Source organism: Epinephelus fuscoguttatus, unplaced genomic scaffold (genome assembly GCF_011397635.1).
Source record: "Epinephelus fuscoguttatus unplaced genomic scaffold, E.fuscoguttatus.final_Chr_v1 AP022699.1".
NCBI lineage: Eukaryota > Metazoa > Chordata > Actinopteri > Perciformes > Serranidae > Epinephelus > Epinephelus fuscoguttatus.
This window is the reverse complement of record NW_026057521.1, coordinates 263,636-543,750: the sequence shown is the minus strand read 5'-3', so window position 1 is coordinate 543,750 and position 280,115 is coordinate 263,636. Positions and strand designations below refer to the sequence as shown.

Sequence of the window (280,115 nt, the reverse complement as noted above, 5' to 3'; positions counted from 1 at the left end):
ATGCTCACATTTGATGGCGTCTGACACGTTGGAGAGGTCTTCTCGTCACGGATGAATCCCAGTTTTCACTGTTTAGGGAAGATGGCAGACAGCGTGTGTGGTGTCGTGTGGGTGAGCGGTTTGCTGATGTCAAGGTTGTGGATTGAGTGGCCCATGGTGGCGGTGGGGTTATGGTATGGGCAGGCATATGTTATTGGACAACGAACACAGGTGCATTTTATTGATGGCATTTTGAATGCACAGAGATACTGTGACAAGATCCTGAGGCCCACTGTTGTGCAATTCATCCACGACCATCACCTCATGTTGCAGCATGATAATGCACGGCCCCATGTTGCAAGGATCTGTACACAATTCCTGGAAGCTGAAAACATCCTAGTTCTTGCATGGCCAGCATACTCACCGGACATGTCACCCATTGAGCATGTTTGGGATGCTCTGGATCGGCGTATACGACAGCGGGTTCCAGTTCCTGCCAATATCCAGCAACTTCACACAGCCATTGAAGAGGAGTGGACCAACATTCCACAGGCCACAATCAACAACCTGAACAACTCTATGCGAGGGAGATGTGTTGTACTGCGTGAGGCAAATGGTGATCACACCAGATACTGACTGGTTTTCTGACCCCCCCCCCAAACCCCCCAGACCCTCCCAATAAAGCAAAACTGCACATTTCAGAGTGGCCTTTTATTGTGGCCAGCGTAAGGCACACCTGTGCAATATTCATGCTGTTTAATCAGCATCTTGATATGCCACACCTGTGAGGTGGGATGGATTATCTCGGCAAAGGAGAAGTGCTCACTAACACAGATTTTGACAGATTTGTGAACAATATTTCAGAGAAATGGTCTTTTGTGTATATAGAAAATGTTTTAGACCTCTGAGTTCAGCTCATGAAAAATGGAAGCAAAAACAAAAGTGTTGCGTTTATATTTTTGTTCAGTATATGTAAATGGTTCAATAACCAATTCAGTTATGTTCTTTACTAATATCATGTCCATATCTACAGTCAGTGGATCCTTTACTTGCACAACCTTTTACAGTACTCAGTATTTTTTCTTTTTTAACCTTACCAAGAAAAATACTACACATTAGCCATTATTGTGTTCTCATCCGCACTGTCATTTATTGTTGGTATGTTTGCTGCAAGACTAGGGCCTACATTTACAAAAAAAAAAATATTAAACTTGCTATTTTGGTTTTGTCATAAATGTCATGATTTTCTTTCACAAAATAATTTGGAAGAGCTGATTTTATTTTATCATTTTTTAATACACTAGTTATTATTCCCCATGTAGCCTTCATATTGCTTCTATTTTTATTTAGTAAATCACCATAGTATTCCTTTTTATGTCTTCTTATTATCCATACTAATTAGGGGCCGGGCAGCCTAAGCTGCCAGGACAGCAAGCCTCTAAAGTTCAAAATTTTGAAAATTCACAACAAATCAACCATATGTGCTACAGATTTGCAACTTTCACCAAAATGTAGCCCCAATACTGAAGAAACTTTTGTACATTTAAATCTATTGCAAATTATGAAGTCCATCACTCTGTTTTTTTTTTCAAAAACTGTAAAACCTATTAAACCTATCTCCTCCCACAATTTTTGCTCAATTGACACCAAACTTGCTACAGAGCATCTTCAGACTGTCCTACACAAACGATCCACACAGATTTTTGATTTATCGAAAATTGAGCCTACAGTGCATCAAAATGTTTAACTGTAAACAGTATTGTAAACATATACTTGCAAATTCTTGCTAAATACATTTTCAATGTTCATTAAAAAAAGACAAAATTTTGGAGTCATGGTAGATGATATTTGGAAAATATCAGAATTTTATCTCAAAAACTGAATTTTTTACAGCATTTTGAATTTCGCTCTCATGCGAACAATTGGAGTCAGTGCAAAAATGGCATTTTTAAACATCAGTTTTTCATTTATGGAGCCAACCGTTTGAAATCTGCCTTTACACACTAACAGCTGCTGTCTTGCACACAGGTGACTGGCTTAGTCAATTTGTGAAGATACATGTGACATTTCTGTTTGCCAATTAGCTCAGTGAGATAGAGGCTGGTTCTTGATGTTGAAGATCATGAGTTCAAGCCTCAGCTTGTGCAACATTTCCATATCAACTTTTCAAAAAAAAGGTCCAGTCCCATGCCAGATGTCCTCAACTGGAAATACAAGACAATAGTCCTGATGGTGGCGCTACAGCAAGCCTCTAAATTTCAAAACTTTGAAAATTCATAACAAATCAACCATATGTGCTACAGCTTTGGAACTTTCACTTTGAAATTTCCATGGCATGGATGGCTACTGTCTGGCACCCTGATGCTTGGCTTAGTCAATTTGTGAAGCCACACATTAACTGTCACTTGTCAATTAGCTCAGTGAGATAGAAGACGGACCTTATTTTCAGAAGTTGTGAGTTCAAGCCTCAGCTAAGGCAGAACGGACATTCTAATGTGAAAGTCCTATGTTCAGGCATCATGCTATATGGATTAGAAACTACTAAGGTTAAAATAATTATGATCCAGGCAGTTTCATGGAGAGACAAATACTCTTTATCAACACTTTTCCCTGTTATCCCTTGTCTCTTTTCCCTGTTTATTTGGCTTAGCTATCAGTCAGTATACAGAGTCTGTCCAATAGCTACTTTTACATTTTAAAAAATGTTTTCATCTTTGTCACCATGGATAATGTTTAGCTTTAAGCTAGATCAGGCCAGTTTGTTCATAATTGCTAGCAGTTAATGTTATTCTTACTTTCTTGTTCTTGAGTTTTTTCTTTCCTTTGAGTCTGATCACTTCAGCCACTCATCCACAATTTGAAGGGCATGCCATAATTATATGATGTAACTTCTATGTTGTGATATGCTTTGTTTTAGTGTGTGTGTGTTGCTCAGAATTGCCTAATTTTGCCTAAAATTGCCTGGCCCTGACCATTGCTGCACAGCAGCTATAATTTATTTTTATATTTCTTATACCTATCTTCTGCTTCTTTTGATCTTAATTTTAAAAAACATCTATATAAATAATTGTTCTTCTTACAGACATTCCGTAGTCCTTTAGTCATCCATGGTTTGTCAATAGCATTTTTCTTGGCAAGACTCCTGAGTTTACAGTTTTTTTCATACATCTATCAATAACGTCATGAATGAATCATAAGCTATATTTACATCATTTACATACATTCCATCCCAATTTTGTGTTTTTAGGTCTTCTTTCAATGACTCCAAGGCTTCTTTTGATCTGTTTCCTACCATTTTTTCTGAGTTGAATTCCGTTGTATTACTTTGACAACTGAAAATACAGGTAAATGATCACTTACATCAGTTATCAAGATCCCACTTACTACATTTCCATCAACTGTATTTGTGAAAATATTGTCAACAGTTGCACTCTGTGATGTGATTCTTGTTGGTTTAGATATCATTGGAAACAGACTCAAACTATACATTGAATTTATGAATTCACTTGTATACAGTGAACTTGGATTTTCAAGATCAATGTTAAAGTCTCCACATAAAGACACAGTCTTATTATGGCTCTTGTCAAACAGCTCCATTATTTTGTCTGTAAATGTCTCTTTGCATGAACCTGGTGATCTATAGACACAAGTGATTATAATATTTTTAGCTTTTTCATTAATAATTTCCACTGTGACAATTTCCATAATGCTGTCGACAACAGTTGTCAAGTAACCAACAACCTTAGAAATCAAAGTTGAATTGATACACAAAGCTACCCCTCTACCTTTTTTTATTCCTTCTATTTACATAATATGACTCATGTTCCTCTATCTGAAATTCATCCATATCCCCATCCTTCAACCATGTTTCTGACACTGCAATTATACCAAAACTCTTTCTGAACTGTTTTAAGTAATTTTTTATTTTTGATAAGTTACAATTTATACTTCTACTGTTGAAAGGGATGATAGACAGTGATCCATTCATCTTTAGTTTATCATTAAATTGCTCCTCAGTGTAATACTCAATTTGTTGTTAACAGGAATTAATATGTTTTTGTTTGTACCCTTTTCTACATCATATATTTTACTCTCAGAATCTGCATCTAAATTTGTATATGGATCCATGTTCCAGTATAAGTATCTATTCTGTATCCACTCTTCAATCCATTACCTTACACCTATATCAAGTACTTTGATTTCAGTTACATCAACCAAGCTTCATTATCCTCTTCTGAATTTATCTAGGTCTGTGAGGTCTCTTATCATCTTAGCTTGTGACCCTTCTTCTTCCCCAATCCATACATTGCCATTTCGGGTCCATGTTGCTGTGATTTTTTTCTGTTTTCTTTTTTTTTTTTTTTATAAATATTTTTTTATTGAAACCAGAGAATACAGAGTCAGAAATTATGATCAGACATTTGATTTACAAACTTAATCTCTTTGCTTTGTTTTAGTTTCACGGATTCAATATGACATGTAAGTGTCAGACAAACGAAAACAAAAACTGTATTTTTCTTCAATATGTTGTATAATACTTGACACCAGAGAAGTGAGACATTTTCTTCTGCATGGAAATGATCATAAAGTGTCACATAAAATCATCTTTCAGCTGTTTCTAACCAAAGAACATTGTTACAGATATCAACTTTTTCCAATCACTCTTATTATTTATTATTATTTTTTTTTTTACCTTTTAATAACCACCCTGGATTCCCACCCAACCCTCCCTGTTCCACAGACCCCTTCCCAAAGTAAGCTGAACCAGGTAACATATAATTCTATATTAAATATAAACATAATCAGAGGAGGAAGAAAAAAAAATAGAAAGGTAAATAAACAAACAAAATAAATACGGAAATAGGTACAATAGGTTTATTGACTAGAAAAGGGTGAAACGACGATGCTTCGTAAGGCATGAGATGTAGGCAGATGTCTTTAGAGAGAAACAGGCAGCCGGACTAGCTGTTTTACTGCCATGTGCTTCCCCTTCCTGATTGACTTGCGACAACACTTACTATCCTGTGACCCACTTCCTGTCTCTCTTAAAGGGGCCTAACAAATAAAACAATGAATTGTCACAAAAAACTACTAACTGAAATACAATAACAGAACATAGCCTTTAAGGCTGGGCAGTCCAAGTCCACCCCTGGACCTGTCCCTCTGAAGTAGCATTCTGCCCGCTCTTGCCTATTTATTGGCTCAGATAAACGAGGAAATTGCACTATCAATGTCGTTGAAAAAGGATCTAGGCAGAAAAATAGGCAGACACTGAAAAACATACAAATTTCTCAGGAGGATGTTCATCTTTACTGTCTGAACTCTTCCTGCCAAGGACAATGGCAGGTGCCTCCACTTTTGTAAATCGGCTTTAACTTTCACTGTAAGTGTGGAGAGGTTTTTTCCCGTAAGGTACGTGTAGATTGCATAATTTGTATGCCCAGATATTTAAATCCTTAACTAGATAGTTTAAAAGGTATAGATGATTGTGGTATCTCTGTAGCTAGTTGATTGACAGGGAAACATTCGCTCTTTTGGATATTTAATTTATATCCCAAGATCGCACTAAAAGAATTTAAGGTCGAAATAATATGAGGGATGCTAGTTAAAGGGTCTCTTATGTACAAAAGAAGATAGTCAGCATATAGCGAAACAGTATGCTCGATGCCCCATCTCTGTATTCCTTTAAATTCTTTTTCTGCCTTCAAGGCGATTGATAGTGATTCAATGACAATAGCGAACAACAATGGAGAGAGTGGGCACCCCGACGCGTCCCTCGGGAGAGTGGGAAAAATTCCGAACTTTGATTTTTTTTCCTGTTTTCTCAACATCCTTGCCTCTCATGTTCATTTAAGTATACATTAGTACCTCTCAGTTTCTTTGCTTGCATTAACAAATCATTCCTCTGCTTTCTACTGATGAATCTTATGATGATAACTGGTTTTGCCTTCTCTGTCTTTCTTGGTAATGTCTGACAAACAGAAATAGCATCACTTTGAATGTTTATGTTCTTACTGTGCAGAAAGTCCACTACTTGTTGTTCCCATAGACATACATAGACGCCGTGTTGACTGCTGCTGCCGATTGGAGGGGTGTGCCTAAAGCGCCGCCATCTTGGTACAGTGCCACTCACTCCTACAGCGCATTAGGTCTATAGAGGAATGATGTGTTTGCACTATTAAAGTGATCATAAATCACTCAATTGTCAGCATATATTCACGTGGGTTGTTTGTTACAATTGTCAGACATTGGGCTCTAGTTTCCTGGCAAGGCGCAGGGTGGAGCAGGGTGGCGAACCCTGCGCAGAGCTAGTTTCGAGCAGCGCAACCCAAGGTGCGCTCAGTTTGGTAGTTTGGCAGACCGAGGTGCGCTGAGATGGGATGGGCTTGGCGCAGTGACAGTTTCATGCCAAAAGGCTTTGCCAAAGGTGCGCTAAAAGCTCACCAGCTGAATCTAGGTCTACTGTCAGCGCAGGCGGAGCGCAGCCGGTGTAAGCCGAAGTTTGGCTGACCGGCGGACAGTGCGCACATGTCACCAAAACCTCACAGGCAGGTTTCCAGAATATCAGGAACATTAATAATGCAATAAATACCCAAAAAAACACTATTCAATGCAACTATCTGCAATCAGCACATAAATGTATCTCTATATCGACTGTCCCGTCACATCTGATGTCAGATCAAAGGGGATTGGCACCGTTTGGCACGCTTAATGGAAACCCAACCTGATTTGATTAAACAGCTGCAAACTAATGAGTTCACATCCCTCTCAGCCAACCACAAACAGCCACAGCATCAGATAGGGAGTATATATTCAGCATCTGTCATCTTAGAAAAGTCAAAAGAAAAGAAACAGAGTGAGACTGTGAGAGAGAAAGAGAGAGAGCGCGCACGAGAGAAACGCAACATTGATTTACAATTGTGGTGACCTCCTCCCAGGCTACCTTTGCATCATCAGCTCGTGGAGGTCTGCTCACAGTTCCATATATTCGGACACTGCCAGCTTGGACCTTCCAGACCAAAACATCAGTTTCCTCCTGGGAGAAGTTTGGCCGTCTGACGCTGCTGCTCTCTTCTGCCATGGCGAATTGAGTAAACTCTTATTACGCCTTTGCACAGCGCATTTAAGGGGGAGGAGAGGGGCTCATTTGATTGGTGTGATGTGTGTAAAACCCACTCCACGCCTTCTCTCCTCCCTCTCCGACTTGCGCAGGTAGGAGGGACGGAGGTGGGAAAGAGGAGTAGCTGCGCCAGCACGCACAGTGTGCCAAACTTGCAAAATCCATCTGGCCACACCCAGTTGGCAAAGCACAGGTGCGCTGCACCCCCGCCTCGCCCGGTCAGCAAAACTAGAGCCCATAGAGTACAGACAGACAGACAGACAGACAGATACCGACATAAATAGAACAAAAGGAACCCAGAAAACGTTCAGGTGTGTTCAGGTCTTTATTTAGAGAATTGCTTGTAGGGTATATATTGCATTTAAGTTTATAAGTTAAGTTTATTTACTTTATTAATCCCCCTGAGGGGAAATTTAATGTTTTCACTCTTGCTTGTCAATTACACACAGATCCGAAAGACACACACATGCACAAACAGGACCTATACATGCACAAAGTGGAGAGATGTCAGAGTGAGGGGGCTGCCCTTGGTCAGGCACCCTGAGCCGGTTGGGGGGTTTGGTGCCTTACTCAAGGGCACCTTGGCAGTGCCCAGGAGGTGAACTGGCACCTCTCCAGCCACCAGTCCACGCTCCATATTTGGTCCGGACGGGGACTCAAACAGGGGACCCTCCGGTTCCCAACCCAAGTCCCTAAGGACTGAGCTACTGCTGCTTGATTATTATTATTATTGTCATTATCATTATCACCGTACTATTATCGTTATTATTATTATTATCACTATATTATAATTATATTGCTATTATCATTATCATTTTATTATTATCACTATTATTATAACTATATTGCCATTATCATTTTTTTATTATTATTTTTATTATCACTCTCAATTTTATTAGTGGCAATCTAGCTACAAAAAATGCCAGTTGAGGGAATTTGAAGACATTTCCAACTCGTGATGGTGTGTAAAAATGAGGTCCACCGTGGATGTGCGTTTAACACTTTATTAACATGCGAGTCTTAAAAACACCTACAAAAGGCCGGGTGCTGAATGACTTAAAACGAGCTCGTATGCAAAAGGACAAAAATACTAATACGACAAACCCATTTAGACGGTCACACACACAGGCACGGTTGAAAAACTCTGTGGCTTCCCCAGATCCTAATCACCTGTGTCTCCCTTATCTAACCTAGCCTGGCTAATTACTACCTATGCCCAGATGTGCAGGTAACCATAGCAACCATAGTGCCTCACCAAAGACACACATTCACATTCACATTCACATTCACACATACAAACACACACACGCCGCACAAATCTAAACTGGCTACAACAATTATCATTATTATTATTGTAGGTATAAAATATACATATACATCCAATATCGATCATTAATCTTCTAACTGGTTAATCACTGCATTCTAAGGTCATTTTTTCAGACCAGAGGCACTTTATAGATGAAATAACATTGCATTTTAACCAAAATTATGTCTCAAACTAGTTATTTCACTAGTAAGCAGCTGTGTAATACGTGGGATAATGTAAAGTGAGCTGCTTATATTATGGATTGAACCCGGATGCGGAGCGGAGGGCTTCTATCCATCCTGTCGGGGTTTATTTCACTATTTAACAACCAGCTCACTCGATATTATCCCTTAAGTACAACTTACCTATGAAAAGCGATTCCACGGGATCTGGTTTGTATGTTCCGCTCATTTGAACATCCATAAGTGGCACAAAAGTCCGGCATCTTTTTCAGTCAGAAGACTGTCTGCTGAAAACATTAAGTAGAATTTGTATTTGGGTAGTAAAACAGGTATTTTTAAAATGTCCAAGCATCCTGTGTCATGGATGTGTGACATTTTTAACAAATCAAACCGTTTGGAAATCTGTTGAAAATTCAGTGAATAATTCTACTTTCAGATTGTGGAGTACCTCTCACCTCCATAGATGTACATGCACTACCACCTCTGCTAGCCCTGTACCAAGATGGCGGCGCTTTAGGCACGCCCCTCTACAGTCAATGCAGCGTATACAGAGACAGAGCGCAATGCGTCATAATCTGAAAGCCACGCCCCCAAAGGGGAAAAGTTTCAGATCCGGGTGCGGAGTCGTGAGATTTGGAAATCCGTATCCAGTCAGATTGGGATCAAAGTGATCCACCCTGTCAATGTTTTGAAATACCCAGATAAAGTCAGCAGGGCCCAGGAGTTGGTAATAAAGTAAAAACTATACTATACTATTTGGGGCAGCAGTAGCTCAGTCCATAGGGACTTGGGTTGGGAAGTGGAGGGTTGCCCGTTCAAATCCCCATCTGTACCAAATATGGAGTGTGGACTGGTGGCTGGAGATGTGCCAGCTCACCTCCTGGGCACCGCCGAAGAGCCCCTGAGCAGTATCACTGTTTAAACACACTCAATTACTTTCATGTGACTGAAAATATTTGTGTAGATATTATGCACTATATTTTAGAGGGTGTGGCTTTAATTGAAGCAAAACTGATGTTAAAACATTTCAACTATAATGGAAAAGCTTTTCACATTAGAGCTGTTTAATGACAGATTGGTAAGCTTTGATTACGGTTTTGCAAATGAAAAACACCAACCTAGCGTCATTCTTAACTTCAGAACATCAGATAATCCCATTAAACAAACAGCCAGTCAGATGTGGTGGCTTTTGCTCTTTTCACCCTTTCTAATCGGAGATTTTATAAGTAAACTTGATCAACATTGGAAATTGTTCCTTCTCAGAGAAATATGTAGCATAGTATTTGCTCCAGTTGTCAGCACTGGACTTTCTGTCTTTTAAAAGCAGTTAGTTATAGATCACCATAATTTTAGGATATAGGATTTAGCTCAAGATTCTTTATCCAGACAGGCCGCTCACCCCAAAACATAATTTTATGACTCACTATTGGCGCATGATGATAAAGTTTGGCCGATTTTTGAAGTTATGGTGTATGAGATTTGAGAGCAAGCATGGTCCCCTGAAAAGACATGCTCATGTTGTGTGTAATTTCATAAATATTTCTAAGACTTTGGCTTATAAGAATCAAGTTCAAAGTATGTATACTTGGAAATTTAGTGATCCAATGACAAAAAAAATGACTGTCCCAAACACCTTTACAGTCATGGTTGGATCTTTGGAAAAAAGTGATCTGGTCATTGAAAATTTGAAAGCACTTGGGTGTGATATCGACACTTGCAGACAATTCATGTGGCTCAATCTGTCTGTTGGCTTGGTCAGACATATAAAACTGGTTGCGTACTTGCTTTAAACTGTGACTTCAGAGGGGAGCGACTGTTTGGAGAGATTGGTACACATGGTTCCCAATTGTGAAAAAGAAGAGGTGCTAATTTTTCTTAGAATTTTTACTTTAAAATATTTTGATGATCATCTGTTTTCATATGTGGTGGGGCGGACTGATGAGTATGAAATAATGAATGTAAAAGATGGAGCAAACATGAGACCACTGGACTTGCTATCCTCTTTCTGTCGAAATGAACTACATGTAAATCCAAGATACAAATTGATTGTTTAAATTTGCATTACTATAAAGTGCTTCACCTGTAGTTTGGGAGAGCTGTAGTTTGTCGGTTTGTCCAAGATGGCTGCTGCTTTGTTTCTCTGAGCCTGTGGGTTAATCCAACAATAATCTGAGGAATCCCTCCTAAACATAAGTATTTTTATTTTATGCTGAAATCAGAAGAGTTACACCAGATCTCCTTATTAAAAATGAGGTTTTACTGTTTCGATTTGAGGAGAATTTTGGATTTACTGCATCGATCTGTGGACCTGGAAGGCCTGGTAGGCCTCACCAGACCATATCACCTAAAGCCTCCACCAACTCCACTGAGGAGCATGTCAGCATGTCTCAGGTGCGTGAATTGCTGGATCAACAAAAAGACCTCTACAGAACTTTGCTGGAGAGAAGCTTTAAAGCATGTGTGCAGATCATAGTCGACTCTTCAAACAAGAGGAGTGATGAACTTTCAAAGGAAGTATATGATCTCAAGGTGAACTTGGAGATAACTCAGAAGGAATTTGATGATCTTAAAATAACAAACAAGGCTTGGTCTAAGAACTGCCGTGAAAAAAGAACAGATTTAGACATAATCTGCAAAATGTCTGTTTCAGACAAGCTGGAAAATTTAGAGGGACATTCAAGACACCATAATATTGTTGTAGAAGGCCTTAAAGAATCTGGTAATGAAAACGTTTTTTTGCCCATCCAGTTGAGTGGACGCCGGCGTGACTTGCTGCTGCTGCTCACCGGTAACCTTTTAAAAGTTTTAATGTTTTTTTATGGTTTTTATCGCCTTCTGGATGTGTGCCAGTTATTGCACTCAAGCGAGAGTTCACCTTTTCATCCTCCTGGGATGACCAACAATTCTAGTTGTCTCTTCTGTGTGGTTGTGTGTGAGCGGGCTAACATTAGCCTACCGCTGATGTTACCTGCCTGACTCACCTCCACCCGGCTTTGCAACCATATCTGCTGACATCACTCGCAATGTGGACTAGCATGATTCTTATCTGGTTCGCACTAGCCTGGACTCTCCTGTTGCTCATCCATTAACCCATGTCTGGTTTACTCCAGTACACTGCTGCTGAGCTCCTCCGGATCCACCTTCACCTGTCTGAGCCTCTGGCGGCTACACTGCACCTCCACCCATACATCGCACTCCTGCCTCGCCGGGGATACATCCACTGTGTGTCCCGCCGGAATTTCCATCTCCACAACTCCAAGGCAATCAACTCCTTCTGGTCCACCACTCGCCGCCCAGACTGTTGACCACAGCGCATTAGCCAGCCTGGCTAGGTCGGCTAACGCTACTTTCAAACATGACACCTCCACTATCAACTTCGGTCTGCTCAACATCCGCTCACTCACGAGCAAGGGACATCTCATCCAGGATCTTCTCACTGACCGTAAGTTTGACTTTTTTCTGTTTAACTGAAACCTGGCAACAATCTAATAACTTTTCACAACTCAACGACTCCACTCCAATGAGGTTTATTTATATCTGTCAACCCCATGGCTTTGGTCGAGGAGGAGGTCTCGCGATAATTCACTGTGAGAAGCAGAAAGTCCTGCCCGTCTCTGTCCCTGCCTTCAGCTCTATGGAATGCCTAACCTGTACACTGTCCGGCCCCATTCCCACCATCATTGCTATTGTTTACCGTCGTCCAAAGCCTCAGAATGACTTTTTAAGTGACTTCTCTGCTCTTCTCACCCACTTATCCACTCTCTCACCAAACGTAATATTGCTGGGAGACTTCAACATACATGTAGACGATAGTACTCTTCCTCTTACCAGAGACTTTTTATCCTGCCTTGACAGTTTTGGATTTCATCAGTTCATTGATTTTCCCACTCACACAAAAGGCCATACTCTGGACTTAATCTGCTGCTCTGGTCTCACCCCCTCCAACTGTACAGCTGATGAACTCCACACAACTGACCACTTCCTCCTCTCATTTAATGTTACTCTCTGTCTCTCTCCTACCAAGCCACCCCGTCTCATTTCATTCCGCAATATTAAGGACATTAACATGGATACCCGTTCCTCCTGCATTGAAAATATTCTGATCCCTGACCACTTATCCACCCCTGATGAACTGGCTACTCATTACAATAATGGTTTAAACAACATTCTCAACTGTCTTGCTCCAGTGAAAACACGGTCTGTTACCTTCACCCAATCTGTCCCCTGGTTCACCCGCCAACTCCAGTCCATCAAAGCCAAATGTTGTCAACTAGAGCGACTCCATCGTAAATCTCACTGTTCACAAAGAACTATACATAACTCACCTGTTACACTATAAGGACTCAATTGCCCAAACTATGGAATCAAATCTGTTTCATATGTATTGTTACCATGTGGAAACGTTTTGTAACGTGTGAAAAAGTTCTGTATGAATGCATTCAAATCCGTGAATGCGTAAAAAATATCCGAACAAATACATTTAATTTTTGAATCCGTACAGAGATCCATAGCTGTGCATGACATTTTGTGAACAAATGAAAAAGATTTGCACAATCGAAAATATTTTGCAGTTATGGATCAAAGTTTCACAGTTAAAATTTTTTACACTTACAATTTTTTTTACAGTTATGTATCAAATTTTCACAAGTACAAAAAAGTTTTATAGTTACACATCAAATTTTGACAAGTACAAAAAAAGTTTTACAGTGCACTGAGTCCACAGTTACGGATCAGACCTACAGGTACAAATCAGAGATGCAAGTACAAGTCGGTACAAGTAGTTTCGACTGTCATTTGACGCATTCAAAGGCATAGCCATTCGGGACGCTGAGATTACCATATCATTTGACTATCCAATCAGGAATATAGCTTTACTATCCAATCACAGAGCCAGGGGGCAGGCTGTCTTTGCCCTGGGTCAGTGGCTGCAACCTAACGATTTTGCACCAAGAGAACAAGGAGACTGACTTTCCGACAAGAGGAAGAAGTAACGAAAAACAAGACTGAAAAGAGAACAGTAATAGTTGTATATAAGCACACAAGCAGGGCTGTCAGGTACGCTTATTAGCAGTAACTGTGGGCTTGGTTTTTTTTGTAAAGTCACTTACAAATATTGGTAGTCGCGGGTTTTGGTTTTTGGGCTTATTTCCAACGGGGTGGGTTGCTTATTTGGGCTTGCTCTCTAAACGTTGCCTTTCTCTATCCATCTAATAAGTTATTTAAATGCATGATGGTATGACTGCAGGATGTTTCCACAGCTCTGCTCCTTCCGCCCCTCTCCTTCTACGCATACACACAGGTGACGGTCAGTCAATCAGACTTTTCACATTCAATTGCGCGATTAATGGAGGAGTGTATATTTTCATCAGGCTATTTATTTATTTATTCATTACATTTTTCATTGGTTTATTGAGAGCAAGTCATATGGTTAAACTGTTTACTTTTGTCATGAAGAAAATACTTGAAGTAGGCTACAGTATGTCTACCGTTTGTGAAGTTGAGCAACAGTTTGATATTTTTAATTTGCACTACAAAGATTAGTATTATTATTATTATTATTTGTACATTGCTTGACAAGTAGGCTATAGCTTTATTTTAGACATTTTTTGGCCAGTTGTGGCCTGAGCAATAAATGCCACAAGTTCTAAATCATCTATTGTGTTCTGGTATTCCACTGTATAATACTGAATTTGTCTGTGTCTGTTGCATTGTCCCACACAACAATGCAGTGTAGAGTAGATAAGTGTAGGCTACAATGTTTCATAATAATGAGTTATTCTATGCTATATTCAGTGTTGAGTTTCATTAGATACAGTCTGAGTTGCGTTACATACAGTTCCATTAAGGGGGTTGTCCAAGCAATTTGACATATTTGAGAATTTTACAAAAAAAATAACGCTATAGTTACTTTTCCAGGTAATTAGTTACTTTTACAGTGCACTAACTCAGTTAACTCAGTTATTTTTTGGGGAAAGTAACGAGTAACTATAACTAATTATTTTTTGAAGTAAGGTTTCCAACACTGCTGCATAGTAACAATAGCAAACAAGAGCACAATGAACTGAAAAATAACACCAGAAAACTAGAAGGAGCACAATGAACTGAAAAGTAATACCATTATAGAAAACTACTTGAACTACTAGAAAATGCAGGGAACTAAAGGGAGTGCTGTACTAAGACATAAGAGACTGAGTTTTATTAAAACATTTTGTTTTTGCATTCATTGTTATATATTAACAGAAGGAATTTTGCTGTTCACTTTACACATTTTGCTTTATTGCACAATCTTTATTGTTTCTATGCAAAATTTCTCAATTAATTTGATTGCCTGAACTGTACCTGTAATTAAATGAACCTTTAATTACAGTAAAAGTAACTTTAAAAAGGCGTCTGTGAAATTTCTCTATGACAACTTTGTATTTAGAAAGCCTTTAGGCTGTAGTTTTATACATATTTTGAACTTCATATTGCTTTGAGGTGTAGGGCAGATATTCATTAATTCAAGCTTTATTTTAACTCGAAATTACACTGAGGGACACCCCTTATTTCCAGTATCATCAAGTAATATCAGGGCATTGTTCAAGCAATAGCTGACAACCACCACCCACCCCAGGAGTCAAGCCAGTTGTGTCCCGCCACCTCTGATATCACAGTTTCATACCTGGTTTATACGAACAGTAACTATCTATCTATCTATCTATCTATCTATTTATCTATCATTACATGCATTAACTAACTATTACTGTTCTCTTAGCCCACACGGACCCGTGTACCTCTGAAACCGTATATTATTCTATGCGATTTGGCTGTTTGGCCACACGCAACTGCACTTTTGGGCCCCCGAAACCGCATTTCTTTGAAACTGGAGTCCAGGGTGACATTTTTGGAAGACTCCCGTGCCAGCAGCTGCGTGTAGATAGGATGTCCACAGTATTTTACTACCTGTCTCCATTGTTTGACGTCAGAGCAATGGTAAATAGTTCTTTAAAGTTTACTAACTACTAAAATCCCACATCCTGTGTTAAATACAATTTACAACAGTTAGTTCCGACCGAGTAATTTGATTGGACAAGAGGCATTCCATCAGCGCTGATATAGAGTACATCATCACTGGAACATGTAAAAGTAAAATCACTCTGCTCACAGGTGTTATAAATATAAATAAAAAATATAAATAAATAAAAATACAACCGTTAATTAACCAGCTGTCACACTTGCTACACTGACGCAAACTGACACTATAGCGTTACACCAAGAAGATTTATACATACAGCTGAATCCGGCCGTGCCAACATACAGGTTTGCCAACGTTTTATCAGCCGAACTGGACGAAGTTACACAGTTGCAGATCAGTGTAAAATACAAAGTAGCTTGTGAGTTCCTGGCAACAGTTACAGTCCTTAAAACCTTAGCTAATGTGTTGTCACAGGTTAGATTGTCAAAATTAAAGTAATAACAGCTTAAATCCCTGAGGAACAATGCTAGCATTAGTGACGGTTGCATCCACTCGAATGCAGTTACCTTATGTTACAGTTCCCTCAAACAATATCACGAAGCACAATACAAACTATATAAACAAATGATCTATTAAGGGTACACTACTGATAAAATCTGAAGGTGCTTAGGTGACATTTACCCACCTGAAAGAATAAATGAAAACAAACTGTGATTTTACTGGTCTTCAGTAGCTTTACTCTAGGTGTAACTGCCAACTGAAGAATGCAGAGCAAACCAACCGTTTATATACCCAGATTTGCTCTCGTGCCTTTACTCAAATCAGTTATGCTTTAAATTGAATGGGGGGTATCTGTATGGTATCTGTAAAGATACAAAATCGATATCATATGCATATTTGTCACAATTGAGTGTGCAGATACACATAAATACCCTATATGTCACACTAACTTTATTTGTGAGCGTGCTATCTGCTCTCTTTGCTATCTGCTCGACCTAACGACCAACAAAGGAGGCTGCTCCTGTTGCTAGCTACCCCAACTGCATTACCACGGAAGCAGTGACGGGCCTGCCAATGGAGGTTCGACCCGGCCGGATAGTGTAGTTGGTCGTTCGGGCGCCTCTGATGTTGAATTAGGTCAGGCTATTTTCGTGGTTCGGGTTGTTTTTATTTTCCGCACTTCCCTATTCTGGTACTGACTCTGACTTCTGATTAAAATGGACTTAACGTTAGAAGTTACATCACCACCTACTGCTTTGGCATGTGTATTACATCACTTGGTAGCGGGTTTTGCGGTTTCGTGTGGATATTATATTTTTTTATCACACCACTCGTGTGGACAGTTTTTTTTTGGATACCGGACTCCGAAAAACTTCGGTTTCAGAAGTATACGGGTCTGTGTGGACTTTTCGTTCATTCTTCTGTCGGAAAGTCCGTCTCCTTACCCCCAATTTCCACCAGATGCATGTTGGTTGCGTCTGCACTCCAGCACGGCAGCGGGGCCGAAAGGATTCAATTCTAGTCTAGTGTGTTTCCACCGGCTGCGGCTGTGCTGCATTCTGGCTCCGTCACAGCTGCAGCGGTCCGTAGCCCTCCACAACAGATATGCAGGACTTCTAATTTTGCCGGACGCTGGAGCACAATGCAGCAATTCAGCACAGAGCAGATCGTGCTATAAATAAAACATCCGGTTAATTTTCAAAATAAAATACACAGCGTTCACGGTGGATCATATTTCCCTGCACTACACCTTGAAAACTACATAATGGGCAGAGGCAGGCCTGAAGTTAACAGGTCAGAGGTTTTCAGACGTCATTTCACCCCGTTGACACCATGGACGAGGAGATATTAATCATGGCAGTGTACTGAAATGTCTTCCGGCAGAGCTGCACCGCTCCACACAGCAAATGCAGCCGGTGGGTGTTGACGGACGGCGGAGCACGCAGCGGATAACCAGCACTGCCGTTCCACAATGGACACGCATCCAGTGGAATTCTGGCGTTATTCTCTTGGTGCAAAATTGTTAAGTTGCAGCCACTGACCCGGGGCAAGGACAGCCTGCCCCCTGGCTCCGTGAATGGATAGTTAAGCTATATTCCTGATTGGATAGTCAAATGATATGTTAATCTCAGCGTCCCGATTGGCTATTCCTTCAAATGCGTCAAATGACAGTCAAAACTACTTGTACCGACTTGTACTTGCAGCTCTGATTTGTACCTGTAAGTCTGATCCGTAACTGTGGACCGTAAAACTTTTTTGTACTTGTGTAACCGTGAACTGTAGCTGGCACCAGCTCAGTGGCCTAGTGGTAGAGTGTCCGCCCCGAGACTGGGAGGTCGTGGGTTCGATCCCCAGCCAGGTCACACCAAAGACTATAAAAATGGGACCCACTGCCACCCTGCTTGGCACTCAGCATTAGGGGTTGGAATTGTGGGGTTAGATCACCACATGATTCCCGAGCCACCACCGCCACTCACTCAAATGCGGAGAACAAATTTCACACACTCAGGTGTGTGACAATCAGTGGAACTTTAATCTTAAAACTTTTTTGTACTTGTGAAAATTTGATGTGTAACTGTAAAACTTTTTTGAACTTGTGAAAATTTGATACATAACTGTAAAAAAAAATTAAAAATTCACTGTGAAACTTCAAAAATGCAAAATATTTTGCATCCCCCCCCCCCCGTACTAATCTGACGTCGTACGCACAAAAACATCCAGATGTATGAATCTGTACGTAGGCATGAATGCAAGTACATTTCCTTTGTACATCCCAATCAACGTGGAATTGAGTGCACATGTTGGAGTACCCGACCCCTCCCTGTCCACGCCCCCATTTAAATATGTGTGGCAGAGTGGCACAGTAAGTTGCCGTGACAACGCCACCCGGGGGAATTTCACCCCCAGCAAATTAAGATTTTACTACTTTGATATACTGAATTTTATTTCATTTTAACATGCAGTAATGCAGGACACAGGTTCAATAAGAAATTCCACTTGGGCAGAGGGCATATTCAGTTAAAAATAATTTATTGGACAAACAAACAAGAGAGAAAAAAAAAGGTAATTTAGCTGAAAATGTCGGCCACCAGGACTTAAACCGAAAACTAATGGCACAATAAGGGGAGCCAAAAAGGGGGGTGAAGACAGGGCTGGGGCTTACCAAGGCAGCAGGGATCAAACCGAAGGAAGGGAGTTCACAAAAAAAAAAAAAAAAAGAAAATCACCCATGACCAGTGTTGGGTAAGGGTTACTTTAAAAGTAATCAAAGTACGTTACTGCGTTACTTTTTTAAAAAGTAACCAGTTACTTTACTGCGTTACTCCCTGAGTAAAGTAACTCAATTACTTTAAAAGTACTTCCAACGTTACTCCCTGAGAAAAGTAACTCAAGCACTTTTAAAGTACTTTTGAGTATTCTACATTTCCTATTGGGCAATGGACCACGGGGCTCTAAGCCTACATTTTTTTTTGTCTCCAAAATTAAAGTTATGGACCACTTGCCCTTCACTGAGATCCAATTCTCCCACCACAGCTGTCACTTTGACCAGTAGAAACACAGAACGATCTGCTGCCGTAGACAACTGTATGACAACAACACCCCAGCATTGTTAATATTTCCTCTAGGGATGTTACCACATGGAGTAAAAGGGGGAAATGATGGTGTGAAACAGCAGAGGCACTTTGTCAACCCGCTGAGTTAACGTTACTGTCATTAGCATCAAGCTAGCAAACAATGGTACATCCTCACGGTCGGACATAAAGTAATAACATTAACAAATAGCGGCGGGGCTTTTACTCACCACAACTGCAGAGGCTACCAGCTTCATTTGAAATAAACTACATTATAGACGGTCCATTATTCATTAATCCCTCTGTGTGTTTATATATTTACCTTTTATCCGCTACGTTGTCTTTATAAAGTTAACACATCGCACCGTCATTTCAAACTCAACACTTGTTTCAAATTAAAAGCCCCTTATAACCTCGGCTGAGAGAATCCCTCCATTTTCTAAATAGGCTTTTATTCTGAATCATTTGTCAGAACTTCCCATGGAAGATACAGTAGCTTGATAGTTTACGTATGGCGCTTCAAACGTAGCTCCTGCCATCTGCTGACGCTTTTAGGTGACTACAACAACATGTCGGCTGGCACATGAACAGACGACTCAAATAATAGTGAAAGTAATAAAGAATAACCCGATGACATCACACACGCCGTAAAAAGACAACCAGGGATAATTGGTGAGTACCAGCGTGTAGCGTGTACCAGGCATAATGCAAGTCCTGAGTCTGAAATATGTCTGTCAGCTAGTCCTACTCCACCTATTTAGACTCCACCATCGACAACGACAGCATTTCTCCGACCATGTAGTGAGCCACAAGCTTCGTGGCTTCTTTCAGACTGATAGCTTTAATGTTATCTCCGTTATTAGAACCAAACGACAGCCGTTGCTGTTTTGGAGCTGAATGACCAGCGTTCTAAAAGTAACAGAAGTAACTGATGTCTTGTTTGAAAATGTACTTAAGTATTTGATTACTCAAACTAACGTGTTAGGTTACTCATTACTGCAAAAAGTAATCAAAGTACTCTTATACCCAACTCTGCCCATGACACAGCAAACAAATCAGGAGTGCAAAGAAATCCTACCACCAGGCAAGTGAACTGCTGCCTGGGGCCACAGCACCTGTCAAATAAACAGACAATTAACACGTCTGTAACAAAAAAAACCCACAATACACAAAATCTGGTGGTGACAATGACGAAATCTAACAAAATTACATGCGCACCAAATTAATATTCACAAGATAACAAAATACAAAATAACCAAATTATTTTAATTCTAAACACAAATTAAGATAGAAAATTAAAGCTGCAAGCAGCAATGAACAGGCCCTCGCACCTTCAAGCAACTCGGGGGGGGGACGTCTTCTGACGTGTCAGTTCATTTCTGTCAAAGTTAAACATCGCATGCAGGAGTGACTTGGCATATCCCTGATACAGAGGGAGTTGGAGAGCGCAGTAATTATACATCATGTATTTATACATCAAATATACACCACAGCATTTAACTTTCAGATAAATCAAAAGATAAGTGTTAGGGATGAGCAACACAAGCAAAGACACTATTCGAAAATCGTGGCAAGTATTTGACAATTTTTCGAATAATCGCCCCCCGGAGCCACGCACACAGAGATCCATTCATCTTTAAAGGCCCGAACATATTAGGGTGGAACGGACTCCGCGGAGGTCCATGCGGACTCAAAGCGGACGTCCGCAAGCCCTGCGCGCGCACACCGGTGACTGCTCGGCATGTATTTTTCACATCGCGGGGGTTTTTCACAGACATTTTTACAGGAAACTACAACGCGGAAGTGCACTCGACTTTGAAAGCCCGAATGACTGTGGACATTCCTCACGGAGTAGTAGTCTCTGCATGTTTCTCCTGTTTGTAGAAGAGCATCAAACTAGCTGGTAGCCCATCTCACACCGCTGTAGCAATCCTAGACTGCCCTCATGCGGTTAGGAGCTGAATTGCATGTCAAATATAGGGGGAGAAATAAGACGGTGAATAGTAATAGCTGCATTAAAAAATCGATTTTTCAAAAATAAAACGACTATTCGAGATTCGAAAATCGTGACCCATCGCTAATAAGTGTTTGAGACCTACTTCCTGTAACCACTAGGTAGCACTATGAGTATCAGGAAATATGGTCATATAAATGTTTTCAGGGTAGGACTAATATGAATCATCTGAAGTTTGATGGAGATCAGAACATTTACGGCAAAAATATAGCAATTTCCTGTTTCATGGCGAGACATCAAAATTAAACCCTCTGCAGCACGCATAGACACTAATGATATGTCATGTTTGTGTACATCAAATACACACCACAGCACTGAAATTTCAGGTTAATCCAAAGATAAGTGTCTGGAAAGAAGTACTTCCTTTCACCACTAGGTGGCGCTATGACTATCACGGAATATTGTCATATAAATGTGTTCAGGGCGGGACAAATATGAATCATGTCAAGTTTGGTGGACAACGGACCATTTACTCCAAATTCATAGCAATTTTCTGTTTCATGGTGAGACATCAAAAGTAAACCCTCTGCAGTGCGCATAGACACTAATGATATGTCACGTTTGTGTACATCAAATATAGACCACAGCACTGAAATTTCAGGTGAATTCAAAGATAAGTGTCTGATAAGAAGTACTTCCTTTCGACACTAGGTGGCGCTATGATTATAAGGAAATATGGTAATGAGAATGTGTCTAGGGCGGGACTAATATGAATCGTTTGAAGTTTGGTGGAGATTGGACCATTTATGCCAAAGCTACAGCAATTTCGTTTTTCATGGCAAGACCTCAAGATTCAATGCTCAGCAGCGGGCGCACCATTCAACATTGGGCAAATCCTGTGATAACTTTTGGTCACAACATAGTCACGCTTACATACACCAAGTTTGGAGCCAATCTGATTAAATCTGTAGGACAAGTTCGTTAATTTACAAGCCCTGGAAATTGGCAAAAATGTACAAAAGTGGCACAAGTAAATTCAAAATGGCGGACTTCCTGTTGGGTTTGGAGCATGGCTCCAAGAGGCTTTTTTGTACATAATAGAATGTTACAGGTGACTTCCAAGTTTCATACATGCAGGTCAAAGCAGCTTTGGGGGCTGCTTAATTGAAATATTCTAGGGGGCGCTGTTGAGCCATCTTGGTGCATCAAAGCACAAAAATCACATCAGACAACAGGACTTCTGACCTGTGATGTGTATGCCACGTTTGGTGAGTTTTCAAGCATCCCTTGTCCCTTCAAAACAACATCGTGTTTGATGGTGAACAAGGCGGCGCCATGGTGACAGCATTTGATGAAAACTCAAAAACTTTATTTTTAAGTATCATCAAGGTCTAAGGACTTAGACCAGCAAGTTTGAAGTGGGTCTGATTAACCTGCTAGAAGAGGGACATCAAAGAATGTATAAAGTAGCTTTCTGTTGCCAGAAGGTGGCGCTATGACGGTGATTCAAAATTCCTCTGTAGATGTGTTCAGGGCTGGACTGTCATCATATGTGTGAAGTTTTGGCAAGATATTCCCACGTGGAGTCAAGTTACAGCACTGTTTATCATCATGGCGAAACATCAAAGTTTGCTGCCAGGCCATGGCCACGCCCTTTGACGAAAACTCACAGTTTCCACAATAAAATGTCATCAACGTCTTATGACTTTTTTGACCAAGTTTGAGATGGATGGACAATTCTGTAGGAGATGTATATTAAAGTCTAAACAATGACATTTCCTGTTGCCAGTAGGGGGCGCTATGTTTATCTCTAATTATTGACATGTAGATGCGTTTAGGACGGGACTGGCATCAATTCTGTGAAGTTTGGGCAAGATTGGACCATGTATGTTGGAGTTATAAACTACTTCCTGTTTAGTGGTGAGACCCCTAACTTTGACGCCATCCCACGGTCACACGCATTGACGAAAACTCAAGCTTTTGATAACTTTTCATCTTCAAGATCTTGGGATGGGACAGACCAAGGTTTGAAGTCAATCGGATGAAATCTCTAGGACTACTTCGTTCATTTATGACCCCTGGAAATGGCCAAAAATGCATCAAAATTGCACAGTAAATTCAAAATGGCCGACTTCCTGTTGGGTTTAGAGCATGCCTCCAAGAGGCTTTTTTGTATGTCTCTGAGCGTTACATAAGCCTGCCAAGTTTCATGCATGTAGGTTAAACTGGCTTCAGGGGCTGTTTCCTCAAACTTTGCCATTTTTTGGAACCTGCGCACGAGACCCTTAAAATATCAAATTTTTCACCAGTCCTGATATATCTGCAAAGTTTCATGAGTTTTCAGGTATGTCAAGCCTCCCAAAATGGCAATTCATTTGGAGGAAGAAGAAGAAGAAGAAGAAGAAGAAGAAGAAGAAATCCTTGCATTTCAATAGGGTCCTCGTACCGCTAGGTGCTCGGGCCCTTATAACTAGATAACTAAGGAGGATAATTAGCAACCAAAACAAAATGCACACCATGCAATGCACACAAACAAATAGGAAAAGGACCCGTCAACACAGAAATACAGCACAAGAAGGCAGAGCAGCTCAACAGCAAAGCAGGGGCCGTGTTAAACAGCAGGCATAACAAGCCGAGCAGTTAAACAGCAAAGCAGCAGCCGCAATAAGGGGGTGGTGGCCAGTGACAGGCCACGCACCTCTACAGCCTCTAAAAATAGGGCAGAAATGATTTATGTTAACAATTTGGTAACCTATTAACTATTTTCATGTGAGTTTCAGTCATAAGGATTGTCACCTACCAGCGGGCACCGGCACAGTCTCCCTGGCGATAGGAGGGTGAAGTTGTGGATCTGCGGCTTAACTTCGCTGCAGAAGAAGCGATTAAAATATCAGTCAGCCGAGAGCCAAGCGCCAGTTGTTATAGATAAACAGACAATGCCGAATCACAGAGGGAACTGGAAAGCGACCATGCCGGGCCCCGAGCGGGGCAACCAGTCCCTCCGCACCAACAGCCAGCTGCACACACACACAAACACCGGTGTCACAATTGCGCACACAAAACCGATTGCGCGCCTGAATGGAGAGGGTATACTGGCAGAGCGCATTACCTTTGGACGAGAGTGAAGCATGTTGGCGGCCACACGATCACGCCAAAAGCACACTGCTCCGCCACGCCAGGCCGCAGCCACCACCACGGGGAACATCCAAGGAAGGAGAGAGAGGAAGAGGTGTGGTCGGGCACCTGCTTATATAGGTTCGCATGGTGCCGCCCAGCAAAAACGCAGTGAGACCCTGGCACAGTGCCATACAGTGGCATAGAAAGCCACTACATCTTCCGGCCACATCTACCCCCCACTTTTGCATCGTCAGCCCAATGATGGACAAATAAGGTGTTGACTGCTAGCACCATGGCCTAAAGATGGCAGATTGAGCGTTAGAGACAGGCCCAGGAAGCACATTGGCTGCACCACCCAGGGGGCCAGCTGGACGGGGAAGATGGTGTATGTTAGAGTGGTGACCAGCTGTGGACCTAACCTGCCCGACGGAATGTCTGCTGGCTGGTACTGGGCTGGTCAGTTGGGGACGCAGAAAAGCCTGGCTGTGCGGGACTCCCACATGCCGGAATGGTTCCTGTGACACGTCTGCTTTCCAATGGTGTCACAACAGAGGGGCCATTGGAGCGCGAGGCACTAGGCACTGCCGCGGTGCAGGAGCCTCAGGCTGAACGATTGGTTTCAACATGTCCCGATGCACATTCTTGGCCTTGTGCAGGTCACTCACAGGAGCAACGGTGTACACTGCACCGTCACTGAAAGGGGGTTTCACAACCTGGTAGACCACCGAGCTCCAAAGTTCCTGGTTTTTGTGGCGGCCCCTAGCACTGTGATCCCTCAGGTACACCATCTGGCCCACTGTCAGTGGTGCATTTTGGACCCGTTGGTCATGCCGTTCTTTTCGTCGGCTGGCAGCAGCCCTGATGAGGTGTGGTGTTGTAGCAGAAAAGCACCTGAGGCAAACAAGAGGCCCAATCCCGCTTCCTTGAAGCTGGAAGGGTGCGAAGGAGGTTGTGCAGAGTTCGATTGAACTGCTCGCATTGCTCGTTGCCTCCAGGGTGATACAGAGTGGTACGGGACTTTGCGACTCCATACAGGCAGCAGAGCTGGTGAATCAAAGAACTCTCAAAGCTTCTCCCCTGGTCTGAGTGGAGGTGACTTGGAACACCAAACTTGTAAAACCACTCAGACAACAAAACCTCTGCCACAGTGGAGGCCCGCTGGTCTCGTGTATGGACAGCTACAGTGAATTTACTGAACACATCAGTCAAGACCAGAGCGTTCTCAAACCCACCCCGAGATGGCCCCAGCAAGCTGAAGTCTAGGGCCAAGATCTTATTTGGCCTAGACGCAAGCACGTGACCCATAAAGCTGTGTGGCACTTGTCCAGAATCCTTGGCTACCTGGCAGCTCTCACACTCTTGGACCCATTGCTTTATGTCTGAAAACATGCCCGGCCAGTAGCAGCGCTCCCGGACCAGTTCGGTGGTTTGTTCACTGCCCTGATGGCCATGTTCTTAGTGTAGCTGGTTCAAAGTCTCCTGCTTAAGGACTGCAGGCAGAATGAGTTGGAGAAATCCTTCTCCCCCATCTGGACGGAAAACCTGACGGAAAAGAACACCATCTCTCTCCACTAGGCGGTCCCACTGATGCAACAGCGCAATAGCTGGCCTGGAGAGCTGTCGCCTTTCAGTGGGAGTAGGCTGAACCTTTTGCCGCCAAAATGTCAAGATGTCCTTCAGGAGGGGATCAGTCTCCTGTAAGGAACAGAGATCAGACGCAGAGTGGGATGGAAGAACTGTGACCATGGACTGAGTTGCAGCCACCACAAGGTCTGGGCATGAGGATTGCTGAAGACTGGTTGGGACAGAAGTACCAGGCAGGGAATGTTTGACCAAATCTGAACCAGATACATACTGCCACGACAGTGCATTGGCGTTCCTATTGCTGTGGTCTGATCGATACTTTATATCAAAATCAAAAGCAGCGAGTTGGGCAGCCACCATGGCTGGCATTGATTTCTAAAATGAAAGGGCGTGAAAAGTCAGCGTGTGTCAGCACAGGGGCTGAAACGAACCTTGACTTCAAGGCCTCAAAACTTTCCTCACACTGAGGGGTCCATGCCTCATCCATAGGCTGCCTCAACTCCTTCTTTGACTTGGTGCCTGCCAGCTTGGCCGCCAACTGATGCAGAGAGACCGCCAGCTTTGCAAAGCCCTCTACAAAACGGCGGTAATAGCTGGCAAACCCTAAAAAGGAGCGCAACTCTGAAACATGTTTGGGGTGCTGCCACTTAGCCACCACTTCAATTTTTGCCGGGTCTGTGAAGACTCCCTTGCTGGAGATGACATGCCCAAAGTAGCCAACCTCTTGTTGGGAGAATGCACACTTTTCGAGCTTCGCCTTCAGGCCTTCCTGTTGGAGCCGGCCAAGGACCAGTTCCAGCTGCTGGAGATGTTGTTGAACAGATGAGGAGAAGACTATTATGTCATCAAGGTAGAGGAGCAGGGACTGACCCTGCTTGCCACAAAGTGCTACACCAAGCTCCAAGTAGCCCATGTAGGGGATTGCTAGTCCATTAGCTGCTCGCAGCTGTAGCCACCAACAAGAACGAAGGCGATCATGGCCCCAAGGTGCAAAATGGAAGAAGCTTTCTGTGATTGTGGACTCCATGGAACCAGTGTCCACCAGACATGAAACCGTAATTCCCCCAATTGAGACATCAATGGTTGGACAAGCGGCAGTTAACTCAGCCGATGCACCTTCCTGTGAGCCTGTAGACTGCCCAACTGAGCTGTGGTTCAGTAGCTCAGTGGGCTTCAGTTTTCCGGCTGATGTGAGGTGTGGGCGGGCCTGGCAATGTTGGAGCTCAAGCCAGTAACAGAATTAGCATGGGCCCGAGGGGGGACTCTCTCACCATCACACTCTTGAGCGAAATGGCCAGGCTGCTGGCACCTTCTGCAAATTAAAGGGCCATTGCGAGCAGTCCGACCTTGGGAGCGAGGGGCCTGCAAGGAAGCTACCGTCTGAGTGAGCTGGTTAAGCTGCTCTTGTTGACGCTTCAAGAGATCCATTATTTCTTTCAGTTCAGGCCTCTGCAGCATGGCACGAGGGGCTGGATTCAATTCAATTCAATTTTATTTATAAAGCCCAATATCACAAATTACAATTTGCCTCACAGGGCTGTACAGCATACGACATCCCTCTGTCCTTATGACCCTCGCAGCGGATAAGGAAAAACTCCCCCAAAAAAACCCTTTAACAGGGAAAAAAAAACGGTAGAAACCTCAGGAAGAGCAACTGAGGAGGGATCCCTCTTCCAGGACGGACAGACGTGCAATAGATGTCGTACAGAACAGATCAGCATAACAAATTAACAGTAATCCACATGACACAATGAGACAGAGAGAGAGAGAGAGAGAGAGAGAGATGTCTGTAATGACAGTAGCTTACAACAACATTATTGAAAGTAATAATATTATAGTTATAGTTCTGGCTATTGCGGTACAATATGTTGAAAGTATGTATTAATATCTGGCAGTATACAAGTGTGACAATAGTTATATGTGTATAATAACAGTAGAAGTATGACTAATGACTAATGATGGCAGCAGCAGCAGGAGGCATCTGGCAGGACCACGACAGCAGCACAACCACACACGTCACGCTGTCCAGGCACCGCTGCGATATGAGTTAATCTGAGAGACAGTGGAGTACAAAGGCTCCGGAGAAGAAGCAGAGTTAGTGACATCCAGAATGGCCGAGTTAGCAAGATGCAGTAATAGAATACGAGAGAGAGAGAAGGAGAGAAGGTGCCCGGTGTATTATAGGGGGGTCCTCCGGCAGACTAGGCCTAAGTCAGCCTAACTAGGGGCTGGTACAGGGCAAGCCTGAGCCAGCCCTAACTATAAGCTTTATCAAAGAGGAAAGTCTTAAGTCTAGTCTTAAATGTGAAGACGGTGTCTGCCTCCCGGACCGTAACAGGAAGATGATTCCACAGGAGAGGAGCCTGATAGCTGAAGGCTCTGGCTCCTGATCTACTTTTGGAGACTTTAGGGACCACGAGTAACCCTGCGTTCTCAGAGCGCAGAGTTCTGGTGGGATAATAAGGCACTATGAGCTCTCTAAGATATGACGGAGCTTGACCATTTAGAGCTTTATAAGTTAACAGTAGGATTTTAAATTCAATTCTGGATTTTACAGGGAGCCAGTGCAGAGAAGCTAAAACAGGAGAAATATGATCTCGTTTCTTAGTTCCTGTTAGTACACGTGCTGCTGCATTCTGAATTAGCTGGAGAGTTTTTAAGGACTTACTAGAGGTACCTGATAATAGAGAGTTACAGTAATCCAGCCTTGAGGTAACAAAAGCGTGGACCAATTTTTCTGCATCTTTTCGGGGCAGGATAGGCCTAATTTTCGCAATATTATGCAGATGAAAAAATGCAGTCCGTGAGGTTTGTTTTAAATGAGAATTAAAAGACAAATCTTGATCAAATATTATTCCGAGGTTTCTTACGGTAGTGCTAGAGGCCAGAGCAATGCCATCTAGAGAAACTATGTCATCAGATAAAGAGTCTCTGAGTTGTTTGGGGCCAAGAACAATAACTTCAGTTTTGTCTGAATTTAACATCAGGAAATTGGTGCTCATCCAGGTTTTTATGTCTTTAAGGCAGTTATGGAGTTTACTTAATTGATTACTTTCTTCTGGCTTCATCGATAAATACAACTGTGTATCATCCGCATAACAATGGAAATTTACAGAGTGATTTCTAATGATGTTACCTAAAGGAAGCATATATAGAGTAAATAGGATTGGCCCGAGCACAGAACCTTGCGGAATTCCAAAACAAACTTTGGTACGTAAGGACAATTCATTATGAACGTGAACAAACTGAAAACGATCAGATAAATAAGATTTAAACCAGCTCAGTGCAGAACCTTTTAGGCCAATTAAGTGATCCAGTCTCTGCAGTAGAATTTGATGGTCAATTGTGTCAAACGCTGAACTAAGATCTAATAAAACAAGTACAGAGACAAGTCCTTTGTCTGAAGCAATCAGAAGGTCATTTGTAATTTTAACTAGTGCTGTCTCAGTGCTATGATGCACTCTAAATCCTGACTGAAATTCCTCAAATAGATTATTATCATGGAGAAAATCACACAGCTGGTCTGCGACTACTTTCTCAAGGATCTTTGACATAAAGGGAAGATTAGATATTGGTCTATAGTTGGCTAACACCTCTGGATCCAGGGTGGGCTTTTTTAGTAGAGGTTTAATTACAGCTACCTTAAAAGACTGTGGTACATAGCCTGTTAATAAGGATATATTGATCATATCTAATATATGAGTGTTAACTAAAGGAAAGACCTCCTTAAGTAGCCTAGTTGGGATGGGGTCTAAGAGACACGTTGATGATTTAGATGAAGAAATCAATGCGGTCAATTCTTGAAGAGAAATTGGGGAGAAGCAATCTAAATATATATTAGGTTTTACAGCTGTGTTTGAGGTTAGATAGGTACTATCTGAGGACAGGAGGTCATGAATTTTGCCTCTAATAGTTAGAATTTTGTCATTAAAAAAGCTCATAAAATCATTACTGCTAAGGGCTAAAGGAATACAAGGCTCAATAGAGCTCTGATGAAAACGACCCTGCACCTCGCATTGTATGGGTCCCTAAATTAATGGCTGCTGCTTTAATTTGACCACTCTCTGCGCAGATTACACACAAAAGAAAAAAAACACTGAAAAAAAATGCAAATGAGCAAAAACAAAGCAAAACAATAAGGGGAGGAACCAAAACAAAACAAAAAAAAAAACGCCTCTGCCCTTTAATTGTGGAAGAGTGGCACAGTAAGTTGCCGTGACAACGCTACCTGGGAGAATTTCACCCCCAGGAGATTATTAAATAAAGATTTTACTACTTTGATATATTGAATTTTATTTCATTTTAACATGCAGTTATGCAGGACACAGATTTGATAAGAAATTCCACTTGGGCAAAGGGCATATTCAGTTAAAAATAATTTATTGGACAAACAAACAAGAGAAAAAAAAAAGGTAATTTAGCTGAAAATGTCGGCCACCAGGGCTTCCCAGGCGGAAAAAAAGTATACTTTAACATACTAAATTTAAGCACACTTAGTGTACTTCATAAGCACAAAATTATTGTACTCAAAGTGTGTTATTTTCGAGTACTAAAAACGTACTTAGTATACTAATGATATTTCATTATTGGTACTTAAGATATACTAAAATACAACTTAGTGTACTTGACTGTACTATTTTGAGACACCATTAAGATCAACTTAAATATACTTAAGTACACTTTTCTCTACTAATACTGTACTTATTTATAATGTTCTTTAGTTCGAATTACAGTATACTTTAATCCACTTTTCAGATTACTATTAATAAATTTAGAATATACTGGAAATGTATTTCTAATTTAATCTTAATGTGTTGCCATTGCATTTTAAATCTATTTACAAAAATTAAATAAAAATTAAAAAGTTGTACTTAAGTATATTATAGTTCATCTTAATGGTGTCTCAAAATAGTACAGATAAGTACACTAAGTTGTACTTTAGTACGTCTAAAGTAGCGCTCATGATATATCATTAGTGTACTAAGTACATTGTTAGCACATCGAAAATAATATACTGTGAGTACACTAATTATGTGTGCAGAAAGTATACTAGATGTATTTCATTAAAGTACACTTCAACAGTACATAGAAAGTATTTTTTTATAATTAATTTGAATTTCAAATTACTTTTAAGTAAACATAAAAAATAATTAGAACATACTTGAGGTAGAATTTAAGTTTATTTTTAACATGCACGGCATTACAGGGAAAATGTGCATAATAAAGTACATTTAAGTACATCTTTAACAACATCTTAAACAACCTTTTTTTACACAGTTTCTCTTCATCGTAACATTTTTATTCAAATTTGGATCATCTGACCCCAGAGAATTCTTTTTAGTCATACTCTTTAACAAGTTAATTAAAAAACAATAATAAAAGGAAAAAAGAAAAAGAAACAATAGCTGTGCTAGCACTACCCTGCTAGCTGTGCACCGCAGAGAAGCTAGTAATGACAGGGATGAACATTAAACTGACTTTTGAAACTTTTACATGTGAAACATTGACACAGTTTGTTTAAACTCAAAATGTATGTCCACCAAAAAACAAACAAACAAAAACGATTACAAACAGTTACTGATGTTACTGCTTACTGTTTCTTTTTGCTCACAAAATTCTCATTGTTACATTTTCTCCGAATCACTGCCCTCACATCAGACACATTTGTTCCTGGAAATTTAGCAATAACTGTATCTGTAAAATAGAAAAGGACAAATAAAATGGTGTTACAAATCATGCTTTTCCAGAGTTATCACATTAGCAAGAAGGGGGCATACATACATTGTTTATTGTTTTATTGTTTATTGTTTTATTTGGATCCCCATTAGCTGCAGAAAAAAAAAACGCAGCTATTCTTCCTGGGGTCCCCGATATAATGTACAGTACACAAAAGTTAAAAGCAAACTAAAAAGTTGACATTGAATAATGAAACAAAAACAAAGAATGAATATCTACATCCATATACTGTATACACATACATACTCATACACATGTGTACACACATACATATAAAATAAATTAAAATATCAAAATAAAAAACATAAGAAAAATAAGAATGAAATAACATTTACAACAAAGGTTCAAAATCTTTCCAGTTTTCTTATCCATATATCTATATATATTTCAAGGTATTCTATGTATTTTCATAATTTATATCCATATGTAGCACTCAGCAGTTATCATTCCCCACTGAAAAACTTTACTCAATATACCTAAAGCATTACATTATTCATAATAAACAATAATTCCATCACTTCTATATGTATCCATTTGCCAGATGTTTTTTCACTAACAGTTTGAATTTTTTTATACTGCTTATTTGTTCAAAGTTTTTTGGGAGTAGGTTCCAAGCATGCATGGTTCTGTACATCACTGTTCTTTTACCATAATTTGTCTTTATTTTTGGTAGTGAAGACTTTCCACTAGCTGCATGTCTCGTTGTATAGTTATGCTTATCTGAACTATACTGTAGTTCTTTATGTAGAACATGTGGTGTTTTGGATATGGATACATTTCTTATAAATATCAGTAACAAGTGGAGCAATCTGTCACCTACCATCAACCAACCTAGATTTCTATGCATTTTAATTACATTTGTTCTGAGATCACAACCAAGGACAATGCGAGCTGCTCTATTTTGCACTTTTTGAAGTTTGTTAATTGTCTCTGCCATGGCGTTTGACCAGACTACAGGGCAGTAATCAAGATTTGACAGAATTAAAGCCTGCATTATTAATTTAGTTGATTTTGGTGTTAAATATGCTTTGCATCTTCTAATGACAGATATGCCACTTCCCATTTTATTAACCATTTTGTTTATATGTGTTTTCCATGTAAGTTTGTCATCAATGACAACTCCCAGCAGCTTGGTCTCCTGTACTTGATTAATGCATACTTCTTTGATTTTCAGATTTAACTGAGGTTTTTTGCTAATGCTGTGGTATGAGCCAATTACCATACAGTTGGTTTTGGATACATTTAAAACCAGTTTGTTGTAGTTAACCCAGTCATACATGAGGGCAATCTGAAACATGTTGCTTCTGGCTATGGCCAAGGCAAGGGTAGAGGCATAAAAACAAAATGATAACAAGGAAAAATAGACTTAACCAATACTTACCAACAAGGGCACTCAGCTTTTCCGGGTTTAGCTGCTCTTTCGCTGTTCTAGTAGGCCCTGGTTTTCCTGTGAGAGTCGAGGATGCCAAAACATCCCGCCCAAAGATGAGCACAGCTAAGTCCTGTGTGAACAGGGACATTCTTGTTCAGTTTAGTCTTTGGAAACAGATTTTGCTGACCTGCACCCCCGTGTTGCCCAGGGAAATCTGTGTCCAGGAAATAGAGTTAGTCAATTATTAGAAATGGTATTAGGAATACGTTGCTGGAATGCATTTCTTAAAAGACAAAGCCGAACTATTGAATGCCAAATATTAGTTAAGTTGTAATTTCTGCAAGTGGTCTTCAATGAATTAAAGTATAATTTCTGAACAACTGCATGCTGAAATGGAAAAAACAGTTTCTATCAAATACAGTGCAAAATGTGGGTCGAGACTACAGAGACAAAACTGCTAACAGTCATGTAGTTTACAACAATTTTGGATGAAATGTTTACTGTAATAAAAAGGCAGAATTTACAAAACGTGTATAAATGCAAAACATACCATTTCTGGAGCTGGACTGGAAGAACCAGAACTTGTACTGTCAGTGTCCATGACAGGTGGCATTCTCTTCATGGTTGTAATAAGATCTCTGACACACTTGACTAAGGCTGGTATTTCTGCATTAAGGAAAAAAAACACAAGTCACAGATATATGAGAGATAAGGCTCCTATCGATACAATTACTGACATAAAAAACATAAGCAATTCTTCTTTGTATGAATACCTTTCAGAGCATCCATCACTTCCTGTTGCATGTCAACACTGGATCTGGGCTGATCCATCAGGACACTCTCCTCTTCACTTTCCCCTTGGCAGAGGTCCTGCATAAATGAAAATGTCAACAATGCTATGTTAGTATGACTCACCTGGAGTGTAGTGTCGTGTTTCTTAAATTTTCTTGCAAGCGAAGGCGGATTATTGTGAAGCCGCTTCGCCATGCTCGCATGTTTTGAAACATAGATTGTTTTAAAGCGGGAGGGGGCGCAGGTGAATTTCAGGGCTGTGTCACGCAGATTAGCGTCCCTCTGGTAAAATTCCCCCTGGGTTTACATTCCTCTTCCTCACGATAACAGCATTTCAGTCAAATTATGTCTTTTTCCGTGATATTCCGTGTTAAAAAGTAGATTCCGTTTTTATTGCTCAATTCCGCGATTCCGTCCGAGATTCTGTGATCGCGGAAACAACAGGGCCCTAATTCTACTTTTATTTCTTGTGTTTTGTAAATACTTACAGTTGATCCCGAAGCCTGAGGTGGGTCAAATAAGTCCACATTGGTGTCTATGTCTGTATCGTCTTCACTTGTCAAGGGGGTGGAGGTTGTTGGATTTCTTCTCAGCAGCGAGGATTTCAGTTGGGAAAGGGCTCTGTCTCTTGCAGCCTTTGTCATCTTCGGCTTCTTAAACAAAGGGCAGAAAAAGTAAAATGTTAAACTGCAAAGGCAAGAGAGGGGTAAATATCCATCTTTGTAGATGTTTGTAGAATCTATCACCTACTGTACAGCTTATTAAGGTATTGTCAGATCATATTTCACCAGAGGAACAGTACTCATTACTCACAATTTTATCTTTTCATATCATACAATTTGTCATGTGTTGTAGTAGTTTTTGTACTTACTAAACAGTCAGTATTTCAAAACTAACACAGCTGGAGTGCCACCATCCACTTCTGCAACTGCACTGCTGTCAAACCTAAAGCCACTTATAATGAAAAATATGTCTTATCCTCCCACAATATTCCCTTATTCCCGTAAATACTTACATTTGTTTGAAGAACTTGTGATGGGTCAATCTGTGTTTCATCTTCATCTGAAGTGAGACTGGAAGTTGCAGTAATTCTTTTTTTCTGTACCGAAGAGAAAGAATGTATTACATGACAACAACATATGAACTATACCATAGATGCTTTCTGGTGAAGAGATTTTTTAGAAAAACATTTCAACTAAAAAACATCATAGTATTACAGTGTCATAAATTCATTAACGATTTTATGTGTTACAATTAAAAATAATTCAGTGGGTGACATTCACTTCATATCATTTTTCATAAAAAAGATGAGATAAGATATTAAAAGCATAACCAACCTACAAATAGGGATTTCAGTGAATCAAGACTTTGGTAAGTATGATACGAAATGGAGCAGCATTTTGAACATACAGGTGTTTTAATCTGATGTGAAATGCAAAGAGAGGAGGGAGGGCAAAAGGAAAAAACAATCGCTGTGGTAAGTGCTAGTGCAGCAACAGGTCATTAATAAACATGTAGTGACAAGTGATGAAGCTGCAAACTGTCTTGTCACTGCAGTATATCAAAATATATGTGCACGTGTGTGTTAGCAACATATTGTGACTTTTACTAAATAATTGATATATTCTATTTTCATGTTATCAGGATGATGAGGATGTTTTTGCAGTAGTATCGACCAGTGTTGCCAACTTGGTGACTTTGTCGCTAGATTTAGCTACTTTTCAGAACCCTTTAGCGATTTTTTTTTTTTAAATCGACTCGCGTCATATCTAGTGACTTTTTGGACAGACCTTAACTACTTTTCTTGAAGGGAGTCGCCAGTATTTCTCAGTGAATGAGTGTTAATGTAGCTCTCTGGGTGGACTGTCCAGTGGGTGGGACAGAGCAGCAGCAACACGTTCAGTGGACCAATCAGCAGCCACACAGACGTGGATGAACTATGAATGTGCATGCCTAAAGACTAATCACTGATCCCCATCGTTTTAATTCTAAATGATTTAACTTAACTATTTGAGTTTGATTTTGTTTTGTCAAAATAGACAGAGTTAACAATAGTGAATTTATTCCAGTGCATGATCATCTCTCTGTTCATGATACTTCAGTTACAGTCGATGCAACAGCCTGTATAAACAGTTTTTTAATATTAGAGGCAGATTTGGATGCACATTGAGGAGCCTCTTGAAATAAACTCTGGTCAGTCAGTTTAGTTTAACTTAATTTAAAATATTTTTTTTATTTTGTATATATGTAATAAAGTCATGCCATCATATATATGCAAATTAGCACGGTTATCTAGCGACATCCAGGACTTTTCCTGCAGGCTTTAGCTACTTCCCACTGAAAATAGTTGGCAACACTGTTATCGACTTTGTTATAGACAAATTTGAATGCCGTCAGAACTATCTATAAAATTAGTGGTATTGTGGCATCCCTAGTTGCAACACAATAGCCTATAACTATTAATTAAAGTGTGTTTTCTAAAGAAACTACCAACACAAGCAACAAAAATAACCTTTGGTTTGCTTCCATCATGTGTTGTGCTACAAGGTGTGGTCCTTCTCCTTGCAACTGCCATGTGCCAGATGTCCTCATCCTTGAGGAAGGCTTCTTTTTTTCCCATCAACTCCTTGTAGTTGTCTGTAACCACAACCATACATCAGACAAACTGTCAAAACCATGTTTTTTCCCTCTTTTGCTCAATATTTTAGATATTTTGTCTCGTGAAATGCACCACAGTCAATCTAATATTATACACAAGTCACTTTAAGTCTTTTTATAAACATAGTTACATAAAAATTAAATTACATACAAGGTTAACATTAACATTCATTAGCATGAGCCACTGGCAAATTCTTTATCAAATCATCACTAACAGTAGTGGCTGGCAAGTGCTAGCATAACAAATTTGTACAATTTTTTTCTTGTTATTTTCTTTACAGTGGGCAATTTTGCTAAACATTCTCCACACAGCACGCTCACAAATGTTCACACAAAATCTCATCTGAAGTTGCACTAAGTTAGCACCATTTATGCTAGCATTAGCTGCCGTCTGCTGCTAACAGCTAGCTAGCTAGTTAGCTAATGCAGCTTGTGAATGATAAGTTTGCCTCTTATCTTAGTCATTAGTAGAAAGAATATTTATTCAAAAGATATTTCACACCATGCACAAGCAATACAAACCTCTGAGTAAGAGCAGTTTTGCGGCCACCTTGTTTTTAGGTGCTTTCCTGGTGCCCCAGCACACTTGTATCCATCCTTCTTCACTGGAGAGGTCCGGCCGTTTTAATACCTGAACGAGCTGCTGTCTGTACTGAGGTGTCACAATGTCAGTACTTTCGACGTGAATTGTGTTGTCCCTAAAATAAAACATCCCGAACTTGAACTGCGCCATTGTAACTCAACTGCAACAACGCTTCCCTCAGCATCTACATTCAAGCAGGTTGCATTCGGGGGTAACCAATCAGCGGCAGCACAGCGCCAGGAGTACTTCAGGGTCAATTTGAAAAATGTCCACCACATGCAAATTTTCAATTTTGACATTGAAAATTGTCTGTCAGATGCAGACTCTACGTTCTTGCAAAAAAAAAAAAAAGAGTAATTAAATTTTAAAAAAGTCTGTGTACACCGTAATGTACGGTCCCTCTCGGCCACCGTAGTAATGTCCATGCACGCATGCGCACGTATCAGTAATGTTACAATGACGTTTTATCCAGGACACTGCGCGCGCCCTCTGCACTTTACTTTACCCATGGATGTATTTTACCGGGCTTAGAGAAAAACTGTAAAACCGCTCGCAGACATGGCACCCAAAAGACATTACAAAGAATATCTGCTGAATGAGTCAAGCCAACCTTCAAAGGCAGCCAAATACAGACGGCTAGCAAAAGAGAAAGAGGTATTTGAGCTTTCACATTTATTTTATTATCAACAACAGCAGTGATTATAGAATAAGATTAATAATTCTTAATTTTAAATGCAAGGACCTTCTTGTTCATTGCAGAATACTTTAAACTGCAGAGGGAGTTACAAGAAATACCTCAGTGCATCCTGTACAACTAACAATAGAGAGGTCTTGAAAGAGGTAGACCATTTTTTTCATTCGCAACAATATGAATTGCAGATAGTGTTACATGCAAGTTGACATTCCAACTGCACTCCCCAGATTCCACTTTCAAATAACGGTGAACGAACATATTCTCTGGAGGAATATCCAGGAGACAATCCCACAACTAACAAACAGGTAAAAACAATGATCATTACTATGTTTTATGCTTCCATTCTGAAATAAAATTAAGGGGTTCACAAAATACATATTACTTTCCTCTAAAGCTTTTATTCATCCATAATTTTATTTGTAATGTTTATCATACCCTAAATGTTTACAGTATGATAGTTAAATAAATCTATGTGCTGTCTCATGATCAGAATGTTCCCGATGAGGGCCTTGTTGCAGAAGGACCAAGCGGTCAGTCATCTTTAGAATGTTTGAGAGGAAAGCATCTTGTCAGTCCAATAAGAGAGCAACAGCTTCAGGACAGACCAAACAGAGATTCATCAGAGGTATTAAAATACCAGCAATTGAAATTGTTGATATTAATTGCTGTGTTATACTATATGTATAGTTTCTGTATAATTGTCATTTCAATTAAATTAAACGTGATGAAAATAATGATTGTCCTAGCCCCTACAGTGTATTTCCTTAAAATGAGACACAAACATATAGTATTGTCATTAATACTTCACTTGAGAATTTCCATGTATTATATCTTCATTATATGCAGCCTGCCGGAGAGGGAGTCTCCAGAAAGACCCACCCAGTGAACCACCCACCACCCAGAATTGCCACCCTCCACCTACTCACACTGCATTTTTCAATTTTGTGGGGATCAACAAGATATGCAAATCGGACCAGAAGCACAGGTACTATAGTTACAAGTTACTAGTTTCATTTTTATGCTAAAAACAACCCCTTTAATCGATACAGAAAATGTGAATAGAGTAGTTTTTATTTTGTTAAACCGACGTCTTAAAATAGTAATATAGGCTACCAATAATAAACATGTATTGAAAGTGAACACCAGCAAGGTCTCATTTGGTCACAGAATTATAACTACATATAACTATTTCAAAGTATGATTGCATTATTCATTCATGTTTAATTTACATTGTAATTCAAGCAAATTAGTAGTTCCACATGAGGCTAACAAAGTTCCTAACAGGTGGCTGACTTATAGCCTACATTGGCACTTGATGGCTGTGACATATACCTTCCCTTAATTAATACAGTTCTTCAGTATGTGAAGCTGTAGTCACCATTTTCCTGGATATTATCCATCTGTTCGATCTTCACTGCACATATAATGCAAATGTGGCTTAACTTGCTTAATGTGACTTAAATCTGATGTTTTATTCCGCCAATACAACAATTTTGTTTTTTATTAAGCATTATTATGCAGTTTTGGCTTAATGTTTGAACTCACTGTCTTGATAGAAACAGATACCCTGTCTTGCATCCACCCAAGGATTAGTGCTTTTCAGTATTCTTGTTTCTGATTTGTTAATAGAGTTCATTTGTTTTCTAGGTTTGGGCAAGGAGCTACACATTTTGTATATTTACTGAATATAGGTACTACATTCATCCTTTCCCCTGAAATCACATCAGTTTTATATGAAGCTAGTGTGTATTCCATTTGCATAACTCTCTGCTAACAACCCCAGAAGGCAACATGGTAAATTCTCTAAATGTAAATACTACCAGATGACTTGTAGTAGTTACCACTTATCTTTTGGAGCACTAGTATTGTTTTATATGTCAAAACTATAAAAGAAATGAAAATGAAAATATTTATGCTTACATTTATATTTTGCCAGGACATGTTAGAGAAGCAACCAGGATGCAATGTGCCTGCTACTCTACCTGATCAGCAAGAGACACCAAACCAACAGGTTATTAACATGTATTATTGTACAGTATGTTTTTTCTGTAAATCTGTAAGCAATCTCTTTTAATGCAGATGAATGTAACGGTTTTCTTTCTTGTCTTTTTTTTATGTCTTCACAGGCAGAGACATTTTTGTTGGATGGAGATGATCCAGCGTATCCTGGAGCTCCACTGACAAAGGGACAAAGTTTAATCTTACTGATGTCTTATGTACTAAGGCACAATGTGACAGGTGTGGCACTGGAACATCTACTGAAGATTGTCAATGAACATTTCCTGGAATGGTACCAGTAACCACATACCTTTTTCACAAAGCTTATGGACAATATGGAAATTATGTCCCCCATTTTTACTGTCCAGCATGTGAAAACTACTTAGGGGTAAATAATACCAGTGAACTACAGTGTGGTGCTTGTAATGCAGTAACTGATTCAGAGAGCTGTCTCAAAAGTGGGTGTTTCTTTCTAGTGCTTAGTTTGGCTTCACAAATCAAAACATTGCTTGAACGAAACCAAAGTTTAAAAAAAGACTGGCAATGTGCAGATGTCATTTCAGATATACAGTGTGGAGAAGAGTACCAGAAACTCAAAGAATCAGGTGAATTAGGTGAGGATGACATAACTTTAATTTGGAACTGTGATGGAATTCCAGTTTTCAGGAGTTCAAAGTATCAAATCTGGCCCATTCAGTGCCAGGTTATAGAACTCGAACCTAAAGAACAAGGCAAATATCTGTCTTCCTTGTCTCTGGTTTGGCGAGAAGAAGCCAAACTTCTTAACATTTTTGAAGCCATTTGTTAATGAACTGCAAATTTTAGAACAAAATGGCATTAAATGGAAGGACTCAGCAAATGTGCAACATGTCTCCAAAGTGTATGCTCTGATATGAAGTTCAGATTCAGTTGCTCGCCCACTTCTAAGAAACACCAAACAGTTTAATGGCTTTTATGGATGTGATTTTTGTTACCATGTTGGTGGTGGTCCTTACACAAACAAAGGCCCAAAACCACATCTTAGAACTGAAGCATTTTGATCACGCAATGGCTGCAACACCAGACAGTCCTGTAATGGGAGTAAAAGGACCTTCACCATTAATGAAACTCACAAAGTTTCAAATGATAAATGGATTTGTTCCAGAGTATCAGCATTGTGTCTGCCTTGGTGTGACAAGACAATTAGCAAAACTGTGGTTTGACTCAAGAAATCATGACAAAGAGTGGTACTTAGGAGCAAAATCAGACCGCATTGACAAAGAGCTCATTGCAATTCAACCCCCTGTTGAGATAACAAGAGTACCACGATCTGTGGCAGACAGAAAATATTGGAAAGCGTCAGAGTGGAGGTCATTCCTGTTATTCTATGCCCTGCCTTTACTGAATGGGGTCTTACTAAAGAAGTTCTGGAACCACCTTTTTCTGTTTGTGTTCGCAATGCACATTCTTTTGGGAGAAAAGGTGAAACGCTGTGATATTGAAGTAGCTGAAAGAGCTCTCAAGAAGTTCTCACTGCAGTTTGAGAAGTTATATGGTGCAGCAAATATGACATTTAATGTCCATCTTCTGACACACCTTGCGGCAAGTGTTAGGAACTGGGGCCCTTTGTGGGCCACATCAACTTTTTCCTTCGAATCATTTAATGGCACTTTGTTACAGTACTTCCATGGGACAACACATGTTCCAGAGCAAATAGTTAAAAGATTTCTTTGCTGGAGGAGTCTAACACAAAAAGCCGAAAAGTACATGGTAGATGCTAATGAAGGGGTGAAATGCATTTTTTCACATCTCCTAAACAGCAATGTATCAAGTTCTAATTCATCTAGCCTGGATGAAAATGTCAGGGTTTTTGGTAATCCCTGTCATCACAAACTGTCAGCATTAGAAAAACTTGCTATCAAAGACTTGCTAAGTGTTACAGTCGAACACTGTGTTTGTTATCACCGTTTCATTGTAAAAGGTGTACTGTATCATTCCAGCAGTAACAGAAGTCTAAAAAGGATCAACTCAACAGTGGAGTTACAGGATGGAAAATTATGTAGAATTCTTTGCATGTCAGTATTCAGAGCAGGCGATTTGTCATTGCACTGTATATTGGTAAAGGAGCTTGTGAAGACTGATGGACAGCTCTGCAAGGATAGTCAACTGAACATTGCTTCCACTTTTATGTCTGAGGTGTCAGAATCTAGGAATGTTTATGCGGTGCCCACTGACCTGTTCCACAGGAAATGTGTTTTGATCCAATCAAGAGACAAACAATATGTTATTCCTCTACCAAATAATGTAGAGAGAGATTAAATAGTTACTGGGGAAGTTTGAGAAAAATTGCTGAAGCCACTGCCAAATTGTAAGAAATAGGGATTACATATCAGTGTGTATTCTTGGTGTGCCTTAAAACTAGTGGACAATGTCCAAAAATGGCAACTTCAGAGTATTAAATCTGTAAAAATGATAAGGCACATGGGCAAGCACACACAAAGACTGTGCTGTTAAACAGTTATACTATAACAGTTGTGGTATAACAAAATACAAACAAAATCGTGTGAATACTTTTGCAAGGCACTGTACCTGGCCTCAAAATGTTGAACTTTAACAGACTGTTTTCATGCAAAATCAAAGACTTTCAAAAGATTCATTTTTCTGTCAAGCAGCAAAGCAAATTTCCTGTTATCTACACATCTTAATATGTTCATAAGTGTAATGTGTTTTCTGATTGCTGTCAAATGTAAGTGAAACAATCCAAGCTTTGGAATAAGTACTTTCCATGTGATGATAAGAAATACACAAGGTTGTACTGTTTTTTTATTAGAAATACTGGTGAATACTGCATTACATAAAAGCACATGGTCAATTGAAAGGAGCTCTGTTGTTGATGTTCATGTTTATTCAAAATTCACCATTAAATTTGGAGAATGGATGGATTTTTAAATATTGCATAAAAACAACGGTGGTGTTGAAGTAATCCAAATACTTTATAACACTAATTGCTAACATTTTAAAATTGAAATAGAAAAGTAAGGATATTTTTTCAATTAGAAAAGGTATTGTTACATAACAGCATTGTTGCATTTTGCTGATAAAATACATTATTTTAAAAGGTTGAAGAGAAAAGGTCAGCTGCAGAAATTAACTGTTATTGTACATTCTTTCAAACTGATCTTAGCACACTAAAAGAAATGGCTACATACTGATGAATTTGTTCTGGTTTATAGTGTACTTATGAAGAATACACTAATTTACCACTGAAGTAGTATTCAATTATTAATATACTTATTTTAAGTGCACTTTAACACTGCTGTGCTAACAATGATATGAAAAAAAGTGTTATAAAAGTGAACTTATTGAAAGGGTGCTAAAAGTGCACTTGATAAAAGTAGATGCAAATACACTGACATTAAACTTATATTTAACACATTCGAAGTACATAATAAATAAATAAATATACTAATCAAACACTTATATATATTTCAGTGTTAGTATATTTTATATGAATATACTTAATATGAATTTAAGTATTAGTACTAAATAGTGTACTTTATCTAAGTAAACTGAAGTACTACTGAGGAAATAATATATTTGTAATTAATACATTTATAATATATTTTTGGTTTACTTTATTTTAACACATAAAGTCAAAATGTGCTAGAAATGTACTTTCAGAAAATTAAGTACATTTTTAGTACATTAAAGTATATTACTTTTTTACCTGGGTTAAACTGAAAACTAATGGCACAATAAGGAGAGCCAAAAAGGGGGGTGAAGACAGGGCTGGGGCTTACCAAGGCAGCAGAGATCAAACCGAAGAAAGGGAGTTCACAACAAAAAAAAAGAAAATCACCTGTGACACAGCAAACAAATCAGGAGTGCGAAGAAATCCCACCACCAGGCGAGTGAACTGCTGCCTGGGGCCACAGCACCTGTCAAATAAACAGACAATTAACACATGTCTGTAACAAAAAAAAGCACAATACACAAAACCTGGTGGTGACAATAACGAAATCTAACAAAATTACACACGCACCAAATTAATATTCACAGGATAACGAAATACAAAATAACCAGATTATTTTAATTAACACAAATTAAGATACAAAATAACTAGATAACTAAGGAGGATAATTAGCAACCAAAACAAAATGCACACCATGCAATGCACACAAACAAATAGGAAAAGGACCCGTTAAAACAGAAATAAAGCACAAGCAGCCAGAGCAGCTCAACAGCAAAGCAGGGGCCGTGTTAAACAGCAGCCATAACAAGCCGAGCAGTTAAACAGCAAAGCAGGGGCCATGTTAAACAGCAGCCATAACGAGCCGAGCAGTTAAACAGCAAAACAGCAGCCGCAATGAGGGGGCGGTGGCCAGTGACAGGCCACGCACCTCTATAGCCTCTAAAAATAGGGCACAAATGATTTATGTTAACAATTTGGTAAACTATTAACTATTTTAATGTGAGTTTCAGTCATAAGGATTGTCACCTACCAGTGGGCACCAGCACAGTCTCCCTGGCGATAGGAGGGTGAAGTTGTGGATCTGCGGCTTAACTTTGCTGCAGAAGAAGCGATTAAAATATCAGTCAGCCGAGAGCCAAGCGCCAGTTGTTATGGATAAGCAGACAAGTGTCACAAGTGCGCACACAGCACTGATTGCGCGCCTGAATGGAGAGGGTATGCTGGCAGAGCCTCTGCAGCCAACTTCCACTGGGCAAATCTTAGCTTTCCAGCCGCGCTGTTCAGCATCAGCCGCCAGCTCCGTGTACTTAAGGCTCTTGCCCTCGAAGTAGCTGCTGCTGGGCTCCATTTCCTTCCAGTCACAAGAGTAGGAGCTGCTTGGGCTATGCAAGGGTCACGGGATTCCCTAAGTGTCATTTCCAACCTTACTTTGGAGCACTTGAACTCCTCTGCGAGGCTGGACACAGGAAGCTCAAGTATGCCTCTTCCATACAGCCTGATGTTACTAAAGCATCTCGGGAGTCCCAGCCACTTTTTGGCAAATGAGCTGATCAACCTCTCTAGTCTTCGACCATTGAGATTAGGACCTCATAGATGGTCAGAGGCCACATCAGCCAGGGTAATAGCCCAAAATGAAGGCACCAAAGCTTCATTCTGCCTGGGAGCATGGTTTTGTTGATACGCTCAAGGCCACTTATGGTTTCCTGCCTCAGCTGGTCTGCTTGCCCTGTGTCCTTCAGGGTGGCATCATACCAATGTCCGAGACTCTTTACTGGCTTCTTTGACACTGTTGGTATAGGTTCCTCGTCAACGTAAAACCGGTGTTCTGACAGCTGTCCCTTGACGACTGAAATGCTCCTGGACTTGCTCTGCTTTATTTCTATCCGAGTCCACTGGATGTTCTCCTGCAGCTTGTTCAGCAATCGTCTAGCACATGCCTTGGTTGTGGTGAGTATGGTCATATCACCCATATGCTCTAACGGGAGGAAGACGAAGACCAGTTTTGAGCTTGAGCCCTCCGACCACCCACCGGGAGGCTCGGATGATGACCTCCATCGCCATTGTGAAGGCCAGAGGTGAGATGGTGCATCCTGCCATTATCCCTCTTTCCAGCCATTGCCATGCTGTGGTGTACCCGTCTGTTGTCAGGCATAGCTGCACGTCTTGGAAGTAGGACTTAATGAGGCTGGTGATTGCTTCTGGGATGCTGAAAAAGTCAAACGCTGTCCAGAGGAGACTGTGAGGAACAGATTCAAAGGCATTGGCGAGGTCCAAGAACACAACATGGAGGTCTTTTCCATCCTTTTTGGCGGCTTGGATTTGATGCCATATTATATTTGTGTGCTCCAAGCAACCTGAAAAGCCTGGAATGCCTGCCTTCTGCACTGAGGTATCGAAGTAGTGGTCCTTCTCCAGGTAGACAGTCAGCCTATGAGCCACTACACCGAAGAAGATTTTGTCTTGGACCTTCAAGAGGCTGATTTGGCGAAACTGGCTGATATCCGCGGAGTCCTTTTCCTTGGGGATTAGGATGCCTCCTGCTCTTCGCCACGTAGTTGGAATAGCTTGTTTCTGCCACACCACCTTCATCAACCTCCAGAGAAAGTGTAGTACCTCTGGTGCATTCTTATAAAGCCGGTATAGGACTCCATTGGGCCCAGGGGAGGATGCAGCTCTTGCCCGACGTACAGTCCTCTCCACTTCACTCCACTTGGGAGGACTGATGTCCAGCTCATGTTCAGGAGGATGTATTGGTGGCATGCCACGTGGAAGCATTGTCTGTCTGCACCGCTGGCTGTCAGTGTGGTTCCTATTGAGGTAAGCTTCGAGATCTTCCTTTGCTGTTTTGAGTTTGCCACTTTTGTCCTTTGTGAAAAGGCCCTTTACAAACTTGAAGGGGTCCTTGAAGAAGTTTGATCTTGCCTGCTCCTTCGTTTTACGCCTCCTTCTCATCTTCTCAGCTCTCCTCAAAGATGACAGTCGGTTCTTGATTTCTGCCTGCAGCAGGTTAATTCCCTCCTTCTCCTCCTCTGGAGCCTTCCTCCATTGTTTTTTCAGCTGCCTTCTCTTCTTGATTAGCCGTTCAATCTCCTGCTGTTTCCTGGACTTCATCAGGGTGGTTGGTGTTTTCTTCTGTAGTTCCGAAGTGGTCAGGACCATAGCTGTAAATCAGGTCTCCCATTCTCTCCAGCTTCTTAACGGCGGCTCCCCTCAGTTGACCTAGGAGTTTGCTGATGTCTGCGTTGATCGTTTCCCACTCCTTTTTCTCACTAGATCTTGGCCACTTGATTTGTGGTTTTCGCCCCTGGATCTTGCTCTCGGTTGTAGGCTGTGGTAGGTTGGGCTCATGGGGCTCCACTATTCTTGGCTCCTCCTCTCGTACAGGGGGGTTGATGTCCTGCAGACTTTGGTTTTTTCCTGCTGCTGAACTTCACTTGACTTACTCAACTTGCTTCGAAGGAAGTAGCAGTCGATGCGAGGTCCCTGTTGCTCTGACACCAAGCACTTTTACAAGCCTTGGTGTCTTCTCAAGCCTGCATAAGATGTTACTTTCATCCAGCCACATCTGCAACTCTGGAGCTGAATTCCTGGAGTAGGTGATGTCATCTCAGGTGTTGTGTTAATCATCATTCTCGTTGTCTGTTTCATTCCGGGGTCAGTTGCCATGTAGTCTGCCGATGAGTCATCATGCTCCCCCGCTCTCGCTGCCTCTGGGGGTGTTTTCTTCCTTGAATTCTTAGTAGCCAGGGGTGAGTGGGACCTGTACAAAAGCAGTGCCAGGCCCCTCCTACCATAGGGGGCTAGCCTATGACAGTAATAGGCTAATAAAGGCAGTAATAAACTATTTACTCACCAAAAAGCCACCCATCGCGCATAGTGCCCGCTAGTAGTCTGTTCCCAACCCTGCTGTTACTCAGTGCGTTGAACCGGGCCACCTCGCCACAATGCTGATTAATTGCATTTGCGCATCACATATGATCTGTACATTGATTGAATGAAAATGCTTCCTGTTGACATAAACAAATTCATCCTGTGATGGCGCTTTTATAGGAATGTGTATGCAGTCGATAGCTCCAATAACATTAGGAAAACTGTCTCTCGCTGCAAATTGAGCTTTAATGTTGGCCTGTTCAACTGTATTGTATGGGAATTTGATATACCTGGCTGACACTCGAATAATTCCGTCCCACACAGCTGGCATTGTTCGGCTCAGGGTCGACTGGCACAGTCCCAATCCATCGGCCGCCATCCTCTAGAATGCCCCTGTTGCTAGGAACCCCAGTGTGGTCAGCACCTGTATGGATACAGGCAGCGCATGGCTCCTCGCCGTGTCACGCTCCAAGGCCGGCCGCATCTCTGCGCAAAGTTCCAAGAGGATTGCCCTCGGGAACCTAAAGCAGCTGATGAGCCAGTTGTCATCATGTGCCAGTGCCATCTGTCTCGGAACACACGCTCTCTTCGTATTGCGCCATTTACAATGTCTTCTAATACTGCTAAAGCAGCTGTTGTTGTTAACAGTATTTTCTGCACCACTCATCTAATTGCAGACACGGGGGTGCGTTAATTGTTCATCAGTGTTGTTCATGTGTCTCTGATGTGCACATCACTCTGAGGACTAATTGTTTTCACATTTATTTATTATAACAGTTTCCCAGCATCACCTCTAAGTGTCGCCAAAGGTAGGCTGACCAAATATCCTCTTTTGCCCGGACATGTCCACTTTTCACGTCCTGTCCGGGGCGTCCGGGGTTTTTTTATAAACTGATGATAATGTCCGGTTTTCCGTGTGTTTGTGTGTGTGTGTTATTATATTTCTGTCCAAACCCAAACCGAGCCCGATATTATTTAATGACTAAAGCACTGAGTTTGTGTCACACAGTTGTTATGGTTACAGGCTATTTAACAGGCCGGGCGTGCACCGTGGGTGCTCAGCGGAGAGGGAGACCTCCGTGTTTGAGACAGGAGCGGGAGGCGGGAGGTCCGACGCTTCCAACGAGAGGAGAAGGAGAAATAAAACAAAATAAGATAAAATAGGAAAATCCTGTCTCCCTCTTTTATTTTATTTTCAGCGTTTAATCAAGGTGGAGGCAGGCGGCTGGAGGTCCGAGACTTCCAGCGAGGGGAGAGGTACACTACATTTTCACTGAAAGCTGACCGAATCCAACCCGAGCCCGAATACAATTTATAGCTACATTTTTAACCAAACCCGGCCCGACCCATCGGGTACCATTGAGCTCGGATCACCACACTCTAGTGTGTGTATGTGTCCCCTATTGGGGCCTATCTGAATTTCTGTCTTTGAGAGATATTATTTTGTAATATAACTGAATTTTCTATCTATACATATAAATTTTAAATATATTAAAATTATAAGGCATCTTTGAGTAAACTGTGAATATCATTTAAGTAGGCTATGTCATAGCCAGCCGAGTGTCCTCTTTTTTGGAAATCAAAATATGGTCACCCTAAAGGATGAACAGCTGTAGAAACGTGCGTACACCAACCATGAAGTTGGCGTGAGGCATTGCACATTTCCACTGTCATTTCACTCTTGATACATCTAACTTTGCCGTGGAAAAGGACATACGCCACATTTTTGTGCGTACGCACTCTTTGTACATGAGGCCCCTGGTCTAGATCCAAACAACTACAATAATCTCCACCCCATCTCTAACCTATCCTTCATTTCCAAAATTCTTGAAGACGGTCGCAACTCAACTCCACTCTCACCTTACTCAATATAACCTCTAAGAACAATTCCAGTCTGGTTTCCGCCCCTCCCATAGCACAGAAAATGCTCTTCTGAAAATTACCAACGATCTCCTCATGGCAGCTGATTCCGGTTGACTCACTATTCTCATCCTCCTTGATCTGAGTGCAGCCTTTGACACTATTTCTCACACCATCCTCCTCAATAGACTATCCTTCATCTGCATCTGTCACACCCCCTGGACTGGTTTCATTCATATCTCTCTTGCCGCACTCAGTTCATTCAACTTAAGTTCTTCAGTTCCCAGCCCTCCCCCGTTACTTCAGGTGTGCCCCAAGGCTCTGTCCTGGGGCCCCTTCTCTTCATTATCTATCTCCTCCCACTTGGCAATATTTTCTGTAAATTCAACATCCATTTCCGCTGCTTCGTGGGTGACACCTCTCCACTAAACCAAACTCCACCCTCCACTTCCATTCTTGTCCATAGCCTTGTCACCTCCCGCATTGACTACTGCAATTCTCTCCTCTTTGGTCTCTCTTACAAGTCCCTCCATAAGCTTCAAATGGTCCAAAACTCCGCTGCTCGTATCATCACCAAAACTCCCTCATTCCACCACATCACCCCTGTCTTCCAGCAACTTCAGTGGCTTCCGATTAAATCCAGGATTCAATTCAAAATTCTCATTTATGGGGCGTCGGTAGCATAGTGGATAGTGCCAGCACCCCATGTACAGAGGCGATGCCTTGCCGCAGCGGTCGCAGGCTCGACTCCGGCTTGCTGCATGTCAACCTCCCACTCTCCCTCACCCCATTTCAATCTGTCCTGTCCATTAAAGGCAAAAAGCCCCAAAAAAATAATCTTTAAAAAAAAATCTCTTTTACACATTCAAGGCCATCCATAACCTCGCCCCCCATATTTGTCCAATCTCCTCCACATTGCCACCTCCTCCCGCTCCCTCTGATCGTCCTCCTCCATCCACCTCTCTGTCCCCTCTGCCCGCCTCAGCACCATAGGGAGTAGAGCTTTCTGCTGCTCTGCTCCTCAACTCTGGAACTCACTCCCACCTGACATCTGCAACATTGATTCTCTTCCACCGTTTAAATCCAGACTCAAAACTCACCTGTTCAAATTAGCATATTCTCTTTTATTGCACTTAACATTTAACAGTTAACAGTTTTTTGTTGTTATTTTTTTTCCTGTATTGTTTCTTCTGTGTTGTTTATGGAGGACTGCCAAAATTAAAAATAAATACATACATAAATAAATGAGTCAATAAATAAATTCATATGCCATTAAATTGCACCAAAAAAGCATAAAAAATAAATGTAGGCATTAATTAACTGATAAAATGTGTCTTTTCTTTTTACATTTACATTCCCTCACACATTCTTTGTACATTTACATTCCTACATACATTTTAACATTTACATTCCTTCACTCATTCTTTATACATTTACACTTCTTCATACATTTACACTCCTTCACATATTCTTTGTAAATTTTCATTCCTTCAGACATTTAATACAATTTATACATTTACATTCCTTCCTGAATTCTTTTCACATTTACATTTCTTCATGCATGCAGAAAGGCATGATGAAATGTAAATGCAAATGAGGGGCTCAGCAAAGTGTGTCATGGGGATGACACACTTTGGACAGCCCCCTCATCTGCATTTACTTTTCTTACCCTGCCACATAAAGAAATGTAAATGCAAATGAGGGGGCTGTCCAAAGTGTGTCATGGGGTGAACTTTTCGCCTATTGGTTGAACGACACCTGAGTGCATGGATTGACTATACATGCCTTGCTCCCCACAGCCAGCTTAGAGGAAACCTCAGAGGACTGTGGGTGCGTCCCAAGTCTCTTATTTTTATAGTGCTACTGCTAGCTCCTTGCTTGAACCGGAAGTCATTCGAGGTCCGCCATCTTCTAGGCTGTCCCAAGTCTCTTATTTGTGCAGCTAGGAGCTAGCGCTAGGAGCTAGCAGCAAGCTTTAAGCAGCTACGAGCTAGGATGGTCGAGAGGTTCCTAACAGGAAGTCTTTTTCAGCTTGAGGCCCTGAGGTATAAATACCCGCCCCCTACATCTGGCCCATTTGAACGAGATGGCGGAGAAACAGCGCTAGTGTACCCGTTACATGCATTCTTTGCAATGAAACGCTGTAATTCACATGCCTACGTGACTACAAAGAGTAACGTTAATGATATTTTGTGCAAGACTGTCATGTTGTTATTAAGTTTATTTCATTCACAACCCGTTGCATTGTTCAGCGGACTGTCAGTGATGTGTGGTTGTTAAATGTGCAGCTGCTCATGTCCAGAACCACATGTGTTGATATAACACCACGCACGCACACACACACACACACACACACACACAAACACATTTGCCCATCATTAATTGTCCTGCATGTCATGTGAGTGGAATGTTTAATAGCTTGTTGGTAATATTAATTAGCCTATTAATATTAATATTAATATTAATTAATATTATTACTTTCATGTTGTTGTAAGCTACTGTCATTACCGTCTGTCCTGCATCTCTCTCTGTCTCTGTCTCCCTCTCTGTATCTCTCTTTCTGTCTCATTGTGTCATACGGATTACTGTTAGTTTATCGTGTTGATCTGTTCTGTACGACTTTTATTGCACGTCTGTCCGTCCTGGAAGAGGGATCCCTCCTCAGTTGCTCTTCCTGAGCTTTCTACCGTTTTTTCCCCATTAAAGGGTTTTTTGGGGAGTTTTTCCTGATCAGCTGTGAGGGTTGTAAGGACAGAGGGATGTCGTATGCTGTAAAGCCCTGCCAGGCAAATTGTGATTTGTGATATTGGACTTTATGAATAAAATTGAATTGATTCAGGGGGTTATGGCTTTGATCAGTGAATATAATGAGACTTGGGATGTACCCATAGTAACGCCAGACGCTGGCTGCTTTATGGAGCAGATCCAGTAAGAGTAAGGCCATCTCATGTCTCTTAAACCGACAATGCTCGCTCATCGCTCCTAGCACTAGCTCCTTGCATTTTTTCCTAGGTGGGAGGGACTAAACAGCTAGCAAAGTCAGCTAGGTAAGATAACTAGCAGTAATTTAAGAGACTTGGGACGGACCCTGTGATGGCTGGGGCTGTATGGAGCTTGGAGCTTTATCCCTATCTTTATTCAAGAGAGTGGTATATCAGTTTGAGACACGAACGTAATTTGGGTGGGGGGGCACACACAGGGGACATGTCCCCTGCACTTTTTCAGGAGGCAGTTTTGGTCCCCTGCACTTTTTGCCGTCAACCATGGTTGACTGCAACCTGGTACAAAACACACAGACGTCTTCAATCATAAATCGATTAATCATAAAACAGTGGAATTTCAGCGGGGAGGCCAAGCTGCAAGAAGCGAGCGAAAGCTATGACGTCACATATGCGACCTCCTCCTGTGTACTCTTGAGTCTTTTTAATTAAAAAGCTTATATCTCAACAGTTTTACCACAAAGTGTGACTTTCTTGACCTTAAAATGTATGTTTTAAATTCATTAACAACATACAGTGGTGGAAAAAAGTTTTCAGACACCCTTAAAATTTTACACAATCTCAAATATTATCATGAAATATTTGTGGAAAAATCTTTTTTGTGTTTCAAAAGGTGTGGCTTCATTAGACAGATACAAACAAATACAAATTATATTTTTTTGTTTATTGTTTACAAGAAAAACTAACAAAACTAAATTCTTGACAGTTTCAGTATGTCAGTTCTCAACATTGTCGGTATCAAAGTCAGCAAATAACAGAGAATGTGTTCAAAACTGAACAAAAAATAAATAAACCATCACATCATCAAATTAATATTTAGTAGTCCTGCCATTGGCACGTAGTAGAGCTCTAATCCTGGCTGGCATGTTCCCCACGAGCCTTTCACACTGTTGAGGGGTAATCTTGTCCCATTCTTCTTGAATTACTGCTTTTAATTCTTCCAAATTCTTTGATTTATGCTTTGAAACAGACCTTTTGATAATCCACCACAGATTTTCAATGGGGCTCATTGAGCTGGCCACTCTAAGACCTGGATACTGTGCTCCTGCAGCCAAGTTCTACTGGCCTTGGATGTGTGGCAAGGGGCATTATCTTGTTGAAACATCCAGTTTTTACCTCGACGGAACAGTGCACGCACAGAAGGGAGCATGTGGGTTTTGAGAATGGTACAATACTTGGTAGAGTTCAATGTGCCATCACAGACAGTGAGATGACCAACACCAGCAGCACTCATGCATCCCCAAACCATGATACTGCCTCCACCATGCTTGACAGTAGGTACTGTACATGCTGGAGATAATGCTTCGCCTGGCCTTCTGCGTACCCTCACATTAGGAGGAAGATAAAGCTGGAAACTGGACTCATCTGACCACAAAATCTTCTTCCAATTCCTGGCTGTCCAGTTCTTGTGTGCCTGGGCCCAAAGATGCCGGGCTAACCTCTGTCTCTCATTGATCAGGGGCTTCTTGATAGCCTTGTAGGACCTTAAACCATGATCTAAATGTCGGCCACGTACAGTGCGGGTGGAACACTGGACACCAGTTTGGTTTGACCACTGCTGCTGAAGCTCCTGTGATGTCATTTGGCGGTTTTGCCTGCACATGCGGATCAGGATGCGGTCATTTCTTGCTGAAGAAACCCTTGGACGCCCAGATCTTGGTTTGTCTTCCAAGCTGTTGGTTCGTCTATATTTCTGCAGAGTGTATCCAACTGCTGAAGGACTGCATCCGCACTTCCTGGCTATCTGGCGGCAGCTGTACCCTTCCTGGCTGAGAATCTTTATCTTCAGGCGTGTTTCCTGCGTTAGGTTCCTTGTTTTAGCCATTTTTGTGTCTGAAGAACTTTCAAATGTGCTGGCTTTATGTAGACACGAAGCTTGGCAACAAAAATTGTGTCTTTTAATAAAAAGAACGAGCTTCATCACTGGTACCAAAATGACCCAATACTCAAAATTTCTTATGTATTTTTATGGAACCAATCAATTTTAGGTTTTTAATGGCTTTTTTTAGGATTTATTTAGTATTTTGGCTGTGACTGTACTAAAAGAAATTGCACTTGAAGATCTAAGAGTGATTCTTAATGCAATATTTCACAAATGCATGGGGTGTCCGAAAACTTTTTTCCACCACTGTATTTAGATTTCATGTTGCAACTCAAACGGGAACAAAAGATAATATTGCTCTCCCCATTCACTGCCATTCATATTTTTTCCGATCTAAGGTCCCATGACCTCTACTGGAAGGGGCGTGACTTCGGCACTCTATGGGAAGCGACCAGTTGGACTTCAAACCAGGGTCCCACCAGTCAAAAGTGATGACAACTGTCTCAGTGACAGTGGGGATAGTGATGGACTACACTCCTACATCAGGTGATGAAAACGGCAGTAACAGGGGTGTTGGCCCTATCTACTAAGCCACCGATGCACTGGTTTCATCACCTGGTTAGGAGTGTAGTCTGTACGCAGCATGCACAGAGGCACCGCCTTGCCGCAGCGGTCGCTGGCTCGATCCCAACCTGCGGCCCGTGTCATTCCCCCATTCTCTTTTTCCCAACTTCATGCTGTCCTAAAGCAAAAGGCCAAATATTCTAATTAATAATAATTAATATCTTATTAAAAAAACACAGCAGTAATAATGCTATAATTCTGTGTAGAGTTTCTGCTTTTGCCGTTTACATATGGCCATATATTTGTGAATGTAACCATCATCCACCAGTTCCTGGTAGCTACTTGGCACACTTCCTCTCGTTGGCCTCGTCCATGCACTCTTCCCAGGGCACTGTGAGCTCCAGAATGATCAGCTGCTTGGCGGAATCGGACACGGTGATCATGTCTGGTCAAAGCCGTGTTGGTATTATCCTGGCTGGGAACTTCAGCTGTTTGCCAAGGTCCACTTCCAGTTTCCATTCAGTGGCGGAGGTGAAGAGGCCTGACTTTGCACATGGTTGTATGTTGGGCTTCTCTTCAGCTCTGTGGAACATGATGGTCTTTGGCTTGTGGTGGCCCTTGATGGTGTTGATGGCCATGGCTATGCTGTCAGCAACTGCCCTAAGCACCTGCTCATGGCGCCAGCGATAGCGCCCGTCTGCAAGCACTTTTGGGCAGCTGCTAAGGAGGTGTTCCAGGGATCCCCGTCCTGAACATTGAGGACAGGATGGTGTGTAGGTTTTGCCCCAGACGTGGAGGTTGGCTGGACTTGGAAGGACATCATAAACAGCCTGGGCTAAGAACCTGATGCGATGGAAGTCTGCTTTCCAGATGTTGGACCAGGTGACCTTGCGTTGCAGAACATTCTCCCATTTAGTCCATGCTCCTTGTTGCTCCATTCCCACCATCCTGCTGGCTCGTACTTCCTCCACGCCTGCCCGCACTTCCTCCTGAATGAGATGTTGCCGCTCTTTGCCTTTAGCCTTGTCAACCCTAGCTGCTGGGAGGTAGCCAATGCCTGCACGCCCTGTGGCTATGAGCCCCACCAGAGCCTTCTGCCTCAGCCTTGACTCAGCCACCTCCAGAGCTTTGTCTGCCCTCCGCTTCCGGCCTGTTCACACCTGGATACCAGCCAATGCCACCTTTGGATCTCTGGATTCCCTGTACTGCAACGCTTCCCATGTTCTGGACACCATCAACTCTTTGGCGAGGCCGCTGATTGGGAGCTGCAGGATGTTGCTGGTGCCATACAGGGTGGAGCTGCTCAGACTGCGTGAGAGACCAAGCCATCTGCGTAGGTAGCTCCTGATCTTTCTCTCCATGGCCTCGACTTGTAATGGGTACTGTGTACACCAGCAGAGGCCACAGGATCCAGGGCAAGATGGAGTGCTGGTAAATCCAGGCCTTGAACCTCCCTGGCAGGCCTGATTTGTCAACCCGACTCAGCCAATCCTCGAGCTCCTTGCTGGTTTTCTGGTTGGAAGCAGAATCTTTGAGGCTGCAGTCAAAGTACTTCCCGAGGCTCTTAACTGGCTGCTCCGTGATAGATGGGATGGTGGCTCCAGACAGTGAGAAGCGGAACTTGTCCACTACTTTTCCCCTCTTGAGCACTAGAGACCTTGAATTTACCGGCTTAAAGCTCATCCTTGCCCAGGTGATTAGCTTCTCTAGGCCTTGGAGGATCCATCCACTGCCCGGGACGGACGGGTTGGTGACAGGTCATCCATAAAGGACCTTACTGGGGGCTAGCGCGCTCCTGTTTTCATCAAGGGACCCCTGCACTCCACCTCTGCTGACTTGACTATCATGTTCATGGCAAGAGCAAAAAGGATGACTGAGATGGTGCAGTCTGTTATTATGCCTTTCTCCTCTGAGCTGGCTGAGGGGAGCAAGGCATGTATAGTCGATCCATGCACTCAGGTGTCGTTCAACCAATAGGCGAAAAGTTCACCCCATGACACACTTTGGACAGCCCCCTCATTTGCATTTACATTTCTTCATGTGGCAGAGTAAAAAAGTAAATGCGGATGAGGGGGCTGTCCAAAGTGTGTCATGGGGGTGACACACTTTGGACAGCCCCCTCATTTGCATTTACATTTCATCATGCCTTTCTGCATGCATGAAGAAATGTAAATGTGAAAAGAATTCAGGAAGGAATGTAAATATATAAATTGTATTAAATGTCTGAAATAATGTAAATGTACAAAGAACGTGTGAAGGACTGTAAATGTATGAAGAAGTGTAAATGTATGAAGAATGAGTGAAGGAATGCCTGTGGGCTGAAGCTTATTTTCCTGTCTTTTAAAGTGCTTGATGTGTTTTCCATTGTGATTTATGTGCCACTTCTTGTCTTTTACTGTGTGTGTTATGCCTTCTTTTCTGATTCATGTGCTTTTATATGTGCTGTATATTTTACTATTATTACGAAATGTCTATTGTAATGTTTTTTTTCCTTTTAGCTGGCATTTAACACCTTGCCTGCGGACTGCAGTTGGAAACTATATGGCACATTTACAGAAATGTTCATTAATGTGCACGGTCCCTGTACAAATAAACAAATACATGAAATGAAATGAAATGAAATGTAGGAATGTAAATGTACAAGAATGTGTGAGGGAATGTCAATGTAAAAAGAAAATATGCATTTTATCAGTTAATTAATGCCTACATTTATGTTTTATGCATTTTTGGTGCAATTTCATGGCATATGAATTTATTTATTGACTCATTTTTTTATTTAGGTATTTATTTTTAATTTTGGCAGTTCCAGTTCCATTGTTGTCTCTCCTTGTTGTTATTTATTATGTTGTTTTCTATTGTACAGTGATCTTGAGTGTTCTGAAAGGCGCTTTTCAAATAAAATGTATTATTAAAAGGTGTCTGAATCAGAAGAAAAAGTGAGGAAACTACTCAGTGAAAAACTACAGTTGGACTATCTCAAGATGGAGCTTGTTTGGGCTCACAGGGCTGGGAAGCCAGTATCACCATCTGGAAAACCCTGGCCCATTGTGGTCAGATTTCTGCGATTGAAGGATAAGCTTGCAGTTCTTGACAAAGCTAAAACCTTAAAGGGCTTAGGCATCTTCATCAATGAAGACTTCCCTGAGGCTGTACGGCAAAGAAGAAAATAATTACTTCCAGCAATGAAGGTAGCTCGGCAAAGAGGTGACATTGCATACTTAAAATATAACTCATTGTCCATCCACCTGACCGAGACCAACAACGAAAAAAGTCAGGATAACAATTTGACACTATAGGCTCTTTACCATGAATTAAGCTATGACCCTTGACTTTTTTTTCTCTCTTCTTCCTTCTAATTATACACCATATTAGAAATTACGCATATTATGGACTACAACAAATCCAATTTTGAAGGCCAGGTTTTTAATCCTTTTGGTCACCTTAACTCTGACTCTTATTGTAGGAATATCGACCAACGGCCTGTATAGGTCCGGAACGGTATTCTTGCACTGTTCCTCCTTGCAAAGTTTGACAGGATGTCAAACAGGGAGACAGAGAAGGACAACATGGAATTCAATGAGGGAGAGGAATGGACGGAGGGTGGTTGCGAGGTTGCGAAAGAGAGGGGAGAAAGGAAGAGTCGCCATGAGAGAAGGAAACAAAATCAAAGCTCAGGTGGAACTGAGAGCGAGAAGAGTGAGAGTGAGGAGGAGGGATCGAAAGCAGGAGTAGGCCTAAGTAGGCGTAATTGTAGTAGTGAGATTTGAGGGAGAGGGAGGAGTAAAGAAAACCGATCCATTGAAGCTAACAAAAATCATCAAAGGACAAATGTGAAGTATGCAAGAGTTTTGAGTGATGGAAACTTGCTGATAAAAATGCAGTAATCAAGTGCAGATGGAAAAGGCAAAGAAAATGAATACTGTTGGAAAAGTTAAAGTATCCAGAGTAATAAGAGTGGGAGTGAAGAGGGCTGAGGGTGGATGTAAGGGGGTGATTTCTGGAATACCTCTGTCAGTCAGCATGAAGGATTTGGTGGAGAACTTGGGGGAACATGATAGTCTAATCAAAAGTGCTAAAAGAATGGCTAGGGGAGCAGAGAAGAAAGAGACTGAGACCATCTTGATAGAATTTAAAACAAAGGTTATTCCAAGTGAGCTACACTGTGGATTCATGAAATACAGAGTTAGGGAGTTCATTCCAAAGCCAATGACATGCTTTAATTGAATTTGGGCATGTGGCTATGGCGTGTAAAGGTAAGAAAAGATGTGCTAGCTGTGGAGGGGAACATGAAAATGGGAAGTGTGGAGAAGGAGTGAAACCCAAGTGTTGTAACTGTGGAGGAAATCAGAGGGTTGCTTATTGGGTAAGTGAAGTGTTGAGGAGGGAGGTGGAAGTGCAACAGATATGAGTGAAGGAAAAAGTCTCTTATGCAGAGGCAGTTAAGAGGGCTGGACCAGGGAAACAGAGCAGAGAGTATGGGCAAAATGAAGGGAAAATTACAGTGAATGTAGAGCAGGAGGATAGAAGGAAGAAGTGAGAAGAAAAGAAGAGAATAGTGACATTTATAGCAGGAGGATTCAAATAATTGTGAAAGCAGCTGTGCATCATCTTGAAATGAAGGGTTTGAAATGGGAAGAAGTAAGAGACAGTCTCAGTGAAAAAGCAAGTAGTGAGGCATCATGTGTGGGTTAATACTAATCATCATTTTAATATTCCAATGGAACGCAATAAGTCTGATAGCTAATGGACAGGACTTTAAGCAATCTATAGGCAGTAGGAGGGAGAAACCAGATATATTATGTATTCAGGAGTCATGGCTGAAACCCGAAGTCTACACAAATGCCCTGAATTGTCAAAATGACATAACTTGACACACAAACTCATCCCTTGTGAGGCTGACATTTTTTTTTATTTTTATTTTTTATGTTAAGTCAGCAGTTTTGAGTTAATTTGACTAAACTGTATAAATAAATTTCACCTTATTAGTTCAAGGTCAATTAACAACACTATCATTATACACTTAACATATTGTGGCGTGTTTGGGCTAAATGGGTGGAGATTCCCAGTATGCTGTGAGACAATGTGTTTAAAAGCCATAAGCCGAATGTATATGTACTATGCAACGGTTCTAACTGGCTACAGTTAATGGTGTGGTGAAAGACATTTTGCACCATGAGTGAAGTTGTATTGTTCTGCTGGGGGACTTCAACGCTCACGTGGGCAATGACAGCGGGACCTGGAGGGGCGTGATTGGGAGGAACAGCCTGCCCGATCTGAACCCGAGTGGTGTTCAGTTATTGGACTTCTGTGCGGGTCGCAGTTTGGCCATAACTAACACCATGTTCAAACATAAGGATGTCCATCGGTGCACGTGGCACCAGGACAGCCTAGGTCGCAGGTCAATGATCAACTTTGTAGTCGTATCATTTGACCTGTGGCCATATGTTCTGGACACTCGGGTGAAGAGAGGAGCAGAGCTGTCAACTGATCACCACCTGGTGGTGAGTTGGATCAGATGGTGGGGGAAGACGCCGCTCAGACCTGGCAGGCCCAAACGAACAGTGAGGGTCTGCTGGGAACGCCTAGCGGAAGAACCTGTCCAGATGATCTTCAACTCCCACCTCTGGGAGAGCTTCGACCGCGTCCCGAGGGCGGAGGGGGACATTGAGTCCGAATGGGCCTTGTTCCGCTCTGCCATTGTTGAGGCGGCAGTCGCGAGCTGTGGCTGCAAGGCCGCTGGTGCCAGTTGCGGCGGTAATCCCCGAACCCGCTGGCGGACACCAGAGGTGAGGGGAGCCGTCAGGCTGAAGAAGGAGGCCTACAGGGCATGGTTGGTCTGTGGGTCTCTGGAAGCAGCTGACGGGTACCGGCGGGCCAAGCAGAGCGCGGCGGCGGCAGTCGTGGAGGCAAAAACTCGGGCGTGGGAGGAGTTTGGTGAGGCCATGGAGGAAGACTATCGATCGGCTCCAAAGAGGTTCTGGCAAACCGTCCAGCGCCTCAGGGGGGGAAGGCGGCAACTTGCTCACACTGTTTACAGTGGGGGCGGGGAGCTGCTGACGTCAACTGGGGACATTGTCGGGCGGTGGAAGGATTACTTTGAGGAGCTCCTCAATCCCACCAACACGTATTCCAGTGAGGAAACAGAGACGGGGGTCTCAGGGGCGGGTCGTCCAATTTCTGGGGCAGAAGTCGCCGAGGTGGTGAAACAACTCCGAGGCGGCAGAGCCCCGGGGGTGGATGAGATTCGTCCCGGATATCTCAAGGCTCTGGATGTTGTAGGGCTGTCTTGGCTGACACGCCTCTGCAGCATTGCGTGGACATCGGGGGCAGTGCCTCTGGAGTGGCAGACTGGGGTGGTGGTCCCCATTTTCAAGAAAGGGGACCAGAGGGTGTGTTCCAACTACAGGGGGATCACACTCCTCAGCCTACCGGGTAAGGTCTACTCCAGGGTGCTGGAGAAGAGGGTCCGGTCGATAGTTGAACCTCGGATCGAGGAGGAGCAATGTGGTTTTCGTCCCGGACGCGGAACCGTGGACCAGCTCTTTACCCTCTCCAGGGTGCTGGAGGGGGCATGGGAGTTCGCCCAACCAGTCCACATGTGTTTTGTGGATTTGGAGAAGGCTTACGACCGTGTCCCCAGGGGCATCCTGTGGGGGGTGCTCCGGGAGTATGGGGTGGGTGGCCCCTTGCTAAGGGCCATCCAGTCCCTGTACCGAAGGAGCATGAGTCTGGTTCGTGTGGCTGGCAGTAAGTCGGACCTGTTCCCGGTGAGGGTTGGACTCCAGGGCTGCCCTTTGTCACCGGTTCTGTTCATAACTTTTATGGACAGAATTTCTAGGCGCAGCCGAGTGGTGGAGGGTGTCAAGTTCGGTGATGGGAGAATCTCGTCCCTGCTTTTTGCGGATGACGTGGTCCTCCTAGCTCCATCGAACAGTGACCTCCAGCTCTCACTGGGGCGGTTCGCAGCCGAGTGTGAAGCGGCTGGGATGAGAATCAGCACCTCCAAGTCCGAGGCCATGGTCCTCAGCCGGAAAAGGGTGGATTGCCCACTCCAGGTCAGGGGGGAGGTCCTTCCTCAGGTGGAGGAGTTTAAGTATCTCGGGATCTTGTTCACGAGTGAGGGTAGGATGGAGCGGGAGATTGACAGGCGGATTGGGGCAGCGTCAGCAGTGATGCGGGCGCTTAACCGGTCCGTTGTGGTGAAAAGGGAGCTTAGCCAGAAAGCGAAGCTCTCGATTTACCGGTCGATCTTCGTTCCAACCCTCACCTATGGTCACGAGCTCTGGGTAGTGACCGAAAGAATGAGATCACGAATACAAGCGGCCGAAATGAGTTTCCTCTGCAGGGTGGCTGGGCTCAGCCTTAGGGATAGGGTGAGGAGCTCAGACATTCGGGAGGGACTCGGAGTAGAGCCGCTGCTCCTCCACATCAAGAGGAGCCAGTTGAGGTGGTTCGGGCATCTGGTAAGGATGCCTTCCGGACGCCTCCCTTGGGGGGTGTTTCGGGCATGTCCAACTGGGAGGAGACCTCGGGGCCGCCCCAGGACACGCTGGAGGGTCTACATCACCCGGCTGGCCTGGGAACGCCTCGGGGTTCCCGCGGAAGAGCCGATGGAAGTGGCTGGGGAGAGGACTGTCTGGGCTTCCTTGCTGAGGCTGCTGCCCCCGCGACCCGGACCCGGATAAGCGGAGGACGACGAGTACGAGTACGAGTACGAGTACAAGTGAAGTTGTATACACAGTTAGGCACAACCCGCCTGTTAGTATTAGAGTGTTTACCATAAAGATATTCTGAGGTGAATTAAATAGAACAAATAGCCTTATATTCTAACAGTCTAATAAAACCAAAGCTTGCTACACTATGTTTTTATAGATCCATGAAAATAACAACAACAAAAGTTATGGTAAACTAACATAAAATTCTTGTCAGATAAGGGTCATGTTACGCATTTATTTTGTGCCTGGTGTACTCAAAAATTTTGTTACTGTATTGTAGTAAACTTAAAGTTTTGAGTGCAAGCTGTTTCCAGAAAAATTAGAAGTTGATTGAGCAAGTTTGGGTTTACTGTGTTGTTTGGTACCTACAGTATATATACACACATCGATTAAAACCAACAGAAGTTATCAGTGGAAAAAAAATGCGAAATCAAACTCAGTTAGACCTCGCACTCATTTCTAAAGGCATCATATAACTGCATTAAAGTTTTTCTACAGTTTGGATCTCACAATTAATAGCAGCACATCAGCACAATTTGACCTCTGAATCTATCAGACATTGCACATTGAAAAGACTCCAGATGTGGAAACAATGAATTGTCTCTTCGGCACCACTTAACCAGGTTTCAATAACTGCTCCAAATATCCTAAACAAAACTCCTTTCTTCTTTCCCGGAAGGAAAGCTGAAGCTTGAGTTAACTTTTAAATCATGTTTGAAATGTCAGTGTTTCCCATAACGGGGAGGAAAATAGCAAAAAGTGGCTTCACAGTTAAATATTTTGTGTAAAAATATTAATGTATGTGATTTAAAATGCATGGTATTTACATGGCTTAAACAAGTATCTATTTACAAATGCATAAGGGAGAGCAATGAACAGTTGTTGTTTTATTTCTAGAACTTACCTTTCTTTTACACTTGCCCCAAGAAGTGGCAGAAGTGAAATGTTCCAATGTAATTCTAACAGGCAGAGGGTTAGTTGTAACACTTGCTGGAAAAGTCCGTTGATCATGATTAATTAAAAAACATTCTATCTACATACTATAGTTCTAGTCTCTTTATGGATCTGTCTATGATAGAAAGGCTGTCCAAACATTTCCCATCCCTCACCTAACCACTAATGCCTCATGAATGGAAAGGTCAACACATGAATGAATAAGTAGTATGTGTGGATATGATATCGTTTTCTATTCTCTCTTTTCATCCATGATAGATTGATGAATAGATTTTTGTAGATACCTATCCCTCCATCTACTTCGGGGTAAGGATAGGTATCCATTAGGGATGTATCATAATATGGCATGTCATATAGCTCAACTCAAGCCCCTGAATTTTAAATGTTGTTGTTTTTATTGCCTCAGGTAAATAAAAAAATGCAAAGAAAAAAATCCATCGCAATTTTCTTAGTGTGGACATCTTTAAATTGAATTAAATTAAAATGTGATTTTGCAGAGAGCGCTGATGACTGTGACTTGGCACAAAACTCTATTTCCCATCGCCCTTTGCTGTCCAGTGTGAGGGGAAGGAAGATGGCGGCGATTGATGGAGTGGGACTGCTGCTGTTGCGCTTTTAAAACGACAAAAACAGAAGCAGTTAATGCTGAATTTTAGCGGTTGATTAAATGTAATGCAAGACGGTAGCATTGATCTGAGATTGCACATTACCGGACTAAAGGTAAGGCTAATTCATTAGCACACAGCCCACTGATGCTGCCTTTGGCTAACAACGTTAGCTACTTTAAGCGAAATGAACAGTGAAGCTAATGTAAGCGAGCTAGCTAGCTAGCTTAATATCTGTTGCCGACACGTCTTTACAGTCATTTCACAAATCAGATGTATTAGCGAGAAGCGATCCAATTGGATTACAGATAATACAATGCATGTGGCGTTAGCTGCAAAGATGTTCATTTTGACAGCCTCCGTTAATCCTAAAGCCTTAGCATCAAGGCTCATCTTAACACTGGCTAAGACTCAGCACAGAAACGATAATTGTACAGAAAAGTATTGAACACGTAAACATAATGTTTACTTATTTATTTCCCGTCAACGAGAGCCAGAAATTACACATACACTGACAGTGTACGGTTACGTCACACAGAAAAAATAAAAATTGCTAAAGCTTAATAAAAGAGTGTCAGTTAAAAGTCAATGGCTACACAACATCGCAAAATGGGTTATAGAGAAGTAACGTTACATACATTTGTTAATACACTCAAGAGCAGTTTTTGCCATGATGCACTGTCCAACATTGGATTTACTCTCTGCAAGCCATCTTGAATAGCAAAGATAAAGCATGGATTGCTCATATTATTTGATATTAATTACTAATTCAATGCTGGCGTGCTGCTTCGATCCGTTCCTTACTTTGCACATTTTGCAAGCTTTATTAGAGTTTAACTTGCATTGAAATCTTAGTTATAAACAGAGTGCAACTGGAACTTCTGTCTTTGAGTAAATGGAGATCTTCAGACTTAACCTGTTTGATTTTTGGTGTGTCTAAGGGACACTCATATTGAAGTTGCTATATCTGTAGAGACCCTGTTCCTTAGATGCAAATTACCTATTAAAGGCAAACTATGCCCAAAATTCATACATGTTATTTCTATGATCTGACTAAGACAGTTCAAATATATCAGTAAACATGAACATCTCTCCCAAATCCAAAAACTATTGTCATGTAATCGGATATAAAGTTTGGAGATTCCCAAATAGACAATGACTAGACTGAATCACAATGTTTATTCATTATCATCACTATTTCTGGGTAGAAAATCCTTGTGTCACATACATTATATTGAACAGCGCTGAGCAAACCTGACTCAGTTAGTTAGCATTTAGCCATCTAAAAAGGCCCATCAAAAACAATCAATGTCAGTTTGAAGTATACACTATATTTAGAATAAATATTCAAAGCTTTACCTTGCCGTCAGACAGCCTTTTCAGACAGGGAATTGACCCTGAATGCGGACAGGCCAATCATTGTGTAGCATCAGCCAGCTCCAACAATGGTCCAACAACATCAAGACTGTGCTCCATAGACTCTTATGCAGTTGTTCAAGATTTTCTTCATTTTCACACTAGTTTTTTGTGGATTTCAAGTTAAACGTTGTGTCATTATAATAGTGAATAAAGACCTACTCTGCTCTACGGGGACCAGTGAAGGGAAGCAGGGAAACTTGTGTGTCAGATGAACTGGTTTGACTTTGCCCAGAGCTCCTGCCTATCTGGTGGCGGAGGTACGGCGGTGGATAAGTAATGATATGATTATTGTATTTTTTGATAATAATGTCTTAAGTCATTAAGCCCTTCATTTAGCGCTGCACGATTAATCTAATTGCAATCGCGATGTCAGGCTGTGCGATTACGTAACCGCATAAAAGGCTGCGATTTGCGATTTAATGTAGGCTAAATAAATGTTGACGTGTGTGCCTGTGAACGTGACTGCCTCTCCTGTAGTGTGTGGAGTTTGTTGACATCACGCCCACAAGCTATCCTGGTGCGTGCAGCCGGCTTGCAGCAATGACCAACACAGACGCTGAAGAAGAGCATGAGCTCGACCATGAAAGGGCTGAGTTGGTGGGGAAAAAAAACGTCTGTTACATGGCGATACTTTGGATTCAGGTACGGCGACGTTGAACAGAAAGACGTGCTGTGTAAGTGTAAAAGTTAAAGTCGCCACGTCCCGTGGCAACACGACCAATCTATATCAGCACTTGAGACGGGAAGTGGCGACTTCAACTTTTAAACTTTTACACAGCACGTCTTTCTGTCCAACGTCGCTGTACCTGAAAGACGTGCTGTGTAAAAGTTTAAAAGTTAAAGTCGCCACGTCCCGTGGCAACATGACCAATCTATATCAACACTTTAGACAGCACAGCACAGCACAGGGAAGAGTAGGAGGAGCGCATGCGAGAGAAAGCCAAGTCATGTAACGTTGAAGACAATGAGACAACTGAAAGCCGCCAGAGCCTCATAAAACAACATCCAAGCACAGTTAAGCAAACATTTGTAAGTGTCACAGGGAAATCATGGACTCCATAACAAATGAAAAATTGAGCAATTTTGCTCGGGTTCGGCCCACTCGACATGCTGCTGTGTTGTACTATGACGCTGGAATTTGTCATTTACGTGACAATGCCTGAACGCAACATATGCTCGCTCCGCTGTGTTTACAGTTCTGTGCTGCGCTGCTGTGTGAGCAGCATGTTTGACTGTGCTCAGTCTGTTGATGGTCATTGACTCACTGTCTGTCCATAACAATAACTGTCAGGTCAGTGCCCCCCTAATATAATGTAGGGGAAACACTGAATCAAGCAAAAAGACTCATGATACCATTTATTTATTACATTATATTGTAATTATATTGTAATCGCAATCGCAAATCCAATTTCAACACATCAAGGAACAGGCTGCAATCGCAAATCGCGATATTGTCCACCATAATCGCAATCGACATTTTTCCCAAATCGTGCAGCACTACCTTCATTACACTACTTTGAATGAGCATAAGTTTTATCATATACATTTATGAAACAACCGTTAAAATAACTTTCCTCACTTTATTATTTTTTTTAAATAACTGAGTCAAAAGCCTTTGTACCATATAAGATATATCATAATTTCCACTCTAATTTTTATCTTATATTACTGTGAAAACCAACAAATTTCTTTTTCAAACAGCTGTATTTATTCAGGTTTCTCACCAAAAGTACATTTTACAGTATCACATTGAACAAATCATGAGATTGTAATAATTTACGTCCACCATAGCCCTTAACATAACTCATGCGACAATTCCGGGAAGAAGGGTAGAAAGAGTAGAAATCACGGCGTTATATCAGTGGTTACAACACCTAAACAATAAAATCAGGTCTGCACCTGCAGTAAGGCTCAATAGCTGATTAACTATCACAGAATATGAGGATGATTCATTCATTTCACCGAGGTGTCCACAGTTGGCATCCAAATATAATTGCGTGAAAAAAAAAAGATACTGGTGAGAACTACAATTCTGCAATCATTGAAAAGGTCCTTCTTAAAAGGACAAGTCTATGTAACTCAGTGTAACCTCTGTTATCTGTTAATTGTGGCCACTAGCTGCTAAGTGCTAACACCTAATGTTAACTAGTTCTCCACCTGCCAATTTCAACACATCAAGGAAACAAAGGAGTGCGTCCTCTGACATGAGGATAGTGAGTTTACTGAGTCCTTTTGTCCTGAAAGTGGCACAGGGAAGATCTTTGTTCTTACGAAAACTTCCGTCTTTTATTTAATTTTATGATTATGATTATTATTATTATTATTATTGTTTTAATTAATTTATTACTTTTATTTTTAGGGCTGTAGTCAACTAAAGAAAATCTTGGTCGACTAAAGTCGCACATAATCTTCAACTAATCAATTAGTTGTGGGGGAAAAAAATCTGCACATTATTTTTACTTCTGCGGTGGTGTGTCTGTGTCACTGCAGTTACACATTAAACATGGCTTAATAGAGACAATTTCAAACACAAGTATGCAAACTGGCTTCACTATAAACCACAGAACTGACAGACAAACATTTGTCTTTATCTGGACACATTTCCCCCACCAATACAACATGCTAACGTTATTAGCATGTTGTTTATGGCGTTTACATTGTATAAATTAGCCTAGCAGCTAGCAATCTTTTCCTCTTCTCATATAAAACCAGGGACAACAGCAGCATCTAACAAAGGTAACGGTACATAATTTGGCTCCATTACAACTCACAACATTCACCGAAAAACAACTGTCTTATACTTAACACGTTTTCCAAGCAAATGCAACATGCTAACGTTATTAGCGCCAGCCTATGGCATTTTACATTGTATACGTTAGCCTAGCGACGAGCGGAGATTTCCTCTGCTCATATGAAGCCAGGATGAATCCCGAAGTATAAATCCCTGAAGGATAAATCACACACACGACTTTGCTATTTTAGTGGAGGCTTTACTGTCTTCACAATTTATTGTTTCTTATCAGTGAAATACAAGTAAATACAAGCTCTGTTTCCACTGAGGGAAATGTTGTCAGTATACAGACAGGAGGTCTGTGTCATTGCGGCGCCAGAGATATTGGACAAAGCGAGATACCCCACCGTAGGCTTATCCAATGTTAAGAAAACGGTTACTCTCGCCCACTTAGGTTAGCTCTCCCTCCAATCAGAGCCTGTTCTCCCTCAAACCCCACCCTCCCCACCACCGTGTTGAACAGAGGCTCTGTGGATGTCTGTGTATGCGGATCGAGAAGCAGGTGGAATGAAAATACATTCTTCTCATTATTGCAGCCTATTGCGGCACAAAGCTTTTATTTATTACTAGCGGTAAATAACTGTTTGTAAGCTAACTGTGATTTTACCGCCTGTTTATCAAGATCACAAGATCTCGTGAGAACTTGTTTTTTGAGACCGACAAGTCTCAAACAAAGTTGATTTTCTCTTGATCTGTGCGGATGAAAAATGCAGCTTTAGTGTCAGAATGTTGGTAAGATGTGTGGCTTGTGGAAAACGAACCCAATATATAGTGACTATAGGGCGAAAGAATTGACCATAAATTGTGATCACATTCATTTTCCTCATTGACGACAATACATTCAGAGCTGCCGCAAGTCTCCTACGGGGGCGTGGCGCTGACGTCACTGAATCAGGAAGTGAGCTGAGTGGGGTATCTCGCTTTGTCCAATATCTCTGGCGGTGCTGAGCGTGAGGGTGGGCGAGTCCAACTTTCTGTAAACAACGGGGGTGTTTTGAAAACACCCCCATTTTCACAGGTAACTTAGCCTGTCCCCCTGCCGCAGGAAATAATGGATTAATCCTGAAATGCTGTTGATGTAGCACTTTTCTCCTTATGAATGTAACACGGCGATTATTCGACTAATGAGAATTTGGTCGGATGACAGCACAGCGACCAAATAATCGACTAGTCGACCAGGAGACTACAGCCCTGTTTATTTTATTTTTTATTTTGTATGTATGATTACTGTGTATTTATTCATTTATTTTTATTAATCTGTCGTAGCTGGCATATTCTTCTATTTTGTCACTTATTTATTTATTTTAACTTAATTATTGACGGATGTAATTTGAATAAACACAAGAAGTTTGTGCTCTTGAAAAGGATCAGCACTCAGTCAATAACCTCCTAAGCCCTATGATAAGCTATTATGGCAAGGCTTAGCTATACAGACCAGTGAGCAGTGATAACTAACATGTCTTTGGGGTCATCGGGTGGAAACCTCCTTTCACCAGTGTTTCGTCTGGTTGGTCCCACGACACCTCCAGGAGGCTAGACAGTGATCTCTGGCGTCCCAGAGACACTCCCCTAATGCCAGGTCTCACTGCTCCCCACACCAACCCAATAACCTCCTTTACCTTACTTACGCGTGGTTTTCTCAGCCCAAACAGTACTGCCACCTTCAACCAAACCCAGGCTCCGTACATGCGAGCTCCAGGTAGAAGTAGTGCTGATACTACCTTTCCTAGCACATTCACCATACTCTATTTTGCACGCTACATAGCATAACTACAATATAAGCTAAAGTTAAAGGAGATAGATAAACTCACAGGATCAGCAAACACACTCACCTTGCAGCATGATCTCAAACAAAAGGGATTCAAATAGGCAACTCCCACACATAAATAACCTTCCTCTTCCTGGATTTCCTCCTGAGAGGAAGTGGATCTCTCCACCTGATCTCAAGGAGTTATGTACTCTGCTTAGTAGTTCCCCCTGCTGGTCCCCAACTGACATTATTTCTACGCTTCCAGATCCATTGGCTACACCTAATTGATTCATCTGACATTTCCTTCACTGTCTTCCTCAAACTCTGTCCCCACACTCCAAGTTCCCCCAGGAGCGAGACAGCTGATCTTGCTATGAATCCCCTACACCCCACTTCCACTGGACAAATCCTAGTCTTCCATCCTCGCTGCTCAGCTTCTGCTCCTAAGTCTGCATATCTAAGCTTTTTTCTTTCATAGGCTTCTTCCACTGAGTCTTCCCAAGGAACTGTCAGCTCAATGAAATAGACTATCCGTTGACTCACTGACCACAACACTATGTCAGGCCTCTGCTTGGTACAAACTATTTTCTGGGGAACATCAAGCTTTCCCCCTAAATCTACTTGCATTTCCCAATCACAGGCACTTTCTAGGTGGCCACACCCTTGCCTCCTTACTAACTTATCCCTTCTGTATTTCTCTCCCTCATGGACAAACTGAATTCCTAAACTCCTATCCTTAACACCTTCTGAATTCACCTGTCTTCGTTTCCCTTCGATGCCTGCAGCTAAACATTTCAACACCTGGTTATGTCGCCATGTATATTGGCCTTGTGACAAGCTAACTTTACAGCCTGACAAAATATGCTTTAAGGTTGCGGTACCTGAACACAATGGGCATGATGGGTCCTCATTTACCCACAGTTTTAGATTCTGGGGGGTTGGTAACACATCGTATGTAGCCACAGGTCCCTCCAACTAAGCTTCCTCTTCTCTACACTTTCCCAGTTCAGCCACTGTCCCTGTTTAGCCTGGGCCACTACCTTTGCACCCCTTACTATTTCCTCCTGTCTACGTATCTGTTCCACAACCAGCTTTCTTTTATCTTTGAGACCTGCTGTATTCCATACCAGTTTGCCTTAGCCAAGCCCCAGGCCTCCCCGGCCAAACTGAACATTACCAACAATAACTAACTAACTAAAATTGTTTTCTATTTTAAGTTTTTATCCTGGGTCTGGTGTTTCCGCACTCATGATAGCATTTCCTCAGTTCCTCCATTTCCTCAGTTCCTTAGTTCAAAAAGCTTGTTATAATTTTAGTTCTCACAATTACAGTCTTTAAATGTGTGTGTGTGTGTGTGTGTGTGTGTGTGCGCGTGTGTGCATTTGTTTTTATTGTGTGAAGCACTTTGTGTTGCATTATTTTTGTATGAAAAGTACTATATAGATAAAGTTTGATTGATTGATTGGGACGACAGGATGCTGTTAGTCATCAAGTCCCACTTTTTATCCTGATGTGACACAACAAAAAAAAACACTGGTCACTGCCATCTGTGAATGTCATCTTATTTGCTGACAGGCAGAGGGCAGTCAACAAGGCAATTATTGGCCGATTAATTGCTGCAGCCCTATATCTCTGATGAGCTAGTATGAGCCAACAGCATTGGTTTTGCCAGTGTATTGGTTGAGCTTTGATATGGACAAACTGGATGTCACTCATTATCTAAAAAAAACCCCATTTCATTTCCTCAGTTGTAGTTGATCCAAATTAACCAGCTTATATCCCTGCAGAATCATTTTCACACTCTAAAGCACTATTCGGACGGGATTAGTTTTACAAGGGCACGTGGGGTAATGTCACTTTACCACAGGACGTCAGTAATATTAATGGCCGATTTGCACGGGATAAGAAGTATCAGTAAAACTACCACAAGTGGGAGGGGTAAATCCATTCACACACCACCCCTCCTGCCATCATGTGCGTATGATAGGACTGTCACAAGCACCATGAAATTGAGTTTGAATATTTTCGAATTAATTTAGTAAAGTTCAAATAATATTAGAATTTATTATTATTATTATTATTATTATTATTATTTATTTATTTTACTTTTTTTTTTTTTTTTTTTTTACAAAAAAAAACAAAAAACAAAAATATGCTTATTGCTGGCGCAATATGAATGTGACACTCAGATGAAAACACCCGTTCTGACCTCACTGAAGTGCCAGGTATGATCAACTTCTGCCTTGTTATTTGAGCAATGTTTGGATACTTCAGTGCGCCTGTAGTTTTCCACCACAACAGTGGATCCTGGCCGGCTCGTAATGGTGTCTCATTCTGGTAACGTTTCATCTCTTCTTCAAAAAGGGTAGGCAGGGAGGCAACAGGTGCAACACTCTCCCTGTATGTCTCCCCGAACAGGTCACACATCGCGGACAGCGCAGTGGGAGGTGTTGGCGCAGCGGGCTCCCCCGCCCGCGCCTCTCCCTCCATCGCTGCGTCCCTCTCTGGCCCGGCTTGTGAGTGAGCCATTTCCGCCCAAACGGGATTCGCCGTGATATACACCATTATTGATAGCATTAATTAATTATTAATGATATTCGAATTATCAAATTTAGGTTAGAACTTATAAAAAAATATATAGGCTATATTCGAATATATTTCTAACTTCGATTTTTTTTTTTTGACAGCCCTAACACACATATTTACTGCTGGTCTATTCGCATGGGATTAGTATTACCTGACGTAATTGTCCGGGACCCTTTTTACAGAAGGTAAAAGTTGTAGTAATCTTTACTGACATCGTGCAGTAATGATTACTGACATGGCACATTCGGACGGGACTAAAATCTCTGGTAAGTATTACTTTACCCCATGTACCTATGTAAAACTAATCCCGTCCGAATAGTGCTCATGGGTTCACAAATGATAACCCAGTCTACATCAGCCTCTGCGCTTTTAACATTTCCAGTTAGATTTTCATTAAAATAAAGACTGCACATGTTCTGCCTTTTTTGCTAGGTTTATTCCTGGATGACATTATTCCGGCGTGGCCTTGCCCATCGCTGCTGGCCTCCAGGACCTACTGTGTGAATTCTGCACTGCTAGTATTCTTGGCCCATGGACTTAACTCCAGCATCAGGCTTCAAAAGGAGGCCTGCTGCCTCCTCTTCCCCAAGTGGAGTTAAAGAGATTTCCAGAAGCCCTCTTGCCTGCTCTCCCTCCTTGTCTTTGTCATCTCCTTCATCTGATCCGTCTTCGCCCCTGTCTACATCCTCCTCTGTTTGTGCCAGCTCATCAGTTTATCAGAATCATGTCAAAGGTCAGACACAAGGGACAGAGCTGGCCAGGGTATCCTCTACTTCCACCTCTGTAACAATGCAGTCTCTCTCCACACCCACACCCAGCACCACCTCCTCAGAATCCTTTCCTCACATGTCTGTGCAGCCACTCGTTGATTGTGAAGAAGAGAAAAGAGAGATGTATGATCCTTTCCATCCAACTGAGGGAGTGAAGGGGGAAGAGGGGGATGGGGAGAAATATGACCCATTTGACCCCACTGGTTCACCAGCATCAGATGCTGATGATGGAAGTGGTAAAGTGAGGGGGATGAAAAGAAATGCTGAGAGAGGAGATCAAGAGGAGAAAGAGGAAGAACCTCCAGATTCCACAGACACATTGACTGACCTGCCAAGCCCCTGTCTGACCACCCAGCACCCTCTAAGGAGGAGAGTGGAATGTAGCACCGCCAAAGCTGGAGAGCAGAGGGAGAGTGCTGACTCTGATCACTCCGAGATAGAGGAGGGAGAGATAGTTGGGGCTGCTGACAGAGATGGAGGCAACAAGAGGGCTGCAGGAGAAATCCTCCCCCTGAATTCTCCCAGCGTCTCCTTCTTTGGTTCAAAGCCAGAGCGCATCCTCCGGGTGCTGGATGGGGATGGCTTTGTGTCAGTGCGTGCAGAGAGCAACTGGGAGGTGGACAGAGAGCCCAAGGAGGAGCCTGTCGTAGGAGTAGAGGATCTGAGAAGGAAGCTGGTCAGCAGACGGAAGGAAAGATATCTCTCCTTTCCTGCTTCTTCCCCACTCTCTCCTCAGCCAACACCTCCTCCCTCCCATCCTCCAGCTTCTACACCCTCTCCCCCTCTCACACCTCTGATGGAGCAAAGCAGCAAGAACCGCAGCAAGTCCTCCAAGAGCTCCAAGGATCGTGAACGACAGAAAAGCAAGGATAGGAAAGCTGGGGAGAAGGAGGAGAGAAGAAAGAAGAGTAGGAAGGACAAAGAGGGAGGTCGGGAGAGGAGCAGAGAAAAGGAGCGAGGGCACAAGAGAGGGAAGGAGGTTAAAGGAAGGAGGAGCACCAGGAGCAGTAGCAGGAAGAGGAAGAAAAGACAGCACAGCAGCCCAGAGGCCTCACGATCCTGTAACTCTTCAGGAAGAGGCAGCCACACTAGACACTCCTTTTCCAATCTATCAGAAGAAAAACACAGAGAGAAAAAAAGAGATAAAGACAGAGACAGAGGAAGAGAGAGAGACAGGGAAAGGGACAGGGACAGAGACAGAGACAGAGACAGAATGCAACACCGGACCAGTAGCCATAGAAGAGATGGAAGAGATCGAGATTCTAGCTCCAGAAGGGAGGAGGGGGAAAGGAAGGGAAGACAACATTCAAGCAGCAGAGAGCGGGGCATTTCAAAGAGGTCCAGAAAAAGCAGGGAAAAGAGGGATGGTGATAGAGACAGGCAGCGTGAGAGGGAACGCCGACGGGACGGTCGTCCTGTTGTTCCACCATCTATCCAAGACCTCAATGGGTCTGACCTCTTTGCCATTAAGAGAACTATCACGGTCACCACCACCACAACCACCACCACTGTACCCGGCTCCCCAAGACTTGCCCCAACCTCCCCGTGTCGGCCCACACAGGACTCTGACAAGCCCCACAAAAGGAAGAAGAAGAGAAAATGGCACTCAGCTGGAGAGATGGACGACCAGGGAAGTTGTCACAGCCAGTCACAGTCACTCTCACCACCAAGGTATCACAGCTACGAGTCAGACCGCTATTCAGACAAATTAGAGATTGACGTGTTGTCTTTGGATGGTGAGGCTTTGGACTCAGACTACCCATCTTTGGAGGATACACCTCCCGCTGCCCTGCCTCCAGAGCCACTCGTCCCCAGCCCCAAAATTAAAACTACCCCAAAGACTGGACGACATCACCCAAAAAAGAAATCTCGCACAATAAAGAAAATTGGTCAGTCAGAATCTTCCTCCTCCTCTTCCAATAGAACCAAAAGCAAATGCCTCTCCTCACTGACAGTCACTTCAGGCTCTGCCTCCGCCTCATCTGGCTTTCCCTCAGCAAAGCGAGGTAGGAAGATGGGAAAGGACAAAGACCGCGACAAAGGCAGCAGAAAGGATTTGGGTCACTCTGGCAAATCCAAGAAAGAGAGCAGCAGCAGCAGTCAGAAAGGCAAGCTCCAGTCGAAAGTCTCTGTGCTGGTACGTGAGGGTGTGAGCAGCACCACAGGGGCTTCTGTTGGGTCAGGAAAGCTGGGTATGGACCTCCTAGGACCAGGAGGTGCAGGGGGTGTTGCTGGGGGCTCTGTGGTGGGTGGCTCAATAGCGGTAGTCTTCTGCAGGGACAATGAGAGCAGGTCTCCATTCCTCAAACCTTGCTCAGAGCCACTGTCACTGGGCAGCCGCAGTAAAGATCTGGCCAGTATGGGAAAGCGAAGTAGCCTGGTTGCACCACCATCCTCCTTAACCAGTCCTGCAGGACTTAAATCCAAAAAAACAAAACCAAGCTCCATCACATCCACTTCTTCCTCTGCCTCCTCCCCATCATCAACTCTAGCAACCAAGCGCCGTCGTCGTCTTGCCAAGAAGACAAGAGAAAAGACTGTGGCTGTAGGGTTGACAGCTGGAGACGACAGCCAAACAAAAGCACTGTCTGAGGGCTGGGGTGGAGCCTCCTTAGATGTTCAGTCAGCCAGTGGAGATGGGAGCAAGTCAGTCAGTCCACATACTAGCCAAGCTGGCCCTGCGCCCTGTTCCTCCTCCTCTTCCTCCTCCTCTTCCTCCTCTACCAGTGTACTTCCACCCTCTTCCTCGCCACCCCACACACCTCCACCGTCTATCGCTCCAATGCGGGACACCAGGGAGTCTTCGCCAGACTCTCAGACTGTGGACAGCAGCTGTAAGACTCCAGACCCGTCATTCCTAGCTGAGGACTGTCCAACTCAAACCAGCCCCACACTCCCGGCATCCAGTCCGTCCAGCCCCCAGGGAGCTGGCCTCAGCATTGCCTTGTCTACGCCCTCTGCCAAGCCCTGTACTCCAGATGATGCAACCAAATCCCTGGCTTCGCCCCCGTGCACGTCCTCTTCCGCAAGCTGTGGTCTCACTTCCGTTTCCCTGCCTCTATCTTCTTCATCAGAACCCTCTTCCTCCTCTGTGTCTTCCTCGTCTGCTAGTAAGCACCCCCCCCCCCCCCCTCCAGCAGCGCCTGCCCTCCCCTGGAGTCTGCAGACCGGGGTGGACTGCACAACTGGAGGAGTTCTAGCATGTGAGTTCCTTCTAGTAATGTTATTGGATACCAATACCATGTTATTACCAAACATTTACACCTTATTTGGGCATACAAATGACTACATTATAAAGTGAAATGTGTACTTCACCCACAAATCAGTCATGTTGTTTTACCTTGAATTTGTCAAGAAAACGTTCTTTTTCTCACATGACTTCATGAAAAATGGCAAACGTGTTGATTTGTTGATCAACTGGGGACCACTTTTAACTACAGCAGAACTATATCAAAACATCTGTTTACTAACTTGCACACAAAGATTTTACTGGAACATTTATTTATTTATTCATGTGGGTTATCTTGCACCAGCTGGCACCCAGGAGAGAGCCATAACTGTGCACAGGTTTCTTCAGTTTTGTGAACAACAACAGTAACTCAGAGTGAGATTCAGTTTCTGTATACAATATTTATAGTTTGACAAAATACAGTCTACAACAAATTACACATTTAAACAGTTCCCAAATACAAAAAATGTCCCCTGGGATAAATCAACAGGCGATTTTCTTCTCTTTCCGTTTTTCTTTATTTTCCTTTTTTTCCCCTATCTGGACCTTTAAGCTCTGCCATTTTGCCTCTGATCATCACGCTGTAACCTGTGACAGGCTGTGATGCTATGATAACTGCTGCACGTTCACATATATGTAGTTGTTTGTCGAGCCGCATGTAGGTTTACATTACGAAAGATTTAATCACTTGAAGACACTGACTCCTGTGTGTACATGGCAAGAGGAGAGGAAAAGATGCTGTGTTGCTGCCGGCAGAGTCACTGAATGAGTTCACTCTGAAGTGAGGGTAACTCGGGGTAACTCGCTTTAGAGTCTGAGAAGTCCTGGGCATAAAACATCCAGGACGCCCAGGCCTGATGACGCCACAATTAATTCCATGTTACTGAAGTAGTAACTAAATTAATGAATTGAATCAGTTTCAAAGTACCGGTATTTTCCAAATGCAGTATAGTACAGAATTCTTCACAAATTCAAGGTAATGCAGCGTGAGTAATTGCTATAAAAACGGTCATTTTGTGGATGAAGTATTCCTTTTTATACACTTTATTTTATAGACAACTACCAGATTTAGGTCATTTAATTTTTATCATATAAATAAACAATGTTCAGAGGCTTGAAATGGACCCTTGTGACAGAAATTCATCTTTTCAAGTTTTGTTACCTTTGATCTTTGAAAGTGTTTTTGTTATTACAGTGTGGTAATGCACTGCATGAATTTCAGATTAATATGCACTTTGAACTTGGAGTGACCAATGTGTTTTTATCAGGGCTAGTACTATTAATAATCAAGGGGACCGATAACTGAACTGATATACATTTGCCGTAAAAATGAAACTCTTAAAGGAATAGTTCAGATTTTTTGAAGTGGGGTTGTATGGTGTGCTTATCCATAGTCAGTGTATTATATACAGCAGATGTCTGTCAGTACGCCCCTACTTTGAAGAAGCAGGCTGGAGTCTGACATGGAAGCTCAGCAATGTACTGCTATGGAGGGTTCAGCAACAGAACGTATATTAGCCACCTAAAAGATGACTATCTGTTTAAGTAAGCTATATTAAGAGTATTTTTTAGCGCTTTACCTTTCCATCAGACAGCCTGGTCTGATGCAAAAGCAGTTAACAGCTTTAGTTCCCCATCTATGCTCTCATCAAAGCCACCAGCCTCTATGGACAAAAACCTTCTATTGCTGCTTTAATTAATTAGTTAGTTCGTGTTATTTTGTGACTTTGGTGAATCTGAACTAACCCTTTTAAATGCCAAAGTCACACAACAACACAAATAAACTAACAGTTGGAGGCAGTCTTCGACCAGCAGCTCCTGTGTTCAGCTATGTTAAATCACCGTTTTTCTCAGTAGAGTCCTTTTCATGACATAATGGTCTTTCTCATTCTTCCTCTCAGTGACTGCTCTGCTTTTTAAAATGGAGGAGGCCAATATCGCCAGCAGGACGAAAGCACAAGAGTTCATTCAAGCAACCAGCCAGGTGAGAAAGTAATGCTGACTGACTGTCTTAACCAAGGAACAAAATTAGCACCATCCTCCAGCCAAAACTGGTTAATTATGCCACAGGGAATGGCTGGAAACATTTGAACAATCTCTAGCCATTAGGGATGTCCCGATAAAGTTTTTTTTTGACGCCGATCTGAGTCATTTGATATGGAGTATCTGCAGATACTGAGTCCCAATCCAGTACTTTTTTCCGAAATAATACAGCTGCGAAGTACCTTAAAGTTATTAAAATCATTCCAGTGTATGTGTCTGATTGAATAGCTGCAGTGCAATGGATTTAAAAAAAAAACTGCATTTAAGCTGCCCTTGAATGTTTCATTTTTCCCTTTATTTTATTTATTTTTTATTTATTTTTTACAAAAAAAAGTATAAAATCACAAACCTTCTTTTTAATCTTTTTGGCCTTGTCACTGTCTCAAGGGATTTTCTCCTCCCTTTTAGAGAGTATCCTTTAGTGTTTGTTGCTTCAGTGCAGCACTTGTTACCTGATTGAAGGGTATTCTGTTGACTGTGTTCTTTCGTCATCTGTTCATGCATTACATTAATAAATTAGTCTGACCTTATTAGCTCTTAGCTTGTGGGGCTTTTGTTGTACTTGCAGTGGTGTGTTGAGTGTGACAGACCACTGTCTGTCTCTCCTCCGCCCACGGTGAAACATGATGCTCTGGAGATGCCACAAAGTAAAAGACAAGAGACTCTCACACTGAGCTGAAACGAGTGCTCATAATTTTGGTAAATAACATAGATAAACATCGCGTTTTGCTGTTGTTTATGGCGTGTGGTGTTTCGCTTTGGCCGAGGCTCAGCCCCTGCTGTTACACATACAGGAGCTCAGCAGAAGGGAGACAGACAGCGGAGACTTGAAGACTTGTAGACAGCTCCACTCGTTGCCCCGCTGTGCATGAAACCATCAAGGGTCAAAATACCTGCGTAACAGTTAATGTTAAACAAAGGATCAGATCAGGCTCTATATAGCTCAATATAGCTGATCCTGATCAGTTAAAAAGTGCCTTTATCGGCCGCGATACTGATCTTTGAGATCAGATCATCTCTGTAAGCCCTTTGGCCAGTGGACAGTCTTAAGCCATCATTTACCTCAGTCTTCATTTGAAAATAGCTTTTAATGTAATCAAGAGGAACCTTAAGGGCATTAAAAAAAACAAACAGTATGTCTGTAATTTGGCTGTTTTCTATTGTCGAAAAAAGCAAAGGCAAGTTTCAGAAACACTGGCCTTCATTTATGAAATGCGCATACGAAATTTGAGTCAGTGTGGACTTGCAGTGCAGCACAATTAATCTGGCTGAGTTGAAGTACTGTTCTTGAACCACAATCTGACTTGTATCTAAGTATTTGCAGCTACATGTTATTTACTTAAAAAAGTATAGTCGCTATATGGAGGTGCTCTCTATCATAGCTGGCAGCTGCCTGGCGTTGTGGGACTACCTCTAGGCTGACGGGAGGTTGGACACCATTGGTGGCTGGCTCCAATATATCTAGGCTATTAATGTTTCTTTTTTTTAACACTGACAAAACCAAAGCATGTGTAGTTCAATTGTCATTAAAATAGCACAAAAAACTGCAACAGAGTAATTATTTAAATATCAGTAGTATGGATTATTACATTTGTACTGTTGCGGCGGCTCAGGTGGGTAAGACACAGGAGGTAAGTCTGTCTCTCCTCATTCACTTGTTATGCTGAAATGGAAGCAGACCCTATATGAGCGGCCACACTCTTCTAGGTCTGGGTCAATTATAAGCTTTAATATGAATTACAGTTGCAACAATATCAATATTACATAATATATAGGCTAGTATTATGTCCTGCCAAACAGCATTCCTTCCTCTCTTTTGCTTGTATTATTTTGCTGTGCAGTTATAAAACAAGAATTCGAACATATTTTCTTTAATATGCACGGCTGTACAATGCGACATATATGTCACACATGCGATGGAAAAAAATGTTTGTGCGATGAATTTATTTGTCTAGTAGCATGCGTGCGATAGACTGCTTGCGAACTGCTTGTGTGTGTGTGTGTGTGTGTGTGTGTGTGTGTGTGTGTGTGTGTGTGTGTGGGGTTTGTTTTTTTTCTCATTTTTTTACAAGAGGACAAGAGTGTACACTGCCGTGCATCGTCTGGCAGCCAGGTGAGTTGGTTCATTAGTGTAATGAACGGAGGGAAAGCTCTTGTCATCGAGTGTCTTTGTCTCTGTGGGGAAGGCGGGACTATGGGCTACACACACAAACGCACACACGCACACACACACACAGTGCGATCTTCGTGAGGGGGAGACAAGGCGGAGAAAGAAAAAAACAGTTGAGCATAAGAGAAAGATAAGGAACTTGTTCCTAAACCAAATGCCACAGCCTCTGTGTGGGAGTGTTTTGGATTTAAACCAAATGACAGAGTGGAGCCCATTAATTTGGATGAGCCGGTGTGCTGGGTTTGTTCTAAAACCATCTCAACAGTAAGAGCGAATATGACCAACTTAACTGCACACCTGAGAGTGAGAGACTGACAGTCTGTTTTTTTGTATTTATAAAGTCTTTATTTCTTTTGGTATTTTTACGTGTTATTTCAGATATTTAAATTTTCTTTTTTTGCATTCATAAATATTGTTAAATAAATGTTCATTTCTCTTTAAAACGGTGAACTTGCATCATTACGCCTTTATTATCATTATATAAGTTTAAAAAATGGTCTAAAACAGCAAAATTACAACTATAATAAAAATGGTCTTAAAAGCACAATATTGCGCAATATTATTGCCTATCGCAATAATTTCTGACGCATTTAATTGCCCAGCAGAATTTGTTCTTGTGACAGGTGCTGCAAACTTTCTGTCCTGTGCTACAAAATTATCACCCTCTGTAGCACCAGTGCTATGGGCTAAAAAAGTTAACGTACAGCCCTGATATGAGGTCAAAGCCATCCTCGTTCTCAGACTGGCATGACAAGGACAGAACATTAGAGCCTCAGGATTTTGCATAGCAAAATTCGGTCAGATTGAAGAGGGTGGGTCTCTTTGTTAATTAGAAGCAAATGTGTTTCGTCCTATTCCTCAGAGAAATGGACAGGGAGTAAAATCTGGTATGACTGTACTGCTTTGTCTCATGTCTCTCATGCAGATTCTCACACAGGCCAATCAGAGCCAGTCCCAGCAGCTTGCCCCTCCCTCATCAGCCTCCTCCTCCTCCTCACAGATCCCTCCCCCTCCCTCTCTTCCTCCGCCTCCTGGTCTGAGCCCAGCCCAGTTCATCCTGCACAGCTCTCTTCCATTGGTCGGCTGCACCAAAACTCCACCCTCTCTCCTGCACCCCTCCATAGGTGGTGGATGTGCACAGACCCCGCCCTCCATCATGCCTGTGGGGCTGTCTGGAGTTACTGGGAGCTCTAGTGACACTGGTTGGGACAATGAGAGCAAAGACCCTGATAAGGTAAAGTAAAGTTTGCTCTCCTGTGTGTCATGCGGTATCTCACATAAGTGAGTACACCCCTCACATTTCAGCAATCATTTTATTATATATTCTCAATGGACAATACTATAGAAATGAAACTTGAATATACTTTTAGAGTAGTCAGTGTAAAGCATGTATTGCAGTATAGATTTACTATCCTCTGAAATAACTCGACACACGGCCATTATGGTCTAAATAGCTGGCAACACAAGTGAGTACACCTCACAGTGGACATGTCCAGATTTTGCCCAGAGTGTCAATATTTTGTGTGAGCACCATTGTTCTAACACTGCCTTAATCCTCTTGGGTATGGAATTCACCGGAGGTGCACAGGTTGTTAGGGATGCACGATAACTTTTTTCCCCACCGATACTGATGCCGATAACGATAACTGATAACATTTTTCATAGTTTATATACACACCTGTGGTAAAGAAAGGCAAAGATGTAGTGAGTAAAGATGAATTTAACATTATAACGCTGCCTCTGACTTATCAAAATAATGTAACAGACATCACTAGGGTTGTAATCACAACAAAAACAAGAAAAGTTATGACTAAAATAAAAAAAAAATTATTTTTGCTTCACTCAGCTGCATCAGTCAATAAAAAAAGACTTTACAGAACAAAAACTCTACAAAAATAAAGTGCATCACTCTCCCTACAAAAATAATGACTTCTAACAAAAGCCTTGTGTTCCTTGAGAACAAAACAAAATCATTTTTCATTTTAACCCAAATAAACAAGGTTTCCCTAATCCACAACAAGCCTGATTAGGTCTACATTCCCTCATAGAAGAACAGGGGTTAAAGTTCTCCGGCACAGCGCCGGATTTCCGGCGTGGCGAAGTTTCTGTCCGGCACGGGCAGAAGTGCTCTGCAGTGCGAACATTTCACTCTCATTTGCCCCTAAAAATATATATATGTGCGAACCGGGAAAATGATTTAGGCGCACAGTGTGCGAGTAAACACAACCTACTGTTTACCATAATCGGCATCGGATGTTTTTTCATCGATAACCGATCAAATAAATGTATTTTAAAACTCGCTCCTTTGGCTCTGATACAGCCATCTCCCTGCCTGCAGTCCCCACTGCACTGGGCTTTGTAACGATGTCCCGCCTACAGCCCCCTCTGATTGGTTACATGGCACAAGTGATAGCCAATTAACACTGACGCCTGTGCATGCTTTCACATCATGTCACATTGAGACACAGAGCACAGATGGAGCAGGAGAGGCTCCAGTAAGCCAGCGGTAATTTTGAAGGTCAGGTAACAGGAACCAGACGGAAACAAAAGTTGCAATAAAAATCCTCTATGCTGAAGTTAAAAAGTCACCACCACAACATTATATGATCCATTTCAATGATGACATGCTTGCCCAGAGGTGAAATTTCGACGTAACTGCCTGTTTAATTCACATCAAGCGCAATACAATTTTGCAAACAGCCTAAATGATTTAGTTTCTAAAAATAAATAGCACCAAGGCAAAAAAAAGAGTCAAAAAGTCTGGTAACCACTGAAAGTTTAATCTTTATTTATAAACTCATTATGCTAGAAAAGTTTAATCTGAAAAGTAACTACTAAAGCTATAATCTTTTTGTTCGTTTTGATAATAAACACGTTCCTTTGCAACACATACATTTCTATTTCTTCATTTTGTGACCGCAACACCAAGCCCCCGGCTCCGGAAAAGATTTCGGATTTCAGGCACACAAATCTTCCGTGCTCCACATTTCAGGCACAAAATTTTTTCTTACTTTAACCCCTGGAAGAACCTTTACAAAGTACATTTTCAAATAGTTTTTCTCTTAACTTTAGTTTAGTTCCTGTACAAGGATCTCTCATTTACTGTTTTTTCTTTCTTTCTTAATTGTGGGCGGAGCAAGGGGAGAGTTTTCTTGACAAAAGTAGCATCTCTCCCTTCTCGCATACAATTCGGTTTCTTTTCTCATCAAAAACCTGTTTGACCTGTCCCCTCAGCTACACAGGCTAAATAAACTGTGTTTGACTATAAGGTTCATATTTTCAGAGGAAAAAAAATACTAGACAACAGCTTTCATTAAGGCTCAGTCAGATACAGTCAGGGCTTCACATCTGTACACATGTTATTTTAAGAATCCTCACATCCCACTGACCACAAGTCTCTGTGATGCTAAATACTTCAATAATTAAAAAAGTCCAGTGTTAACATACAGTAGACTCTGTATAGTTTATGATAAATGTATTTAGTCTCTGACAACTAAATTTCACCATCAGTCACACAACATGTTTTCTGTTCACAGAATAAACCTTCAAATCAGACAAATACAATCTTAATCTCTAAAATTCAACAAAAATAAAAAGTGTATCTAAAACGTCATATTGTTAAGTCAACATCTGAACTAATCAGCTGTTAGATCAGGTGAGAGCCAGGCGGTGCAGTCAGTGGAGAGCAACTGCAGTGCCTGACTCTAAATACTGTGGCCGCCTCGCTCTCGCGGTTTTATCGCCATCCATTTTTGTAATACGTCAGAGCAAGTCGGAATGAAGTCGGACACAAAACTAACCAGCATGCATTGTGCGCCGATCGCCAGTGATCGAATCTGCGCAGGCCTGGCTCATCTCGAACAAACCTAATGTACCTCCATGCTCTGAACCCCCGTAGAAGAAGAAGAAGTAAGAAAAAGTATCATGTGGCGATGCTGGCTAGGTATTGTGGAGCCTCCTGCAAAAAAAACAAAAAACTAAAGCAAAAGAACCTGCTGAGGCTGAGATTTTACCGACCGAAGACCAAGAGACAGAGGTTTATGTTGCTGTTGCTGCTGCTCCCGTTCCCGCTACCACCACCCCCCAGTCTCATCCACTGACAGCATTAAGTGACTTGACTTTTTTTCCTTTAAATTATTATTATTTGGTTGGCTGGTAAAATATCTGCCTGGCTGGTAAAAAATTTCACTTACCTTTGCTAACACACATTTCACATTATTAACAGCAACGTAATGCGCTAATTACATTTACGTTCTGTTTTTTTTTTACCACCCACAAAATTTAATAAATGGCCTTACTTTTTAGACAGACAAAATATTTAAAATCTCTTACCCTGTGCGTCATGGTCCTCCTGCCTGCTCTCCAGCTTCTCCTGTAGCCGTTCTCTTTCTTCTCGTTTGGATGCAGGGCTGAAGTAATGGTCCTTATATCTCGGATCCAAGAATGTTGCGAGATAATACAGGGACTCTGCATCAATGTAACCAAAACGATTTTTAACGGCCTCTAACAGGGTGTTCTCTTATCTTATCTGTATCTTATCTTATCTTAAAGTTTTCACTCTGCAGCTGTGGCTTTAGCTTTGCTTATATCTTTGGTCAGCTGTTCACACGGATCGAGAATGGACAACATGTTTTCAATTAGGGTCCACTGGTTTGCACTCAGAATTGCAAGCAATTCATATTCTGCTCCATAAGCTGCAAGCGCTTGCTTTTGCTACAGCAGACACCTCAGCATATAAAATGTACTATTCCATCATATTGGCATGTCTTGATGGAGCCGTGCAGGTTTCATACCCAGTCTTGTCTGTAACTCAGCCAGACGGGAGGTAGCTAGCTGAGAGTGCTTGAAATGACCTACTATTTTCCGCCCAATTGAAATACAATCACTTACACTCCTTTCGCTTATCACAGCTGCATGTACGGCGAATTGTAACATGTGCGCCATACAGCCCAGATGCGCAAGTCCACAATCATCCATAGCCTTGATGATGTTACGTCCATTGTCCCTCAGGACAACGTGCACCATCTTCTTGGATATATTCCATTGTCGAAACACAGCCTCAAATGCCTCACAGATCGCTACTGCTGTGTGCAACTCCAGAAAACTCCTGCGAATGCAGTGTTGTTTTGATCATGTTATAATTTCCGTCCGGCATGCTGACTGGACTTAAAGTGCCACCAGAAAGTATTCACACCCCTTCACTTTTTCCACATTTTGTTATGTTACAGACTTATTCTAAAACTGATTTGAGTATAGTTTACTTTTAAAAAATCTACATAAAATATCCCATAATGACAAAGTAAAAACACATTTTCAGACATTTGTGTAAATTTATTGAAAATGTAAACATTTAAACATAACAGGTACATAAGTATTCACACCCTTGGCTTAATATTTTGTTGAAGCACCTTTGGCAGCAATCACAGCCTCAAGTCTTCTTGGGTATGTCTCTACAAGCTTGGCACACCTGTTTTGGGGCATTTTCTCCCATTCTTCTCTGCAGATCCTCTCAAGCTCAGTCAGGTTGGATGGACAGCGTCGGTAGACAGCCATTTTTCGTTCTTTCCAGAGATGTTCGATTGGATTCAAGTCTGGGCTCTGGCTGGGCCACTCAAGGACATTCACAGGCTGCTCCTGAAGCCACTCCTTTGTTATCTTGGCTGTGTGCTTCGGGTCATTGTCGTGTTGAAAGGTGAATCGACGCCCTAGTCTGAGTTCCAGAGCACTCTGGAGCAAGTTCTCTTGAAGAATCTCTCTATATTTGGCGGCTGTCATCTTACCCTCTATCGGACTAGTCACCCAGTTCCTGCAGCAGAAAAACATCCCCACAGCATGATGCTGCCACCACCATGCTTCACAGTAGGGATGGTGTTAGCCAGGTGATGAGCAGTGCCTCTTCTTCTCCAGATATGACGCTTGCAGTTCAGGCCAAAAAGTTCTATTTTGGTTTCATCAGACCAGAGAATTTTGTTTCTCCAGGTCTGAGAATCCTTAAGGTGCCTTTTGGCAAACTCCAAGCGGGCTGCCATGTGCCTTTTAGTGAGAAGTGGCTTCCGTCTGGCCACTCTACCATAAAGACCTGATTGGTGGAGTGCATTAGCAATGGTTGGCCTTTGGGATGGTTCTCCTATCTCTGCAAGGGAACACTGGAGCTCCGCCTTAGTGACCATAGGGTTCTTGTGCACCTCTCTGACCAAGGCCCTTCTTCCCCGGCTACTCAGCTTGGTCGGACGGCCAGATCTAGGAAGGGTCCTGGTGGTTCCAAACTTATTCCATTTCCGAATAATCGAGACCACAGTGCTTTTCGGGACCTTCAATGCTGCTGAAATTCTTTTGTATCCTTCCCCAGATTTGTGCCTTGACACAATCCGGTCTCGGAGGTCTGCAGACAATTCCTTGGACTTCATTGCTTAGTTTCTGCTCTGATATGCACTGCCAACTGTGAGACCTTATATAGACATGTGTGTGCCATTCCAAATCATGTTCAATCAACAGAATTTACCTCAGGTGGAGTCCATTCAAGTTGCAGAAGCATCTCAAGGATGATCAGTGGAAATCAGATGCACCTGAGCTTAAGTTTGAGTGTCATAGCAAAGGGTGTGAATACTTGTGTACCTATTATGTTTGAGTGTTTACATTTTTTATAAATTTACACAAATGTCTGAAAATATGTTTTTACTTTGTCATTATGGGATATTTTATGTAGATTTTTTTAAAGAAAACTATACTCAAATCAGTTTTAGAATAAGTCTGTAACATAGTAAAATGTGGAAACAGTGAAGGGGTGTGAATACTTTCTGGTGGCACTGTATATCACTCGTCCAAATGTTGGTGATTAGACTTATGTCCTGTACGTTGTTATGGATGACCGTTTGAATGTGTGTTGTGAGTACATTATATAGTTCAGGCAAGTAGTTTCTCAAAAGAAGCGGCAGCTTGGAAGTTTGTAGCACGGCTCCAAATTGAGATGCTGGCAAAATCCTGGGTCTTGAACTACGGAGAACGGCAGGTCGTCCAGCACCATAAACTCAGAGATTTTTCCCTTAATTGCCTTGGCCCGTGGGTCGTCTCTCTAAAATGGCTTTCTTTTGTTTTTCAAATGCCATATCAATAGGCAGAAGACCTGACACTCTAGACTCCTTCTTGCTGGCTGGCGGTGCAGTGTTAGCCGCAGCAGTCTTCGCATCCTCATACTCTCTCCATATACCGTTGTTTCGATAGTGAAACTTTAAGTGGCTAATAAGGTTGGATGTGTTGAAACTGGTAGACTTTTTACCCCCTCTCAGCACTTTGGCTGAACATTTATTGCATACTGTAATCGCATTGTCTTTTTCAGAATCAGTGAAAAATGCCCACACTGGTGATGGCGGCGCCATGTTTATGTTTGAGGTGGCGCATCATTATGACTGTCGCTTCACAAGAAAGCAAACAGAAACAATAACGCTGACAATCAGTAAAGCCAGAACTCAAGGTGGATGTGTGGCAATCAAAAAAAGGATTTATTTATCTTTGATCAAATAAGTGAACAACAAATGAAGGCTTTGAAATGTGGGGGAAGGAGGATATGGAAGCGAATCGTGACTAATATTTAAATTAAAATGTATTTGCAGAAATGCTTTTTCATTTTAAGATTGTGGCTGCATTATTTGACTCATAAATAAAATTAATCATCAATCATCCTATTTGCATTTTAATTTTCTTCTTCAAGACTGCTCATTCTTTTACTTAATTAAAATGAAAAAGAAAAAGTCATTTGAGATTTAATTTTCAAAATATGCCCCAGCAAATAGATACCAAAATTCAATTTGAAATGTAAAATTTGAAAATTAAAATGCATTTGCAGAAATGCTTTTTCATTTTAAGAATGTGGCTGCATTATTTCACTCATAAATAAAATTAATAATCAGTCATCCTATTGCATTTGCATTTTCTTCTTCAAGACTGCACATTTTATGCCATAATCAAAAAGAAAACAAAGAAGACATTGCTATTTCATTTTCGTGGTCTGCCATGCAAAATAGTGACCATAATTCGAAAATGATTTGGCAATCTGAGCGACGCAGGAGAGTGACGTCAGGAGCCGCTCTTCTTCAGCTGACCATGGTGCTACCCATCTAATACAGTAGGGGGCGGTGTGCACATTTGATATATGGATGCATCACAGATCATGGCGCTCCCTGAGATTGTGCTTTCTAAACATCGTAATTTCCCAAAACTGAATAAATACCACACATAGCAACACAAAACTGCTTTGCTAGCTCAATCATGTTGTAACTAAAATATCTGCTGGAAAAAATAATTTTTTCATGGACTGTTCATTGAGGATACGGAGTTAATACGTCCGCTGACTTGACAGTCATTTAAACTGGTAGCAGGTGCCGTGTCTCTCAGTGTTAGTAGGCACTAGGATTGCTACGGGTTACCTGCACAGCTGTGGGCGTAGGTGGTGATCAGTCACATGTAGGTTAGATAGGGGAGTTGATCAGTGTTATGGAACGAGAATCAGGGGAGGCCACACAGTTTTTCAACCATGTCTGTGTGTGTGTGTCGAGTGAATGGGTTTTCGTTATAATCATACTATTTTTGTCCTTTTGCACGAGCTCGTTTTAAGTCTTCTTTACACTCGGCTTTTTGTAGGTGTTTTTAATGTTTTTGTAAGTCAATAAAGTGTTCAAAGCGTACCATGGAGGACCTCGTGTTTGCACACCAACATGAGTTAAAAATGGCTTCGGATTCCCTCAACTGGCATTTTTGTAGTTGGATTGCCGATACACTCAGCTTGAGCTTATACTCTGTGGACACTGTGATTTCCCAAAACTAAATAATAGTCCAGCAACTTTTCCGGAGGAAACCCCGTGACATTGACACGTTAAATAATTTTCATACATACTGCCTTGGTTTGATTCCAACCCATACAATATGGTTGTCGAATATTGAATCTGCTCGTGAAATTAATAAATTATGCACAGCTAAGATTAACTGATATGATATGGAGTACCTATTGACATCAGTGTGTAATAAGCCTGGAGGCCATAGCTAACAAGCTGCAGTCAACAAAGACCCTTGTAAACTTGTATACGTTTCATAGATACATTTACACTACTATTAATTCAGCTTTCAGCATGATCTTGATCATGATAGAAATTAAATTGCATCATGCCATCTTGCTGTTCTGCATTAAATTGTTAAGCAAAAAAATATCCATTGATCAAAGGAATTGTTGGACTGTATGTTTATCTATATTATCTATATATATTTAATATCATTTAATCATTGCATACATAAGTAATCATCTTAAATATTTAGGCTAATATAATTTAGATCTGCCCTGTAAAAGTGTGTGTATACCGCACTGAATGAGTGTTTGGTGCGAAGATGTTATTACTGCTTGTCATAAGAAAACACAGTGCGCTCACTTGTAAGGTCCTCTTCACACCTAACACTCATTCAGTGCGCTATACACACACTTTTACAGGGCAGATCTAAATTATATTAGGCAGCTTTGTATGTATGAAAATTATTTAACGTGTCAATATCACAGGGTTTCCCCGGAAAAGTTGCTGGACTGTGTGGTATTTATTCAGTTTTGGAAATCACGGATGTCTACAAAGTATAAGCTATAAGTACAAGTATAAGCTGCTACCAGTTTAAATGACTGTCAAGTCAGCGGACGTATTAACTCCGTATCCTCAATGAACAGTCCATGAAAAAATTATTTTTTTCCAGCAGATATCTTAGTTACAACATGTTTGAGCTAGCAAAGCAGTTTTGTGTTGCTATGTGTGGTATTTATTCAGTTTTGGGAAATTACGATGTTTAGAAAGCACAATCTCAGGGAGTGCCATGATCTGTGATGAATCCATATATCAAATGTGCACACCACCCCCTACCGTATTAGATGGGTAGCACCATGACGCTCCTGACGTCACTTTCCTGCGTCGCCCAGATTGCCAAATCATTTTCGAATTATGGTCACTATTTTGCATGGCAGACCACGAAAATGAAATAGCAATGTCTTCTTTGTTTTCTTTTTGATTATGGCATAAAATGTGCAGTCTTGAAGAAGAAAATGCAAATGCAATAGGATGATTGATTATTAATTTTATTTATGAGTGAAATAATGCAGCCACATTCTTAAAATGAAAAAGCATTTCTGCAAATGCATTTTAATTTTCAAATTTTACATTTCAAATTGAATTTTGGTATCTATTTGCTGGGGCATATTTTGAAAATTAAATCTCAAATGACTTTTTCTTTTTCATTTTAATTAAGTAAAAGAATGAGCGGTCTTGAAGAAGAAAATTAAAATGCAAATAGGATGATTGATGATTAATTTTATTTGTGAGTCAAATAATGCAGCCACAATCTTAAAATGAAAAAGCATTTCTGCAAATACATTTTAATTTAAATATTAGTCACAATTCGCTTCCATAGGAGGAACTGTGGGGGTTGTGCCAAACAAATGAAACAAAGAACAACAAAATAGGGCCTAGCTCAGCTCTTTCTCAGTCCTACCTCACCACCACAAACCTTTCTAGGATGCAAAGCAAGAGAGAGCACAAACAAGGAGCTAGAGAGGCTTGAAAAAGGTTTCCTCCATCTCTGATTGGCTAACTGGCCAGCGTGTGAGCCAATACTTAACTCTTCTGGAGCTCACAGGTGGCAGCCAATCTTCTAATTCCCACCTGCAGGAAAAGAGGAGGAGACAGAGACACACACACAAAACAAACAAACAAACTTTCCACTCTATACACGTAACACCCCCACCCATACAAGTCCAACCAAAGGTTTGGACAATCAACTAATCCTGTTTGTCACTATAATGCACGAGACAAGGCGTCGGCAAGAACATTTTCAGACCCCGTTTTATGCACAATCTCCAGGTTGTAGTTCTGAACAATCAAGGACCAACGCATTAAGCGATGGTTATTATTGTACATCCTGGAAAAGAACACTAGAGGGTTGTGATCAGTGAAAACCTTTATAGGTTTAACATTGGACACAAGGTAGACCTCGAAATGTTGCAAAGCATACAACAATGCAAGAGTTTCTTTCTCAGTCGTCGAGTACCTGAGTTGGTGTTTGTCAAACTTTCTTGAAAAGTAACCTACAAGATGGTCGATGCCCTGGAGATCCTCCTGCAGGAGTACAGCTCCAGCCCCAACAGCACTGGCATCAACTTCGAGCTTAAAGGGCAAGGAAAAGTTTGGAGCAGACGAGACAGGGTTACAACTGAGAAGGCACTTAAGATTGTCAAAAGACTGTTGGCACTCACTAGACCAATGAAAGGGCTTCAACGGACTGGTTAGCGCAGTCAGTGGGGCTGCCACAGTAGAGAAGTTTTTGCAGAACCTGAGGTAGTACCCAGCCATCCCAAGAAACCGTCGCAACTCCCGTCTGGTGGTTGGCACAGGAAACCCAGCAATTGCTGTGATCTTTGCATCTGCAGGGCACACCTGGCCTTGACCAACCTGCTGACCAAGATACAAGACAGAACCTCTCCCAAATTTACATTTAGGATGGTTGAGAGTTAGTGAGGCATCAACCAGATGTTTGAAAACGTCCCTCAAGGTAGCCATGTGAGAAACCCAGTCATCAGAGTACACAACAATGTCATCCAAATATGCCTTACAGTGTGGAACATTACCCAAAACTTTGTTTACTAGTTTCTGAAATGTAGCAGGCGCATTGCACAGATCAAAGGGCATTACTGTGTACTGAAGAAAACTGTCCGGGGTGACAAAAGCTGAGATTTCAGAGGCATGTGGTGTTAATGGAACCTGCCAGTATCCTTTTAGCATGTCAAGTTTGCTGACATACATTGCTGGACCAATCTCATCAATACAGTCATCAATAAGTGGTAAAGGATGTGCATCAGGGACAGTTACAGAGTTCACCTTACGAAAGTTGGTACAGAATCTTGGACTGCCATTTGACTTCTCATCCAGGAGGCATGGTGAGCTCCATGGACTGGAGCTGGGCACAGCAAATCCATGTTCCACAAGGTAGTCCACCTCTTTCCTCATGCTCTCCCTCTTCACAGGATTAACCCGGTAGGCATGCTGTTTGATGGATCTTGGGTTAGTTAGGACAATGTCATGAGTAATGACATTAGTTTGAGAGGGAATATCATTAAACAAGCATGGGAAATCAGAAATTAGTTTCTCAACATCACCACGATGATCATCAGGAAGGTGAGCCAAGAAGTGGGACAAATCAGAAAGCAGCTCAGAATTCTTCAGTCTTACCCTCTGTGGTGTGGCATTACGCATAACCAGCCCATCCTCTTCAGTGGAGCTCACTGTTGAGAAAACAGCTACTGGTGACACAACGTCTTTTACCTCTGGGACTACCGACGTTCCACTTCCATCCTCTGGTGTGAAGTATGACTTCATCATGTTCACATGACACATTCTGTTCTGCCATCTGCGGTCAGGTGTCTGAATGACAAAGTTAGTGTCACTGACTTTCTTCTCCACAACATAGGGACCAGAAAATTTTGCAGATAAAGCAGACCCAGGGATAGGAGAAAGAATCAAAACCTTGTCACCAGGTTGAAACGAGTGGGCAATGGCTTTCTGGTCATAGTGTTGCTTCATTTTTACCTGAGAAGAGGATAGAGAGTCTTCGGCTAAAGAGCAGGCGCTCTCAAGACAAGCTCTGAGTTTTGTAACATACTCAGGGATGTTATGGACTTTCCTCCCTTCTGGAGAGAGAAGCTGTTCTTTTAGAAGTTTTAAGGGGCCACGAACCTCATGCCCAAACACCAGTTCGGCAGGACTAAAACCGAGTGACTCCTGTACAGCTTCATGAGCAGCAAACAAATGGCACGGCATCATCCCAGTCCTTTTGAGACTCAAAACAGTGTTTCCTGAGCATGGACTTCATGGTCTGATGAAACCTTTCTAGTGCCCCCTGACTCTCAGGTTGATATGGGCTTGAAGTTACATGCTTAATGCCTAAGGTTTTCAATACCTGGGAAAACACTCGGGATGTGAAATTGGTACCCTGGTCAGTCTGAATCACCTTAGGAAGACCAAACATTGTGAAAAAATTTCACAAGTGCCTTCGTGACAACCGGAGCTGTGATCTTCCGTAGCGGAACAGCCTCTGGGAACCTAGTAGAAACACACATAACAGTCAGAAGAAACTGGTTGCCAAATTTGGTCTTTGGCAGTGGTCCCACACAGTCAACAATCACTTTTTCAAATGGTTCACCCATCACGGGTATGGGACAGAGTGGGGCAGGAGGAACCACTTGGTTTGGTTTGCCAGTTACCTGACACACATGAGACGAGCGGCAATGGCGCACCACGTCAGACTTGAGTCCTGGCCAGAAGAAATGTCTAAGGACTCTGTCATAAGTCTTCGTGACACCCAGATGTCCAGCCCACGGATTGTCATGAGCCAGAGACAATACCTGAGAACGATATGCTGTTGGGACCACAACTTGGTAGGTCGCATTCCAGTCCCCACCTTCCAAGACATCACCGCTCCAATGGCAAATCAGCAATCCATGGTCTATGAGGAAAGCCACCTTCTTTCTCTTTGCCTCCTCAATACTAAGAACAGAAGATAAACAGTTTTTTAGTGTTTCATCACTCTGCTGGGCTGCAATAAACTCATCTCTTGTGGCCGGCAGCTCCACTGCCTTGGTACTTGAGAAACCAGATGGCTCACGGTTAGGTTGAAACATTGACTGATCCTTAGACTCTGGAGTTTCAGCATCAGCCGACTGGTCTGCAAAGAGGAAAGAGTCAGACAGGTCAGGTCCATATTTCTTTGTCTGAGCCCTTGTGACTGCACAAGCAGGAAAAATCTCAGGAGATTCTTGGCTGTCACCAGCAGTGTCCAGGGTTTCCTCTACATGTAATTGATCGTGGTGCACCACCACGGCAAAATAAAAGCTGCCACACCTTCAGAATGCTGTTTTTTTTTCTTTTTCTTTCAGATGTTAAAACAATGTAAAGTATATTGTATGAATGATATATATATTAGGGCATTAATGACTTTGATTTTTTTCAGGTCACCTTATCTGTCAATAAAGTCTCAGTCGAGTCAACAAGTCATTTGATGACGTCATCACATTGACAGATCACATTGGCGGAGGAAAGTATCTCACGTGATGTGTGTCTGTCACTCTCAAGACCCGAACATACTCAAGCGTTGTAGTTTCCTGTAAAAATGTCCGTGAAAAATCCCTGCGGTGTGAAAAATATATGCCGAGCAGTCACTGGTGCGCGGAGCGGAGTCCGCGCGGTCGTAAAATCTGAGCTTTGCGCGCACAGGGCTTGCGGACGTCCACTTTGAGTCTGCGCAGACCTCCGCGGAGTCTGTTCCGCGTATGTTCCGCCCGAGTATGTTTGGGTCTTAAGGCGTTTTCTCAGGCCTACCACCTTCTACATTCTCTGCAGCCATGTCTCTTGTCTTGTTGTGGTCTTGTGTTAATTTCCCCTTTGCGCGTCAAGTAACATTACCACCCTTTTTATGAAGTGACTATGACTGTTGGTTAAGTCAAGGATAAAGTATCAGCGTAAGCCAATCAGAGGCAGCGATTTCATTCCGTACACAAGCACACGGGGGGGGGGGGGGGGGATGACTTGTGCCACTGACGTTGACACGTCGACAAATCAATTTTTCTGTTAATGCCCTAATATATACAGTGGTGGAAAAAAGTTTTTGGACACCCCATGCATTTGTGAAATATTGCATTAAGAATCACTATTAGGTCTTCAAGTGCAATTTCTTTTAGTACAGTCACAGCCAAAATACTAAATAAATCCTAAAAAAGCCATTAAAAACTTAAAATTGATTGGTTCCATAAAAATACATAAGAAATTTTGAGTATTGGGTCATTTTGGTACCAGTGATGAAGCTCGTTCTTTTTATTAAAAGACACAATTTTTGTTGCCAAGCTTTGTGTCTACATCAAGCCAGCACATTTGAAAGTTCTTCAGACACAAAAATGGCTAAAACAAGGAACCTAACGCAGGAAACACGCCTGAAGGTAAAGATTCTCAGCCAGGAAGGGTACAGCTGCCACCAGATAGCCAGGAAGTGCAGATGCAGTCCTTCAGCAGTTGGACACACTCTGCAGAAATATAGACGAACCAACAGCTTGGAAGACAAACCAAGATCTGGGCGTCCAAGGGTTTCTTTAGCAAGAAATGACCGCATCCTGATCCACATGTGCAGGCAAAACCGTCGAATGACATCACAGGAGCTTCAGCAGCAGTGGTCAAACCAAACTGGTGTCCAGTGTTCCACCCGCACTGTACGTGGCCAACTTTTAGATCATGGCTTAAGGTCCTACACGGCTATCAAGAAGCCCCTGATCAATGAGAGACAGAGGTTAGCCCGGCGTTGTTGGGCCCAGGCACACAAGAACTGGACAGCCAGGAACTGGAAGAAGATTTTGTGGTCAGATGAGTCCAGTTTCCAGCTTCATCTTCCTCCTACTAATGTGAGGGTATGCAGAAGGCCAGGCGAAGCATTATCTCCAGCATGTACAGTACCTACTGTCAAGCATGGTGGAGGCAGTATCATGGTTTGGGGATGCATGAGTGCTGCTGGTGTTGGTCATCTCACTGTCTGTGATGGCACATTGAACTCTACCAAGTATTGTACCATTGTCGAAACCCACATGCTCCCTTCTGCGTGTGCGCTGTTCCGTCGAGGTAAAAACTGGATGTTTCAACAAGATAATGCCCCTTGCCACACATCCAAGGCCAGTAGAACTTGGCTGCAGGAGCACAGTATCCAGGTCTTAGAGTGGCCAGCTCAATCCCCGGACATGAGCCCCATTGAAAATCTGTGGTGGATTATCAAAAGGTCTGTTTCAAAGCATAAACCAAAGAATTTAGAAGAATTAAAAGCAGTAATTCAAGAAGAATGGGACAAGATTACCCCTCAACAGTGTGAAAGGCTTGTGGGGAACATGCCAGCCAGGATTAGAGCTCTACTACGTGCCAGTGGCAGGACTACTAAATATTAATTTGATGATGTGATGGTTTATTTATTTTTTGTTCAGTTTTGAACACATTCTCTGTTATTTGTTGACTTTGATACCGACAATGTTGAGAACTGACATATTGAAACTGTCAAGAATTTAGTTTTGTTAGTTTTTCTTGTAAACAATAAACAAAAAAATATAATTTGTATTTGTTTGTATCTGTCTAATGCAGCCACACCTTTTGAAACACAAAAAAGATTTTTCCACAAATATTTCATGATAGTGTTTGAGAATGTGTAAAATTTTAAGGGTGTCCAAAAACTTTTTTCCACCACTGTATATATTAATATCTATCTATCTATATATCTATCTATATTAATATATATATATATATATATATATATATATATATATATATATGTACAGTACAGGCCAAAAGTTTGGACACACCTTCTCATTCAATGCGTTTTCTTTATTTTCATGACTGTTTACATTGTAGATTCTCACTGAAGGCATCAAAACTATGAATGAACACATGTGGAGTTATGTACTTAACAAAAAAAGGTGAAATAACTGAAAACATGTTTTATATTCTAGTTTCTTCAAAATAGCCACCCTTTGCTCTGATTACTGCTTTGCACACTCTTGGCATTCTCTCCATGAGCTTCAAGAGGTAGTCACCTGAAATGTTTTCCAACAGTCTTGAAGGAGTTCCCAGAGGTGTTTAGCACTTGTTGGCCTCTTTGCCTTCACTCTGCGGTCCAGCTCACCCCAAACCATCTTGATTGGGTTCAGGTCCGGTGACTGTGGAGGCCAGGTCATCTGCCGCAGCACTCCATCACTCTCCTTCTTGGTCAAATAGCCCTTACACAGCCTGGAGGTGTGTTTGGGGTCACTGTCCTGTTGAAAAATAAATGATCGTCCAACTAAACGCAAACCGGATGGGATGGCATGTCGCTGCAGGATGCTGTGGTAGCCATGCTGGTTCAGTGTGCCTTCAATTTTGAATAAATCCCCAACAGTGTCACCAGCAAAACACCCCCACACCATCACACCTCCTCCTCCATGCTTCACAGTGGGAACCAGGCATGTGAAATCCATCCGTTCACCTTTTCTGCGTCTCACAAAGACACGGCAGTTGGAACCAAAGATCTCAAATTTGGACTCATCGGACCAAAGCACAGATTTCCACTGGTCTAATGTCCATTCCTTGTGTTTCTTGGCCCAAGCAAATCTCTTCTGCTTGTTGCCTCTCCTTAGCAGTGGTTTCCTAGCAGCTATTTGACCATGAAGGCCTGATTTGCGCAGTCTCCTCTGAACAGTTGTTCTAGAGATGGATCTGCTGCTAGAACTCTGTGTGGCATTCATCTGGTCTCTGATCTGAGCTGCTGTTAACTTGCGATTTCTGAGGCTGGTGACTCGGATGGACTTATCCTCAGAAGCAGAGGTGACTCTTGGTCTTCCTTTCCTGGGTCGGTCCTCATGTGTGCCAGTTTCGTTGTAGCGCTTGATGGTTTTTGCGACTCCACTTGGGGACGCATTTAAAGTTTTTGCAATTTTCCGGACTGACTGACCTTCATTTTTTAAAGTAATGATAGCCACTCGTTTTTCTTTAGTTAGCTGATTGGTTCTTGCCATAATATGAATTTTAACAGTTGTCCAATAGGGCTGTCGGCTGTGTATTAGCCTGACTTCTGCACAACACAATTGATGGTCCCAACCCCATTGATAAAGCAAGAAATTCCACTAATTAACCCTGATAAGGCACACCTGTGAAGTGGAAACCATTTCAGGTGACTACCTCTTGAAGCTCATGGAGAGAATGCCAAGAGTGTGCAAAGCAGTAATCAGAGCAAAGGGTGGCTATTTTGAAGAAACTAGAATATAAAACATATTTTCAGTTATTTCACCTTTTTTTGTTAAGTACATAACTCCACATGTGTTCATTCATAGTTTTGATGCCTTCAGTGAGAATCTACAATGTAAACAGTCATGAAAATAAAGAAAACGCATTGAATGAGAAGGTGTGTCCAAACTTTTGGCCTGTACTGTATATATATATGCTTTACAGAGGTTGCCATCTTGTGCCGCAGCAGACAATCCAGCCAGCCAGAGAACGCGTTTTGCGTGTATAAATAAACCAACGAAGACAGCGGAAGGAAGGAAGAAGGAGGAGGAAACAGCAGAGTGTTAGTAGTTTGTCGATAGAGAGTAGTGAAAGGTTTTTTTAGTTTTAAGGTTTGCAAATGGACCACACTTACCACACAACAGGAGAGAATGAACCCGAACCGTCATCTGCGCGGAAAAGAAGACGCAACTTCACTCCTTGTGATGCACTCTCTGCCGCGCCTTTCCTCCTGATGATATATCTCCCCAACGATGGTAGCACCGAATCCCATTCTGTGCAGCAAAATGGGAGCAGAGGATTCAGCCTCTCTTCTCGCCTGCTCATCATCCAACACATGGAGTTCCTCATCTGTATGCTCCGGCTCAAACAGGTATGGCTCTGGATCTGTGTCCGCTACAAGAAACCCTTCAAAATTGCGTTCAGAGTCGACCATTGCAGCTACTATAGTCCGGAGATATTGCTAGACTAAATAAACAGCTGAGTTTTGTTTACGGGCTATGCTGTCAGTCAGTGTGCGGGCTTAAGCAGAGAGGGGAGGGCTGCCCCGCTGGGTACTGTAAACGAGTATGTGTGTATGAAGTGTGTGTGTTACGCTAGAAGAGTCAGAATTTGGGACAGAGTCTTTTACGTGCTATCCCCTGGAGTGTTACCGGAGTTTTTGGAGTGCTCAAATAAACGGGCCTTTTTCCTGAACGCTACTTTGGTCTCCTGCTCGTGAGTAATTCATTACAATATCGTAACATGGTTTAGATTTCTAAATAAATATTCACCTCGTTGCTAGATAGACCTACTCCTGAAAAACTTGTGTCTGCGCAAGGCTTTTTGTCCCTACGAGGCCACCGTCACCGACGGGAGGGGTGAGTGAGTGAGCCCTGCAATCTAGAATTTGACCACTGATGTCACTGTTTTCAACGGTTTTCAACCCATTTTACACACTGGCCCTTTAACATTCCTGCTATCTCTTCCTGTCACTTTCATCACGCTGTCATCATCTGAGCAAACGGCATTGAACTTTTCCGTGCTCTCATAGCTCCTTAGCTTTGTTTTAAACTCGGTGAAACTTAACTTCTCATCACTTTGTGTGATATGGATGGAAAATGGCTTAAATGAGTCCGGCAGGCCCGTCCCGTCCCTCTAACTGTAATTATGAGCCCAAACCTGGTTTAAACCCAACATTTTTTTAAGGATACGAACGTTGACATTGAAGGCTGACACTCGTCTTTCTTTGCATGGCAAGCTTTTGTCATGTGCCTCTGAAGTGTTGAGGTCCCCATCTTTTTGTTGTCATATACCAGCATTGTGCTGCACTTGGTACACTCGATGAAGCCGACACACACATCAACCACCGTCAACAACTCACATGTGCACGGCCAGTGGCGTTGTCAAGGGGGGGGCCATTTATTAATTTGCGACACCGGCTAATTGTTTACCACGCCCCCCCTCCAGACAACCTGGTCAGTGTAAGAGCACATTCAGGATCAACACTATTCGACACACTTTTAATTGTTTTTATGTGTAGGTGAGGACAGACCTGAGGAACAGGCAGCATCAATGGGCCACCTCATACGACAGAGCCTTAGAGCTCTTTTTCAAAAAAATCAAGAAAAATGAAGTGCTCTCAACCAGGCTGCAAACTGTGCCATTAGATTAGGCTACAGTTATGTATATAGTTGTGCAGTGAACAAATAGTGTATTTATAAAAACATTCAGTTTTAAGTTGTCATAATTTCACATCAATACCCCCCGTCCCCACCTGTCATCACCGCTCTCAGACTGTTCAGTAACAAGTGTTTTAATCAAACTTACTTCCTTTTGCTGAGGAGTTGAGGGTAACTGCTGTTTTCGTTTCAATGACAGACAGTCGGCAATGACATGACCTCTTTTGTGACAATAGAAACACTCACGGATCTCTTGTGGAGGTGACGGGGGTCCTTTGGCCTTTTCAGGGGCCAAATGGCCAGAATCAAGCCTTGCGGGACGTGAAACAGGTTCTGTCAGATCAAGGGGAAGATACAAACACATGGGTTAACACAAACTCATCTGCAAGGACAGCAGCCTTGGATAATGAAGACACTTTGTGTTCATTCAGAAACATTACCACTTTCTCTGGCAAAGAGTCTTTAAAGTCTTCCAATAGAACAAGCTGACGAAGTGACTCAAAATTGTTTTTGACATCATTAGCAGCACACCACTTATCAAAGAGGATGCCCTTTTCCTGGGGAAACTCAACAAAAGTCTGACCATTAGATTTCCTGTGGTTCTTAAACTTTTGTCTATAGGCCTCAGGAACGAGCTCATAAGCACGCAAAATGGCCTCCTCCCATATTGCATACTGTCTTCTAAGGAAAGGGCAGACACTACCTCTTGTGCTTTACCTATCAGCTTGCATTGGAGGAGGATAGGCCACATGTCTCTTGGCCAGTCGAGTGCTGAAGCCATTCGTTCAAAAGCACTGAAATATGAATCAACTTCTGCCTCTCGAAATGCCGGCACCAAAGAAATATTTTTACTCACATCAAAACCTTGTTTACTGGATACTGTTTGAAAAGATGTGGACCTGTCAGACATGTTTAACGAGTGACCGGAAGAGAGTTTCAGAGCTTCAACCTCAAGTTGATTTAGTTTTACTTCTTTCTCAGCTTCAATTTCTAACTTTCGTACCTGTAGGCGGAGATCATACTCTGCTTTACGCACCAACTTCTTTTCCTGGGCCTCCAGCTGAAGGCGAGTTAAGCAAACCCTGAGCTTAGAATCCAGACTGAACCCCAGACTGTGGAGGAGAGAAAAGGTCAAAACGAGGTAGAGTAGCAGGAGCAGTTCTCCCAGCCTGTTCTGCAGGAGGTGTGACTAGTGTGGCTGCCTCCTCTATACTTTGAGACGAAACACCTGCTGTAGTAGAAGGGACATCATTAGCTGAAACCTCAGGGCTGGGCAGGAATAAGGACATTTATATCAACCAACTTTTCTAGAACCTGTTTCTTGATTTCTTTTTTAAGACCATACTTTTGAACAGGAATGTCAAAGTGTGCTGCAATACACAATAAATCATCCTTGCGACACACATCAATCTTTTCAAAGGAGGGATTGTCAACAAAGTCTTGCAAACTCATTGTCAATCACATGCCAAACAAACACCATGAGTAACTTCCTATTGATTGTCAGAAGGAAAAACAGGAAGATATCCCAGACAAGCCCCCAGTTGTTACGTTTCTCTTTACAAGAAAGCAAACAGAAACAATAACACTGACAACCAATAAAGACGAGCTCAAGGCGGATGTGTGGCAGTCAAAAAAAAAGGATTTATTTATCTTCTTTGATTAAATAAGTGAACAAATGAAGGCTTTGAAATGTGGGGGAAGTAGGAACTGTGGGGGTTGTGCCAAACAAATGAAACAAAGAACAACAAAATACGGCCTAGCTCAGCTCTTTCTGTGTAGAAAGGAAAAGAAAACAAAAGGCTTGACTACCACTAGGTTATGGGTTGATGCCACCGCTGTAATTTTGTGTTCAGTCACTTTTGTAGATAACTACAAAAGTGACTGAACACAAAATTACAGTAGATAACTACAAAAGTGACTGAACACAAAATTACAGTAGATAACTACAAAAGTGACTGAACTACAAAAGTGACTGAACACAAAATTACAGCGGTGGCATCAACCCATAACCTAGTGGAGTAACAATTACTTTCTATGTGTGTGCAGAATGTACAGGGTACCCCAGCCTTACCTCAGCCCTACCTCCCCACCACAAACCTTCCTAGTATGCAAAGCAAGAGAGAGCACAAACAAGGAGCTAGAGAGGCTTTAAAAGGGTTTTCTCCATCTCTGATTGATTAACTGGCCAGAGTGTGAGCTAATACTTCCCTCTTCTGGAGCTCACAAGTGGCAGCCAATCTTCTAATTCCCACCTGCAGGAAAAGATGAGAGAGAGACACACACACAAAACAAACAAACAAACCTTCCACTTAATACACATAACAATGACTTAATGCGCACAACAACAGCAGGCAGCAGCAGCAGGGCAAACAAACGGTCTGAAAATGAGCGAAATCAAGGCAGTGTTGTCTATTTATAATTGGATCTAATTATCGGCAAAAAATTTCATTATTGGACTTATCTGTAGCCCTTTTTAAACAGGAATTGTGCAAATTTGCAGGAAAGCCCAATCAGTCTTCTTTGAGCATTGGCAGTATAAAAACAAATCAGGGAGTGCAGCAAAATGCTGCCTACCTACTTTTGTTTATACAGAATGCGCCTTTTCCAGGGTAATGGGATGCGTGAGCAAGTAACAAAACGTGTAGCTCATCGTGTGACGTAGTGACGTCCAAGATAACAGGAAGATTAAGGAACATAATGAATTAAGGAGGGTGTCTGTCAGTAGGTTTCCTTTACAAGTCTTTTTGGAATAGAGATTTCTATAGTACTTCTTGAAACAGCTCTGGATTTCCTGGATTTTATATTTTAACTGTTTAGTACTTGAGTCTTTAATTTTATATATCACTCACTGTTTGTTGCTTTTTTAGTTTTAGGCCTAGAATTTGGTTGATTTACTACCATTTTCATAATATCTTTGTTTCATGAATACCAGTTTCTTTTGAATCTGTAGAGAGTGTAGATCATTTATTTGATTTTTTATTTCTTTAATTTTTTGGGTCGTATCAAGATTAGTTTTGTCTTTGTTTTTTCTTTCCAGATTATTCAGTTCTAGTTTTAATGTAATTTTTCTTGTCTAAGTTCTTCTTTTGAAGTGCCAATTTTGCTACAATTTTACCTCCGATCTAGGGCTGTCAACGAATATTTTAAATTCAAATTTGAAAATTGATATTTGATTGTGGAGAAAAAAAAAACATCACCGCAACTGTCCTCTTTGCGAGTGGGCATTGGCCTGGGTCGCTGCACTGAACGCGCTGCATAAGGCCATGGCGCCTGCGGAAGTGCTGCGAAGCGCAGCACACCGAAATTCTCGGCGAGTGAGAGGTCCGTGGTCGTTTATAACGTAATGTTATAGATAATTGTTTTATGTGTTTTAATGTGTAGGTATGTAAATGTTTTCAAAGATGTTTATGTTGAAATAAAAATACCTACAAGTAGTTATGTTTCCTTGTATTAATACATATACAAGTATGTTTCCTTGTATTACTTTGCTCTCTTGTGGACATAATGCGAAAAAAAAAAAAATTCGAATGGTTTGTACCTATGAGTTATTTTTAGAAGGAATATTCGAACATCATTTTTGAGCAATTTTGACAGCCCTACTCCGATCACAGCTTTACAGGCATCCCAAAGTATGGTTGGGGAAACCTCCCCATTGTCGTTTTCTTTCAAATTTTCAGAATTTCATTCTCCAACTGTTGCTTTGTTGGCCCTTTAAGTATATTAGAATTCAATATCCAAGAAAAAGTGTTAATTTTATTTCTAATGTCCAAGTCCATGTAAACAGGGCTATGATCTAATATAGATCCATCACTCCAATCTTACAATTTCTTGTTCTACAGATGTCTTTGTTGTACATAAAAAAAATAGTCTAACCTAGAATAAAATGAGTGAGGCATTGAGAAAAAAGTATAATCCCTAGTAGTCAGATTAAGCTCCCTCCACACATCACAAATTCCCATTCCTTTAACAGCCCTCTCACTTAACTGCTTAGCGGATTGTTTAGATTGCGACCACTTCCTGAAGCATCCTTCACTGGATTTAGCCTTAAATTGAAGCCCCCCCACATATTATTAATCCTTGGGCCCGGGTTATCATTAAGTCAAATATCTGTTTTATAAAATGACCATTTAGTGGCTGGAGGTGCATAAACATTTAGCAGGGTGACCTCCGTTCCTTCTAGTCTTCCAATAACCATATTATATCTGTCCTCTTTGTCTTTAAATTCAGAAAGTTTTTCAAATGCAATTTTTGCAGATATCAGTGTCACTACACCTCTTCTGCGCCCTGATCTATACGTGGAGGAGAAGACCTGATTAAAGCCCTGTCTTTTGAGTTTAAAGTGTTCTTGTTCTGTGGAGTGGGTTTCTTGTAAATACATAATTTCTGCCTTATTGTTTTCATTTTCTGTAAGATTTTGCTCCTCTTAATGGGATTTAGGACACCTTTTACATTATATGTTACTATTCTGACTGGTACATGTTCCTCCATTCAATCCTGAATTTCAAAGACATTTTTATCCATATCTTAACCCCTTTTGCTACTCTTGTGTACACTGAACAAAAAAAGAACAGAACAGTTAACAATGAAACAATAAAGTGATATGAATATGAAAAGTACAACTCCTTCTGTTGGGGTCTTCTTTGTGACCCTTACCGAGCCGTGATGGAATGATGGCTTGGAGGGATTTTCTCTGCCCCGTTCAGGTTGAGGAGAGCCCTCCCCTGTTGCTCCGTTATGTCTATGCATATAGTCACTCACTTAAGCCCCAACAGTGACCCTTAAGTGGCAGTATCTTCATCAAGTGTCTGGGGAAACATCTGCATGCAGTTTCATAAATGTCTTTTTCACCACAACAGAGTTTGTGAAATTTTTAACCCTTTAGAGGTTTTCAAAACAAAAGTCAGAACGAATTTTAACTCGGTGTGGTGAAACTCCAGTCTTAAAGTAATGCATGTCCAAACGTTAAGATTAGTCTTTTTTTAAGGCCTCCATTTTCTTTTTATACCTCATCTGCAAAGTTTCTGCAGGATTCACCCCGTTTTTTGATGCCTGGACGCTGTTCCACATTAGAGTTTTGATCTTGTCTGGCCAGCTTGCGGGGGGTTTATAAACGGTCACCTGGAGTCCTCATCTCGCCATGTCTAGTGGCCTCAGCTGCCGAGTTATAGACAAATGTTTTGTTTTCATAAAATACTTTCAGTTTGGCCAGGAACGGTGTTTAAAAAGCGCAGTTTATTCTCCCCCAGTACTGTCTTAGCCTCCGTGTATTCCCGGTGCTTCTTGAGTACTTCAGGAGCATAATCGTGATCCAATATCACTTTTCTTTCTTGATGGGTGAACCCCCTTTTATGCCAGGCTAACTTTAAGACGTCCTCTTTGGTTTTACAACTCGCGAATTTGACCACTATGGATCTTGGGATGGTCTCTGGAGGTGGTTTTGGACCCAGGGATCAGTGTGCTCTTTCAATAATAAATTCAGTCGTGACAGGAATCTACAATTTCTCCCTGAGCAAGTTTTCCACAAAAGTGGCCATCGACAGGGAAATCTCCACTCTCTCCGCTACGCCGTGGAGTCTTATGTTGTCCCTGTGGGAGCGGCCCTCTTGATCAGTGATTCTGGCCTCCAGCTTCTCCTGTACTTTTAGCAGCACCAGTAGGGCTTCTTCCATCATTTCCCTGTAGGTTGATTTGTATCCCACAAGTGGTAAAAGCCATTTATGTGCTGAGCTACGCCCCGTCTAAAGTTCATTAGTCAATATCATCAAAATGCAATGACATATCAAAAAGTCTTTGATAACTTTTGTGACACTCCATCCCATGATGATCCACAGAAAGTTTGGTACAAATCAAACCTACTTTTATGTCTGTTAGGGAACTCTGGAGCGTAGACATGGGATGGTCTTACAGAAAAAGAGATAAGTGTTGCAGTATCACCACAAACACATCTGTATTTATAACTTAACTTGCATGTGGATATCAACCAAATTCCTCTCCCCCAGGGTTATGTAGAAGCTGTGTCCTTAGTCAGTCTTGGGAACCGTTGTATAACTGGTGTCCATTTACTATTGAAAACATCAGTCCTCCGTTGGAGCTTGGCCGTAATGCTTTCCATCAAATATATACTCCTTCATCTTTCCCTCTGTTGTTGGACACTTGGTGGTTTTACATTTCTCCACATTACAGTGATAATTTTTTTGCAATCAACAGCAACACCCAAAGCAAAACCTATTGGTTTTTAGTGTCTGTATCTTATTTTTAGTGTTTTTAGTGTCTGTATCTTTTTATGTCTCCCAGTATAAAGAATGCTGGCCCTAGAGGTAGATCTACCCCCATGATTTGCTTAATCTCCACCTGGATGTCTTTCCAATATTTCTCCAATTTGGGACAATCCCAGTAATATGGGTGTGGTCACCAATTTTTCCACATTGTCTCCAGCATAATTCAGAGGTGTTACTGTATCTTGCTAACATAAGAGGGGTCTTGAACAATCTCATTCTGCATTTCCATTCACACTCCCTCCAGGTAGGGCTACTTGTTAGCTTGTGACCTTCCTGGCCTGTTATTTATTTTATATAATTTTTCACTTACATGTTATGCAGTTGTATATTCTCAAACAGGGAAAAAATCCCTGTCTTTGCATTATTTGATCACAGTCGGTTTTATCAGAGTGCTTGTGACATCTCAACTGTGGCTTTGACATGCAAATGAACATGTAGCCCATTTTGGAGAAAATACCGAGATATATATTGTGTGTCGTCATTCTGGCTGAAAATACCGAAGTATGAATATTTGTCCATATCACCCAGCCCTAAATACAAATTAATCAAGCTGACCTATACTACTGCTATAGCAGCTGCCTAAAAAACTGCAAAAAACTATCAGCAATGTCTGTGTATTAGCGGATATTGGTACCATCTGCCTTTTGTAATTTATTTTGAGGAACAAGTCACTTAATTCAATATTTTTTTTATCTAAACATCATCATAGATCTATAAATGTTTGAACCCGTTTAGTTGGGGGCTTAATGATAAAGTCCACCCCTGATTACCATGATTGTTCTTACATTTTCTCATACAGGGTAAATGAAAGGTGTCACTTTTACAGTCAGGGCTAGTCCTCAACTAAAATGGCCCTCTTAAATCTTTAGGATCAAAAGGGACTGTCTGAGTTGTGCATTTCAAATAATCCTTTATTTTATTTATTTATTTTTCTAAGATTATCTTTTTGGCCATTTTGCCTTTATTGGACAGGACAGCATGAAATGGAGGGAGAGAGAGTGGGGGGATGACACGCAACAAGGGGCCGCAGGCTGGAGTCGAGCCCGCGGCCCCTTGCTGCAGCGAGGCAATGCCTCTGTGTATGGGGCACCAGCACTATCCACTGAGCTACCGATGCCCTGGAAAAATAATCCTTGATTTGAGATCATATAGGTTAAAATGATCTGCTTTAGAAGTTATTAATTCCTTCCTGTATTATGTGACAACTCCACCAACTAGTGGTGCTACTGAAAATAGCTACTGTGTGTAAAATGAACAGGTGAGATTAGAATTAGAAAGTTGTTGAGGCCGTTTCATTCATCCAAACTGTCTGTACTTTGTTGCAGTTGTTAGACTATAAAGATGGCTTTGTGAATATTAAGAATAGCAACCCCATCATCATCATCATCATTATTATTATTATTATTATTGTTGTTGTTGTTGTTGTTGTTGTTATGAATTTAACATGTCTGTTACCTGAATTGCCCAGTACCTGAAAAAGCTGCACACCCAGGAGCGGGCAGTGGAGGAGGTGAAGCTCGCCATCAAACCTTACTATCAGCGAAAAGACATCAACAAGGATGAATACAAAGACATCCTCAGGAAAGCAGTGCACAAGGTCAGCCTCAGCACACACATCAAGGGACACATGTACAGTAGCATAGCAAAACACCGACTAGTTAAATTAGTGTGTGTATCTTAGTGCATATCTCACTTAATGTAGTTCACAATAGACTCAGGTTTACTATATGCTTTTTGGGTAATGCTTCAAAACAAGCCATAGCTAATAAAGCAGCAGTAGTATATATTCCTACTATATATATACATAAACAAAATAAAAACGAAAGTCTCTGGATTGAAACAGCCTATTTAATCACACTATGTCAATGTCTCAGATCTGCCACAGCCGCACTGGGGAAATCAACCCTGTCAAAGTCAGCAACCTCGTAAAGCTGTACGTTCAGCGCTACAAATACTTCCGGAAACATGGACGTAAAATGGATGAGGAAGAGAGGGATGACAGGGAAACAGCAGCGCTGCAGTCCTCTGCCTGATAGGAGACTTTTAAAAATGTTCCCCCCACCATCTTGATTTGGAAGATCTGGGCAATCCACTGATTGTTTTTGTCTGATATTTTTATTGTTTCACAGCCCACCTTGTCTGTGCTTTTATGTGATCTTTCTGAAGCTTCTGCTCTTATCTCTATGATCTCACTGTAAATATGTCTCACATAGAAAATGTATCATCTATACAGTGTTCAAAAAGTGGATACTATCGCACACCTGTGTGATCTAAAACAGTTCAGTTAACCAACCCTGCAATAAATCCTGCCTTTGTGAAGCTTATAGTTTTTAAATTTTGTTGACTGTCCATTGGAAGTTTCACAATGGTGGCATTAATTGCAGGGCTTTTTTTTTAATAGTATTGGATTAGGTGTTGATGCTGCTTTGTCTATCCCATCACAATGTATATCAACATCCAAGCCAAGGAGAGATGTAATGCCCAGTTACATAACCAAAATATGTTGTACTATAGTGTAGGGATGCTACACCACATTTTCCCTCCCTCCCCTTGTCTCTGCAGACAGTATGATGGTACAAATACATTGACATCTCTCAGTACTTTGATTTAGTGATCTGTTTTGTGTGCATGTGTTAGGTTGAGAAAATTGCTAAATCTCTTTATAAAAAGGCTTGACCAACAAGATATAAATGTTGCTTGAAAACCAGTATGCAATAGAATGACCTTATTTATTTAGTCTGTCTTTATTTATTTTTTTGTTTTCCGGCCACAGCTATTGCTGGTGCAGGGGCGTTATTATTTCTGGGTTGTCCTTCCTTCCGTGCCATCCTGAACATGTTATCTCAAGAACGCCTCAAAGGAAATTTGTCACAAATGTCCACTTGGACCCAAAGATGAACTGATTAGATTTTGGTGGTCAAAAGTCAAGGTCACTGTGACCTTGTCTGGCATTGTTGTAACTGTCTCAAGAATGCCTTAAGAGAATTTCTTTAAATTTGGCACAAACATCCACATGGATTTAACGATGAAGTGATTAGATTTTGGTGGTCATAGGTCAAAATTCAAGTACATGTGACCTCATCTGTCTCATTCTTGTGAACATGATATCTTAAAAACATCATGAGGGGAAATTTTTTAAATTTGGCACAAATGTTCACTTCGACTAAAGAATAAACTGAATTTTGTGGTCAAAGGTCAAGGTCAGTGTAACCTCACAAAATGTTTTTGGCCATATCTCCAGAATTCATATGCTAATTATGACAATACTTAACGCAAATGTCTAATAGAATAAGGTAATGAAGTGATGACATGTTATGTCCAAAAGGTCAAAGGTCATGGGATTAGGGATGGGTCACGATTTTCGAATAGTCGTTTTATTTTTGAAAAATCGATTTTTTTAATGCGACTATTACTATTCGCCGTCTTATTCCCCCCCCCCCCCCTTTATTTGACATGCAATTCAGCTCCTAACCGCACGAGGGCAGTCTAGGATTGCTACAGCGGTGTGAGATGCTCTTCTACAAACAGGAGAAACATGCAGAGACTACAGGCCTGAACTCGGGCGGAACATACGCGGAACGGACTCTGCGGAGGTCCGCGCGGACTCAAAGCGGACGTCCGCAAGGCCTGTGTGCGCAAAGCTCAGATTTTACGACCGCGCGGACTTCGCTCCGCGCACCAGTGACTGCTTGGCATGTATTTTTCACATCGCGGGGATTTTTCACGGACAATTTTACAGGAAACTACAACGCGGAAGTGCGCTCGACTATGGAAGCCCGAATGACTGCGGACATTGTTCGGGCCTTACTACTCCGTGAGGTATGTCCGCAGTCATTCGGGCTTCCATAGTCGAGCGCACTTCCGCGTTGTAGTTTCCTGTAAAAATGTCCGTGAAAAATCCCCGCGATGTGAAAAATACATGCCGAGCTGTCACTGGTATGCGCGCACAGGGCTTGCGGACGTCCGCTTTGAGTCCGCGCGTACCTCCGTGGAGTCCGTTCCGCCCGAGTATGTTCGGGCCTTTAAAGATGAATGGATCTCTGTGTGCGTGGCTCGGGGTGGGGGGGGACGATTATTCGAAAAATTGTCGAATACTTGCCACGATTTTCGAATAGTGTTTTTGCTTGTGTTGCCCATCCCTAATAATGATATTTAAAAATAGCGGTTTTGCGCATTTAGTCCTTGTCAGGCAAGAGCACAGTTGTAGTGCTGCTGGAGCACAAGAGTACGATGTTCGGCCACGTTTTTTCACCAAGTGAGGTTTAGAATATGCTGGGTTTCCACGGTCATGGAAAATCTGTGGAAGGTCATCAAAATTCACAGTCACATTTTCCAGTCCCGGGAAAGTAATAAAATTAGTAAAAAATTTGTGAAAGTTTGGAAAAGTCATGAAATAATGTGAGTAATGAAATTGTTTTAGTATTCTTCTGTGGATAACCTTCTATGTAATGTAACATAACAGCAAATTTATTTTTTGTATGTGCTGACATAATGTAGCTCTAATATGCATCGTTGTGTGAGGTTTTCTTTACCATCACATACGTTTCTTCATTTTCTCCCTGCTTTGCGTCTCTCAATTTATGTATGCCAGCTAACTGAAATTATGTTTGAATAGAGTTTTAATCTGATATGTTTGAAAAAAACATGCATATATGGTATATATACCATATACCAGATATTCATTTTAAACACTCAGAAGAAGATCCAACTATCACAGGAGAGACAGTAAAAACAAATGGTCAATATTATACGAGTAGCGGATCTGATCTGGTGAGCTGCTTGTGGAGACATTAATCCAAATAAATGACATATTTATCTAACACCTCCCAAGCTCTGCTGGCACAGGTTTCATTGAAGAGGCCCCGCCATCCCTTCCAGCAAATTGTGTGCAAAGCATTGTGGGGATTTTATACCTGCAGAGGATCCACACACGCATCCTTGGAATTTCCGTCAAAGAAGGACTCAGTCCTTTCTGAAAGTCGGAAGGATCCTTGACATTGGAACAGTCCTTCGGCGGGGTGGATTACGTAGCGTCCTTCAAATTAAGCTGTTTGAGTGAAGATCCTTCCTTGACTTTGAGAAACACCCAGGGTGTTGTTCGTTTGTTTTTCAAAAATTCAAATATATCTGAAACACATTACACATTACCACAAATCCAATATGTTAGCAAAGATGAATCAGTCTGTTTATAAAAAGCTATTTGATTTACAGTACACAACATTATTGATATGCTAAGTGTTGTCCATGAAATCCTTTGCAATCATGTGAACTAGCTTGTGCCAAATCAATGTGCAGACACTTATTCATAACAGCAAGGTGAACCAGAAACATTTATGTACTACTGAAACATACTGGCCAATTAACTGTAGGCTATTATTATTCCAAGTCTACAGACAGTCCTGTGAGTTGCTTGTAACTTTTTTAGCAAGACTCTGAAATCACTGTCTAAAGTGCAGAGGGTGAATGCACCAATCCATGTTACAGCTGCTGCTGCTGCTGCTGCTGACTCAGCAGCTACAGGCAAGCACAAATGTGAGAAGACCCAAAAGTATTCAGAGAATTATCACAAGTTTAACTCAGTTTTATTCCTGCTCCATCCCTTTCTTAGGTAAGGTGTCCTTGGCTTGAAAAATGTTAAAGAGCCCTGGCCTAGAATATATAATATGGTGCAGGCTAATACATGCTCAGTAGAGTATAATAAATATTAGTATGTCTAAAGTTGTGAATTATTTGCAAATCAGTGCAATGGACAGACAATGGAGAGGGACACTAGAGTGGGTCTCACGTGCGCCAGGCCCTGTGGAAATTGTGTGTGTTAAGGCATGCTACCACCTCAGCACACCACAGCAAGTCAGGACAAATTATGGTCATTTTTTATTGTGGTTCTCCCATAATGTAGGTCAGGTGCCACTAACACCTCTCTGGATCTCACACCTTAACTTGGATTGAGAAGTAAAGATTTAATGCACACATCAAATATAGAAAATAATATACAAAAAAGTAAAACTATTTTTAACAGCTGGCTTCAAAGAGACTTATCTATATGTGGATGCATTCTGCTTATGAAAATGAAGTTTATCCAGATGTATCTGCCGAGCCGATTTATTAGATATACCAGACAAATTAATCAAGAAAATTAATCAAAACAATTTCAATTTTGTACGGAAAAATATACATCATTATATAAGAGAGAGTGATATTGTAAAATCTGTTGATTAAGGGGGTATAAATGCCACTGACTTTGATCAAATAAATGGCACTATTAAATTAAAATGGTTCCAAAATTGCCTTAGAAAAGGTGAGTGTCTTTGATTTGATTTTTCATCTAAAATCTTTAGGAATTTTGGTGGTTTCGATTTCTTATTGACATGTGACTTTGATATGTCTAAAACATCTATTAAGCTATTTGCCTTTCATCAACAAGTCCTCCGTTAGGCTATTGGAAATTAATATATTAGCATGACTTCTCCTCATCTATCTTGTTTGTATTGACAGGCAATGTGACACAGTAATTAAGGCAATTCCACAGCAATGATTTAGTTAATTAGAGGCCTCCTGATTTATTCTACAGTTATTTCACAAGAGCGATAGCTACAGATGGATGTGGATTTTTAGATAAAACTGAAATAATAAATTCTTAAGGAATGCTCTCACTTCCTTTCCCAGCACCCTGAAGGGGTGTTCCAAGGATACAGCAGTAATTTCACAGGTAAAATGAGAACCAGATACCTGTCTTTTTCAATTCCACCTCAGGCTGACCACTTCCCCTAGAATTTTGGTTTAAACCCCCATCGATGTGTGCTGGGGTACGTCCCAAGCGGTCTCAAGTCTCTTAATTTTATACTGCTAACTCCTAACTCCTTACTTGAACCGGAAGTCGTTCGAGGTCTGCCATCTTTAAGGCCGTCTCATGTCTCTTATTCCTGCCAGTAAGGAGTTAGCGTTAGGAGTTAGGAGAGATCTGTTAGGTGCGATGAGTAAGGCCCAATTCCAATCCGGCCCCTAAAGACTCAAGCCCTGAACTGACTTAACTGACGTCAGCTGTAAGTGATTGAGTGTGAGAGTCTGAAAGGGCTCTGGATGCTATAAATAGGAATGGGACAATACGAGAGGTTCATAACAGGAAGTCTTTTTCAGCTTGAGGCCCTGACGTATAAATACCCGCCCCCTACATCTGGCTCATTTGAACGAGATGGCGGAGAAACAGCGCAAGTGTACCCGTTACATGCATTCTTTGCAATGAAACGCTGTAATTCACATGCCTACGTGACTACAAAGAATAACGTTAATGATATTTCGTGCAAGACTGTCATGTTGTAATTAAGTTTATTTCATTCACAACCCGTTGCGTTGTTCAGTGGACTGTCGGTGATGTGTGGCTGTTAAATGTGCAACTGCTCAAGTCCAGAACCACACGTGTTGATATAACACCACACACACACACACACACACACACACACAAACACAAATACAAACAAACACATTTGCCCATCATTAATTGTCCTGCATGTCATGTGAGTGGAATAATGTTTAATAGCTTGTAGGTAATATTGATTATTAATATTAATTAATATTACTTTCATTAATGTTGTTGTAGGCTACTGTCATTACCATCTGTCCTGCATCTCTCTCTGTCTCTCTTTCTGTCTCATTGTGTCATACGGACTACTGTTAATTTATTATGTTGATCTGTTCTGTACGACATCTATTGTATGTCTGTCCGTCCTGAAAGAGGGATCCCTCCTCAGTTGCTCTTTCTGAGGTTTCTACCATTTTTTTTTCCCCATTAAAGGTTTTTTGGGGAGTTTTTCCTGATCAGCTGTGAGGGTTGTAAGGACAGAGGGATGTCGTATAATGTAAAGCCCTGTGAGGCAAATTGTGATTTGTGATATTGGGCTTTATAAATAAAATTGAATTGATTAAGGTAGACTGACAGGTCTAATATGTCTTATTCACTCAGCAGCTGACTTGTTGAATGATGGCAAGTGGATTTAATAATAGTGATAATGATGATGATGATGATGGTCATCACAGTGACAGTGGCAGGGCTACAGGCCATTCTTTAATTGTGACAAACTTCAGCAAATGACTCAATAACAATGGTAATACATGCAAAAGTGTGTGACCAAAGTCATGACAGCAGGGGGTGGGGGTTACGACTTTGATCAGCGAACATTATGTGACTTGGGATGTACGCCAAACACTGGCTCCTTTATGCAGCAGATCCAGCTGTGCCACCGTCATCAGAAAAGGACGTTGCTTTACGTGACGCTTCAGAGTAAGGCCATCTCATGTCACGTGCCTCACAGGGCTTTACAGCATACGACATCCCTCTCTCCTTAGGACCGTCGCAGCAGAGAAGGAAAAACTCCCTCCAAAAAACCCTTTAACGGGGGAAAAAACGGTAGAAACCTCAGGAAAAGCAACTGAGGAGGGATCCCTCTTCCAGGACGGACAGACGTGCAATAGATGTCGTCCAGAACAGATCAGCATAATAAATTAACAGTAGTCTGTATGACACAATGAGACAGAAAGAGAGACAGAGATAGATGCAGGACAGACGGTAATGACAGTAGCTTACAACAACATTAATGAAAGTGATAACATTAAGTAATATTAATATTAATAATTAATATTACCTACAAGCTATTAAACATTATTCCACTCACATGACATGCAGGACAAATAATGATGGGCAAATGTGTTTGTGTGTTTGTGTGTGTGTGTGTGTGTGCGCGTGTGCGTGCGTGGTGTTATATCAACACGTGTGGTTCTGGACATGAGCAGCTGCACATTACAGAATTACAGCGTTTCATTGCAAAGAATGCATGTAATGGGTACACTTGCGCTATTTGTGTGTGCGCGTGTGCGTGCGTGATGTTATATCAACACGTGTGGTTCTGGACATGAGCAGCTGCACATTACAGAATTACAGCGTTTCATTGCAAAGAATGCATGTAATGGGTACACTTGCGCTATTTCTCCGCCATCTTGTTCAAATGAGCCAGATGTAGGGGGCAGATATACATCAGGGCCTTAAGCTGAAAAAGACTTCCTGTTAAGAACCTCTCGTGTTACCTTATTCATCGCACCTAACAGTTCCCTCCTAACTACTAATGCTAACTCCTTACTGGCAGGAATAAGAGACATGAGGCGGCCTTAAAGATGGCGGACCTCGAACGGATTCCGGTTCAAGTAAGGAGTTAGGAGTTAGCACTATAAAATAAGAAGCCGTCTCTCAATACACAAGTTCAGCAGTTCAGACTTGTGGACTTGGCAAGTCCGCGCGAGAGTCCAGACTTCCCAAGAACAGGAGAACAGGAGGACGGGAGGACGGGAGGACAGTCATTTCTGCTTTTGGAACAGCAGCGAACTTGATGATGTCACCACCTCCACTCTCCTTGGCTGTTGAACTGTGTTGTATACATGCATTTAGAATAAAACAATATAAACACAGCCCAGCCCTGTGTCTTTCATAGACATTGTAAGAAATTAATGTGTATATGTTTTTAACGTTTCAACATATATAACTGACACACAAAAACATATAAATAGCCAAAATAGTTTCATAAAATATCTTATAAAACCTTTTCCCCGCAGCTTGATCATATTTAATCTATAGCCTATCCAATTCCTGCACCTGGCCTCTGATAATAATCAAAAGTCAGGTGCGGGGGGAAAGTTTGTGGAGAGTTGGTGGTTGTTGTGATCGTGAGCATTGGTGAGATGAAAATCAAAAATCAATAACGGACATGGATCGGAGAAGGCGTCTTGGTGCATGTTATTGCAGCAGCATTGCTGTACCTCCAGGCTGAGGAGGAGGCTGCCCAGCTGAGGAGGCAGATCCGAGAAAGACAGCGGAGAATGAGGCGGAGGATGAGGATGAGACGTGATGAGATGAATGAATGAAAAGTTTAAAAAAAAAGTTAAAAATGATTCATTATGCAGAGTGACCCAATTTCAAGTGTTATCATCATACACATTCTTAGTTACTGTCCATCACTGCATTTGTCTCATCATTATGCTTTCTGTCTACATTTTTATGGAGACTTGACAGTTTACTTGGTACACCTAGAAAAAACAAAAGCAGTTTAATATTGTATTAAGTCTAACATTTTATTGAAGCGTTGAGTTGTAGATTGTGGTGCTGTTGAACTGTACTGGATTATACTGACAGCAGTTTCTCATTTAGTCTGTCCTCACCAATATAAATGGATCAAACAGGTCAGATGTTAAGAGGAAAATTTTATTCAGCCACACTTCAGACATCAGGTATACAATTCATATCAGATAATCAATATTTAAAATGCTGTTGAATAAATACTACAATAAATACAATTAATCATTAAATACAATAAATTAATTATGTTGGGATTCACAGGACCACAGATGATTTATTGTTTGATAAAGTCTAAACTGGAGATTTAAAGGCTTTTTCCTCTGCATGCTCTTTGTGTTCAAACAAAGAGGCCGTTTACACGTTGCCGGCTATTTTCATAAATGGACATTTCACCGTCTCCGTTTTCAAAAAGATCTTCGTTTACACTTACCCGTGTATATATACACAAGAGCATGCCAAACCTGTAGGTGGCAGTGTAACGAGAAGCTCAAGCCTTCCATGTATCCATTGTCACCATAGCAACATAGGTCGCACTTTTGAGACAGGCGCAAGTTCCGGCATATACTGTGACGTCGGCTGCCTATAACTCTGTTTATCTCCGTTTATCTCAGTTTACATGCAAACGCGCAACCGGAGTTTTCCAAAATCTCCACTCTGGCCGGAGTTTTTAGAAAGACTCGTTTTCAGAGGAGAAATCTCCGTTTGCGTGTAAACGAAGGGCACAAACGAAGGAAGATGTCTCCGTTTATCAAAATCACCGTGTACGTGTAAATGGCCTCAAAGAGAGCTAGGTGACACCCATCTCCACAGAAGGTCTCACCTCACACCTCAGTGAGACACAAGTCTAACAACTTGATCGGACAGGACTTTTACAGTGACATGTGACTCTGTGATGTCACAGGCATCTATACAAGGTCTGCTTCCTCTAAGCCTTTTCTCTCTCTTGCTCTGGAGCTTCAACAGCTCACCCCTCTTTCCGGCTGGGCCTGGAACAGCACAGAGGCCCAGACCCTTGCTCCGTAGCCCAAACCACTAAAGGGAAGGCAATTGATCACAGACTCTCTTGCAAACACAAGGTTTGAAACTAGCTTTCCAGCAACAAGGAACTAAGTGAGTTAGCACCCAGCGTCTAACTCTGCTAAACCCTGAGCGACCAGCTTCCTCGGAGTTTCACCTTTGGAACAAAGGACCCAACAAAGACTGCACCCAGAAAGGACAGCTCTTCCCAACCTTCTTCTGCCGGCTAACACAGCAGTACACCACCAAGTGACTCTTTCTCCCATCCATTCAAGGATCGGTAAAGTAACAACTGGGCATAGCATATCACAGCTTTACAGGCTAAGCAAAACGGTTTAACTTGTTGTATGTGATTTGATCCTGTCATTGAGTTATTGTTGTGATAGGTTGCAGTTAGGTCATTGATTAGTTGGCTTCGCCAAAGCTAAGTGTTTAGTTTGCTAATACTGTTCACAAACAGATTCTTGCACACAACTAAACAATCTCTGCACTAATCCAGACCGTTTGCAACACATATCACATTGACATAGACTCATTAACAAATAGACACAATGAGACAGAATTAACAAATATAACTTTCAACAGAGCTACACCCAAACAGGCATCTCAAAGTTTCCGCTTCTTTTCCTTTGTCTTTGTCCTGACCACACAGTCAGACAAACACCTCCCCCGACCTGAATCAAGCCTTGATTCGGCCATTTTGGTTCTCTGTTGTCAGCCATTTTGTTTTGTAGGCCAAACGGCTCTTTGATCACCACACCCACCTTTGTCTTTCTTTCTTTCTCTTCTCTCTCTCTCACACACACACACAACACACATATACACACCAAGCTTGTATATAGTTAGTTAGAATTTGTGTTTTTGTTTGCTTTGCTAGTTTGTGAATAAATATAATTCTCTGGAATCATGCTTGCTGTCTGTTTAATGTTGCACAAGAGTGAATGAATAGTCAACCTCTGCTGCGTCAAGAACTCCAAAATCCTTCAGGCATCACTGTTAATTTTGGTTGTTGTCATTAATTTAATTATTAATCAAAACTCCAAATTAATAGTTTAGCCTATTTTATGAGACTCTTTAACTGGCTATCATTTTTCCCTTTATGGGAATGGTGCCCCTCGAGGTGATTTAATGTTAATTAAGTCACATTATTTAACATGATTATTAATTATTGATAATAATTATTAATTATTTCCGATAGCCAATTAAATCCCTACATATTTGGTGCCCCTTGGTGAGACCAAATGTGTTGACCCCAACATATTTGGTGCCGCTGTGTGAAGCCCAAATTTATGTTCCCAACATTTTTGGTGCCTCTGTGTGAAGCCTAATGTGTTGACCCCAACAATTACAATAAATTCTTAAATTACAATCATTATTGAATGGTAAAAACACATAAATAAGCAAAAGAATGCATACAAAGAACAATTACATTAACAATGTTACAACATTTAATAATATAATAATATATCTTATATACTGAGACTGAATGTTGCCCAGTAGACAATCCCCAAACGAATTACATTTCATATTTAACCACTACAGAGATATCAGTGACGAATTTAAAAGGACTACCCAAGAGAGGCTGCTCTCGGTGGGGCAGCCTGAGCGCTCATACACATATGTTTATTATGTATGAGTGCTGACACCGCTGTCATCTAGCGGACCACACATTCAAGTGGGCTCTATATTAATACATCGACCATGGGTCTGAAGTTTAAACTACTCATGAAAACACTACGTTCCTTGACAACACAACAGTAACATATCGGTAATTATGGCTTACAATTGTGCGCCTTTCCCTCACTTGCCATTTCTGAAGATTGTTGTGAAATGCATGCTGGGATACCTGGCTGTCTGAAGTCCACACAAGTCTGCTCTAATGCATCCCTGGTAAAAGGGGCGTGGCGAGAACACATCCGGGCATTTGGACCTAACTTGGCTAGATGTGAACTTTGAATTGGAACAGTACTTGGGTTGTGACTGATGATGTGTCACAAGTCCACAAGAACACAAGTCCGCACAAGAACGCATATTGAGAAACAGCTAGAGACTTGGGCTGTGGTCGGAAAGTCTTTTTTGCTTAGGAAGGTTCCTAGCTGCGTGAAATGACCCGGAAGTATTTTAGTGGCCGCCATGATAAGAGCTGTTTGAATTCTCTAAACACTAAGGAAAGGAGGTTCAATGCTTCCTTTCAGACCTCCTTTAGCATAGGATACATTGGACCTTCCTAAGCGATAGGAAAGGAGATAATTTAATCTCACAATGCTTTGCGGGAGCAATATTTAAAGCGACCGACCGTTCACAGAGACAAACGAATAAACCCGAAGAAGTAGGAGAAGAGGAAGAATGAAAGAAGTGATGAAAGGAAAAGAAAAAGAACAACTGGCTCTCAACATGACTGAAAAGTCACGGAGATCACCATTTAAGTCACCATTACATGAAGCTTTGCCCATCTCATGCCATAACTTGATAATATGCGTAATGTTATATGTTCCAAACTCTCAACAATATGTTAAACCCATGTGAACTATAAACATCATGCTACTGTTACCCAATTCAAGTTAATATTGTGGTGTAAGATATGCTCAGTGTGCATTAATCATGTCACTATTTGAGCGTTGTTGAATCGCCAGCTTTTAGCAATATCATTAATTCATTTTTCTTCAGTCACAGGTGCTGACATCTCACGTGTGCGGCTGGAGCACCTCTTCAGCGGGAGGAGGAATGCGGCCAAAGCCGGCTGGGATTAAGTAGTCATACTTGTGGGTCAAAATTTTGATATAGCCTAATGAATGGTGGCAAATTAAGCTAATTGTGACCTACAGGCACGTTGTGAAAGAAATTGGAGGGTTGGAGGGGCAGGTGTCACCCATGCAGGCGGCAAAAATAGGGGAAAACTTAAAGACAAAATACAAGGTAAAGCAAATCAGGTGGCTGGGAACTGTGGTGGGCCAGTGTCTGTGGGTATTATGTTGCACACTAAATTGCATTTCTTGTACATTTTGAATAGTATTTTGTTCACATTTCTTAGCTATATTGTAAGCCCATATTCTTTACATTTCTACCTCTTACTATTTTTCACTATTTCCATATTCATTTATTGTTTATTGCTGCCACAAGAACTGACATCTCTGTCGTGGAGCTAATAAGGAAATCTTTAATTCTTTAATGGCCAGTAACAGTTAGATTATTCCATTATTGGTCACTATACGTTCTGCCCCAACTGCCCTTTCACTAACATTGTGTTAATCATGTTAATAGGAGCTGAAAAACCCACCCACAGGCACGGGCACAGACAGGGGTGAGGCAACAGCAGCTTCCTGGCCATGGTTCAGTGACATGCATGAGGCACTTGGGGGGAGGCCATCCATTCAGCCTCCCTCCCTTGTTGCCTCATGCTCAATGCCACACCATGGCCAGGCTGCTGCTGGAGCCTCATCCCTGTCTGTGCAGAGGCCTTGCCAGCCTCCCTCCCCCCTGAGACGGACAGTGAAGAGGAGGAGGCGTCTCCACCACCATCCACATCTACCTGCTCCCAGGCATCAACCAAGAGGCCAAAGAGGGGTGGGGGTGTATTGGCCTTCCTGAGGGAGCAGGCCCTCAAAGATGAGGCGAGAGACCAGGCTCTCTATGAGCAAAATGAAAGATTCCTCACAGCCCTGAAAGACATGCATAATAATAAAGACAAATAAAAGAAAAGTAAACCTTTGAGTCCTGTTGTGTTAAATGCAAGTGAAAACAAAGGTGTTCAGTCACTGAAAAAATGGAATAGTAATGACCAACACATTGCATCAGTCCCCATAATGCCACTTTATTACTGAGGTTGTAGTGGGTGTTGCTGGTGTACATTATATTGTAAGGTGTTAAATATTTTACCCACTCTGTTCCTAATGTTTTGCCCCCCTCATGTTAATGGAGTGGGCAATATGTTGGGAACACTGTTAAATCTAGCACACTCCAGTACACCACCACCACCCACTGTGACCTCAGTTGTAAACAAAGTAGAATTATAACTTTCAACAATGTTAGAACTGAAAATGTATAGCCTAAGCTTAAGAATAGACGGAGTTAAATTCTGGTTTAAATACTCGGCATGATCTTAATACCTATGAATTATGTCATGGTGTATATTGATTTGGAGAGACTTCAGTTTTCATTGTCTTCTTAATATCAATTTTGATTTATTTGATTTATTCCCTGTGAAGAAATTTGATATGTGGGGATATGAGTTCTATGTATGTATACTCCTCAAGCAGGTGATCAAAATAAGGAAAATATAAGAAAAAAATAGACTGTGGCAGAGTTGTATTGGTTTGCACAGGTGTACCTGATAAAGTCACAGAAAGATCTACTATAATATGTCAAACACTGTGTGAAAAAAACTGAAGATGGGTTCACTGGGATGGATAGTACTCAGCTGGGAAAATGGGTGATTGCCCAGAATTGAATGCAGTGGTGTTGGGCCCTTAACTGCCTGATAGTAGCCTAATATCTTTGGGGAATCAACGTCACATTACATATCCACAGTCTGTATCAACCATAATAACTTTAAGGCACAATCATGTCAACATTTCAAGGTGTTTACTGAGTTTTGTGGTCGTTTTTAAACTATTGTAAGCAAATGACAGATGATGATTAATTGACATATTAACACAGAAGTTTGTGTTTCAAGAAAAAGGGATATGAAACATTTTTATTTAAATGTTTTTAATTCAGCATGTTTGCAACTTAAGAATGGTATGTACAGTAGTAGATTTGTAAGCCTAACATATTTGCCTCTCTTGCATACACTTGAACATTTGTCATAAATAATCACAATAATTCAGGAGGGTGAGTGTAAGCAACCATTTTCAGCTTTTCAGTTTTGTGACTGCCTAGCTATCTTTTTTAAGTCAATTCAGACGCTAGTAATTAAGCCATATTTTTCACTGTGCTGTCCACGTTTATATAGCCTGCATGAAGCAACATGGTAAGTAGGCACGGGACGGAGTATCTGAGATGCGCTTTTTGTAGTCCATCTTCGGTAAACTGTAGCAAAGAGCATGGATACCAAGAGGCGAAGCTCCGTTGAATTTTTGCCAACAGCCACTAGGGGCGCTGCGGTAGCGCTGCCACCATTTTGGACTGTTGAGCTTGGACTGCTGTTGGACATGCAAGATGTCAAGGAGAGAGGAGAAAAAAAGGAACAGTGTAGTGCAATTAACTGCAACAACTATCAGTGGAACACCCCGCACCTGGCCTTCCACCGTAGGATCCCGACAGGTAAGAATTCCTGAGGTGTAAGTTTTAAAGTGTTTTAATATCAATTTAATATGTAGGCTAGCCTATATACATATATATATATATATATATATATATATATATATATATATATATATACAGTACAGGCCAAAAGTTTGGACACACCTTCTCATTCAATGCGTTTTCTTTATTTTCATGACTATTTACATTGTAGATTCTCACTGAAGGCATCAAAACTATGAATGAACACATGTGGAGTTATGTACTTAACAAAAAAAGGTGAAATAACTGAAAACATGTTTTATATTCTACTTTCTTCAGTGTGCATTCACTTCTATTGAGGAAGGAGCTGTATGCACAAGTAAAATAGAATAACTCACTGAATTTTCAACTGATTTTCACGCGGTTTGGTTTGTTACAAACGGCACACATGTAGTTATGATACAGGATGCTTTCGTACATTAAAATGCGGGATTTCATGCTTTAATACTTCCTGCAGATAGCAACAGCATGTTATTTAGGTCACAACACAGTGCTTTTATTCACCTCAACCCTAGAGTGGGATATATATATATATATATATATATATATATATATATATATGATGAATTCTCCTACTCATCTTTTCTTGACCTCGTGACGTTTCCCACCGAGGTCAAGGAAAAGTGGTTAGGACTAGACGATAGGAGGGACTTTCTGACCGCAGCCTTGGGACGTACCCCAGGAGTGATTGTCCCCGGTGCGGTTTACGTCAGTTGTCGTCGTTTTACGACATCCGGCCATTTTATTTCTTCAGAACAGAAGCAGCAGGTTGTACACATTTCACTGTTTTGTCTCCGCACGGCCTGGGCACGTTGAGCAGACCGCCTTAACTAAGTGTTTGTCCACTTATGTGAGAGTAAGTTTGTCCAGGGGACCTATATGTATATGAGGCGCTTCTTGCTTTGGTTCATGGTCTGACTTTGTGAAAACGGTGAAGGAGAGAAGGTAAGAATCCCGCTGAGGCTCCTTGTTAGCATTGTTAGCTTGATGGCTAATATAAAAAGCTCCACTAGAGTCTCAACGCTGCACTGTAGAGATGATAGCTGGAGTGATAACGGTTAGCAAATTTTATTATTATTATTATTATTATTGTAGCGGTCACACTGTTTGTATATAACATTAAACAATTATGTTTGGTCAAGTTATCAAACGTGTGCAAAGTGGGGACATGCTAGTGGGGAAGTCGTTTTAATGAAGACAGACATTTGGCACATCAAGCTAACGTTAACTGTCTTGGGAGCTTCCACTCCCAAGACAGTTAACGTTAGCTTGTAGTTGGCTTGCTTTTAAACATTACTAGTAGATTTTTGCAGCATGTCAGATATTTGTTATAGTAACACTTGTACGTGATATTGGTAATTCAGGTGAAAGATGACGCAGTTTTTACCCCCGAATTTGCTGGCCCTCTTTGCACCGCGGGACCCGATACCCTTCCTGCCTCAGCTGGAGAAGTTGCCCCACGAGAAACATCACAACCAACCTTACAGTGGCATTGCTCCGTTCATCAGGCATTTCGAGGTGAATATTAAACCTTCTGTAATATTTGTTTGCTTTCATTTATGTTAACATTTCTTCCTCTGCACCACATTTCCCATGTTTTCTGAATTAATCTTTCCTTTTGTGATCAGGATCCTAGAGATGCTCCTCCACCAACAAGAGCCGAGACTAGGGAGGAGCGTCTGGAGAGAAAGGTGAGATGAAATGAAGGACCTTGACATGTGCTTAAAAAGGCCATTTTAAGACTCCTCTCTTCCATCTGTGAGGATGCTAGTTCTGATTTGGGCTGCTACACGAGCCTTTGTATTTGACTCCCTATAAGACTGTGCCTGGTGCTGTATTCAAAATGAGACAAAAACAGACCACAACAGAAGTCACTTGAAGGGCCAGTGTGTAAGATTTATGGGGATTTTAGTGGCAGCTTGCTGTGCGGATTGCAAATGTAAACAATGGCCACTTAAGACATTCTTTTTGGGGAGCTGAATTATCCACAGAGGTCTCCCCAAAACAAATGGACCAGGTGATTAAAACAGGTAAAAACACTGCATAAAGCATTATCACATTACAAATCTCTGTCTCCTACTGTGTCTGGCATGTCATAGACGGCCTGCTTGCACAGTGACTGTTGATGTTTTGTCTGATAACTTAAACATGGTGGTGCAATATGGCAATATCCATAAATAGAGACCTGGGGCCTCATTTATAAAGCTTTCTTACGCACAAAACGGGGCTTGAAAGTGGCGTATGCCACTTCCCACGCAAAGGTTGTGATTTTTAAAAATAAACTTGGCGGGAGATTGTGCGCACCTGTAAGTCATGTGTGCGCACATTTTGGAGACACTGGGAAGTGGCGACGCAGATGGCGAGGTGGAGAAGTGGAGTCAGATTTTTATTGATGTCTTACACAAATTTAATGTCACACTATATCCACCTTAGATCCACGTTATCATTGAAATTAAATCCAGCAGCCTTATTCTGCGCTTGGAGTGAGTGATAATTGTTTCATAAAAACGTTGTAAAATCCAACTCAAATCCTGAATTGAAATTTTTTCTAAATACATATTTAATCCACACTGCCTCTAATGTCTCATTGTCCACTCTGTGAGCGCAGGAGAGGGAGAGGACGGTGCGACTGCATGGAATATATTTATTTAGCTAAATATTTCCAGTGCATTTATCATTTCTCGAAATACAGCCATGAAGCAAAACCGTTACACTCATTTCATCAACCCTACTTAGACATTTGCTGTTCATGACAAAACCGGCATGAAGAAACATGTTCGCCTATTACACTTTCATCTTTGAATTGTATTTGAAATTACACTTTGTATTTTGAGACAGGGGTACCACTGGTTCATGCTGTAATTCCGGCCGGGAGTCTGATCAGACTAATTGCCATAAACATATAAATACTGCCGTGACCCTCGTGCGTAATTGCGCAAGATGGCACTGGCACATACTCCCTTTTGCCTCCACCTTTAATAAATGTGATTCTTTATGTCGCACATCAATGTCAAACATCCTCAAATTTAAAAGCAACACATTAACTACATGTTGGTAAAGGAGTAGAAATATTTGGTGTACCTTTAGAACAGACCACTTTTTTTTTCTGTCACTGTCCGTGCAGGCCCACAGATACAGCTGACAGCATCAGCAGCGTTGATGTGTTGCCACTTTTTTTTTGCTTTCTTTTATTAGTGATCCCGCTGCTGTGGCCTCCAGGTAAAATCTTTCTTCAGTCCTCCACCTCCCGTTAAAGGGTCTCTAGCTCAGTCTTGGAGAAATTCCATTTTTGGTTCGTTTCTCACACCTGTTGCCGTGACTCACAGCGAGAGAACACTCGCATGCTGGCTTATTATATGCAGATCGCATTCATGAGGTGATTTGCATGACCATTTATGGTTGAATTGCGCGCAAGTGTGCATGCGCACGGTTTTATAAATCAGATTATTTTTTGGCGCACGCCATTTTCAGCTTTTGGGCGCACGTCAACTTTTAGTATGAATTCTTAGCACTCTTTTATAAATGAGGCCCCAGCTCCCGACGTAGATACAAAAGGTTCATTTTATGGTAATTAGAACAAAACAGTTCTTATTTTCAGATGATTATACCCTAAACAAAACACAAAATGGTGTTGTATTCCATTTGTGCCAATATATCCCCCTAAATCCTACACCCTGAACATTTAATATAAAACAAATCCTTGGCTGTTGTATAACTATGTGTTGTAGCATGGTCAAATTGTAGTTTCACTGACAGTGTATGAATAGACGCGTGGATTGATCATGGTCAGCAAACACTTGGATGAAGGAGCTACTTATTGAATATTATTCTCTCTTAAAACAAGTCTGAAATCAGTCATGGCATCCCTTTGTGGGACAGAAACAATAATTTAGTATTACCACTTTTGGCTTTGACATAATTTAAGTGCTGTGTTGAAACTCACTCATAGCCAGCATTTGTTTTCAGATTTAAAAGCTGGGGTAGGAAGAAATCTGGAAAAGACACATTTTCCCTGTAGCTCTTCCCCTCTGTCCTAAGCCCCTCCCACCAGACCCCTTTGAGCATGTGCACATCCTTCATAGGTAGATTTTCACTCCTGTCCCATCCCACTCCACAAAAAAAATTCTGTTCTGTCCCAATCCTGCTCTCGTGTGGTGTTCTTAAATAATAACGGAACTAGCATTTATTTGTCTTAGAACTACACTTTAATTTTTTAAAAACAAAGCATATTCAGTCAACTACATAGCACAATGCTGAAATTACTCCTCAAACACAACAGCTGAAAGAGCTATATAGTAAATATTTGTGACATTGTAATATTTTTATAGTATCTTTTTCATGTTTTATTGTAATTTTTCCATACTATATTTATGTTCCCGACTGTTGCAGTTCTTTGCCTTTAATTTTATTTCCTCCTTAATATGTTTACTATATGTATATTGTATGCGCCAAACACCAAGGCTGATTTCCTTGTAAGTGAAAACTGACTTGGTAATAAACCTTATTCTTAGTGGAAAGCTTAAAGTGGATTTATAGTTGTGCAATGGCTCTACAGAGAGCCCATCTTGGTGGTCTACGCTGTTGTTAGCATTTCTACTTGCGTGGCAGTGTGTCTGTCACCCTGCACCTCCAAAACACTAGTTGGCAATGGGGTTTCTGTGATGTGCTGTAAAGTTTTACTGATTCAAAATACACCTAAAACACATTAAACATGGCTTTATAGCGACAGGCTCAAACACAAGTACACAAATTGGCTACAGTATAACTTGTAGGATACACAGACAAACACTTGTCTTTTACTGGACACATTTTCCTCATAAATACAATGTGCTAACATTATTAGCAAAAGCCTATGGCATTTTACATTGTAAAAATTAGCCTAGCAGCTAGCAGAGTTGTCCACTATTTATATGTACCTGGGGACAACAGCAACATTTAACAAAGGTGAAGTTACAAAATTCAGCCCCAGTACAACTCACAGGGTTCATCAACAAAACAACTGTGTTATACTAGATAGGTTTTCCCCACATATACATATGCTAATGTTATTAACATAGGCCTATAGCAGCTTACGTTTTATAAATTAGCCTAGGGGCTAGCAGACTTCTCTTCTACTTATGTGAAGCCAGGATAAATCACACACAGGATTTAAAATGCTATTTTGTGGGGGCATTGTTGTCTTCACAATTTTTTATCTATGAAATATAAACAAGTAAAAGCTTTGTTTCCACTGAGGCAAATGGTTTCCAGCTTATAAAATAAACAGGTCTGTGTTGCTGCGACATGCAGTTATGTTTCTTGGGATGTGCATGTCAGGCTGCAGCGTAGGGTAGGGATGGGTCACGATTTTCGAATAGTCGTTTTATTTTGAAAAATCGTTTTTTGTTTTTTTTTTTTGCAACTGTTACTATTCACCGTCTTATTTCCCCCCTTTATTTGACATGCAATTCAGCTCCTAACCGCACGAGGGCAGTATAGGATTGCTACAGCGGTGTGAGATGGGCTACCAGCTAGTTTGATGCTCTTCTACAAACAGGAGAAACATGCAGAGACCACTACACTCATCAGAAAGTTCCGTGTGGAACAACTTTGACAAAATAAACGAAAATAAGGTGCAGTGCAAACTCGGTGAGGCAAAGCTTGCGTATCACAAATCTACAACAAGTATCCAGTCATTTGAGAGCGAGGCACGCAGGAGGCGGCGAGGGACCATACGGCCAGGCTCAGTGGCGCGACACGTCTGCAGCGCGAGTCCCGTAGCAGCTCGCCCCCCTGTTAATCAATTACAGCGGGTCCACCGGCAACGGGAGCAGCGCGACAACCCCCGTCTGTCGCGCAACAACTCTATTTTATGCGGCTCTTCTATTTTTGTCGCGCTACGCTCCCCTACGCGACCCTTCAGCAGATAAAAACTACATGAAATAGTGTGCTACACGAGCACAATGTGTTTTTAAATTAATTGTTTGAAAAATCGTTAAATAGTTGCCATGATTTTTGAATAGTGTTTTTGCTTGTGCTGCCCATCCCTACCGTAGGGTACAAGTCTCCACAGAGCCTATACCATTGGTACAATGTTGATTCAACTCAGAAATATTAATCCCGCTTTAGTCTGTTGGCTCAGTTCTAACACATAATGGAACATTCTGGACATTCTGTCTGGGGAGCAGCAGAGCGAAGTGAATGTGGTGAATGTGTGATTAACTTAACCATTCATTCATTCATGCGTATAGAAATAGAATGCTCCGTTTCTTCGATCAACAGAGTTTAGATCGGGCCCAAACAATCCAGCCCGACCCCGCCCGAGTCTGTGCATGTTCTGTCCGGGCCCGGCTCGTCCCTTTAACTGTAATTATGAGCCCGAGCCTGGTTTAAACCCGACATTTTTTCTTAAGGATACGACTGTGGACACTGAAGGCTGACTCTTGTTTTTCTTTCCATGGCAAGCCTTCGTCATGTGCCTCTGAAGTGTCGAGGTCCCCGTCTTTTTGCTGTCATATACCAGCATCGTGCTGCACTTGGTACACCCGACGAAGCCAACACACACGTTGTCACTGTCAACAACTCACATGTGCGCGGCCAATGAAACAGCGACACTGTGTCCCAATAGCAAACAAGCAGCCAACTGTCTAAATCTATTGAATCTATTGAATACACACTTATGTTACATCATGTATACGTAACATTGAATTATCAGCTGTGCACTCGGGATCACACTGGAGATGTAACCAACTAAAAGATGGGCGTGTAGCGTCAATAAACTGACATTTGATCAACACATCACCGACATTCACAAAGGTCCCAGCAGAGACTCAATGTCATCCGCAAGCTCCGTGCCCTCTCTGTTGCCCCCCCACCCTCTGTCACTACTGTACACCAGTGCCATTCAACCCATCCTTCTGTACTGTTCCCCCTATTTCTACAACATGCTGTCCACCACTAACAGGAACAAACTAACAAAAATAACACACCGCATCTAAAATCATAAACCATCCCACACCCAACCTCACAGAGCTCAACCACCGAGCTGTCACACATCTCGCACGAACAATAACTAATGACTCAGATCACCCTCTCAACCCACACTTCACACTGCTGCCTTCTGGGCGCAGATGCAGGACCCTGAGGTGGAGACGGGCACGCTTCAACAAGAGCTTTGTCCTGTCTGCCATCTCTGCACTCAATAACCTCCCCCAATAACCTTGTATGGACCCAGCCCTCCTGAGTGTGATGTGTGTGTCGGTTGTTCAATGTTTGGTGGTGTTTGTGCATGGTGTTTGTTGGCGGTGTTTTGTGTATCCAAATGTGACAGATTGTGAAAACAAATTTCCCCATGGGACAATAAAGGCTATCTATCTATCTTGGTACGTTCCTGTGTTTGTAATGTTAATTTTTAAAACAGAAAAAACACGGTTTTATAATATAAAATGGAATAAAGATTCTTGAACTTGAACTTGTGATAGAAAACACAGGTTGAGTCGGGCTCGGGCAGAGAATCTAAGCTCTAGCTCTCATTTTAGTGTAGAGCATGAGACTGAATTCACAAACACGCCATGTCAGGTCACTCACTCTCCGGGACTGCAAGTGTTACTTGAATAAGTTAACGCTGTCATGTTTTGCCTCCAGCTAACAGACTGAAGTCATTGTGATGTAGACCCTAAAAGGGTATATCATTGAATTAGGTACCATGAGTGTGATATTATCCTAAACCATTCATTTAACTGGACATGCTGAACATAAAACAACATGTGTGCTCATACTTACAGGCAGTGTGTGAAATTCACTCCTGACTCACTGACCAAGGGGGCTGGTAGATCAAAAAAAAATTCCAGGCATGTTTTTTATTAGCCAAAATAATAATTTGCATTTTTTTGTGTCACATATACAAGTTTTTAATACATTTTATACAGATAAGGTATTTTGTTGAATACAAATGTACAGAAGCAGCCGGAGCAAAATATGAAGACAGTTATTTTAATATATTGAACAACTCATTTCCACAATCTCAGCATGTGAATAAGTTCCCAATGGTAAGAAGTGATGTAGTGTAGGGATTTTATTGTGAAATTTAAGAACAGAAGGCGTGAAGCTGTTGACACTGTGGGAGGCAATAAGGAGTTTGCATCAGACTGCGGAGCCTCTGTGCTATTATTTAATCACCTTCCGAAGTATGTGCACAATGCTAGCAGCAGACTGGGACAGTAATTCTAAACCAGCACTAGCATTTTCCTGAGCTTTGCCATTTACAGAGAGCCTTTACTGAGTGGTTGTTGAGGTTTGACCCTTACCTGCTAAATGTTTTGCTTTTGTAGAGGCGAGAGAAAATTGAGAGGAGGCAAGCAGTGGTGGAGACAGAACTCAAGCTATGTAAGTTTTCACAGTGACATACTGTACACTATAAGCTCTTTTTACTGGATATGGTTTCCTGGCTTAAACTAATTCTGCTTTCATATTTGCATTATATCAGGGGACCCTCATAATGACCCCAATGCACAAGGAGATGCCTTCAAGACATTGTTTGTTGCACGAGTGGTATGTTAAAATCACACATTAATTTGTTTCAAGTGTCCTTACATCAGGTCTGAAGAGACAGTAAATGGGATTATTTTGTTGATGTCTAATTTTATTCTGTCATTGCTGTAGAACTATGATACTACAGAGTCCAAGCTTCGTCGTGAGTTTGAGGTCTATGGCCCCATCAAACGGGTAAGTTTAGCTGCTGTTTCTCATTTGTATAGATCTGTTCACATGCTTACAATAAGAGTACAGTCCTTTAATTTCACCCTCTGTTTCTATGATCTGAAGACCTATTGGTTAAAATCTCAGTACAGGTACTGTATCCCTGCCTACCTACAGGGCCTGGAGGTCTTAAAAATGTTCACACTGGTTTGATATTAAACCAAACACCTGACCAAACCAGAATGTAACATAATGACACCATGTCCCAACAACAAACAAGCGGCCAGCTATCAAAATCTGTTGAATACACACTTATGTTACATCATGCATATGAAACACTGAATTATCAGCTGTGCACTTGGGATCACACTGGAGATGTAACCAACTAAAAGATGGGTGTGTAGCCTACTTGGTACGTTCCTATGTTTGTAATGTTAATTTTTAAAATGGAAAACACACGGTTTTATAATGTAAAATGTAATAAAGATTCTTGAACTTGAACTTGTGATAGAAAACAAACACAGAGTGGCCATGCTAACATGATACACCAGTTAAACAAAATAGAAAGGCATACTCCTCTACTTGATATGGGAAAGAAGTCTGTTGCCTGGTTTTAGCAATTTACCCGTGTTTAAAAAAAGCTTGTGTACACACACCAGTTTTGTTGGAAAAGGATTACAAGAAACACTGCAAATGGTCAGGAATGATGACCATGTAAAAATTACAAAAATATGCAAGTCACTGGAAAAATAACTGTTCAGTGTAGCATAGTGTCTGTGTAGCTGACTTGCAATAAATAGTATAACTAGCAGTAGTTGGGTCCATGTCATTGGTCCAACAGCCCATTGGTCCAACATCCCATTAGTCCGACGGTCCGCGGTGCTGAATGGCTCCTGGCGGGCGTATTTCTGCCTTGATGGTGCGCTGCGACCGGCTCTGGGTCAGTTGGGAAAGGCTTGAGGCGAAGCAGGCTCACAACTTATGTGTTTGTCACTTTCTTTTTCATTTTAACCCACACCATGATCTTTTCCTAACCCTAACCAAGTGGTTTTTGTGCCTAAACCTAACCAGACCTTAACCACAGGGCATCATGATGATTTCGGAACGGACTTCGAAACAAAGGGTTTAATATGGTCGGACAAATGGGCTGTCGGACCAATGGGCAGTTCCCCCGTAGTTAAGCATAACTGACCTGCAATAAATAGCGCACGTATGAAGCATATTTCTCAGTGTGTGTGTCAGACTCTGATTCAAGTTTGTGGCTATGGATTGCATGACACTGTGATATATGCATACAAACACAGCTGATGTGGCCTGGAAATATATTGAAGTTTGGCAGGTCTGTTTGTATTGTGATGAATCTATTGTCAACCAATGTCTCCGTCCTTGTTTTTTCCAGATTTACATAGTCTACAACAAGAGGACGGGAAAGCCACGGGGCTATGCATTCATTGAGTATGAGCATGAGCGCGACATGCACTGTGAGTACCAATGTAGATTACTAAACCAAAATTCATTCTTTCTCTCTTCACATATTCATGAAGGCTGATCTCTGTGACATGCAGAATGGTTCTTCAGTTGGTACCTTATCCTTAATTCTCTATAGATATTTTGGTGATGATACTGGGGTGGCAACATTCTCTCACACTTTAGGAGGATGACTATTACCTAATGAGAAAGTGGATGTGTATGCAATCAGAGGTATCAGAGTACTCTTAACGTGTTCTGCAATTTGCATGTTGAAATCCAAATGTGGTGGTTGTGTGATGTGTGTCTGTGTTTGATGCGTGTCATCAGTTGACATCAGTCAATAGTCTGCTTGAGGAGGGGAACCACTTGATTCAGTGAGGCATCCTGGGAAAAGTGTGAGGAACAAGAGGTAGAACTGTGTCTTTCACCTGTCAAACTGAACATTTTTCCTGTCAAAGGGCACATTGTCTTTTAACTGTTAGGCGTTGTAGCTCTGTGGAAGAGCAGCTCTCCTGGTTGGACTGTAATGGTAAGCACAAGGTCACCAAGCACTGAGTGGGTTTTTTTGCTAGAAATGTGTCAGCGACTATGGAACTCCATGTTGTGTATGACTTAGCTATTGCGCTTGTTTGTTTTTATTGGTGGTCTTCAACCCTGGTCATGGTGAGATTAGTTCAATTCACCACACTAGCAAGAGATTTTAAGCCGGTGGTGATCCTACAGTGAATAATGGAGTACTGTCTCATTAGACAAGGGAATGGTGCCATCTAACACAGTGACACCATTCTAGGATATTAGTGTGATCGGCTCTTCAAGACCAGAGTTGCTGAATCACAGCAAACATGTAGTCCAAGCAGGGGGTGAACTGAGGGGGGATGTGGGGCTAAACAGTATATTAACTGTGTGTTGTTCTCATTGCCACTGCAGCCGCCAATCTGTGATGGCTATTGGCCAGAGCTGGCTGGCAGATGATGATGGTTATGATACATCTACACCCTACTACCACAGCTCAGTATATGGTTGGTATAATGGGTTTGTATGATGGGTAAGATTTCTTTCCACCCTCCATCTCCTACATAGGGAAGAGGAGCTACGTTCAATGGGTAAAGCATCTTTTTTGCAAGCCCTGAAGAGCTTTCAGTGCAATTACTAGTGCTTGGATCTTAGGCTTTGACCATTGAACGCACCCCTGACCACTAGTGTATAGAGTGTTTCCCAATGATTCTGCCCTTATGTCAAAGCCTCCTCAGGTTGCTCAAGGCTCATACTTAGCAATAGCAATGACATAGCTGGGCGTGGGCATGCGCGCGCATAGAGGCAGAATAGAGAGCAGAAGAGAATTGTAGATGGCGCGACCATGTAGAGACAGAAATGACATGCTGTCGTGTAAATAAGATAAATAACACAAGGCTATTTAGTTTGTTTAATAAAAGGACAAAGGTATAGACCTGTTCAATAGGACAGGTAACCTTAAATGACTTCTGTTGTGATCTGGCGCTATTTAGAAAATATAATTAAATAAAATTAACCTGACCTTGGGGGGGGGGGGCACCCCTCTAATATAATGGTAAGGGAAACATTGCATCCTTTTGGACCATAGGATAAATTGATTACAGAGACATTTGGGGAGACATTTGGTCAGATACTTCATTGGTGACGCTAATCTTGGGTGTCCACCTCCAAACTGAGCTGAACTGTATAGTTCTTCTGTGCTGCCGGGGGGAGGATATGTGTGAAACACTCATGTTTCCACAGACTTGGATGTTAATTGTAACTGCAACTTGACTGGTGTGCAGAATATAACTGAGGAACAGTATTTCTGGTCTTGAGTTATTTATTTATTTTTGTTCCACCATGCGGCCTGTACACTGCAGACTAGATGCACTACCCACTTTCACATGAGTAGGAGGAGTGCCATTTTTGCCATCAGTGCTAGATTCAGTGTGAATGGTAACATTGGAAAGTAATCATATCGCCCCATCATGTTGTTAGGCTTGTGCTCTGCTATATATCAGTGCTAATAATAAAGGCACTGCAAGATGTAAATGATGGAAGCTGGCAGTTAACTCAACTGCCATACTGTTGATACTGTAACACATTTTCCTCAAACTGCCAATTTTCTGAGTAAAACTTCGTAAGGCTGGCAGTAGGTCCTACTTATCTTTATACAGTTAACCATAACATTTACTGCTAAAAAGTTCAAATCTCACCTGAGAGGTTGATGCATAATACTGTCGAAACTAACAGGTCTGAGCTGGCTTTAATAAAAATGGCAGATGAGGGAAATTTTCTTTAATTCAGCTGAATGGGCTATTCATACATTATTTATTCACTACATAACTAAAGGTAGATAGTAGTTAATGTAGCCTTGCAGATTAAGTCATAACAATAGTAAGTAAGGTCAAGGTTTTTTAAAGAGAGAATTCCTACAGTTTCAGTTTATGACATGTAAGTTAATAAGTTTAGACACTGGACTGTTGATATTTCAAGCCACTTTATATCGAAGACCTATCAGCGAACATGACTTCATCGAATTCTAAGTGGGGGAAGAAAAAAAAAGATTTTTTTTCTCATGAGTTGTTTGGGGTTGTGGTAAGGCAACTTCTGTAAGAATGGTGGCCCTGATATTTTTTTTATTTCTTTTTATTTTTTATTTACAGTTTTTTTTTCTTCTCCCAGTTTGTGAGTTTTGGTTTGGACTGGTGGGGGTTTGGTAAGGCCCTATCATTTGGATGGGATGTTGTTATCCTAAGTAAACACAGCGAATGAAGGGGTTCTGGTAAGGCCCCCGTTAGTAGTGTTGTGATGGTATGTGTGTTCTGGTGCTGGAGGATTTTGGTAAGACCCTAAGACTGGTGCAGAGACTATCATAAGGCACATGAGTGAGGGAGTTTGGTAAGACCCTCAGAATGTTAATGTGAGGATTGGGTAAGGCCCTCAGACTCCATGCTATAATTGGTGGGTTTTGGTAAGGCCCTCTTCTTGGACCTAAGAGTTTTACCCTCAGGGATCATCACTTCATCAGTCCAGTGTAGCAGCCAGGATGAGCCACCTGGATCTCGCGAAGTCCACTTCCATCATTCAAGATGGATCAAAAGACTATTGTGTGGTGGGATAAAGTGTAGGATAAAGTCTGAATGTACATGAGGTGGGAAATAAGCTATGTCACATGCTGGAGACCCCTGGTTGATGAAAGCTCCTTCATTTTGGCTGCTTCCATCATGTTGACCTCACAAAGCTTGTAAAAGGTTCCAGCAGATTGAAGCTGCTGTCACAAAACATTCTATGGCCAGAATATTATTTGTTTGCATATCCTATACTGTGAATAGTGCGAGATACATTTGATTTACCTGACCAGTATGATGCTATTATGGGCACAGTTGTGAATTTAAATAATAAAGGTCAAAATCAATTGTCTGGACTTTCAGTCCATAGATTTCAGTCCTGCATAGATTTCAGTTATTCAGAGTGTGCTTTACTGCAATGATAGAATTTTGAGAAGAAGTTACAGTTCACCTGTAAGAAAAATTCTTACTTGTCGCAGGTATAACCACACTGTCAACTGTCTTATCACAGTGCGTAAAAAATATACAAATGCAAATAATAAATGTATAATGAAAAGGTGATTTATAAGGGTATGCCACATGATCTGTAGTTCAAGGTGTTAAAATTTGTTAAAGTCAAACCTGTGTGAGACTTTATGAAAATATGACAGTCCCTCTAGGATTTCGTGAGCTGTTTGGGGGATTGTTAAAGCCTGATGTCTCATTTCATAGTAGCTTTTCTAAAAAAAAAAAAAAAAAAAAAAAAAGAATACGATTCATGTTGACGTGTTCATAGATGTTATTGCCGCCATGCCAGCAATAGCCATGGACTGAGGCATTATGGTTTTGTGTTATCTGTCCGTCTCGTTCTTGGGAACGTGCAGCATGTGAAGAAACCCTCGAGGGAAATTTTTCAAATTTGGCACAAATGTCCACTTGGACTAAACAATAATCTGATTAGATTATGATTGTCAGAGGTCACTGTGACTTCACAAAAAAATTACACAAATGCCTAAAAGGTCAGCTTCACTGTGACAGCATGTTTTCTGGCCATCATGGCGAGGGGGCGATCAGCAACAGCTGATTGCTGACAATCAAAGCAGTGTGTAAGGGCCATCTCCGTGACCTGCTCTCTTTCTACTCCCTCTAGCTGTGAGTGTGTGAGTGTGTGTGAGTGAGTGGTTTGGTTAGTGTGATTTAAATGTCATCATCCTCCCATGTGTGCGCATGTGAATGTGCAGCGCATTTTTGTGACCAAACGGACTGTAGGCTTAGCAAGCGTGTCGACTGCGCATGGTCCTCACTCCAGTTCAGTCTAAAACACTGCTTTTGACCCTGCCGCAGGTGATGAAAATATGACACATTAGTTTTAAATGTGATATTTGACTTGACCTTCACTCCAGGCCCAACAGCATTGTTTAGTTTCACTTTCACACCTGGCCCTCCCATTTACTGCCTGGGGCTGAAGTGGACAGAGTATACTTTGACTAGAACCGCGTCTGCAGGACCAAGTGGATGTTAAAGGCAGAAGGGCTGTCTAAGCCTTGACTCTGTCCTTGGCGAAGAGCTCTTACTCCCACAGCAGTAGTCTTATGATGAATTGAGAGGGAGAGCTGCGAAAAGAGGGGTTAAACAAATAGATGTGCTGCACGCAACTCCTCAATGAAATGAGATTTTACCCATTTTAAAAAGACACATTTTTGGTAAAGGTTCTGTATTTGGACAAATTGCAAGGTCACGCAGAATTCACAGGGATTTGCAGAGTTTGCATTAATTGTTGTGATCACAACATCCCAGAGGGGCTGATTTGAGCAGCAGTTAAATCCACATGATTATCCTTAAGACAACCTGGACGACTTTACATTGCTCCAATACACTGCTATTTAATGTAGACAAAAAGTGAAGCTGAGTATTTAAATGATGGAGTTTAAAGTGTAACATACTTTATCAATCACTCATCGGGTGGAAGGAAGTCTGCTCCCATTATCCTTCGGCTTTTACCCAGAGAGCAGCCATCTCGGCCTCACCTGCTCCTGGTCAGTATAATAATGCACTGTTTGTTTCCTTGGCCACATTGATGCAGCTGTACTCCCATCTCACCCCTGTCTTCCCTCTCCCCATTCGTCTTCTCCAGCTGCCTACAAGCATGCAGATGGGAAGAAGATTGATGGCAGAAGAGTGCTGGTGGATGTGGAACGAGGACGCACTGTGAAAGGATGGCACCCTCGTAGGCTAGGTAAGCTTCCTTTTTTTTTATGTTGAGCTTCAGCGCTCTGTAAAAAGCAAGTCTTCACCCAAGACTAACACTCCCTCAACCAAGAAAATATATTAAACGCAACCATAACTAAGAGACAGTGCTGAACGCAGCCTGAACCATGAGCCTGTGGTACCTGCTTTGTCTTTTGTGTTGAGATTCAGTGTTTCCCCCTTGGTTGATTGCTATGTAGTGCTGGATAGGCTCATGAGGGGTGTAAATCACTAGTTTCTAATCACTATTATTATTGATTATATTGACTCCAGTAATACATGGCTTAACAAGAACATTTTTCACAGTTTTATTTACTTTTGCACCTAACTTCACCAATATCAGTCCTATAGAGTCAGGAGTGTTTTCTCTCTGACAGCAAAGATGGATCAAAGCCTTTTTGTGATCAGAGCTGCTAATGCTCTGGCTAGGACTACCTTCTGTCCCGTTGGCAGCAGAGCTGCTTGGATCTTCACCACTGTCACAAATTCATGTCGGCTGGTGCATTTTTAAAAAAAAACAAACAAATTATTGCTCGTAATGTAGCAAGTTGTCGACCTCAGTAATGTAGTAATGTAATTTTTTTAGAACATGAAAACTTTTTGTTTTGCTTCAGAAATGCAACTCTGAAGCTCCGCTCGTTGCTCCGCTCGCCTCTCTCTCTCCCTCTCTGACAACAGCTGCCCCTCCCCCTCTCATACACACGCTGCAGTCACACACTGAAAATGAGCAACATGCAAGATGGAGAAACGGTAAAGGAGGATTTATGCCTGGTACACACTACACTACTTTTCTGCCCGTTCTGAAAGTCACTGTCGCATTACACAATTGTGGAGTCATAAAATCGTGCCATGACTTGGCCGACAGACATGACACACTACACGATGGTCCACACTAATTATCCCCGGTCATCTTTCACGACGTGTGTGATGTCACCAGGTTATTCGTGTCCTGTTTTTATTACTTTTACTATTATTTCAGTCACTGTGTCTGTTCATGTGCCAGCTGAATTGTTGTCACCTAAAAAGCGCTAGCAGACGGCAGGAGCTACATTTGAAGTACCGTACGTAAACATAAGTCACTGATTTCTCCACAAGTCCCTACAAATGTTTCACAATAAAAGCCTTTTTAGAAAATGGAGGGATTCTCTCAGCCGAGGTTGTAAGGGGCTTTTAATTTGAAACAAGTTTAGGAAGTATTGAGTTTGAAATGATGGCACGATGCGTTAACTTTATAAAGACAACAGGAGCGGCTAAAAAGTAAAAATAAAAAGATACAGAGCAAATAATAAATAACGGCCTGTTTATAATGTAGTCTGTTTCAAATGAAGCTGGTAGCCTCTTCAGTTGTGGTGAGTAAAAGCCCCACCACTATTTTTTAATTTTCTTACTTTAAGTCTGGTGAAAATTCTTGTATTTTTTAATATTGCAATATATATTGCAAAAAAAAATTGTAATGTCAGTTTATTTCAATATTGTGCAGCCCTACATTCTACTGTAGCCTTTAAAATGTCTTTTTTTTTACCAAATTGTGTGGCTGCACTTTAATCTGTGTCTTGATCTGTGTCAACACTTGATAATAATAAAAAAAAGTTTTATGGCATTCATTCTACTATATACTACGTATTTATTTCTTAATATTTTACATAGAGTTTAAAGAGTTGAGACAAAAAACAATTCATATCCCATCAATTTTTAGTTTACACGCTGGTATCAGATCAGTACTCGGTATCGGCAGATACCTAAGGTTCAGGGATTGGAATCAGTATGGGGAAGGAAAAAGTGGTATCGGTACATCTCTATTCATATCAAACTATCATAAAGCACTCATAACAAAAATCTAATGTAAGAATGGGCATGTAATGATGTAAAGTGATGTGTGATGTTATGTTTACCATCATGTACATGCTTTCATTTTCTCCCTGCATTCTGTCTCTCCCTTCATGTATGCCGCCTTGGTAAAATTATGTTTAAATAGAGCTGAATTGGATGAAAAACACAGAGCAATTGGGAAAAAAAATATTATGGAAAGTTTTTGATACTTTGTCTGTGAAAATGTGTGGGCCTCTGCAGAGAGCAGAGGAGAATTGTTAACGCGTGACCATGTAGAGACAGAAATGACACGATGACATAACACCATAAATAGTATGTTATGTTATTATATGAAGCGTTCGTCGCGCAAAATAATATCAATGGGGGCTGTGGGCAGGACATTGTTACACAGCGTGTGCCTGTGACTTCAGGCAGAGAGACCGCTGCATCAGAGCCGAAGGAGCACGTTTTAAAATACATTTATTTTATCAATTAGTTATTAACTTTTACTATTTTTAGCAACTTGCCTGATCGGGCAAGTGAGTTGTTAGTTTACATGCCCGACCTTGAGTTTTACTTGCCCCGGGCAATCGGGCAATCCTTATTGTTGAGCCCTGGTGATGTTTGCAGTGCTCTTTCTGAACACAGCCTGATTGCTTTAGTAACAAGTGTAGTCTGGAAGTCCAAACTAAACGTGATTTGACTTGATCTTATGTTTCGCTTGTTGTTCATAACTAGGTGGTGGATTGGGTGGCACTAGGAGAGGTGGAGCTGACGTAAACATTAAGCACTCGGGCCGAGATGATGCATCACGATATGATGATCGTCCCTTGGGGGGGTGAGTACTTTCAGAGATGCATTGTTTGGTATGTTATTGAGTACTGCTGAGTATAACAGTCTTCACTTTGTTTTGACTGCTCATAGTGATCGGGACCGTGGAGAGCGGAGGGAGCGCAGCCGGGAGCGCGACCGGGACAAGGACAGAGACCGCAGAAGGTCCCGATCCCGCGAACGGCGTCGACGTACCCGTTCCCGGGAGCGAGAGAGGGAGAGAGACAGACAGATTGGAGGGGAGGACAGCAGCAGTAGTAGCCGCCGTCGAGAGCGGGAGAGGGACCGTGGGGGAGCAGCAGGAGACAGCAGAAGTAGGGAGAGGAGTCGAGAACGGAAGAGAAGGAGCAGGAGCCGGGATCGCAAGAGAGACAGGGAGAGAGGCAAGGGGCTGGATGGGGAGGAGGTCAGCCAGGGAGATGCCGCCCCCGAGGGTGGGGAGCGGATGCTGGAGGAACATGAAGGAGAAGTGGGTGAGGGCATGGAGGAGCGTAGAGACAGGGACAGAGAAAGGGACAGGGACCGCAGGCGTAGTCACAGGGACAGAGATAGACGCAGGGGAGACCGGGACAGAGACAGGGAGCACAAGAGGGAGCGGGGGGAGAGAGACAGGGGGGACCGTAGAGAAGAGCGCCACGGCTCCCTACGAGATGACATGGGCCCTCAAGATGACATGGGCAATGAGGATGAAGGAGGAGCGCCGCCACACATGGAGGAGTATAGTCAGGATGGGATGATGATGGACCAGCAGTCAGTGCCATCGGCCGATGGCTATGGCTCCAGTGAAAATGGCTACAAGGTGGAGGCACCAGGAGACGAATACTGAGATGGCCCCTCTCCCAACAGACGCCCACTCAAATAAGTTGTATCATAATATATTTTAACTTTCTGCCAAGGCACAGGAAACCTTAATGATGTTGGGGCCTCAGTACCAGACATCTAGCTAGCTTTCCTCATGTCTGTCAAAAATCTGTTGGAATACTCCACTTAATAATGTCGCACACATGGTTGATGCATATAAATGATTTGATCTCACGAAAGTTGCATCTTTCCTGCATTGCCCAACTAATCTGTGCCAGTAAATTTTAATGGATTATTTAGTGATTAAAGCTAGGTATGTATTTTTTTTTTCTTTTCACTTGCTTTGGATGAACTGTAAAAACACAAACTGTATTCTTTTTCAGATGGATAGAGTGTATTGTCTTTTGTTTCCAGGTTCATAAAGTTAGATTGTGCACTCATTTGGGATCAAGCGACAAATTTCTCCACAATTTATTTGAAGTTGAAGGAAATGTAGTATTGCGTGAAAATTGAGGGCTGTTCTGTTTATTCATTCTGGAATCTTTTTTTTTAATTGTCTGCTGGTTGTATGTTAGATTGGCTAGTTCATTTGAATAAAGATGTGACTTAAAGCCAGAGCTCCTCTATATGTAGATGCCCTTGAGTACATATCATGTGACTATTTTTCTAACCTTCAAGGCAACCATTCCAGTCTTCACCACGCAGTATCAAAAAACAGATATAGACATACACCAATCAGCCATCACTTGAAAAACTGATCATTTTGTTACATTGCAGTGCCCTGTTAGAAAATATTGGGTCCTGGCATTTATGTGGATGCCACCTGACATCCTCCACCCACCTAAACTCAGTTTGGGCCAAGTATGCCCCCTCATGGCAAAGGTAGTCCAGATTTTATTTGTACCTCAAGCAAATGTTCCAGATCCCATTCATGGGACGGGCTGGTACCTCTGATCCGCAGTGGGGGCTCCTTGGATCAGACTTGGTTCTGACCAATCAAGGCCTGGACACAGGACCTGTGGCCATGTCCTGTGGTGTTGGCCCTGGAGCATTGTTGGCAGATCATGGGAGTCTTGTGGGTTGCATCGTGAGGTACCAGCACGTTCCAAGAATGCTCCAATGGATTGGGATTTTGGTAAACTGAAGGCCAGCTCAACCACTTGAGCTCTTTATCATGTTCCACGGGTCATTCCTGAACAATTTATATGGTGTAGTGTGACACAGTGTCGTGCTGGGGGGCCACTGCCATTGCGCAGGGCCAGGACGCATCAAGAGACATTCAACTCTCCCAGCTCTCCTCCTTTCAGAGGTGAGTTGGGAGAGGGAAAACAGTTGGATATGACCAGGCCGAGGTCACCAAAACATCATTGAGGTTCTGAATGGCGGGACTGTCCTGGTGCATTGGATGGGTACCCCAGCACCTGAAATGCCAGCTAGTGTGCGGACATCATGTCCGTCAGCCCTCGGAGAAAGCTGTTGTGCGTGCCACTACTATGTGCAGAGGGGGGTGAGGAGAGATGCATCCGATGGTGACGAGGCCCTGCTCAGGGAAAGTATTTTTGGCACCTGCCATCCTGCCCAGCAGCTGCTGGTCTGCAATAAGGTTTCCCATGAGAACATTGAATTATAACAAGATAATCTATGTTTATCTCTTATTCTGTCAGTGGTTTTAATGTTGCTGTTGGGCACTGATAATCATTAGGGTTATGTAATTTTTACATTTAATTTTGTCATTGAAGTTGTTGCATGGTAATTCTGTTGTAATTGGAAATTGATTTTTACCCTGCATTAGTAATGCGGCTTTTATGTATTGTTTTCACTGTGATGGAGAATTTCAAGTCCCCATAATAACGAGGGAAAAAAATAGTATAATGTAAAAAATTATTCACTGCTGATTGTTGCACAAAAAAATTATTGTGCCAAATCCAAAATACATACTGGATATGGAATATTATTTGTCTGAACAGACTGACAGTCTGTGTTTGTGTAAACACCTTACAAAAGAAATAGAAAAATTATTTTGCAAATATGACAGCTGCAAAAACAAATTCAACCAATAAATAATACATTTAATATATTTACAAATAAATGAAGAGCATTTTTATTTCTTTTGATTTGTGGAAGAAGTTGTTTATTCGCAAAATAATTCGTGAGTTTACAAACATTTTTTGTATTAGTGGAAGTTATTTTATATTTACATTATACATTTACACTGACTGTTAGTCTCCACACATAACACTGACATCAGTCTATCTCCATATAAAATACCCTTATAGTTAATTAGCATCTGTGCTTTCAATGTGCGCAGTAGGAGTACTTAAAACATACGTAGAAGATGCTGAGAGGGCTGTCACGCACTGAGCTGTGGTGAGGCTGCTGCGTCAGGTTATACTGGCTGGTCCCCAGTCCAGCATCCCAGTTCTCACTGACACATCTGCTGCTCTCCTGCAGTCCGCTCAGCATGTCTTCATAAAAGATGGTCCACGCATCGCTGTAAACCAGATTTTCTGCTCTTGGTCGCACTGTGACATAGGTTGACAGCCTGGACTCGGGGGAGCTGAAAATGATGTCCTCTTACTACCACCCTGTCAAGGAAGCAGACATGGCGGCCATGACCGAGCCGCTCTGCCTGGAAAGAGGTAAACGGAGTCTAATAACCAGACCGCTCGACACAGCCCATTAGTTTATGTAGCCTACATGTAGTTTACACATCTGTGTTTTACTTAATGGGTGGCATTGATGAAGTGTTTGTTCTTTTTCCCAAATTACCTACTATCGGCGTTCTAATGTAAAATATTTAATATTTGTAAAACGGAGTTGACAATTTATGTTTAGGTTATTCTTATGCAGATGTTTGAGGGGATGTGGCGCGACCCGCAGTTCAGACACTGGCACGTTTCTTACTATAGGCCTAGTAAACGTCATTAATTGTAACAAGCTTGGTATAGTCCAGTTTACTACCCGTAGGCCCACATCGACTGACGAACGAATAAGTATCAGACGTGCCTTCGACAGTATGCTTGGCCTATGCATAATTCTGCTGGGTGTGAAATGTGGAATTGCTGTCAGTGTCGCACCGTGAAGCGCGAGCGTATGTGGTGAGAGGAGCCGGACGCACAGTGCGATAAGGTGCGGTCAAGCCAGGGCGAAAAAACTCTTATTCCTCATTGTTCATTTGAATGAAGGAGAAGCAAACTGTATTCCCATTGTTCTGGAAAGCGTCCAACAGTTAACCCTTTAATGTCAACACGAAGAAAAAAAAGCAATGAAAACATTTTTTCCTTGCACTTTCCTCCCTGGGCAATAATAACAAACTTTTTTTTTTTTTTTTTCATTTTTAACAGGCTATAGGTTTTTTTAATATCAGCCTCTGCCAAAAGGGTTGAGAAGTCACTTCAAGTTATGTACAAAACAGAAAGAAAAATCCAAATTGCAATCCACACACTGTGATAATGAAAGTAATATTTAACATATATCATTGTGTTACCATGGAATTAGTAGTATTACCAGCATTAGAATTATGTCCACATATTTAATGTAGATATTTACCATCACTCAGAAAGGGTGAAAATCACATTGATATTATTTTCATCAAATACAGAATGCAATAACATTAAATATATAGTATTTATTTAATTTTCTTTCTTTTTTTCTTTTTTCTAATTTTATATACTATATTAATTCCCGAGGGAACATTCAATTTTTTCACTCCATTGTCATTAACACACAGGTCCGAAACACACACATGCACAGACAGGACCTATACATGCACTACGTGCAGAGATGTCAGAGTGAGGGGGCTGCCATGGACAGGCGTCCCAAGCAGTTAGGGGGTTCAGTGCCTTGCTCAAGGGCACCTCGGCAGTGCTCAGGCGGTGAACTGGCACCTCTCCAGCCACCAGTTCATGCTCCATATTTGGTCCAGACGGGGACTTGAACAGGCGACCCTCCAGTTCCCAACCCAAGTCATCTTTTTTTTTATTTAATAAAGACTGTAAATTTATTATCCTAGCATAACCAATGTAATTCATAGACTATTGAGCATGGCTTTAAACAGTAAAGTTTTAAATACACAGGATGTGATGTTAAGATCCAGAGTGTTGGGGACTCTGCATGGCAGAGGCGTCCTTCTCCCTGAGCCGAGCTTGCGCCTGACCACATACCAAGTTCAGGACTAGGTGTTACAATCCTTGCATATACCTTGAGAAACTGTTGTGAGACAGATGGTGACATTTCGGGGTTGGGTGGTTGAAGGAGCTAAGGATTTCACCGGGGTTGTTAGGTGGGCACTGTCCTTTGGTGTTTCGTTGATGAGGCCCACGACACCTCCAGAGGCCTCAGCAGCATCATCTGGCGTCCCAGGTGTGCCCCCTCCACTTTAGCCCCTTCCACCTCTCATTCCCCCAGTGACAGCATGCAGTTATTTCGGAGCCCAGGTGTTGTCTCTCCTCCTGATCCAGAGCCACTGACTGGCCCTTTCAGCAGCTCCGGACAGGGCTTTGATGGCTTGACATTGTGCCTGGCCTCGGATTCCCATGTCCTTGAGGAGCCTTGTTGTTGACTGGCCGACGAAACCTCTGCAACCAACTTCAACTGGGAGAACTGTGGCTTCCAACCCCGTTGTTCTGCATCAGCTGCCAGCTCAGCATACTTAAGCCTCTTGCGCTCATAGGCCTCACCCACAGCATCCTCCTAGGGCACTGTGAGCTCAGTGATGTACACGCTTCGTATTGAAGGGGACCAGAGCACAAGGTCAGGTCTGAGGTTGGTCGTGGCAATTTCCGTTGGGAAGCAGGGTCTCTGCTCAAGATCAGCGAGGAGCCTCCAGTCTCTTGCTGCACCCAGCTGCCCGGCCTCTGATGTTGGTGTGCGGGTCCTGGGTAGCTTCTCACCTTAGCGGACAAACTGTCTTGAGGAAGTAGGGTGGGAGGACCGCGGAGGAAAGGCATTGACAACCCTCCGTCTGCTCTCCAGCGTAGCTGCCAGACACTTAAGTACCTGATTGTGCCGCCAGGTCTATTTGGATGTCGTACAGAACAGATCAGCATAATAAATTAACAGTAACCCGTATGACACAATGAGACAGAGAGAGACAGAGAGAGACAGAGACAGAGAGAGATGCAGGACAGATGGTAATGACAGTAGTTTACAACAACATTAATGAAAGTAATAGTATTATAATTATAGTTCTGGCTACTGTGGTACAATATGTTGAAAGTATATATTAATATCTGACAATATTCATATGTGACAATAATCATATGTGTATAATAACAGTAGAAGTATGACTAATGATAACAACAGCAGCAGGAGGCATCTGGAAGGACCACGGCAACAGCACAACCACACACGTCACGCTATCCAGGCACCGCTGCAATATGAGTTAACCTGAGAGACAGTGGAGCACAAAGGCTCCGGAGAAGAAGCCCAGTTAGTGACATCCAGAATGGCCGAGTTAGCAAGATGCAGTAATAGGATATGAGAGAGACAGTGAGAGAGAGAGAGAGAGAGAGAGAGAGAGAGAGAGAGAGAGAAAGAAAGAAGGAGAGAAGGTGCCCGGTGTATTATAGGGGGTAAGTCAGCCTAACTAGGGGCTGGTACAAGGCAAGCCTGAGCCAGCCCTAACAATAAGCTTTATCAAAGAGGAAAGTCTTAAGTCTAGTCTTAAATGTGGAGACGTTGTCTGCCTCCCGGACCGTAACAGGAAGATGATTCCACAGGAGAGGAGCCTGATAGCTGAAGGCTCTGGCTCCTGATCTACTTTTGGAGACTTAGGGACCACGAGTAACCCTGCATTCTCAGAGCGCAGTGTTCTGGTGGGATAATATGGCACTATGAGCTCTCTAAGATATGACGGAGCTTGACCATTTAGAGCTTTATAAGTTAACAGTAGGATTTTAAATTCAATTCTGGATTTTACAGGGAGCCAATGCAGAGAAGCTAAAACAGGAGAAATATGATCTCGTTTCTTAGTTCCTGTTAGTACACGTGCATGTGTATATGTGTGTGTGTGTGTATGTATATATATATATATATATATATATATATATATATAATATTTCTGTGTGTGTGTGTGTGTGTGTGTGTGTGTGTGTGTGCAACCTAAATAAATTAGAATATCATCAAAAAGTTGATTTATTTCAGTAATTCGATTCAAAAAGTGAAACTCATATATTACATAGATTCATTACACACAGACCAATATATTTCAGGTGTTCATTTCTTATAATTTTGATGATTATAACTGATAGCTAATGAAAACCCAAAATTCAGTATCTCAGAAAATTAGAATTACTTAAGACTAACAGAAATATTGGACTACTGAAAAGTATGAACATGTGCAGCACTCAATACTTGGCTGGGGCTCCTTTTGCATGAATTACTGCAGGCCTGATTTCCAAATGAAATGCTGAATTTACTCTTATCTGAGAAGAGGACTTTGGACCACTGAGCAACAGTCCAGTCATTTTTGTCCAGGTAAGAAGCCTTCGATGTTGTCGCTGGTTCAAGAGTGGCTTGACGCAAGGAATGCAACAGTTGAAGCCCATGTCCTGGATACGTCTGTGTGTGGTCCTTTTGAAACACTGACTCCAGCTGCAGCCCACTCCTTGTGAATCTCCCCCAAATTCTTGAATGGGCTTCGTTTCACAATCCTTTCAAGGCTGCGCGTTGTCCCTGTTGCTTGTGCACCTTTTTCTACCACATTTTTTCCTTCCATTCAACTTTCCATTAATGTGCTTGGACACAGCACTCTGTGAACAGCCAGCTTCTTTAGTAATGACCTTTTGTGTCTTACTCTCCTTGTGCAGGGTGTCAATAATCATCTTCTGCTGTCAAGTCAGCAGTCTTCCCCATGATTATATAGCCTACTGAACTTGACTGAGAGACCATTTAAAGGCTCAAATCAAATCAAATCAAGTTTATTTATATAGCGCATTTAAAAACAATCACAGCTGTCCAAAGTGCTGTATAAAAGAATGACACACAAATATATAGCAATATAAAATGTACACAAATATAAAACAGAATAAAACTGGTAAGAACAATTACAAATATGAAAAGATAAGATGAAATGCTAAAATATCAAGATCACTACAGACAACCAAAGGCCATTGAAAACATGTACGTTTTAAGATTTTTCTTAAAAGTGTCAATGGAGGGGCAGCATGTGATTAAGAGGGGAAGACCATTCCAGAGCTTTGGAGCAGCGACTGCAAAAGCATGATCTCCCTTACCCACCAGCCTTGATTGTGAAACAGTTAAAAGACAATGTTTGGAGGATCTAAGAGGTCGGGAGTTGGAGTGGGGGCTCAGGAAACCTTTGCAGGTGTTTTGAGTTAATTAGTTGATTAGAGTGTGACACCATTAGTCTTCAATAATGAACTTTTTCACAATATTTTAATTGTCTGAGATACTGAATTTTGGGTTTTTCATTGGCTGTTAGTTATAATCATCAAAATTAATAGAAATAAACTGTTGCAGCCATTACATGGTATGAGTTATTTGTTGATTTGTTATGTTTTTTTGAGCCAGTGCTCATATGCTGGGTGGCATATGTCTGCAAAAAGGTATGTAGATGGGCTCACCTTGACAGGTGGCAGTGATTAGGGATGGAGTGAGCACAAAGTTTTTGACCGTGTAGCTATGCACACGCTGCTGTTTGTTGTTTTCTTGTATAATAAACAGTCCTACAAGCAAATAAAATCTTTCTGCAGTGAGTACACGCGTCCAAACTAGTTTCTACCCAGTGTAGCAATCGCTCCATGGCTTTTAGGAGCAATAGTCACCACATAAACACTTGAAATATATCAGTCTGTGTGTAATGAATCTATATAATCTATATAATAATCTATAATAATCTATAATATATGTTTCACTTTTTGAATCGAATTACTAAAATACATCAACTTTTGCAAAGCGAGACAGTCATTGGATAAATGCGACAAAATCGTCACTTCCAGGGAGGCTCAACTTCCCTGGGACCTAATGGAGCGGTGGGCGGGAGAGGATGCTCGGTGTATCCATGATGATTGGAGGAATTGTCTAAAAGGCTGAACCCCTTTGTAATTGACAGCGCTTTTGAAACACACACACACACACACCGGCATCGTTGCATTTCGAGCTCAGTCCCATGCAGATATATCTGTGAGGTTTGTTTTGCTGTGGTTCTATGGCATGAGTGGGGTTGAAAAACGGTTTCAAATAAATGCTCCTTTTATGAGTTACTGCCTCGCTACAATATGACAAATATTATGATGTAAAGTTAGAGTGAGCTTCCGCTGTTTGAAAGACCAGCAACCGCCACTATATATATCACGCATCTCTTTGTGTTTTTTTTTGTTTTGTTTTGTTTGTTCCCTTTGTCATAACCTGGCTCTAAAGCCGAGACAAAAAGGCGAGGGAACACAGGATAAATGCCAATAATAATTAATTTATTCAAACAAAAGTTAAATCATTTAACGTAAGTTGAAGCAATGGGGTGTGGATGTCAGTGAAATCAGTAGTGAAGGTCTGTGTATGTATGGGTGTATAGTGTGTATAATGTATAGTGTGTTGAGAGTGTTGGATGCCTGAAAAGAAAACCAAAGAATCAGCAACAAAGAATGATGGCAAGAGAGAGACTACCAGCCAGGCCAGGCAGCAGTATAGAATCTGGAAGTACCGGGCCCATGATGACCCCGCCCACGTACCTGCAACTGATAGAGAGGGAAAAAGATAAACAGAAGCAAAACAATATAAAACAGGCCAGGGGCTGTCACACCTTTTTAAAATTTTTTTAATTTTACAAAGTCAGTTTTCAATTTCCCTTCCTTGGGGTGCAGTGTACGTTGGTGATCCAATACTATATGTAGTGACTCATTCAGCTCTAACTGCGTTTCAAGACAAATAACAGTCCAGCAGCAGACTAAATCATTTTGCACCTTCAAGGGGTGAGAGAAGCCTCAGAGAGCTTCCATAATGTTTTTTTTTTTTTTTTTTAACAAAGTTTAGTTATTCAACCGACTTATTAAGCCAATTTTAATTTAATTATGGCACTAGTTTCACAGAAATAAAAAAAATACTGTACATACACATATTCATACTATTTAAAGACGTCAACATCTAGTGGATTTTTTTTTTTTTTATTTTGCTTAACATGTCTTAACTGAATGGTAGAGATAGCTCAGTCAGGTTGGGTTAAGTTCAACACATTTTTTCATTAAGTTAAGGTGACTCAAACTGTGCTCTACCAAACAGTTGAACAGAATACTTAAGGACTCTTGCATCGCCTACAGCTGCCAGAAGTTGATTCAAGGTGTGGCCAAGTTACAACTTCACACTGAATGAACACCTGAGGGGTGTTTCATGTAGGTGGCCCAAAAAAGCATGGCTTACTGTGAAAAGCTGTTCATGCATGAGCATAACAAACTTCTACAGTTACAGGCTCTCATGATTAGGTAGGAGCCACCTCAAAAACCCTTTCATTGTAGTTTTTATTGTGCTTTAGTGGTTATCACTAGATCAAGCAATTGATCAAATTACTTTAAAGTAATCGTCTAAAATAGTAATAGTAATTGCCATGCAGTGAAACTGGGGCCTGTGGAGCCCCTAAGGATCTGGGGCATTCAGGGACAGTTGTGTGCTTTTCCCTGTTGGTAATCCAGCCTTCGTGTGTGTTTTGTGTGTGTTAGATGTGTGTAGGGTGATCGAGCTGCTGGACCGGCTGCAGCGGAGCGGGGAGCTGCCTCCTCCCAAACTGCAGGCCCTGCAGAGAGTCCTACAGAGCAAATTCTGTGCTGCCATCAGAGAGGTACACATGTACAGCAGAGTGTGAGGGGAAGGCTGGGGCCAAAATTATTGGTAGTGCTCAAGCCGGTAACACTTTACAATAAGGTACACAAAATTAGAGTAGTTACTGAGGAACTAATGAGTAGTTACTGAGGAACTAAGGTACATAAAATTAGTAGTTACTGAGGAACTAATGAGGAACAAATGAGTAGTTACTGAGGAACTAAGGTACACAAAATCAGAGTAGATACTGAGGAACTAATGAGGAACGAATGAATAGTTACTGAGGAACTAAGGTACACTAAATTAGAGTAGTTACTGACGAACTAATGAGGAATGAATGAGTAGTTACTGAGGAGCTAAGGTACACAAAATTAGAGTAGTTACTGAGGAACTAATGAGGAACTAATGAGTAGTTACTGAGGAACTAAGGTACACAAAATTAGTAGTTACTGAGGAACTAATGAGCAACGAATGAGGAACTAATGAGGAACTAATGAGTAGTTACTGAGGAACTAAGGTACACAAAATTAGAGTAGTTACTGAGGAACTAATGAACGAATGAGGAACTAATGAGTAGTTACTGAGGAACTAATGAAGAACTAATGAGGAACTAATAAGTAGTTACTGAGGAACTAAGGTATACAAAATTAGTGTAGTTACTGAGGAACTAATGAGTATTTACTGAGGAACTAAGGTACACAAAATTAGTACTTACTGAGGAACTAATGAGGAACAAATGAGTAGTTACTGAGGAACTAAGGTACACAAAATCAGAGTAGATACTGAGGAACTAATGAGGAACGAATGAGTAGTTACTGAGGAACTATGGTACCCAAAATTAGAGTAGTTACTGAGGAACTAATGAGCAACGAATAAGTATTTACTGAAGAACTAAGGTACACAAAATTAGAGTAGTTACTGAGGAACTAATGAGTAGTTACTGAGGAACTAAGGTACACAAAATTAGTAGTTACTGAGGAACTAATGAGCAACAAATGAGGAACTAATGAGGAACTAATGAGTAGTTACTGAGGAACTAAGGTACACAAAATTAGAGTAGTTACTGAGGAGCTAATGAGGAACGAATGAGGAACTAATGAGTAGTTACTGAGGAACTAATGAAGAACTAATGAGGAACTAATGAGTAGTTACTGAGGAACTAAGGTCCACAAAATTAGTGTAGTTACTGAGGAACTGAGGTACACAAAATTAGAGTAGTTACTGAGGAACTAATGAGGAACGAATGAGGAACTAATGAGTAGTTACTGAGGAACTAATGAAGAACTAATGAGGAACTAATGAGTAGTTACTGAGGAACTATGGTACACAAAATTAGTGTAGTTACTGAGGAACTGAGGTACACAAAATTAGAGTAGTTACTGAGGAACTAATGATGAGCTAATGAGGAACGAATGAGTTGTTACTGAAGAACTAATGAATAACTAATAAGGAACTAGTGAGTAGTTACTGAGGAACTAAGGTACACAAAATTAGTGTAGTTACTGAGGAACTAATGATGAGCTAATGATGAACTAACTATTAGTTTATGGTCAGTTCTTCAGTAACCCCTGATCAAATTTCAGAATTGGTAATCACTGCAAGTGGTCATATATGGGAAAAGATGGTAACCTCTGTCTCTGAATGATCTCTGTGAATCCTGGTCGATGACCTTTGACCTCTTACCAGTGGATGCTGTGAAGTGTCTCTGTTTTTTTTTTTTTTGTTAACTTTTTTATTGAGTTTTCAAACACAACACAATACAAAAACAAGGCTTATGGTACACTGCATCAACCAACCCCCTCACCCCTTCAGGGTTCTGGCATAGACATTACAATCATGATATCAAAGAAAAGACATGTCAGATATAAAGTAAAATAAAAGTGAAGATGGTTTATAAGCATGGAAGTAAGAAGTTCAGTTTACAATGAGAAGGAAAGGAGTTTTCCGCCTCCACAGAAGGTTCTTGGTCACTCCACTCCTCTCCTAAACAGAGACTTTATCAGTCTTTATGTGAGTCCAAAAAAGAGAGGTAGTCCCATCCTCCATGTTGCCTTTTATCCTGTTAAGCATAGACTCATAGGCCGCAGTTTCAACCATTGTGTTAACCCACTCTTTCAAGTCTGGACATTTAGCTGTTTTCCAGTGTCTCAGAATAATTCTGGAAGCTGTGATCAATCCGACAATAATAACAGAAAAAGTACCTTTTGTTGTGTTTGGGATTTGAGCTCTGTCCCCTAACAGACATAGAGCAGGAGTCAGGGGTTGTTGATCCAAACCAGCTGCTCAGGACCTCCACAACTTTAACCCAAAATGGTGTCACTAACGTACTGTCCTGAAGGAAAGTTCCTACTTCTGTTTTACACTTCCAACATAAATTGTCTTTCATCAGCTTCATTCTATGAAGTCTTACTGGAGTGTGGTAATATCTATGTATTATCTTGTACTGTGTGAACTTCCCCCGTGCTTCTTTTACATATTTTCCACAGAATATCCAGCCATTTACCTTGTTCAAAATCTGTTCTCAAATCTCTCTGCCAAAAAAGAGAGATTTGGTTAGTTCACCACTTATAAAACAGTCTGTTAACCTATAGAATTGTTAAGCAGTGTGGCATTCACATGACATGCTCATATAGTTGAAGATGTGATTTTCTGAAGTCCCATAAAATCTAGCTTACACAATTTCTCATTTGTAAATATTTCCAAATTTGTTTGCCTTTAAGATTGAATTGACATACTAATTCCCCATAAGACATAAATTTATCATCTTTATACAAATCTCCTATAGTATGTATGCCACTTAAATGCCATTGCTTCCAATATACAGGTGCTTTTCCAATACAGATAACAGGATTGTGCCATAGTGAAGAATATTTCTGTACATAGTGTGATAACTTATACATTTGGTGTATCTTGGTCCAAACTTCTTTATTTATTTTTTATTTATTTATTTATTTATTTTAATTTTTTTTTTATTAGTGAAATTACAACACAACAAACAAGGTGATACAGGACGAATAATAATGCAAAACAATGCAAGCAGACAAGAAAATAACAAAGACAAAACAAACGAAAACAGAAATAAAAACCAACAGAACAAAACAGATAGCAGCTTACATCAGTTTTTGAGTTTGGGGAGGGAGTATATAGGTAGGGCGGCACGGTGGTGTGGTGGTTAGCACTCTCGCCTCACAGCAAGAGGGTTGCCGGTTTGATCCCAGGCGTGGGAGCCCTTCTGTGTGGAGTCTGCATGTTCTCCCCGTGTCAGCATGGGTTCTCTCCGGGCACTCCGGCTTCCTCCCACAGTCCAAAGACATGCAGATTGGGGACTAGGTTAATTGGTAACTCTAAATTGTCCATAGGTATGAATGTGAGCATGAATGGTTGTTTGTCTCTATGTGTCAGCCCTGCGATAGTCTGGCGACCTGTCCAGGGTGTACCCTGCCTCTCGTCCGCTGTCAGCTGGGATAGGCTCCAGCCCCCCCATGACCCTCAAGAGGATGAAGCGGTTAGAAGATGAATGAATGAATGAGTATATAGGTAGGTGTGTGTGTGTGTGTGTGTGTGTGTGTGTGTACAACAAAACAAACTTAATAGGAGTGTGCTATAACATTGAATAAGATAATATGACAATATGATGATATGATATATAAATATAATATAGTATAATAACATAATAACAAAACACAATCTGATATAGTAAAGCATGAAATAGAACTTTAATAATAATAATAATAATGATAATAATACTGAAGTAGGATAGAGTATAATAATGATAAAATAATAGATAATAATAGTCATCTTCATAATAATAATATTAATAATAAGAGGACAGAGAGGGACATTGAGTCCGAATGGGCCTTGTTCCACTCTGCCATTGTCGAGGCGGCGGTTGTGAGCTGTGGCCGCAAGGCCGCTGGGGCCAGTTGTGGCGGTAATCCCCGAACCCGCTGGTGGTCACCAGAGGTGAGGGGAACCGTCAGGCTGAAGAAGGAGGCCTACAGGGCATGGTTGGTCTGTGGGTCTCCAGAAGCAGCTGACGGGTACCGGGCCAAGCGGAGCACAGCGGCAGCAGTCGTGGAGGCAAAAACTTGGGCGTGGGAGGAGTTCGGTGAGGCCATGGAGGAAGACTATCAATCGTCGGCTCCAAAGAGGTTCTGGCAAACCGTCCGGCGCCTCAGGGGGGGGAAGACAGCAACTTGCTCACACTGTTTACAGTGGGGGCGGGGAGCTGCTGACGTCAACTGGGGACATTGTCGGGCGGTGGAAGGAATACTTTGAGGAGCTCCTCAATCCCACCAACACGTATTCCAGTGAGGAAGCAGAGATGGGGGTCTCGGGGGCAGGTCTTCCAATTTCTGGGGCAGAAGTTGCTGAGGTAGTGAAACAACTCCGAGGTGGCAGAGCCCCGGGGGTGGATGAGATTCGTCCCAGATATCTCAAGGCTCTGGATGTTGTAGGGCTGTCCTGGCTGACACGCCTCTGCAACATTGCGTGGACATCGGGGGCAGTGCCTCTGGAGTGGCAGACTGGGGTGGTGGTCCCCATTTTCAAGAAAGGGGACCAGAGGGTGTGTTCCAACTACAGGGGGATCACACTCCTCAGCCTACCCAGTAAGGTCTACTCCAGGGTGCTGGAGAAGAGGGTCCGGTCGATAGTTGAACCTCAGATTGAGGAGGAGCAATGTGGTTTTCGTCCCGGACGCGGAACCGTGGACCAACTCTTTACCCTCGCCAGGGTGCTGGAGGGGGCATGGGAGTTTGCCCAACCAGTCCACATGTGTTTTGTGGATTTGGAGAAGGCTTACGACCGTGTCCCCAGGGGCATCCTGTGGGGGGTGCTCCGGGAGTATGGGGTTGGTGGCCCCTTGCTAAGGGTCATCCAGTCCCTGTACCGAAGGAGCATGAGTCTGGTTCGCGTGGCTGGCAGTAAGTCGGACCTGTTCCCGGTGAGGGTTGGACTCCGCCAGGGCTGCCCTTTGTCACCGGTTCTGTTCATAACTTTTATGGACAGAATTTCTAGGTGCAGCTGAGTGGTGGAGAGTGTCAGGTTTGGTGAAAGCTCTCAATTTACCAGTCGATCTACGTTCCAACCCTCAACTATGGTCACGAGCTCTGGGTAGTGACCGAAAGAATGAGATCGTGAGTACAAGCGGCCGAAATGAGTTTCCTCCGCAAGGTGTCTGGGCTCAGCCTTAGGGATAGGGTGAGGAGCTCAGACATCCGAGAGGGACTCGGAGTAGAGCCGCTGCTCCTCCACATTGAGAGGAGCCAGTTGAGGTGGTTCGGGCATCTGGCAAGGATGCCTTCTGGACGCCTCCCTTGGGAGGTGTTTCGGGCATGTCCAACTGGGAGGAGACCACGGGACCGCCCCAGAACACGCTGGAGGGACTACATCACCCGGCTGGCCTGGGAACGCCTCAGGGTTCCCGCGGAAGAGCTGACGGAAGTGGCTGGGGAGAGGACTGTCTGGGCTTCTTTGCTGAGGCTGCTGCCCCCGCGACCCGGACCCGGATAAGCGGAGGACGACGAGTATGAGTACGAGTATAATAAGAGGAAGAAGAAACAAACAAAATAAATAAATAAATAAATAAATAATAATAATAATAATAATAATATGGCAAAGAAAGGAGGCAAGGCCAGACCGAGGTAACAGAGAGGCGAGCGAGGGGCCCCCCACCAGGCTCCCAGCGGGACAGCCAGAAGCCCAAGCAGGAGACAGGCGAAGCGGGAGCAAAGGCACCCCTGACCTCCCAACCTCCCTGCCCCCTCTCCCTTTCTTTTTTTTTTCCTATTTTTTCTTTACCAATGATACTTTTTTATTTCTTTTTCTCTTCGTTTAGTTTGAATTACTTTTCATTTTAGGGGCAATCAAGCCTTGAGCCGCATCCAGACCTTTAGGTGGATGCCAGCAGTTTGTGTTCCTGGCCACCGCCCTCAGCTCCCTTGATATCATCATTTGCTCTGATATTAATAGCCAGTGTTTCTAAAAAAAATTATAAACAACAAGGGGCTAAGAGAACAACCTGACGGGTCCCACGAGACAGGCTAAAAAATTGTGATATAACCCCATTCGTTATCACTGCAACCTTTGGCTCCTTGTATCATATCTTAACCCAGTGGGAAAAGTGAGGACCAAACCCAAAATGTGATAAAGCAGTAAAAAGAAAGCTCCATTCCACCTTATCAAAGGCCTTTTCGGCATCCAAAGAAACAGCAGCTATTGGTACATTTTCAGATTGACTTGGCCACATTAAGTGTAATAATTTTCTTATATTATCAGAGGAGAATCTGTTCTTCATGAAACCCACTTGGTTGGGATTTATAATGTTGGATAAAACTTGTTTTAGACGTAAAGCCAGCACTTTTGTTAAAACTTTACAGTCTAGATTGAGTAAACTAATAGGTCTAAAGTTAGATGGGTCAGTTAAAGCTCTGTCCTTCTTAGGGATTAGAGATATCAAGGCTTCATTAAATGTCGGTGGAGCATGACACTTTTCACAAACCTCTTGATAAACCTTCCGCAAAACTGGAGCAAGAATGTCAACATATACTTTATAATATTCTGCAGGAAACCCCTTCGTAACCTGGTGATTTCCCAGTTTTCATTAGTGAGACAGCTCTCTTTATTTCTTCCTCAGTTATAGGTGACTCCAACTTCTTATCAATGTTAGAGAAAAACAGTTGTTGTTCCTCTTGGATACTGCTGCAAGGTACTGTTGATGTATATAGCCTCTCGTAATATTGTTGGAATACCCCATTAATATCTTTAGCTGAGGTTACTAGTTTATCACCCTGTTTAATGGCTGATATTACATTTAAGACATTCTTTTCTTTTCTTTCACTTGTCTAGCTAATATTTTCCCAGTTTTTTCCCCACCCTCGTAAAAGTCTGTTTTTAATCTATATAACGCATATTCTACTTTTTTATTATAAATTTCGTGCAACTTAAATCTGAGCCTACAAAGTTCTTGGTATTGTGAGTCAGAAAAATGTTCAGATAATTGATTTTCCTTTAATTTGATTTCATTCTCTAATTCTTTTATCTTGTTTAGGTTGTCTCTTTTCTTTTGAACTGCACATGCTATCAGTTTCCCCCTTATGTATGCTTTAGATGCCTCCCAGACTGTTGTAATTTCTTCAGCGCTGCCAATGTTCCCTTCAAAAAATGATTTCAAGTCTTCAGCTAAAGATGTTCTGAAGGATTTATCCTGCAATAATGAAGTGTTCATTCTCCATCTATTCCTCCTGCCTATGTCCAATTCTGCAGTCACATATAGTTCCACTGCTGCATGATCTGTAATAGCAATAGTTCTTATGTCACAACTGATTACACTATTTATTAAAGGGCTTGCAATTAAAAAGAAATCAATTCTTGGAATGGGATTTATGACAATGAGAGAAAAATGTATATTCCCTCTTGTGAGGGTTAGTAAGTCTCCATATGTCGATAAGACCCATACAGTATCCTCTTTTAGCATATGAATTGCTTCCCTGTCTTCGGTCATCAATATATCCTTAGCCTTGCTTTTGTCTGGAACGGGATCCATCACTTGGTTAAAATCACCTGCCAGTATTATTTTCCTGTCCATGTCTCCCAGGACCTTATTTATCTCATGGAAAAAATCTGGATCCCCTTTGTTAGTTGCATAGATGTTACATAGTATCACCTGTAATCCTTCTATTAGTGCTTGCACACATATCATCCGCCCTTCTGCATCTTTAACCTCTTTCTGCAACACAAATTATATATTCCTATTAACCAAAATCATTACACCATTACGTGAGCTCAAAAATGAGCTGTGGAAAATATGTCCTACCCAACCTGTTTTAAATTTCACCGCCTCATCCCCATTTATGTGAGTTTCCTGTATAAAAATTACATCTGCCTGATTTGTTTTCAAATATGTCATTATCATCCGTCATTTAACCGGATGTCTACATCTATTAAGATTCCAGGACATATATTTAATACATTTCTTAACCATACTTATCCCAGTAGCTCTCCTTACCCATGTCTATTACACTGTTAGTATTTGAATATATCTGGTTGTGATGGCTACACCTCCCCAAGTTACTGATCGTCAATAGGCCTACTGTGTAGCCCGCCAAAACATGAACATGTAGTTTGAAAAATCCGTGTGTGTGTGTGTGTGTGTGTGTGTGTGTGGTATAAAACAAAATAACCAAACCAAACAGAAACTGGCAGGATCTTGGCTGTCCAGGTGAAAGAGGGAATGAACTGAGGAAGCCTGCTCTTATAGACTTCCTCACAGGTGTAGCCAGCCAGCAATCTCAGATAGAGGTGGAGCCTCCCAACAAGCAGAGGTAGCGCTTCCCAGCAACCAGGAAGGCAAATGAACAGGAGATCAGCACAGCAGACAGCAGAAGGCCCTGCAAAGCAGCAGTGAAACCAGCCTAAGCCCAGCACCTGTAAAAGACAGCAAACAGCCAGCCAGACAGGAAAACAAAACACGGCCATGGCGTCACAGCAACTATAAAATTAAAACAAAACAAAAAACCTTGTCTGGTCCGTGGGTTACTGCTCTACCTCCTTTCTGGATGGCAACTCCCTGAGGTTCATCTCCACTCTGACAAAGTCTAACGTTATACTGTATGTCTGTGACTCTCCAATGCAGTTACAAATATCTGCTCCCCTCCCTCGCTGTATATTCAGTCTGCACTTTCACCGTTGTCATTGAGAAATTTATCCGCCACTGTTGCTGTGGTAAAACTCAGGTTCTTCTCTTTCCATTTGAACCGCAGTGTCGCTGGATAAGCCAGGGTGTATTTCACATTGAATTCCTGTAATTTGCGCTTCACCAGGGTGAAAGCCTTCCTCATTTCTACTAGTTCCCTGGTCATATCTGGAAACACAGAAAGTCGGCATCCTTCACACTCGAATCCCCGCATTTCTTTTCCTGCAGAAACCACCTTGTTCCTCGCTGACTGTCTCAGGAACCATATAATCACCGGCCTCGGAGGTCAGCCTGGATCCGGCACCCGTGTGAGCGTCCGGTGCACTCTTTCAATCTCGAACTCTGCATCAGCACGAACTCCAAGCCCCTCTGTTAGGATATTCTGAACACAGCTCAGCAGTGTCCCATTAGTGCCAAAAGTCTCCTTCAAATCTATCAGTCACATGTTGTTCCTTTTGCTTTGATTTTCAAGGGCTTGGATGCGGTCCCACATCACATCATCATCAGCGTGTAGCCGCTCTGAGGTTTCCTCGAGGCGGACAATGCATGTTTCGGCTTCCGCTAATCTCTCCTGCATGGCCACCACCGATGTTTTCAACTCGGTTGTCGTCTTCTTGATAGTAGAGACATCAGTCACGACGCTCTTTAATGTGGTGTTCATTTTAAGAATTTCTGCAAATAAACTTTTGAGACAAAGATGAGTATTGTCTGAGCGTCATCTTTGCGTGGAGGGCTTCTCCGGGTGGTCATACAGCCTGTGCTCTTGAAATACTTGAAAGACGCCGACATCTGAATTTAATTTTCTTTCTTTGCTTTCCAAAATGGTGTTGACTTTTGTCTCAGCGAAACGGGGAAAAAGCGTAGTAAAATATGAGCCACTTCCATCAATTTTCTTGAACTTCACATGTCAAAGAGCGGAGAGTCCTTAGCCAGCAGCCATCGTGTTCGCTGTACCCACGTGACTCCCCAAGAGTCTCTGTTTTTGATTTTCATTTGTCTCCCGCCAAGGGTGGAAAAGTACTAAAGTGGGTCAAGTACTGAAATCACAACAAATTTATGTAGTCAGCCCAGTGGTTGTGAATCTTTAAGGTCATTAACTAAAACCAAATACTTAGCTATACAAGCTCCCAACCACCATGCAAAGACACAATAGCTTTTTCAAGTGAACTACAAAAAAGATTATGGCAACATAAGAAGGAGACATTATGATTTGGACTTAAAGAGAGGATTTCACAATAATTTCAGAACTGAATTCAATTTATTTTTGTTTTATAAAGCCCAATATCACAAATCACATTGTGCCTCAGAGGGCTTTACAGTATATGACACCCTCTGTCCTTGGACCCTCACTGCTGATAAGTAAAAACTCCCCAAGAAACCCTTTTAATGGGAAAATGATGGAAGAAACCTCAGAAAGATCAGCTGGGAGGGATCCCATGCAATAGATGTCGTTTGTACAAAACAGATCAACAGAATAGATTAATTGTATTCAAGTTAGGGATGGGGCGGCACGGTGGTGTGGTGATTAGCACTCTCGCCTCACAGCAAGAGGGTTGCTGGTTCGATCCCGGGCGTGGGAGCCCTTCTGTGCGGAGTTTGCATGTTCTCTCCGTGTCAGCGTGGGTTCTCTCCGGGCACTCCGGCTTCCTCCCACAGTCCAAAGACATGCAGATTGGGGACTAGGTTAATTGATAACTCTAAATTGTCCATAGGTGTGCATGTGAGCGTGAATGGTTGTTTGTCTCTATGTGTCAGCCCTGCAATAGTCTGGCGACCTGTCCAGGGTGTACCCTGCCTCTCGCCCGATGTAGCTGGGATAGGCTCCAGCCCCCCCGCGACCCTCAAGAGGATGAAGCGGTTACTACTCTTCGGTTTACTGCACTACACACCTCTGGGGTCTGGTGGGATCTAATGTTATGAGCGGAGCAACTTATTCAGCTATTACAGCTAGTAACGCTGTCCTGACCCAACAGTTTTGCTGTGGAAATATTGTGCCCACCCTCCAGTAGGGTTGCAACAGTATACTGGTTTCAAGGTATACGGTGATATGAAAATTGACGGTGATCATACTGTGTAAACGGGCTTTTCTAGGATATTGGAAAAAAATGTAACTGGATGGAGAATCTCCCTTTGATTTACTTATTTTTAAAATTAAATCAAATCAAGTTTATTTATATAGCACATTTAAAAACAACCGCAGTTGACCAAAGTGCCGAACAAAATAAAAGAATGACACACACAAATATATAGCAATATAAAATGTACACAAATATAAAACAGAATAAAACTGGTAAGAACAATTACAAACGTGAAAAGATGATAAAATACTAAAATATTAAAGCCACTACGGACAACCAAAGGCCATTGAAAACAAGTTTTAAGATTTGTCTTAAAATTGTCAATGGAGGGGGAGCATTCGATTGAGATCAGAAGGCTACCCTAAAGCTTTGGAGCAGCGACTGCAAAGGCACAATCTCCCTTACCCACCAGCCTCAATCGCAGGCAGTTAAAAGACATTTTTCGGAGAATCTGAGGGTTCGGGAGTTGGAGTAGGGGCAGTGAAGTTCAGCAATATATTTGGGAATCAGCCCATGTATGGCTTTAAAAACAAATAAAAGAACCTTAAAATCAATCCTGTATTTGATGGGCATTTAGACGTCTAAATGATTTAACATCTGCTACCTTGCTAGTCGGCACCAGAAATATTAGTTGGTTAAACCCATTAGTGTTTTTTTCATGTACAAGGTTGCATAACTGTCATGCAGCCGCCCGCCACTAGTGGGGGCTACAGAGCTGTCAGACAGCAGTCCCCCTCCCCGCAGTAATGCTCGAGTAGACAAGAGTTTTAAAACAGAACAGTGGGAAATTGGAGAGAAAACCAGCGCGGTTTGGCAGTACTTTGATCTAGAAAATGAATTCAGCAGCAATGAATCTTTTTTGAGACGTTATATTATTTGTTAACTTTAAGTGAGTTGTTGATAATGTAGATAATGTGCAGGGTTTACATTCATACTGCATGGTACAAAATGCTTCTCATTTCAGTTGAAATTTAATTATAAAGTAGATGTTGTTTTATTGAATTTTAAGTGAATTGCTATACTTTATGTCTGATTATCTGCAAGGTTCATTGTGCCCCACATTTCAGAGGCAGTTTATTTATTAGGGCCCGAGCAGGTCACAGACCTGCGAGGTCCCTATTGTTTTTCAAATGGTTATTAGGGCCTGAGCAGGAGACCTGCAAAGTCCCTATTGTTTTTCTCCCGATTATTTATTTATATTTTTTTTTTCTTTCACCCATATGATCGCATTTTTCACTGCCTGAACATACCCCAAAACTCACCAAACTTGGAATATAAGTCACACCTGGCGAAAAATTTTATAATCTATTGTTGTCCTGAATTTCCACCACTAGGTGGCGCTATTATTAAGGAAAGTGCTCATAACTCCCATATACTTTGTCGCATATTCAAAAACCTTATATCCACGCGCATAGGCGGCCTTACCTATGTTTAAACCGTTTCAGTTGAAACGGGCCCTGGCCACCAGGGGGCCCCCAACTGACTGACAAAAAAAATAAATGCCGCAAGGAAGACACAATAATAAATCACTGCCTGCCATCACCTAACTAGCTAGCTAACATCCCTAACGTTACAAAATGAAATGCACATACCAGAGTGGTGATGAAAAGCGAAAACTAGCAGACATCAAAAGGAAAGCTGTGAGTAATCTTCCAAAAGTGACCTCTTTCTTTGGTCCTGCATCTATAACAGCTGCACCGACTTCAGCAGCGGCTGCCGTCCACTCACATAACGCCAGCCAAACAACAAATACGGGAGAAGGTGAAAATAAAGACCTTTCTACTGAAACAGCTGGTGATAATGATGACCAAACATTATCGTTTGAAGCACCACATGATGATAGTCCCACAACTGAGACAGGTGAGGGAGATGCCACCACCAGCACTGCAGCCAGGGAGAAAGTCCCACTGCCATTCACAGAGACAGACCCGGCATGTTGGCCAGAGCATATTACCAGTGACCAACGGATCGATATCGTTCGGAGAGGTCCCGTTCAGATAGAGGACTTTAATTTCCCACAGAGCCAAACACGCCGCCATCTTACTAATGACAGATATTTCATAAGGATGAAAAATGGAGAAAAAATACGCAGGTCATGGTTAGTGTATTCAAAATCATCAGATTCAGTTTTCTGTTTCTGCTGTACCCTATTAGGCAAGCGAAATCACAGTCTCACTGACGGGGGTTTCAGAATGTGGGAATGACTCACTCTCACACTCCAGGATCATGAGAAATCAAATGCACACTGTTCCAACATGGACAGCTGGCGCGAGCTGGAGACGCGCGTAAGAACACACAGTGCCATTGACAAAACATACCAAGAAATACAAATGCTGGAGAAAAAACACTGGAACGACGTCATGAAAAGGAAAATTGCAATAGTCTGTCACCTTGCAGAACGAAACCTTTCTTTTTTTCCTCTGACTGTCTCTGTCTTTTCATGCAGGTAGTGAGCTGTCCATGGTGCTGAAATGATGCTGAGCACTCATTATGACCACAACTGGACAAAAATAACACGGAGCACTCATTATTGTTGTTGTTAATTTAATTTGAGGGGACTGAAAGGGACAATAAAGTATCCATATCCTTATTTGTTGCAAATCAACCTGAATCCTTGCCTTTTCTGCTGAGTCCCGGTTTCTTGCCCTGGTTATGATTTTAACACTTGGTCACAATGTATCGTTTTATATGGGAAAATATGTGCGTCCTTGGGATGCATGGATGACTTTACTGCGTTCTTTCAGCTTATAATGCGTCACGGACGTAGGACGCGTAGCTGGCAAACATGATTATGTTTATGTTTTACGTGGTAGGGCCCCATATTAAGGATTGAAACGGGCCCCCTGATGCCAAAGGCCGCCTCTGTCCACGCGTTCAGTGAATTGTGCTGAACCTTGTGGTATAGGCCACGCCCATTTCCGCCTACCGTTTTTTTCCGCAAATTCGCAAAATGTCACAAACCTACTTTTTCAAACTCCTCCCAGGCAATTTCACCGATTGGCATGAAACTTTGCACACAGCATCTGTGGACCCTCCCGACAAAAAGTTATTAAAAGAATTTCGATATTCCTAACAATACATATTAAACAATAAGGGCACTGTGCCAACACCATAACACTCATGGAAATAAAATTGATAGGGGTGGTATAGACTGGCCCCTGTAACTCACACACCAAAAATGACCAGCAGGTAGTGCTATTTTCAATGCAAAAGCGTTTTTGGCTAATAACTCCCACATAATATGTCGCACATTGTTAAACCTTCTATTTACATGTTCTCTGAATTTCGCTGTATTGTGTGGTGTAAGTCACGCCCACTTTCGCGGTAACTTTCCATTCGCTAAATCGCTACAAATGAAAAACATACTTTTTCGAACTCCTCCTAGGTGATTTCAATCAATCAATCAATCAACTTTATTTGTAGAGCGCTCTTCCTGCACGGACATGCAACACAAAGTGCTTTACAGAATTAAAAGCAATTAACACAATTAAAGAAAGAAAAACAATTACAAAGAAAGAAAGCCCCTCCCTCCCACCCTTCATACTAGACACACACACACACACACACAATCACACACAATAGGGAGACATGGCATGGCACTGAGGATCAAGGAAACGCCACCTTTGGGGCCGTCCACACTGGGAGAAGCCGCAGGCCGTGCCATCGGGGGGGACCAGCACCCAGGCCCCCTGACTCCGACAGACAGGTGGACCCCCACATCGAAGGGAGGAGCCCCCAGCCGGCCGGGCCGAAGGGACCCAAGGACAGCACCCCCAATAGCAGACCCGACACAGCTCCCAGTGTGGAGGACCCCCCTGAGGAAACACTGGAGTTAAAAGCTAAAGACTAAAAGCATAAAATAGGACTAAAAGAATAAATAAAATAAAATAAATACAGTACCAAAAATAAAATACATAAGATTATAAATAAAATAGAATAGATACAGTACCAGTGATAAATAAAAACAAAAAATTAAGATTAATATCATCTTAAAAAGCAAGATAAAAGCAGCAACATAAAGTAGGATAGAACCAGATAAGAACATAAGAAGAGTTTAAAATATTAGTTAAAAGCCTGATTAAAAAGGTGTGTCTTTAATCTTTTAAAAATATCAGTCAGTCTCTGCAGTCCTGAGGCTCTCCGGCAGGCTGTTCCACAGGTGGGGGCCATAGTGGCTAAATGCTGCCTCACCATGGGTTTTTATTCTGGGTTTTGGTATGGTTAAAATGCCAGTGCCGGAGGACCTCAGGGTCCGCGAGGGTTGATATGGTAAAAGCAGATCAGATAAATAAGAGGGCACAAGGCCGTTAAGACATTTAAAAACGAGTAAGAGAATCTTAAAATCGATCCTGAAGTGGACGGGGAGCCAATGCAGCGACTCTAAAACCAGTGTAATGTGCTCCCGCCCTCTGGTCCTCGTCAGCACGCGTGCAGCTGAATTTTGTAATAATTGGAGATTTAAAATACTCTTTTTGGGAAGACCAGAGAGCAAGGCATTACAGTAATCTAAGCGACAGGAAATAAAAGGATGCATTAGCACCTCCGTACTGGCCTGAGAGAGAAACGGGCGGACTCTGGCTATGTTCTTAAGGTGATAAAAACCTATTTTCGTTATATTTTTTATATGTGGGATAAAATTCAGCTCAGAGTCAAAAGTCACGCCCAAATTTTTTACTGATTGGGTTGGTTTAAGATCCTGTAGTTTTGGTAAAAGTTTCTCTCTCTGGCCTTCAGGACCTATAACTAAAACCTCAGTTTTGTCCTGGTTGAGCTGCAGGAAATTCTCTGCCATCCATGACTTGATGTCTACAGTGCAGTCAAAAAGGGCATCAATTGGCCCTGTGTCATCAGGAGACACGGCGATGTATAGCTGTGTATCATCGGCATAACTATGGAAGCTGATGCCGTGTCTCCTGATGACGTCCCCAAGGGGAAGCATGTAAAGATTAAAGAGAAGTGGACCTACAATTGAGCCTTGGGGAACCCCACATCCAATTTCATGGGTTCCTGAGGAACATGTATCCATACTTACATAAAAGCATCGGTCTGTGAGATAAGAACAAAACCAGTTAAGAACAGTACCGTAGAGGCCGACCAGGTGTCTGAGTCTTTTTAATAAAATGTGATGGTCTACCGTATCAAAAGCGGCGCTTAGATCCAGTAGAACCAACACTGTGAGCTTTTTGTTATCTAAATTCCACCTGATGTCGTTTATAATCTTTAGAAGGGCTGTCTCGGTACTGTGGTTCCTCCTAAAACCAGACTGATACCTCTCTAAAATGCTATTTCTATTTAAAAAGTCATTAACTTGGTTAAAAAACAGTTTTTCTAAAATTTTACTTAAAAACGGTAGGTTGGATACAGGTCGGTAATTATTAAGAGGTCTAAGTTGCTCTTCTTCAGAAGGGGCTTCACCACTGCCGTTTTAAAGGCGGTGGGGAAGACACCCGTCTGAAGAGAGCAATTCATGATGTTTAAAAACTGCTCCTCAAAGAAACCATAAAACGTCTTTAAAAGTGATGTGGGAATTGGATCTAAAAGGCAAGTTGTTGGGTTTACTTGGGAGAAAACTCGACCAAGTGTCCTTGCATCAACCAGGGCAAAACTCTCCAGTGTTTCCTCAGGCAAGGACAACAGTCCAGGTGTGTTAACAGACAAAACTTTCTTGGATAACAGACTGGATCTGATGTCCTTGATTTTAGTTCTGAAGTGGTCTGCAAAGTCTTCACAAAGATCATCTGTTGGTGTCTTAAGAACTTTATTAAAATCAGTGCCTGTTAAAATATTAAAAGTGGAGAAGAGGAACTGGGGGTTGTTTTTATGGTTGGTGATGAGTTGTGAGAAATGGGAAATTCGTGCCTTTTTGATTGCATTATTGTAGGTTTTGAGTTGTTGACGTAAAATCTCATAATGAACAGTCAGTTTACTCTTTCTCCATCTTCTCTCAGCACTCCTGCATTCTCTTTTCAGTTTATTGATTTCATCGTTTTTTATCCACGGGGGTGTAGGTTTTCTTTTTATTGTTTTAGTTACAGGTGGAGCTACTAAGTCCAGAGTTGACTTCAGTTTACTGTTAAAATTATCAACGATAAAATCACAAGGTGCAGGTAAAACTTCAGCAGGAGTGCTCTGTAAAATCCCAATTAAATTTGCAGCCACTTCAGAAGTTCTCCTCACTGTTCTCACCAGGGCCTCCTCCTGGTTAAAGACACTCCATTTGAGGTCAGTGTGTCATTTGTAATGGATGCCGTCCCGCCTCCTCTTCTACCCTCTCGAGTAGAAAACAAAAAATTAAAATTTGGTGGGCAGGCCTCGGTGAGTACAACAGGTGCGTCAGTGCCAAGCCATGTCTCAGTTAAAAGAAGACAGTCTAACTTATTATCTAAAGTCACGTCATTCATTAAAAAAGTTCTATTTAAAAGAGAGCGAACATTAAAAAGTGCCACATTGATGGTGACAGGAGGCTTGTTGATCATGGAGGTGGGTTGTGGGTGTTTTGTGAGTGGTCGAAGGTTATGAAGGTTCACGGAGTGAGTATGGCGGTGTCTGATGTGTTGATGTAGTGTAATGCTTACCGGAATGGATGAGGTGTTGGTGTGAATATGAGGTCCAAGTCCGGTACTGTGTGTATGGTGGTCAGAAGTGGAACTGAGTGGATAGGAGGATGGACCTGGGGGACATCAATCAGTGTCGGACAGAGCAGCTGGTGCGGGTTTGGGGAAAATTGCATGCTGAACACCGTATGCCAGGTTGGCTGAGAGCATGCGGACACCTGTTCTGTTAAGATGGGGCCCGTCTGGCCCAAAGAGGTGTCGTCTCTCCCAGAAAACATCAAAATTGTTGATGAAGCTGACGTGGTGGGAGTTGCAGGCAGAGGAGAGCCAGTTGTTGATGCTAAGTAGACGGCTGAAGCTGCCAATCCCTCTGCCGCAGGTGGGGGTGGGGCCGGAGATAAAAACAGTCACCTGGGACTGTGAGATGGAGTTAAAAATGTGTCTAAAATCCTAAGTTCGGACTGTTGCCTGGCGATGTCGTTCACACCTGCGTGGATAATAATCCTTTTTGCCTGCGGATGGGAGCTCAGGATGTCCGGTATTTTCCCGGTTACGTCGGTAACGGTGGCTCCGGGGAACGACAAGGTTAACGCCTCCCTCATGCGGATGTGCCTCACGATAGAGTCCCCGATGACCAGGGTTGTGGGAGCGTCCGCTCGGTCTTCAGGGGAGCAAGCCATCTCAGCCACCCCGCCACCCACATCAGGACTCCGGGTGTGATCCCTCGCCAGGCGGGGAGAACGGGAGGAGTGCCAGCGCACCGCGTCCCTCACAAGCCGCTTGCGCTGGGATCAGGAGCGGGTCGGCGCCGGCGAACGGCTCCCTGTTGGACACCCACCTGCTGGAGGGCAGCTACCAGTGAGTGGAGGGAAGGCTGTAGTGTCCGTCGGCGGGGCATGGTGTCTGTGGCCGCAGGAACAGGTGCCGTCTCTTGTTGTGGGTCCCGGGTCGCCGGCTTCTCGCTCACGGACAGAGCTGCGTACTTGTTGGAGAGCGGTATCGGGGGAGAAGGAGCCCCGCCGTGAGCACCACTCGGAGCCCTCTTCTGCCCGCGGATGACCACTTTGGTCCAGGGGGTCCCCCTGTTTGGAGTGGAGCAGGTGGGCCGCTGACAGGAGGAGGACGGGTCCCAGAGAACTGTTTGCCCAAGCGCGGAGGTGGTGTTCTGCGGAGCGGACTCACCGGTCTGTGAGGTCTCCAGCCAGTTGGTCAGCGTTGGGAAACGGGACCTGAGGGTGATCAGCAGGGAATCCTTCCTCTGGACCTCATTCGACATCCGCTCAATGTCCTCGAGAAGGTTAGCGATTTTTTTGTATGCTTTGTTCAGCATTTGTTCCAATTTTCCAGGTGAGTCGGCAGCGCCCAGTGTTGCCATGGCGGCTCACCAGGCCTTTCTTTAAAAACTTAAAATCCAAACGTTAAAAGCAAACATTAGCCAGAGGCATAATGTTTAGAGTGATTTAAAACGTTTTAAAACTGGATAAAAATGCTGCTCCGCCGCATCTCTGCAGACATGACGAAGGAGGAAGGAGGAAATTGTTGTTTGACCAATTTGCAGCAAACTTTGCATGTCGCATCGGTCAACCCTCCTGACAAAAAGTAATTAAAAGAATTTTGATCGTCCAAAAAACGGCCAAAATATAAAACAACAAATTCCTGCACTTTGTTTTCAAAACAGACAGTCTTTCATATCTTGACCAAATACAGTTCGATTACCACAACACTTTTGCTAATTGTGTTCCATGGCCCGATGAGGGTTTGTGCAAAATTCGGTGCAAATCAGCCAATACGTGGCACTCTGGTGGTAGTCTAATTAGTGTGAATGGAAGTAAATTGGAAAATCTTCAAATCCTCTTCAAAACTCATCGAATTTTAACCTCTTCTTGTCCCTCATACTTTGAGCTAGAGACACCATGTCAACTTTCAAAGAGTCAGAAGACCTTGAACTATTGGGCATGTATTCAGCTTCTACTTTTTGGAAAAATACATACGTGGGTTGGGTGCCTACCTGTATACTGGAAACGTAAGGAAGAGATAACGTTTATTTTTTTATTTATTACAGCTGACAAGACATCTAGGTGCACGCCCCCCGACGGCAGCATGCCCCGACGCGTGTGGACCGCGAGGGCCCGTTCATCCCTGCTTGCAGCTTTAATTAGGGCCCAAGCAGGTCACAGACCTGCGAGGTCCCAATTGTTTTTCAAATGATTATTAGGGCCCGAGCACCTAGCGGTGCGAGGACCCTATTGAAATGCAAGGATTTTTTATTATTATTATTATTGTTAGGGCCCGAGCACCTAGCGGTGCGAGGACCCTATTGAAATGTAAGGATTTTTTATTAGGGCCTGAGCACCTAGCGGTGCGAGGACCCTATTGAAATGCAAGGATTTTTTATTATTATTATTAGGGCCTGAGCACTTAGCAGTGCGAGGACCCTATTGAAATGCAAGGATTTTTTGTTATTATTATTATTATTATTATTAGGGCCCGAGCACCTAGCGGTGCGAGGACCTTATTGAAATGCAAGGATTTATTATTATTATTATTATTATTATTATTATTATTATTAGGGCCCAAACACCTAGCGGTGCGAGGACCCTATTGAAATGCAAGGATTTTTTATTATTATTATTAGGGCCCGAGCACCTAGCAGTGCGAGGACCCTATTGAAGTGCAAGGATTTTTTATTATTAGGGCCCGAGCACCTAGCGGTGCGAGGACCCTATTGAAATGCAAGGATTTTTTTTATGATTATTATTATTATTATTATTATTATTCCTCCAAATGAATTGCCTTTTTGGGAGGCTTAACATACCCCAAAACTCATGAAACTTTGCACACATCTCCGAACTGGTGAAAAATTTGATATTTTAAGGGTCTCGTGTGCGGGTTCCAAAAAATGGCTCAGTAGCGCACCCTACAAAAGTTTGAGGAAACAGCCCCTGAAGCTAGTTTAACCTACATGTATGAAACTCGGCAGGCTTATGTAACGCCTAGAGACGTACAAAAAAGCCTCTTGGAGGCATGCTCTAAATCCAACAGGAAGTCGGCCTTTTTGAATTTCCTGTGCAATTTTGGTGCATTTTTGGCCATTTCCAGGGGTCATAAATGAACGAACTAGTCCTAGCGATTTCATCCAATTGACTTCAAACCTTGGTCTGTCCCATCCCAAGACCTTGAAGATGAAAAGTTATCAAAAGCTTGAGTTTTCGTCAATGCGTGTGACCATGGGATGGCGTCAAAGATAGGGGTCTCGCCACTAAACAGGAAGTAGTTGTACATCTCAAACTTAGTGAAAAAAGTCATAAGACGTTGATGATGCTTTATTGTGGAAACTGTGAGTTTTCGTCGAAGGGCGTGGCCATGGCCTGGCGGCAAACTTTGATGTTTTGTCGTGATGATAAACGTTGCTGTAACTTGACTCCACGTGGGAATATCTTGCCAAAACTTCACACATATGATGACAGTCCAGCCCTGAACACATCTACAGAGGAATTTTGAATCACCGCCATAGCGCCACCTTCTAGCAACAGAAAGCTACTTTATACATTTTTTGATGTCCCTCTTCTAGCAGTTTAATCAGACCCACCTCAAACTTGCTGGTCTAAGTCCTTAGACCTTGATGATGCTTAAAAATGAAGCTTTTGAGTTCATCAAACGCTGTCACCGTGGCGCTGCCTTGTTCCCCATCAAACAGGATGTTGTTTTGAAGGGACAAAGGATGCTTGAAAACTCACCAAACATGGCATACACATCACAGGTCGCAAGTCCTGTTGTCTGATGTGATTTTTGTGCTTTGATGCACCAAGATGGCTCAACAGCGCCCCCTAGAATATTTCAATTAAGCAGCCCCCAAAGCTGCTTTGACCTGCCTGTATGAAACTTGGTAGGCACCTGTAACATTCTATTATGTACACAAAAGCCTCTTGGAGCCATGCTCCAAACCCAACAGGAAGTCTGCCATTTTGAATTTACTTGTGCCACTTTTGTGCGTTTTTGCCCATTTCCAGGGCTTGTAAATTAACGAACTTGTCCTACAGATTTAATCAGATTGGCTACAAACTTGGTGTATGTAAGCGTGACTACGTTGTGACCAAAAGTTATCACAGGATTTGCCCAATGTTGAATGGCGCACCCGCTGCCGAGCGTTGAATCTTGAGGTCTCGCCATGAAAAACCAAATTGCTGTAGCTCTGGCATAAATGATCCAATCTACACCAAACTTCACATGATTCATATTAGTCCCGCCCTGAACACATTTTCATTACCATATTGCCTGATAATCATAGCACCACCTAGTGTCGAAAGGAAGTACTTCTTATCAGACACTTATCTTTAGATTAACCTGAAATTTCAGTGCTGTGGTCTATATTTGATGTTCACAAACATGACATGTCATTAGTATCTACGTGTGCTGCAGAGGGTTTAATTTTGATGTCTCGTCATGAAACAGGAAATTGCTATAAATTTGGAGTAAATGGTCTGTTGTCCACCAAACTTGACATGATTCATATTTGTCCCACCCTGAACACATTTATATGACAATATTCCTTGACAGTCATAGCGCCACCTAATGGTGAAAGGAAGTACTTCTGAACAGACACTTATCTTTGGATTAACCAGAAATTTCAGTGCTGTGGTGTGTATTTGATGTACACAAACATGACATGTCATTAGTGTCAATGCGTGCTGCAGAGGGTTTAATTTTGAGGTCTTGCCATGAAACAGGAAATTGCTATATTTTTGCTGTAAATGTTCTGATCTTCATCAAACTTCAGATGATTCATATTAGTCCTGCCCTGAAAACATTTATATGACAATATTTCCTGATACTCGTAGTGCTGCCTAGTGGTGACAGGAAGTAGGTCTCATCAAACACTTATCTTTTGATTTATCTGAAAGTTAAATGCTGTGGTGTATATTTGATGTACAAAAACATGATGTAGAATTAGTGCGCTCTCCAACTCCCTCTAGTGGAATGAGGAAGTGATACAAAATGTGAAATGTGTCATTCCAGTACTGTATCAAGGATATGCAGAGTCACTCCTGCATGCAATATCTAACTTTGACAGAAATGAACTGACGCGTCAGAAGCCGTCCTGCCAGCCCCCCCGAGTTGCGTGAAGGTGCGAGGGCCCGTTCATCGCTGCTTGCAGCTTTAATTATTATAATTATTATGATTATTATTATTATTTCTCCAAATGAATTGCTTTTTTGGGAGGCTTAACATACCCGAAAACTCATGAAACTTTGCACACATCTCAGAACTGGTGAAAAATTTGATATTTTAGGGGTCTCATGCGCGGGTTCCAAAAAATGGCTCAGTAGCGCCCCCTACAAAAGTTTGAGGAAACAGCCCCTGAAGCTAGTTTAACCTACATGTATGAAACTTGGCAGGCTTATGTAACGCTCAGAGATGTACAAAAAAGCCTCTTGGAGGCATGCTCTAAATCCAACAGGAAGTCGGCCTTTTTGAATTTCTTGTGCAATTTTGGTGCATTTTTGGCCATTTGGCCATTGGTCTGTCCCATCCCAAGACCTTGAAGATGAAAAGTTATCAAAAGCTTGAGTTTTCGTCAATGCATGTGACCGTGGGATGGCGTCAAAGTTAGGGGTCTCGCCACTAAACAGGAAGTTTAAAACTCCAGCATACATGGTCCAATCTTGCCCAAACTTCACAGGATTGATGCCAGTCCCGTCCTGAACACATCTACATGTCAATAATTAGAGATAAACATAGCGCCCCCTACTGGCAACAGGAAATGTCATGTTTTAGACTTTAATGTACATCTCCTACAGAATTGACCAGATCCACCTCAAACTTGGTGATAAAAGTCATAAGACGTTGATGACGCTTTATTGTGGAAACTGTGAGTTTTCGTCGAAGGGCGTGGCCACGGCCTGGCAGCGAACTTTGATGTTTCGCCATGATGATAAACGTTGCTGTAACTTGACTCCACATGGGAATATCTTGCCAAAACTTCACACATATGATGACAGTCCAGCCCTGAACACATCTACAGAGGAATTTTGAATCACTGCCATAGCGCCACCTTCTGGCAACAGAAAGCTACTTTATACATTCTTTGATGTCCCGCTTCTAGCAGGTTAATCAGACCCACCTCAAACTTGCTGGTCTAAGTCCTTAGACCTTGATGATACTTAAAAATGAAGCTTTTGAGTTTTCATCAAACGCTGTCACTGTGGCGCCGCCTTGTACGCCATCAAACAGGATGTTGTTTTGAAGGGACAAGGGATGCTTGAAAACTCACCAAATGTGGCATACACATCACAGGTCAAAAGTCCTGTTGTCTGATGTGATTTTTGTGCTTTGATGCACCAAGATGGCTCAACAGCGCCCCCTAGAATATTTCAATAGAGCAGCCCCCAAAGCTGTTTTGACCTGCCTGTATGAAACTTGGTAGTCATCTGTACCACTCTATCACGTACAAAAAAACCTCTTGGAGCCATGCTCCAAACCCAACAGGAAGTCCGCCATTTTGAATTTACTTGTGCCATTTCTGTGCATTTTTGCCCATTTCCAGGGCTTGTAAATTAACAAACATATCCTACAGATTTGATCAGATTGATTGAGAGTTTGTGCAAAATTCGGTGCAAATCGGCCAATACGTGGCGCTCTGGTGGCAGTCTAATTAGTGTGAATGGAAGTAAATTGGAAAATCTTCAAATCCTCTTCAAAACTCATCGACTTTCAACCTCTTCTTGTCCCTCATACTTTGAGCTAGAGACACCATGTCAACTTTTAAAGAGTCAGAAGACCTTGAACTATTGGGCATGTATTCAGCTTCTACTTTTTGGAAAAATACATGCGTGGGTTGGGTGCCTACCTGTATACTGGAAATGTAAGTAAGAGATAACGTTTATTTTTTTATTTATTACAGCTGACAAGACTTCTAGGTGCACGCCCACCAACGGCAGCATGCCCCGACGCACGTGGACTGCGAGGGCCTGTTTATCGCTGCTTGCAGCTTTAATTTTAGATGTTATTTTAGTGGTTAACTTTTGACTGAGTTGCCGTTATGTTCACATTAATACCACATGGCGCAGAAATGTTCTTACTCTCCCCAAAAAATAAGTACTTGCGCAAAATCACTGTCGGTTTCATGACACGTGCGTACCGGCCAATTTTGTTCTCACCACTGTGCGTATGTTAGTAAATCAGAATCATTCTAAATTGAAAGGCACGTGTCCGCGATCTGCAATCAGCATACTACCACGCCGCCATTTCTCCATATAAAGAAACCGCTTGCCTAGAGTTGATTCATGAATGAAGGAAGCAGTTACGCGAGGAGAGAAGTAGTAAATTTCACAGTTTGTTAGAAGCCATGGCGCCGGGTCTTACAGGAATGCCATGGGTCATTGCAAGATTGTGGAGGACACAGTATGCCAGGATGATCTTGCACACCTTCTCAGGGGTATAAAGTAGTTTGCCACCGGCCGTATCTGATCCAAACACATCCAACGGCCCTTAAGCACACCAAAAGTGCATTCTACGGCGCGTGTGTGGACATGTATGTTATTATAGCACACCTCTTGAGGGGTTTCAGGGTTTGCGTATGGTGTCGTCAGCCATGTTTTAAGGCCATATGCCCGGTCACCCAAACAATATAACATTTTAACATTAATGGAATAGAGACTTACTGAAAATACTAACTTAAAACAGTTGAAATAAAAGACTAGAACAAAAGATGCTCACCAACAAGCCATCCACTTCTCACAGCCCCTGCCTCCAAACACATTCCCACTGTACTGTTTTGCAAAATAAATGAGTCGTGGCCAGTGGGCCACAGCCTTAAGGATATGGCAGTCGGCATTACAGATCATCTGCACGCTGATGGAGTGATAGTTTTTCTTTTCATGTTATTGTTAATATTTTAATTGTCACAATGATGAGGGTGAATGTGTGTCAATTTCATGGTAATTTAATCCATTTGGCCAATATATTAGTAAATTAATAATTTTAAAAAATGTTAATTAAATCTCTTTTTCATGAATGTGGTTTTATAGACTCTGCATGTACTTAAAAGGTATGTTTGCATTTTCTAAGTCAGTTCGGCCTTCCTCGTTTGTGCGTACACATGGTCTGAGGCAGTTCTAAATTTGTTCGCAGAGTAAGAACAAATTTGGGTAAGAAAATATTGATGAATCCCGCATTTGTGCGTCAAACGAACGTACGCACAGTTTAAGCACAGATTTGTGCGTACGCACTGTTTGTGAATGAGGCCCAATGTTACACATACTTAACAATAAATTGTTCTAAATTTGGACTGTTTTCTGAGTGTTTTCCTTTTTTAGACTAGTCGACTAATCTTAATTAAAATTTTCCTTTAGTCAACAGGGAAATTAGTCATCAGGAACATCTCTAGTAGCCAGTGCAGGGACGCTAGCACTAGTGTAATGTTGTCTCTTTTTCTGGCACCAGTAAGGAGTCTCGCTGCAGCGTTCGGCACCAGCTGCAAATGAGACAAAGATGACTGGCCGACACCAGGTACAGAGAGTTGCAATAGTCCAGCCTTGAGGTGATTAATGCGGTGGTTATAGTTTTCATCTCATTCTGATGGACTTGAGTTTTCCCTTTTTCTAAAAGGGAGACTTTTTATTAAAAAATATTTGAAGTTTCAATAATAGTAATAAAACATTCCTTTAAGGGTCATTCTGACTGATAATAATAATTCTGTCATACCATGCTAATGTGATATTTTCTGAGATGGTTATTGTACCGTGAAAATCTCATACCGTTGCAACCCTACTCCCCAGGCTCCCCCCAGCTTGTGCCAGTGAGCAAGAGTTTCAGTATTGAGCTACAAACCCTCTTTAGCATTGTTAACAAAGATATGTTATCACTGATAACTCTGTTAGCACTTTCACCTTCCAGTCCCGCTCAGACGGAAAACGTCCTTTTCAGTCATTTTTCAGTTTTTATTTTTTGATAACTTTGGCTGTGTTCATGCATATAGCATGACATTTGGTCAGAAACCTTATTTTTGGTGATATTTTGAAATTTTAAAGCCGCTCCTAAATCAGGCCTAAAATACACAGATGGCAACCTTTTACAACCCCTTGCCCTCTTTGACGAAAACCGTCCCCATTGAAACCCATTAAAACGACATTTTTTGATTCCCCTTCAATTTACATAAAAAACATGATTTTTTTTCTGTCTCTGGCAGTCAGGTTGGTTAAAGAGACCCAAGAATGGTAAAAGATAAGATAAGATAAGATAAGATAAGATAAGATAAGATAAGATAAGATAAGATACACCTTTACTGATCACATAATTAAGAAATTCCAGGAAAAAAAAGAAAAAAAAAACAGGGCCAATTTCCATTTTTTGGGCCCTGCTGTCTTTGGCACTTGAAGCACTATAGGCCCCTAACAGGGTGGGCAAATGCAGAGTAGATCAAAAAATGGTCTTGCTGTGCTCATAAGGATGTGACAGTGTGGTCTGTATAAAAATATTGCAGTATTAGTTTGTGTGCGTGTGTGTACATGGACTCAAAATAGGCAGTGTCAAATCCCTATGTGAAAATATAGTTAAATGTAAAACCATAAATTCCATATTTGTTCATCACATCCTCATGGCAACTTAGAAACATGAATTTGATGATATTAGTCATGCATTCCAGAGTTAGGGGATCAAAATGGAAGTTTTTACTAAAATCCAGCTGAATCATACATTTTCTCCTGCTTCCCCAGCAGAGCAAACACACACTTTAGTGTGTGTAAGCAATAAAATTGCCTGTATTTTTCTTCTGTGTTTTCATTATTGTGGTTTGGGAGCCATTGTTGCAAAAATTGCAACAATGCAAAAAAAATAAATGCTAGGTTAGTGTTGATATGGATGTCTGGGGGCTGTGGCTGTATGGATACTAAAAAAATATTGTGTGTGTGTGTGTGTGTGTGTGTGTGTGTGTGTGTGTGTGTGTGTGTGCATGTACATGTGTGTAATTGTGTAGCTAAAAATTGCAAATTATGAGCTGCAGGTTGCTGCAAGGTTACATTACTGTTTTCTCCATCTCTTTCGCTCTCTCTCTCTCTCTCTCTCTCTCTCTCTCTCTCTCTCTCTCTCTCTCTCTCTTATACATACACACACACACACACACACACACAATGAATATTTGGTATGTATAATCTGAATAGGAGTTGGTTAAAAGATTTAAGATTTAAAAAAAGTAGAAAAAAATATTAATATTTAATATTGTTATGGTTGTTTTTCAACAAGGACAGTGCCGGTATTTATTGAAAAATTGAAACTGCACAAAAAAATAATAATGCATCAAAATTGGTGTTATTATTAATCATTCACATATCCCAGACTGTGATAATTAGAAAAAAAATTCCATCCAACATTTATTATATAGAAAGTAATTCATAATTCATGTTTTTTTTCTCATAAAAGTAACAGTGAATTCATGTAAAGAAAATGGCATATAAAGGGTTAAAAATCCTCAAAATGAATGAATATTTGATATGTATAATCTGAGTAGGAGTTGGTTAAAAGATTTAAGAAAAAAAAAGTAGAAAAAAATATTAATATTTAATATTTTTGTGGTTGTTTTTCAACAAGGACGAAAAACGTCCCGAAGGGGACAGGTGTGATTTTTTTATCAGGGGGACCGGAGTTAAGCAGTGTCAGCACAGCTCATGGTGCTAACATAGTCAACAATGTTAAAGGGGGTTTGCAGCTCAAAATGAAACAGGGGTGACCTAGGTGGAGACCAGAGGGTGGTTACCATGTTTCCACAGCAACTCCACCCCACATTGACACTGGCATTTACAGTATTACCTCCTGTAAATGCCAAATGAGCAGTGCCTGCTTACCACTAGACTAGAGTGGTAAGCAGTGCAAAGTGGCCATGGCTACTGTCAGCTAACAAGTGGAGACTGAAGGAGGGGCAGAGACAACTGTGTTTCACATGTTAAGACAGCTAGCCAGTGGTCCATCAGCAGAGCCAGCAAAAAAGACAAAATATTTACACCACAAAACATTAAAATATTACCACTTTGAAACAGAAGGTGCTTTGTAATGTGGTGCTAAAGCTCGCTTATTCAATGGAGCACCTGACTAAAAGCAAAGGCCTCTCATATTTCATTTCATTTTGCTTTTTTTTTTTAATTTTTTTTTTTTTACTTAAAAATGGACCCGATTAGTTACTGGTTGATGGATGTTGGGCTGTTGAAAGCAAAATGAATCGAAACTGACATCCATAATTCAAATAAACAAGTATTTAATCAATTTAAGTAAAATAATCAACAAATAAGATATAGCATGTTAATTAGTGAGCTTTAAGTGCATTACTTTCTCACTGTGGACAGAGCCAGGCTTCATGTTTACCCCTGCTTCCAGTCTTTACGTGAAGCTGATGCTAACCACACCCTGACCTCAGCTCTGTGCTCAACATACAGACATCAGACTGATATTCATCCTCTCTCCTCACTCTCTGAATAAAAAAAGCAAGTGACTGTGTTTCCAACTGTTTAAACTATTAACCTCTTTAAACCACTGTTAAATGGATACTTTGCTGATTTTCAGCCAGCTATGTATCATAACAGACTGGCTAGTATGTGGAAATGAGCTGTGGTAAACTTCCCTCCATCTTGCCCAGCTCAAAGTCGGATTTTCCCAGGCTCTAGGAGTGTTGCTCTAAATACAGATTGTACCTCTGCATGAAGAGTATATAAGTAGATCGAGAAAGAGAGATGCCCCTCTCTCTCTGTCTCAAACTCAGATCAAACTGTAAAACTTAAAACATAAACCAAGATTCTGTTATTGCATTGCTTATATCTCACCTCAAACCTTTAGCTTATTGTTTAACTGTAAGATGAGATTGTTTATTACCAGCAACTCACATTACATCCCCCACCAGCAGGTGTTTATTGGTCTAGTGTGGTGCAGTGCATTCTGGTAGTTGTAGGTTTTCTGCCTCTTTGGTATAAGTGAATGTCACAGCTCCATCTCTGTTTTCTGTGGTCATGTTGCACCAATTACAAAAGTATTTGCATCTTTCGACTGCACAGACAGCCCAGCCCAGCCCAGTTTTAAGAAAAGAAAACCTTCTCTTCAGTAGTGAAATACTTCTTTAACCTCATATTTATCATGAAAACTCACACATCAAAGTACTAATCATTAAACTTCTTGGGCCAATATACAGCTTTGTTACTCAAAGATGTAACTCTTTGTCTTGGATGTTGGTGATACTGTGTGATAGATGATGACCTGTTTATCCATTACATCATTTTACCGCACTCATATGTTGGTCTGACTCATCTGTGCTCTGCTCTGTCATCCCCCAGGTATATGAGCAGCTATATGACACTCTGGACATTGCTGGAGGACCAGAGGTGCGAGCACAGGCTACTGCCAAGGTATTGCACACAAACTAACAACTGAAGAGCACTTCACTATTACACAAGAAGCATTGTTTCAGAGACATCGGATCCTATTTTAATTGAAAAAGCATAGCAACCAGCACACAGTGGTAGGTCTTTGGTGCACTGGACTATTTGAGCATCTACAAGCTCGCCTACTATTTTGGTTTAGCAGCACAAATGCAAAAGTGCTGGGTGCAGTGGAAAAACTCAATTTTCAACTCAGCTCAGTTTATTTATAAAGCACATTTAAAAACAACTCATGTTGACCAAAGTGCTGTACAAAAGCAGTAAGTTACTAAAAATACATCCATGAGAGGCAACATGACTGTCAGGTACACAGCTCATGCATTTAGAGACACTACACACACAGGCACAGGTCAGCTGACCTGAGGGACCTGGGGGTAAAATAAGGGGTTAAGAGCTCTGCGATGTAGGACGGGACCAGGCCAGTAAGGACTTTGTAAACAAACAGGAGAACCTTAAAATCAAGAGAGATCAGAGGGTGTGGTGATTAATATTTGTACTCTCGCAGAGGTGTGTGTGGTTACTGTGTAGCAGCCTGTTGTCATGTGCATGTGATTTAATCAAGGTAAACACAGCAGATGTCACTGTGCTCTGGGGCTACAATTCTTTATTTCTTTAGGAAACCCACTGACAAAAACATTCATTCAGTCATTCATTCATTCATTCATTATTCGAAACCATCCCGGGGGTGACCTTGTCTAAGGCTTATATTGTGCAGGGGGAAGAAAGAAGAGAAGCTAATGAGCTGCAGCTGACAATGAGGGAGGCAGTTAAGAGTTTGCCGTTTTGGTTCAGATTACGAGGCCTCCATGACATTTTACCCTCCTAAGTATGGGTGCAGTACTCACCTGGAGCAGACTGGCTACAAGTAATAATTTAGTGGATCGTCAGGAAGCATTATGTTATCGGTATGTATATTCATTCGTCCTGTTCTCGTGAACGCGATATCTCAAGAATGCCTTGAGGGAATTTCCTCGAATTTGCACAAACGTTCACTTGGACAGGGGACGGACATGGCCGCCATGAGGTATAGTGGCTGAAACAGTTCAATCAGCTCGTCCCAAATTTAACATATATTGGCTGAGAAAATGACGCTTTATTAGCCTATATGTAAGTGGTGTCGTTCAACGTAACAACAACTGCGACTGATAAATTAAGAAGGAAAGAACAAACTATATTTATGCTCAAAAGAAAAGATGAGCCTTCGGCCTTTGTCTTGCGAGCCCTCCTTTTACAGACGCCGTAGGACGCCGCATGGTTTAAAGTCTCTGCGTATGCTACACTTCGGCTGTGCCGCTAAAGTTTTGACTTTCATCTGATTTCTTGAGATGGGGAACAATGCCAAGAAGTAAACAACCGGATTCAAAGCAAGGCCGAGATATGTTGACCTCAAGTGACTCAGATGATAAATTTACTTTTACTGCCAAGGACCGAGAGATGTTGCATGGTATCTCTAACCAGCTGCAAAAACTGGATATCTTAAAGGATTTAAAGTCTGATGTCTCGGAGGAAACTTAAGAAATGTCGGAGGTGCTTGCGAGGAATTTCATGCAGGATCAACTCGGTATTCTGGAGGAAGAAGTTAAAAAGATCCAGCTGGAACGAGTACACAGGCTTGGACAACGTAAAGATCAAGGTAAACCGAGACCTCTCGTTAAATTCATCAACTCCAAGTTTAAGGATAAAGTCCTGGAGCTCAGCAGAAAACTAAAAGGTTCCCGTTTCTACTTGAGCAATGAATATCCAGCAGAAGTGGTTGAGAAGCGACGCAAGCTTATTCCAGTCATGAACTCCTTTAAACAGAAGGGACAAAAAGTTTGTTTTGTGGTTGACAAACTCTATGTAAATGGCGAACTTTACGGAGGTGATGGATCGGGGTAAGCACACAGAAAAGGTGTAGGTCTGTGATGTCACCGCTGCCTTGTGTTAGGATAGGTTAAAAGTGTTGTTTACACACCATCCCCATAGTAATACAACCACATGATGAAAAATATCTTAAGGATATGTTTAAAACCACGCTAGATGAGAGCTTTATTTTGGGTGCTTCATCGCTTCTTTTTTTTTCTTTTTTTTTCTTTTTCATTGACTCAGTCTTTTCTTAAATGTTGGACTATAATCTATATTGGGACTGAGACAAGAGCTAACCCATGGGAAATGGACTGCATTGTTTTTATATTAGGTGTTTTGTGTTAATGTTTTTGTCACTATTAATGTTTTTTGTTTTTGATTATTCAGGATGGTGCATCAGGCTTAACCAAAAGGGAGAATTTGAAATTTTGTTTTTGTTATTCCTTTATTGTTATTTTTTGTATCTCTTTCCTCCTGGGGAGAGAGGGTAGATTAATAAAGATATACTAGAACATAAGTACTTAATGAGTTAGTATCGTTAATGAAGAAATAGGAATTGCCAGCTATAACTGTAATGGTCTTTCAGATCGTAAAAAAACGGCGTATTATTTTTTCATGGCTCAAGGAAAGAAAACAAGATATTTTCTGTTTACAGGAAACGCATTCTATCGAGATAGATGAAATTAGTTGGAAGAAGGAGTGGGATGGCCCAATTTACTTTTCACATGGTCAGAGAAATTCAAAAGGTGTTATGATTCTTTTTAAGAAGCAATTTAATTTTCAGTTATGTTCTATATGCTCAGATTCATTTGCTCAGATGTAATTGTTCAAGGAGAGAAGTTGTGTATTTTGAATTTGTATGGACCCAATACAGATGACCCCATATTTTTTGATGATATATTTAATAAGTTGCAGGATATAGAGGAGAAAATTATTATGGTGGGGGACTATAATATAGCTTTGAATAGCACAGTAGATCGAAAAGGAAATCCACCAATTAACTCTCATCCACATGCCCTTAAAAAAATTCATAACCTTATGGATGCTTTAGATTTAGTTGATATTTGGAGATTTAAAAATCCAAATTTAATAAGATATACTTGGAGAAGGCAAAGCCAGGCAAGTAGAATTGATTTCTTTTTAATATCCTTTTCTCTTACATCTAAAGTAACTGACATATCAATAGAGGATAAATTACGGTTTGATCATAATTATAGATTAAATCTTTTAATGTGTGAAAATGTACGTGGACCAGGGTATTGGAAGTTTAATCAAAGTCTTCTTCAAGATGAAGAATTTGTTAGCAAGACTAGGAGATTTATTAATGATTTTTTTGTATGTAATATTGGTACAGCAAGTCCTTTATTAGTTTGGGAAGCATTCAAATGTTGTTTTAGAGGACATGCAATTGCTTATGCTTCCTGGAAAAAAAAAACAAAGGAGATTGAAAGAACAAACAATAGCTGCAGAGATTGAAAAGTTGAGTCTTAATATCAATAGTTCAACTGATGAAAAAATGAATTATATGAGTTAGTGGGGAAACGTTTGTTAAGAAGTTATGATTACAAAAGGGCAGAGTGGATGGAGAAAGGTGAAAAATGTTCAAAACTTTTCTTGAATCTTCAGAATATCTAAAAAATATCTCCAAATTAACTTTGAATAATGGAGAAGTACTGTTCACACAGACGGATATTCTAAGTGAGATAGAAAATTATTTTACTAAGATATTTTCATTTCATTCGCAACCTCTGAGTAGTTTTCAAAAAAATTTTCCCACAAATCTGTGAAAGAAAACTAAGCATTACGCAGAAACAATCATGTGAGGGTTTGATTACAGAAGAACTTTTTTCTGCTGTAATGGCCTTTAAACCAGGGAAAACACCTGGAATAGATGGAATACCCATTGAGGTCTATCAGAATTTTTTTGATTTGGTTAATGAACCATTACTTTCTTGTTTTAATTTTTCTTATAATGCTGGGTATTTGACTGATTCTCAGAAAGAAGGGCTTATTTCCTTGTTACTCAAGCAAGAACCTAGTGGTCAATCCAAGGACCCAGTGAATCTTAAGAATTGGAGACCAATAACACTCCAATGCTAAGATGCTAAGATACTTGCTAAATGTATAGCTCATAGAATGAAGAATGTGCTAACAAGCATTATTCATCAAGATCAATCAGGATTTTTACAGGGTCGCTATATTGGTAATAATCAGACAGTTGTTGGAGATTATTGAAAACTATGAGTTAAATAACAAAAATGGGTTAATATTTATTGTTGATTTGGAGAAAGCCTTTGATAGATTACTTTAGATTTTATTTTTGAAAGCTTGAAGTTTTTTAATTTTGGAAAATCGTTGACTAATTGGGTTAAATTATTATATAAGGATACTAGATGTAGGATTATTAATAATGGTTATAATTCTAAGTCAGTGCCTTTATCAAGAGGAGTCAAACAAGGATGCCCTTTGTCACCATTTTTATTTATAATTGCTATGGAAATACTAGCCATTAAAGTAAGGTGTAACGTGGACATAGAGGGGCTTGAAGTTGGAAATATGGAAACAAAAATATCAATGTATGCAGACACTAGCTTCCTGCTAAGTCTAAAACCTTCTTGTTTGAAAACTCTTCTTGATTTTTTGCAGCTTTTTCACAGTATTCTGGTTTGAAACCAAATTATGAAAAATGTAAAATACTTAGGATTGGTGGACTTAAAGGTACAAATTATAAAACGGCATGTAAATTGCCAATTGTCTGGACTGATGGGCTAGTTAATGTTTTGGGTGTTGTGATTCCAGAGAAACTAGATGATGTTTGTGCAATAAATTACAGTAACAAGTTGAGCAAGATAGATAAAATCTTACAGCCATGGAAGGGAAGAACATTAACACTTTATGGGAAAATTTCCCTAGTTAAGTTTTTGATTGTGCCGCAGTTTATTTATCCATTTATGTCTCTCCCAACTCCATCGCGGTCCTTTTTTAAGTGTTATGAACAGAAGATTTTTGAATTCCTCTGGAGTAATAAACCAGAGAGGATCAAAAGAGGAGTCCTTTATAATAACTATGAACATGGTGGGTTAAAATTATTAAATCTGGAGGCCCTATGTTTCTCTTTGAAGGCCTCCTTTGTTAAAAAATTATATTTGAACGAAGACTGGTTTTCATTTAAATTACTGGAAAGTACCCATCCATTGTTTCAAAAACGATTATATCCTTTTTTTACAGATTCAGCAAAATCATATACATTGTGTTAATAATCTAATTGGCAATGTATCTGCGTTTTTAAAGGAAGGGATTCAGTGCTGGTTATGCTTTCAGTTTCATCCTCCATAAAGTCGAGATGAAATCTTACAGCAAATAGGTTAAACTCAAATATTGTAATTGAAGGGAAACCAATATTTTGATAGAATGTTTTTGATCATGGTGTTTGGTTTATAAATGATATTGTGTGTGAAGAGGGGAAACTTATGAAGTATAATCAGTTCATTGAAATTTATGTGGGGATGTTGAAAGATATTTGTAGGTGGGACAGGTTTATTAAAGTACAAGGCTGGTAATAGTTTGTATTGATTTGAAATATGTTTTATTTTTGTTTTGTTTTTTCTACCTCTACTGTTAATGTTTTTTTGTTGCTTATATAGGTGGTTAGGTCTGCTGATATACATTGTCATGATATATGTTAAGGCGTGTGTTTGTTTTAGTGTGAGTTATGTCTGATTTGTGTTTATTTATTTTTTTATTTGTATTTGGTGATTTATGTATTGTTTTGTCTAAATAAAAAAAAAAAAAAAAAAAAAAAACGTTCACTTGGACTCAGTGATGAACTGATTGGATTTCAGTGGTCAAAGGTCAAGGTGACCTTGAATCTCTCTCATTCTCATGAATGTGATATCTCAAAATCACCTTAAGGAAATTTCTTTAAATTTGATGCAAACATCCACTTGGACTGAAGAATAAACTGATTTGTATTTTGTGGTCTAGAGTCAAAGGTCAAGGTTAGTGTGACCTCACAAAATATGTTTTTGGCCCTAACTCAAGAATTCATATGCTAATTATGACAAAACGTCACACAGATGTCTAATGGGATTAAACAATGAAGTGATGACATTTTATATCCAAAAGGTCAAAGGTTAACTTTACTGTGACATCATAATGTTCTGCATAAAACACTTTTCTGGGCATTATTCAGTGTCTCTCAGGAACAGAAGGGAAAATATTTGGTCAGATACTTAATTGGTGACACTAATCTTGGTTGCCCATCTTGAAACTATGCTGATTTATCTTCTGTGTGTGAAGCATCCATGTTTTCACAGCCATGAATGGAAACTATAAGAGAAACTTGACTGGTGGGTGGAGGCATACAACCGTGGGATGGTAATTCTAGTCTTAAGTCTGTCTTAACTCTCACACAACTCTGTAGATTAAAACCCTTTTCGCTTGCTGTGATCATAAATTTTGTTTGTACCAGTTAACTGTGAACTAAACAGACTATAACTTTGGGAGATCTCCACTTGATTTGTCTAACTTCAGCTTGACTGTGGATTTTGCCTGGTATTTCTTCTATTGAAAGCATATTATGAAGGGATCTGTTTATAGCTAGAATTAGCAGGGTGAAGATTCCCATTGCACTTATGGGAATGAGTATTGTTTTAAGACAGACCTGAAAAAATGTCAACCTATCCCTGAAGCATGATTCCATCATTGTTGCACATTTGCTGCAAGTGCTTTCTTTGACAAAAGCAGACACTTGGTTGTGACACGTCTATTCCAAGTGCAGCTTCTAAGACTCAGTTACCACCTAAATACCAACAGTTTACTTTGCACCACCTAATTTGAATGAACCTCCTACCTGTTTGTTCCTCCCCTCCCACCTCTACACTGTAAACTCTGTGCTGCACACCAAAATACCACACAGAGAATTCAAGATCAAGAAAATACCAAACTGTCAGAGTGCTGCTTGTGATTGTTATAGCACAAACAGAAAATGAGATCCAATTCAATTCAATTTTATTTATAAAGCCCAATATCACAAATCACAATTTGCCTCACAGGGCTTTACAGCATACGACATCCCTCTGTCCTTATGACCCTCGCAGCGGATAAGGAAAAACTCCCCAAAAAAACCCTTTAACGGGGAATAAAAACGGTAGAAACCTCAGGAAGAGCAACTGAGGAGGGATCCCTCTTCCAGGACGGACAGACGTGCAATAGATGTCGTACAGAACAGATAAGCATGATAAATTAACAGTAATCCATATGACACAATGAGACAGAGAAAGAAAGAGAGAGATGCAGGTAATGACAGTAGCTTACAACAACATTATTGAAAGTAATAATATTATAGTTATAGTTCTGGCTACTGCGGTACAATATGTTGAAAGTATGTATTAATATCTGGCAGTATACAAGTGTGACAATAGTCATATGTGTATAATAACAGTAGAAGTATGACTAATGACTAATGATGGCAGCAGCAGCAGGAGGCATCTGGCAGGACCACGGCAGCAGCACAACCACACACGTAACGCTATCCAGGCACCGCTGCGATATGAGTTAATCTGAGAGACAGTGGAGCAAAAAGGCTCCGGAGAAGAAGCAGAGTTAGTGACATCCAGAATGGCCGAGTTAGCAAGATGCAGTAATAGGATACGAGAGAGAGAGAGAGAGAGAGAGAAGGAGAGAAGGTGCCCGGTGTATTATAGGGGGGTCCTCCGGCAGACTAGGCCTAAGTCAGCCTAACTAGGGGCTGGTACAGGGCAAGCCTGAGCCAGCCCTAACTATAAGCTTTATCAAAGAGGAAAGTCTTAAGTCTAGTCTTAAATGTGAAGACGGTGTCTGCCTCCCGGACCGTAACAGGAGGATGATTCCACAGGAGAGGAGCCTGATAGCTAAAGGCTCTGGCTCCTGATCTACTTTTGGAGACTTTAGGGACCACGAGAGCGCCCACCAGAGCGCAGAGTTCTGGTGGGATAATAAGGCACTATGAGCTCTCTAAGATATGACGGAGCTTGACCATTTAGAGCTTTATAAGTTAACAGTAGGATTTTAAATTCAATTCTGGATTTTACAGGGAGCCAGTGCAGAGAAGCTAAAACAGGAGAAATATGATCTCGTTTCTTAGTTCCTGTTAGTACACGTGCTGCTGCATTCTGAATTAGCTGGAGAGTTTTTAAGGACTTACTAGAGCTACCTGATAATAGAGAGTTACAGTAATCCAGCCTTGAGGTAAAAAAAAAAAGCGTGGACCAATTTTTCTGCATCTTTTTGGGTCAGGATAGGCCTAATTTTTGCAATATTACGCAGATGAAAAAATGCAGTCCGTGAGGTTTGTTTTAAATGAGAATTAAAAGACAAAGCTTGATCAAATATTACTCCGAGGTTTCTTACGGTAGTGCCAGAGGCCAGAGCAATGCCATCTAGAGAAACTATGTCATCAGATAAAGAGTCTCTGAGTTGTTTGGGGCCAAGAACAATAACTTCAGTTTTGTCTGAATTTAAACATCAGGAAATTGGTGCTCATCCAAGTTTTTATGTCTTTAAGGCAGTTATGGAGTTTGGTTAATTGATTACTTTCTTCTGGCTTCATCGATAAATACAACTGAGTATCATCCGCATAACAATGGAAATTTATAGAGTGATTTCTAATGATGTTACCTAAAGGAAGCATATATAGAGTAAATAGGATTGGTCGAGCACAGAACTCATGGAACTCCAAAACAAACTTTGAGTGCGTAAGGACGATTCATTATGAACGTGAACAAACTGAAAACGATCAGATAAATAAGATTTAAACCAGCTCAGTGCAGAATCTTTTAGGCCAATTAAGTGATCCAGTCTCTGCAGTAGAATTTGATGGTCAATTGTGTCAAACGCCGCATTAAGATCTAATAAAACAAGTACAGAGACAAGTCCTTTGTCTGAAGCAATCAGAAGGTCATTTGTAATTTTAACTAGTGCTGTCTCAGTGCTATGATGCACTCTAAATCCTGACTGAAATTCCTCAAATAAATTATTATCATGGAGAAAATCACACAGCTGGTCTGCGACTACTTTCTCAAGGATCTTTGACATAAAGGGAAGATTACATATTGGTCTATAGTTGGCTAACACCTCTGGATCCAGGGTGGGCTTTTTAGTAGAGGTTTAATTACAGCTACCTTAAAAGACTGTGGTACATAGCCTGTTAATAAGGATATATTGATCATATCTAATATATGAGTGTTAACTAAAGGAAAGACCTCCTTAAGTAGCCTAGTTGGGACGGGGTCTAAGAGACACGTTGATGATTTAGATGAAGAAATCAATGCGGTCAATTCTTGAAGAGAAATTGGGGAGAAGCAATCTAAATATATATTAGGTTTTACAGCTGTGTTTGAGGTTAGATAGGTACTATCTGAGGACAGGGGGTCATGAATTTTTCCTCTAATAGTTATAATTTTGTCATTAAAAAATCTCATAAAATCATTACTGCTAAGGGCTAAAGGAATACAAGGCTCAATAGAGCTCTGACTCTCAGTCAGCCTGGCTACAGTGCTGAAAAGAAACCTGGGGTTGTTCTTATTGTCTTCTATTAATGCTGAGTAATAGTTTGCTCTGGCATTGCGGAGGCCCCTCTTATAAGTTTTGAGATTGTCTGTCCAGATTAAACGAGATTCTTCCAGTTTGGTTAATCGCCAATTCCTTTCAAATTTTCGCGATATATAACTTACGGGTTTGAGAGTTATACCAAGGAGCGAACTTTCTTTGCTTTTTTAACTTCTTTTTAAGAGGAGCTACAGAGTCAAGTGTTGTTCGCAGTGAGCCTACAGCGCTATCGACAAAATGATCAAAGTCGGTACAGGAAACCTCTGTTACTGAGGGACTTGGTATTGAATTTAATGACGGAGTAATCTTTTCCTTAAATTTTGCGACAGCACTATCTGATAAACATCTAGTATAGTAACTGTTGCTGAGTGGCGTGTAATCGAGTAAAAAGAAATCAAAAGTAATCAGATAATGATCCGATAGCGAGGATTCTGTGGAAAGACTTTTAGATTATCAATTTCAATTCCATACGTCAGAACTAGATCGAGGGTATGGTTAAAACAGTGAGTGGGTTCATGTACACCCTGACTGAAGCCAATGGAGTCTAATAATGAGATAAACGCAGTAGCCAGGGAGTCATTATCAACGTCAACATGAATGTTAAAATCGCCTACAATAATAACTTTATCTGATTTAAGAACTAAACTGGATAAAAACTCTGAGAATTCAGATACAAATTCAGAATACGGGCCAGGAGCACGGTACACTATAACAAATAAAAGTGGCTGTGAGGTTTTCCAGGTCGGATGTAAAAGACTAAGAACGAGGCTTTCAAATGAATTATAATCTAGTTTAGGTTTAGGGCTGATTAACAGACTAGAGTTAAAAATGGCTGCAACTCCCCCTCCTCGGCCGCTGCCTCGAGGAATGTGGGTATTATTATGACTGGGAGAAGTGGACTAGGAGTAGACTAACATATTCATCTGGACACAGCCAGGTTTCAGTGAGACTGAGTAAATCAATATGATTATCTGATATTAATTTGTTTACTAACACTGCTTTAGACGATAGAGACCTGATATTTAACAGTCCGTATTTAATTCTTCTGTTTTGTCTTTCTGTCACAGAAGAGGTTTTAATTTTTATGAGGTTGTTATGCACAACTCCTCTTTGTTTAATTTTAGATTTAAATAATTTAGGTGGTCGGGGGACAGACACCGTTTGTATAAAACTATGAAAACTATGGCTGGGTAACTGAACTAGAAGCTCAGAGAGGCGTATAGGACTGCGACTCTGAGTCCTGGTCTCAACTCTGGGTTGTCAGGGATTTAAATTACTAATAAAGTTTGCCAGGTTCCTAGAAATGAGAGCAGCTCCATCCAAAGTGGGATGAATGCCGTCTCTCCTAATAAGACCAGGTTTTCCCCAGAAAGTTTGCCAATTATTAACGAAACCCACATCGTTTGCTGGACACCACCTGGACAGCCAGCGATTAAATGATGACATGCGGCTAAACATGTCATCACTGGTCAGATTTGGGAGATTTGAAACAGCTTTATGTGATACATTCTGTTGTGTAACTGGAGATTAAAGGCACCTAAACTCTTTTAATGATCATTTCTATGTGAAACATTTTCTATGTTGCTTCTTTGACCAGGCCACAGTGGCAGCCTTTGCAGCCAGTGAGGGCCATGCCCACCCAAGGGTGGTGGAACTGCCAAAGACAGAGGAGGGTCTGGGCTTTAACATCATGGGGGGCAAAGAGCAAAATTCCCCCATCTACATCTCCAGAGTGATCCCTGGTGGGGTGGCCGATCGCCAAGGAGGGTTGAAGAGAGGAGACCAGCTGCTGTCTGTCAATGGAGTGGTAAGAAGCTCAGACCCACTGAGAGGAGGTACACACACTCATTTTCAGTCCAGTTTTTCTAAATAAAGTAACAAATTTGATGTAGATGAATATCTGCATGCTGTTAGCAGAATATTTTGAGTAGATCAATGATACTAATCATATGGCCTGCAGGCTGACTCTGGCCCTCGATAGAGTGCCGGGGTGGCCCACCTACCATTTTCTGATTCACAGTAAAATAAACTGATTCACACTGGGGATTTGTTTTTGTAATTTGAATGTAAGAAAGGTATCACAGTACATATTATGCCTGGTTCACACTACACGATATCAGCCCAATTCTAGCCCGACGCAGCGATGTATGGTGTCGTATGGTGTCGTTTCGTCTCGTGTCATAGTAGACAACAACCGATGCCACGTCTGGGACGCCTCACGACGTTCCAACAGAAAATCTACCTCAGAGGAGCCAACAACATCGCAACAGACTCCACACACCCTGGCCATAACCTGTTTCAGCTGCTGCCCTCAGGCAGACGCTACCAGTCCATTAAGACACACACATCTAGATTCAGAAACAGCTTCTTCCCTCAGGCCATTACTGCACTAAACTCTAAATAAGCACTGAATACATGCATATTTTGCACATGGACTCACCCAACTGTATATTGCTGATTTGCACTTTGCACAAATTGCACTGAGGACTCTCTTTTTTATGTGATGGTCTTATTACTGCTGATTTTAGTAACTGATGTGTGATGTATGAATGGCTGTTTTTATTTATGTGGAATGTTGAATGTGTGCATTTCTTGTGTTTATGCACCATTAGGAGTAGCATCTCCAATCTCGTTGAGCATTCTGCTGCCATGGAAACTGTATGGCAACAACACTCCAGGGTTTTGATATACCACTGATGTTACCACACAGAGTAAAAAGGGAAAAATTATGGAGTGAAACAGCAGAAGCTCTTTGTCAGCCTGGTGAGTACTGTCATCAGCATCAAGCCAGCAAAGAATGTTATTTCTTCATAATGGAGACAGACATAAAGTAAGAAAATTAAAAAATAGTGGCGGGGCTTTTACTCACCACAACTGCAGAGGCTACCAGCTTCATTTGATACAGACTACATTATAGACGGGCCATTATTTGTCATTCCCTCTGTGTTTTTATATTTTTACTTTTTATCAGTTCCTATTGCCTTGATATAGTTAATGCATCGCGCCGTCATTTCAAACTCAACACTTCCTGAACTTGTTTCAGATTAAAAGCCCCTTATAACCTCGGCTGAGAGAATCCCTCCATTTTCTAAAAAGGCTTTTATTGTGAAACATTTGTAGGAACTTGTGGAGGATTCAGTGGCTTGTATGTTTGCGTACGGTACTTGAAATGTAGCTCCTGCCATCTGGTGGAGCTTTTTCGTTACTATAACAACATTTTGGCTGGCACATGAACAGACACAGTGACTGGAATAATAGTAAAAGTAATAAAAATAGGACAAGAATAACCCGATGACATCACACACATTGTGAAAGACGACCGGGGATAATTGGTGAGTACCATCGTGTAGTGTGTCATGTCTGTTGGCCAAGTCACGGCACAATTTTATGACTCCACAATCGTGTAATGTGACAGTGACTTTCAGAAAGGGCAGAAAAGTCATGTATTATGAACCAGGCATTATATTGCTGATATGCACTGTTTCACTAACCTCTTTTGATTGAAAGTTATATGTCTGTTGGACTTGTAACCACAGCCAGCATTAATCTACACTTCTGTGTCACTGCAGAGAAGGAGAGCACGACCACCAGCAGTCGCCAAAAACAGCTTCAGCTGGTGTAAGGCATCGATATTGGCCAAAACCAGACACGGATAGTGGTTTATACCTCAATGAGTGCATTTTCACGCACAAAATATTTAGGTGTTTGCCCTTATTCCGAAGACAATATTCCTAATTCCATAATTTCGTTGTACCCTGTACAATGACAATAAAGTCTGTTCTATTCTATTCTATTCCTACTAAACTGTTTACTTGGCTAATAAAAATCAATATTCGACTGTTTACATGCAGCTGTGCATACTCAGATTACGGTAATCTGATTACAGTGCCCAAACATGTCATTTATCACATCAAAATTTGGAAAGGTGGATCAGCTGGAGCCATTTGTCATTTTGCCTCTTAATATCAAAGCAGGGTTTTCTTCAAAGTTTCCTACCTGTGGCAGACTTTCACCTTGTAAACACAGCCTCCCTTTTCATTCCTTCAGCCTCCATTCTTGAAAAGGTTGGCGTTGTGTCAGTGTGGGTTTTCTCCAGGTTCTCTGGCTTGTTCCCACAGTCCAAAGACATGCAGGTTAATTGGTGACTGGAATCTGGCCGTAGGTGTGAATGTGAGCATGAATGGTTGTCTGTCTCTGTGTGTCAGTCCTGCAATAGTCTGCTGGTCTGTCTGGGGTGTACCCCGCCTCTTGCCCAATGTCAGCTGGGATAGACTCCAGCTCCCCTGTGACCCATAACAGGATAATTGGATACGAAAAATGAATGAATGAAAAAAAAGAAGCAACTGAATGGAGAATCTCCCCTTTATTTTAATTATTTTCAAAGGGAAGAATTTTTACACACACTTCCAGTAACAAAATGGTTTGAAGTTTCAATTATAGTAATAAAACATTTACTCAACCACCCTTCCTTCATTCTTTTAAGGCTCATTTCAACTGATAATATTATAGATTCTGTAATACGGTGATACCATGAAACCGCAATATTTTCTGAGATGGTAATGGTACCATGAGAATCTTACACTGTTACAATCCTAGTTGGTTTGTGTTACAACAGGGCTGATCATAAATAGGGAAGAGGCCATGTTTGTCAAACTGTGGTAAAAACCCCAGTTGCAACACATATTTTAAATGCACAGTATACATGTACAAATAATGCTATTAAAACCTAAATAATACAGACGTCTCTCGCATGTCTTAAGAAAATGCTTAATTCGCAAAAAGCACCTAACTCGGAAAATCCAAACAGAATATGCTGTTTACATGACCTGTATCAAATTCAGTGTGCATGTAAAACTGGAGTTAAAAGCCTGGTGCGTCTAATACAGACACTAAAGGGAACCTACTGCATTGGTATCAGACCTTGAGGGGCGTGACAAAGTGGCAGTATTTGATTACCTGGGACTGAGACGAGAATGTCTTCACGCTCTCTCTTATTAAAAGCAACTCCAGATACAGATACACTTGAATTTGTGTGATGTGTGTAAATGAGGCCAAGCCTAGATTGAAATGTCCAACTGGGCAGTGTCCTGTCTGACATGGTGGTGAGTAGCACAGGAGTGGGCTGGAAGTAATCACCTGTTGCTGAACGTAGCCAAGACTAGGGAGATGGTGATTGACTTCAGAAGGAAGAGGACGGCTTCTCAACCCTTGTGCATACGGAGAGAGGACATCACCATGGGCGAGGACTACAAGTACCTCTGCATCCACAAAGACAACTGACTGAATTGGAAGGCCAACACCAATGCTGTGTACAAGAAGGGGATGAGCAGACTCTAGTTCTTGAGGAAGCTGAGATCTTTCAATGTGTGCAGCAAGATGTTGAAGCTCTTCTACCAGTCTGTTGTAGCCAGTGCACTTTACTTTGTTGTAGTCTGTTGGGGGAGCAGCATCGGAGCCAGTGAGACCAACAGACTTAAGAAACTCATTAAGAAGGCTGGCTCTGTGATTGGCTGCAAACTGGACTCATTTGAAGCAGTGGTGGAAAGGAGGACACTGAACAAACTGTTATCCATCATGGATAATCCTGACCACCCTCTTCACCACATAGCCTAATGGACAGACATCCAACAGACTGTTACAGTTTCGCTGTCACGAGGACAGATACAGGAAATCATTACTCCCCCAAGCCATAAAACTTCACCTCTGTCTGTCAGAGAGCACTCACAGCTCTCTACAGTCTCTCCTCTATAGCTTAGTAATAATTTCATTACAACCATTTGTTTGCACTGCTGGTAATAACCAATTGCACCATTTTTCTTTCTTTCTTTCTTGCTTTCCTGATTTCTCACCCCTGTCACAGTCTGCATTCTGCTCCCCTGCTTTCCCTGTGTTTTTCCACTCTACCTGCCAGCCACGCCCCCCTCATCAAGACAACTCCACACAGCTGCTTCTCATCAGCAGCTGCTGCCTTTTCCTCCATGCAAGACATTCCAGCACTCATTCTTGGCTTGATTCCCCGGTTCCCCGGTATCGACCCTGCTTGTTCCTGACCTGTCTACGTTATCTTTTTCCTGGTAAACTCACCAGCAGTCTGTCCCTGACCATGAGTTCTGCCTCTGTGTGTCTGGTTTCCATCTGCCTGTGGCTGTGTGGTGTTTTCCTGCCATGACTTTTCAGCATCCTACTTCCCTGCTGCTCATCCCTCGCCGGCTCTGCTGCTTCGCTGGACTGCTCCTCTGGTTCCGGGTCCCTCCCCTTTTCAAACTACGCCATCAGTAAGCCCCTCTTTATTAACTCTGCCTGCTTGCCAACTGAACTGCTCAGCCTGGTCCACTCCCTGGCCCCTGAACCTAGAGACTGTGTGTGGGCTCTGAGCCCTGAAGAATGAACTGCTGAACTGAATCTTTGTCAGCTCAAGTTTCTGGTTATTCTGTGTTTAAATAAAGTCATTACCAACTGTCTGTCTGCCTCTGAGTGCTGCATTTGGGTTCATTCACATCCGTGACAACCCCAAAACAAAGGCCTGTGGTTGATCATTAAGAATGTCAATCAAAAGATGTTTTTACATCAGAGCAGACTTCACTAATTCACTTCTCAGCTGTGAACACTGGTGTCTTAATCAGTGAAAGGAACCATGTAGTGACTGGAATAGTACCCTGCAGAGCTTTGGCCCCTCACAGCATGTGGTCTGAGGCTGAGGTGTTTGTGTCCATGCAGAGCGTCGAGGGGGAGCACCATGAGAAGGCTGTGGAGCTACTGAAGGCCGCCCAGGGTTCAGTCAAGCTGGTGGTCCGCTACACCCCAAAGGTCCTGGAGGAAATGGAGGCTCGCTTTGAGAAGATGAGGAGCGCCCGGAGACGACAGCAGCACACCAGCTACTCGTGAGGCTGCTTGTTAGTCTGTATCCGGTCACCACTATTTAATTAAGTACATTTGCTGTTAAGTGTTGTCCCGATTCTGTCTGAATTATGATCAGATTTCAAACTGTAAATAACATGGGGGGAGCTAACTTGTTTCAGGTACAGTACAGGCCAAAAGTTTGGACACACCTTCTCATTCAATGCGTTTTCTTTATTTTCATGACTATTTACATTGTAGATTCTCACTGAAGGCATCAAAACTATGAATGAACACATGTGGAGTTATGTACTTAAAAAAAGGTGAAATAACTGAAAACATGTTTTATATTCTAGTTTCTTCAAAATAGCCACCCTTTGCTCTGATTACTGCTTTGCACACTCTTGGCATTCTCTCCATGAGCTTCAAGAGGTAGTCACCTGAAATGGTTTCCACTTCACAGGTGTGCCTTATCAGGGTTAATTAGTGGAATTTCTTGCTTTATCAATGGGGTTGGGACCATCAGTTGTGTTGTGCAGAAGTCAGGCTAATACACAGCCGACAGCCCTATTGGACAACTGTTAAAATTCATATTATGGCAAGATCAATCAGCTAACTAAAGAAAAACGAGTGGCCATCATTACTTTAAGAAATGAAGGTCAGTCAGTCTGGAAAATTGCAAAAACTTTAAATGTGTTCCCAAGTGGAGTCGCAAAAACCATCAAGCGCTACAACGAAACTGGCACACATGAGGACCGACCCAGGAAAGGAAGACCAAGAGTCACCTCTGCTTCTGAGGATAAGTTCATCCGAGTCACCAGCCTCAGAAATCGCAAGTTAACAGCAGCTCAGATCAGAGACCAGATGAATGCCACACAGAGTTCTAGCAGCAGATCCATCTCTAGAACAACTGTTAAGAGGAGACTGCGCAAATCAGGCCTTCATGGTCAAATAGCTGCTAGGAAACCACTGCTAAGGAGAGGCAACAAGCAGAAGAGATTTGTTTGGGCCAAGAAACACAAGGAATGGACATTAGACCAGTGGAAATCTGTGCTTTGGTCTGATGAGTCCAAATTTGAGATCTTTGGTTCCAACCGTGTCTTTGTGAGTCGCAGAAAAGGTGAACGGATGGATTCCACATGCCTGGTTCCCACTGTGAAGCATGGAGGAGGAGGTGTGATGGTGTGGGGGTGTTTTGCTGGTGACACTGTTGGGGATTTATTCAAAATTGAAGGCACACTGAACCAGCATGGCTACCACAGCATCCTGCAGCGACATGCCATCCCATCCGGTTTGCGTTTAGTTGGCCGATCATTTATTTTTCAACAGGACAATGACCCCAAACACACCTCCAGGCTGTGTAAGGGCTATTTGACCAAGAAGGAGAGTGATGGAGTGCTGCGGCAGATGACCTGGCCTCCACAGTCACCGGACTTGAACCCAATCGAGATGGTTTGGGGTGAGCTGGACCGCAGAGTGAAGGCAAAGGGGCCAACAAGTGCTAAACACCTCTGGGAACTCCTTCAAGACTGTTGGAAAACCATTTCAGGTGACTACCTCTTGAAGCTCATCGAGAGAATGCCAAGAGTGTGCAAAGCAGTAATCAGAGCAAAGGGTGGCTATTTTGAAAAAACTAGAATATAAAACATGTTTTCAGTTATTTCACCTTTTTTTGTTAAGTACATAACTCCACGTGTTCATTCATAGTTTTGATGCCTTCAGTGAGAATCTACAATGTAAATAGTCATGAAAATAAAGAAAACGCATTGAATGAGAAGGTGTGTCCAAACTTTTGGCCTGTACTGTATGTGTTGTAAGAAAGTAATCAGGACATGACCCTTTCATGCTGCAGCAGTCCCCTTAGAGTTACCTGAAGGGATGTATGGGCTCTACTTATTTTTCATGTGCTGTATCTTTTTAATGGATAGCTTGAGATTATAGGAAGAGGCGGAGGTAGGTGATCACCTCTTCTTAAGAGTGTAGCTAAATTTAAGTCAGTTGCCACCATGTACCATAGCAACACCATGCTATCTCTGAGACAGCGTTACTAGCTGGCTGGCTGTCAGCAAAGCTGACAACAAAATAAAGGCAAAATATTTACATCACAAAACATTAAAATTTCATGTACTAAATGAAATGCACCCTGGTACTTCACTTCATTTTGTACTCTTTTTTTCTTAGAAATATAGTGTTTGCTGGTTAATGGGCGTCGGGCTGTTGAAAGCAAAATTAACTGAAACTGACATCCCTAGAGTGACTGGATATATGTACTTCTAACATCTGTGGAAGTCCTTGTGTGGAAAAAAATTCCACACAAGGACTGACACACATTGTTGTTTATTTAGCTCATGTTTAGTGGGTGAAAAAATCATCAAGAGACACATTTGAAAGCAGACAATAAATTTAACACTGATCATTAACATCTTAACCATAACAACTGTATGTTGTAGTGGCCATATGTGTGGCAGTTCTTGTAGTGTATTTTATCAGCATGCAGCATCGTTTTCTTTCTCTCTTCCTGCAGATCTCTAGAGTCCAGGGGCTAGCTAATCCAATGCCTCCATCCACCTCATCGTCCAACCCACCTGACTCTTCTGTTCTAGGGGGAGGCAAGACCATTGATGGAAAGCAAAAAACCAAAGTAGCCTACCAACACCTGTTAACCTGAACTTCATGAAGCCAACACTGCAGTTTAGGATTTTCTTCCCTGCCTCTTTCCCTATTTCTTAGAGAAATGCAACAGTAAGCTTGTTGTCAGACCATGCTTGTATTTTCACCTTTCCAGTGTGAAATCATCCTCAGCATCCTGTTACATAAGGGCAATACATTCTCTTTAGTGAGTGGCTTAACTAGAACCAAGTGTTCACGACTTGAAAATTAGAGTGGTTTTACCTTTGCATTCTCATGTAGTGCACTGCACTCCTCAACCATGTCCACTGTCTGCAGTTAGAGTTGAGTAGCAGAGGAATTATGTGGAAACTGAAACCTTCAGCCTTCACCACCATTTCTCCATCAGATGTCGGAGCTAGAGGGCTAATCATTAGCATTACATCAACTACACAGGAGTCAGTAGCTGGCAAGTGTCATCTTATAAAGTTTATTTGTGTGTTCATTTATTTGCATAATTTATTCATGAAATAAAGTCTGTGTAAATTGAATGCTCTCATCTTTCCTGCTGATGTTCCAAAATCCTCCTCCAGCTGAAGCTGCTCAGAAATTTTGGTTTAGCATTTTTCATTGTATGAAGACAACAATAAAAGCCTAAAGACTTTTTTGAAAACAAATTTGTGAAACAATGATTTTTACAAAAAAGGACGAATCCAAAGCTGCAAATTGGAAACCAACGTCCTTCTCATTATTTATTTTGCGGTGGAATAGTCAGGGGTAGAGCTGGATTAACTCACCATCGGACCAAAGGGGCAAGAATTAGCTTTGGGCCTCTATTGACCCCCCTGTTTCTCCAACTGTGTGTGTTGTGTATGCATTAGTTAGCATTTAGGCTTCAAGCCCTGAGGGGGCAGAACCCTATTATGTTTGTACCAGTTTATTTTTATTTTTTAATCAGGGACAAGTGTCAGTCAGGAAACTAAATAGAGGCAGAGCAGGAAGTTTCTGGTGGACGGCTTGGAGGCAGAGCAAAAAGGCAGAGCAGATCTGCAGGGCGGCAGGGAGGCCAACGTGACAGGTGGAGCAGATCTGGGGGGTGGCTGGGAGGCTGACATGACAGCTGAAGCAGATCTGGTGGCTGGTCAGGACTTGTAACTGCTGCGGCCCAGCGGGAACAGGAACTGGATCGTGCTGCAGCTCAGCATGACCGCCGACTGGGCTCGAGGAGCAGGAGTTGGCCTGACCACCAAATGGACTCAGGAAGCAGGCGTCTGCTGGCCTGCCAACGGGACTCGAGGAGCAGGCTTCAGCCAGGCTGCTGATGCAGGAACAGGATTGGCGTCTGCTGGGACCCCGACGCCAGAACAGGAGTAGCACCTGCTGGGACCCCGACACTGGAGCAGGAGTGGTTCCTGCCGGGAACCTCAATGCTGGAACAGGATTGGCATCTACCAGGACCCCCTATGCCAGAATAGGACCTCCAATGCTGTAACAAGAGTGGTGCCTTCCAGGATCCCTGATGCCGGAGACTATGGATTGCTGATGACCTGGGACTGGAAATTGGGCTGATTTATGGTGACCTTGGACTTGAGCTGGTTGCCGGTGACCTGGTACTGTAGCTTGTGGGAACTGGGAGGACAGAACCGAGACTTCTTTATGCGTGACCTGGGAGTCTGGTAGAGGCTCCAAGGACCCCCCAGGGCCAAGCTGGTTCCAAAGAATGGGCTTACAACTGGAGTTAGCTCTGCTCTGCTGGGTCCATCAGTATGTTTACATGCAGGCAGTAGTCCAGCTAAGCTCATAGCTAGGCTAATCAGTCAAGTCAGACTTCTCGTCTTGTCTGAGTATAGATGCAGAAGGGAAAATGACATTTCTGACCAAGTACATCTGACTCCGCCCTGATAGGCGGCGCTGTGTCCTTTTTAATATAGTGCGTATTGAACTAGTAATTAAAGGAAGCTAAGAACGAATGAAGATGTTTAGCTCCTTTAGCTGTTGGAGCAGAAATGTAGTTTCCTCATCCGTCCAGAAGTGCGTCTTCTGCTTCTCGGGCTCCATGGTGTTTGTTCGTTTGCTTTTCCGAGAGTTACTACACTGCTGCAACATCATCTCGTCTTCTTCCGGGTGAAAGCCCGTGAAAGAAAAAGTGGTGCATGCGCAGAACGCAGAGTCTGACTCCAGTTGGACCAGGAGGATACACGCAACAATAGTTTGATTTTCAATCGAATTATCTAGGTGTGTTAGTCGAGCTATGGATAGTCCAATTTCAGTCGGACTAAGCCAATCATTTGTTTTTCTCAAACTGCATGTAAACATACTGCATGTTTTGGTTAGTTTGTTCTGTCATGTAGCAGTTCAAGGAGGACCCAAATGCAGATTAACAGGCCGGTCGAGGTTGAAACATAAGGTGAGCTTTAATACACCTGATAAAAAACATCTAGATACAGCAGGTAATTGAAATCTTGATACCAACCTGGACAATATGATGAACTCAAACCCAAAATCCAAATAGAACACCAGGCAGGAAACACAGGGGTGAGCACAGGAATCAATGCTGGAATGAATGCAGGAATGAACCCAGGAAAAACACTGGCCAACTGACAAAAAACAAAGGGAAACACACAGGTATATATACACAGAAAACGAATCACAAGAACGAGACAGCTGGATTAGGAAGACATGGGCAAAAGGAAGAAAATGGAGATTGGCTAACAACAAGGGTGTGGAGGTGAAGACTAGGGTGGAGCAAACAAGACTAATACAGAACAGGTGTGAAGGGAAGACTCTAGGAACAGGAAAGGACTAACGAAACAGGTGTGACAGAAAACAGGCGGGAAACCACTCAAAGACAGGAAGTAAAACCAGACACGACACAGGAGGAGAGAATCTACAAAATAGAACAGGAAGCAGATTAAACATTGTTGTGGCAATTTTTAGCCGATCTGCTTGGGAGTCAGCAAGCAAGACTGAATAGCTTCATGCACAAGAGTTTATTCTCTATAGAGAAGGCACAACCTCAGGCTCAGAGCTCAGAGGTTGTGCCAATAACAGTGAATACAGGGCATCTTTATACCTACACTCAGATGACAAGATGATGAGAAATCAATCATAGCTTTCTTAGGCTTTCCTGATTTAATTATGTTCTCTTGATTATATCAGAGGAACATACCTGTTGCAATCTAGCATAGATTGGCTGTATCTGTCAGACAGTCAATGGACTGTCTTTGAAAGCGAGATTATAGTGAATGTTAATTTCTTGATGATGTCAAGTAACGCTAGATGTTTACAAGAGGGGAATGCAAAGGTCACACACATACAAACACATGGGAAGAATGAAACAATACAAGCATATGCATGAAGAAGACAAAACAAAGTCTATAGGATAATAGAATATAAACAAACCCAGGATCATGACAGCAGCTCAAATTGGAATGAGCTACGAACATGAAACTTAGCCCCAATAACTGAAAATGATGTGGAAGAAAAGTGACTCAAAGTGACCTTATGGTGCTGCCATGATGGATTTTTTGCTAATTTGCATAATGTGAAAAACAGTAAAATCAATAGACTTTTCTTAATTTTGACTCTAACAACACCAACTTTGCTACAAAGCCTTATTGGACTGAAAGATACATTTCTATCATAAATGAGCAAGATTGGTTAAAATTCATGGCTTCCATCAATCAAAAAACTTTGCAAGGGCAGGAGTAAATTGGCCATAACCATGTCAAGCTATTTTGCTGTCTCTGTCAAGTAGCTGTCTGTTACCCAGCTAGCAGGGAACGTTCCCACAACATTGGCTAACATTCCCTACAGGTTCTGTTAAAGTTCTTAAGAAAACATTTTCATTTAATGTTCAAATAACATTATAATTATGTTTATTATTTTAAATAATGTTCCTGTATTGTTGAATGGTAACAAAGATAGAATGTTTTAGATGTAACATCCTAAGGATGTTTTGGGGATGTCTGTGAGCTAAAAAATTATAGAATGTTGCTCTATAAAACATTACCACAATGTTCCATAATAACAAAGTAAAGACATTCTCGAAAAATAATTTTAAAAACATTTTCAGGATGTTATTATGGCCTCTGATTGCAATATGTTATTTTAAAACATTCTGACAATGTTATGCAATAATGAAGAAGGAATATTGTTAAAGCAATATTGTAAAAATATTTTCAGGATGTTACTGATGCCTCATATCACAAATAGCATGTTTCTGTAATGTCATTTATAAACAAAGGAATAACGTTTTACCTATAGCATTCTGAGAATATTTTTGGGACAATGTTTAGGTAACAGATTACATAATGTTATTTATAAAATGTTTTCACAATGTTATGTAATATCACATTAAAAACATTTTCGTAATATCTGGAAAATGTTTTGAGGATGTTATTGATACTTCAGATTACGCAATGTTCTTTTCCAAACATTTCTGTAATGTGATATATTGACAAATGTAGAATATTTGTCTAAAACATGCTTAGGATGTTTTGAGGATGTTCTTAAGTTAATGGATTACTGAATGTTCACCTACAGAACATTTCCACAAATAATAAACATAAATTGCATCTTGACAGCATGGAAATGTTGGTGATGTTGGGTATAGTTGTTCCCATGATAGCAGAATTCAAAATGTTCTAGAAAATTCAGTTTTTAAGATAAAATTCTGATATTTGCCTTCATCAACCATGACTCTAAAATATTGTCATTTTTTTCAGAAAGATTGAAAATGTATTTAGCAAGAATTGGATGGTATACGTATGTTTACAGTACTGTTTACAGTCAAATGTTTTCATGCACTGTAGGCTCAAATTTTTGATCAATCAAAAATCCGAGAAACAAGTTTTGTGGAGGACAGTCTAATCTGACACTTTAGTAACATACTCAAAGTATTTTCTGGATGTTGCTTTGAGAATGTTCCTTTGTAGTTTTTCTGTAACATCATGGAAATATTTTATAGTAGAACATTCTATAATCCATTAACTCAAAAACATCCTCAAAACATTTTAAGAATATTTTAGACAAATGTTCTGTGTTTGTTAATTTATCACATTACAACAATGTTTTGGAAAAAAACATTGCAGAATCTGAGGTATCAATAACATCTTGAAAAGATTTTCCAAATGTTACATAGAAAATGTTCTTCATGTGATATAATTTATCATTGTGGGGACATTTTATTAATAACATTCTGTAATCTGTTACCGAAACACTGTCCCTAAAATATCCTCAGAATACTTTAGCTAAAACGTTCTTCCTTTGTTCATACATGACATTACAAAAACATGCTATTTGTTATAAGAGGCATCAATAACATCCTGCAAACATTTTCAAAATATTGCTTTGTGCATATTCTTCGTTTATCATCATATAACATTATAAGAATGTTTTATAAACTACATAGTATAATCTGAGGCCTTAAAAACATATGGAAGACGTTTTTTGAATGTTTTTTTTGAGAATATTCCTTTGTTGTTTTTCTGTAACATCGTGGAAATGTTCTGTAGGTGAACATTCAGTAATCCATTAACTTAAGAACATCCTCAAAACATCCTAAGCATGTTTTAGACAAATATTCTACATTTGTCAATATATCACATTACAGAAATGTTTTGGAAAAGAACATTGCGTAATCTGAAGTATCAATAACATCCTCAAAACATTTTCCAGATATTACTTGAAAATGTTTTTAATGTGATATTACATAACATGGTGAAAACATTTTATAAATAACATTATGTAATCTGTTACCTAAACATTGTCCCAAAAATATTCTCAGAATGCTATAGGTAAAACGTTATTCCTTTGTTTATAAATGACATTACAGAAACATGCTATTTGTGATATGAGGCATCAGTAACATCCTGAAAATATTTTTAAAATATTGCTTTAACAATATTCCTTCTTCATTATTGCATAACATTGTCAGAATGTTTTAAAATAACATATTGCAATCAGAGGCCATAATAACATCCTGAAAATGTTTTTAGAATGATTTTTCGAGAATGTCTTTACCTTGTTATTATGGAACATTGTGGTAATGTTTTATAGAGCAACATTCTATAATTTTTTTTAGCTCACAGACATCCCCAAAACATCTTTAGGATGTTACATCTAAAACATTCTATCTTTGTTACCATTCAACAATACAGGAACATTATTTAAAATAATAAACATCATTATATTGTTATTTGAACATTAAATGAAAATGTTTTCTTAAGAACTTTAACAGAACCTGTAGGGAATGTTAGCCAATGTTGTGGGAACGTTCCCTGCTAGCTGGGCTGAAAGCATGTTATCACTGCTGGGGAAGCAACCGCCATTCCGACATCCCTTCACTCCGACATGGGCCCCCACTTGTCTAAATGGCAACACTTAAATTTCTGTCAGACGTCTAGGGCTGCAATGAGTGGCATATTTTACTATTCAGGGCTCAACAATAAGGATTGCCCGATTGCCCGGGGCAAGTAAAACTCGCGGTCGGGCATGTAAACTAGTAACCTCACTTGCCCGATCGGGCAAGTTGCTAAAAATAGTAAATGTCAATAACTAATCGATAAAATAAATGTATTTCAAAACGTGCTCTTCTGCTCTGATGCAGGCGCGCGGCGGAGTTCCGCCACACACACAGGTGAGCACGCTAGAGCGGCTCGGGCCGCATTTTCCTGACCAAACCTGACCCCAGGTCAGCTGACAAAGATATTGAAATGGAAAGTGTATAAATAACCACCAACAGACTGCTGTTACGCACAGACAGACACGCTGCTCGCACAGCAGCTCAGCACGGCACTCACACTGAGCTTGTGTTGCGTTCAGGCGTTGTCACGTAAATAACAACTTCCAACACTTAAATAGGTCATAGCACAAAACAGCAGCATGTCAAGTGACTTTTTACTTTATTATTAGTGCTGCACAATTAATCTAATCGCAATCGCAATCGCGATATCAGGCTGTGCGATTACATAACCGCATAAAGGCTGCGATTTGCGATTAATGTAGGCTAAATAAATGTTAACGTGTGTGCCTGTGAACGTCACTGCCTCTCCTGTAGTGTGTGGAGTTTGTTGACATCACGCCCACAAGCTATCCTGGTGCGTGCGGCGGCGTGCAGCAGTGACCAACACAGGCGCTGAAGAAAGAGCATGAGCTCGACCATGAACAGAGCACATTAGTAGCGGAAAAAACGTCTGTTACATGGCGATACTTTGATTCAGGTACGGCGACGCTGAACAGAAAGACGTGCTGTGTAAGTGTAAAAGTCGCTAAACGTCCCGCGGAAACACTACCAATCTATATCAGCACTTTAGACAGCACAGCACAGAGAAAAGTAGGAAGAGTGCATGCGAGAAAGCCGAGCCGTGTAACGTTAAAGACAATGAGACAACCGAAAGCCGCCAGATCCTCATAAAACAACATCCAAGCACGGTTAAGCAAACATTTGTAAGTGTCACAGGGAAATCATGGACTCCATAACAACTGAAAAATTGAGCTATTTTGCTCTGTTTCGGCCCACATGACATTCTGCTGTGCTGTGCTATGGCGTGCTGGAATTTGTCATTTACGTGACAACGCCTGAACACAACACAGGCTCGCTCCGCTGTGTGTACAGTTGGTGTTCATTTTATTTAAGAAGGGACAGTGCACATTAATTAACATAATCACTTAAGTCACGTAAATGTGCCAAATTTAGCCATACAGGCTAATTGTCATCTGCAGATGTGCTGCGCTGCTGTGCGAGCAGCGTGTTTGACTGTGCTCAGTCTGTTGATGGGCATTGACTCACTGTCTGTCCATAACAATACCTATGTCAGGTCAGTGCCCCCTAATATAATGTAGGGGAAACACTGAATCAAGCAAAAAGACTCATGATGCCATTTATTTATTACATTTTATTGTAATTATATTGTAATCGCAATCGCAAATCACAGTATTGTCCACCATAATCGCAATCGCACATTTGTTTTCAAATCGTGCAGCACTATTTATTATATTGAATACAATTGTATGTTCCTAAATCTTGAGACACCTCATATGTAAGCTAGACAGACATTTCACCTGCTCATTACTGTGCACACATGTACTGTATGTACGTAGTCCTAAAGAGCCCTTCTGGTGCCAGTAGATACACAGAAACATTCCAGCAGGCTGTGCTTTCCAAGCATACAAAAAAGTTTCACGCATGTGAAAATTATTTTTCATGCGTGTGCTTCACCTCCGCTGCTACAACTCCATCCTAGGGGAAACACTGCTGTGTGTGTTTTGTGCAACATGTGGATGCAGTTTGTTTTGTTTTTTCAGCTCCACAAAAAAGTGTGTTTGTCAGTTCTTTCCTCACAGTTGTACAGTTTCAGATAACTTGTTCTCTTTCTGTGTTTTGAATAAACGAGTGTTGTGAAACATTTACATGGGTTCATATTCCAATTCTATCTTGAAGTAGTAGTAGTGGTCACTCAGAAAACTTTAATCTTGAAATTGAATGGTGATGTCATAATATTTCATTGTTTAAATATTGTAACATAACATTTATAGATTTTTTTTTTCAAAGCATGTCACCCAGTCCTGAAGTGGTATCATTCTCAAACTGTCAGCTGTAAACATTTTAAAGAACATTAAGGTATAATGTTGTAGCAGTCATTTGTAACATTTTAAGAAGGTTATCACAAAACAGTTTTAGAATGTTTTTATAGAACGTTCTTCCAGAACATTCTGGGAACTTAAAGAAAACTTCCCACTAAAAACATCATTAAAACATTATGGTATAATGTTATGGCAACATTTTCATTCAACATTTTAAGAAGGTTATTACAAAACAGTTTTAGGATGTTTTTATAGAACATTCTTCCAGAACATTCTGGGAACTTAAAGACAACTTACCCCTAAAAACATCATTAAAACATTATGGTATAATGTTATGGCAATATTTTCATTCAACATTTTAAGAAGGTTATTACAAAACAGTTTTAGGATGTTTTTATAGAACATTCTTCCAGAACATTCTGGGAACTTAAAGAAAACTTACCCCTAAAAACATCATTAAAACATTATGGTATAATGTTAAAGCAATATTTTCATTCAACATTTTAAGAAGGTTATCACAAAACAGTTTTAGAATGTTTTTATAGAACGTTCTTCCAGAACATTCTGGGAACTTAAAGAAAACTTCCCGCTAAAAACATTGTAACAACATTATAGGTAACATTGTCAGAATGTTTTCAGAACCAAAAATTGCTAGCTGGGTAGTCACTCACTCTACGGACAGCAAGTAGCCATCTGTTAGTCACTCACTCAACAGCAGGGAACAACATTTCAGAATAAAAACTCTTTCCTGGAAATTCACTGTACTTAAACAAAACTGTTTTGTTTTTTTTTTTCTACAAACTTGACATGTTTGCGAGTTACTTGCGGTCCATTCAGAATGTAAGTGCAAGTATTAACCAAGATCCGATGTGTTCTTATAATTGGTGCATGTGGTCGTAGCCTAGTTGGCATTATATGTCATATAATGCCTTTGCTCAACATGTGAAAATTAGCACCATAACTGGAAATGATGTTTTACAGATTTGCTTTTTATTCCATTACCTCAACTAGTTGCCACACTGGAGCCCAGGCCAGTTGATGATGTAGCCTCGTTGTTTGTGAGAGGTAGTTATTGCCATAGAACTAACTTGTGTCATGTTACAGCATAAAATTGTTGAATCATGGTAAGAGGGCCTCTCCTGTACAACTCAAAGGGGTCACTACAACCCCCATACCCTTTGACACGTGAAGAGGTTCAGACTGATGAGTTGTGAAGATTAGAAGACTGTGGTAAGTCTCAGCGTCTTGAGATCTGCTGGATGGAGACCTGACTCTATTCTCTAGACCAGGTCTTTAAAAAGAGTTATACACACTCTTTGAGATTTTGTTTTCTTGAGTTTTATCCAGCCTATCAGAGAAGTTTTTGATCAAGCAAAACCTGTGCAGCCACTCTTGTGCAGAATTTGCTTCTGCACAATACATTAGAAAATACATTCATTGAGACAATGGAGGCTGACCAGAGGGTTACTTTATTCATTCTGACCTGAAAATACAAGTTGATTCATCAGATTTGACTGTCTAGCAGTGGATGAGAGCAATAGTATCAAATACACTGCACTGCTTCTTATTTGACTCATCAGCCAGAATTTTGAATGAGGAACATTAAAAAGGACAGACGAAGAACAATGTGACAGGAGGTTTTTGTGAACCACAGGCAAACTTTCTACCTACACAAATGCAAGCCTACCTCTGCCTGCTGGAACAGAGTTATTTCCTCTCATGCAGACGCAGAACGTACGTGCTAGTTAGCTGTTGGCTGTGGTCTTTGTGATGCGTTAATGTGCAACTTTTGGAACACAAAGAGCAGTAAAACATGGACACAAAGCCACAATGTACATTTGTCCAAAATATAACAGGTTCAAGTACAATCCACGCAAGATAAATAAAATGCCAGAAATAAGACCATTAGAGGGTTTAACAAACTCACCATCACCTCTGGAATGTTTATATTTATTCAACGTATAATGCACATAACTGTACATATTTCGTTATTGTTTTTATTCTATTGATGTATATTGGAATGGACATTATAGCATCATACATTTTATATTTCTGAATGCAACACCAGGTTATGCAGTGTAATGCAGCACAAAGCACATATCTGTATATTTTTACACACTTACAGTCAGCACAGTGAAGATATTTTTATCCGTGATATCTTCAGTACTACTGTTATACATTGTAGCTTAATGCACATTTTTATTCCAAATTCTATTCTATTTTATTTTATGCCATAATATGTACATACTTCTATTTCATTTTCTTTTCTTACTTAGTATAATTCCCTACTCTTTACATCGTAGCGGCTGTAATGATTCACAATTTCCCCTCGGGATCGATAAAGTATTTCTGATTCTGATTCTTATTTCAAAACGACAGTGCAGAGTAAGCAAGGACAAACAGTAGTAACTGTCTGTCCCTGTGCCAGGGCAAAGTAACATCATACAGATGTGTATAACTTCGGACCAACTCGCATAACCTCGTTTAAATTTTTCTCATTGTTTGCTATGGTCTTGTCTTGCTTCAACTTTGCTACACTGCCCGCACAATTTTCAGTGGTGTACTGCTTGGTTTTGTCTGTATCCATAAGCTTTCAGAAATATGGACAACATGAACACAGAGTATGGACAGAAATCGCTGTCCATGTCCGTATATGTATCTAACATTGAGCATAACTGAGCCTTTAATTAGTTTCTCAGTCTGTCAAACAAAACTAGACAGTTTTCTGGGCAGGATTCAAATCTGTTTAGATAATCTTTATTGATTAATTGACTGATGATTCCATAGACTCTTCAAATGATTATGCGATGATGATTATGCAAGACTACAGAGCCACAAAACCCAGAGTGAGTCTCTCAGAGCCCTCCAGCATTCTGTTGATAACAGCATTGTGAGAAGAAAATAAAATATGTTGTTTTTCAGACAGCTTTGAATTTAACATCTGGTAATGAGAAATACCTCCCTCAGAAGCCAACACATGGAAGAAATCAACAAGCTGGTGTTTGAATTTGTGTATGTGGGGAAAAACTGACTGCTTGTGTGAATTATTTCTGGATTTACTGTTGCCCAATCATGTACATGCATGCCTGTGTCTGCCCACATGTGATGAAAGCCGGAGCAGCTCCATAAAAGGAGAAGCCACTGAAAAACCAGCAACACCTGATCAGTGAACTGTAACTGCAGAGAAGTCAGGAGGAAGCAGGATCTACCTATGTAATTTTTATTTAACAGTGAGCATTGTTTATACATGCCCAAACATGCAGACTGGAAGTTGTTCCATCTCAGTGATTTTCCTCTGGCTTGTGACTTCAGCAGTGCTAGCAAAAGCAGTGGACAACATGGAGGGAAATACAGCTGCCTCTAAGGTGAGAGATGCATGGCAAAGGATTTAGGCTGTATACTAACAGCATGATATGTATAATCCACAGTCTATCTAATGTCCAGGAAATGGCACCATGTATCAGGCACCCCTGCCCGGATACCATCTGTGTCTAAAGGGGAAAATGAGGCACAACCTTTGGTTTTGTTATGTCATGTTTTTATACCAGTAACATACACATCTCTGCTACAAATGAACACTTGAAGTTTGTTTGTAGGATCAACTGTTCTTGTACAATTGGCAGAAGTAAAATGTTACAACTTACCTCATGGGCAGGGTTAAATGTAACAGACAGAGGGTTAGCTAGAAAAGTCTGTTGGTATGTAATTAAGAAAAAAGAGCAATACACATAGATGGATAGAAATGGATAGAAAGACAGGATGTGGATATTATTGTATTGTACACATGCAGTGTCCAAAATGAACTTTTGGACTCACTGGCCAAGTGGACTGGTAGATGAAAAAAGGAGAGATGAGATAGTAATGTATTATGTTGATTATAAACTTAAGAAGAGGCCAGAGCAAAATCTGAAGCAAAAGAATTATAATACATCAAGCAACTCATCACCAGTCTCAACATGTGAGTAATTCACCTCTGGTAAGCAGTGATGAAGTGCATATGTCTAAGGCTTTTATTGTGCAAGGGAAGAAAGAAGCAAAGCTAATGCTCTGCAGCTGACAGTGAGGGAGGCAGTTAGGAGTTTGCTGTCTTAGTTCAGATTACAAGGCCTTCATGTCATTTTACTGCCCAAGTATGGGTGCAACGCTCACTCAGAGCAGTTGGGCCGCAAGTGATAGTTTAGTGCAGGCATGTCCAAAGTCTGGCCCATCGTGGCCCGCAGACCAATTTTAATTGGCCCTCGGCTTGACTTTCAAAATATACCATATGTGGCCCTTTACATAACAGTGGTTAATCGAGAAAGATCACTTCACATTTTTACCCTTCACCTCACAATGATAGGACTATCATACAGTTTGTAGACAGGCACCACAAAGTAATAGTTCATTATAAGGTAAAAAATGGTTGCATTTGTCTCACTTTTTTTTTAAACCCATTTGATGCGAGAATCAGTTGGCCCCCGGGTATTTTCACATTGTTTTATCTGGCCCCCATTCAAAAAAGTTTGGACACCCTTGGTTTAGTGGATCTGCAGGAAGCAATATATTATCTGTATGTGGGTCAAAGACGTGGCATGTCAATTCTGGTGTCCAAAGCATATTTCTGAGTGCTTTTCTAGTTTTCAACTACTTTCAGATGGTTAAATATCCACCGGGTCAATTTGACCCAGGAACAACATTGCATTACTTGATAAATGAGTTACATTGTTGCATGAAATGAAAGATTAAAAAACATCTTTTCAGATCTTTAACAGCTGTCAGTCTCTTTGTATTATGTATGTTTGTTGAAAAAATGATGTTCCTGAGACAGCCTTTAATGATAATTACTTTGAAATCTTGCAGTATGTCATTCCTGGCTAACAGCATGTCATTCCGGGTAACAATGACTCAGTCAAGTAATTTAACCCAGATTTTCATGTTATATTACTCAATCATGTTTCTTGAGTTGAGGATACAATAACAACCCTTTTACCTTTACTATAAAACATTTTAAGACATTGTCCATCTTTTTTCTCTTTTTGGCATGGAAAATTGTGTGATCAACAGCAACTAATGAACCCATTTCAGTATAAATATCCAAACATATTACATTAATTGTGATGAAAATGTTGTTTTCTGAGCAGTAATTGTTTGATGAGCTCTAACTATAGTTATCTATAAACTTTTATATGCCAACAATGGTAGACATTTTAATTAATTTTCAATTCCATTCCCGTTACCCAGGAAGGACATTTTCCATGGGATTATCCATATGATTGACTGAAAAATGTTAATTGCATTTTTAAAATGAATTCTTTTTGTTGAGTTGTATACAGAACAGTCTAATAAAGATAGAAAGTGCCTAAATTGCCATTTTTAGCCAATTATTATTATTATTCAGCCACACTTCAGACATCAGGTATACAATTCATATCAGATAATAAATATTTAAAGTGCTGTTGAATAAATACTACAATAAATACAATTAATCTTTAAATACAATAAATAAATTACAATAAATTCTTAAAATCATTATTGAATGGGAGGGAGACACGTGACCTGAAGATAAGATGGCTGCTTAGCTCCGTGGCTCCTGCCCTTGGGTCCCCAAATCTTCTAATTAAGCATGCCATTAAAAGTTTTTCTGCGTTTTAAATACTAACACCAGACAATGCAGTCACAGAAAAACTAACAGCAGCGGGCAGCCAAGCAAACCAGCTCTAATTCGAGTGAAACACTGAGCGAGCCCAGCTGCGACACGGAGGACAAAGTAGCTAGCACAATCAAGCTAGCCATGGTCGAGCAGCGTGAATTCATGGAGTCCAAGTTCGCAGATCTGAACAACACTCTGGACAAGTTACGCCACGACATCTCCACCTGCACGAAGAATGTGTCTAAACTACGTACTGACACTTCAACTCTTTCTAAACGGATGGATCCCGCGGAGAAGGCCAGCGATAATAACAGGTGTAAGATAACAGAGCTGGAAGCAAAACTGGCCGAATTAGAGGACCGGGGGCGCCGTAACAATATTCAAATCCGAGGGATACCCGAGGGCACGGAAGGCTCCAATGCTAGCCAATACATCACCACATCCCTCCCCAAATGGTTTCCCTCTCTGAGTGACCAGGATATGGAAATTATGAGAGCTCACCGCATCAGATCCCAGCGCGACAACTCCGCCTCATCCAGAACATCTCTAACATGCTGCGGTTCTCCGACCGCGACCGGATTCTCCAGGCTGCCCGGCGCTCTCCCCGGCGGCAAGGACATAATCTTTTCAGCGGATTATAGCAACTACACGATCGCACGTCACCGTGAATTCTCCACGTCTATCGAAGCAGTGAGGAAGCTGGGTTTCCAGACGTTTCTACTGTATCCTGCCAAGCTGAAAGTGACTCGGGGATCTTCGCAACAGATATTCAACACGCGCCAAGAAGCTGAGGACTTTATTAACAAAGAAGGTGAAAGTGGAGACTGAGGACAATTTGCGGATTTCACTGCATAAAGCCCAAGCTGTTTGGACCTTTTTCTTACCTTTTTCTCTTGCCTTTTGCTCTGGCTGACGATTGGAAACTCAGGCTAGTGTTATCTGCTTCTCATTGTAATATTATAAATTGATTCTGTAATATATTTCTAATCTGCTCTTTAAGTTACGTGCCTGAGACTTTATTGTGGCAATATTCAAGTTCGGATTGCAATCTGTTTATTCTACTACGTAAGTATTGTTCCACATCTAATTACACTTGTGATGATTCACAATATTGCCCTAGGTTAATTAGGTTGCAACATCATTTAATTTTTACACTTAGCACCTTGTCATTAACCATCTTGGAAAACCATGGGGATGGGGATGGCCATGTCTCTTATATTAAAACAATTCTTGGTGGAAGAAAGGTGGCATTAATTTCTATTTATGCTCCCAATGATTTCGATCCAGATTTTTTTGCTTGCCTAACAGATCTTTTATCCAGCATGCAAGAGTTTTCTCTAATATTGGGAGCGGATATGAATGCCACTGCTAACCCAGCCCTTGACTGTTCTTGCTGTTTAAATCAGCACTCCCAGAATGCTCCTTCAGTCAGTCTGAATAAATTTATTACAGATCTTAGCCTTACAGATACATTCCATGCCATTAACCCTTCAGTGACCCATTATTGTTTCTATTCTCATAGACATAGTTTCTATTCTCATAGACATTCTCATATTCTCACATTGATTATATATTCGCTTCTGCCTCACTAATATCTGAAATTCTCAGTGCAGTAATTTTACCTACCCCTCTCTCTGATCACAGTATTGTCCTGTCCAAGATAATCCTCAGAGAGACACCTAAAAAAGCTAACCGATGGCGCTTTAACACGTCACTGTTGAACAACAAAAAATTCTGTGAATTTTTCAAAGATGAGTTACGTGAATTTGTTTCAGTAAATAAAGGTTCTGTTGATGACCCGCGCATGTTTTGGGGAGCTTTAAAGGGATTTATACGAAATACTGCAGTATCCTTCTTATCCCATCAAAGCAAGATCAGACTAGGTAAAATAAATGAACTGGAGGCAAAACTGAAGGAATTGGAGCATAAACAACAAATTTCTTTTACTGACACCTTAAAATTACACATTGATGCGATACGATGTGAATTTAATTTGTTATTGAAACAAAGAGCAGAATTTTTAATATTAAGAACTAGAAGAAATTACTATTTCAACGGCCCAAGGCCTAGCCACTTGCTTGCTTTGAGGTTGAGACAAAATGAAAAATATTCAAATATCACATCGATTAGTTCTGTACGTGGTCTACTGACAGTCCCCAAGGAAATTAACACTGAATTCAGGAATTTTTTTCTCTAATTTCTACTCCTCAGAAATAACTCTGGACACTGGAAAAAGTAAGGATTTTCTGGAAGGGCTAAACCTCCCTTCGTTATCTCAGGAAGAGGCAAACCATTTAGGAACCCCTATCACATTAAATTAACTCAAGGAGACCATCTTTGGCATGAAAAGAGGAAAGTCACCAGGCTGGGACGGGATTCCGCCTGAGTTTTACTCTACTATCTGGGATGAACTTGGGCAGTACATGTTAGACATGATTCTATCTGCAATTAAAAAAGGCTCCTTCCTTGATGATGTCAACATGGCCTTACTTGCTGTCTTACCTAAACCAAATAAGGATCCCACGCAGTGTAGTAGCTATAAGCATTTTATGTGCCAAAGTAAAGGCGTTTGCCAGGATTTTGGCCTCCAGGATTGAGACACATATGACCAAACTTGTCCACCACGACCAAACTGGTTTTATGAAGTCCCGTCTGGCAAGTAACAACATCTGCAGATTACTTCATGTGTTACACTTTTCCCTGCGCGGTGTTGTCACTTGATGCCGAAAAAGCCTTTGATCGGCTAGAGTGGCAATACCTGTGGGAGGTGCTTGATGGATTTGGCTTTGGTCAGGATTTCATTAAGCTAGTCAAGGTTCTCTATAAAAATCCTTCAGCCATGGTGACGGCTAACAACATCTCATCTACTCCATTTGTCATATCTAGAGGATCCCGCCAGGGCTGTCCTCTCTCCCCTCTTTTATTTGCTCTTTCGCCAGAACCTTTAGCTCAAAATATAAGACAACACCCCCTTATTGAACCAATCACCTTTTGCAACACTCGTCATATCCTGTCCTTATTTGCGAATGATATTTTACTGTATGTCAATAATGCCCCCTCCTCAATTCCCTATGTTTTAGATGTTTTTGCTCAATTCAGTTCTCTTTCTGGATATAAGATTAACTGGTCCAAGTCACAACTTATGCCCCTTAACTCTTCCCTAAATCCATCTTCACTCTCACCTCACATTCCAGTGGTTAAATCTTTTAAGTATCTAGACGTGGATATTCACCCCTCCCTACAATCTACTTCCACAAAGAATTTCCAAAATATTCTGACGAATAGAAGAAGACTTGGAGAGATGGACAAAGTTGCCTAACTCTTTGTCAGCTCGGGTCTCCATTATCAAAATGGATGTTCTTCCCAGAGTAAATTTTTATTCCAATATGATACCTCTTCCTCCCCAAAATGGCTATTGGGACAACCTTAACAAAGTAATTTCTAAATTTGTGTGGGGTGGTAAATGATGGCGTTTGAAATGGTCTACACTGCAAAGAAGTAAAAGTGATGGTGGCTTGGCTGGCCCAGATTTTAAATTGTATTTTTGGTCGTATGTGTTGCGTCCTGTGTCAGCATGGCTTGATCCCAATGCCCAGGTCTCATGGAGACCAATAGACGAGAACCTTGCTCGCCTTCACTGGCTACAAGACCTAGTTTACTCTGCATTGCCTCCCAAACTTGCTAAACGTCAGCTTGGTCCAATTATGTCATTTTTATTGTCAACATGGCGATTAGTAGGAAATCATACTCAGACCTCTTTAAAATGGCACACTCATAGCCCCATATTTAATCATTTCAATCTAATTACAGGAGGAACCCCCTTTCGGTTTCGGCAATGGTCTGCAGAAGGCATCAATACTTTGTCAGATATATGGGATGCTAGAGGAATGAGATTATTTGAAGACTTGTGCTTGATGTATAATATTTCTAAAAGGTCATCCTTCTTTTACTTTCGGCTCAGGTTAGCAATGTGAACTTATGGGGTCCCATGGGGAATAGCTTAAAAACTCATCCACTCCATTCTCTGCTGGATGTGAGAGGTCGAACTACAGGTTTAATATCTAAGATATATGTACTATTAAATTCTGTCTGCCAACCTCTGGCAGTCCATCAGATCTGGAGTAGGGGTCTTGATTGTTAGGCAGATGAAATTTGCTGGTCAACAGTCTGGGTCAATTTAGACCGCAGCTCAAAAAATCCCAACCACAAATTGATACATTTTAAATACATCCATACATTTGCTGTGTATTTGTTGCTATGTTGTTGTTATCTGTGATACAACATTTAATAATAATATATCTTGAGACTGAATATTGCCCATTAGACATACCCCAAATGAATTACATTTCATATTTAACCACTACAGAGATCTCAGCGACAAATTTCAAAAGGACTACCTGTGAGAGGCTGCTCTCGGCGGGGCAGCCTGAGCACTCATACACACGTTTATTATCTATGAGTGCTGACACCGCTGTCATCTAGAGGGACCTCACATTTAAGTGGGCTCTATATTAATACATCAACCATGGGGTTGAAGTTTAAACGACGCATGAAAACACTTTGTGACAAAACAACATATCGGTAATTACGACTTGCAATCGTGCGCCTTTCCCTCACTTGCCTTCTCTGATGATTGTTGCGAAATCCACGCTGGGATACCTGGCTGTCTAAGTCCACACAAGTCTGCTCAGATGCATCCCCGGTAAAAGGGGCGTGGTGAGAACACATCCGGGCATTTGGACTGAACTTGGCTAGATGTGAACTTTGAATTGGAACAGTACTTGGGCTGTGACTGATGACGTGTCACGAGTCCACAAGACCACAAGTCCGCACAAGAACGCATATTGAGAAACAGCTCTGAAAAAGCCTCAAGACTGCCTGTAACGAGGCCTTGCTCTTGGTAGTCACGTGATTGTGGGCGTGCCGAAGCAGGGATCGAAACACTGCTGTTTCAAAAGATCGACACTGTGTCGTGCAAACTGGCTCAAGTGTAACATCACTAGCTGATTGTATAGATCTTCTTTGCCACTGGGGGGATGATGTGTGTAAAGCATTCATGTTTTTAGAGACATAGATGTGAACTCCAACTGCAATTTGACAGGTTTACAGAGGCAGCTTTTTCTTGCCTGTGTGTCCTTGTGTATCAGTTTGGGTCCCCTCTCTAAATTCGTATTTTGTGCTGGTCCCTGAACGCAGAACTTTTAGATCCAGCACAATGAACAATTGACCTATGGCTAAGCCATGCCCCCCTCCGCTCACTCAGACAAAATATCAACATTCAGCGACTGGCGCTATGGCAGGTGTCACAGTACACGGCATTTTGCAGGAGGCAATTGATGATTTTTGGAGACATAATGAACAAATTTTGGTGCATCAAAGTGCCACTGAAGTTTAGGTTTTTGGCTCAGAATATGAGAAAAGGATAACAGCCTTTTTACCATCTTTACCAAGAGTGTCTCTCCATTACTTTGGTGCTACAATATTTACATTGAATCATTCAGCATAACGTTTGCCAACCTTTGTTATTTCTGCGATTACAGATAAGTTAATGAAGCTAAGCTCCAGAAGTTAATGTTAGCTTAACTAGAGCCCTTTGGACAACAGCTAACAATGATGTACAATCACCAAAGTACAAAACTAAAACAAAATAATAGGCTAATGAACTCCCAGCAAACAAGGTGTCATTAATGAAGCTAAGCTCCAGAAGTTAACGTTAGCTTAACTAGAGCCCTTTGGACAACAGCTAACAATGATGTACAAGTTTTGTACAAGTACAAAACTAGAACAAAATAATAGGCTAATGAACTCCCAGCAAACAAGGTGTTATTATGAACAATGCAGCTAAGAGCTAACGTTAGGCTAACTTTAGCTAACGTTAGCTAGAGATGTTAAAAATAACTTTATATTTCTTTGCAGCAGTGACTATGTTACCTCAAACACGATGTTGACCTACCTTAAAACAGATGTAGACATCCTTGTTAATCTTAATCACGTTGAGTTGATGTTGTGGTCTACCGCACAACTTTATCCAAAGGAGACACTTTTCTCGGTTGAGATGTGGTTTAAAGAGTACAAACACCTCGTCACCCAGCCTCTCAGGATGCCTTGTATCGGACTTGCATGTACCCCACGCACACCGTTAGACCACTTTTAAACTTCAAATCTCCGACAAAGCGAAACGAAACTGACTTTCTATAATGCATTTCAATGGACGTCCAGGCAGAGAATGTCCGAGTGTATGGGAATGGCTATACGCACTGTGATTAGCTCATCGCTTTTGAGCGTTTTTAGCAGGGGCGCTTCTTGGGACTGAGAACATTGGGGGCTGAGCCCAGAACCTTATAGGGAAGTCTAGGGGATCCTACCTGGGAAAAAAACTCTATGCTTTCTTGAGCCTTATTGCGTCTTGTCTACAACCAAATACTGCCAACATGTACTTCAAAATGTGTCAAAATAAAATTATATTATATTGATAGAAACAGGATGATGCACTTATAGATAACACAGGAATTAAAGCCAAAAAAATAAATATTTTGTAAATATTTTGACTGAAGCCAAGTCATATTCCCCCTCAATTTTTAAAAAATGTTAGAGGTTACATGATTTGCGATTTTTAGTTTGCTTTTTTTTTTTAACACCAGACCATGTGAAAAAGTTGAGTGATGATGCCTACAGACTATATCAGGAGCCATATTTTCCCCAAAAAATGCACATTACATGAGTCAGTTTAAGGCAAAATGAGATAGAGGTGCTCGGCAGCGCTCGGCAGCCCTTCGGAAGTCCTCGGGAGTTTTATTGTGAAAGCTCAGCTTTCACAATAAAAAGAAAAAGGCCAACACTTCAACCCACACAGCAACGTTAGAAGGACATAACAACAGTTACGTAGTTGTGTGCGGTATCTTTGGTAACTCATGTGAGAAAAATTATCACTGAATTTATGTATGGGAAAAGTTGCCAGCCGTACCGAGCCTTCAGGGATTTTCAGCCCGCCTAAGAGCGTCTATCACCGGGGAGGACTGTCCCGCAGCTCCGCCGGCATGCCCCCCAACACTACACGTTTCACATAATTTTGAAGGAATAAACAGAATTTAAAATATTAATTTACCTGTTTCTGGTAACGGCTCCCCGGAGACGTGAGCCTCAGCCGAGTCAGCCTCCTTGTTTTTGAAAAAACGTCTTATATCCATGATCTTTCGTGTTGTTGCTAAAACATCTCCCTCCAGCGCGCCAACGGTTTAGATACCAGAAGAGCCTAGTGACGCGAGGCTATTAGCCAATAAAACACGGATGCTTCACGCAACCCCTCTCTCTGATTAACCAGTCTCGACGTCATCCTGTGTTGCATTCACTGAAAATGGAAAACTACAACTTCTTTAGTGGCTCGTTAATGTACAGTTATCATTATTTCTTCTGAAGTTGAATTATCCGGGGCTTAAGAAAAAACATTCGGGGCTAAAGCCCCGGATGCCCAGGCCAGGCGACGCCACTGGTTTTTAGCCATAGGTAAATTAAATTTCACTTTCTCTGCGCCTGATGTTCTGCTCTTCCATCTGTGCTTAGAGTATGCTCTGCATGGAGCAAAGATTAACCAAATGGTAAATATATTCCAACAGTCCACCTATTGAACAGTATAGCTCCAAACAAAGAAAATCAAAACATGGCTGCAGATATTTTGATTGTGGTGGGCCATGAAAAAATTTAGCTTATGCTGAAAATGTTCTTTTATGACAGATCTCCATGAAAACTTGTCCAAAATTTTAAAAAATCAACGGGAGACCATCTGCTGGCACTGTGGTAAACTAACCAAAAGCACATCTTGTTTGACCCTGTGTAACTATGGAAACTGTTACTTTTAACCCTGCATGGGGAAATACGGAGCACCCCTGCTATTTGCATGTTTTAAAACCTTGGGGTATTTTGCAGCAGCACAAGAATACATTACAGCATTCTTTCATTGATGTATTCAGGGGTGAGTAGTAATGCGTTACAAATAACGCACAAGTGTAAAAAAAAAAAAAGTCTATTTTTTGAGGAAGTAGTACTTTCATGTTTCTTTTTTTTTTTTAAATTGTACTTGTAGTCTTTATTCAAGTATATTTTGAGCCAGTAATCTACTTTTTACCTAACCACATTTGCCATTTATACCGTCAATGACTATGAGGAGTCAAAACACCGTGACATATCATGTCACTAACATTAACCACTTTCTGACTCCTCTTCTTCCTCTGTGGGACTGAGGGCTGCAATGATATCTCTCCATCTCATTTTGTCCTTGGCAACATGCTGCTCCTCTCCCCATGACAGCTGCATCTTGTCCAGTAGTAGACATACCAGTTAGCAGGGATGTTTCTAGCTTTTTGGGGGTCATATGCAAAATCTTGTTTTGTCTCCCTATTTTGATCTCTCATGAATACACACCAAATCGTCATATATTCCATATGAGACCAAATACTACATTTTATACATAAATACATTAATTTTGATTAATTTTGCTGAATTGGTAAAATTAAAATCAAAGTGTTTATGGCCCCATTAAAAAGTCACTTGTCTGCTCGCCTATGCCAGGCTCTGTCAGAAGATACTTGCGACCTGGCCTAACAACTTTTCTGGGAGAAATCCTGGATTGAAGTAAGCTGTGAATACTTTAACAAACTGCTGTCCATTATGGACAATGCCTGCTACTTCTGCACAGCACACTCACTAAGCAGAAGAATATGTTCAGTGGCAGACTGCTCTCCCAGTCCAGCTCAACAGACAGACTGAAGAAGTCTTTTGTCCCCCAGTCCATGAGGCTACTTAACTCCTCCCAGCAACAGCAGGTTGGAATGGACAGGCAGCCAGACTGTCAATCAGTTTCTGGTTGTTAATCTTGCACAATTTGAATTTACATTTTCTTTATATATTTACATCCTATTGTATTTGTATTTATTTAGATATTCATCTCTTGTTAGCACTTCATATTTAACCTACTGTGCATTTTCTGTTTTCCAGCATTCCTTATTACTTATGTAAAAACAGTTTTTACTTATTGAATATGGGGTGCTGTTTGTTAAGTGGCTCATGCTGAAAATAACAACAATAACAATGTTTAAAAAAGTGTTGTGAATTTTTTAACGTCACCTTTTACCACATTTACAGCAATATTTGTTAACTTAGAAATATATTAAATAGTTAAATCTAAATGTTAAATGTGGCACCTAAATGTTAAATGTTAAATCTAAATATTAAATCTAAATCTAAATGTTAAATCTAAATGCTAAATCTAAATCTAAATATTAAATCTAAATCTAAATGCTAAATCTAAATCTGAATGTTAAATGTTAAATCTAAATGTTCTGGGTGAAACTAAATATTTAGCTAATATGCAAATTCACACTGCCGGTCACCGAAAGTACCAAAATAAAAGCTCGAGATGGTCAGACTGTGTTTATAGAATCAAATAACAAATTAAAACCAACTTATCGGGGGAAATGAACACTTGAACATACGTTAGCGTGATAATAACTACCTAAAATAACAAAAAACATGTTTGGAGAAATTTTATTTGACGTGTACTTTGAGTTGTTATTGTCCCTTTGGAGGGAATCACCTTGTTGTTTACAAATACTTCTGGGTAGAAAACCAGCAGAGTTTAGCTACGTATGAATATCTCACATTTTTCACGTCACTATATCATTGTTTAGACTAATCTGGTGTTTGTAAAGTCTATAAGCACAATGATTGAACAAACATTACTATTTCTGTGTGCACGTTTTGTAATTAATAACATGGTTATCGTAGATTAGTTGGGCTAACCGTTAGCTGTTAGCCCCATTAGCGGTGTCTGTAATGACTCTAACTCTAAACGGTCTGTGAAAAAAATATTCTTTTCCAGCGGATGTCTTAGTTACAACATGATTGAACTAACTGGAGTAGTTTCATGTCATATCCGACAACGGGAGGCTTTTAACAGATGACATCCTGATGTTAGCTTTGCTCCTGCTGTTAGCTGACCCTGTCAGCTGCGACCACTACCCAGATAGCACACATACATCTAGCCGACATTGGCCCGATGTATCAAGTTTAGATCGTTAAGACGTAGCAGGGAGAGCGTTTGCTCATTGCCAAGACGTCGCTGAGACGTCGGCCTTTAATCGAAAATGACCACCATGCGACGTTCAAACGATCAATAAAAAGCTGCACTCAGTAGGCGATCCTTCATTAATATTAATATGCTTTGTTAATTACGACCTTTATTCATTTAGGTTGGACCTTTCAAACTACAACTATTTCACCATTCAATGTGAGAAATTAATGCTAACATTCAAAAATAACTGTCTGTTACCCTATTTCGTATGTAAGTGTGCACAATGAAGAGACAAAAGTCAATTTGAGAAACTTTATTTTCAAATTTCCACAAACAATAACTGACGGCCAGTCCGCTTCTCCTGGCAGCCTGCAAGATACAGAAAAGATGATGAGCACATAACTTCAAGAAACAAATCCCAACTTCACCACTGTATTTTTTTAAGCATTTCAGCTGTCTTTTAGCCAGATTGAAGGCTTTGGGTCCGTCACTCTGCTTCATTCAGTGTGGAAACTGTTAAATAACGGGATCCGGCGTTAACTCCGTTAACTGTTAACAGCAGCTCAACAATCAGTCCTTCATCTCGGAAAAACAGTGGCTTCAAAACTGCGCTATTACCTGTAGCCACCGGGTCAGTTTGCTTTGCAGAGGAGGAGACCTCGACTGATAAATTGCCCATAAAATCACATTACCAACATACCGAAGGCATCCTTAATTTCACTATTTGACCTCTGCGCTCCTCTCTGCGCTTGTCACCCACACTTAAGCATCCGTCCAGGGCCCCGGAGGTCAGGCCGGGGGGGCCGGGGACCACGGGTGGCAGCTCTGAGCACTTCCACTTTAACCCAAAACGAGTGTTCACAATAACCAGATGAGCAGATAACGTCAACTAGGGAAAATAAAATGAAAACACCACAGTTATAGCCTGTTAGCTAACATGAGCTAAACTGCTAAAGTAGCTAACAGCTAACAAAAGATTAGCCGATGGGGAGCTGTGCTAAGCTATATACACCCAGTTGTGCTTCGCCACTCACCAGGAACCCCTTTTAACGGTCACAGAAGAAACAACAAAGCTATTTTCTGCCAATTTATTCCAGTAGAGCTTACCTGAATCCAACTGCGATGAGATGCTGTGTCCTGCGAGCTCAGTTCCAAACAAAAACCGCGGAGATGAAATTCCGCCTTCAGTGGTGACTTCCGTATGTGGGCAGACATTCTATGGCACAGGGCTGACTCAAAGCCGACGTAACAGAGACGTTTGATGAGCTGGGACAAAAGAGTATTAAATTTAAAGATATCCGCCCATGCGGCCGACGCTTGTCAGACGTTATAAATTCAGGGCCGATGTGTCATCCTCAGGCCGACATCGGCCAGATGTATGTGTGCTATCTGGGTATGCTTTCTAGACATTGTAATTTCCCAAAACTGAATAAATACCACACATAGCGACACAAAACTGCTTTGCTAGCTCAATCATGTTGTAACTAAGACATCCGCTGAAAAAAAAATTTTTTTCACAGACCGTTTAGAGTTAATGAGTCATTACAGACACCGCTAATGGGGCTAACAGCTAAAGGTTAGCCCAACTAATCTACGATAACCATGTTATTAATTACAAAACGTGCACACAGAAATAGCAATGTTTGTTCAATCATTGTGCTTATAGACTTTACAAACACCAGATTAGTCTAAACGATGATATAGTGACGTGAAAAATGTGAGATATTCATACGTAGCTAAACTCTGCTGGTTTTCTACCCAGAAGTATTTGTAAACAACAAGGTGATTCCCTCCAAAGGGACAATAACAACTCAAAGTACACGTCAAATAAAATTTCTCCAAACATGTTTTTTGTTATTTTAGGTAGTTATTATCACGCTAACGTATGTTCAAGTGTTCATTTCCCCCGATAAGTTGGTTTTAATTTGTTATTTGATTCTCGAGCTTTTATTTTGGTACTTCCGGTAACCGGCAGTGTGAATTTGCATATTAGCTAAATATTTAGTTTCACCCAGAACATTTAGATTTAACATTTAACATTTAGATTTAGCATTTAGATTTAGATTTAATATTTAGATTTAACATTAACATTGTTTGAAGCTAAATGTGGCAAAATGTTGATGTTATTTTCAGCGTGAGCCACTTTACAAACCCCATAATTGAACACCTCCTAAAAAAATCTGTATATGCACTGGCATCTGTATGTATATTTATCTTCAACTGCATTTATTTTATCCATAGCAATGTATTCATTACTCCTGCACTGCTCTTACACTTCAATTTAATAACCTTACATTGCAATACCTGGGCTGTTGACCACCTAAATTTGCACTACCATCATCAGCATATCTACTGTAGTAACAGCTCTCTGTAGTATCACTTCACTGCTGTGTTTATATTCTAATGTTTTATTTTCTTTTATTCTCTATCCCTGTGTGTAGCTGTGTTTTTGTATGTGCTAAGCTACTGGGTGGCTTAATATACCTTGAGATTAATAAAGTATCCATCCATCGTAGTTCGCTAGCTAATGTTAGCTATGTTAATTTTTCATGTGCAACGTTTATCTTTGATGTTTTGATAATGAAGACAGGGCAGATAAGAAGAGATGGAGAAGGGTTGGGAGATTATTCATATCTCAGTTGTATAAGCTGTTCTTATCTGTTTAATTAGCTGACCTGCTGATCAAAACATATGCTGTTCTTTCATTATTTTGCACTGGACCGAATGAAAAGTAAAGTAATTTCATAACCAGGTACTTTTTTACTTTTACTTGAGTAGGTTTTTCCAATGGTAATTTTCACTTTTACTTGAATATTTTTTTATGGGAGTAATTGGACTTTAAGTTGAATATAGATTTTCAGTGTTCTTACCACCACCGTGTCAAGGGTTGAGTGCAGACCTAAATGCAACACACTGAGGCAGGCAGACAGTTGGTAGTTAGCTTTAATGCTTACACCAATATGCAACAGTTCTGGGGTCTTTAAATTTAGCTTGCTTGTACTTACAGCAGTAAGTGAGTGAGACGAGAACAGGTGGTCAACACTTGAGAGCAGTTTGAGAGCTGGGGATTGTACTATGAGTGCAGGTGGGTTTGTCGTGAGGCTGGTAGTGGAGTGGAGACTGAAGTAGCTAGCCAACCCAGGACAGCTGAGGTAAGCAGGACTGGTGTAGCACCGTGCAGCCACAGAGCCAAGCAGACAAGAACCAAGAAGGGAGCGGGCAAGACTCAGAGTTGGACACACAAGGCTGAGGTGATTACCAGGGCAGAGACGATGGAGGCAGGTCAGGAACAAGCAGGGTCGGTACCAGGGAATTAAATGAAGTGTGAATGCTGGAAAGTCTTGCATGAAATCAAAGAACAATCTGGCACTCAGGGAAAGGCAGCAGCTCCTTATATGCAGGGAGTGCTGATGAGAGGCAGTTGTGTGCACAGGTGAGAGGAGTTGTGTTGATGAGGGGAGCTTGGCTGGCTGGCAGGGTGCAGGTGAATGGAAATTTACCAGGAGCAGGTGAGGGAGAGAGGGAGACTGTGACACACCGGTATGTTATTCTATTATATTGTGTGTACTTTGTGGCCTGAATTGTTTTATTTTGATTATTTGAAGCGTCGTGTTTTGAGAATGCCTTGTAAATAATGCATATCTTTACTTAGTTCTATTATTTCTTCTTTAGTCTAATTTAATTAGCTGTATTTGATCATTTCCAGAGACGCATCCGCCAGTCCCAGTCTTTGTGTGCTGGAGAACAAGAATATGTTCACAAGAGAAAACAAGTAGTTCTGGAGTCACTCAGAAGGCTGGGGATCAACTGTGCTGCAGTAAGACAGAAACCTCTCACACTTTCCTTTTTGTCTCTGTCTCTTCCTCTTTTCTTATTTTTTCTTTAGGAATGTGTCATGTCTGAACTAGGCCATTAACAGAAAAGTTGATTTGTCGACATGTTGACGTCAGTGGCACAAGTTGACACCCCCCGGGAGGAGTCGACAAGTCGTGTGAATGCAATCGCTGCCTCTGATTGGCTTACGCTGATACTTTATCCGTAAAGTGAACATACTCGGGCGTACAATAAGCGGAGCAGACTCCGCGAGGAATGTCCGCAGTCATTTGGGCTTTCATAGTCGAGTGCACTTCCACGTTGTAGTTTCCTGTAAAAATGTCTGTGAAAAATCCCCGCGATGTGAAAAATACATGCAGAGCAGTCACTGCTGCGCGGAGTCTGCGCGGTCGTAAAATCTGAGCTTTGAGCACACAGGGCTTGCGGACGTCTGCTTAAAGTCCGCGCGGACCTCCGCAGAGTCCGTTCAGCCTGAGTATGTTCGGGCCTTGACAAACACACATTACATGTGTGGAGATACTTCACTTTCCTCCGCCATGTCAATGTGATAACGTCATCAAATGACTTGTCGACTCGACTTCGACTTTATTGATAGATAAGTCAACCTGAAAAAAAATCAAAGTCGTTAATGCCCTAGTCTGAACAAATGTCCTCTCTCACATGTACAGTATGTTATAATGATCTCTCTTTATATATCACCAATATCTGTTCTCTACATGACTTTTATAAGCATCATAGACTCTCATTGGAACAGAGTGGACTCCATCACATCCTCAAGTCGTGATTTGGCTTGTTGAAAGTAACGTACATATTCTCTGTACTGAAGCTGTATTGTTGTTTGGTAGCAGATACTGTGGGAAGTTACTAAAAGCTGAAATCTAGGGATGCACCGAATATTCGATAACCGAATATATTCGGCCGAATATTGCAAAAAAACACATTCAGTATTCGGTGGAATAAGTTAAAAGCAAGGCCGAATAATAGCGGTGTGTTTTGATAATGCAATCAAACAGCGTGCCGTGACGCACAAAGTAAAATGTCGGCAGTGTGGCGATCTGTCCCTCACTGCATTTGCGACTAAAAATAATTTTGAGCGAGCAAAATAGGCTTAAATCATTCAGCACGCTGTGCGAGCAGCCAACAGATTTCAACCACCAGCAGAAACGAAAGGCGAATCCCATCGGTTGTGGGTTGAACGGGGGTCACAGACACAGACAGTAATGTATTCTTGTCAAATATGGCGGCCATCGGCTTACCGGCGACGGATAAGTCAGCTCCAATAATATCCTCTTCTTGGCGTGTGGACTGCCCAGAAGTACATGGACAGCCGAGCCAGCCAAACACAGGTATGTGACGTGTCAGAGGAGAAACGAGCCATTCATGGCCCACAAACCTCACCGCACTTTAGGGACTGTTCTTTACTTATGAAGGGACTGTCAGGGGAGGAGGGTGGCTGGTTGATTTTTATTTTATTTATTTATTTTATTTTGATCCCCCCTATGTTAATCACTCATTGATGCTGTTTTTGAAGTATGAATAAGTCAGTAAGTAATTTATTCCATTGAAATATCATTGATGCAGCCTATAATAGAAAAGTGATTTATCTTTTCATAAATGACAAAAGGCACATCTGCCTCATTTTTGCTGTCGTGATTTATAAAGTGAAGTAAGTATAGTGAAGTATGATTTATAAAGTGAAGTAAGTATAGTGAAGTATAGTGATTTATCTTTTCATAAATGACAAAAGGCACATCTGCCTCATTTTTGCTGTGGTATCGTGATACTACTCAGAACCGTGATATTTTCATTGGTATCGTACAGTGGGATCCAATTTTGGTACCGTGACAACACTAATCTGGAGGCATAAAAAAATAAGCCGAAGCAGCCTATATTTTTGTCAATAAAAAAATATGGTAATCTAACCGCAAATGTTGGAGGAACTCCAGCCACCTTCCCTCTTCCCTCTTCCCTGTGTGACACGGTTAAGAGCCACACCGCCTGCGGAAGCACCGTGAATAGCCTCGAAGCGCCGAGAAGTGAAGCCAGTTTCCTTTCGGTGCCATGTTAACCGATTGTGTCATCCACACTGGCCGCGCCGCACAGCTCCGCCGCCGGCCCTGCAGCGATCATTTCGGCGTCTGGTCTATTTTCTGCGCGAGCCGCGAGCGAATGTGTCAAGCTCGGTAGTGACCCATGATGGAAAAACAGCCCCAAATGTGACGGAGACAACAGCTGGGAGCAGAACCGCTTGTCGACCAGCGTGGAGAAATGCGCGTCTGATGTGAACGGAAGTGCTCTGGCTCGCGGGAGAATTTCCATGCGCTGCGCTTCGCAGGCAGGGCAGGCCCTGGCGTTATGGGCGGTTTTCCAAGCCTCTGTCGGCACAATTAATATAACGGCCGGGATCCACCAGGCACGTCAGCGGCACGACACGTCTACAGCGCGAGTCCCGTAGCAGCTCGCCCCCCTGTTAATCAATTACAGCGGCTCCACCGGCAATGGGAGCGGCGCAACAACCCCCGTCTGTCGCGCGACAACTCTCTATTTTACGCGGCTCTTCTATTTTTGTTGCGCTGTGCTCCCCTACGCGACCCTCCGGCAGATAAAAACTACATGAAATAGTGTGCTAAACGAGCACAATGTGTTTTTAAATTAATAAACCATTATCATAGGTGATATGTGATGATTTTTTTTCATGCATTTACCCATGTTTATCCGTGACATTGTGTAAATGTCCGTGGCGGACATTTGAAAGCGAGTAGATGACAAACAGTACAGTAAACTTGTAGATAACTCAAATATATGTAATAACTTAGGTGGAAAATGCTTTAACATTTCTTTCAGCCTACATGCAGCCTCTCAGCTCGGCGGTAAACAACCCTGCTGGCTTCTCTACATGTCGCTTCCGTACGCAGTCAGTGGAGCCCCAATAAATACGCTGCGACGCTACGCTGACGTGACGCTTACGTTTGCAGCCGGTGGAGCCCGGTCGTTAAGTCCCACTGTCGGCAACGTTGAAATAAGTCAAAGTGTGGAGGAGACAGACCGGGAAAAACGGCGGACATTCGGGGAGGCCTGCTCTGTTCTCCCCGCAGTTAGGGACCGTTCGCCACGGTACCGCTGCTGGGCAGGGTGGAAGTCCTGCAGAGTTTCAGAGGACCTGGAGAATGTTTTAGGATAGTAATAACATTATATAAGATAATCATATTGCAAAGATAATATATATAAGATAATAACATTAAAGACAAAATTAAATTGCAGTACTTTTTCAAAACTTGATGATTTTACCTTTCTGTACATTTTGTATACAAATTCATTAAATAATTTTGCTTGTAAATGTCTATTTGCATCATGTTTATTACGGAAAACACATTATTTGATCAATTTACATTGTGCCTCTAAAGTTCTTTGTGCGCTCCTTACTTTTTCAACTTAGGAGCACATGTGCTCCTTGGGAAAAAAGTTAGCATCAAGCCCTGCACTACAATGTTTAAAAAGCACACTATCAAAGAAAACACTGAGCAAAGATGACCAGAGCATTTAGTTTTTACACTGTCTCAAACCAAACAACCCTGAGCAGGACAGTAGCAAAACAATGGAACAAAATACACAAACTAGAAAGGACGGCAGAGAAGAAAAGCCATACACCAATTTAGCTGGACTAGAGCCACAAAAGGGTCCACAGACTGAGATCAATGCAAAAACAGTCTGTTTATTTAAGACATTTGTGACTGATTCCTGCAGTCAGTAAGCCAATAACACACTCCCTCAAAACTTATGACATCTGTGTTATTGTGCTGTGTGATCACACTGCACATTTTAGAGTGTAATATTATAGTGACCATTCCAAGGCACACCTGTGTAGTAATGATGCTGTGTAATCACCAACTTAATATGCCACACCTGTAAGGTAGATGGATTATCTAGGTAAAGGAGAAGTGCTCACTAACACAGATTTTAACAAATTTGCAACCAGAATTTGACAGAAATATCTTTTGAGTGCAGAAAGGAAAGTCTCAGATCTTTCACTTGAACCTATGATAAATGAGAGCAAAAACAAGAGTGATGCATTTAAATTTATGTTCAGTGTGATTTAATAAGGTTATAGTCTGTCAGAAATGACTGGGAGGAAGAGAGAAACAATTGTTAATACAGCTTCAATCTGATGAGAATTTTGAGTTACTGTCGCACAAAAGAGGACATCAATACATTGTATCATTCCAATGCATGTCTAAAGGGATGGAGAGTTCAAAAACCCAATAACCACTAATAACCTCATAAATAACCATAACAATGAAGTAAAATAATTATGGTAATAATATTGAAGACAATCTTTTACAGCTGACTGTCCAAGGCAATTAGCTTAACAGCTATGAAACTAGTCATCCCTCCATCATGTTTCCAACAAGGATTCGGTTCCCCACATCGCTCTGTTGGCATCAGGAGGTGGCCAGAGGGCAGCTGTGGGTCTGGTGGGTTCCCTCTATCAGATGGAAAAGGAAGATCTGTTGGACACTCTGCTCTACCTCGGAGGAGTTTCTGGGTCAACATGGTAAAAATAATCACACTTGCACACATAAACAGGAGAATGTGTATGCATGAAATCTGAACAGATGGACAAGCCACAACACAGAGTGGAATCAACGATTGTATTAAATTCTGAGGTTTATTTTACAGCATTTCTTTTTTACTGTGAAGAAAGACAGAGTCTATGTGAGTAGAGATGGTTATGACATGCAGGACACAGGACTTAAGATCTTACTGGTACATGGAATTATAATGCAAATTTAGAAGGCAAATTTTGATCTAATATATTACTATTGATCAAATGCTGTATTTGCATTAAGACTGATACTGATATAGTTTAGATGCTGGGAGTCACCATCTTTTAAAATCTGTTATCTTGATGCACAATTTAATTATCTTGGGATAACCATGCTGAAAACCTATGTAACATTTTCTGTGTGATAAGATAATCATTCAGTTGCATATATATATTTAAAATAACGAGATTAATTTGTGAAAAAGATAAAAACAAAATTAAGAGTCTATACTCATGCTAGCAATTCTGTGAGGCTGTGCTTAGACACACCTGCACTTTGAGCTTAATGCCAACATCAGCATGCTAACATTTGCACAGTGAAATGCTAAATGTTAACATGCTGATGCTAGCCTCTTTTGCATTAGCTCCTGTAATTCAATCTCTCATTTAGCATTTTTTCCTTCCGACAATGGCAATTATGTTCCAGCCTAAATGAGACTTACAATAGAAGAGGCTCACACATAGAGTTGCACATTTGAGGGTCTTTTAATCCCATGAGAAAAGCTGTAGAATTGATACAGCATGACAATTTATAGTGTCTGACAAACAAGCAGTATCAATTCACAAATTCGTGACACTCCTACAAGCCTTCCCATACATACACATTCTAAGGGCTTCCCATCACTTAAACTGCTGCTTCCTGTTATTCAGATAAACAGATCTGGGAACATTTGCGTCTCCTCTGTTAGCACTTGCCCAGATTTGGCTGGGGTCATGTCAGGTCATCTACACTACATTAGCATGTACACATATTTGGTCGGGCTCAAGTTAGGTCACCTGCACTATACCATCAGTCTTTCTAAAAAAGAGCAAAATTCAATTATGCTACTATGCATATTCTAAGATTAATGAACATCTACTACACCACTTGTTATCACTGGTTGAGCAAAGTTTAACAATCGTTAATGTCAGAGCTAGTCTGTAGATGCAGAGGAGGTTGTTCCTTCTCTATTTTTGAGAGGCGAGAATGAGATCACAGTATTACAAATGGTTAACTGGCTTAACTGGAGTAACCGTTTCCTCAAATTTAGCACAAACATCCACTTGGACTCAATAATGAACTGATTAGATTCTGGTGGTCAAAGGTCATGGTCACTGTTACATTGTATCCATTGTTGGGAACATAAATTCAGGGTGTCACACTGAGGCACCAATTATGTAGGGAACAACAATATTAGGCCTCACCAAGGGGACACCATTAAAGTTGTAAACTGACTATCGGAAATAATTAATAATAATTAATAATTATGTTAAATAATGTGACTTAATAAACATGAAATCACCTTGTGGGGCACCATTCCCGTAAAGGAAAAATGATAGCCAGTTAAAGATATCAGTCTCATAAATTATGCTAAACTATTAATTTGGAATTTTTGATTAATTAAATGAATGACAATAACCAAAATTAACAGTAAAGCCTGAAGGATCTTGGAGTTCTTGACTCAGCAGAGGTTGACTATTCATTCACTCTTGTGCAATATTAAACAGACAGCAGGTATGATTCCAAAAATTATATTTATTCATAAAGTGAGCAAAACAAAACCAAAACACACAAATTCTAACTAGCTACATACAAGCTTGGGGTGTGTGTGTGTGTGTGTGTGTGTGTGTGTGTGTGTGTGTGTGTGCGCGCACGTGTGCACGTGCGCGAGAGAAAGACAAAGGCGGGTGTGGTAAACAAAGAGCTGTTTGGCCTACAAAACAAAATGGCTGACAACAAAGCACTACAAGTTGGCCGAATCAAAGCTGGCTTCAGATCGGGGGAGGTGTTTGTCTGACTGTGTGGTCAGGACAAAGACAAAGGAAGAGAAGCTGGAACTTCGAGATGCCTGGTTGGGTGTAGCTCTGTTGAAAGCCTATTTGTTAATGAGTCTATGTCAATGTGATTTGTGTTGCAAACAGTCTGGATTAGTGCAGAGATTGTTTAGTTGTGTGCAAGAATCTGTTTGTGAACAGTATTAGCAAACTAAACACTTAGCTTTGGCGAAGCCAACTAATCAATGACCTAACTGCAAACAATCACAATTACCCAAGAAACAGCATTAAATCACATACAACAAGTTAAACAGTCTTGCTGTGCCTGTAAAGCTGTGATAAAGCTATGCCCTGTTGTTATGTTACCTATCCTTGAGTGGATGGAAGAAAGAGTCACTTGGTGGTGTGTTACAGAGTTAGATGCTGGGTGCTAATTCACTTGGTTCTCTGTGTTGCTAGAAAGCTAGTTGCAAACCTTGTGCTTACAAATCTAACTTCTCTAGTTCAGGTTTAGAGAGTCTATGATCAATTGCCCCACCTTTGATAGTTCAGGGCAGGGAGCAAGGGTCTGAACATCTGGGCTGGTCCAGGCCCAGCTGGGAAGAGGTGTGGGTGGCTTGGCAGCTCCGGAGTAAGAGAGAAAGCTGTCTGAAGGGAGCAGAACTTCTACAGATGCCTGTGACATCACAGAGTCACATGTCACTGTAAAAGTCCTGTCCAATCAAGTTTTGAGACTTGTGTCTCACTGAGGTGTGTGGTGACCCCCGTGGAGATTAGTGTCAAATAGCATGCAGAGAAGAAAAGCCTTCACATGTCCAGTTTAGATTTTAACAAAGGACAAATCATCTGTGGTCCTGTGAATCCCAACACCATCTCATTTTATGAATGCAATATCTCAAGAGGGCCTTGTGGGACTTTCCTCAAATTTGGCACAAATATTCACTTGGACCTAACATGAACTTATCAGAATTTGGTTCTCAAAGATAAAAGCTCTCAGTGGACGATGGAGATGCTGAAGGCTCTGGGCACTGTTGGGCTGTCTTGGCTGACACGCCTGTTCAGTGTCGCGTGGAGGTCGGGTACGGTGCCTGCAGAGTGGCAGACCGGGGTGGTGGACACCATCTTCAAAAAAGGGGACCGTATAGTGTGCTCCAACTATCGGGGTATCACAGTGCTCAGCCTCCCGGGTAAAGTTTAATCCAGGGTGCTGGAAAGGAGGCTCCAACTGATTGTCGAACCTCAGATTCAGGAGGGGCCAGAGGAGGATGGGCTCCAGCTGTCTTCTTTAAAGTGAGATCTCTTATATCAATTTTTATTTTTGATAAATGTAATTTTCAATTTAGTTATCGTTTATTCAACCAGATTGAGATACAGTGTCTCTCTTAGTACAAATGGCAACAGATCTGCTTACAAAAAATATTTCAAAGTATAACAGCAGACACAAAACTTACTTGAAGAAACTTGGAAAATAATGGCACTTGTTACAAGCAATAACATTGTTCTGTATAAACTGATTTTAAAATACTGTCACGAGAGGGCAAAGTTTCCAAGTTAAGCATGTCTTGCAGCTCATTCCAAGCTTGTGGGGCATGAAAGGAAAAGGCAGATTTATTTGGCTCTGCTTGGGTGGCTGGGACTATGAGAATTTTTTTTCTGATGACATAGTGTTAGAACTACTTGATTCATTTGTCAGTAAACTAGGTATGTACTGTTCTAATTTACCTGGTAATGCTTTTGCAATGAAAATTAACAGATGGAGTTTTCTTCTTAAACACTTCAAGTCTATTAAACCATAGACTACATCCAGTTATTTTCAAGAGAGATGAATATGTATGCATATAAATGACATCATCATGGTCTGATACTAACAAAAGGCTATTTTGGACTAACCTCTTTCTAGCAGTAAAAGGAAATCATTTTTTAAATGAAAATAATAACCTTACTTTGGTCTGAGTTTTTGTAGGAGGCTATCAAAATGAACACCAAAGGACATGTGATGAGTGCCAGCTCAGTGGGTGATGACTTGGAACGTGGAAAAGTCAATAATCTGGTCTTTTTAAAGTTTAAACCAATTTTGATTTAACAAGTGACATCTCCAGTAACTTAAAAGTGGTCTGTAATAAATCCATTGCCACTTTTAAAGATAATGCCACAGTATAAATACAGAATCATCTGTCATGAAGTGTGCTATGGCAAGATTTAAACCTAAACCAAGATCATTTACATAAATAGAAAATAAATATAGTCCCAAAATAGATCCTTGAGGAACACCCATCTTAACTGTTAGAGGTGCAGAGTTATAATTGTCTGTGGGAACACACAGAGTTTTCCCAGTCAATCACTGTGTGAAGTGAATGACTGGTAAAGTGAATCGCTGAATCAAATGCCTTGGATAAATAAATAAAGAGTGCAGCACATGATTTTTTTCTATCATCCAAAGCAGTAATATAATTTGTGACCAGTAAAGCTGTAGTTACAGTGCTATGTCCTTGTCTAAACTTAACTGAGTTTATTATTTAAGGTGTATAGCTGTTCAAAGGGATTCAAATAGTTTAGCTGAGACGGACAGTCTAAAAATAGAACAATAATTATCCAGGACAGATGAATCTCCACTCTAAATGCCCAATGTCACTAAGTCACTAAAACTTCAGCCTACATAAGGATGGCAAATTTTGAAAATAATAATAATAATAATAATAATAATAATAATGATGATGATGATGATGATGATATTATTATTATTATTATTATTATTAAGAAGAAGAAGAAGAAGAAGTCCAATATTATTGTTTAGTCAGTATTTCTGTGTTTAACTGTCTTTAACAAGCTCAGTTTCCTAAAAGTTTGAAGACCAAAATGAGGGAAGTCCATGAGCATCGAGAAGCCTTGGGTAGTTTAGAACTGTACAATGTATGCTGGTTGTCACCAAATTGAGCCTTTTCTAAAATAAAAAATAAAAAATGGTTGCAGATCTGATTGCAAGACACATGTAATCTTAGTCTAAGCAGTGGTTTGATCCTCAGCTTCTGGAAGTCAGCATTCGTCCTTCCTTAGAGGTTTTTTTTATCTTCTTCTATCACAGTTTTACATCAGCTTTGTATACCACAATACTCATCATTTTTTCACTAGCATTAGTAAAGATGGTCGCCTCCTCATGTTGAAGCCCCAGGTTTTAAATTTAAATGATAAATCTGTGTTTTATTGCATTAACATTTGGCTGGAACAACTTTTATTACTTCCAGAAAAATGCAGTGTTTTTTTTTCCCGTGACAGTTTCTCTTCACCTCTGTGTACCTGTGTCCTCTGACAGGTCCATGTCCTCCATCTACAGTGACCCACAGTGGAGTGCCAACATGGACACAGCAGTGTCAAGGCTGTCAGGCCCTGGGGTTGAGCTGGGGGAGGCTTTGGCCTGGATAAATGAGAGGTCAAAGGATGAGTACTTCTCTCTCACTGATGTCTGGGGGGTCTTGACCTCTGCTGGGATCATGAAACAGGTGTCAGGGTGAAAACACACACACACTTTTGCTCCCATGCAACACTGATTTGTATGTGTAATCCTTTAGAGAAACATCTTGTGTCTCATCAGATGGACCTACGACATCTTTCAGACGAGGTTAGCAGAAATGCCACCAACCCTTACCCTATCTACAGCGCCATAGAAAAGCACTGCTTCTCAGATGGGCCCATAGAAGGTACACACATGCTTATGCAATGTCGCATTAGGACCTAAGTGAATTATTGAACTGCAAGTGTAAACAGACTTTCTGTCTCTCAGGGAAGTGGCTCGAGGTGAGCCCTCACGAGGCTGGTTTCACAGAGTTGGGTCTCTTCATTGAAACATCTCTTCTGGGGAGTAAGTTTGAGGCTGGAGAACTGCTGGAAGAGAAGCCAGAGATGGACATGGTGACATTACAAGGTGATCACTGTGCAGGACGGATGGACGGACAGACAGACGCTATATTCAAATTTGGTGACTTGATTGATTCTATTACTGTGAAAGGAATGTTACAGCACTAAAAGTTATTTCTAATAAATACCAATGAACATGTTTTCAAAGAAAGCAAGCTAGTACAATGTTAAATCTGCATCATGGACTATTTAGCAGAATGAGGAAGATTCAGATATTTCTCCCAGAAGTTGGTGGAGACCAAACAGAGCTAAAAAAAAGATTGAACATTGGACTTATATGAATGACACTGTTCCTCCCTGTTAGATTAAAGAACGACAGGTGGACTCAATAATGCAGACAACCTCAGAGCTCAGTTCAAAAGGGTTTATTTGCTCCACAGAGAGAATAATATTATAGTCCAGAGTAGGTTTTGAACCTGGGTCTTCTGCATGCAAGGCAGCAACACTGCTGTTGGACCACATGGACAGATAGTACTCACTGGCAGGTACCACAGATAACGAGGACTTAGGAGAGGACAAAGTGGGACTGAGGCAGGGTGGGGGGAAATCCAGGATTGGGTGTCAGATGAGTGGAGCACACAGAGGAGCAGAGCAGGCTGAGGAGGATGCAGCTTGAGGCTGGACTGCAGCGGGCAAAGGCAGCAGCAGGCGAGGCAGGCCAGCAGCTGAAGTTCCAGGGATGCAAACTGGAAACCAAGGAGGTCAGAATTAGGAGCAAGGTAAACGACCACAAACAAACATGCACAAAACCTGGTGCAAGATAAGTGCCAAGAGCTTTACCATACAAAGGTTGACAACGAACTGGCGACGACTGCAGAGAAGAGCTGGTCTCAAATACTCCAGGTGGATTGCTGAATGACTGCAGGTGTGGAGATGATTGCTGCAGCCTGCCTCACCTGCTCACACTCACACAGAAAGGAGGGGGGAAGGGAAGAGGGAAAGGAAAAAAACAGGTGCAATCCTAACACTTGTCTGCAGAATGTGTGAATAGGCTAACATGTTAGCCATAACAACTTTACAGTGATAATACACTGATCAACCAAAACATTAAAACCACTGGCAGGTGAAGTGAATAACATTGATCATGTTGTTACAGTACGGTGTTCTGCTGGGAAATTTTTTGCTCCTGGCTTTCATGTGGATACCATTTTACACATAGCACCCACCCAAACACCGCTGGGGACCTAGTACACCACCCTCCCACCCCACCCCCCACCCCCAATGGCAACAATGCACCTTGATGGCAGTGGCCCCAAGCAGAGCAATGCCCCATGCCTCACTGCAAAAACTGGTCAGGTGTGGCCCGAAGAAGGTGACAGAGAGCTCAACACATCAACCTGGCCTTCAAATTCCCCAGATCCCAATCTGATTGAGTATTTGTGGGACTTACCGGTACCCCAGAGGTACCCCCGATCCACAGTGGGGCCTTTTTGGATCAGACTTGGCTCTGACATGTCAAGGCATGGACACAGGACCTCTGGGGGTGTGCTTTGGAGTCTGGCATTGAGGTGTTGGGGGTGGATCCTTTGAGACCTGTCGGTTGCGAGGTGGGGTACTGGCAAGTCCCACGGATGCTCGTTCAGATTGGGATCTGGGAAATTAAAAGGCAAAGTTGATGCCTTGCACTCTTTGTGGTGAGGCATGGTGCATGTTGGGGCACTGCCATCGAGGAGTGTTATTGCCATTACCAACATAATCTAATCAAAGTTTCCTAATATTAAATATTAATTTTAAAAAATCCTCAATAGGTTACATAAATCATTCGATGGATTTATGTTGTAGGTGACCCCCAGATCAATTTTCATGCAGATCCATTCAAAGATTTACGTAATCTATAAGGGATTTTTTTTTTAAATTACATTTAATATGAGGATGAGTGAAGTGCTTCAAGTGGCATCCACATGAATGCCAGGACCAAAGGCCTCCCAGCAGAGCATGGCATTGTAACGAGATGGTCAGTATTGTTCATGTTCGTGTTTTGGCTGATCGTGTATGTCAGTGTTGTGTTTTCAACTTGTTCTGCTGCAACTAAGTGGCAAAACAACAAAGAACAATACAGCTTTAAAAAAGGAGTATGTTTTAAAGATTAAGAATTAGGACAGGAGCAACAAAAAGAAATAAGTTGCATAAATGAAAGCACCAGATTTTAGCAACATGGGTGAATTTATACTTGATTATGACTATAATATAATTTATAATCTTGTGGCTGTTTGAGCACTAAGATACACATTTAGTTAACTGAAAGACTAAAATAAAGATCAAGTTCTAATAATTTCTGCTGTAAAACAAAAGTAAATCCCCTAAAAATGTGGCTCCAAATCTTAAGTATTCTCATTCTACTGACATATTCACAACAACATAAGCAACAATCTAAATTAAAAACACATTTTGGTACCATTTATTAATAGTTCAACACAGTGATCCTCACTATTTTTTCTATGAGAGCCACACTTGCATGGACAAAGTCTCAATAGGAGAGCCACTTAAACCATGAAACACCAAACTTTTCACCATAACCACAAAGCAAATCTGCCTACCAATATGTCATCCCATGACATACAATATATAATGCAGCAAATATAATACTATTTAAAGCTGCAAGCAGTGATAAGCAAGCCCTTGCACCTTTGCACACATCAGGGGTACTGATGGGATGTTGGTTGACACAGTTGTGCATTTCTACAAAGCTGGACACTGCGCGCATGACTTAGACAGTATTTCCAACCCGGAGTGCGTGGCACTGGAAATGCCCAATTGCAAATTTTGTACCATTTTTTTGTCCACTATGTGATGCTAGACTGGAGACCACACCATGTGAACTTCATGTAAACTGGATTATCTTTTGTTACATATGGCTGACTTCCTGTTGTCAGAAGGTAGGCTGTGACAGTGAGGCTGTAGATGTCTTTGGACCTGGACTCTTATTCTGCCTGCCAAATTTAGGGCAGATTGGACTGTGTAAAGTCAAGTTACTTTAGCCTCCTCAATCAATCAATCAATCAATTTTATTTATAAAGCCCAATATCACAAATCACAATTTGCCTCACAGGGCTTTACAGCATACAACATCCCTCTGTCCTTTGGACCCTCACAGCGGAAAAAACGAGGAAAAAAAAACTGTAGAAACTTCAGGAAGAACAACTGAGGAGGGATCCCTCTTCCAGGATGGACAGACGTGCAATAGATGTCGTACAGAACAGATCAGCATAATAAATTAACAGTAATCCGTATGACACAATGAGACAGAAAGAGAGAGAGAGAGAGAGAGAGAGAGAGATGCAGGACAGACGGTAATGACAGTAGCTTACAACAACATTAATGAAAGTAATAATATTATTGTTATAGTTCTGGCTACTGTGGTACAATATGTTGAAAGTATACAGTGGTGGAAAAAAGTTTTCGGACGCCCTTAAAATTTTACACAATCTCAAATATCATCATGAAATATTTGTGGAAAAATCTTTTTTGTGTTTCAAAAGGTGTGGCTGCATTAGACAGATACAAACATATTTTTTTGTTTATTGTTTACAAGAAAAACTAACGAAACTAAATTCTTGACAGTTTAATATGTCAGTTCTCAACATTGTCGGTATCAAAGTCAACAAATAACAGAGAATGTGTTCAAAACTGAACAAAAAATAAATAAACCATCACATCATCAAATTAATATTTAGTAGTCCTGCCATTGGCACGTAGTAGAGCTCTAATCCTGGCTGCCATGTTCCCCACGAGCCTTTCATGCTGTTGAGGGGTAAATTTGTCCCATTCTTCTTGAATTACTGCTTTTAATTCTTCTAAATTCTTTGGTTTATGCTTTGAAACAGACCTTCTGATAATCCACCACCGATTTTCAATGGGGCTCATGTCCGGGGATTGAGCTGGCCAAGACCTGGATACTGTGCTCCTGCAGCCAAGTTCTACTGGCCTTGGATGTGTGGCAATGGGCATTATCTTGTTGAAGCATCCAGTTTTTACCTCGACGGAACAGTGCATGCGCAGAAGGGAGCATGTGGGTTTTGAGAATGGTACAATACTTGGTAGAGTTCAATGTGCCATCACAGACAGTGAGATGACCAACACCAGCAGCACTCATGCATCCCCAAACCATGATACTGCCTCCACCATGCTTGACAGCAAGTACTGTACATGCTGGAGATAATGCTTCGCCTGGCCTTCTGCGTACCCTCACATTAGTAGGAGGAAGATAAAGCTGGAAACTGGACTCATCTGACCACAAAATCTTCTTCCAATTCCTGGCTGTCCAGTTCTTGTGTGCCTGGGCCCAACGACCCCAGGCTAACCTCTGTCTCTCATTGATCAGGAGCTTCTTGATAGCCTTGTAGGACCTTAAGCCATGATCTAAAAGTCGGCCACGTACAGTGCGGGTGGAACACTGGACACCAGTTTGGTTTGACCACTGCTGCTGAAGCTCCTGTGATGTCATTCGGCGGTTTTGCCTGCACATGCGGATCAGGATGCGGTCATTTCTTGCTGAAGAAACCCTTGGACGTGTAGATCTTGGTTTGTCTTCCAAGCTGTTGGTTCGTCTGTATTTCTGCAGAGTGTATCCAACTGCTGAAGGACTGCATCTGCACTTCCTGGCTATCTGGCGGCAGCTGTACCCTTCCTGGCTGAGAATCTTTATCTTCAGGCGTGTTTCCTGCGTTAGGTTCCTTGTTTTAGCCATTTTTGTGTCTGAAGAACTTTCAAATGTGCTGGCTTTATGTAGACACGAATCTTGGCAACAAAAATTGTGTCTTTTAATAAAAAGAATGACCTTCTTGTACATGCCATGCCATGATGTACATGCCATCACCTCTTTTTGAATTAGCTCAGCCCACTTCAAGCTTGTGAGATAACCAAAACTATGGCAAAAAATTGTGTTCATGTAGACCTATTATTCATTGAAAGGAGCTGATGTGTACCTTTGCCTTTGCATCACAGAATACCCATTAGGTATTGATGTGTAGGACTGTTGATCATACATGCATACAAATCCTCTCTGTTAAACTGTGTGTGTTGAAACCATTCAGGTGTTCTAGGTTGTGCACTGGCTGATGAGGAGACTGTCAAAGTATTCATACCTCCATGGCTGAATGGTAAGTACACTTTGGCATTGTCATTCACACTAAATGTATTTGTAGAATCTACAGGGATAAAATCCTCGCTCTGTGTGTGTGTGTGTGTGTGTGTGTGTGTGTGTGTGTGTGTGTTTCAGTGCCTGGATATATAGACACTACTGCTGAAGAGTACCTGCATGTATACAATCGCCTTATTAAACTAGTAGCCCTGACCAGAAGCACCATTAAGGATCCTACTGCTCTTTCTGACATGGACAAGCTGCAGAAGATACTAGAAGGTAGTGGTAATGATGACGATGACCCTGCTCAGACACCTTGTTTGTTTGGTCATTGCCATTGGTGTCTGGCACCCTTTACGATCTGTATGAGTTGAACTCCAATGTAAGCCCATCTGTTGCAATGATGTCATAAATAGAGCATGGGAAGGAAAGGGGTGGAGGGCAGGTCAAACAAACACACAACTTTATCCAGACTGCGGTTTATGTTCCATGTGAATCCAAAAGTCAACATTCAGTTTTTATGCCTTTGCGCCATGATAGCCGTGGCGAGTTGTTGAAGACACGTTTTTGGCCATAAATCAAGAATTCATACAATTATGAAAAATTTAACACAAATGTCTAATAGGATAAAATGGTAACTTTTTTTGTTGCTGGTAATGATAAACAATAACCCTAACCCCGGGAAATGTGGTGTTCCAGGTGTCTATTCAACTGACCCCTGCGAGGTTAGGCCATGGTTCCAGCCAGTTTGGCTGCTTACCACCTGGGTTGGCCTTGGCGGCCTACGTTATAAAAAAAAGTAGCTGACTACAGCAACTTACCTTTAGCTGGTCAGGATAAAAGTTCATTTATACTTCTGCGCTGATTCAACGCCATAGCTACGGCATAGGCCCCACGTAGACGTAGAGCCTACGCTGTAACCTATGGCAAATTCTGACGTCCCCAGAATTTTAATTACGCGTCGCGTCTGTTTCTGTATACTGACACCATTTCCCTCAGTGGAAACAAAGCTTTTATTTACTTTTATTTCACAGATAAGAAACAATAAATTGTGAAGACAGTAAAGCCTCCTCTAAAATAGCATTTTAAGTCTTGTGTGTAATTTTTCCTTCAGGGATTTATACTTCGGGATTTATCCTGGCTTCATATGAGCAGAGGAAATCTCCGCTCGTCGATAATTTATACAAAGTAAAATGCCATAGGCTTGCACTAATAACGTTAGTATTTTGTATTACTTTGGATACGTGTTTAGTATGACAGTTGTTTTGACGGTGAATCTTGTGAGTTATAATGAAGCCAAATTGTGTGCCATTACCTTTGTTAAATGTTGCTGTTGTCCCTGGTTTTATATGAGAAGAGGAAAAGATCGCCGACCGCTAGGCTAATCTATACATTAGCCCCTTTTCCACTGCAGGAACTTTTCTCATTTACCCGGGATTTTGAAAAACCTCCACGTTTCCACCGAAATTACCTTACCTTACGAAATTAAAAACCTTTCCCTCAACCCCAAACTTTCCCTGAAAAAAGTACCTAGTAGGGGGGTAGGACTTTTCATATTACCCAGAATTCTTGAGGGGCGGGGCTGTGTGCTGAAGAACGCTGATTGGTGCACACATGCAGCATTCCATACTTCCTGGCACGGGCAGCTGCTGCAAACTTTATTTAATTTCTACAACCTTCACATCGTTTGTGTTTTGATTTAGGATGGGTACCGAAACCTGGTACTAAATTAGCCCCGGAGCTACATTATCAAAAATTGTAGTATTGGGTCGGCACCATTTGACTGGCAAGTTAATCTTTGCAAATTTCAGTGGGCAAATGATTGCTCATAATTAAAGGAGTGTTACCTAGTTTAAGGTGTGCCTTTTAACTCTCTCTCTCTCTCTCTCTCTCTCTCTCTCTCGATACAAAGTTTTATTTACTATCTGAGACCACACCACCACCCCTTTAAGTGGGGGACACTGATCAGTCAGAAAGTGAAAGACGATGTTTTATGAACCAAAAGATTTGTTTTGCATTGTCAATAGAAACTATTGACAGTAAAAATATATAGAAAATATATTCCAGCTGATGGAAATAGTCTTACATTTCAATGATACTGTGTTTTAAATTGAGGAAATTCATACAGACTACAACGAAACCCCACACGTTTTAAGATTCATTTTGATGGACAGGTTGCAGGGGAATCGTTTTGGTGATGAAGACAAAATTTGAAAAGACACTAAGCATATAATAGTGGAAATTGGCATGCCAAGTGTAAAGCCTCTGACCAAGCTGCCAAATTTGATGAGTTGGGAATGAGAATGTGACTCAGATGATTTACTATAAAACTGACCTCTTTATTCATTAAACCCAACTGTTTATTTGCTGCAAGCCAGCAAGATTGGAGCCACTGATACCCAGAAAGTAATGCCATCAATGTTTTTCCAATTTGCACACCATTTGAAATCCTTTGTGTCTGTGATGAAATAATAGCGCAGCAAATGTCTGATTCAAAATGCCACAGTGTTCCTTAGACTCATATCTTTTCTAGGCATGGTAAATCATAATAAGTCAGTGTTGCTGGAGTCAAACAGTTCGGCTGAAAGAAAAGGTCTTTTTCAGCAGTGGAGTCTGGAACTGCTGGCTGCAGTAGAGACCTGGAGCCAGAGTCTGGAGGATGGCCCTATGAAAACACATGGTCAGTATGTGCCAGATAAACAGCTAGACTGGTCACAGTTGTAGACAAACAGGCCTATTTTATTTAAATGTGATGTAAACACATCCATGTATTCCCTTCTGATGTATTTTCCCCCAGTCTCTGTGCTTACTAAGAAGGTCCTCCCCATGATTATGAAATGGGAGTGGGGAACTACCGCAAACTTCCTCTACCAATACCCAGGTAAGAGGACAGACTTCTTGCAACTCATCACAATTAAACTTAGTAATAACTGCTATTTTGTTCATCTTTTAGAAAAGGAATAATTTTATAATTTGGATAATATGCTTATTTATTTTCTTCTTGAAAGTTAGTTAAGTAGATCTATCAATCAACTCTGTATGGTAAATTTGAAGCTATAGCCTGTGGCTTGTTATCGTAACTTAAACAGGAAACAGAAAACAGTTAGCCTGGCTCTGCAGGTAACAGAATCCATCTACCAACACCTCTAAAGCTCACTAATTAACATGATTCTGTATATCTCCATAAAATAATTCATACAAAACCCTGAAATGTTAAAATATGTTATTATGAAAGCATGCCAAATGATTTCTTGAGCATGTGCCGTAACTTTCTAAAACATGTCATCACTCTAGGGTTGCCAGGCAACCAAAGGAGCCCTCAGAAAATTGTATAAATAGTTGTTCTCACTCTTTGGTTTTTGTACACACTGAACAAACAAGCCCTGAGAGGAGCATTTGGACAGAGCAAGGCTAGCTGTTTTGCTAAGAGAAGTTAACTAGCTGCTGGTAGTACCTTTCTACAACCTTAGTTTAAAAAAAAGTCGGGGCGCTGTGTAAAACGTAAATACAAACAGAATGCAGTGATTTGCAAATCCTTTTTGACCTATAGTCACCTGAATACAGTACACAGACAAGATATTTAATATTCAAACTTTGTTTTTTGTACATATACACTCACTCTGAATTTGATGTCTGCAACACATTCGAAAAAAGTTGGAATAGAAGTATGTTTACCACTGTATGACATCACCTTTTCTTCTAACAACGCTGTTTGTGAACTGAGGACACTGATTGTTGAAGTTTTTAAAGTGACATTATTTCCCATTCTTGCTTGATACACGACTTTAGTTGCTCGACAGTCCAGGGTCTCTGTTGTCGTCATGTTCAGCGGGAGACAGGTCTGGACTTCAGGCAGGTCAGTCTATCAATCAATCAATCAATCAATCAATTTTATTTATAAAGCCCAATATCACAAATCACAATTTGCCTCACAGGGCTTTACAGCATACGACATCCCTCTGTCCTTAAGACCCTCGCAGTGGATAAGGAAAAACTCCCCAAAAAAAACCCTTTAACGGGGAAAAAAAAACGGTAGAAACCTCAGGAAGAGCAACTGAGGAGGGATCCCTCTTCCAGGACGGACAGACGTGCAATAGATGTCGTACAGAACAGATCAACATGATAAATTAACAGTAATCCATATGACACAGAGAGAGAGAGAGAGAGAGAGAGAGAGAGAGAGATGCATGTAGTGACTGTATCTTACAACAACATTAATGAAAGTAATAATATTATAGTTATAGTTCTGGTTACTGCGGTACAATATGTTGAAAGTATGTATTAATACCTGGCAGTATGCATGTGTGACAATAATCATATGTGTATAATAACAGTAGAAGTATGACTAATGACTAATGATGGCAGCAGCAGCAGCAGGAGGCATCTGGCGGGACCACGGCAGCAGCACAACCACACACGTCACGCTGTCCAGGCACCGCTGCGATATGAGTTAATCTGAGAGACAGTGGAGCACAAAGGCTCCGGAGAAGAAGCTGAGTTAGTGACATCCAGAATGGCCGGGTTAGCTAGATGCAGTAATAGGATACGAGAGAGAGAGAGAGAAGGAGAGAAGGGGCCCGGTGTATTATAGAGGGATCCTCCGGCAGACTAGGCCTAAGTCAGCCTAACTAAGGGCTGGTACAGGGCAAGCCTGAGCCAGCCCTAACTATAAGCTTTATCAAAGAGGAAAGTCTTAAGTCTAGTCTTAAACGGTGTCTGCCTCCCGGACCGTAACAGGAAGATGATTCCACAGGAGAGGAGCCTGATAGCTAAAGGCTCTGGCTCCTGATCTACTTTTGGAGACTTTAGGGACCACGAGTAACCCTGCGTTCTCAGAGCGCAGTGTTCTGGTGGGATAATATGGCACTATGAGCTCTCTAAGATATGGAGCTTGACCATTTAGAGCTTTATAAGTTAACAGTAGGATTTTAAATTCAATTCTGGATTTTACAGGGAGCCAGTGCAGAGAAGCTAAAACAGGAGAGATATGATCGCGTTTCTTAGTTCCTGTTAGTACACGTGCTGCTGCATTCTGAATTAGCTAGAGAGTTTTTAAGGACTTACTAGAGCTACCTGATAATAGAGAGTTACAATAATCCAGCCTTGAGGTAACAAAAGCGTGGACCAATTTTTCTGCATCTTTTCGGGTCAGGATAGGCCTAATTTTCGCAATATTACGCAGATGAAAAAATGCAGTCCGTGAGGTTTGTTTTAAATGAGAATTAAAAGACAAATCTTGATCAAATGTTACTCCGAGGTTTCTTACGGTAGTGGCAGGGGCCAGAGCAATGCCATCTAGAGAAACTATGTCATCAGATAAAGAGTCTCTGAGTTGTTTGGGGCCAAGAACAATAACTTCAGTTTTGTCTGAATTTAACATCAGGAAATTGGTGCTCATCAAGTTTTTATGTCTTTAAGGCAATTATGGAGTTTAGTTAATTGATTGCTTTCTTCTGGCTTCATTGATAAATACAACTGAGTATCATCCATAACAATGGAAATTTATAGAGTGATTTCTAATGATGTTACCTAGGAAGCATATATAGAGTAAACAGGATTGGTCCGAGTACAGAACCTTGGAACTCCAAAACAAACTTTAGTACGTAAGGATGGTTCATTAGACGTCAACAAATTGAAAACGATCAGATAAATAAGATTTAAACCAGCTCAGTGCTGAACCTTTTAAGCCAATTAAGTGATCCAGTCTCTGCAGCAGAATTTGATGGTCAATTGTGTCAAACGCCGCACTAAGATCTAATAAAACAAGTACAGAGACGAGTCCTTTGTCTGAAGCAATCAGAAGGTCATTTGTAATTTTAACTAGAGCTGTCTCAGTGCTATGATGCACTCTAAATCCTGACTGAAATTCCTCAAATAAATTATTATCATGGAGAAAATCACACAGCTGGTCTGCGACTACTTTCTCAAGGATCTTTGACATAAAGGGAAGATTTGATATTGGTCTATAGTTGGCTAACACCTCTGGATCCAGGGTGGGCTTTTTTAGTAGAGGTTTAATTACAGCTATCTTAAAAGACTGTGGTACATAGCCTGTTAATAAGGATATATTGATCATATCTAATATATGAGTGTTAACTAAAGGAAAGACCTCCTTAAGTAGCCCAGTTGGGATGGGGTCTAAGAGACACGTTGATGATTTGGATGAAGAAATCACTGCAGTCAATTCTTGAAGAGACTAGTACCCTCATTCTTTTACTGTGAAGTCACACTGTTAGAAGCAGCATGTGTTGCTCCAAAACCTGTATGTACCTTTCAGCATTCATGGAGCCTTCACAGATGTGAGAGTTACTCATGATGAGGTATTGATTTATTGAAGGCCTCAAAATTGTTTCTTTGCTCAGCCTGCCTCAACGCTGTGGCATGATTATCTAACCACTGTCAGCTGTGTAACTGTGACTTGCTCAACCTAATGGTGTAGCATGATCACTAAATCATCATCAGCTGTGTAACAAAGGTGTGGCCCATAGAACAGATCAGTGTACCTGTGTGTCAGTATGCTTGGTGATCTCATTAAAAGAAATGCCTGTGGAGCCATAGTGTGCGACACTTGTTTTCTACAATCAAGTCTATTGCCAGTCATTACCACCTCATTATAATTTTTTGTGTGCGTTACTACTTTTATATTTTAAAGTTACTCATGATGCCATGGGCACTCACACACACCATACTATCATGCTGGCTTTGAACTTTGAGCTTGTAACAATCGGATGGTCCTTTTCCTCTTTAGCCTGGAGGACACAATGTCCAAGATTTTCAAAAACACTTTGAAATGTGGACTTGTCAGACCAAAGCACACTTTTCCACTTTGTGTCAGTCCAGATGAGCTTAGGCTCAGAGAAGTCAACATAGTACAGCAGATAAACTCTCAAATTATGAGAAATTGTGCACTTTTTGAAAAAAGCATGAAATTTCTACCATAGTTACTACATACCATAAGGTTTATTTTCAGATGTGGAGGGAAGTCAGATTTGACCTCTGAGGCCCGGGAGAGGTCAAATTCAAGATAACCGCCAATAATAATCAAATATGCTTAACTTTGGAACCAAACACAATAGAAAAACATATAAGGTGTCATTTCCAACTAAGTTTAGGGTGCCCATTCAGTTAGTGATACTTTTGAGATCAGTGGAATTCAAGAAAATGCATTTAGGTCCAGGTCAAGGTAAAAATTTGCCTCTTTTTTATTTTTATTTTTTTAATGAATCCCTAAACATATTTCAATTATTTTTTACCCTCCTGTATTATTCAGTAATTAGTTATCATTAACTGGGTTGTGTGGTTATTTTTTCCTGCTAAGCACATCATTATCAGCAGATGGCCCTCTAGAGCATCGGTAGCTAATGCCAGTAGCGATGTAGTCAGTAGGCAACATGATAAGTATGCACAAGTGACGAGACAGGGAACACTTCTGACATCAATATCCTACCAGGTAAACTGACTGACTATGCACAGACATTGGCCGCGTTTCCCAGTTAAGAGCGATCTTAAGCCTTAAGAGCACAGTTAAGAATGTCTTTGGTAAGAAGGGTTGCAAAGATACTAGTGTTTCCCAGATGTGTTCTTAATGCCCTTCTTAGAATCGCTCTTTTTTTTTTTTTTTTTTTTTAAAGATTATTTTTTGGGGGCTTTTTGCCTTTCATATACAGGACAGTGTGAAATGGGGAGACAGAGAGAGTGGGGGGACAACATGCAGCAAAGGGTTGCAAGCCGGAGTTGAACTTGTGAACGCTGCAGCGAGGCATCACCTCTATACATGGGGCGCCGGCACTATCCACTAAGCTACCGACACCCCAGGATCACTCTTTAAGAAGCTCTTAACAGGAGCTGTCCACTACCGCGGTGCTGAAACTAAATCAATCGATGTTAGGCAAATCGATCACCCACCACTTAACCAGCGCATAAGTCACACACAGCGCTGCTACCTAATGCACTAATTCCCTGCTGCTCGTGTGTATGTGTGTTCTAATAATTCTAATGAAAAACTAAGACGATAAATATTTGTTATACCTATACCTATTTTCATGACAAAAACAAGAATACAACTGAATAAGAAGTAGTCTCGGTAAGAGAATAATAAGGAAATGTATTATATTTAAACAAAAAAAAACACAGACGCCTTGCTGAGGCCAGTGCCGTCTCCCACCACGTCCAGGAAGCTCCCCACTGCGTAAAAACACAGTGCAGCCAGGCACTGCACCTCCGGGCTGAGGGGCGAAATTGCACCGGGTTGCCCTCCGGGTGTGTGGAGACACTGGTTGATGAGGTGTTGTATCTCGGTACTTCGTTTGGACGCACAAATGCATTTACATAGACGGTTTGGCTTAGCCCATGGCGCCTTTATATAGAGTAGTGGGTGGAGCATCCCTTGATGACGTTCTAGCTGAGCTCAATTACACCTGTCAGTTGCCCGATATCTGAATGTTGCAGGTTTGGAGGGTGGATGTGTTTTTGTTGTGCCCTGACGCTTTTTTTGGGTGCGGTAAACTATCTCATATGTTCATGCAGATGTGGGATATGTGTGGACAAATTATGATAAATGATAGCCATGATTCATTTTATTTGTGTGCCTGATGTGCACAGCACATACAGGAACACACTTATTATTCCTCATACTTATTTTCGTCTTATTATTTTTCTTCCGCCAGATTTCGGTGCGTAACTTGTGCCACAGCTTTGAGCGCATGCAGGGTCTTCATAAACCATATAGATTCAAGATTCAAAGTGTTTATTGTCATATGCACAGTAACTTCTGCACTTTTCAGAAGCATATGTGTTAACAAAAAAACTATATTGTTTATATAAATGGATTAATTATACTCATGACAGACATACCTATTCCACTAGACAGGCAACACTGGTTCATTTTACCCTGCCTATAACAAATTCTAATGCATTGAAGAAATCAGTTATGTACAGAGCAATTTTATGTATAAAGCCCAATATCACAAATCACAATTTGCCTCACAGGGCTTTACAGCATACAACATCCCTCTGTCCTTAGGACCCTCGCAGCAGATAAGGAAAAACTCCCTTTAACAGGGGGAAAAAACGGTAGAAACCTCAGGAAGTGAACTGAGGAGGGATCCCTCTTCCAGGACAACAGACGTGCAATAGATGACGTATAGAACAGATCAACATAATAAATTAACAGTAATCCGTATGACACAATGAGACAGAAGGGGAGACAGAGAGAGAGAGAGAGAGAGATGCAGGACAGACGATAATGTTAATAGCTTACAACAACATTAATGAAAATAATAATATTATAATTATAATTCTGGCTACTGTGGTACAATATGTTGAAAGTATATATTAATATCTGACAGTATACATATGTGACAATAATCACATGTGTATAATAACAATAGAAGTATGACTAATGATCACAGCAGCAGCAGAAGGCATTTAGCAGGACCACAGCAGAAGCACAACCACACACGTCACACTATCCAGGCCAGGGGCGTTTCTTGGGACTGAGAACATTGGGGGCTGAGCCCAGAACCTTATAGGGAAGTCTAGGGGATCCTACCTGGGAAAAAAGCTCTATGCTTTCTTGAGCCTTATTGCATCTTGTCTACAGCCAAATACTGCCAACATGTACTTCAAAATGTGTCAAAATAAAATTATATTATATTGACAGAAACAGGATGATGCACTTATAGATAACACAGGAATTAAAGCCAAAAAAATAAATATTTTGTAAATATTTTGACTGAAGCCAAGTCATATTCCCCCTCAATTTTTAAAAAATGTTAGAGGTTACATGATTTGCGATTTTTAGTTTGCTTTTTTTTTTTTTAACACCAGACCATGTGAAAAAGTTGAGTGATGATGCCTACAGACTATATCAGGAGCCATATTTTCCCCAAAAAATGCACATTACATGAGTCAGTTTAAGGCAAAATGAGATAGAGGTGCTCGGCAGCGCTCGGCAGCCCTTCGGAAGTCCTCGTGAGTTTTATTGTGAAAGTTCAGCTTTCACAATAAAAAGAAAAAGGCCAACACTTCAACCCACACAGCAACGTTAGAAGGACATAACAACAGTTACGTAGTTGTGTGCGGTATCTTTGGTAACTTATGTGAGAAAAATATCACTGAATTTATGTGTGGGAAAAGTCGCCAGCCGTACCGAGCCTTCAGGGATTTTCAGCCCGCCTAAGAGCGTCTATCACCGGGGAGGACTGTCCCGCAGCTCTGCCGGCACACCCCCCTAACACTACACGTTTCACATAATTTTGAAGGAATAAACAGAATTTAAATTATTCATTTACCTGTTTCTGGTAACGGCTCCCCGGAGACGTGAGCCTCAGCCGAGTCAGCCTCCTTGTTTTTGAAAAAACGTCTTATATCCATGATCTTTCGTGTTGTTGCTAAAACGTCTCCCTCCAGCGCGCCAACGGTTTAGATACCGGAAGAGCCTGGTGACGCGAGGCTATCAGCCAATAAAACACGGATGCTTCACGCAACCCCTCTCTCTGATTAACCAGTCTCGACGTCATCCTGTGTTGCATTCACTGAAAATGGAAAACTACAACTTCTTTAGTGGCTCGTTAATGTACAGTTATCATTATTTCTTCTGAAGTTGAATTATCCGGGGCTTAAGAAAAAACGTTCGGGGCTAAAGCCCCGGATGCCCAGGCCAGGCGACGCCACTGATCCAGGCTCTGCTGTGATAGAAGTTAACCTGCGAGACAGTGGAGCACAAAGAATAGGGATGGGTACCGAACCCCAGTATTGAACGAGCCCCGGGGCTACATTCTTCAAGACCGCAGTATTGATAAGCTCTGACCTTAACGGTTCTGCTATTGGTGCTGGAGCAGTCGCGTTTTTTTTTTTTTCTTAACAAGATAAACGTTATCTTGCACATTTATCTCACCAACTCCGTCAATTATCCGTCATTGTATCACAATTTTCGCTATTCTCCCTGAAGATGAGAGATCTGTCTTGCTCACCCTGTTTGACTGCCCTAGCACAGCTAGTTCACTGACGTCCAGTCCAGGTTTGTAACATTATGCTAGCAGCCAACACGTGGAGTTAATAACCATTAGCTATTTTGCGACCCTATTTACTAAATAGGGTTTCAAATTTGGGATTTTATTTGTGTATTTTTCAGATAGTTCTAAATACATGAATATAACCATAATTAGGCTATAGCCTGGGCTGGGTGCGTAGGATTTCCCCCCCTCTGGTCTATATACCCATAGTGATTAATATTACATCACCATATAAAATACCTAGAATACCTAACATACCTAGAATACCTCATATTTTTTACTTGTAGGCTAGATTTGTTTATATATGCTACAGTGATTTGTTTTCCACAGAGCTCTACGGTGCGAGTATTTTACTGCATTTGCGACTAAAAATAGTTTTGTGCAAGTAAAAAATCATTCAGGAGCACGCTGTGCGAGTACAGATTTCAACCAGCAGCAGGAGAATCCTGTTGGTTGTGGGTTGAACAGGGGTCACAGACACAGACAGGAATATGTATTCCTGTCAAATACGGCGACCATAGTGCTCCGCGGCGCAAGATAACGGCTTACCGGCAACGGAGAAGCCTGGCTCCAGGTCCAATATTTTCCTCTTTGTTGGTGTCATGACTGTCCAGAAGTACCTGAACAGCCGAGCTGTGGTGGCACACAGGTATGTGACATGTCAGAGGGGAAACGAGCCATTCACATTACTCTTTGTGGCAGGTAATGGTCCACAAACCTCAGCGCACTTTAGGGACTGTTCTTTACTTGTCAGGGGAGGAGGGTGGCTGGTTGATTTTTATTTTATTTATTTATTTTATTTTGATCCCCCCTATGTTAATCACTTATTGATGCTGTTTTTGAAGTATGAATAAGTCAATAAGTAATTTATTCCATTGAAATATCATTGATGTATTATAGAAAAGTGATTTATCTTTTTATAAATGACAAAAGGCACATCTGCCTCATTTTCGCTGTGGTATCCTGATACTACTCAGAACCATGATACTTTCACTGGTATTGTACTGTGGGTCCCAGTTTTGGTACCATGACAACACTATTATTTTATATATTTTACATTTCAAGTTGTAAAAAGTAAAATGTTTTGTTAAAAAACTATTTTGTTGCATAATGAGAATTGAGAAAGTAAAGCAATTTATGTTCTTAATTTGTTTTTTTAGCTTGCTCAAAAAGTATCGATAAGAGTATCATTACAATACCGGATTGATAAGCAGCATCAATAAGAGTAGTAGTACCGTTAAAATCTAATTAAAAAAAAACGATACCCATCCCTACTTGTCATGCTGCATACTACATGTGCTAGAATTAATGAGTACTATGTGTGTATAAGATTACAGTATGTTACAATATGTATTTAACAGTCATGATCACAGAAGTAGCAACAGTATTATCAGTAATAAAGGCTAGTAGTATGTGGGAGATGGAAAACACTGATATATAATGTGTACATGCTGTTTCAAATCAAGATTCTGCTGCTGTTATCTCTCTTTTAAAGATTGTAACCACACACACACACACACACACACACACACACACACACAGGCTTGTGTCTGTCAGAGTGAAGCCATTAATGACTGCATGTAGTTAGGTGAGAGCCCAAGCAGTTCAAGATGACTTTAAAATTTCTGAAACTAGTCCTTCCTCTTCCTGAACCATGGTTCCGATCATCAATCTAAAGATATCACCAGAGAGATACACTTGTTCCGAACGCAGACATATAAAGCTTTCATGTTTGTGGAGTCAAAAAAGCAATCTTAGTCGCAAGTTTACAATGTCTAGCTCACAGCTGTCACATTTGCTCATGTTACTTTCAGAGGCACTGGGTCATTTCCTGTAAGATTTAGGTCAGTGGTGTCAATGAATGATTTGTAGGTCTCGAGGAGACAAAGAAGCCAGTTTTGGTTTGATCTTTCTACATCATTCCTGCAGGGCGCAACAGAAATTGTGAGGCGAAGCTAAAGGAAAGGGCTGATGGATGCTGCTCAACGTAAAGAAACAAATATAACCAAAACTATAGTATTACTAAGGAGACTAAATAAATCAAAAGCAAGAAACAAAATTGCTAGCTAACTCTAGACTGGTTCAAAACATAACACAATTAGAGCAGCACCCCTTAACCTAGTGTGTCTAGACAGTAGAAATACCTGTCAGTATCGATAGCGCAATCAGTTATTGAACCTTACTTTCCCTAGCCCAGTCCTATCTATCTAGTGCCTCATATACTTCAATCATTCAAGTTAATGCCACATTAACATTTACATAACTCTGGAGGCACGTTTGGCAAGCTGCTCTACAGCCGCCCCGATTAATGATCTGGCTGAGGCTTATATAGCCTTGCTCCTCAACTGCAGCCTGGGGATTGGTGGAGCTGACGAGGTACCGTGCCAATCCAAACGAAGGAGACGCGGCCAGGAGATGGAAGGTGGGAGGGAAGGCACACCTCCTCAGCGTGAGCCAATCAGATGCAGGGGATCACACAGCCTGCTCAGCATAAAACACACAACTATACATCAAGTTAAACTATGAGGCAGGGGTACGGCGGCGGTGGCCGCAACACCCCTCCCCTTAAAATACAAGCCGATAGGTATTGTAACCTAATAATCAGAATTCATATTTACCACAACCTGGACAGGGCATCTGCTAGCACGTTATCGGAACCTTTTTTATGTCGTATGTTTATGTTGTAGTCCTGCACGATAAGAGCCCACCGCATGAGCCGCTGGTTGTGGTTATACATGCGGGACAAGAAAACAATGGGGTTATGATAGGTCAGGACAACAACCGGGAAAGAACTTGAACCGACATACACTTCGAAGTGTTGTAGTGCGAGCAACAAAGCAAGGGTCTCCTTTTCAATAGTGGAATAGTGGAGCTGGTGCTTGTGAAACTTTCGTGAGAAGTAACACACGGGATGATCAGCCCCATCGGCATCCTCCTGCAGCAATACCGCGCCCGCACCCACCGCACTCGCGTCAACCTCTATTTTGAACGGTTTCGAGGGATCGGGAGCAGCGAGCACAGGGGCGTGGCTTAGAAGAGACTTCACCCTTTCAAAGGCATGTTGGCATTCAGGAGTCCACACAAAATCCACTTTGGGACTGATCAAACTTGTCAATGGGTGGACGACAGTGGAGAAGTTGCGGCAAAAACTCCTATAATAACCTGCCATGCCTAAGAACCTGCGAAGAGCTCTTCTAGTGGATGGAACGGGACACTCTGTTATGGCGGAGACTTTTGCATCGACGGGGCGCACTTCACCCTGGCCCACCTGTCTCCCTAAAAAGGTGACGGTGGCCTTGCCGAATTCACATTTCGCCAAATTCAACGTGAGCGACGCTGCAGCGAGACGGGCAAACACCTGTTCAAGGATTTTCATGTGCTCCTCCCACGTGGTGGTGTACGCAATCAAATCATCTAAATATGCATTACAGTTAGTCAGGCCGGCCAAGACGATGTTTACTAGGCGCTGGAAAGTGGCCGGAGCGTTGCACATGCCGAAAGCCATAACTGTATATTGCAAAAAATGATCAGGGGTCACAAATGCAGAAATTTTGGAGGCACGGTCTGTCAGTGGTACTTGCCAATAACCTTTGAGCAGGTCTAATTTGCTCACAAATTTGGCTGTGCCCAAATTATCCATGCAATCCTCCATCCGCGGCAGAGGATATGAATCAGGGACTGTCACTGAATTTACTTTGCGAAAATCAGTGATGAACCGAGGGGAGCCATCAGATTTAGCCTCTAAAAGACACGGTGAACTCCAGGGACTGGAGCTGGGCGTGGCTAAGCCATTTTGAAGGAGATACTCGGCCTCCTGACTGAGTTAACGCAGTAATGATGTTGTTTAATTGGTCTTGCATCCTTAACATCAATGTCATGCTGGAGAACTGTCGTTCGGCTCGGGACATCCCCGAAAAGGCACGCGAAACAGCTTATCAAGTCAATTACATCACACTGTTGCTCGTCTGCCAGGTGAGTTAACTGGGACGGCAACAATTTCAACATCTCAGAGTTCGGTAATCGAGCACTTTGGTGTGAGGAATGATGCATCATCAAATCATTATCTCTGTCAGACGCATTTGGGATTTCTGACACGATCAGCACAGAACTGCCAGAAACAACGGATGGCGGAGGAATATCGGACTTTGTTGGACCACTTGAGGACACAGTATTTGAATGATACAGCTTTAACATATTGACATGGCACACCCGAGTTTTTCGCCTCCTTTCGGGGGTGCCTATGACGTAATCCGTATCACTCAGACGGTCGCGGACTTCGTAAGGACCGGAAAATTTGGCAGAGAGAGATGAACCGGGAATAGGTAATAACGCCAAAACTTTCTCACCCCACTCAAAGTGTCGGGGAACAGTGAAGCGGTTGAATTGACGTTTCATTGCCGTCTGTGACGATGAGAGAGACTCTCTTGCAAGGGAGTTGGCATGGTGCAAACGCTTACGGAACTTACTTACATAATCTAACACGTTGGTTTCAGGAGAAGTTTTGGACAACAGGAATTTGTCTTTTAAGGATTTCAGTGGCCCGCGGGGCGTGTGGCCAAAAACGAGCTCGGCGGGACTGAATCCTAAAGATTCTTGAATGGCTTCTCGAGCTGCGAACAACACAAACGGAATTCCCTCGTCCCAACTTTTTTCTGTTTCCAGACAGTATTTACGGAGCATGGATTTCAGTGTCTGGTGCCACCGCTCTAGCGCGCCCTGGGATTCGGGGTGGTACGCGCTACAGACGGCATGTTTCACATTCAGTGTTTCAAGGACTTGTTTAAAAATATTCGACTGGAAATTGGTGCCTTGATCAGTCTGGATTATCCGGGGAAGGCCGAATGTGGAGAAAAACTTTGTTAAAGCTTTCACCACGGAGCTGGCTGTCATTTTGCGTAATGGGACAGCTTCGGGAAAACGAGTGGCGGCGCACATGATGGTGAGTAAATACTGATTTCCACTTCTCGTGCGGGGCAAGGGACCAACACAGTCTACTATTACCCTCTCAAATGGCTCTCCTATGGCAGGTATAGGATGCAGCGGAGCTGGAGGAATGACTTGATTTGGCTTGCCGGCAATTTGACAAACATGGCAACATCGACAATACTTAGAAATGTCAGTTTTTAGGCCTGGCCAAAAGAAATGTTTGAGTATGAGTTGGTAGGTTTTTGTTACACCTAAATGTCCCGACCACTGACTTTCATGCGCTACCGATAGGACATGCTGGCGGTACAAGGTGGGGACAACTATCTGATAGACAGAGCTTAAATCAGAATCCACGGCAGCAGGAGACCATTTACGCACCAGTACATCATTATCAAGGAGATATGCTACTTTTTCAACACTTGCTTTGTTGGCACTCACCAAATTGGAGAAACACTTCTTCAACGTCGGGTCAGCCCTTTGAGCAGCGCACAGACGTTCACGGGTTACCGGGAGAGACGCGCCGTCAGATGGTGGCACATCTGAGCGGGCGGAGCGCACCATCTCGGCGATGGTTTCACAGGGAGACACAGCAGCGATCTCCGTCTCATTCTCCATTTTAGCCTCTTCTGAAAAGACTGGCATAAGCACAGTGTCGGATAAACAAACATCATCATCATCATCATTATCATCATCATCTTTATTTTTGACTGCCTGTGCGCGAGTGACTACACAGGTTGGAAACAAATCTGAATGTGCGTGGGTTATATTACCATCCTCTGTGCGCTGAGGTCGTTACCCATTAAAAGAGCAATACCTTTAATCGGCAACGCGGGGCAAACAGCGATGGGAAAGAAACCGGTGATTAGTTTTGACCGCACATGAACGCGGTGTACGGGCCTGGGAACATATCCCATTTCAATGCCTCGTAACACAGAACCAAAACCACAGGTGGATTGTTTAGTAAATGGTAACACAGAGGCAAGTATCACCGACCGTGAGCCACCGGTGTCTCTCAAAATACGCACCGGACGTTGCTCAGCAGGCTCACCTGTTAGCGACACTAAACCATCAAATACAAATGGCTTGAATAAGCATCAAGAGTTTCATCATCACTAGATTCAGTGGTTATACACGGCTCTGCTTGAATTAAGCCAATACCTTTTGGCTGTGACGCGCTCTGGGAAGGTGACTGTAACCCTTTGCACTTAAGATTTCGACATTCAGCTATGACATGTCCAGGTTTGTGACAGTAATAACACTCCCTGTCATCCTTAGTTGTACCTTGTACGTTGGGTGATGCAGTTTGTGTAGCTGGAGTATATCGGGGCCTCTCAACAGAGACTGATGGAAAAGCAGTCTTGTGAGTCAGCACATACTCATCGGCTAACACAGCGGCAGCAGAGAGTGATTTTACCTTCTGTTCATTTAAGTACACAACAATGCAGTCAGGCAAACATTTCTTAAACTCTTCCAGCAGAATTAACTCCCGAAGAGAATCAAAATCACAGGCTTTGCAACTAGTGCTCCATTTGTCAAACAAAGTTCCCTTTTCCCTCGCAAACTCAACATGGGTCTGATTTGGGGTTTTTTTGTGATTTCGGAATTTTTGACGGTATGCTTCAGGGACCAACTCATATGCACGCAAAATGGCGGCCTTAACAGAGTCGTAATCAAGGCTGTCCTCCAAAGGGAGCGCAGCGACAGCATCTTGGGCTTTCCCATGAATTTTACACTGCAACAACAGGGGCCAAACTTCAGGTGGCCACTGCAGGGCAGAAGCAGTGCGCTCAAATGCACCAAAATAGGAATCCACTTCAGATTCACGAAAGGTTGGTACTAAAGCAATGTGCTTACTGATATCAAACGTATTTTGTGATAAAGTGGTGGATAGGGAAGTCATACCTGTACCATCAGCGGATGCAGGCGGTGCGGGTGTCTCCTTCTGAGACTGGAGTTCCAGCTGACAGAGCTTAATGGCTTTGTCAGCCTCAATTTCCAGCTATCTCACCTCCAGCTGGTATTGCAACTGTGCTTGTCTGTTTTGTACCTTTTCCTGGGATTCCATTTGGAGACGGGCAATGCGCACTTTCACTCAAGCCTCGGAGAGAGAGAGGATCATAGTGAGACAGTGTGACTGGCGTTTTTGCTTGTTTTACTGCTTCAGCTCCCTCTCTCTCAGCTGACTGAATTCCCTGGGCCTCACCACCCAGCTCTTAGTCACCCAATCCCTCACTCAGGGTGCCATCATCAAGTACAGCTGACTCTGATTGCACCGGTAACACAATGAGCTTCAATTCCACCAACTTATCAACAATTAGGGCCTTAAGTTCCCTTTTGAGTATCGGTTTGGGATACGTGATGCTGAAGTGGTGTGCTATTTTAGCCAAATCATCTTTACGGCAGCGGTCGATCTGACTAAGGGAGGGAGTGGCCAAAAATGAATCCAGGTCAAACATGATTGATTATGCCCAATTGCAATTAGTTCAGCTGCCACAATTTCTTTGTTTAATTGCTCCTTTTTGTTTGTTTGTTTAAAGAATCAAACCAAGCCTGTTAACAATTTTACTTATGAGATTCATCTAACAGATTGATATCCCGGACGAGCCCCCATTTATGTTATGACCCCTAGCTCGTGGTGGGAAAAGGGAAGCAACATAAACCAGTTGTAATTGGTAAAAAGTAAAATTATTTATTAAACAAGGTTTAACAAACAGAAATTGTGAGGCGAAGCTAAAGGAAAGGGCTGATGGATGCTGTTCAACGTAAAGAAACAAATAACCAAAACTAGAGTATTACTAAGGAGACTAAATAAATCAAAAGCAAGAAACAAAATTGCTAGCTAACTCTAGACTGGTTCAAAACATAACACAACTAGAGCAGCACCTCTTAACCTAGTGTGTCTAGACAGTAGAGATACCTGTCAGTATCGATAGTGCAATCAGTTATTGAACCTTACTTTACCTAGCCCAGTCCTATCTATCTAGTGCCCCATATACTTCAATCATTCAAGTTAATGCCACATTAACATTTACATAACTCTGGAGACACGTTTGGCAAGCTACTCTACAGCCGCCCGATTAATGATCTGGCTGAGGCTTATATAGCCTTGCTCCTCAACTGCAGCCTGGGGATTGGTGGAGCTGGTGGAGGTACCGTGCCAATCCAAACGAAGGAGACGCGGCCAGGAGATGGAAGGTGGGAGGGAAGACACACCTCCTAAGCGTGAGCCAATCAGATGCAGGGGATCACACAGCCTGCTCAGCATAAAACACACAACTATACATCAAGTTAAACTATGAGGCAGGGGTATGGCGGAGGTGGCCGTAACACAGGGCTTGGTCTGTCGTGTGCATGTTTAAAGTCGATACGATAAACGGTGTAGGAGGAAATATTTTTTTATTAAGAGAACTTTTGAAAAATGACATCTTACTTTGAAAGGGCAAATAGCTCTCTTCCTGTTGCAGCACATGATTTGTAAGTCTTTATGAGACGAACAAGCCAGTTTTGGTTTTGTCTTTCTACGACATTCATACTGAAGTATAAAAGTTTATCTGCTAATCTGCTGTACTAACAGTGTTTTAGATGTTGTTGACATTTGGCTTTCACTTTGCATGGGAGAGTCTTGCATTTGTAGCTGCAGTGACGAGCTGTGTTTACTGACTGGTTTTCCAAAGTGTTCCTGAGTAAGTAGTAGTAGTAGTAGTAGTAGTAATATCCTTTATACAGTCATATTGGTTTTTAATGCAGTGCAGTCTGAGAGTTCGAAGGTCACAGACATTCAATATTGGTTTTCAGCCTTGTCCTTTACATGCAGAAATTTCTCTCGATTCTGAATGAATCCTTCGATGATATGATGGTGTGTAGATGGTGAAAGTCTTTATTGTGGATTGCGATCTGTCGGACTATTTGCCCACACAATTTTTCATAAAGTGACCGTCTTTGCTTGTGAACATCTGAGTCTTTCCAGGATGCCCCCTTCAAATCCAAGCATGACAATTTAATCTGTTACCAGTTAACCTATTTACATGTGGAATGTTCTCAAAAATTGTTTTTTTGGATCATTCTACAACTCAACCAGTCTTTTGTTGGCCCTGTACCAGCTATTTTGAAATATGTTGCAGGCATCAAATTCAGAATGAGGAAGAAACATTTTTAGCAGTTTTAACACCAAATATCTTCTTTTTGCATTGTATTTAATTGATATGGGTTAAACAGATTTGTAAATAATTGCATTGTGTCTTTAATTTACGTTTTACACAGCATCCCAACGTTTCTGGAATAGTGGTTGTATTAAATGAAGAGAAATACTGTCATTAGTCTGTTAAATAGAAAATTATGAAGAGTAATATAAAAGCGACATCAATCTTCTCATCTAACTCTATGCAGGAAAGACAACAAGAATATTTTCTATGGGTCAAATCTCAACATATATTTAAAAGGATCTGGAAGGATTTCAATTGACTACAATTAACAAATTTTAGTAATGAACCCACAGATAACATAAGTCTAACTGTGCATTCACACCAAAACATTCAAAATCACCAGCGGTCGCTCAAGTCGCTGGCATCGCGCTGCCTGGCAGCTCTGGCAGGCAGCTCTTTCTTTCTTTCATTCACTGTCCCGCCATGAGAATATTCACGGTTTGCAACTGGCTGCTGCTCGCTGCTGCTTCGGCGGCGGCGCTGCTCATTTGCATAAAGTTCAGCTTCTCTCAACTTCAGCTTGACGCTCAGGTCGCTGGCATCGCGCTGCTCGCGGTCGCTCACTCAGAGTGTTCATTGAAAATGAATGGCTGCTGGCTGCTTATGACGCTCATGAATCTTTTGGTGGGAACGCACAGTTAGGAGTGGATAAAGAGCTTAAATGTATTACTTTTATTTTTTTCACGTGGAAACAAACATTACTCTAAATTAGTGCTAATGTTGCTCCATACTGTATGTGTAAAAACTATTCAATAATGGCTTGTGGTGGCCAAGCAGGAATACTTTTGCAAGAACACATCAGTAGGGTTAAACTAACCTGTGTCAAGACGGTCTAATCCCAGCTCATGTTCCCTATTAGTGGGTGAACAATCCAATGATAGGCTGAGCCAACACTGAAGGATCAAAAAACGATGTTGCTATGAACTCTTGGCAGCCACAAGCCAGTAATGCCTCTATTATGCTTGTCTTACTGACAACTCTGTCTGCTTTTTACAATATTGTCTTTTGTGTTTGGTGAGCCAAAGACAAAATTCCACTCATGGTGGACAATAAAGATATATTCTATTCTATTCTAATTTAATCTCAAATGACATTTGAGGGAGGTATATGGACATAGTTGCACATAAAAAAGACACCTATGCCCAGAAATTGGCAAATATGCAGAAAATGATAAGTACTCAAGTCACTAACTAAGTAAGTGTATAAATAGGTTCTTAATTCTGTTGTTGGGCAGATTCCATGGTTCCACTTTGCCTCCGCTCTGAAGAAAGATTCCACCTGGTAGACGCTGGGCTGCTGATTAACGTAGCCTATCCTCCATTTCTGGGAGACAAGAGAGACATCGACCTAATCGTTGCACCAGAGTATAGTGCTGGAAACATGTTTGAGGTACTGTAAAGAATGTATGTATGTCCGTGTGTGTGTGTGTTTCAATCTGCTTGAACCCTGGATTGAAACTAATTGCTGGCAGTATAGTTTTAATACCATATATAGGTCTTTGACTGCAAGCCAATCAGTTCAAAGATATAATGTATGTAACAGGTCCTCAACTTAGGGGTTCTGAAAGCTTCACAGGGGGTCTCAAGGTCCTCTTTATGTAAATATGTGTGAGCTTAAATAAACATTTACAGTAGGTATATAACTTAGCATTTCATTGATTTATGTGAAGAAATGAAAGAAATGCAAATGTTATTTTATAGGTTTAGATTATTATTCAAGATATAAACTTTTTTTTAAAAAAATGTCACATGATAAGGGCATGGAAAAGTCCTAAACACAACCTGTATTCTCAAAGACTTCACTGTCTTTGAGCAGGCTCATCATGAGAGAGGTAAAAGTATAGTCCTCCTGGCTGAACTTTTGTGTGATTGTTAAAAATTTAGAAAATATACACAAAATAGACAGAGAATTAAATAAAATGTTCCTAAAATGTCAAGAAAACTCATCTCTGATGCAAAATTTACAGGACATTAATGCAAAATTCATCCAAATTGCTCATTTCACACAAACATTCAGCACTTATTGTGTTTACTATTTGTGGTAATTGTACAGCTTGTTCTCTTCTGTCAGTGTTTTGCATTGAATGTACAAAATATCCATAAAATATATCATTTAGGCAGGGGTTGTCAGTTTACTCAATGGTAGAAAAGGTGTCCCTGAAGGAAAAACGTTGGGGCCCACTGATGTGAGTAATAGTGGAAAAACTACTACTGACCTATAGTTTTAGTCAGTTCAATCAGGAGGGACAGGTGAATGAAATAAGGATAATAACCAGTCCAGAAACTGGTTTGTAGTGGTGGGTGATGACTCTGAGCCTGGGAGGCTGATGAATCTGTGAAGACCAGGCAATGCTGGAGCGGTGAAGAGTATGCACAACCGCAGCCTGAAAGAACTACGAGCCGAAAGAGACCCATATTTTAAACGATAGGCAGCAAGATAGCTGATAGCTAATAGAGGTGTGCTATTGGTCAACTTGTGATCAGCTGATAGAACAGCTTATATCTCAGCTGTCAGACCGAGACCAAATCTAGCCGATTTAATTTTGAAATTGATTAAATGTAATTTTTGTCATTGCAGATGGCATGCGGTATGATATTCAATCACGAATGGAGAGTCAACAGTAATTAAAATATGTTTATCTGCATTTTTTGGACATGGTCTCTACATAGCCGTATAATTGATGATGACTACACTTTGGCTATGGTTAGACGTCTACCAAATTTTCACTGACAGCCCAAATTCAGCCGTGATTTAGCCTAGACGTCAGGTCTTCATGTAGACGGCTATTAGACGTTTTTTAAACCAAAAAATGCTTGCTGGGTTCATTAATTTTCATTATGGAAGGAAATGTCTTCTACTGGACTTAATTCAATTCAAACTTTAGCTTCCTCAATCAATCAATCAATCAATCAATCAATTTCATTCAATCAATTTTATTTATAAAGCCCAATATCACAAATCACAATTTGCCTCACAGGGCTTCACAGCATACAACATCCCTCTGTCCTTATGACCCCCGCAGCGGCTAAGGAAGGAAAAACTTTAACGGGGAAAAAAAACGGTAGAAACCTCAGGAAGAGCAACTGAGGAGGGATCCCTCTTCCAGGACGGACAGACGTGCAATAGATGTCGTACAGAACAGAACAGCATAACAAATTAACAGTAATCCGCATGACACAATGAGACAGAGAAAGAGAGAGAGAGAGAGAGAGAGAGAGAGAGAGAGAGATGCAGGTAATGACAGTAGCTTACAACAACATTATAGAAAGTAATAATATTATAGTTATAGTTCTGGCTACTGTGGTATAATATGTTGAAAGTGTGTATTAATATCTGGCAGTATACATGTGTGACAATAGTCATATGTGTATAATAACAGTAGAAGTATGACTAATGACTAATGATGGCAGCAGCAGCAGGAGGCATCTGGCAGGACCACGGCAGCAGCACAACCACACGTCACGCTATCCAGGCACCGTTGCGATATGAGTTAATCTGAGAGACAGTGGAGCACAAAGGCTGCGGAGAAGAAGCTGAGTTGGTGACATCCAGAATGGCCGAGTTAGCAAGATGCAGTAATAGAATACGAGAGAGAGAGAGAGAGAGAGAGAGAGAGAGAGAGAAGGAGAGAAGATGCCCGGTGTATTATAGGAGGGTCCTCCAGCAGACTAGGCCTGAGTCAGCCTAACTAGGGGCTGGTACAGGGCAAGCCTGAGCCAGCCCTAACTATAAGCTTTATCAAAGAGGAAAGTCTTAAGTCTAGACTTAAATGTGGAGACGGTGTCTGCCTCCCGGACCGTAACAGGAAGATGATTCCACAGGAGAGGAGCCTGATAGCTGAAGGCTCTGGCTCCTGATCTACTTTTGGAGACTTTAGGGACCACGAGTAACCCTGCGTTCTCAGAGCGCAGTGTTCTGGTGGGCACTATGAGCTCTCTAAGATATGACAGAGCTTGACCATTTAGAGCTGTATAAGTTAACAGTAGGATTTTAAATTCAATTCTGGATTTTACAGGGAGCCAGTGCAGAGAAGCTAAAACAGGAGAAATATGATCTTGTTTCTTAGTTCCTGTTAGTACACGTGCTGCTGCATTCTGGATTAGCTGGAGAGTTTTTAAGGACTTACTAGAGCTACCTGATAATAGAGAGTTACAGTAATCCAGCCTTGAGGTAACAAAAGCGTAGACCAATTTTTCTGCATCTTTTCGGGTCAGGATAGGCCTAATTTTCACAGTATTACGCAGATGAAAAAATGCAGTCCGTGAGGTTTGTTTTAAATGAGAATTAAAAGACAAATCTTGATCAAATATTACTCCGAGGTTTCTTACGGTAGTGCTAGAGGCCAGAGCAATGCCATCTAGAGAAACTATGTCATCAGATAAAGAGTCTCTGAGTTGTTTGGGGCCAAGAACAATAACTTCAGTTTTGTCTGAATTTAACATCAGGAAATTGGTGCTCATCCAAGTTTTTATGTCTTTAAGACAGTTATGGAGTTTAGTTAATTGATTACTTTCTTCTGGCTTCATCGACAAATACAACTGAGTATCATCCGCATAACAATGGAAATTTACAGAGTGATTTCTAATGATGTTACCTAAAGGAAGCATATATAGAGTAAATAGGATTGGTCTGAGCACAGAACCTTGGGGAACTCCAAAACAAACTTTGGTACGTAAGGATGATTCATTATGAATGTCAACAAACTGAAAACGATCAGATAAAAAAGATTTAAACCAGCTCAGTGCAGAACCTGTTAGGCCATTTAAGTGATCCAGTCTCTGCAGCAGAATTTGATGGTCAATAGTGTCAAATGCCGCACCAAGATCTAATAAAACAAGTACAGAGACAAGTCTTTGTCTGAAGCAATCAGAAGGTCATTTGTAATTTTAACTAGTGCTGTCTCAGTGCTATGATGCACTCTAAATCCTGACTGAAATTCCTCAAATAAATTATTATCATGAAGAAAATCACACAGCTGGTCTGCGACTACTTTCTCAAGGATCTTTGACATAAAGGGAAGATTAGATATTGGTCTGTAGTTGGCTAACACTTCTGGATCCAGGGTGGGCTTTTTTAGTAGAGGTTTAATTACAGCTACCTTAAAAGACTGTGGTACATAGCCTGTTAATAAGGATATATTGATCATATCTAATATATGAGTGTTAACTAAAGGTAAGACCTCCTTAAGTAGCCTAGTTGGGATGGGGTCTAAGAGACAAGTTGATGATTTAGATGAAGAAATCACTGCGGTCAATTCTTGAAGAGAAATTGGGGAGAAGCAATCTAAATATATATTAGGTTTTACAGCTGTGTTTGAGGTTAGATAGGTACTATCTGAGGACAGGTGACAGGTGGTTAATGCAACCAAGTCAGTCTATTTTAGATGCTTTCATGCAAACCTCTTTGCTCCAGTCTCCCCAAAACCTAGCCCCTTTCTATGAGACTATGTAGCTAAAGTGAAGCGTTCATTTTCTCCATATACCGGTCCCTGGCTTCGTGGTACAATGTATCCCGGTAAATTCCCTTTCTTTTCTGGCATCTTAACATCTTTTCCCTCGCTTTCTACACTCGATCCGACTCAACTACTGCGTTTGTTTACTGCTGCCCGTAGCCATCAACATGGCGGCGACGTCCATTGTGACGTCACTGTGCCCATTCCCTATTGCGCCATAACTACCATCTAAATGATGTTAATAATAATGATTAATCTTTCTAAACGTAGACCATAGCCTTAACAGAGCTGAAACAACTTCTCTTCTCTGCAGGCATTATGCAGAGCGGGCTCATGGGTGGCATGGGTGTGATTTTTTGATGACATGTTATGCATGCTACCTGCCGCGGGAGATTAAATTAGCTATTAGCACATAGCCGCTAAATCAGAGAAGAAGAACAGTGGCTGAAAATGTCCGCAAACTGGGAAAACAATGCAGTCAGGGTACTCCTTACTCCACAAACAGAGGACGAGACCAGCACATTTAAAAGGGATGGTAAATGATTGTTTTTGCCACATTATGCTTTAGTTATTGTTCATAAAAGTGGCTGCTGACACGTATGTTACATGTCACACTAGTAGCCAACGCTACTGTGTTACATGTCACGTGTGTCATGCCTCATTTATTGTGTGATTGCGGAATGCAGTGTATAACCGTAAACTGGAGTGGACCATACCTCAACAAGATGGCTGCATGGTCGCTCCTCCCGAACACAGGCACTGCCGCTGTGCAGCCGCCTCTGAATGGCTTATAGCAGTGGACCACAGCAGGAACAGGACAGTGCCCCACATTCCCACCATCACAACAGTCCTTACTCACTGTAAAGCACACTCCGTCTTTCCTTCTCTGCCAGAGTTCCCTGCTTTGTCAGATCGGCATATAGAAAAAGAGCCACCTGGTTGAATGGAGCTGTCTAGGATTAAGCCAAATTCTGGAGAATCACAGGATATTACAGTTCCTAGTATCCCATTGGAAACTGATGCAGCACGGAGGTCGTCCCAGTTTATTTTGAAACGTCTGTATAATGGCTAGCAGGATGCTAGTTCAGGTGGAGCCCATCTTCTCCATCTTTTCCTCTATGTATACTGATGTTTACATTCAAAGATCTTGACCTGGCTAGCTAGCAGCTACCTAACAGAAGTAGCAGAAGGAGAGTTTACAGAGTGGTGAGTTGATTTGCTCACTGTGATTAGTGACTCGCTGCCACACACCACCATCCAAAGCCTCCCACAAAAAGTCCCACCAAGTCTTGCAAAATAGACGTAAGAGCCTAAATTTAGCACAAATTTAGTGGAGCTGACAGAGAGGTGACTGGAAGCATCCTCTTTTTGAACAATGGAACCATTCTCTTGGTTGACTGAAAGTGCAAATTTCGAAAACAAATGCGGAATTTTACACATTTCTGCTGTATTCATGTAAATAAACTGATGGATAAGTCTCAACATGACTTACTCCTGCATATACAGTATTTCTCATATAAATGTGGATCATATTCACCCTTACCATTTGTAGACCCTTTCTTTACTTACTGACCACTTCTAAACCCCTTATAAAAGTATGCCAAATTATAAACTGTTACTTGTGTTTAACTCAACTGTAATTTATTGCCCAGACTTTGCTGTGAAACCTACAAACCAATGTTCACTCTGTGCTCCCTTTACAGACTCTGACTCTTGCAAGAGACTATGCAGCTGAGGTAAGGAGGGCTTTCCCAGATATAAACAACAAAACCCTGGAGGAGAGAGACTGGCCAAAGGATTGCTACGTGTTTGAGGGAAAACAGAATGAGCCCTCAATTATTTACCTGCCACTCTTCAACAGACGCAACTGCAAAGGTCTGTTGTGCACACATATTCTTTAGTATAGTTGTATCTATCTCTCTCTCTCTCTCTCTACATATATATATATATACACACACAGTATATGTATATAGTTTCTCATGAATTTACTTCTCAGAGGCAGAACTGCTCTGGAGGCAGATCTTGAGTGCTCATCATGCACCTTTACTCAAATTACCATGGCCTGAAATAAGCTAGAAATATGAAACTTGGCACTATAAATGGAAATGCTGTCCTAATGCTTCAAATAAAATTTGATCCTAATCAGCCTGATGGTGGCGCTATAATTGAGAGCCCAAGAACTGAAAACCTTGAGTCCATGCCCCTTACACCATGAGTCTGATTGACTTGAAATATGACAAACATCTACATCTCAACATGCTCTACAAAGAGCCTCTTGGACAATTAAGGCCACCAGGATGGCGAGATCGTGGTGGCAAAAAGCAATACTTTGTGTGCGCAAATATTGAAGTGCTGTATACATTGTAATGATAAAACAAATGTGTGATTGCTCTCACTCCTTATTTTGACTTAATTAACTGAGCTGAAGTGACTTCATGAAGCTTTGTGAGGCTCAAAACACAGTCGCTGTTGCTTGCGACTTTTTACTGAGCGGCTTTCGTTTGTTGGTCAAAAAGGGGCTTGAACCCGCAATGACCTTCATGACATTCCATCTTGGCAACTAGCAAACTAAACTTTAATTCAAATACAAAACAGTAAGGTACTAAAAAATTGCCATTCATCCTTAACTATGACATTTATCTTGAAAGATCAGCAGACAAGTTTATATGTATTGACCTAATTCAATTCAGTTCTATTCAATTTTATTTATAAAGTCCAATATCACAAATCACAATTTGCCTCAGAGAGCTTTACAGCATACAACATCATTCTGTCCTTAGGACCCCCGTAGCGGATAAGGAAAAACTCAAAACCCAAAACCCAAAAAAACCCTTTAACGGGGGTCATTTGTAATTTTAACTAGTGCTGTCTCAGTGCTATGATGCACTCTAAATCCTGACTGAAATTCCTCAAATAAATTATTATCATGGAGAAAATCACACAGCTGGTCTGCAACTACTTTCTCAAGGATCTTTGAAAGAAAGGGAAGATTAGATATTGGCCAACACCTCTGGATCCAGGGTGGGCTTTTTAAGGAGAGGTTAAATTACAGCTACCTTAAAAGACTGGTACATAGCCTGTTAATAAAAATACTTTGATCATGTCTAATAAGTGAGTGTTAACTAAAGGTAAGACTTCCTTAAGCCTAGTTGGGATGGGGTCTAAGAGACACGTTGATGATTTAGATGAAGAAATCACTGCAGTCAATTGTTGAAGAGAAGTAGTGGAGAAGCAATCTATATATATATTAGGTCTAGTGTTTGAGAGCAAATAGGTACCATCTGAGGACAAGAGGTCATGAATTTTGCCTCTAATAGATAGAATTTTGTCATTAAAAAAGCTCATAAAATCATTACTTCTAAGGGCTAAAGGAATACAACACTCAATAGAGCTGTGACTCTCAGTCAGCCTGGCTACAGTGCTGAAAAGAAACCTGGGGTTGTTCTTATTTTCTTCTATCAAAGCTGAGTAATAGTTTGCTCTGGCATTGCGGAGGCCCCTCTTATACGTTTTGAGACTGTCTGCCCAGACTAAACGAGATTCTTCCAGTTTGGTCAATCACCAATTCCTTTCAAATTTTCACAATATTTATTTTAACTTACGGGTTTGAGAGGTATACCAAGGAGCGAACTTTCTGACTTTAACAATCGAGCTCCCTCACGTCAAAATAATAACTTCTGGTATCACCAGAGGGGCGCCAAAATAAAAGACCCATAATATCAAAAGACGCTATAAAAATAAAAGCATGGAGGACGTGGTTATTTTTATAATACAACTACTACTACTACTACTACTACTGCTACTTCTACTTCTAGTAGTCATAGTACTGCTTCTACTACTTCTTCTCCTGAAGACTACTTCTCCTGCCTCCTGTTTTCGATTACTTACTACTTCTACACACATTCAGCTACAGAAACCATTCAAATGTCAAAACGTTCAGCTCTTTAAGGATTTTCAGAAGTTTCCAGTTTCTCACTTTGATTTTTCTACATTTCCAGCATTTTAGAGTCCTCTTTCGTTTCAGCATTCAGCATCCACATGCTTTTTCTGCAATAAATGCATTTTCTAGTTATTTCAGCAACTTCAACTACTTCTACTTACTTTATGCTATAGACACCATTCAGCTACCAAAACGTTGAGCTCATTGACAACAATTCTACTATGACTTTTCATATTTATACTATTTATACTTTATATGATATTAAGCTTTTTTCATCAATTATTTCCCCTAAGTATTTCCTATGGGGAAAATCTTCAAATCCTCTTCAACCCAATCCACTTTGAAATGCTACTGCTTACGCATACTTTTAGCTAGAGACTTAATTCAAACCTTGAACGGGTCACGACAACTTCAGCTATTTATCTATAATTCAGCTCTATTTATTGCATAGTCTATTGCGCAGCTTACGGTGGGTGACATCACTGCTGACATCACTCTAGATCTTTCTGCTTCTCTGCTTTAACAAAATCTGAAAACTCTTCTGCAGCCAACAATTTCCACTCTACATACACAATATATACATGCAAATGTAGGCATTTTTGACCTCTTTCAGCTGATGTGTTGATTTTAGCAGTAGGACTTACAGTTTTTTACATTTTCTGCCTCAAGCAACAAGAGCCCCTTCTCCCTCCCACTGGCTGTAATGTTATTTTCTCTCATCAAGTTTGAGCAAAGCCCAAAACTTAAAAAAAAAACAAAAAACTGCCAGATCTCAGTCATTTTTAACTTTGTCCACACAAATTATATATCTTTGTGCTCAGCAACATCTTGGGGTGCTCAAAGTGAAGAGACTTTAACAATAGAACCTACAAGTTTGGTTCCACACCGTCTTTTTCAAGCAGTCATTCAGTGTTCTAACCAGTGTTGTAATCATGACTCAGCTCTTTCAAACACACACACACACACACACACACACACACACACACACACACACACACACACAAACAGAGGTGTTCAGTAATTACCATGGCAACCATGTGCGTCTTTATAAACATCCTTCAGGCTTCTCTGTGTTTATCAGCAGGTGATTCTGATGAGCTGATTAGACCTCCTTCAGAGAGGTGCCAGTTCACCTCCTGGGCACTGCCAAGGTGCCCTTGAGCAAGGCACCAAACCCCCTAACTGCTCGGAGCGCCTGTTATGGGCAGCACCACTCTGACATCTCTCCACGTAGTGCATGTATAGGTCCTGTTTGTGCAGGTGTGTGTGTGCTCGGACCTGTGTGTAATTGACAACAGAGTGAAAAAATTGAATTTCCCCTCGGGGATTAATAAAGTATATAAAATTAAAAAAAAAAAAAAACAACAACTAATACTGCCTCTACTACTTCTGCCACTACTACAACTACGATTACTACTACGCCTGTACATTTTGTAATTAATTACTGATTCTACATACTTTAATTTACAAAAACCATTAAAATGTCAAAATGTTTAGTTCTTCAATGATGTTTATGCTTCTATTCATTTGTTTCTACTTTTTATGCTTTTTAAAGTATAAATTACTGCTACTACTAATACTAATGCTACAACTGGTTTTACTACTACTATTAGTAGTACAGCTCCTACAACTACTTCTACTCCTGCTGTTACTACCACTACTACTACTTCTCCTGTACATTTTTTGATTAATTACTACTTCTACATAAATTCAGCTACAGAAACCATTCACGTCAGAACGTTTAACTCTTTAAGGATTTTCAGAAGTTTCTGGTTTCTCTTTTTAATATTTCTACATTTCTACAATTCCAGCATTTCAGCATTTTCTTTCATTTCACTTCCTCCCACAGTCCAAATAAAATTGGACTGTAGGTGTGAATGTGAGTGTGAATGGTTGTCTGTCTCTATGTGTCAGCCCTGTGATAGTCTGGTGTAAAAGCTGGCAAAAGCTTGATTGAAACATGTTTGTTAAGTATGTGCTTACATGCTAGGATTCATAGTGTGTCCAATGGTCTTCAAAATAAACAACTTTGTGTGTTCATCAGTTGATGTGTAGCACAGAATTTTGGTATATGTTCATACTTTGCAAACTTAGTTCTGGATGTGCCACAGGGCGAGTTTGAATGCACGACAGTTTGTCCTAAAATACAATAATTATGAGTCTTTTGATTATTTTGCAACACTGATTGCTAAAATTGACAGCTTCAGGGGTTGAAATCAAACTTAAGGGGCACTACAAATGGATGTTTCCTCTGGCCTGGGGAGGCCACAGAGGACTTGATTAACGGTACACAATCCAGAGTAAATCTTAACATGAATAGTAGAAGACTGCACTGTTTTAGATCCCGGATAAATAAATTAAGAATTTATTTGTACGCAAATGACCATTCATTTTGCCAAATGAAGTTTTTAGCAAGGCATTAAGAAGAAAGGTGACAGGTGATTGGAGCCTTAACAGATCTTCACTGTTTTCTACAGATGCAGAGGAAGTGAAAGCAAAGATGGAGGAGTTCTCCACCTTCCAGCGTCCCTTCAGCCAGGAGAAGATTGAGTTTGTGTTGGAGGTGGCCAAAGACAACATAAAAAACAACAAAGAAACTCTGCTAAGGGAGATTAACAAGGCTGTTCTCCGCCAACACAACAAGAGGTAGGGATGGGTGGGGGCAACGTCAGTGTAGGTCAAACTGAAATCTCACATCTCAGTACAGCACATAATCTGTGGGATTACTATGACTCTGTGTGTCGAAGAAACAGATCAAGGGATCCAATGACAGGGGCCTATGTAATACCTGTGTGTCACTGTGCATGTGCTCGACTGAGACAGAGACAAATGTGGAATGCTGATGGCTAAATAACTGACTTATTAGAAATCTAACATGCCCTCTTCCCTTCTTCTTTTTGCTTCTTCCCTCCAGGAAATCTATGCAGCACTAGAACTCTGATTCTTGTTTCATCATGATTATAAATCAGATGGAGGTTTTGCTGTGCACAAGTGTAAGCTCTATGCCTCAGGAGGGAGAGAGAACACAGCATAACACAACTAATATGCAATCATGTAATGTTACAACATATCATATCTTTTTCACTTGTAGAGTGTGTACACCTGTGGCCAAAAGTATTTGGATTTGGTATTTGGATACCCCCTTTTTCATGTTTTAGGTTAGCCCTCTTAGCTCCAATGAAGGGAAATCTAGAAACAGTAAAAATTGTCAACACTTTGGAGAAGGCCCTGTGTTATCTGATGACAACCCCCTTGCACAAAACCAGGCCCATAAAGAAATGGGTTTCCAGTGTTGGTGCGGAGGAAATCAACTCCATTCAATATCTTTGGATGAATTGGACTGCAGACTGCAAGCCAGCCTGTTTCACCTAATATTAGTGCCTCATGAACACTGAAGTAATTTCTTATGTGTTTAACGGTGATATGATCTTTATCCATGTGTTCATCAATGATGATTGATTATTTGTAATTTGTAGTCTATGATCATTTAAATACCCTGCCAGTCAAAAACAGATTTTTGTTCTTGCGTCTTCATTTTACTGTTTCAGCTTCACTATGCAAAATGATGTGTGTGCAGAATTTGTTTTCACATTCATCTGCTGAAGAGGAAAAGTTGTTCTGTGCTCACCTTCAACTCAGTTTGACACCTGGATATACCAGCAGGATTTATGACACCATAAATAGTTCAGTTTTTATGTCTAGGTGTTGGCAATAGCTGTGGCTGAGGGCATTATGTTTTCGGATTGTCTGTCCATCCATCTGTCTGTCCATCTGTCTCATTTTTGTGAATGCGATATCTCAATAAGGTCTTGAAGAATTTTTTTCAAATGTGGCATAAAAATTAACTCAATGATGAACTCGTTGGATTTCAGTGGTCAAAGGTCAAGGTCACTGTGACCTTGAATCTGTGTCATTCTCATGAACGCAACATTTCAAAAAGGCCTTGAGGGAGTTTCCTCAAATTTGGTAAAAACGTCCACTTGGACCGAAGAAAGAATGAACTTTGCTTAATAGGGCATTAACAGAAAAGTCGATTTGTCGACGTGTCGACGTCAGTGGCGACACCCCCTGGGAGGAGCCGAGAAGTCGTGTGTTTTTTCCCTCTCTCTCTCTGTGTGCTTGTGTACGGAATGCAATCGCTGCCTCTGATTGGCTTACGCTGATACTTTATCCGTGAAGTGAACATACTCGGGCGTACGATAAGCGGAGCAGACTCCGCGAGGAATGTCCGCAGTCATTCCTGCTTTCATAGTCGAGCGCACTTCCACGTTGTAGTGACTTGTCTACTCGACTTCGACTTTATTGACAGATAAGTCGACCTGAAAAAAATCAGTCGTTAATGCCCTAGTGTAGATCTTCTGTGCTGCTGGTGGGAAGATTTGTGTGAGGCACCCATGTTTTCACAGACATGGATACAAACTGTAAGTGTAACTTGTGTGGTGGGGAGAGGCATACAACCATGAGGCTGTAATTCTAGTTATATAACTGAATTACATAACTAGGGGAAAAGTAAAGTGCTGAGCGAATTGCATTTTCTGTTAACATGAGGAAATGTTACTAATTTATTAGAGATGTACCGATACCACTTTTTCTTTGCTGATACCGATTCCGATCCTTAAACCTTAGGTATCTGCCGATACCGAGTACCAGTGCTGGACTGGCCATCGGGTATACCGGGCATTTGCCCGGTGGGCCGATGGTAATTTTGGGCCGGGCCGTTTTTTTTTTTTTTTAGTCATGTCATGATACCTATTGGTACACAAAACTGGTAGATCGGCCCATTAGTCATGATTCATTCTGGGCTTGACCAATTACAGCCGAGGGCCGATGCCCCTCCCACTTGGGCCTCGACTGCCAGTCAATCAATCATACAGAGAGAGAGGAGATTGACAAAATTGAGAAGAAACTCAAAGGAGGTGCGGAAAAAATAAGACAAGCACTTTAGGAAGATGCTGCCAAAGGTGTTAAAATAACACAGATGTTTGCTGGCTATGGCGGAGCTTCTTCAGCGGCAGCATCAGTGACCGCACCCGCACTGGCATCCAAAGCAGCCGCAGCAGGTAATGATGGCGGAGGTGGCCGTCAGCAGGTGGATGAGGCGAAGGAGGCACTTATATGGCGGCACGGCACAGTGCGACTGGAGAATTTGAACTTCAGGTAAGAAGTGATGAACAGCAGTCTACCTGTGTCAGATATGAATCAAGTTTGGTTGATAGTTTATTTTCGTTGTACTTGCTAACTCTTAACACAGTATAGTTATGAGTAGGCCATTTAACAATTTATCTGGCTGTTGAGCAGCATGACGGGGTTTCTCTACTGCTGGGCTGTTTCTATGATGTTATACTAGTGATGGTGATCTTAGTGCTTCAGTAACTTTTTATTTTATTCATTTAGTTAAGTATAGTCTTTATTAGTTAGGTAGTAAAATATTTTAATGTCTATTAATTGATATAAGTGCACTATGCAGTAATTCTTTGCTCTCAAACAGCTAAAGCTCAACAGAGCAAAAATGTTCATGTAAAACCAAATGATTAGGCTAGTATTCATCATAAACCCACTTGCAAATATAATTTAGATTGAATCAAATTAGGATTTGCCAGGAGATGTGATGCTGCTCATTAACATAAAAGTGGCTTGGAGTTAAAAGTAAGTACTTAAATGTATTTGTCTTTTATACATAAATATCCTCTTTATTCTAGATATGTTGTGTTTTTATCTTATTGTTTTTTTACTAACATGTAACAGCAAACTCTTGTGGACAATAATTACCTGTATTTTGTTTTTATTGTGGGCATGTTTCCATTCAATTTAAAATATCCCTTCATTTTTTGTGTGTGTGTGTGTTTTCATTCATAGGCTTCATTGTCTTTCCATCAATACCTGGTGGGCCGGACTAGGCTCAAAATGCCCGGGCCGATTTTTTGTCCCAGTCCAGCCCTGCCTACACGTTATTTTAAGAATCCTCACATCCCACTGACCACAAGTCTCTGTGTTGTTAAATAGGCCTAGGCTACTTCAATAATTTAAAAAGTCCGGTGATAATACACAGTAGACTCTGTATAGTTTATGATGAATGTATTCAGTCTGTGATGACTAAACTTCACTATCAGTCACACAACATGTTTTCTGTTCACAGAATAAACCTTCAGATCAGACAAACACAATCTTAATCTCTAAAATTCAACAAAAAATAAAAGTTATCTAAAACGTCATAGTGTGGAGTCGACATCTAAACCAATCAGCTGTTAGATCAGGTGAGAGCCAGGCGGTGCAGTCGGTGGAGAGCAACTGCAGCGCCTGGCTCTAAAAACTGTTTTATCGCCGTCCACTTTTGTAATACGTCAGAGCAAGTTGGGGTGAAGTCGGACACAATATAGCCTAACGGCATGCATTGTGCACCGATCGCCAGTGATCAAATCTGCGTAGGCCTGGCTCATCTTGAACGAACCTATGCCTTGTCCTGTGCAGTGGCATGATGAGAAGTTCGACAGTGTCCTTCACTGCCTCCCCTTCGGCGTCCTGTGCAGCAGATGAGCAGAAGAACGCAGCAGCATCCTGATCAGCTGATGAACAGACGAGCTGCAGCCGCAGAGCAGTGCGGCAGACGAAGCGCTCCAGCGACCCTCTCACTTTTTCCTCTATCACTGAAAAAACATGACGAAACTCGTCTCAAAAGTCCAACAGCCACAGTTTCTGACTGAAATGTAGAGGCTAAACCAACGCTTTAAGCCACTGAGATGCTCCACCAACAGGGCTGGACTGGGACAAAAAATCAGCCCGGGCATTTTGAGCCTAGTCCGGCCCACCAGGTATTGATGGAAAGACAATGAAGCCTATGAATGAAAACACACAAAACTTTCTTGTGACACCACTTGTACACTGTCTTGTTGGTGTATATGTACTTGTCTAATAAATTTAAACCTACACCATCCTCCCAGTCCCATTATTCTATACAGTACTTACTTAGAGGAACCCAAAAGGCTGCTTGATCG

General features: G+C 41.3%; 5 protein-coding genes across 12 annotated transcripts; 4 read left to right on the top strand and 1 right to left on the bottom strand.

The window, feature by feature from the left end:
- Positions 1 to 33,031: 33,031 nt before the first annotated feature.
- LOC125885345 (uncharacterized) lies at positions 33,032 to 36,349 on the bottom strand. The gene is made up of 6 exons (XM_049570828.1): positions 36,182 to 36,349; positions 34,685 to 34,768; positions 34,158 to 34,322; positions 33,651 to 33,747; positions 33,428 to 33,543; positions 33,032 to 33,091 (listed from the first exon to the last, which is right to left on the bottom strand). The coding sequence occupies exons 1-6, from the start codon at positions 36,320 to 36,322 to the stop codon at positions 33,032 to 33,034; spliced, it is 663 nt and encodes a 220-aa protein (XP_049426785.1). The 5' UTR covers positions 36,323 to 36,349.
- A 27,046-nt stretch (positions 36,350 to 63,395) lies between these two features.
- Positions 63,396 to 108,926, top strand: scaf1 (SR-related CTD-associated factor 1). Of its 2 annotated transcripts, none has more exons than XM_049570837.1 (6): positions 63,396 to 63,557; positions 72,421 to 75,961; positions 77,889 to 77,971; positions 81,201 to 81,434; positions 107,685 to 107,813; positions 108,091 to 108,926. In XM_049570837.1, exons 2-6 carry the CDS (start codon positions 72,520 to 72,522, stop codon positions 108,247 to 108,249), a joined length of 4,047 nt encoding a protein of 1,348 aa, XP_049426794.1. In that variant the 5' UTR covers positions 63,396 to 63,557; positions 72,421 to 72,519; the 3' UTR covers positions 108,250 to 108,926. The 2 variants fall into 2 exon arrangements, with proteins under 2 accessions (XP_049426794.1, XP_049426793.1); XM_049570836.1 differs by having other exon boundaries at positions 81,126 to 81,434.
- Positions 108,927 to 123,355: 14,429 nt separating this feature from the next.
- Positions 123,356 to 142,131, top strand: snrnp70 (small nuclear ribonucleoprotein 70 (U1)). Its single transcript, XM_049570843.1, has 10 exons — positions 123,356 to 123,581; positions 124,001 to 124,154; positions 124,265 to 124,327; positions 130,946 to 131,000; positions 131,101 to 131,165; positions 131,277 to 131,339; positions 132,712 to 132,793; positions 137,961 to 138,062; positions 140,621 to 140,720; positions 140,807 to 142,131. The coding sequence occupies exons 2-10, from the start codon at positions 124,008 to 124,010 to the stop codon at positions 141,537 to 141,539; spliced, it is 1,410 nt and encodes a 469-aa protein (XP_049426800.1). The 5' UTR covers positions 123,356 to 123,581; positions 124,001 to 124,007; the 3' UTR covers positions 141,540 to 142,131.
- A 1,737-nt stretch (positions 142,132 to 143,868) lies between these two features.
- Positions 143,869 to 201,687, top strand: lin7b (lin-7 homolog B (C. elegans)). 4 transcript variants are annotated; one of them, XR_007448862.1, is made up of 6 exons: positions 143,869 to 144,153; positions 151,186 to 151,304; positions 180,924 to 180,995; positions 192,058 to 192,267; positions 194,030 to 196,735; positions 197,178 to 197,317. XR_007448862.1 is itself a non-coding variant. In XM_049570854.1 (6 exons), exons 1-6 carry the CDS (start codon positions 144,078 to 144,080, stop codon positions 199,841 to 199,843), a joined length of 663 nt encoding a protein of 220 aa, XP_049426811.1. In that variant the 5' UTR covers positions 143,869 to 144,077; the 3' UTR covers positions 199,844 to 201,687. The 4 variants fall into 4 exon arrangements, 3 of the variants coding, with proteins under 3 accessions (XP_049426811.1, XP_049426812.1, XP_049426813.1); XM_049570854.1 differs by lacking the exon at positions 194,030 to 196,735 and adding an exon at positions 199,822 to 201,687 and having other exon boundaries at positions 197,178 to 197,341; XM_049570855.1 differs by lacking the exon at positions 197,178 to 197,317 and having other exon boundaries at positions 194,030 to 197,168.
- Positions 201,688 to 211,614: 9,927 nt separating this feature from the next.
- LOC125885353 (cytosolic phospholipase A2 gamma-like) lies at positions 211,615 to 276,635 on the top strand. Of its 4 annotated transcripts, none has more exons than XM_049570839.1 (14): positions 211,615 to 211,855; positions 227,892 to 228,002; positions 232,429 to 232,571; positions 237,928 to 238,093; positions 238,186 to 238,291; positions 238,375 to 238,515; positions 243,542 to 243,607; positions 243,727 to 243,867; positions 246,122 to 246,268; positions 246,386 to 246,469; positions 264,966 to 265,120; positions 270,887 to 271,058; positions 275,601 to 275,769; positions 276,038 to 276,635. In XM_049570839.1, exons 1-14 carry the CDS (start codon positions 211,748 to 211,750, stop codon positions 276,054 to 276,056), a joined length of 1,728 nt encoding a protein of 575 aa, XP_049426796.1. In that variant the 5' UTR covers positions 211,615 to 211,747; the 3' UTR covers positions 276,057 to 276,635. The 4 variants fall into 4 exon arrangements, with proteins under 4 accessions (XP_049426796.1, XP_049426799.1, XP_049426795.1 ...); XM_049570838.1 differs by having other exon boundaries at positions 211,616 to 211,855; positions 237,907 to 238,093; XM_049570841.1 differs by lacking the exon at positions 227,892 to 228,002 and having other exon boundaries at positions 211,616 to 211,855; positions 237,907 to 238,093.
- Positions 276,636 to 280,115: the final 3,480 nt, after the last annotated feature.

What these genes read in the sequence shown, in the direction of transcription:
- snrnp70 (XM_049570843.1), top strand. Translation starts at nt 124,008, where the DNA reads ATGACGCAGTTTTTACCCCCGAATTTGCTGGCCCTCTTTGCACCGCGG. An exon ending in AGGAGCGTCTGGAGAGAAAG is followed by an intron (nt 124,328 to 130,945) that starts GTGAGATGAAAT and finishes TTGCTTTTGTAG; the next exon opens with AGGCGAGAGAAAATTGAGAG. An exon ending in TCTATGGCCCCATCAAACGG is followed by an intron (nt 131,340 to 132,711) that starts GTAAGTTTAGCT and finishes TGTTTTTTCCAG; the next exon opens with ATTTACATAGTCTACAACAA.
- LOC125885353 (XM_049570838.1), top strand. Translation starts at nt 211,748, where the DNA reads ATGCAGACTGGAAGTTGTTCCATCTCAGTGATTTTCCTCTGGCTTGTG. An exon ending in CTCAGATGGGCCCATAGAAG is followed by an intron (nt 238,292 to 238,374) that starts GTACACACATGC and finishes TCTGTCTCTCAG; the next exon opens with GGAAGTGGCTCGAGGTGAGC. An exon ending in CATACCTCCATGGCTGAATG is followed by an intron (nt 243,608 to 243,726) that starts GTAAGTACACTT and finishes TGTGTGTTTCAG; the next exon opens with TGCCTGGATATATAGACACT.
- scaf1 (XM_049570836.1), top strand. Translation starts at nt 72,520, where the DNA reads ATGGACTTAACTCCAGCATCAGGCTTCAAAAGGAGGCCTGCTGCCTCC. An exon ending in AACTGGAGGAGTTCTAGCAT is followed by an intron (nt 75,962 to 77,888) that starts GTGAGTTCCTTC and finishes TCTTCCTCTCAG; the next exon opens with TGACTGCTCTGCTTTTTAAA. An exon ending in TCAGGAAAGCAGTGCACAAG is followed by an intron (nt 107,814 to 108,090) that starts GTCAGCCTCAGC and finishes TCAATGTCTCAG; the next exon opens with ATCTGCCACAGCCGCACTGG.
- LOC125885345 (XM_049570828.1), bottom strand. Translation starts at nt 36,322, where the DNA reads ATGGTTGTGGTTACAGACAACTACAAGGAGTTGATGGGAAAAAAAGAA. An exon ending in CTCAGGCTTCGGGATCAACT is followed by an intron (nt 33,748 to 34,157) that starts GTAAGTATTTAC and finishes TCATTTATGCAG; the next exon opens with GACCTCTGCCAAGGGGAAAG. An exon ending in AGTGATGGATGCTCTGAAAG is followed by an intron (nt 33,544 to 33,650) that starts GTATTCATACAA and finishes TCCTTAATGCAG; the next exon opens with AAATACCAGCCTTAGTCAAG.
- lin7b (XM_049570854.1), top strand. Translation starts at nt 144,078, where the DNA reads ATGATGTCCTCTTACTACCACCCTGTCAAGGAAGCAGACATGGCGGCC. An exon ending in TCTGTGCTGCCATCAGAGAG is followed by an intron (nt 151,305 to 180,923) that starts GTACACATGTAC and finishes GTCATCCCCCAG; the next exon opens with GTATATGAGCAGCTATATGA. An exon ending in CAGCAGCACACCAGCTACTC is followed by an intron (nt 197,342 to 199,821) that starts GTGAGGCTGCTT and finishes CTCTTCCTGCAG; the next exon opens with ATCTCTAGAGTCCAGGGGCT.